This window comes from Lemur catta, chromosome 10, assembly GCF_020740605.2.
Source record: "Lemur catta isolate mLemCat1 chromosome 10, mLemCat1.pri, whole genome shotgun sequence".
Classification (NCBI taxonomy): domain Eukaryota; kingdom Metazoa; phylum Chordata; class Mammalia; order Primates; family Lemuridae; genus Lemur; species Lemur catta.
Genome location: NC_059137.1, coordinates 38,380,441 through 38,668,798, shown reverse-complemented (window position 1 = coordinate 38,668,798; position 288,358 = coordinate 38,380,441). Strand labels below are relative to the sequence as shown.

At 41.1% G+C, this 288,358-nt stretch overlaps 5 protein-coding genes and 2 pseudogenes across 5 annotated transcripts; 3 read left to right on the top strand and 4 right to left on the bottom strand.

Annotated features, from left to right (window-relative positions):
* The first annotated feature begins 36,845 nt into the window (after positions 1–36,845).
* LOC123645960 lies at positions 36,846–37,342 on the top strand (annotated as a pseudogene).
* Positions 37,343–64,167: 26,825 nt separating this feature from the next.
* Positions 64,168–122,381, top strand: ACO1 (aconitase 1). The gene is made up of 22 exons (XM_045562996.1): positions 64,168–64,268; positions 65,869–65,937; positions 86,333–86,450; positions 87,497–87,665; positions 88,718–88,855; positions 97,343–97,412; positions 97,543–97,726; positions 98,247–98,386; positions 100,879–101,050; positions 103,608–103,708; positions 104,670–104,786; positions 105,967–106,126; positions 107,396–107,531; positions 109,414–109,498; positions 110,674–110,830; positions 112,046–112,170; positions 113,713–113,817; positions 114,546–114,688; positions 116,514–116,661; positions 118,346–118,468; positions 120,873–121,058; positions 121,882–122,381. Exons 3-22 carry the CDS (start codon positions 86,354–86,356, stop codon positions 121,993–121,995), a joined length of 2,670 nt encoding a protein of 889 aa, XP_045418952.1. The 5' UTR covers positions 64,168–64,268; positions 65,869–65,937; positions 86,333–86,353; the 3' UTR covers positions 121,996–122,381.
* On the bottom strand, positions 76,646–84,209 carry LOC123645680 (annotated as a pseudogene).
* A 1,467-nt stretch (positions 122,382–123,848) lies between the features above and the next one.
* On the bottom strand, positions 123,849–166,870 carry DDX58 (DExD/H-box helicase 58). Its single transcript, XM_045562995.1, has 18 exons — positions 166,701–166,870; positions 162,214–162,348; positions 158,927–159,108; positions 157,832–157,979; positions 156,654–156,776; positions 155,088–155,195; positions 154,261–154,414; positions 153,503–153,761; positions 151,293–151,455; positions 149,762–149,866; positions 146,420–146,577; positions 144,969–145,104; positions 143,262–143,410; positions 141,008–141,098; positions 136,979–137,149; positions 135,777–135,928; positions 127,487–127,630; positions 123,849–125,796 (listed from the first exon to the last, which is right to left on the bottom strand). The coding sequence occupies exons 1-18, from the start codon at positions 166,804–166,806 to the stop codon at positions 125,455–125,457; spliced, it is 2,826 nt and encodes a 941-aa protein (XP_045418951.1). The 5' UTR covers positions 166,807–166,870; the 3' UTR covers positions 123,849–125,454.
* A 7,470-nt stretch (positions 166,871–174,340) lies between these two features.
* Positions 174,341–184,746, bottom strand: TOPORS (TOP1 binding arginine/serine rich protein, E3 ubiquitin ligase). The gene is made up of 3 exons (XM_045562993.1): positions 184,422–184,746; positions 182,734–182,928; positions 174,341–177,862 (listed from the first exon to the last, which is right to left on the bottom strand). The coding sequence occupies exons 1-3, from the start codon at positions 184,422–184,424 to the stop codon at positions 174,944–174,946; spliced, it is 3,117 nt and encodes a 1,038-aa protein (XP_045418949.1). The 5' UTR covers positions 184,425–184,746; the 3' UTR covers positions 174,341–174,943.
* SMIM27 (small integral membrane protein 27) lies at positions 184,282–185,040 on the top strand. Its single transcript, XM_045562994.1, has 2 exons — positions 184,282–184,467; positions 184,824–185,040. Exons 1-2 carry the CDS (start codon positions 184,423–184,425, stop codon positions 184,944–184,946), a joined length of 168 nt encoding a protein of 55 aa, XP_045418950.1. The 5' UTR covers positions 184,282–184,422; the 3' UTR covers positions 184,947–185,040.
* An 813-nt stretch (positions 185,041–185,853) lies between these two features.
* On the bottom strand, positions 185,854–203,273 carry NDUFB6 (NADH:ubiquinone oxidoreductase subunit B6). Its single transcript, XM_045562992.1, has 4 exons — positions 202,978–203,273; positions 200,752–200,844; positions 192,296–192,340; positions 185,854–186,033 (listed from the first exon to the last, which is right to left on the bottom strand). Exons 1-4 carry the CDS (start codon positions 203,155–203,157, stop codon positions 185,965–185,967), a joined length of 387 nt encoding a protein of 128 aa, XP_045418948.1. The 5' UTR covers positions 203,158–203,273; the 3' UTR covers positions 185,854–185,964.
* Positions 203,274–288,358: the final 85,085 nt, after the last annotated feature.

Here is a 288,358-nt window from a genome sequence, read left to right as displayed (position 1 = left end):
AAATGTCTTATCACTTCCAAGGGTGACTTGAGCCCTGTTGCCACTTTAGGTGGGGTAATGGCAACAGGTACCTGCAAGTCTGAGAGCATATACTTCTGTGGTTGCTTGATCTGCTGGGAGAGCTGCTAGTATGTTATTCAGGGCCCTTTCCCCACACCTGTGAGGCAGCTCCAGGTGGGGAGTGTCAATTGGAGCAATTGCTGAGGACTCTGGTGAAGGCTGCTCTGGCAGGGCGGGGGTGGGGGGCGTGGCTGCGACCCCCACGTGTCTCAGCCCAGGAAGCGGCTTCTCTGGTTACTCCCCACCTCCAAGGGCGGGGCTTGCCCAGCAGCGTGACAGACAAGCGTTGGGGCCGCAGTGGGAACGCCGCCTGGGGCCACCGCCAGTCCTGGTGCAGAGAGCGGCCTCTGTCTTCACTCTGCTCCTCCAGAGGCGGGGCCTGTCCTGCCACACAAAAAGGCAAGCGGCGGGGTTGGGGGGGAATGTTCAGAGAGCGGCTTCTCTCCTTACTCCCCTCCTCCAAGGGTGGGGCCTGCTCTGCCGGGCAGGGGCCTTGCCTGAGAGGTCGCCTGAGCCTGCCCTGCTGGGCTGGGGAAGGGGCGGTGCCCAGAACTGCAACGCGCCACAGCGTTTCTAGGCTGTGGACCCCAAATATGGTGGCTGCCCCCCCACAGAGAGCCAGCACTGGAGGCGACTGCTCAGGGGCAGCAGGTGCTGGGTTTGGTCCCCGCCGCTTTCCTGACCCTCAGTCTCACCGCAGTCCAGCAGAGGGTCCTGCACTCTCCGTCCCACCCTGCGCCAGCCGAATCTCCGGCGGTTTCCAGGGGCAGAGCCCCCCTTTCGGAGTTCACCTCCCTTGTTCTGGTCCCGGTGACCCCCAGAGGCGAGGCGCCTGTCTCCACACTCCCTCCTAGGGCCGGGGAAGCGTCCGCTCAGACCAGCCCCTCCCCCGCCCAGTGCGGACCTAGCACAGCGCCCTGGAGAGTTCAAAATGTTACCGCTATTGTCTCTCCACACAGCCTGTCGGCCCCGGCCGCAGCTCTGCACCGACTCAGGCGCTTCCCTGCCTGAGAGGAAGTGGAGGTCGGTGGAGGAAGAGTCGTCCTCCTGTGGGTCAGAGCACACTGCCCTGGCAGGGTGATGGGCGTGGCGGTCCCATGCTTTATTCCCTATGGTGTATCTCACAACCTCCAGACTTTGTGGTCGATTCTCCAATTCACCTTTTTATTTTTTTTCCAGCGCTGCTTGTCCTGCGCTTCTTCTCTGCAGATTCATGATGCTGTTCTTGTGGGAGAGGGATCCACTTGTGTGTAGCTGTCCGAGTTCTTCACCTTCTACTCTGGGATCAGAGAGCCAGGAGGTCACCACTGATCCGCCATTTTCCAGGTATCTCAATCTTTTAAATATTGAGCATTTATATACTCAGAATTATTCTGAGAAAATCAGGCTACATCTTATCCATTTTTCAATAGAAGAAACCAGTGCACAGAAAGTTAAGTTACTTAATGGAGACACCACAAATATTTAATAATGAAAGCATGATACAACACAGTCTCTTGACTCTGAATGCTCTCTTGACTCTCTTGCCTTTGCCCTAACACTACACCACCATTGATTTAATAAATGATGCAAAAGTTATGTAATAATGACAAAATTCCTCCTTGACTCTTGAGTGCAGAAAATGGCAATTTTATTTTTCTAAATCATACCAATATGGCTTGACTTATCATATAAGAGAGTAGTCAAAAATTGTATCTCAGTCATATTTTGGGAACCCTATTCTGGGGTCAAACATACATTTATTCTTATTGCTTTACTAAAACTTGTGCAGTTACTGATGGATTTCAAAATATATATATAAATACTTTAGGGGACGGTGGTAGGTAACTACTGGTGATGACTCTCAACAAACCACATACTTCCTGGTATCCGTGCTCTTGTGTAGTCCCCACTCACATTGCCTCTGGCTGGCCCCATGACTTGCTTTAACCACTGAAGGTGACAGAAGTAACACTGAGCCAGTTCCAGATTTAATCTTTAAGGAAGCCTGGCAATTTTCACATTTGCACATTTTGGGAGCCCCAGAGTACAATGTAAGAAGTCCAGCTATCCTGCTAGAGTGACTATGTGGAAAGACCTTGTGGAGAAAGAGAGGCCCAGACTCCCAGGGTCCCAGCTGAGCCCAGCCTTCCAACTGTTCCCCTCAAAGCATTAGCATACTAGTGACACCACCTTGAACATTTGCACCTCAGTCATCAATCAGCTGCAATTCCATGAAAGACCCCAAAAGCAAGATCAGCAGAAGAACCTTCCAGTTAAGCCCAGGCAACCCACACAATTATGATAAATCTGCTAACATTCTATTTTTATATCAACAGAAACCCAAAGAGTGGGTTAAAGCAATCTTGGCCACCATAGAAATTGCTCTCCCGAGAGTACCGAAGGGTCCGTGTTGCTGAAAGAGAACTACACAGTGAGACTCGGAGGAGGTCAAGCTGGCTCTGTGGTTCTGCTTCAGAACTCCCTTCCAATCCCATTTCTTATGATTGTCAAGGTTATTCTTTGTATGACTCTAGGAAGCACCACTTTTTTTTATTTCAAAATATTACAAGGGTACAAATGTTTTGTTATGCTTGAGTCAGGGTTATAAGTGCGTCCATCACCCAGATGGTGTTCACTGTACCCATTAGGTAGGTTTTTGCACATCACCTCCTTCTCCCTCCCCCCTGCTTGATTTTCACTGAGTTTTACTTCCGTCTGTGCACATGTGTGCTCATTGGTTAGTTCCAGTTTAATAGTGAGTACATGTGGTATTTGTTTTACCAGTTGGTCTGGGGTGAGGCCTGAGATTCCGCAATTCTAAAAGAACAACATAGCAAACACAATAACTGGGGATGGTACAAAAAAAGTGAAAAATACAGTGATTTTCTATCTTTGTTCTTTAGATAATCCACATTTAATCAAGCAGGAGGGTGTCTCCCTGATTCAGTATCTTACCTTAAGTCCCTAGCAGGGGCACATAAGAGGGGCATCTAATCCCAGCGTGAAAGTCAGAGTAGACTTCCTAGAAATACCACTCTAAATTAAGATGGGGAAATTAACAGAATTTGCTAAGTGAAGTATGGGAGAAAGCTTATTTTCAGAGTCTACAGTATGTGAAAATTCCTGGAGCTGAAAGACATCACACATTGCCAGAAAAAGAAAGAAATCTCAGTGGCTCCCCCTGTGTTCCCCACCAAGAATGAGAGCATGGGATTGAATTCACCAGCTGCTGTCACTCCCTCAACACCACAGGGACTCTTCTTACGATTATGATACATATTTAGCCACTACTCTATGATGTGCAAGGCCCATTCATTCATTCATTGGAGAAACCTACATTCACATCTGGTGTACACTAAGTAAAAATGGGCATAGAGCAGACATGATAGTCACTATTTTATAGATGTTAAAAGTGGAAGAGATTATAAATTTGACCAAACATGGCTAAGAAGTGGAGAGGGAAGATGCAGAACGCAGGCCTCTGGGTCCTAGTCCACCCCTCTTTCTACCTCATCCCAAATCTTCTAACCATTGGTAGCCAGAAATGTCATTCATGTCTGTTTTTGGTTTGTAGCACTTTAGCGAGATGTTCCAAGATAGAGCATAGAGCAGAGCAGTGAAGTGGGCAGACAGGAGTGGTAGAATGGCAGCAAGAGGAGTGAGTATAGGTCAATCTGAGAGTTTTGACCGTACTATTTTCCCCTATATGTATTCACTGGTTGATTCCTGTTTCTTATGTCTTCAACTACAATCTTCTCTAGAACAAACAACTATTAAGTAGTTATTTTTTTATATCTCTTATAGCCAAGATGATTCATTCAAAATTTTTAAACTATTCCTAGATTTTCTACAAGAGTCTAGACTTGAAGGACTCTTTCCCTTGTCCTTATAAATATTAAAATGTTTCAGAAATTCTAGTACATCATAATTCAAACTATGTCTCCTAGACTGCCTCTCATTCCCAAAGTCATCTCCAAAAATCCTTTGTAAGATTTTGTTAAACTACTTTAATTGGACATAACCATCTAAACAAGTTTTTTGTATACAATAGGCACTTAACAAATGCCTGTTGGTTAGATTTTTATATTAGTCAACTTGGGCTGCCATAACAAAATTTTATAGAATTTGTATCCTAAACAATAGAAATGTATTTTCTCATAGTTCTATGGAACTATGTCTGAGATCAGAGTGCCAACATGGTTGGTGTCTGGTAAGGTCTCTCTTCTTGGTTTTCAGAGGGCCACCTTCTCACTGTGTTCTTACAAAGCAGAAAGCAAGCCAGCAAGCTCTCTGGTGCCTCTTCTTATATGGGTAGTAACCCCATCATAAGGGCCCCACCCTCATGACCTCATCTCACCCTAATTACCTCTCAAAGGCCTCATCTCCAAATACATAATTCTGAAGTCCAAAGTCTCATTTAAATATTAATATCATCTAAATCAGATATGGATGAGATTTGAGGTATGATTCATTCTCAGGCAAAATTCCTTTCCAGCTGTGAACCTGTGAAACCAGACAAGTTATGTGCTTCCAAATACAATGGTGGGGCAGACATAGGATAAACATGTCCATTCCAAAAGGAAAAATAGAAAAGAAGAAAGGAGTGATGGGTTCCAAGCAAGTCCATAACCTAGCGAGCTAAATTCCATTAGATCTTAAGTCTCAAGAATAACCCTCTTTGGTTTGATGCTCTGCCCAAAACAGGCCCACTGGTGCAGCAGCATCACCCCTTAAGTTCTCTACGTCAGCCCTACCCATGTGGCTCTCAGTAGTGGCCCTGCCCTCTAAAACTGAGAAGGAACCAGCCTTACCCCTGGGCCTGTGATGGGAGTGGAAGCACAGGATGATCTATAATCCCCTTTGGTGTCATTCCTCCCTTTCCTTGAAAAATAGTTCACTTTTACAACTGAATATCTCCTTGATCCAATCCTAGAGAATCCAAGATGTCCAACAGCCTTCCTCCATTCTGTCCTGCCTGCTCTGTCTCCTTTAGTTCAAAGTGGCAGTGTCTTTGCAAGTATAATCCCATCTCTATTCCTGGCTTCTGCTGAGATGATGGCTGGTTATATCCATGAATGTTACCATGATCTCTTTATCAAATGGTTGTTCAGCCACAACCTCAGTGTTCTCTTCAGAAAAGTTTCTTATTTTTTACAACATAAATATGCTCAGAATTTTCCATCTACAAGTTCTGGTTCCTTTTTTCACAACAATTCATCAAGTCATCTCTTTCTTTCTTCATATTTTACTATAAGCAGTTAAGAAGAACTAAGCTGCTCCTTCAACATTTTGCTTAGAAATCTGCTCAGCTAAGTATCCAATTTCATCACTCGCAAGCTCTAACCTCCACAAAACACTAGAATAATAATTCAACCAAGTTTTCCTGCACTTTATAGCAAGAATTATCTTTCCTCCAGTTTCCAATAACACATAAGTTAATAAGTTCCCTCTTACTCAGCCTTTTATTCTATTTGGGTTTTCAAATAGAATTTTGCCCACATTGGGAAGGGCAATCTGCTTTGCCCAGTGTACCGACTCAAACATTAATCTCATCCAGAAACACCCTCATAGACACATCGGGAATAAAATTTACCCAAATGTCTGGGCACCTTGTGTCTCAGTCAAGTTGACACATAAAATTAACCATTGCGATTTCAAAAACAATTAAATATTGAATTTTAAATCCCATGTTTCTTAAGTTCACAATTTCTCCCTCCTCTTTATTCTGCTATTCAATTTTCTAACAAGCTAACACTCTGTTTCTTTTCTTCCCTGGCTGCCACTCTGTCTGCCTTTCTCCCAGCCTCAGCTTCCTCCTAACTTTAGTTGATTTTTTATTAGTGCCTCTCTCTCTCTCCCTCGCCATTGGAAAATACAACCTCAGTACTCCATTTCTTCCAAGAATTAGTTTCCAAGAATCCTTCCATCAACTATGATATTATCTCCATAGGGAGATGTTAAGCTGTGCCCAAGGCTATTGAATTCCATTTCTGTAAACAATGGTCCCAGAACAGTCACTAAACCCAGCAGTGCCAAGTGACCAATAATGATGAGCTGGAGATTTTAGCCTGTGTAAAACTGTAGGGTCTTCTCACAGCACTCATCTGCTTACCTCCCTTTTGAGAATAAGTAATGCATGCCTCCCAGCCTCTTCCTTCTGATAATGGGATTTCTAGCCTATTTCGTCAAACTCAGTGCTTCCTGCAAAGCTGTAAGGTGCCAGAAGCCTATATTCACAGGTGCCAGTACCCAGGAGAAATTATCAGTGCTGTTGGTAGTCAGGAGAGTTTGTTTTCACTTGTGTTATGAAGGAAAACATTCTGTAACTGCCACACCTCTGATAATGGCCGCCTCACTGCTGGGGACTTACACAGAACAGGGCTGGGATAAGAAACATGCAAGAGAAATTATTAGGCTGTGATTCTGGAAAGGTGTTCTAGGAAAGTCTAAATAGGTAATTCTTACCCCAGTGTGGGCAAGAATGAAAACATGCATTTTCATGAACAAAGGTCCAATATTCCTTTCTTGGTAAGTACAGCTACCAATACATAAGCTTAAATTCCTTTCAATTCAAATTCTCTATTTTATTTCCCTTTTTATTGGAAAACTAGAGCCTGACTCAACTCTAGGGTTTATCATAAAACTGTCAATTGTTCATCCCACCGGCAGAAAATGAGAAAACAGGCAAAAGTGGGTGGGATGTGGAAGGGGGGACTGAAGGTCTAGATATTAAGACTAAGATGATAAACTGGCCACGAAGTCAGTTTATGTAAATGTAATGCAAGCTGTCAGCAGAAAGATGCTGGGTCGTTTAGTTAAATCATGGCAGTCACTTTTATTGAATTCAACTTTTAACTTTCCCCTCAATGAGAAAGGTATAATAGGAATTGTTTACTAGTCTATAGCCCCCGTCTCTGGGAAGCTCCAATTCACCTACAGCTTCAGAAAGGTAAAAATGAGCTCTGAAGCAGTGACTGGCCAGCTGGATTTGACTTATCTTTTCCTTGGGAGTGCCACTTCGCCAGCTGGCTCTCCCAGGGGCAATGATGAACTATCACTAAGGAAGACATCAGGTAGAATCAAAAACACATTCAAACTAAAAGTTGTTAAAATGAAACTAAGTAGAAAAAGCAAAAAAAAGGGGGTAGGTAATAATTTTTTAATTTTATCATGTAAAGGGTAGGAGGATTAACTAGCTTGTTTTTGTAAAGTGCCTTAAAGATAAATTGTGCTGCTAACTTGCCAAAATTCATTCTTATTATGCTTATTTTCTGTGTCCTGCCTAAATATTTCATGGTTACCTTGGGAAAGTAACTCTTGTTTAATCTATCATCCTTTTCGTATTAGTAGATAATGTACAACAGCCTAATTTTTCCCCCCGAACACATTATTTTAAAAAACACTTCCAAGATAATTTTCTATGAACCAAGCAATAATCCACAAATAGATCATTATGTTTTTCTTTCTTATTAATGAGAATCACATAATATGGTAGGACCTAAATGTTGGAGCTCCTTCAAGGTAAAATAGGAGTTAATTTTTCTCCGCACCGTTGTAGTCATAATCCAATTGGTCATTGCCAAGGTCAGTTTTCTAATAAAGAAAAAAACCGCACAGGTTCCTACTCATTCAGCTGTTTTTAAACATTATTGACCACAAAACATGCCTTACTTCTGGAGACAGTTTTCACAAATTAAAAGAAAACACTCCTGGTATCACGCAAAGGTAATTTCCTATCAGCATGCTTCATGTCCCACTAATTAACCTATTTGTAAGAAGGAAGAGGAGGGAGCACCAACACCTCTTTTCATTAGATTTTTAACCCTTAAGTGAGATGAACACAGGCCCCCGGCTCTGATCAGGGCACCCAGCCCTGTTGCACGGAGGACCCCTGGCTGGCTTTCTTCTTGATCTGTGCCTTCCTGGACATCTTCCTGTAGCCTTGGCAGACGAGCACATTGGCCTCACACTACAGTAAGCACAGACCCACATGTATACACAACACCTGGCACTGGCAGGCAGAAGGGCAGAAAGCCAGCAGATAATCCCTGGCATGTGAGGTTGGCAGAAAAATAGCAAGAAATGAGCAAGGGAATAATGATTAGGAGGAAAAGCATGTACACGGTTATCCTTCACCAGCCATAATACTACAGTGTGTCCGTCACACTTGCCAGTGAACATGGGAACAGAGAAGTGGAAAAGTCTTAATATGTTTTCAGTTGTTGCCAGGAGAACTCTGTCTCCAATACGCTAATTCTGGGTCCAGCTAGTTCTGTACCACCGACCCCAGGAGCATGCAGTTAATTCCAACACACTAGATAATTTCCTTCCCAGCTGAAGCCTTAATGATTTGGCCAGCTCTCCCTTCATCGGTGGAAAGGCCCTATCTGAGAGGCCAGCTCCGAACAGAAATAAAGGGAGCTACATTTTCCTATACCACAGTTGTCTCTACTGCCTCACCCAAACCAGAAAATCTGATCCTACTTTTTCTTAGAAAATTTCTCACAGCCACAGTTGGCAGAGTCAAGGCTGTTGTTATTGCTTTGCCTCCCTAGAGCCTAGTCCTTTGCCTGCCTGCGTGACCTGAGACTTGAGCTCATCCACAGAGAAGCAGGCCTCTTTGAGCAGATGGAAGAGCCAATTCTGTGCCTTTGAGTTAAGTTCCCTCAAAAGGGTGAAATGGTGTGCGGGTTAAGCCCTATAGCTTGCCCACCAAGCTGAAATTGAATCTTGGCTCTGTCACATAAGAGGTGTGTGACCTTCAGCAAGTTAATCAACATTTCTGAGGTTTGGCTTGCTCACTTACAAAGTGAAAAAATAGTATTATAAGGATTAAATGTCAGCTCTTATGATATTCTTCATCTAAATATGAAGTCAATCATATTTTAATGTAAATACAATGAATTTAATATGAATGCAAAAGTTGCTAACCTTTAAGAGTAACATTTATTCATACAATTATATATCACTGTATCCTTCAGTATCATAACCAAAATTTTAGTAACACCATCTTTGAGAATCAAAACATGTGTCTGACTCACCTGTAGCCATTTTAGGGTATACATTTTTCTTTTTCAAAACCTGTGTTCATGATCTTAACTTTGTTGGCAATTTCAGATTTGACAACAAAATCCCTTGGTACTCAGGACCGCTGTGTATAGTTGTACAGGTTATGCACTGACAGCTTTAGAAAAAATATCATTCACGTAGACCATAAGGGCATATCTAAAAATACCACATGTCTAAAAATACTAAATGAATGTGTATTGCTGGAAAATAAACCTGCTCTTCATGAGAGCTACCACAAACTAGTAGAGATGGATATTCAGTACTCGCAGAATCAACATCTGTATGGTACGTGACTTGGTTAGACCAGCCTCTCTTCACTTTGAAGATTTTGATTTATTCAACAATATAGGGCTGATTGATTTTTAATGAAACAAATGTTTGTAACCATAAATATAATTATTTTACACTGCTAAAAAAAGACAAGAAGAAAGATGCCTGGATTTTATTATGATTTTTGAGAAACATTTGTTCTGTTGGATATTCTATTGTTTAATGACCAACAAATAGTCCAAAGTAATTTTTAAGTTCCATCCTTGCTTTCTAAATTATACATATCATTATTCAAAGCTCAGCTAGCCTGGAAGATATATTTTCTGCAAGGTAATTTTAGATGACTGTTCTTACAAAGCTATTTTCAAATACAACACATTTAACTATTAATAATCATAAAATATTACATGCTCATTGCAAACAATTTTGGAGGGAAAAGTGAGCATAGAAAAATAAGACCATTAAAATCTCACATACTGTTATCACCCAGAGATAACATCTTTAAATATTTTGCTGTATTTATTCCCAGCTTTCTGCAAAGGATTTATGTACATATGTAATTTTTTTCTACAAATTCAAAATTATCCAAGTGTATACATATTTTTTAATTTTAACAATATCATTAACATTCTGTGAAATACCTCTAAAACATCTTTTATAATGACTGTGTGTTAGTGATTTATTAGATATTTGGGTTGCTTTTAATTTGTAACTATTATACATGATGTGATAGATATGTTTTACATAAATCTTTGATAATGTTTTTGATGATTTTTGTAGGACAGATCTCTAGAATTTTCAAGGAGTCTGTTAAGGACTTTGTCATACATTGCCAGTTTCCCTCCATAAAGTTCATACTAATATACATTCCCACCAGAACAGTATAAAAGCATTCATTTTTCTCACATCCTTGCCAATACTACATTTTTTAAATATTTCTATCATTCAGTTAATATTTACTATATACCTACAATTGCCAGACACTGGCCTGTGGCCTCAATAAATGCAGCACAGTAGAAGAAACAAAATCATAAATGAGTGAAAGAATTGATAAACAAGTGAATAAATACAAAATATGATGTCAAAATAAGTACATAAAATAAGTCTAAGAATAGAGGAGACAACTGCCTGACAAGGAAAAAAACCTGAGTTATAACAAGCACAGCCTAGCCAGAAAGGCCTTCTTCCTTAAAAAATGCTTTCTAGATAAGATGTATTTCTGGTATCTAATATTTTAAATGTCATCCCACAGGTGAAAAGCAGGCATACCACTTGCAAAACTGGCCAACAATTGGAAGCCAAACAGAACTTTAATCAACACTTTGTGACAGCCTAGGGAAAAGAATCTTAACAATCGGGTCTAGAGCCAAATTTTCAGTGAGTATGTGGATGATAAATTCAAATACGACCCAGTAGAGCACCTTCGGCTTTTCAGAATTAGCCATTTTTTTAATTTCAAAATATTAAGGGGGTACAGATGTTTTTGTTATATGGATCCCATTTATAAGCTTAAGTTGGAGCTTTTAGTGTGCACATGACCTGAATACTGTTCATTGTACCCAATACGTAAGTTTTTACCCCTCCTCCCTTCTTGATTCCAACGTCCTTTACATCTCTTTGTGCCTGTGTGTGCCCATCAGTTAGTTCCCAATTATTATAGAGTACATGCAGTGTTTGTTTTTCCATTCCTCAGATACTTTGTTTAGGATAATGGTTTTGGTTCCAACCAAGTTGCTGCAAAAGACATTATTCCTTTCTGTTTTATGGCTGAGTAGTATTCCATGGGGGGTGTGTTTGTGTGTGTGTGTGTGTGTGTGTGTGTGTGTGTGTGTATATGTATATACACATTTTCTTAATCCACTCAATAACTGATGGGCACATAGGTTGATTCTACATTTTTGCAATTGTGAATTGTGCTGCGATAAGCATTCAAGTTCAGGTGTGTTTTTAATAAAATGACTTATTTTCCTTTGTGTAGATACCCAGTAGTGGCATTGCTGAGTTAGGTGGTACATGTACATTTGTGTCTTTGAGGAATCTCCATACTGTTTTCCATAGAGGTTGTACTAGTTTACAGTCCCACCGACAGTATATAAATGTTCCTTTCTCTCTACATCCATGCCAGTATCTATTGTTTTTTGACTGTTTAGTAATGGCCATTCTGACAGGGGTAAAGTGGTATCTCATTGTGGTTTTAATTTGCGTTTCCCTGATGATTAGTGATGTTAAACATTTTTCCATATGTTATTGGCCATTTGTCTACCTTCTTTTGAAAAACTTCTGTTCATGTCTTTTGCCCACTTTTTAATGGGGTTGTTTGATTTTTTTTTCTTGCTGATTTGTCTGAGTTCTTTGTAGATTCTTGATATTAGCCCTTTATTAGATATATAGTTAATGAATATTTTCTCCCATTCTGTAGGTTGTCTATTTATTCTGATTATTCCCTTTGCTGTACAGAAGCTTTTTAATTTAATTAAGTCTCATTATTTTTGTTGTTGCTATATTTGTTATTGGTGTCTTAGTCATAAATTCTTTGCCTAGGTCGATGTCTGGAAAAGTTTTCCTATGTTTTCTTCTAGAATTTTTATGGTTTCATGCCTTACATTTAAGTCTTTTATCCATTTCGAATTAATTTTTGTATATGGTGAGAGACAGGGGTCCTGTTTCATTCTTCTGTGCAGTGTTCCCAGCACCATTTATTGAAAAGGGCTTCCTTTCCCCACTGTATGTTGTTTGCTTTGTCAAAGATCAGTTGGTTGTAAGTAGATGGTTTTATTTCCGGGTTCTCTATTTTTGTTGTTGTTGTTCCATTGGTCTATGTCTCTACTTTTATACTAGTACCATGCTGTTTTAGTTACTATGGCCTTTTAGTATAATTGGAAGTCTGGTAACGTGCTACAGAGGCAGCCTTTAAACAAGTTTAGGAAGACTTGCTGAGCGTTTTTTGGTACAAGGCACTACCATTTTTTTTAAACCTTCTAAACTCGGGAAGAACTTATTTAACTGGGAAAAATGCAGATATATTAATACCTAAAATTTCAGTGCATGGAAATGTAACTACAAAATTTTGGTGTAAGTCAAGAAAAGGCATGAAACTAAAATCAGCAAGCCTCTCAAGTATAGAGCAGTGAATGTGGCCAAAAATATTCAAATAAAACATAGAGAAAAACTAAATTGAATAAAAAGGAATTTAAAGCACTGCCAAATGCACAATTAAGCTCTCCTATCCTCTCATTTTGCAGTTAATTTACCCCATTACAGCCCTTTGGTCAATTATTTGCCATGAATTTTACTGCCAGGATTATAGTTGTTCTTTTAATATGCCCTCAGTTTTATATATATATTCATATGTGTGTGTATATACATATATACACACACATATACATATACCTCAGGGCATCAATTACCCCTGAGGAAAAAAAAATTGAACCCAAGGCAATACATGCCTGGCACTTTCTGCAATTCCTCCTGATATCCAGACATATCTGTGTGTGAATAATCGTGCCTTGAGGTATTGTTCAAGTAACAAATAGCAAACTCTAGATGCTAAAAGATATTTAATGAGACTGTAAGATGATACATCTTTAAGTTTCAACACAAAATTAGCAGCACTGAGGAGACAATATAATGTAGTTATGTAGTTTATGTTCTATAAAGGTCTGGATTTGAAGTCCTACTCAATGATTAAAATCTGTGTGACCCGGCAAATCACTTAAAGTCTTTTAAGCCTATAAAATGTGTATTATGAAAATAATACTTAACCTCTAGAGGTATTATGAAAATTAAATGAATTACTGCATGTATTAATAAAAACTCTTAGCATATATTACAATGTTATTAGTAGTAGTACAAATTAATTGTTGTTATCATTATGATTACTTAAGTATTATGCTTACAGAACAATTTCCACTCCTCTTATATTTCACAGCAACTTTCTGTTGAAACATCCAGAGTTACAATCATTCAGAGCTTGCTTTGCCCAAATCCAAAACTTGAAGAATATATTTCTCTCCTCATGTGCAGTTAGTTTCTAATATTACATGATATTCCAGGCCTACCTAATATTTCTTATCCCTGTTCTTCTTAAGTCTATTACCCCAATAGGATTCATGAAATGCAAGTGAGAACATACAGATTTATAGCCTGTAGAAATAAGTGCTCTTCAAATTTATTACTTGGGGAGAATTGTTAATTCTAATAAATTTTTTCAATAAAAAAGAAAAAGAAAAAAAGATGTGTCAAAAAACACAGAAACCAGGCCATCTCTGACGGGCAAGGTTACCATCTGTTCAGACCCATATTGGCACTGCCTTTCCTCCTAGCCAGTGCATAGGACAGCTTGTTCTGAAAGGATGAGGACCTGTGGCTACAGATCCTGTCTCACATGATAGCTTTCTCAAGTAGACTACATTGATAGCTGTTTTTATTGTAGAGATGATGTCACCCTGCCCAGTTCTTCCCTGAAGTGTTCTACAGTGTGGAATGCAGCAAAATTTCTGAAGTCCTGGATCACTGAAATGAATGAGGGACTGAGGGACCCTTGGAATTAGCACCAAATTACTTGATAAATCAGGGTTTACAAAAAGCCTTGGCAGAAGCTTATGTCTAAGAAGGCATAACCTTCTCAGCCACCTGAGAAGATGCAACATTACAAAGGACATCAAATAGTGAAATCTGTCTCAATAGTGTTTTGATGAATGATCAAAATGCAGTATATCTTGGGAGAATAACTGAAACTCTAGGACCAAGGCTCTACTTACTTTATTCTTCATTCTAACTGTTTTCCCATCTAGATTCTCAACCCAGAGAAACAGGAGACCAGAAAGATAGAAAGAGTGAAACTGTTTCATTGCAGGATCCTATGCCCTGAGGAAGTTTGAAAACCTGAGTCCTTGATAAAAGTATAAACTGCACCTCCTTTACAGTAACACAGTTCCACTTGGGACAGTTTTATGTATAAGTCTGTCTTGGCAAATGAATTTAATTTAGAGAAATTCCTTTGCTTACTACTCTCCTGGCCAAACAGATTGTTGGTGTGCCTTGGCATCCTGAAATAGTAACCCTCATTATTTTCTCTGTTCTTAACCACAGATTTTGACATCTTCCTGTCAGTAGCATTATCCATGTAATTCATCAAAGCTTCAGTTCTAACATAAACTCCTCAAACACACCTCACCTGTGAAGTGTCCTCACTGGCTTTCTTCTGTTATATCCCTTCGAGTTAACTTCCATCTGGTAAACCAAGTTTTTTTTTTTTTTTATTCTTTATAACCATTAATCTTCACTGAAAAGCTGTTCAAATGCCTTCCAACAGCTTCAGGGGCAGAGCCTCCTGCTGGCACTCATAACTCTCATAAATATTATTGAGATTGTGCATGTACAGCAGAGAGAGATTTTTAACTCCAGAGAACATGAAAGAAACAACAGACAACAGCAGTCGTATTCTGAGGGAATATATAAGTTGTGCTACTGAACACAGGAGAGAATGCGTGCAGGAAATTAGTTAGCTATGGAATGGGCAAGTAGGTGTTCCACACAGGCTCTGCTTCTAGGGAGCAATAAGAACGTCACACTTTATTGTGCGTTATTGCTACTTACTATTATCTCTTATCTCCTCTAGTAAATGCTAAACTTCTTGTAAGCAGCATCTTTGTATTATTCATAAAGTATTTGTCAGATAGGCATTTAGAAGATATTTGTTGAATAAATGAATGCATAAGTGAGTACTTTGTGAAATAAAGCCTATGTTATTAACACGTCAAAAAAGGGGATCTCTGATAAAAACATACTTCCTAATATCAAGATGAGCAAAGTATTCCAAGTCTTTTTTGTAAAGAATTGTCATATTATTTGTATGTGTGCATATGTGTAGTTATCCCTCAAAGCCACCCACATAATGTTTCAGGCTATTTTAGAAATTAAAACATGTCACTGTATTTTTTAAAATCTTGATGTTAGTTGTCTGGGCATGTCCTGGAGCCTTAGGAGCATTTCCTAAAGAAATATTGCCTATAGAAATTAGTGAGGGGCTAGGCACAGTGGCTCACGCCTGTAATCCTAGCACTCTGGGAGGCTGAGGTGGGCGGATCGTTTGAGCTCAGAAGTTCGAAACCAGCCTGAGCAAGAGCGAGACCCCGTCTCTACTAAAAAATAGAAAGAAATTATAGAAAAAATTAGCCGGGCATGGTGGCACATGCCTGTAGTCCCAGCTACTTGGGAGGCTGAGGCAGAAGGATTGCTTGAGCCCAGGAGTTTGAGGTTGCTGTGAGCTAGGCTGACACCATGGCACTCTGGCCAGGGTGACAGAGCAGGACTCTGCCTCAAAAAAATAAAAATTAAAAAAAGAAAGAAATTAGTGAGGGAAGATGATGACAGGGAAAAAGAAACATTTCTAACAAATTGAGTCAAAAAGAAGCTATAATATACTCTTTAAAAATTATACTTACATTATGCTCAGAACATTTGCATAAGAGCTAGAAAAGAGATAAAGCTCTTGTAATGGAGAGACTGTAAATGTAGAATTGTGGGATTAGATTTACCACATCTGAGTATTCCAGTGAGAATTGTATTCTAACAGAGAGAGTGTCAGAGCATTTCTTCTGTTTTATTATTTCAATTTTACTCCTGGCAAGCTTGCCAAGTTTTGATGGTTCTCTATAAACTTACATAGTGATAAACAGCTCAGACCACTTCTTAAAACCCTATGCAAATCCCAGCTTTTTTCCCAGACACTGGAACTATTTGACAGGGAATTTAAAACAACTTTGATTACTATGTTTTTAAAGGTTCTAACTGAAAGGTAGAAGACATCTAGGATCAGAAGGGTAACTTCATCAGAGAGATGATAGACATAAATAAATAAAACAGTAACAGAGATAGAGAATGCCTTCAACAGCTTCTTAGTAGACTCAACACAACTGAGGAAAGAATAAGTAGAATTGAAGAAAGGTCAGTAGCAATTACGCAAAGTGAAATCCAGCAAGGAAAAAAAGAATGAAAAATTTAAAAAGAATCAAACATCCATTCTGGAGGACAAGAAGGAGAGAAAGAGGCAGAAGAATATATTTGAAGAAATAGTGGTCACGAGTTTTCCAAAATTAATGACAACCATGAAACACAGAGCTAAGAAACTCAGAGAACACCAACCATGGTAAATTTTTTTAAAACTAGACATATTATATTCAGACTACTAAAACCAAAGACAATGAGAAATTCTTTTAAAAAGTCATATATAAAAGAAACATTATTATATGCAGGAATAAAGAACTATAGCAAAATTCTTATTAGAAGCATTGAAAACAGAAGACAATGCCATTAAGGTGGTGAAAGAAAAAACTGTCAACCCAGAAATCTATATCCAGCAAAAATATTTCCCAAAAATGGAAAAATAAGACTTTTAAAATAAAAACTGACAGAATTTATTTCCAACAGACCTACTGTACTAGAGATGTTAAAGTTCTCTTGGTGCACTGCTGGTGGGAATGTAAATTTGCATAGCCATTATGGAAAACTGTATGAGGTTCCTCAAAAAACTAAAAATAGAATTACCATATGATCAAGCAATCTCACTTCTGGATATTTACACAAAAATTTTAAATCAGTTTGTCAAAGAGATGTCTGCACTCCCATGTTTATTGCAGCACTAGTCACAATAGCAAAGATATGGAATCAATTTAAATGCCTATCAACAGATGAATGAGTAAAGAAAATGTGGTATGTATACACCATGAGGTACTATTCCATTTTTAGAAAGAAGGGAATTCTGTCATTTGTGACAATGTGGATAGAGTTGGAGAACATTATGCTAAGTAAAATAAGCCAGGCACAGAAGACAAATACTGCATGTTCTCATTTATATGTGGAATCTAAAACAATCAAACTCACAGAAATCGAGAGTAGAATGGTGGTTACCAGAGGCTGGGGGGTTGGAGGGATGGCAAGATGATAGTCAAAGGGTACAGAGTCTAAGTTAGACAGGAGGAATAAGTGTTATTTTTAGATTTATATCTGTGTAGTTAGTATAGTTAATAATGTATTATATATTTTTAAATTGCTGAGAGGGTAAATTTTAACAGTTCTCACCACAAAAAAGTGATGGATATGTTAATTAGCTTAATTTAATTATTCCACATTGTGTTTATAAATTATAACATCACTTTGTACCTCATAAATATATACAATTATAGTTTGTCAATTTATAATAAAATTTTTTAAAAGATATTAAAGTTCTTTAGACAGAAATATTGTATCAGACTCAAAATCTGGTCTACAAAAAGAAACAAATATAGAAAATGAATAAAGGTAAAATTAAATTAATCTCTTTTTTATTTTTAATTGCTTTAAAAAAAGTAATAGCAATACTTTGTATGTTTGTAGCATATGAAAAAATAAAAGGTATGACAATAGTACAAAGGATGGGAAGGAGGAATTGAGAATATATAGTTGTAATGTCCTTATGCTACACATGAAGCAGTATAATATCATTTGAAGACATGTTAAATATGTATATCAAAAGCACTGGGTTAACCACTAAAATAAATTTTTTAAAAGGTATAAATAATAAGTTAGTAGAGGAGATAAAATAGAATCATAAAAAGTACTCTAGGAGGAAAAGAGGGCAAAGAAGCAAAAAACAGATGGGAGAAATGGAAAATAGCTACTAAATGGTAGATTTTAATCCAACCATATCAATAATCACATCACATGTGAATGGTTTAAAGAGAGCAGTTAAAAGGCAACAGTTGTCAGATTGGGTAGAAAAGCAAGAACAAAATATATGCTATCTATGAGAAATTGATGTTAAATTTAAAGATATATATAGGTAAAAATGAAAAAGTTGGAGAAAGATATACCATGTAAAAGCTACAACTGAGAGCTGAATAATTATATTAATATCAGACAAAGTAAGCCTCAGGAAATAAAAGAATAACATTAGGGATAAAGGACATGATATAATGATAGGAGTGTCAATCCTCCAAGAATACGTGACAATTTATGTATGCACTTATCAATAGAGGAGGCAAAAACTGATGGAACTGAAAGAGAAAATTAACAACTTCGCAATTGTAGCTGAAAATTCCAACACTTCCTTCAGTAATTGATAGAACAAGCACACAGAAAATTATTAAAGATATAGAAGAACTAAACAACACTATCAACAAACTAGTCCTAAATAACATATAGAACCCTCCCCAACAACAGCAAAATACACATTATTTTTAAATGTTCATAAAACATATACCAAGATACATCATATTCTGATCCATAAAACAAACTCCAACCCATTTATAAGAATATAAATCATACAAAGCCTTATTATCACCAAGTGAGAGTAGAAATTTAGGCTCCCCACTCAGTCTTTGTTGCCTAGGATAAAAAGAGACCTGTGTTTTTATGGTAGTTGATTGGAGTAAGGAAGTTATTGTCAAAAAGTTTTCTCTTGCTATGTTGCTCTTTTCCCGGTGTTTTGGCTAGAAAGAGCAAACTTTTGGGAGGGGGATTTTTATCTGTGCCCGTTGGTGTTTCCAGTGTGCAGGCTGCTAAAATGATATTTAAATAAGATCTAGAGTCTCATAAACAACACCCAAAATGACTTGAAAGTCTCCTGTCATACCAAGAACAAGGAAAATCTCAACTTGAATGAGAAAAGACAATGAGCAGATGCTCATGCTTGTAATCCCAGCACTTTGGGAGGCTGAGGCAGGAGGATCACTTGAGGCCAGGAGTTTAAGACCAGCCTGGGCAATGTAGTAAGATACCTGAGACCCCCATCTCTATAAAAATCAACAACAAAAAAATAGCTGGGAATGGTGGTGTGCTCCTATAGTCCAAGCTACTCCAGAGGCCGAGACATAAGGATCCCTTGAGCACAGGAGTACAAGGTTGCAGTAAGCTGTGATTGCACTGCTGCACTCCAACCTGGGCAAAAGAGCAAGGCCCTGTCTCTAAAAAAAATAAAATACATATGTGTGTGTGTGTGTGTGTGTGTGTGTGTGTAAAATAAAAATATGACCTCAAAACAAAGAAAATTACCAGAGACAAAGAGGGACACCACATAATGATAAAAGAGTCAATCCTCCAAAGAGACATAGCAATCCTAAATTTGTACGGAACAAAAAATAGACCTGCAAAATAAGTGAATCAAGAACTGATAGAACTGAAAGAAGAAATAAACATATCTACAATTATAGTTGGAGATTCAATACCCTTCTCTCAACAATTGACAGAACTATTAAACAATCAGGAAGGACATAGAAGAACTTAACTGCACCGTCAACTAACAGGATCTAATTGACATTTATAGAACATTCCACATACCAACAATAGAACGTATATTTTTTCAAGTAAACAAAGATATAGACATGTACCAAAGAATCTGCAACATCCACTACACTTTCTTTATTTGACATTTTTCAGATAGACAAAGTAATAAACACTTGCTGATTGTAACCAGAGGGAAACAATACAACGCAATGATATACAAAGATAAATTCAATGTCAGACCCACTCCTCTCCAGTGAAACCTGCATTGTTATTGTGGGCATGAAAGATACACTGAAAAAAATAAATGGTCTTAGCAACTTCAGCAGCAGCAAAGAGAAGAGGCAGTCAGTATAATGATACTGATCAGGATTTGATCAGTAGTACAGACTTCAACATCCTACACACCTGCGCTGGAGTCCCACTGTGACATTTACTGGCTACCTCTGAGACTGGAAATCCTAAGCTTCCTTTCTCTCATCTGTATAATGGGTTTAGCAGCTACTTTGCAGATATTCTTTTTATCTCTTTCAGAGCTTGCACAGTCTCTCACATTGGCTTCTCTCTAGATTTCTGTTATGTTCTTCCCCTGCAGACTAGAAAAAACAAAATGGGCAGAACCTTTGCCACACATATGACAAAGTCTTAATGTTCTTACTACATAAATTCCAATAGGAAAAAAAGAATATGGTAATAAAAAGATTGACAAAGAACATTAACAGGCAATTCACAAAAAAAGACCATTTAATGGACCAAAAAAAGTATGAAGACCTCAATTTTATTCAAATAATGAAAACACAAATGTACTAAAACTATTCACTCTAATTAGTGACCAAAGAAATGAAAATTCAAACTATATCATTTTTAGCTAAAAAATTGGCAAAAATAAAATTAAACTAGTATTATTGAGAATGTAGCATAATTTGCCTTTACTGATACTACTGATAGCACCAATTGACACAAACTTTCTAGAAGAAATTTGGCAACGTCTAATACAAACCTTTAAAGTAGTAATCCATATAAAGATGTATATAGAAGATATTTATCAAGTTTTAGCTATAATAGTGGAAATTAGAAACCTAAATTTATAATAAAGGGACTAATGGTGAAATTAATTACGATATATGCATATGATATAATACCAGCCATTAAAATCATGTTTTCTAAAATTATTTGATATTAAATGAATACAATATAATGGTAAGAAAAAAACAGTAAAAATACCATGCATATGGTACATGTTAATATGTTTAAAAATATATATATAATAGAAAGCTCAACCAGCAAAGAAAAATGTACATACATAAAGAGAAAAGACTGGAAGAAAAAATCAAAATTTGAACAGTGGGTTACTTTGGGGAGGTGAGGTTATGTGTGATTTTTCTTTTTTTCTTTATGTGTTTATGTCTCTTCCAGTTTTCTTATTTTAAGAGGTACTAGTCTGTTTATCTCTTGGTATTTTCTACTGGATTATGGGCTCCTTGTGAAGGGGCTACACTTTCGTCACAGTGGTGCCCTCAGAAACAGCACAGTGCTGGTACAAAATAGGAGCTCCCAGATGCTAAATCTAAAATGAAGTACTATTGACCCTTGAACAACATGGGTTTGAACTTACAAAAGAACCAAACAGAAATCCTGGAAATGAAGGAAGCATTCAAGGAACTATGAAACACAGTGGAAAGCCTTAAGAATAGGATGGATCACACAGAGGAAAGAATCTCAGAGCTTGAAGATAATGCCTACGTGCTAAACAACTCAGATGAAGAAAAAGAACACAGAAGCAAGAGCCAAGAACAAAACATATAAGAAATGTGAGATTATGTAAAGAAACCAAATATGAGAATTATAGGCATCCCAGAGAAAGAAGAAGAAAATACACAAGGGCTAGAAAATCTATTTCTTGGAACACTGGAGGAAAACCTGCCTGGCCTGGCCAGAAATCTGGATATCCAGGTACAAGAAGCACACAGAACTCCTGGGAGACTCAACATGAAACGGCAATCACCACATCATGTAGTTATTAGGCTGGCCTAAGTAAACATGAAAGGACAATCCTTCGAGCAGTAAGATAAAAATAGCAGACAACCTACAATGGAAAACGTATCAAACTAACTGCAGACTCCTCAACTAAAACCTTTCCAAGGTCCACTTTTACACGGATTTTTTTCAACCAAATGGTGGCTCGAAAACACAGTATTTGTGGGATGTGAAACTTGCATATATGGAGGGCCAACTTTTCCAGTACGTAGGTTCCTCAGGGTGGACTGCAGGACTTGAGAATGGGCAGAATTGCGTATACACAGGAGTCCTGGAGTCCTGAAACCAATCCACCATGTATATGAAGGATAAGTGCATTGCTTTTGTAACCAAAGAAATTTCAGTGAATTTTATTTTTAAACTGGTTATAATATATTCAGTGAATAATTATTTTTATGAAGATGGCACTACAATCTATTGAGCCTAACTGAGCATTTCTCAGTTATTCCTGGCATCTTATGTAAGTCAAAAAGCATAAAAATAGAAGACACTATTAACATTACACTATAATAAAGTAGGTTATGTTTTTAAAATATTCTTATTTTGTATATTACCTCCCATTCCAAAAAGAACATTAGGTGGCCTACATAAAAACATACAATAATAGTAGTTTATATTTATCACATACTTACTAAATGTCAGGTTTTCTTCTAAGATCTTTAAACATATTGTTATTTAGTCTTCGTAATAACCCTATTATTATCCCAATTTCATAAATGAAACTGTAGGAGCTTTATGTCTTCTGCTAACATCCAGAAAGCAGTAACAGGCTAGGTTGTTAGCTCACAAGTGAAATCTCAGAGCCTTCACAGTTCATGATAGACTCTTAATTTTATCATTTACCATAGAAAAATAGGACCTATTCTATCTCTCTCATGGAACTATTAGAATAACTAAACAAAAAATATTTATACAGATACATTATCAATTTTTATATAAAATGAGATACTATCATCACACAAATGACTGTAAACCATAAAGATCCCTATGTCATCGCAATGTGACTCTCAAAATATAACAGCACTTAATTGTTAATTACAAGTCAGCAAGTATCTAAATTTTTTAGGCTCTATCTTAAAAGCATTCCATGTGGTTTTGGCATCAAGAGATACCAAACACAGAAAATAATGGCACGTGAGTGATACACTACTATGCATGCATGCAAATGAACCTTCTGGTAATTCATAAAGTGAAACAAAAATAAAAATCTCCAAAACATAAACATTTCTCTGCTGAGATTACATCATACCTTTTCATTGTAGTTTTGATATAATCACTTACAAATTCATTTTCCACCTACTCAAATGAGCTTTGTACTATAGAGAGTCTACACTGTTTTTCATAAGTACTTGATCTTTTTCTTCTGGACTAAAGACTGTGAAGATTCACAAGGAAAGCCAGATTCGTCCTGCCTCTCCTACCTCACATGCTTCAAGGCCAAAGAGGAAAACATCTGCTCTGAGGCTTACTGCCAACTACAAAGAAGCGATGGAAAACCAGGGCCTTTGAGTGATGTGAATGCTAGTTACAGTTCAAATCCATCAAATGATTACTGAATATACAATGGCACATATGCTGAAATCTTCAAACAGCCAGATGGGTTCTGCCCAAATTCAGAAAACCAGTGCGGGTCATTCAACATCCCTATAACTAGTACCCTTGACATTTGCTAAATCTGGCCCGTGTGAAAAGTGATTAAGTGAAAAGTCATTAAAACAGCTTTAATATTTCATAAGAAACTTCTAATTTAAGGGCAGCCTTTTTTTTTCAACAGTAAACCGAAATCATCAGACATCAATATGCATGTGAGCATGAAGAATGTTTTAGTAACAACAAATGGACCCAAATTGAGATCCAAACACATTTATCTGCAAATGCCTGGTGAAATAGTGGGAGGCCAAAAGGAAGGAATTTGCATGAATCAATTTGCAAGTGAGATTTTTGGTTTTGACTGTGGGGGGAGAGGGGAGGAGTTTTGTGTGACACCTAAAAAACATCTCTGAAATGAACAAGAGAAAGGGGCATGGCCCTCGTCTTCGCCACTGGACTCAGATGCACGGGCAGAAGCTGCCTGTGAGGCTGTGGGAAATATCAGAGCACAAAGGCTGTAGCTTTGATCCCAAGCAACAAAGTGAAAGTGCAAAACATACAGTCTCCCTGGCAATCAGAAGTTGTGTTCAATAGCTTTTGTTGCCGTTACACTGACACTTTAACCACGTGTCTCAGTGTAAGTTGGTCTATTCACTCTGGTTCAGCGATCCTAGACAATAGACTTTAATATGAAAAACAGGTCAACTGGTCAGCATTACTAACTGCACACTACGATAATTTCTTCATGGATTCTTTGCAGCCTGCATTTTCTCATAATAAATACCAATCAAGAAAATAGATTTACAAAAGAGAAAAAGAAAATATAATTAGAAACAAAAAAAATCTTAAATTTGGGAGTTGGCAGGTATACATCTAAATAAAAGAGGGTCAAACAGGAGTTAGTGGGCAGCTAGCCATAAACTTAGACAAAAGAAGGAAAGAAAAGGTGATTTGTTCATGAAGACCGCTATGAAATTACGATCTGCTGAACCCATGCCCTTGGCCAATATCTCAATGACGTGATGTTAACAGAAAGATAACGTCAGAGTGAAAAGGTGGTTATTCACTTCTGTGATCTTTATCCTCAGAGCCAAAAACAGTGCCTGGCCCATGTATATTTAATAAAGAAATGTGTAAATGAAATGAAAGGAAAAGAAAATACATTTAGGAAATGTGGGTTTAATAAAGCTTCATAAAACACATGTCACATTTTAATTTAAGGCGAAAGTAGGAAAAGAGAGTAGAGAAAAATGAAGGAAGAACAGGGAGAGGCAGCCATTAAGAAAATTAAATTCTTAAAGTATTATTTTGTAGTGAGTCTTTATAAAAATATAACCTTATTTTTTATTTCTTATATTTAACTTTAATTTTTAAGATATTGACTCCATCCTACATCATTTTCTCTTTATATAGTTAATATCTTCATAACTGTAACTGCAAGTGTAACTTTTCATGTAGATCACTACTCCTCAGATAAAACACAGTCACTTCCTTGTCTTGGACTTTTCAAGCTTCTGGCACTTACCTGGGACCACTCTCCTGCCCAGGAGAGGTCCAGCTACTCAACAGAAAAACTGTTCAGAAGTGAAGAGGGCAAGGTCACCCGACTGGGGTCCTCAGAGGATGTAGACGTTCTACTGCAACCCGCGGGCTGATCGGATGGCTTAGAACTTCTAACGCAGGAACCAAGAACTCCTGGAGGTGACTGCTCAGTTCTGTAGGTGGTAAGTTTGGAATAAAGAGGTCAAAGTCTTTTAACTACAAATTCTGCAGAGAGAGAGAAGAGAATTGCACATTATTAAGGCAGATATGACTTTGTTTTCCATTGGAGCTTTCTGTATAATGCATATATATTATATTTATGTCTGTTCATAAAATTCATAGGATGGCTGCCTTCTTGAGTGCTCAGAAGCTTGTGCTCAGGGACTTGTTTTAATTATGTTTTGTCATTGATATCACTGGCATATGACATGCAAATATATCCCTACATGCTGTAAACCACCACTCCCAGGTCACATCAACCTGGACATTCAATTAGATCATTCAATGAGATCTGGTGATAAATTCTCGGGTTCATCTTCCACCAGCCAAATCCCTTCCAGGCCAATGTCACTCATCTTTTGTTATTGACGAAGTCTGTAGTTGTCTCCCCTATGTTCCTTCAGGCCACCTCCCCAAATTCTCTACTCAACTGCATCAGGGAGTATGATGCTAAATGCCAATCATGGAATGTCTTCCCCACAGTTGAGTAAAACTTACCGATGTTCTCCATACCCCATCCCTGCCACTACTCATTGTGTTCTACGTGATCTACTTTAGTACCACCCTCTAATAAATCTTCTAAATATGATATTCTTCATTCCAGGTTTGTATTTTTATAATTAAGTGTCTCACCTGCATCCCATATTTGAGTACTCTAATTTCCTGGAGTAGCAGGGGTTGGTCAAAAAGTGTAGCCAGTGAAATCAGAGGAGTTGAGTTCAAGTCCAGACCCTGCGACTGTAAGCAGGAAGGGAGGGTTTCCAGGGACTATAGGAATTCAACCAGCTTGAGAAATCAGCCTGTTTTGCAGCTGCTTGTTTTACAGCCTTGTTTTTCAGAATCCTGTGAGGCCTGTGGCCACCCAGCCAGATAAAACTAGCCCCCGACAGACCCTGGCAGCTCATAGATGAACTTGAGTGAAATTTCTTCACTACCATGCAAAGACTCCACCTGGGAAGGTGCTATAGCTGCATTATTGTAACAGTCAACCTATGCTAGTATGATGACCCACTACACCTGTGCAACTGGGACCCCCCCCACCGCCACATGTGATGACAAATCTTCTCCTTTCTCTATTGCCCCATGAAAACTCCATGCCACTTTCCCTCTGGAGACACTGCTTTGGAGAACACTATGGTACTCTCTTGTTACAAGTCATGAAACTCCTACTGATAAAGACCCACGTTCTCTTGAAGAGTCATTTGTTACTCGCCAAGTGAATGAACCCCAATTTTGGGGGTAACACCACTTTCTAGGTGAATGATATTGGGCAACAATCTCTCTGCATCCCAGTGAGCTCACCTACATAATGGGGTAATCAGCCTACCTCAATGGTAGTTGCCAGATTCATCTCTGTTATATTGTCACATTCCTCAGATGCTGTGGAAGTCTAACCTGATATAATTAGGACCAGAGCTCATGCGTTAATCAAAGAAGCCAGATATATGGAGAAATCTTAGGAATTAATAATACATACTGTGGCAGGCAGTTCAAATGGTAAGTACAGAATGGCAGCACTCTGAAGGTAAACTGGGGAGAGAAAAGGCCTCATTCTCTGCGTCTGAGAACTACCCTCTTCTCTTCATTGCCCGCTGAGACCTTGCAGCTACTGTTTTCAGTGGGAACAGAACCTTTGTTTCTGTGGTTTCTGCGTCATGTGGCTTAGCCCTGGTTGGAGCTGAAATTTGAAGCCATAGTGAGCTGAGTTGCTCGTGCTATTTCTCAGGCTTCCCCTGACAGTACCTTGTTTGGAGAGAATTATAAATGAAAGGGAAACAAATCCCCTCTGGCAAGAAACTTGGCTTAGAAATGCTCATTTGGGGAAGCTCTTTTTTTTTTTTTTTTTTTTTTTGGTTTGCTGTTTAAATAAACCCACTGCTATAAATCAACGTTTGTGAGTATTAGAGAAGACCAAGTAAATAAACAAAGCACTACATATTTATTGCAAACAGAACCACCCTAGAGGTTCTCTAGGGAAGAGAGGAGCGAGAGAAGGGTCATCATTTCCTGCATAGAGAAAATTGTTTCATTAGTTTGGATACAAACACGTTTTTCTTTGAAAATAGTTATTAGTAAAATCTTGCCAAGTTTGTGCCTCTTATTAGGTGTATGAAGCATCAAAAATATTAAGTGCAAATAACAGCATTAGGATTAGTTCTCACCTCAACCCCACCATCTGGATAACACTGCTGAAAAAGAGAAAAGCATTCCTGACATGCGGGAACCAGCCTGACATTTACAGCTAGTTCATAGTGTTTGCCTGGTGGACACAACAGTCTCATGGAACATCAACAACAGACCAGGGCCCTCTGTGACTATGGTGAAGTGAGAGAAAAAACAAGTGTGACAACTTTGTAATTTTGTCTAAGCACAGACAAAAGTAAACCACAAAGATACCAAACATCCTCCTTTCTTGGCTAATAAGAGTGACTGTCAGCAGGTCGTGGTGGCTCACGCCTGTAATCCTAGCACTCCGGGAGGCCGAGGCAGGAGGATCACTTGAGAACCTGAGTTCAAGACCAGCCTGAGCAAAAGCGAGACCCTGTCTCTACTAAAAGTAGAAAAAATTAGCCAGGCGTCGTGGCGTGCACCTGTAGTCCCAGCTATTCGGGAGGCTGAGGCAGGAGGATCACTTGAGCCCAGGAGTTTGAGGTTGCTGTGAGCTATGATCATACCACTGCACTCTAGCCCAGGTGACAAAATGAGACTCTTTAAAAAAAAAAAAAAAAGGAGTGTCACAGCTTTAGCCTCAATCCATCCTTCTGGACTTGTGGATAAGATTTACTAAGATACCCAGTCTAGAATTGTCCCTGTTTCCTGATAGTATACAATCCATTTAACCCCCTCAGTTTGAGGAATTCAAAACAAGAAGAATAAACTGGCAGTCATTTATTTAGTCACTTGGACAAATAAGTCAGAAAAGTCACCTGTTTGGAAACTATCTTCTACAATTGCATGACTGAGTTAGACACAGAAGACAGCAGGAGACACAAGTAAGGCTGCCATGCCTCTGGGGACAGGGGGTAAAGCTGGATCTCAGACACACTAGCCCACCCAAAAGTGGGGAGACAGCCAATGAGCAAAGCCTGCCTGTGTGCAGACGTGCCCCTGTAGAGTGAATGCTGAATTGGCTAGAGAATTCTTTCTGCAGTTTTCCATTCTTCTCCTGCCCCCTACAACCTGGACCATCACAGGCCTCTTCTCCGATCCATGGTCAGGTAGTCAGAGCAGCCCTTCCTTCGGGTTTCTAAAATATGATTCCATGACAGAGCCTTCCAGGAAGAACTTCCCAAAAGGTCAGCTCCTGCCTTGTTTCTCTGACTTTGCCTTCCCCAGACCCCCCCAGCTGGAATACCTGATGATGTGTTTACAGCCTGAGGCCCAATGTGGCAGGAGCAGGAAGTACAGCAGCAGCCTCAGATGGGGGTGCCAGGGCCTGATCCCATTGCCCACGAACTTGGGATCTGCCTGGGCCCAGGGGTAGACCCCCTAGTCACAGCTCTCCTTTTAGCTCCTTCCCCATCTCCTGCCCACAGTGGTGATCTAGGGTGTGACTTCTGCCTTGGTTTCCTGCCTTAAACTGTCCCCGAGGAACTCCCTGAGCCCAAGGATACCTGATTAGGGCACAAACACTATGCTAGCCTCTTCTTCCAGGAGACTGGGTCTTCTTTCCTCTCCCTGCCCCTAGCTGGAGGCTTAGTTTAAATTGAAGTCTCTTTATTTTTTCCTAGTCAAGCCTTTCACATTGATCCTGAGCTGAACTAGAGGTCTCCAACCCTCTGTTCTTCTACAGAATATTCTGCACTGATTGGGAAACAATAAAAATCAGATTCACAGCCTCCACCCTACAAGCCACAAACCAATGATGTAATGTAATCATGTTGCCATTACAGGAGGGTGCAGAGGACATGAAAAAAAGGGCAAAGCAGTTTGCTATAAGTGACAAGCCTGACCCCGACTCAATAGCAGTCCCGTAGCTGGTCCTCAATGAACCAGGAACACACATATATGAAATAAGATGCCTGCCTGGAAATATCCACATGCCAATCATGTGCTTAATCGGCTGCCCATAATAGTCACATTGTAAGTATCACTGTGTATGTTAAGGTTCAAAAACTGGTTCCTTCTACTCTGGGGCCTCTCACATCCTCTGCTGAGTGGTAAATCACCGTTGCAAGGAAATTGCAGCTCCTCTCCCTTTTCCTCTTTCCAGGATCATTTTGAGGGTTATGCATTTGCCCTTCAGCAGTGATGAATGGAGTGTTGTGCTAATGCTGGGCTATACCATTATTCATGTCCCCATCCTCTGTCCAGGCCTTTAATTGCAGCATCCTGGAAGTGGAAGCAAAAACTGTATTACAGAGGAAACTTTCATCTTCCTGATTATAATACCTGACAAAAGGCAGGCTTTTCTATTAATCTCAGGTAGCTTCCACTGGAGGGGCATCCGTTCTCTCCCCGTTCGTGCGCAGGGCCCCCGTCCAGGCATCAGCACACAGAAATCGAGTATGTGGCTCGTGGGATCTATAACTCCAGCCTGAAGAAGCTGAGCTGATAATCATATCACACCACTGCCACATCCTTAATCAGCCTATTACAGGCATAAATTAAGAGTTTTACTGAAGAAAATCTATGTCCCAGAATTCCTGGCTACCAGGACCCAGATGAGCTGTGCTGAATATAAAGTATCTCACACTATTCTAGCTCTCTCATTGCAGCCTATTATAATCTAATTCACACTTATTCAGAAATGCCCTGGATTTGTCAGAGTCATCTCTTCCCTTCCTTTTTAGTTCTTAAAGTGATACTCAGAAGAGGGTATTCAGTTACACAAATTATATCTAAAGGATATTGGCCAAAGATTTATTGTTCAATATGTGTAATTAGAGTGATTTTTGTCACAATTAGCGAAGAGGCAGAAAAAGTGACAAGCCCATCAGAGCACAATAAAAGCATCAATTTGGGTTACAAGACAGTCCATTACTGTAGTTGATCATGGCTTCTATTAAGTCTTAGAGCTACAAAGGTTGTAACTTGGCCATCTGCTACTCTATCATATGGTTTATAGGAAAGCATCCAGCCTAGAGGAAAAACTGCAATGCAGCTTCAGGCTGCTCGCTTCTATCTTTTTAAATTAAGACTTTTCAAAGAAAGGCTAGGGCCCAATTCAAGCTGCAGGGAAAAGGTAAATGATTTTGTGTGGGGTAGTGCCCACAAACCCTGGAACTTAACAATTGTAAAAGTCCAACCGCAATGTATTTAAAATTTACTGCATATTGGGCACTGTCCTAGCCATTGCAGGTACCTAGATAAAGGAAATACAATGAGGCATGGCCCATTAGCCAACTGGGAAGGCTTCACAGCTGCCCCCTTTCCAGATAAACAGCAAAGCTCCCTCCAGGCTGCCAACACCCGGTGGCACTCTCCAACCCCTCTGTAGCCATGGAGACATTATTAGAGGAAGGCAAAAGCACAGTCCTCTCTCCCGCCGCCTGCCCTGAGTCTCCTTGAACCTCCGGTTTCTGAGTCCACAGAAGAGTCCTCTCTAGCCCAAGATTGGCTTTTAAGAGCACATTAAGAAACAAGTCCCTAGAATATATATAGACTATTGTCCCTGAACAAGCAACTTCAAGCTTTCTTTATGTGGCTTATGTATGTAAGTAAAAAGTCTTTGTAGCTATAAGACTGAAGAGAAAGCACAATCAACTACACCTTCAACTGATCCATTTAAAAAAGAAAGTCAGGTCCTGGCATGGTGGCTCACACCGGTAGTCCTAGCTACTCAGGAGGCTGAAGCAAAAGGATCACTTGAAGTCTAGGCATTCGAGACCAGCCTGGGAAGCATAGAGAAAGCTCATCTCTACCAAAAAAAAAATTTGTAAAAATGAACCAGGCATGTTTGTGCGCACCTATAGGCCCAGACACTAGAAAGGCTGAGGTGGGAGGATCAATCGATTGTGCCCTGGAGTTCAAGACAGCAGTGGACTTTGATCATGCCACTGTAGTCCAGCCTGGGTGACACAGCAAGACCCTATCTCTAAAAAACAATAATAATAAAATTGTTTTTAAAAGAAAGTCAATATCATAGAGGAAACAGAATTGCTCATTGGTAGTGCCAGGAACTGACTGTTTTCTGACAACAGCCTCCCTTTTCATGAGAGCTAAGGATGGATCTGCTCCTTTGACATCTGGGGCAAAGTCAGCTACACCACCTTGTGGTAGAAGGACAAGAAGAGACAGCCAGAAAGAGATCCCAGTTGGTGGAAATGGCCAATGAACTGTGAGCAGTGGTTTCCTATTCTATTCTGCTGTCTCTATAGAAGCTGTGTGTATGTGTGCATGGGGAGAGAGACAGGGGAGAAAAAGTTAAAACAAGCTTTTAAAAAGTCTCTATTCCATCAACCATCTCATAGTCCAGTCAGGGAGATAGATACGTAGATTGCAATAACTGGTCCTATAGACACCAAGCAGGGAATGGTGAACACTGTCGGATGAAGGCAGAGAAGGCTTCATGGTAGAGGTGATGATCAAATTGACCCTTGAAGGATAAAGAGGAAATTCTAGATGCGTTTGGGGGTTAAGGGCATTCCAGACTGCATACGCTTCACCTGCTTTGCTTAGGTAGGTGGCTCTCAAATTTTAGCATGCATCAGAGTCACTTCGAGAGTTTGTTAAAGCACAGATTGCTGGGCTTCATCCCCAGAGTTTCTGATTGCACAGATCTGAAGTGAGCCCACAAATTTGCATTTCTAACAAGTTGGCAGGTGAAGCCGAAGCTGAGAATCACTGGCTTAGGTGCAGTGTGAGGAGCAGAAATGGAGAAAGATACTCTCTGGGAAATATGCAGGGTCTGGATCATAAAGGCCCCTGAGTCCATGTAGAGACTATTCGTTACCTGGACAGTAGGACCTATTGACAGGTTCTAAGCCATAGAGTGAAATAATCATATTTATGTTTTAGGGGAGCAACTCCGGTGGAAGTGTAGAGGGAAGGGGTAGTTATAACACAGCACCCCTCAGTCACTTAGGAATTGATGACGTTGGAACAAAGGCCCAGGGGAGCAGTAGGAATGTAAAGGGAGGACGGATCTGAGATTACTTATGTGAAAACAAGAACAAAAGCCCAGTCTCTTGAGCTGTCCTCTCAAAGAAAGACAGTAAATCAGCTGTTTCCTTTGCCTCTGCAAATTGTTATTTTTTTCTCTTCCCTTATTAAAATGTGCATGATATATCTTCTAGGAAAGGGCACAGATTTTAGTAACATTTACTTGAGAGCCATAATTTATTTATTCTTTTTTCCAAGAAAAAGGGAAACTTTCTTATTTGGGGAGGTCAGAGCGTCCCAGTGGGGTTTGCACATGCATCTCTGTTACCCACAAAGCCCTGGATTAAGGGTTCCTGGGTAAAGAAAGGTGTAGGTTGGGGGAAGCCTGTGTGTTATAGCTGGGGCAGACCAGAGAAGGCTGGAGCAGCTGGGTGAAGAGAAGGGCAAGGGTAGCAGAAACAGCAAACACTGTGCACCTGCAGGGAACAGAATGAGGATTGCTAGGAAGCCCCAGTAATATCTGGTAGGTGACTGAATTTCCTGCAGAAATATGCTCGGTAAGGAAAATTTAAAATATCAGCAGTAATGTTCATAAAAGCTAACACTTGTTGATGCTTCCTATCTTATCCTGGGTTCCCTCAGAAGCAGAGCCTGAGACAAAGGCTCATATGCTGGTGGCTTATTTGGGAACAGGACCTGAGGGAGCAGGAGTGCGGGACAGGGGAGTGGCTCAGCGAAGCAGGGAAAGACAGGACCTTCTGATATGCTTCTCAGAACCAGCCACCCGGGGAAGAGAGGGGCAGGGTTCATCCACTGGCTGCCTTCTCACACTGGGGACTGCCCAACAGGACGTCAAATCTCCTGCACTTCTGAGTTGCATGCACAGAGTGCCCGCTACAGGTGTCAGAAACACCTGCAAAGGAAGTGAGAGCATTAGGGAGCAGCCAGATTGCACCTGTACCAAGAGGGCCAGGCCTGTGGGAACTGGTCACATAATGTTGGCATCAGAGATGAGGCCACCACAAGTGTGTCTGATGACACCTGAGGTGTCCAGTACAGTTGCTATGGGCCAGCTCCCGGGCTAAAGGATTTACATACATTCTTCTATTTAACCGATACAACCACCCTGAAAGGCAGGCACTGCTATCCCCACCTTACAGATGAGAAAATGAGGGTTAGAGGCTCAAGATGAGACAGCAAGGAAGTGGCAGGGTTAAAATCAAATCCACTTCTTTCTGGATTCAAAGTTCATGCTTAACCACAGATTCAACTGTACCCAACACATTAGATGATAATTCAGAAATTCAATTTAGGAAGTCATATCAACAGTCTTTAAAATACTTACTAATTTTATTCCTATCCTAGAGATCCAACTTAAGGAAATAATCAGAAATGTACATAAAGATTGATGTTTACCATGGGATTAAAAGACAAATAGAAAATTAAATTTAAGAAAGAAAAAAAACAAAAAAAGTTGATATTTATCCCATCTGATTAGATTACATCTAGATTAGATAGATAAGTTAGATGTGTGTATATATATATATAATGAAGTATCATGCCATTATTTAAAATGATTATTAAAATATAATAATATAGAGAAATACTTATGATATGAGATTAAGAAAAGTATAGCCTACAGAATATACAGTATGATCTTAACAACATCTTTTTTTTTTTTTTTTTTTTTGAGACAGAGTCTCGCTTTGTTGCCCAGGCTAAAGTGAGTGCTGTGGCATCAGCCTAGCTCACAGCAACCTCAAACTCCTGGGCTCAAGCAATCCTTCTGCCTCAGACTCCTGAGTAGCTGGGACTACAGGTATGCGCCACCATGCCTGGCTAATTTTTTTTTCTATATATATTTTTAGTTGGCCAGATAATTTCTTTCTATTTTTAGTAGAGACGGGGTCTCGCTCTTGCTCAGGCTGGTCTCAAACTCCTGACCTCGAGAGATCCACCCGCCTTGGCCTCCCAGAGGGGTAGGATTACAGGCGTGAGCCACCGCGCCTGGCCTAACAAAACATCTAAAATGTAAATAGAAAAGAAAAACACTGAAAGGAAAAGTCAAAAATATTAAAGTGAATGGCAAGATGATGCAAATATTTAAAATTTTTTTCTTTATACATCTCAATATTTTTTAAACTTTCTACAAAAACATTTATTACTTTCATAATCAGTGACATTTTTATTTTATTTTAATGAGCAGTGAGTGGGGTGAAATGACTGTTACCCACCAGGGGCTCCTCACTGGTTCCCTGGAACACCTTCCAGCACAAACTGGGTTGGGAGGTCTGTCCTGCCCTGCACCTGTCACTGCTGTCACTGAGGAAGGGTCCTTTGTGGCTGAGAGGGGGCTTTGTTGTCCTTCACAAAGAGTCTCTTTTAAAAACTCTCTGCTTGGAACCTGGAGCAGTTCCTCTACTCCTCGGTTCCACAGACGTCTCTGCTACCCCAAGTTGGGCATGACCCCAGCCTGGCCACTACTCTCTGTGTCCACAGGAGGGTAACAGTCCTGGAATGCTTGTGTTTGAGAAGATCTTAACTGAGAAGCAGCCCTCCTCATGTCTGGCCTGTCAAGATGAGGTCTCTGTCCTGGGCAAGGCTGGAACGGTTTCTGCTGCCCTCCCTGACATTCCAGGAGTCCATCTCGTGCCTAAGGAAGACGAGAAGGTAGGAGATGAAGAAGGAAATGCTGCCCAATGAAGAGACTCTGACACCTATAAGATTGTTCACCCATTAAGTCCCTCGTTTTTTTGTTTGTTTGTTTGTTTGTTTGTTTGTTTGTTTTTGAGATAGAGTGTCCCTTGTTACATCTCTCTCACACTTGCTGTGTGGCCACCTTGACCACTCATTCCATCATTTTACCTTTTCAGTCTATTCTCTCTACTTCCTTTCTGGGAATAATTCCTGGAGACCCAATGCTAGAAGACTTATATACTTGGTCAGAATTTTCATGGCCCAGTGCTTCACAGTGACTTTTCAAAAAGCCACATGGTTCACATTTGTTCTTTAATAAACAGTCTGAATTATTTCAGGGAAAACAGAGTTGCTTGGAAGGATGCCCAATGGAGGGGAGACAAGGCTGTAAATTCTGGAAATAACCTGAAGCACATTTGCAGTTCTGTCTCACTCTGCATTATCAGGCATCAAAAGATACTTTGACAAAGGAGTCAGGGGGAGGAAACCTTGCAACCAGTGGCTGCTCTATCTTGGTGGCTGCATAGCATATTTTAAACAGAATTCCTGTGTGTAGAAAATTTCACACACTATTAGTCCCCGCTTCCCAAAGGAGATATGAGACTGAACTACCCAGGATCTTTTGTAGTGACATGCTGGTAAATGTTTCACAATCACCTTTCCAGAGGGGCAAAAGCCCTGATTTGGAAATTGCATTTGCCAATTTCCATGGTTTAAATACAAGGATACCTCAGAGATATTGCAGGTTTGGTTTCAGACCACAAGAAATAAAACAAATATCAAAAGAAATATCAAAAGCAAATATAAATATTTAAGGTGACAGATATTCCAATTACCCTGATTTGGTTACATGAATGTACCAAATTATCACATGTACCCCTAAAATACATATGTCTGTTATGTATCAATAAAAATAAATAAATAAAATTCCTGAAACTTAACAATCAACTCTTGTGAGCTGGGTTGAGCCAGCTTCAACATACCACTGGACAGGCATATGACTTAGATTCCACAATCAGATGCACTGACATGGAACTTAGGCTTTGAGAAGAGAAGAGAGAATTATTAGGAAGCAGGCTGTGCATGGAATCTATCTTCTGCAATGTGGCAGAGGAAGTGTCCTGTTTGGGACTGCAGAAGACACAGAGCTTCTAGCATCCAGTCTAGCACCAGCAAGCGAGTTTGCTGCTCCTATTCCCAGAGCAATGCAGAAGGTCGTCTCTGGAACAGACCTGAGATGTGTTTGACCATCGTTCCTGACCTCAGAGCCTCCTGGCCTACCTGGGGGTTCTGCAAACTTCTTTATTTTTTTTTTTAAGAATCCCTTTTTTGCTTTGAATGAATGCTCTTATTTGCAAAGAAGAACCCTAGCCAATTAAAATGAGGATCCTTCTGTTTCAGACAGAGATAGATACTTGTAAGAAGAATTAAATATTGCTTTCATTGAATGTCTTTCAAGTTTAGGATTTTCCCCAGGAGGGTGAATTCAGGTTTCATTCAATCCCAGTGTTTCCCATTGCTCGCAGTAGTGGGCAAAAACCAACTCATACTCAGAGTACTCTGCAGCTCAAGAAGTGCAAAGGGTACAGCTTTACTGTGCAACAAAGCATCTAATGAGTCCCAAAAAGACCTGGAGAGAATGAGGAGTAATTCCCTCCACCTCAGTGGTGGCAGCTCTCACATTCATGGAAGAGGCTGAATGACTCCCCTGAAGAGCAGCACAGGGACCAGGCAGGACATTCATCATGGACGTTTTGATAACATCTCCCAAAAAATTAGTCCCGTGAATTTTACCTTAGGTATTGTTCCAGCATTTTCTGGACCACCTGCTTCCAAGGTACCTGAAATACTTGTTTAATATTATTTCTGCCTTGCCAGACCTCCTGAATCAGCATCTCTGGGGTCATGACTAGGAATATACGTTTAAATTTGTGCTTAAAATTTTTAAGAATCAAGCTTTTCTGTGATCAAGCAAAGGGTTCTCTACCCCCAACCACCACCACACACACACACTGTGTGTGTGTGTGTGTGTGTGTGTGTGTGTGTGTGTGTGTGTGTGTGTGTGTATTTTCAAAATGCATCATGATTCCTGTCCATTGGACTATAAGGTTTATGTAGGTAATCTTGGAAACAATGGCAACAAGACTGCATTGGAATAGGCTTTTGGCTATTTATTATGGGCCACTCTGAAGTGTGTGGGTTGCTAGAAGCCCTTTGGTTTTGCTTTTGTTGAATTTGAAGATCCCCAAGATGCAGCTGATGCTGTGAGAGAGCTAAATGGAAGAATACTATGTGGCTGCCGTGTAAGAATGGAATTACCAAATGGTGAAAAAAGAAGTCGAAATCGTGGCCTGCCTCCCTCTTGGGTGGTTGCTCTGGAGATGATTACCATAGAAGGAGTCTTCCATCCTGCCACAGATCTTCAAGAAAGAGAAGCTTCTCTCACAGCCAAAGTAGGTCCCTTTCTAGAGACAGGAGAAGAGAGAGATCACTGTCTCGGGAGAGAAGTCACAAGCCGTCCCCATCCTTCTCTAGGTCTCACAGCCCGTCCAGGCCAAATGAAAGAAAATAGACCAGTTTCCAAGAGAAGTGGTGTACAGGAAATACCTTGTTTATGGGTCAGAAATTCAAAATTGTTACCATGTCAGTTCTCCCCAAATTGATCTACAGATTCAATATAATTGAAATCAAAATTCCCACATACATCTTTGTAGAAACTGACAAGGTGATTCTAAAATTCATATTGAAATACAAAGAATCTAGACTAGCCAAAACAACACAAAAAATATGAGCAAAATTGGAGGGCCAACCTAACCTGATTTCAAGAAATATTGTAAAGTTACAATACTCAAAACCACATGATGTTTGTATCAAGGTAGGCAAATAGATCTATGGAACAGAATGGAGAGTCCCGAAATGAACCCACACATATATGGCCATTTGATTTTTTTGAAAATAATTATGCTAAGTGAAAGGAGCCAGACAAAAAATAGTACTTACTGTATGATTCCACTTACATTAAATTCCAGAAAATAGAAGCTAGTCTATAGTGACAGCAGATCAGTATTTGCATGAGCTTCAATAGCACCTCATGCCCTGCCTGACCTGTAGGTCCATGAGCTAAATAAATGTTGTCATTTAGTAACTGGAACAGCTCCTTTCCTTCCTCTGCCCCTCAATGGTGGCTAGAAATGAAGCGCTGTAGTAAGGCCAATCCTCAAAAAAACTGGGAAAACTAGTACCTTCATCCCCCCAGTCCCCATCACAGGGCTTCCAGGTTGTTTTGAATCAGAAAGTTTGTGCCATCAGTTGTTGAACGAATAGATGAAGTTTGCTCTGGTTGATTAAGCATCAATTGGTTTATAATATAACTAAAATCAATACATCAACAGCAAAGCAGCAATTTCACCATCCACAAACTCAGCTTTAGTAGCTAAGTTTTTTGCCAATAAATGAATTGATGGAGTAATTTTTGTTGTGGCCTAATGGAGTTCATGTAGATCCTGAGATGTCTTTAATAAGGAAAGAGTATGGCTGAAGATGCACGGTTCACATTGAGTTCTGTGTAGGTTCTAGATACACTATCATTATCACTATCTCTTCACTGTAAAACATTCCACTGGCTTTTTGACTGGGCCTCTGCCACTGAGCTTAGAACTCTAAAATAAGGGTTGTACTGGAAGCAACAAATACTCCTCCACCAGAATCAAAAAGGAAAAGTTAAATTGCCTAAAACTTTTAGCAAGTATTTCAGGACTTTTCATACCTTTTTGTTTTTCGGTTCATTTTTGCCAAGAGTATAATTCCCTTTCACATATCTCTGACTACATCGGTTCCCATAGATTTCTAGCTTTTGCTACTTCTGGAAATAAACAACCCATTAGATTTATGTCATTGTTAATTTGTCTCTTTGCAAAACATAGGAAGGTGATTTGTAGCCTGAAAATTAGCACTAGTTTTCCTAAGTCTCTTGTGAAAAGTTGGCACCAGAATGTTTCAATTATATATATATATAAAATAACACGAGTTCTATTTAAGGAGCCTGACCTCATGAAAAGATAAGTATTATTTCTAATTAGTATGTCAATTTCATGTGCTTCTGGAGTTGCTAAAAACATCCTATTTTTATTAATTCTTTGTACATTTTCAATATTATCTTATTATGAGCCCCTTTGTTCACAATAATGTAAAAACAAAAATTAGCCTTAATTGATCCCAAAAACCTGAAATTCCAAAGTTATAGACTTCAAATTACTGATATTTTTAAAAACCTACTTGAAAGTGGCATTACAAAATTATCTGGGTGTTCTCTTTGGAGGCATACCAACTCTTTCAAGCCACTGAGAGAACCAGTCTAAAATCTGGTATGAATCTCCCAAATGACCTCATCCCCGCCCCAGTTTAACCTATCAGCCTCATCCATGACGCAAAGAGGACCCAGTCTGAAAGAATATAAATAGATTCATAACCACTAGCAAAAAAGGAATAAGGGAAACAATTTATAATCTCCCAGGGGACTAGGTCCTATTCCTGTCTAAATTATCTTAGAAGCTCCTGAATCAAGACCACATTCCCTTTCAATGTCATGGAGAACTGCTGCCCCAAACCTTCACGCTAGGACCTTCCCATCCACACACACAGCCCTCTCGACCACCACCACGACCATTGCTAACTCAGTTGGAGCCCCGGCATGTGCTTGCTAGTAACCCGAGGGCATGGGCCTGCCATCAGAACACTGGAATGTAACTAAGGAGAGAGATTTGAGGGACTAGGTCAGTGTGCCCAGCCCAGGCTAAGCCAGTCAGTCTGACAGGAAGAGGGAGAGCAGATCTGAGGAGTGTAGCCCAAAAGCAGAACCCTCAGGAAGGTGACATGCACCTAGGCCACTGGCCGATCCAAGTAGCCCATATGAGTTAAGCCCACACATTAAGATTAGCTGCCTTCCCTACTGGCTTCAGGATGTACACTTGATTTCCAACGTGCTCCAGATCAGTTTATTCTTTGATTCAACATTCAACAAGCCCATGTAAAAAACCACTATTTGAGAGATACAAGGAAAACTAAGGCCTTCCAGAGCCAGCAGATCCTTTGAAATGGCACACAAGTGGCTACAACACAGAGTCAAATGGACAAGTGTCCTAAGAGAGTTACTAATACAGAAGGAAGGAAGACCAGGCTCTGACTTTGCTCTCCTCCTTCTTCTGCCTTCTGCCTTCTAGGAGCCTCCAGAGGAGGTGGCAATAGTCAGAAGAAGAATAAGGAATAAAGAGTAAGAATGAGTAATCCCTGTATTTAAGCTTTCAGTTGTCAGTTTCTGACAAAGGACCAGAGTCATGCCCAAGGCTTGAGCAAGCTGGGGAGCCAGGCTTCAGGCTCTGCATTCAGGGAGTGTTCAGGGTTCTGTGTCCCCAGTCCTGGACCTGTTGCTCAGGAAGCTTCCTCATACAGGCTGCCTGTCCACTTAAGAACCGGGCTTACCTGGGATGTTAAGTCCAACACCCGCCAGTATCACCAGTGTCGTACACACCTGGACAGCCACTGAACGCGACTCTGAGCAGCCATGTTACCACTGGGATGCAAAAACACAACCAGTGCTATATTTTTCTGTTTGATCTGTATCAGGGAAGATTGCTTTTATACAAGCCTGTCACTGCGTGTGATGCCTCTATTACATACACAGCCTCTGGCAGCATGGGTAAGGCTGAATCCCTGCCCAAAATCAAAATGTGCCAGAGCAGATCAAAATATGAAGCAGTGCTTAAGTTGATGCAGAGAGCCATTCACAGGCACAGACATCTGACTCTAAACTCCTTCTTTACTTCTGTCATTAATTTCCAACTGGACTGTGGCAACGTAACTAGATAACACATCACCAGCCTCCTCCTTCTCAAACCCTGCCCTCACTCCTGCTCCTCAACACTGTTATCACCACCCAAAACCACCCAGATCCCACCGCATCATACGATGCTGATCATTGGATTCTAGCAGGGAGGCAATGGAAACACAACATGACATCTTCCATTTCCAAACAGAGCCCGGGGAAGCATTGCTCTACTGACAAATGCTTGTTTTCAGGCACCCCCAGCTCCCCTCAGTTGGTTCATATGTACACCCGGTTGGAGAGTGACACTTTCCAGTCTAGAGCAGCTGCTCCACGGAGCCACCCTCAGAAGGTTGCCTCAGCTAAAAGCCAGATTTTTATGACAATGCCCACAGATGAATAAAGCATGTGCAAAGAGACAGGCCTCCAAATAATTAGGCTTCCTATTGCAGATCTTCGGAAGTCATGCCTAATCCAAGCCTGCTTGCAATTCTGGCTCCTTGTACCAGCACAGTGGTGAGGAAATAAAGTCTCTTGTTAGACACTTCAGGTGCCTTTCCTACAGCACAAATGAGAAGCACAGGACAGAGTAACTTCTCCTGGCTCTCACCGGGAGTGCAAGCACGCTTCTCTCTCGTGGCTGGAAGGCATCAGTGGGGTGGCCATGAAAGCTCCCAACTAGAATGAATCCACATTTGGGGAGGGATGAGAACAAGGACTGGTGTTGGACCTTATTGAGATTGATTCTTTTAGCTTTTTGAATAATGTGTTTTTTCACAAATAAGAATGTTCACTGTAGAAATACCGACAAGCATAGGAAGAAAAATAAAATCATAATAACCCACACTCCAAAAGTAATCACTGTTCAGATTTGAATGTGAGTCCTCCTCTCCCAATGCATATGCGTGTATTTTAAGTTATGAGTACTAATTTGTAACTGGTGTTTTTACCTAAGAAAAACTGCTCTATTAATATTTTGTACATTTTTGATGACTATATATGTATGGGTAAAAAAAAAATAGCTAACATTTATTGAGCAAGAACCTTACTGTATTCTCTCTCTTAATCCTCCTAAGGAGTCTCTGGCTTAGATGCTATTAGATTTTACCGTTTTATAAGTGAGGAAACAGAGATGTAAAGATCAGCTAGACGAGGCCTCTCTCTGCATCTCCTGTCCTTCTCCTTCTCCCCTCCACTGTCCTCCGACTAAGCACACAGAACATGGCTTCAGTTGCCGTCTCAGATCTCCACAAACCAGGCCAGCCGAGACCCTGTGAAAACAGTCCCCAGCCAGGCCAGGGCATGTGCCATATCTCAGCCCTCTGGGTCCCAACGATGGCTCCTGACACTTTGCTGCCCTTCCTACACTCAGTGCTGGACCTGGCCTGGTTTTATACTCCTGTGGGAGACTTTCTATGCAGTGTTCCCTGCACATCACTGTAAAGTAACGGTCCGTGGCCACCACCTCAGCCTTGCTGGGACCAGAAGTCACATTCGCCATATTGTCTCCTTATTTGGAGAAATTTAATCTTGTTCTTTCCTGCTTTTTTTTTCTCGTTTCGAATTATTTTTCTCCCACTTCTCTCTCTCACTCTGTCTTCACCTCTGCTTGTCTTTGTCACCCCCCTGTTTGTTCTCCTTTGTTATTTGGTTCTCTTTGTTCACCAACCCTCTTTCCCATCTCACTCTGGCCTCCTCCACCGATGAATGATTTCTCAGGTTCATTTTCTGTGGACATCACTCTGATATAATAGGTCCTCTCCTTTTTTTTCCCTTGGTCTAACATGCTCATTCAAAGTTGCCCTTGGGGCACTCTGAGAGGCTGAGGCCGGAGGATCGCTCGAGGTCAGGAGTTCGAGACCAGCCTGAGCAAGAGCAAGACCCCGTCTCTACTAAAAAATAGAAAGAAATGATTTGGAAAGCTAAAAATATATATAGAAAAAATTAGCCGGGCATGGTGGTGCATGCCTGTAGTCCCAGCTCCTCGGGAGGCTGAGGCAGGAGGATCGCTTGAGCCCAGGAGTGTGAGGTTGCTGTGAGCTAGGCTGATGCCACGGCACTCACTCTAGCCCAGGCAACACAGTGAGACTCTGTCTCAAAAAAAAAAAAAAAAGTTGCCCTTGGTAGAGGGAGGAGCCAATGACACCAAAATTGACAAATCTCCACTCCGTATAATGAAGGGATGGCAGGAAACCATCCCATCTGGAAGAGCCTGCCAGCTGCTGTGCTACACAAACACACATCCCCCCAGCCAAGTCAAAGCCTCCTCCCTGACTTTCAATCTGCATTCCTCCCCAGCGAGTTCCAGCTCTCATTTGTTCCTAATGCGACCAAAACCAATGTGATGCTGTCATGCCGAAAGGTCTTTCCTAGAGCCTCTCAGTCAGCATGTTGCTTCACAACTTGGATTAGACTCCACAAATGCAGGTACAAGTAATGTGTGCGAAAAGATTACAATGCTTCCTACAGGTACCATCTGGAGTCAGCGCTGTTTAGCTTTCTGACAAAGGCTGAGGTATTCCTGAGACATTTCACTGCAGGCCAATCTGCTAGCTAGAAAGCAGGCTGCCACGTTTCACCTGTCACTAATAACTGAGGTTTAGGAGTCAGTACATCGCCAGCAGTTGAGAGAATGAGGTAGGGCAGTCTGAAATGCAATTCCTTTTTCTTTCTGGGCTAACTCTCCAGCAAGGGAGCAATTACTTTTCAGTTTGATTATATTCCCAGGGTCTTCAACACTGTCTCTCTCCTACACCCTGTCTGCCCCCCAATTTTTACATGCAAACACTCGCATGCACGCGCACACACACACACTCACGCATATATGCACACATGAAAATATAGACCCAAGAATCCAAGGATTTTCAAAACATATTCGCTGATAGGAACAAAACACTGTTTATAACAGGTCTTGCTTTTACTACAATAGAAATAAAGATGAGAGAGGACTGAACAGCCCCTGTGAGACGGGTCCCCACAGGCTTGCTGCATTAGGGTTGAGTTGTTGGCAGCATCACCTGAAAATGATGAATGCTCCAGGACTACATGCTGTGGCTACCCAGGAGGCTTGCTCTCCAGAAGTGTATCCAATCCTGGTCTATCCTCTGATGGTAACACTGGGAAGCTATTTCATAAACTTAGTGTTGCAGTGGGCAGTGCAGGTCGCACTTGAGTCATGTAAGACCAAAACTTTGTTCTTGCTTTGCCTCAACACACCGTCTCTAAAGTGAGGCTAAATGATAGTGGCACAACTCTGCTTTGCACTGAGCTATGGAAGAATTTTGCATGATTTTCTCAAGGATGTTAGAAACATGCAAAATATGTCAGGATACAAATATCCCACTGAAGACCGAATGCACAGGATGAAGACAAAGTCTATCGAAAAATCAGAAGAATCATTGATTTGGGAAAATCTCAAGCAGGTAGGAGTGAGAGGTAAGGTTTTAAATAACTACTGCCAGTTATAAAATTAGGTGAACTATAAATTCTTCTGAATGTAGGTTTCTTACAACAGCAGAGATAAAAATATTCCTAAAATCCTCATACAGGGAAAGTCACTCAAATGAATACTTCTTAAGGGAATCGATGCATTGAGAGGAAGCATTTGCAGACTAAAAGCCACATAATACACAGAGGTTGCATCCTGACAGGATACTTGTTAAAAGAATCCATTTGCAGCTCCAATACTCAGGGTCAGTAGTTTCTTAGAAAAAGGTTAATGGAAACAAAACAGAATTCAGGGCACATTCTCTCAACCAGTGTGAAGAAATATGGGCAAAATACACCCTTAGCATATCCTCAGGCTATAGAATGCAAAATTATTGCAAGATTCTTTTGGATAGAGTTTGCAATCAATGCAATGGAAAACAGATGGAGGGGATGGGGCATTTGTTTGTGTGCTTGGGCAGGTGGACTCAATGACCTCTGCCACATTCAGCCTGGGGTTGCAATGCTTCCACGCTTGCAGGCAGAGAATACGGATGTGAATAAACCAAGCATGGCTGGATAGAGCTGGAGAAACTTTCTCAAACCAACTTCCATCCCCAGAAGCTGCTCTGAAAAAATATGTACATGTGTCGGTATATACTCAGTATACTAATTTCAGTATTCTCACTGAAATTAGGAAAAACTGATGAAGAATGAAGCCACAAAACCTGATGGCTGTGGTCTGATCTTGCTTCCTGGACTTGATCTGGGTGACAGTATTCTAGAAAGGTTGGGACAGAGGGAGCCTGTCTTGGGTTTCAGGGTCTAGAGCAGCCATGTTCTCTGGAGCAGCAGAGACAGTGAAGGTCCCAACAAAGCAAGGGAAGGCGAAGGACTAAGAAAGAGAAGATGTCCAGAGAGAGTCTAAAACCAACATCAGGACATGGGAGGAATGGAGGTCTGGAACAGGGTGTAGGAGTGAACATGAGGCTGCGGGCAATCCTTCCAGTAGGGGATGGCAAGTGTACCCCACTTTTAATGACTTTTGAAAAATACACCAGTGCACTTAGGCCACACAGGTATCCACATAGGTCAGTAACAAGAAGTATCATGTGTCTTTCAACTGAGGGTGGTGAATGGTTCAGACTGGACAACATGGCTCTCATGGAGTCCTCACTACCCACCAAGCTCAGGTTAAGTGTTCAGTATGCAATATGTTATTTAATCTTCACAGCAACCCTCCATCTTTATTAAACCCTCAGAGAAATAATATTTTTAGAGATTTGATGGATTCTAAATTGTATCCTTCAATTAAACTAGACAGTCAGAAAGCTACACTCCAAGAAAGTGTTTTGGGGTGCATGGCCTTCACTCTGCCCCCTCTACTTTGAACTTCTCTAATGAAATAACATTGTGGTATTACCTACCAACTGACACTGTAAGAAACAGCCATGTGAAAAGTATCATTGTGCTTAATGTAAGGATATTATTGCCTTACACTGTATCCTTTTCATGAGTCCTCAAAGGGTATAATTCCTGGTCTTAGTACTAAGAATTATTGTATACCTTCCTACCACCTGGCTTATTTTTATGTTATGGACACTGGATCACGCAACTGATCCTGTTTCCCTACTTGCATTGACTGCTAGGAAGCTCCAGGTCAGATATGTAGCCCAACTTCATTCCATTCTTTTTGCTCTACTTTTTAAATTTGGTTATGCCTTATCTATTTTATCCTATAAAATTTTGTACATTATTTACAACCCTTTTTGTACAAGGCCATGTATAAATACATACATACATACATATATACATACATTCATATGCACAGATCTAAAAGTGCTATGGCCAAATTGCAAAAACAGTACAGGCAATAAGAGTTTCATGTACACTTAATTGAAATTAGTGAAATTCTTGTCCCCTGTTAACATTATGTCTTGTTAAAATTTATAAGTAACCCAGTTTTCCTGCTTCACATTTTTATTAAGGAAATTCATTTTCAACTTGCCAGAAACCTGAATTTCTTTATTCCTCATAAGAGGAGGCAAGCCTTCTGATTTATATGGAACAACTTCTCCATCTATTGGTACAATTTAATATTGCAAATAATATCTTATTACTCTATGGAGAGTTTTTCCCCCATTAAGCCTCTCAGAGAGTTTTCATTAATTAAATACATCTCCTGCCTTAAGCTCTTTGCCTTCAGGAGTTAATAAACTTATAGGTATTAAATTCATACACTATCACAAGGAAGCTTCCAGAAGCTTCCCGGATCACCCTCTCCAGCTCCTAAGGGAAGCCAAGCCAAATTTTCCAAAATAAGATATAATAGCAGGAAGCAAAGACAATCTAAAATAGCTTAGGATATGACAATCATTTTAAATTGCACTTAAGGGCTGAGTGAAATATTGGAAATGGCAACATTTCAATTCTCATTTTGGAATAGCTTATAAGTGACAAAACATATGAGTACACAAAAGGGCCAATCAATTTTATAAATATGTATCATAGACAAATACTGAATATTGAGACTGAACCAGTCTCACCACTCCTCATCCACCAACAAACTCTGTGTTCAAGGAACTCATTCCCTTCACCTGACAAGGTAATCCTACCTTCTCTTAAACAAAATACATCACCCTTGAAATTTTTCAAACCATAAAATGTTCTCAAAATCTCTGTGACATTCTGATCATTATATGACTCTGTATATCCATAGTGAATTCATTTATTTGGACATCTCTTGTGTTCTTACCTTACAAACCTGAGCTTAAAACCCAACTTTTCCACTTACGTAAAGTGTGAATCCTTGAGCAAGTTACTTTTACCTTCATGACTTTCTTCATGTATAAATGCAAATAATAGTAATTCCCTTGTAGGATTCTTGTGAGGATTAAACAAAATGTTTTTAAAAATATCTAGCACCTAGTAGACAATAAATGGTAGATTTTAGTAGTAATAATAGTTGTTGTAAGAAGAAAAGGCTTTGTCATAAGTCCCTGGATCTCTCAGTCCTTCTCATGTTAAACCTCTGGTGTGAGGAGGACCTGGAAGCAGGGAGGTTCGCAAACAGCAAGAGATAGTAAGGATCTTTGTGAAGACAAAGAAGCTTCTGGCAGGAGCAAGAAACAAATGAGAGTAGTAGATCCTTTCTTCCCCCTGCAGGCTTCCAGTCTCCCCCCAGCCTCACAGGGAGCAGCTGGCAAAGCAGAAATGGAGTGTTCTGGGTCCCAGCCACAGGGACACAAGGCACAAGGTAGAAGGTGGCCTTGGAGCTGAGAGAGAACAGCTTTTCACTGAATAGGACCAGTAAAAAGTTCCTGGAGTTCTGGTTTCTGGTTCCACATGTAAGGAGCTTAGAAGTCACCACTCTCTCCTAACAAAGCTAGACACACTGAAAAAAATCAATAATTCTTCTTAAATCCGTAAGAGAAGTGAGGTCACTGGTCAAACTATTGCCCCCAAAATTGAAGACACAGACAGGCAAATACAGAGAATTGCAACTTACCAGAGCAGAAATCTGCAATCTGAACCCCACCCCCGTGGGAAGCAGTGCCCAGGTAGAAAAATCTTAGCTGTAATTGAAGTGCTGCAGGCTCAGGGTGGACAAGTCTGAAAGTGGAAGCCAGTCACAGAGGGGCCCCACATTTTTGTGAGTTTTACCACCAGGAGCCCTACCAGGTCCCCACAGTAACTATCGGAGATAAAAAAAAAAAAATCCCCTCATGCTCCTGTAGGAAACATGCCAGAGCAGTCTGTTCTTCTTAAAAAAGCCTGCCCTCAGGAGAAACTGTTATACCAGAGCGTAACCTGCTGGGGTTTCATCTGGGGGAAAGGAAATGCTCAGCCTCCTCTAGCCGTAGAGAGATTTAAAACAAAAATGCTGAGAAACGCTGGTTAAGTTCACAGTTCACGGGTACAGGGGCACCAAAAGACTGAGGCCTAATCATGGGACCATAGATCCCTTCCCCTCCCCAACACGTTCAACGACATCACTAAAGGCCTATTCACTGCAGTTCCTTTTAGCCAGTACATCGTGTCCACCGTTCAACAAAAAGTTACAAGGCATACTGAAAGGCAAGAAACACAGTTTGGACATACTGAACAAGCATCAGAAATAGAATCAGCTATGGAAGGAATGTCAGAAATGTCAGAATTATCAGACCAGGAACTTTTTTAAACTATGATTAACATAGTCTAAGGGTTCTCATAGATAAAGTAGATAACATGCAGAACAGAAGGGCAATGTGAGCTGAGAAATAGAAGTTGTAAGAAAATATCAAGAAGAAATGCTAAAGATCAAAATTTCTGTAACAGAAATGAAGAATGCCTTGATGGGCTCAGTATACTGGATATGGTTAAGGAAAGAATCTCTGAGCTTGAGTATATGTCAACAGAAACTTCAAAAACTGAAAAGCAAAGAGGAAAAAAAAAGCAGAATATCTAAGAACTATGGGACTAATGGGAATACCTCAGAGAGAAGGAAGAGAGAAAGAAACAGAAGCAATATTTGAAGCAATAATGATGAGTATTTCTCCCAAATTAATGTCAGACACCAAAGCACAGATTTGGAAAGGTGAGATAACACCAAGCAAGATAAATGCCAAGAAAAAACCTACACATAGACATGTCGTATTCAAACTTCAGAAAATCAAAGATGAAAAAACTCTTTAAAGAAGTCAGAGGTCAAAAACACCTTACCAGGCCGGGTGCAGTGGCTCAGGCCTGTAATCCTAGCACTCTGGGAGGCCGTGACAGGAGGACTGCTTGAGCTCAGGAGTTTGAAACCAGCCTGAGCAAGAGTGAGACCCCATCTCTACTAGAAATAGAAAACATTAGCCAGGTGTGGTGGCGCATGCCTATAGTCCCAGCTACTTGGGAGGCTGAGGCAAGAAGATCACTTGAGCCCAGGAGTTTGAGGTTGCTGTGAGCTAGGCTGACTCCACGGTACTCTAGCCCAGGTGACAGACAGAACAAGATTCTGTCAAAAAAAAAAAAAAAAAAAGAAAAGAAAAAACCTTACCTATAGAGAAGGAAAGATAAGAGTCATATCTGAATTCTCCTCAAAAACCATGCAAGCAAGAAGAGAGTGGAGTGATATATTTAAAGTGTTCACAGAAAAAAAAAAAAACCCACCAACCTAGAATTCCGTACCCTGTGAAATTATCCTTCAAAGATGAAGGAGAAATAAAGACTTTCTCAGAAAAACAAAAAGGGCTGGGCACAGTGGCTCACACCAGTCATCCCAGCAGTTTGGGAGGCTGAGGCAGGAGGATCATTTGAGGCCAGGAATTGGAGACCAGCCTGGGCAACATAGCAAGACCTCGTCTTTATGAAAAAATAAAAATAAAATTAGCCAGACGTGGTGGTACATCCCTGTAATCCCTGTAGCCCCAGCTACTCAGGAGGCTGAGGTGGGAGAATTGCTTGAGTTTGAGGTTTCAGTGAGCTACCATCATGCCACTGTATTCCAGCTTAGGTGACAGAATGAGACCTTGTCTCTAAAACAAAAACAAAAAACAAAAATTGAAGATACATGTTGCCAGTAGACCTGCCTTGTGAGAAATGTTAAAAGAAATTCTTTTGAAAAAAGGAAATGATAGAAACTATAGTCATAAACTTGGATGATATCAGATATAAAGATAGGATGAGTATCAGAGAATGCATAAATGAAGGTAAAATAAAGTTTTATTTTTATTATCCTTAATTGCTCTAACAGATAGTCTCTTCAAAATAACAACAGCAACAATGTATTTGATTATGTATGCATATATATGATTATAAGTAAAATAACTATAACAATACGAGAGACAGGAAAGAAGAATTAAGATTATATCATTATTATAAGGCACTTTTACTACTCATGAAGCAGTATAGTGCTATTCAGAAGTGGGCTTGTATTAGTTGTAAATGTATATTGTAAACTCTAGGGAAACAACTAAAAAAGTGGAAAAAAAAAGCATAAGTAGTATGTTAAGAAAGACGAGGAAATAGAATCATACAAAGTGTTCAATTAAAACCACAAATGTAGAGAAAGAGTGGAAGAAAAAATAGGAAGAAAGAATAAGGGTAACAAATAGCAAACAGTAACAACTATGGTAGCTATTAACTCAACTATATCAGTAATCACTTTGAACATTGATGGTCTAAATGCTCCAATTAAAAGACACATGTTGGCAGAATAGATCAGAAAGCAAGACCAAGCAATATGTTGTCTATAAGAAACCCATTTTAAATATAAATGCACATATATATTCAAAGTAAAGGGATGGAGAAAGATATATCATACTGATGCTAATAAAAAGAAGGCAGGAGTAGCAGCTATCTTACTTTCAGAAAGAGCAGACTTCAGAACAAGGAAAGTTATCAGGGATAAAGAGGGATATTGCATAATGATAAAGGGGTCAGTGCTCCAAGGAAACATAACAGTCCTTAATGTGTGCATGCCTAACAACAAAGCATCAAAATACGTGTGGGAAAAAACTGATAGAACTGCAAGGAGAGACAGATGGACCCACTATTATAGTTGAAGACTTCAACATCCCTCTGTCAGAAAAAGACAGATCCAGCAGGCAGAAAATCAGTAAAAATGTAGTTGAACTCAACAGCACCATCAATCAACAGAATAGAATGGATATCTATAGACTACTTCATCCAGCAACAGCAAATTACAGATTCTTCTCAAGATCCCATGGAATAGTCACCAAGACAGACCACATTCTGGGCCACAAAGCACACCTTAACAAATTTTAAAATATAGGAATCATACAACATCTGCTCTCAGAGCACAATAGAATTAAAGTAGAAATCAATATCAAAAAGATAGCTGGAAAATCCCAAAACACTTGGAGATTAAACAACACATTTCTAAATAACACATGACGCAAAGAAGAGACTTCAAAGGAGATTAAGAAATATTTCAAACTAAATGAAAACACAACTCACTAAATTTGTGGGATGTACAAAAGTAGTGCTTGGAGGAAAATTTATAGCATTGTATGCAAATATTAGAAAAGAACGATCTAAAATCAATAATCTAAGCTTCCAATTTACAAAACTAGAAAAAGAAGAAAAAATTGAACCCACAGAGCAGAAGAAAAGAAATAATAAAAATTAGAGTAGAAATCAATGAAATTAAAAACAGGAAATTAATAGAGAAAATCAACCAAATCAAGCACTGGTTCTTTGAAAATATCAATAAAATTGATAAGCCTCTAGCCAGGCTCACTCAGAAAAAAGAGAGAATACACACATTGCTAATATCAGAAATGAAAGAGGGGACAATATTGAAGGACAAGAACAAAGCTGAAAGACTGATACCATCCAACTTAAAAGCATACTCCATTACTAGCAGCAGTAATCGAGGCAGTGTTGTGTTGGTGAAAGAATAGACAAATAGACCAATGGAATAGAACAGAGAGTCCAGAAATAGAACCACATTAATACAGCCAAGTGATCTTTGACAAAGGAGCAAGACAATACAATCAAGGAAAGACAGTCTTTTCAAAATGGTGTTAGAACAACCAGACATTCACATGCAAAAAGAGAAATCTAGATACAGACCCAATACCCTCCAAAAAACCTAACTCAAAATGGATCACATACCTAAATGTAAAATTCAAACCTATAAAACTCCTAAAAGATAACATAGGAAAAAAACCTTACTGACTTTGATTTGGAGATGACTTTTTAGAGACAAAACCAAAAGCATGATCTGTGAAAGAAATAATTGGTAAGCTGGACTTCATTTAAATTAAAAACTTCTGTGACAATGTCAAGAGAATTAGAAGAAAAGCCACAGATGGAGAGAAAATATTTGCAAAAGGTATATCTGATAAAGGACTATTAATATTACCCAAAATATACAAAGAACTCTTAAAACTCAACAATAAGAAAATGAACAACCAAATTAAAAAATGAGCAAAAGACCTGAATAGACATTTCCTCTAAGATATAAAGATGATAAGTATGTGCAAAGATGTTCAACATCACATGTCATTAAGGAATTATAAATTAAAACAAAAATGAAATACCACTGCACATCTATTAGAATGGCCAAAATCTAAAACACTGAAAACATCAAATGCTAGTGAAGATATAGAGTAACAGGAACTCTTATTCATTGCTGGTGGAGATGCAGAATGGTACGGCCATCCTGAAAGAGACCATTTGGCAGTTTCTTACAAAACTACACATGCTTTTGCCATACAGTCCAGCAATTGCACTCCTTGGTATTTACCCAGATAAATTAAAGACTTATGTTTGCACAAAAACATGGCTGTTTATAGCAGCTTTATCCATAACTACCAAAGTTTGGAAGCAACCAGGGTGTCCTTCAGCAGGTGAGTGGATAAATAAACTGTGGTGCATCCAGATAATGGAATATGATTCAGCACTGAAAAGAAATGAACTATCAAGCCATGAAACGACATGGAGGATACTTAGATACATATTACTAAGTGAAAGAAGCCAATCTGAAAAGGCTACATACTGTATGATTCCACTACATGACATTCTGAAAACAGCAAAACTATGGAGATGGTAAAAAGATTCGCTGTTGCCAGGGATTGGAGGGGAGGTAGGGATAAATAGGCAAACACGGAGAATTTTTAGGGCAGTGAAGCTATTCTGTATGATACGCAATGGTACATACATGTCATTGTACATTTGTCCAAACCCATAGAATGTGTAAACTAAGAGTGCCCCCTAATGTAAACTGTGGGCTTTGGGTGATAATGATGTGTTGATGTGGGTTCATCAGTTGTAACCAGTATATCACTGTGGTGCAGGATGTTGACAGCGGAGGAGGTTGGATGCGTGTGGGGAGGGGGAAGTTATATGGGAGCTTTCCGTATTTTCCATTCAATTTTTGCTGTGAACCTAAAACGGCTCTAAAAAGTAAAGTTTGTTAATTTGAAAAAAAGTTCCTGTTATTCTGAAAGGCAATAATCAATAAAATGCAAAAGATATGTTTATATGGTAAAACATGCTGTCAAGGAAATAACAAAGAAGTTATGTGACCAAACGTGACTGAGAGATCTCAACGGCAATCCTTTAGACGGGGTGACATTTGAGCTGAGGTCAGAAAGATAAGAAGAGCCCACCACATGAGGAAGACTAGAAGCCTCATGTTGGAGATAAGCCTGGTAAGTGTGAGGATTAGAGAGACCAGCAAAGTCAGAGCAGAGTGAGTAAGGTGGGATCGTGGTCCAAGAAGAATCAGAGGCAAAATCCAAACAACGTAAGGCCTTGTTGATGAAGGTGAGGTGTTTGGATTTCATTCAGAATGCTATGAGAAGCCTTTGGAGACATTTGATGATAGGGTTATGTAATGTGATTTATGTTTTAAAAAGAAACTGAGTTTTGTGGGTGATGATTGTAATGGAATGAGACTGGAAGCAGGCTGCCCAGGTGGGGTGCTATTCAGTGGACAAAAGGGAGATGCTCGCAGATCAGGTTAAGGAGGTGGCTGTGGAGTTGGAGAGAGGTAGACAGACAGAAGATATTTTGGAGGGAAAACTGAAAGTACCTTGATGGGACGTGGGATGTATGGAACAGAGATGAATCAAGAATGACCCCGAGGGTTTCGGCTTAAGCAAAGAGGTGGAGGATAGTGCTCTTTCCTGAGCTAAGGAAGGCTGAGGAGAAGGAATAGGAAATTCCTGAAGGGAATAGGGGTCAGGTTCTATTTGGGATCCATTAAGTTTGGATAGAGCTTGAGTATCCAGGTGAAGATCTGGTAGGGAATACATTACACAGAATTAGTATTCAAGAAATATAATATTAAACAAGTATCAACTATCAACATATCCCATCAATTAACAAAACAATTAAAGGTGCTATCTAGAGTTATGAAGAATCCTGAAAGACAGTAACTCTGTCCCAGCTGGTGAAAATTTAAATTGATACAAGTTTTCTGGAGGGTAATTTGAATAGCTAAAAATTGGGGATTGTCAATGATGAAATAAAATACAATGCAACAATACAAAAAATTATGTCTTCAATGAACTTTCAATGACCTGAGAAAAGTTTCTGATGTTATGTTTTAAAGAAAATGCTACATATAAAACTACCTACTGTGTTTTCTCCACCTACTAAGATAGGACAAAGAGTGATAGAACTAAACTTACACAGTGATAGGTCATCCAAGGATGGTAGAATTAGGGGTAGTTTTTAATGTTGTGTGCGTGCGCGTGTGTGTGTGTGTGTGTGTGTGTGTGTATTTTCAAAGTTTTTTGCAGTGAACATGTTTTAATTTTATAATGATAATGAAAGTGATGTATAGAACTATTCCTAATTTCACCTCTGTTTAAAAACCCCTTTCATATTTTAATACACAGCAATAAATGTCTCTTTCAAGAAAATCTCATTTTGCTTTCTCCAAAAGTTGCAAAAACAACTTAGATAATGAGTAGTTTATTTGCAGTAATAGCGTATTGGCTCTACTTGGGGAACTAGCTCACAGAACTTTTCCCTGTGGCAAAACAAAAATGTCACACGCAGAGGCATTACAGTGTTTATGCTAACTATGGCATTTTACACACTTGGGCTCATTATTATTCTCATTAATTTCGTGATTATTAATAGCACTGCTATTTATACGATGGCTTAACCTTTACAGATTTCAATCAAAGATTTCAAAACTCAATGGAGAATGTGTTTAGGATGTAAGGGGATGTGTCTTTGAGTGGTTTCCCCCACCAGGGAGCATATTCTGATGTTCAGTGTATTTAAACTACTGTGATGCCTAACTATATCTTTATTTATATTATGATTCTTAGGGCAAATTCTGGCACAATGTTTTAGTTTCCTCATCTGAAAATTAGAAAAGTAATCTTTTATTAAAAGGATATCTTGGCCGGGCGCGGTGGCTCACGCTTGTAATCCTAGCACTCTGGGAGGCCGAGGTAGGCAGATTGTTTGAGCTCAGGAGTTTGAGACCAGCCTGAGCAAGAGCCAGACACCATCTCTACTAAAAAAAAAAAATAGAAAGGAAATTAGCTGGACATCTAAATATATATATGGAAAAAATTAGCCAGGCATGGTGGCGCATGCCTGTAGTCCCAGCTACCGGGAAGAGTGAGGCAGGAGGATCACTTGAGCTCAGGAGTTTGAGGTTGCTGTGAGCTAGGCTGATGCCACGGCACTCTAGCCTGGGCGACAGAGTTGAGACTCTGTCTCAAAAAAAAAAAAAAAAAAAAAAAAAGGATATCAGATTCAGGAGAATAGAAGTAAGTCAAGAAACAACTATTTTATCAGTAAAAGTATAAAAATCTGAAATGTCAAAAATACATACAAAATGATAACAACCTATGGGAGTATTTTCTAGATGTTACCTTTTATGTGGATATTATTAAAATAAGCAAAAAATAAGAACTTTTTAACAAGGAGCCTTATTTTATAGCAAAAGCTGTTCTAGGCTTAAATATGAACAGAATAAACTGTAAAATTCAAAAAGATAACTAGCACTCTGGGAGGCTGAGGCAGGAAGATCGCTTGAGCTCAGAAGTTCGAGATCAGCCTGAGCAAGAGTGAGAGCCCATCTCTACTAAAATTAGAAAAATTAGCCAGGCATGGTGACATGCACCTGTAGTCCCAGCTTCTCAGGAGGCTGAGGCAAGAGGATCTAGATAGTTTGATCACCAGCCATGGTTTAATTTTCACAGTTCATTCCCCAAAGGGGGAGGGAGGTGCCTTTAATCTGTCAGTTTATAGTCTTGTAAGTGGCAGACCAGATAAAAGAGCAAATGGCTGGATCATTGGCAATACCTCAAGTCAGTAAAAATATAAGTTTTATCATGAAACAAATTGGACAGAATTATGAGAATGGCCTTGACTTCTTCCCACTCAGTGAATAAGCACAGCAATTTTCAGGCTGGCATATATAGAATGGCAGCTGAACAGCTATAGCAGCCCTGGTTTCAATTTAACCAAACCATCAGTAAACTAAGCTCAGGCATTAAGGGGAACCTCCATGAATCAAGGGCCCCATTGAACCAGTGGCCTTACTTCAAGCGGTATAATGGGAATAGTTTCCTCAAAATGATAGCTTCCATTTGTTCATGTAAACCGAGATGTCGCTGAAGCCAGGCCAACTGTATCCTTGAATATACAATTTCCATTTGACAAATGAGATATATTGGGCCTTTTCCTTACAAGTTGTCAATTCCAAGCTGATCCACCCCAAAATGGGGACATCAGGCTGCAGAGTCACAAAGCCTCCAGGAGTCAGTGTTCAGCTTTCTTGACCCAGAGCCTCTACAGGTCAATATCTCAGCAACGAGACAGTAGCTTCCCCCCTGTTTAAAAGAGGTGTACTTGGTGCCTGTGTCAGGGTGGCAATATGGTTTATTAGTAGGAAATTGCTTCTCTAAGTCCTTCAAGTCTTCGTGTGTGTGTGTGTGTGTGTGTGTGTGTGTGTGTGAGAGAGAGAGAGAGAGAGAGAGAGAGAGAGAGAGAGAGAGAGAGAGAGAGAAGAAGAGAGACGGAGTCTCACTCTGTTGCCCGGGCTAGAGTGCTGTGGTGTCAGCCTAGCTCACAGCAACATCAAACTCCCGGGCTCAAATAATCTTTCTGTCTCAGCCTCCTGAGTAGCTGGGACTACAAGTGCATGCCACCACGCCCAGCTAATTTTTTCTATTTTTAGTAGAGACAGGGATCTCGCTCTTGCTCAGGCTGGTCTCAAACTCTTGACTTTAAGCGATCCTCCTGCCTTGGCCTCCCAGAGTGCTAGGATTACAGGCACGAGCCACCACACCTGGCCCCCTTTAAGTCTTTAAAGCTGTGATTTCCATTTCTTCTCAGATTTTATATTCTCTTTGCTAGACTACTAGGAAGGAAACAGAGATTGCCTCTCCACATGCCACAGTCCCTGAATGGAAGAATCCCTTCTGGGCTTCATGAGCATTCACAATACAAGCATGTGCAACATGAACCCAATTATACATTCAGCAGTGAAAGACACAACAGTACACTGGATTGGCCCAAAGGTCGTCCCTATAAGGTCACATTAATTCTCTTCCTCCATGAAAAATGTTGCCCAAACCCCATTAGTTGAACTTTGGGCATTATTTCCTCCTATGGCAAGTTCTCAACCTTGGCACTATTGACATTTGGGACTGGTTAATTATTTGTTTGGGAGGCTGTCCTGTGCACTGTAGGATGTTTAGCAGTATCTCTGCTTCTACCCACTAGATGCTAATAGAACACACCCCCCACTCCAATTGTGACCATCAAAAAAAATGTCTCCAGACATTGTCACATGTCCCCTAGGTAGGGGGAGGGGACAAAATCATCCTTGTTGAAAAACACTGCCCTATGAGAATGTGAACCAAGAAGTCTAACAGGCATATCATGGTCTCTAGCAATAGTTGCTGGAAGTGCAGGAAGTGAGGGAGATGCAGGTGAGAGAGGAAGATAGGCTGCAGAAAATGGCTTTATTTATCCCTGTTTCTTTAAACCAGGCTCAGTGTGAATTCCCTTGCCCTCATCACTGCAGCACAGTGTTCAGTGTCTTTAGACACCCTTGCACCCAGCACCCTTCCCATCCATGCAACTGGGTAGGATGTGACCCGGGCACCTACATTCAACAGGCTAAAAATATTTGAGTTCCCGTTCTCCTTGAAGTTCCCCAGCATACTCAGCGTTTTCCTTAAAGCAGCTGAGGCTGGGGTACAGAGGAAGGCTCTAGGATTTTACCCCACGTACAAACTAATAATTTAGTCTGTTATTGTTTCATGGACGTTGGCTGAAGACATGAGGCTCTTGGGACAGCGATAAAATTATCCATGTTTAGCAAGCTGCATGAAAATAGTGTCGAATCAGTTCCCCTTGCCCCCAAATCCCACAGAGACAGCAGGTAGGGGCCCAGGTGGAATGTTATTGCATATTGTGGGTCTGCTTTGTAGCCAAGGAAAAATGAGGTTGGAGAATCCACTGCTTTTATCATAACTGGAGGACATGTCATAAAGAAATACACAGAATGAATAACTAAGAGACTAAAGGACGGAAAACTTAAGAAAATAGAGGTCATAGTAAGACAGTCTAGCATATGTAAAATTGTAGTCCCAGAAAGAAAGGAGACAGAGAATGGGACAGAAGCAATATTTAAAGAGACAATAGTTAAATTTTTTTTAACAATGCTGAAATACATTAGTCCACAGATTCACAAAGTCCTATGAACCTCAGAAAAAAATAAAAGAAATTTATAGAAATGCAAACTAGTGAAAACCAAAGACAACAGAAGATTTAAAAAGTAGTCAGAGAAAGAGACAGATTACCTTCAAAGCAGGAAGATTTGGGCTGACAGTGGACTTCGTACTATGGAACCCAGAAGACACAGATTGATATTTTTAAATGCTGAAAGAAAATAACTACCAACCTAGAATGTAATATTCAGAAAAAAATATCCATCAAGAATGACAATAAAAGAAAGACATTTCTCAACAAATGAAACCTGAGAAAATTTGCCACCAGCAGACCCACACGAGAGGAAATACTAAGGAGTATTATTCAAACAAGAGAAAATAATCCCAGAAGGAAAACTGAACATACAGGAAGGAATGAAGAACAACAAAAATGGTAAATTATGCTTAAATCTAAATAAAAATTAACTTTATAAAACAATAATAATAATGCCTTGAAGAGTTAGAATCTATAATTATAAAATACAAGATAACAGCATAGAAATCAAAAGGAAGGTAAATGTAGTTAAAATGTTATAAGATAATCTGGCATTATCCAGAAGAGTCAAGATAAAAATTAATACTAGATTTTGCTATGTCAAAGATGAATGCTTTAATATCTTGTGTAAATATTAAAATAATATCAAAAGAGGTCTAGGAAAATAATAATCACAATAAATCCTCGGGGTCCTCAGAGTAGGAATTAATCATAGTCATTTTTGGACCCATCATACCAAGCTCCTAGCAGAGTCAATTTGTCAACCAAATAAATTTCTGCTTTCTACTCTAACTTCTAGAGCATTCAGTAAATGTGAAATTAAGGGACAAATGGTAAATTTCTTAATTCATTACTGTTTTCTTTTTGATATTTATTCTCTTAGTGCTAACCACCCTCAGCTTTTCACGGTTGACAAGGTGTTTGGTGCATATTCACATCTTACCAAAAGAGGGCAGTAGCTGACCATCATCTTGTTTAGTCTTCATGGGCCTTTCAAGGATGAACTTGGAATAGACAAAATGTACCTTTCTGTGTTGTCTGTGGTTGTTTCCTCCCACTAGGCATGGGGGGAGGGATGAGAGAAAGCTAGGATTTTCCATTTTTAAATGCACTTAAACTGACATGTTAAAGCAATCTTTTCATAAACTGGAGATAGGAATGAGCCAAATTAGTGACAATTTGCTTTTTTTAAAATTTTACTCTCATTTGTCAATGTTACCAAATGATTTTCTTGAAAAAAATTCATCAGTAGCAGCAGCCTTAGAATACAATGTTTTATTTTGTGTATATCTAAATAGATTTAAGGAACCAATCCTACAGAATACTTCCCTCTCCACCCTGGGGAAAAACACACACACACACACACACACACACACACATTCTGCCAGACACGGGCACGGTGGCTCATGCCTATAATCCCAGCACTTTGGGAGGCTGAGGCAGGAGGATCACTTGAGGCCAGGAGTTCAAGACCAGCCTGGGCAAAAAGCAAGACCCTCTCCCTGGCCCCAAAAAATAAATAAATAAAAAACACATTCATAAAGTATTCAGAAAATTAACATATGTGAAAGATGCTACTACATATCTAGGAATTATAGGCCAATCCTGAAATTCATACTCAAGCCACCCCTGATTTCCAACACCTCCATCCCCCAGAAGGAGGACTATCTTTACCTGGATGTGCCTAAATTACGGGGCAGCAGCAGGGACTTCTGAACAGTAATCTGGGAGAACAAGCCCTGAAAATAAGTGAATAAGGAATTCTAGACTCGATGGTGATAGAACAAAGTTCTCTTCTAGAACATTTAAGTCTCTCTCCTTTGCTGCAAAGAACAAATAATTTACAACTTCACAGTATCTAATGATCTTGTTACATAAAGGTTAAAAGCACAAGCTCTAGAGTGAGATCAGCCTTCATTCAGACCCCAAGATCACCATGTATAGTTTTGTGACTGGAAGCAAGTTGTGTGACTACTCTGAATCTCAGTTTCCTCATATGTGAAATGGCAAAAGTAATGTTACCAGCCTTAAAATGTGGTTGTGAAGATTAAATGGGATACGTAATGATATTTGGCTTTTATTATTAGCTATATTGAGGTGTGAACTAAAATAAAATCTTAAGGCTATCCCCCCACCAGCTGACTGAAGGATCCCCTGTTGGCCAAAGGGATACCCTAAAATGGAATTGCAGGCCATGAGGAGGGAGGTCAGACATGCCTGGTCATGGCCCCCTCCCTTCTTGTAGGTATCCTTTGTAATTCATTGACGGGCCTCAGGCTATTCAAGGCAAAGCTGTAGGTCATCAATTTACACAATAAATATATGGCAGGTAGCTTGTCTCTCATTAGCAGACTTCTTTAACTTAAAACATTCCAAACCTTTACACAAAGCTTCATTTTTTTTTTTAACCAATTGCAAGTCAGAGAGTCTTTAAACCCACCTATGATTTGTAAGAACTCCCCTCTCTCTCCCCCTCACTCTCCTCCCCATCTTTTCAAGCCAAACCAATGTATGCCTTCCTTGTATTGATTTATGACTTTACGTGTAATCTCTGTCTCCCTGAAATGTATAAAACCAAACGGTAACCCAACCACAGCAAGTCCACTTGCTCAAGTCTTCTTGGGCATGGCTCCAGGCCATGGTCCTCAAATTTGGCTCAGAATAAATCTCTTTAAATTATTTTACAGAGTTTGGCTTCCTTTCTGTTGACAGAGGGAAATGGCACTTAATTGTAAGCAGCTTGCCAGAGAATCCTGGTTCCCTGGGAAGGCAGCTCAGAGATTCAGGCACTTAGGCACTAAGAGAGCACGAAAATTAAGTATATGGTAGGTGTGATAGGGGGTGGGGGGCAGTGGAGGGTAGCAGTTGGAAATTTGTGGGGAGCGAAGATGAGACTAAGAACTGCTGTTCCTTATTATAAATATAGCTTTTTCTTTAGAAGAATAGAAAACATTTATTTCAAACTTTCTCTGGTATGAGGAAGACATACATTTAGTGAAGAATTTAGGGATTCTAGAGTCCCCTCAAATAAAACATTCAGAAGGGTCATTTTATACTTCATTCGTTGCCAGATAGATATCTTGCCTCCGTGCCATACTAGAGAACCCCAAATAGCACAAAAGTAGGCAACAGAAGGAAACTGACAGTAAGTCAGAGTCAATAAACCTGTATTGAGCACCTACTATGTGCCAGGCTCTGTGTTAGGGGTGATGAACAAACTGACATGGTCCCCTGTCCTCATGGAGTACATATTTCTAGACAGCAGGTCCCTGGTGCCATCTGTGGACATGATAGAACAGAAGCACCTGTAGTAAAAATTTAGATTCCTCAGAATCTGAACATAGATCCTGCCCTTGACCTAATGAATCAGACATTCTAGCAGGTAGGGGATACAGGAGGCTATATTTTTAATAGGTTCCCCCTGGGGATTCTGAGAAACACCCAGATTCTGAGAACCACCACTAGTGTTTCTCAAAGGGTGGTCTTCTGACCACCCACATCAAACTCAGCCTCCCTAAGAGTGCAATGCAGACACATGTGTTTTCAATGCACCCTGAGGTTTGAAAAGCATTATGCTAGACTGTCCTTCTCTTATACCACTTCCTTTCTACTAAAGGTGTGTGAAAGTTCAGTATAAATTGTGAAGCGTGATACAAAGTTAGTTGAGTATAGTTCTCAGGATCTTAAAATAAATGAGGAAGTCCAGTTTATACAAGTAACTGACGTAGTGTGAAATACAGGAGGCATTCCTGAGGACTTAACAGGTCTCTGACAGAATCTGCATGATTCTTCTTATAGTAGCAGAACCTTCTGGCATGTAAGGCTGCTAGAACAGTGCTATTACCCCAACTGGAAGCCCTTCTGCCTCTGGCCCTAGAGCAGAGCTGGAGTACCCGAGCATCACACACTTGGGTAACTCCCTCTCAGAAGGTCCACAGAGTATATATACTCCACTAGGCCAGTAGCAGAACATTTTGTACCATGACAGAAACATTTATTGGCAGACCCTGTGTGAGCATAGTAATATGCCATAGTAATATACCCCTTAAATGTTTAGCTTTCTCAACACACCATGAGATCCAAATTCAAGATGTGGGATTCAGGATGAGGAAGAAACTGATGGATAGGAGGGGACAGAGAGATGGCTAAAGAATACACTAAATTCCCATTTCTGATGTGATGAACAACAGGTGCCTTTGGACTATCCAGGTGGGGATGCCACAAAGGGCTGCAAGTAAACAGTGTGGAGATCAGAAGAAGGTTAAGAGCAATGACAGAGACATAGTGGGCTTCAGCTGTAAGTGGTAGGAAGTTCACATAGTGAGAAAGAAAAACTCATCAGTGTATGGAGTAACATCTAAAGCGAGAGGAGAAAGAGTGCAGTGAAAGGGCCTGAAAAAGAGAGATCAAAGAGGGAAGAGGCAAATTACAAGAGCAGAGGGCTGAGCCAAAGGGAGGTTAAAATTTCAAGAAAGATTAATCACCACAGTTAGCAAGGACAAGAATAGAAGAGAGGCCACTGGCTTTGAGATCTGCATGTCACCGGTGACATGCTCCAAGAGCAACAGAGGGACAGGAACTATTTTCTTCATGGTTTTGGCCAGCGTGCTTACTAATAAATCTCAATTCCTCTCATGTAATTATTTTCTGTCAAGGATTATCAGTTATATTACATGTATGTTGTCACTGAACATTAAGATATTTTGCTTTCTGAAGGGCTGCCTTGGTAAGAATGGAAATTTAGCTGGATGTGTCCTCACCCTGCTCTCCAGCCTTCTACTCACTCTCACCTCCCTCCTACTCCAACTCCCAAGCGGACTCTAGTATTATCTTTCCCGGTTTGTGGTAAACCTTTGGCAAATGGTGGACACTCAAAGACAATTTGTTCGATTACTAATGTGAATGGAAGGAATCTAGGAAGTAGGTGGGACGATTACTAATATGAATGGAAGGAATCTAGGAAGTGGGTGGGAAGAAAGTCTTTCTATTGTAAATTACTCTCCCTTTCTAAATTAAGTATAACTAGGGGACAGCTGTATTCTATAGAACAGCATAACTGGGAAAGTGTGGGCTTGGGAGTCAGACATGCCTCAGGATTGAATCCCAGCTGTGGCACATCGCACTCCCGCAAAGCCAGGTGCTATATTCTTCACTTGTAGGGTAGTTAGGAGAGCGGAAGGGAATAACATAACATATGCAAAGATTCAATCACTGGGCTCTGCATAGAGTAGGGGCGCAGTAAATGGCAGCTGCGCATATTAGTATTGGCTATTATTTATTCATCCTATAAGCAATTTATTCAGAAAACTAATTTTCCAAATAATTTGGTCTGGAAAACCTCACCACCTTTCATCTAGAAAAATCCGATCACTTCTTTGAACTCACATTCACCTGAGAGGGCAAAACTCCAACCAACATGAAAAGCAGTGCCATTTCTCTGACTTCAGACCGTTGAACAGTGTGCATTATAAAGCGTTGTTACACTTTTTAAAAAATTTACTCATGTTAACTTTTGCCACGGAAATGTTCAAGTCCCATCCCGACAGCGTGATCCCGATGCCCACTTGGCACGCTTTGCGCATAGGATTAAGGCCAGTTGACCACACGTACCGGGCAGCCAGATAATGAAGGCTCTGTATTTACGGCCAAATCTTGTTTTTTTTAAAGCTCCGCTTCTTCCCCACCCGCTTCGGCTCACTCTCTAACGCGAGCTGGGCAGTCGCACCCTACGTCCCACAGTGAGCGACAGGCACCCTCGTCCCAGGCCCTGGACCTGCAGAGGCAACAGGCGGCTTCCCGCCGCCGACCCATCAGCAGCCCCCCGCCGCGGCCCCGGCCAGGTTCCTCCCGCCGCGCGGGGGCGCGGGCGCCCGGCAGGCACCGCCCCTCCGGGTTCCGGCCCGGCCTGCGCGCCCCCGCCCCGCCCCTGCTCCGCCCCCCGCCCGGCGGCCCCGGGGGCGGCTGGGGGCGGAGCGCGGAGGCGGCTGCTGGCACCGCGCCGCGCACGGGAGCGCGCCCCGCTACTCGGTCCCGGCCCGCAGCTCGCGGGAGCTCCACGGTGCGGTCCGCGGTGAGTACCGGCTCGGCCCGACCGACGTCCTCGGGCGGGACCGCCGGCCACCCTGTCCCCGGGGCTGTCCGCGCGAGCCTTCACCGCGGCGCCGGGCAGAGCGGCCCGAGGAGAGGGGGCGAGCCGGGGGGAGGCGGAGGGAAGAATCAGGGATTTGTTTCTAGGGACTGGCCTTTCAGCCCTGTCCCCAGCCCGTGTCATGCCAGGGACAGGGACCAGGTATTGGAAATGGCTTTCCTCGCTCCTCTTGGCCGTGGCTGTGCGGGCCGCCCGGGGAGTCCTCGCCGAGCGTGTGCGGCCGGCAGCAGGAGTCCTAACCCGGAGTGTGCGGCCCACGCTGGACAGTCCTCGCCCGGGCCGGGCTGGCTGGACAGGGAAACCCTTACTGAAGTTGTGCGGGCAGACTGGGGACTCCACCGCAAGGCACGAAATTTTGGAAAATGAGTGAGAGGGAGAAGACCCCTCGTTGGAAGGATCGGACATGGAGCCCACCCTGATAGATTCAGAGATGAAGGAGGGAGCTTGGGCTGCCTTTCCCAGTTCAGCCAGCACATCTTAATGGCATCTTCCTTCCCTAACACACGTAACCCTCCTCACAGGGGGGCAACCTTTAGGACAGAAGTTCCCAAATTGGGGGGACTCAGTACCCCTTTACACTCTTAAAAATTAGTATCCTAAAGGTGCTTCTGTTTATGTGGGTTGTATCTATTGATATTTACCATATATAAATAAGACTGAGAAATTTTTACTGTATTGAATAATTCATTTAAAAATAATAGTAGGCTAATTACATCTTAACATATTTTTATGGAAAAAAACTTTTCTAAAACAAAGTTATTGAGAAGAAAGAGTGCCATTGTTTTACATTTTTGCAAATCTCCTTAATGTCGGGTATAATATTAATAGCAGACAGCTGGATCTTATATCTGCTTCTGCATTCAGGCTGTTGCAGTATCACCTGTGATATAGCCTCTGAAGACCTCCGCTGTATGTTCCTGAAAGCATGAGATGAAAAAAGCACATAACACCTTAGTGTTATTATGAAAATGATTTGTACCTTGCAGATCCCTAGGAGTTCTCTGTACCACACTTTGAGGACCACTGGTGTAGCAAATGCTTCAGAGGCTTACTTCATTGGTCCTGCTGCTGCTGCTTTGTGATTCTTCCTTCCAATGAATGAGCGCACACACCACCCCATGCTGTGGACAGTGTTAAGCTCCCGCATCTGGGACCAAGCTTAACCTCACTTGGAAACCAAATCCTAGGTCCCCACGTGAAGGAATGATGAATCTTGCTGGCCTCTTAAAAACCCACACATGCCTTTGGTTGTTCTGTGCCTGCAGAGCTGACTCATCTGTGCTCAGAATTACAGCAATGATGTGGCAAACAGGACCTGGGGGCTCAGAGAAGTGCCAGTAGGGAGGCTGTGCCAAGTGTGTAGGGGTTAGGGTGAGAGTTACTAAATAGTCAAGAAGTTATTTCCAAAAGAACAGAGAGGCATGCCTTGCCTTTTCCACACGTTCATTTGTTTGTGGTTGTGTGGTTGTTAGCCTTGAATTTCTTAGAATATGATTGCTAATCTTTCACTTTCTACTTTCAGAGGTGTGTCACTGTAAGCGGTGGTTCCTCAGCCCCTGCCAGAAAGCAGCATCCAGCATCCTGGTGTCTGGTAGGTGGGATCCTTCATTGGATTCTTTGCTTGGCTTCATGCTCTGTCCGAACAGATTCAAGATAGATATTATGTGTGGATATACATCAAAGGAAGACATTCTCTAACTCTATCCTCCCTTTTGTTCCTCCATCCATAGAACCCCTTGTGCTCTGATGGAGCAGCTTCGATGCTGTAGCCAATACTGCCAAAATGTTGCACTGACATAGGCATTTTGTGTGGTCTTGTGCAGTCCACAGATGGGAGAAAGGAATGGGATTTAGATTCTGTGCACCTGCCTTATTCTTTGTGTAAAAATTCCACTTTGATGGTGGGGTCTCATTCCTTCACCCCTTCAGTAGCTGTTTATTGACCACCTATTTATCATGTGTCCAGTTCTGTGCCAGATGCCAGGAAAGTAGCACAAAAGATGCAGTCCCTGCCGGGCGCGGTGGCTCATGCCTGTAATCCTAGCACTCTGGGAGGCCGAGGCGGATGGATCATTTGAGTTTAGGAGTTCGACACCAGCCTGAGCAAGAGCGAGACCCCGTCTCTACTAAAAATAGAAAGAAATGATTTGGACAGCTAAAAATATATATAGAAAAAAATTAGCCAGGCATGGTGGCACATGCCTGTAGTCCCAGCTACTTGGGAGGCTGAGGCAGTAGGATCGCTTAAGCCCAGGAGTTTGAGGTTGCTGTGAGCTAAGCTAACGCCACGGCACTCTAGCCAGGGCAAAAGAGCGAGACTCTGTCTCAAAAAAAAAAAAAAAAGATGCAGTCCCTGTCTTTCTGGAGCTTATGGTCTAATAGCCTAGGTAACTGCTAGTTAATTGAGATAGTTCCTTGTCAGAGTGTTTACATGAAACGTGGTCCAGTGTGAAGAACAATACCCCTCACTAGAAATGTGCTTCAAAAGCATGTGCTAAGAAACTAAAGTCCTTAAGTATGAAAATGATGATAAAAACCAACATCTATTACCATGTGCCTGGCAAAGGACTTCCTTTGCCTTCTTTCCCCCACTCTTATGGAGGACATAACTTCCTGTGAGGTGTTGGACTCTGCACAGGGAAGTTACCTGCAGCCTGGGGCCAGTCACTGGGCCAGCTTTGGGTGAGACACTTTCTGGACTTCAGTGTCTTTGACTTTAAAGTGACGGATGGTCCCTCACTTGAGACACCAAGTCCCAAGAAACCAGTGGCTTACTAGAGCTGATTTATACTAGCAGTCAGGCACATCTCTTCCCAACTCTGTGTTCAGTGATGACACATTTTCTAGATTGAAATAAGCCATTGTGGGAATATTTATACCATGGAAATCAGCAAATACTATTAATATAAATTAGGGCCTTTTTTCCTCCTGGCAAATACATTGTTAAACATTTACCAGCACATACTGCTATTGTCAGAGCCAAGGTGCTTTTGGTTGGTTGGCTTTTTTAATAGAAAACAGACTCTACAGCCTGGATAAAGACGTTGGGTATGAAGTGTGTGGTTCAAGCCCTCCAAAATTTTTGATAGAGGAAAAAAAACAGTATATTTTCACCATATCCTAAGATATAGATCAATAAACTCTTTGTTTAAAGGGGCAGATTGTAAATATTTTAGACTTTGTCATACAATCTCTGTTGCAACTACTCAGGTCTGCTGTTGTAGTGTGAAAGTATCCATAGACAACATGCAAACAAGTGAGCTTGGCTGTGTTCCAGTAAAAATAGAATTTTACTGGAACACATGCTGGGCCATAGTTTGTGGACTCCTGTCTTAGAATATTAGAACAGGAGCCATGTTTCATGGAGGTGGTTTCATGGAAAAGGAGATTCTTCCGGATTTTGTGCGTGAATACCAAGGACTTGAATTTCTGAGACGAATATAGTTGGAAGTAGGAGCTGCAAAGGATTTGGAGGCAATCATAGAAGAATCCATATAGTAGGTTGTTTAAAGGAAGGCCAGGTATGTTCAAGTTTTGAGGAGACAGCTGTGGATAGGTCTTTATTCCTAACTCCCCTCTCTGGAGCCATCTCAGACATCATGCGGGGATGGATGGACCTGCATTCTAACCCAGTGTGTGAATTTTGGGTGTTCTTATGCTAAAACCAGTAGTGTCTCTAACAGCTACCCTGATTCCAGGGACAGGGACAAAGGAGATGTTAAAAAAGAAGGAAAATTCTCATTATACATGTGTATTATACATTGTATATGCACATTGCCTGTATATATACATGTGTATATGCATATTTGTATATCTATGTGTGTACATAAGTTGTGTACATGTATGATTATACATTCCATGTATTTAAAGTAGGCTCATAAACGTGTGGATCGGACAGACACAAGCAATTAACAGTGGCCAGTTCTAGACAGCGGAATGGGCTGAAAGAAAGGCAGGGAACCTTTGCTTGTTACTTTTTGTAATGCTAGATGTCTGTCTAGCCTACAACATTCATATATTGCTTTTACAACTTAAAAACCTAAAATCCCAACAACCCATGCTTTTAAAAGGAAGATAGGATTACTTTTCTGATAAGAATGTTGCCACCACCCTCCTCCACCAGTAAAACAAATTATTTTAATTGTCATATCATAGTTCTGAACTAGTATATATAATACTAGTATATATTAACTCAAATTGATTATTGAGAGAGAGCCTATCAAGTCAAAACATTTTATTAAAAAGTATGAATGTGTGACTTACTATTCTAGGTTATAAATACTAGGTCAAAGTGTTTTTTAATAGGCTATTATGCAACCCTTAATCTGGTGTTGTAAATTGCTGTTGTACAGTTTTTAAACTAAAATTAAGCATGTTACACAGGACTATTTCCCTGTGATCCTGCGTTTCTGAGGAGAGAAAGCCCGTGCATCTGAGTGTGCACCTGCTGGGACAAAGGCAATGGGTATGCCAAAATGTTGAGTGGTTTTCGCTAGGTGGTGGAGGACTTTTTAGATTTTCTTCACTTTGCTTATCAGAGTTTTCTAGCATGAACAAATATTGAATTTGACACGACTGCAATCAATTGCTACAGTTATTTTTATACGTAGTACATCGAGGACAGCTGCCTCCATTTCTCTTAGGCTGATTAAGCACCAGCTTGCCTGGGAGGAGGCTCTACCACTCTTTCTCCCAGTGGGAAGTGAAAGACCACGTGAGGCGTGTGAGGCATGGGGAAGCGAAAACGGGAGTCACATTGTGCTGCGTCCGCTTTTCCTGTGGAGTCTGTCCGCTCTCGAGCCCCACTGTCTTGCTCCTGTTGACCCAAACATTAGAAAGTTCTTCATGGGATTAGCACCACCACCCGAGGAGCCATCAGCTGACCATCTCCCTAGCTTGTTGGCCTTCATTTCTTTTTTAAACTATTTTTAATGGAAAATCTCGGAAAAAGAAATGGTGAGTGTAAACCCTCAGCCCCAACTATGATGAACATTAATAATTGGCCAGTCTTGTTTCCCCTATACTTTCCTCAACCTCACTTCTTTTTCCCTTTGCCAGGAAGTGGCATATTCATTTTCAACTGTTTAACAAAAAACCCCTATTTTTTTATTGTGTCTTCTTAGTAGTAAGCATGTACTTACTGATGTAGCAAAAATCTTTAAACTGTTTTGCCCTGATGTCAGCCAAACTGAACCACTGAATGGTCTCTGAACACTTGGTGTGTTATCCTATTTCTCTACTTTTGTATTTGCTCTTCCCTCTGCCTGTGAGTTCAAATCCATCTTTCCATTTCCAAGTTCTCTGTAAATCGTTTCTTGAATCCCAGTTGGAGCTGTCTCTTTCCTTTGACCTTTCCTATGATCCTTATCGTATTGTAATTGTGTGCTTATCTCAGTCTCATTTTTAGATTGTAATCTTCTCCCTATGAAAGGAGGAGTGTTTTCCTTATCTTCCTTTCTCCTGTAATACTTAAGAATGCTTAATGCAAAGAAGATACTCAAGAAATACCTGCTAGATTAATTAGAATTGATCAAGTTCACTAGAGAAAAATTTTGAATATAAAGGCAATCCTTCACATTAAAAGACAAATGTTCAGGTATTACCTAGGACTAAGAACATTTTCTCTCACCGGTTTGGTTTTTAAAGAATTGTGATGAAAAGAGTCTTCATTTTGAGCCAGTACAAAAAGGTGGATTTTTTTTTCCTTTTTTAGGAAAAATTTTTTTTTTATGATCTTTTGTCATTTTTTCACACATGTATCTGGAGCCTTTAGCTCTTCTCTGATCTTAGAATGCTTTTTCTCCCCTAGGAAAAAAACCCTGAAAAAATAAAACTAAATAGTATTAGGCCACTTTTATTGAATATGAGTGATTTTTGAATATATTTTAAATATTTTTTGTTCTAAAATGTAGATTTAAATCTTCAGTAAAAGAAACAGGCTACGTTTAGAGCCCACCATGCCCCATGAAGTCACTCAATAGCAATCTCATGAATTATGGTAGCTCTCAGGGATAGAGTTCCCAGTGAACACTGTGCTTTCACGTGTCACCTCATTTAATTATCCCAGCAGCCCTTGTCATCTGGGCAGAGCAGTGCAGACAGGCATTGTTCCCTTAAATCTTCAAAGAACTAGATGGTTTTAGGAAGAAAGAGGAAATCTTGTCTACTGCAGCAAGTAGAGTCTGATTTTAGGTATAGATTGGAAACTAGAGGGCTTTGGAATTATTAATAGATGTTGCAAACATGCAAAGACACGAAATCATCTTTCTTAGCCTGTCTTTGGGAGACAGAACAGGTTTTTGTACCCCTTAATGCCATAGAACTACTAAAATGATATCACACTCTCTGAGACATTTGTTTCACAGATTCCTCTTTAGTCTTTGTTGTCAAAAGTTAATCCACCTTAGATAGATTAGCAAGGCTGTCTGTACATGAGTGCTGGTGTGGTTCTCTCGTTTTCTTGACCTAAAGAGAACTCTGGACAAATCCATCTTTGGATAGTGTGACTTGCCTGGGCCATTGCCCAAACAGACATATGTGGAGTACTTAATTATTTAATATCTTTGTCATCCTTTTTATGACAGTTATTATAGAATTATAAAGCAAGATTGTGACATAATTCATTAAGAAGGTGTGTCAGTCTAAGAAAGTATCCTCCTTCATGATTTCATGATCACCAGGTTTGAATTTTTATTTGAGAGGAAGAGAGGTGAATAAAGCATGGCCGAGAATCTGCGATGTGCAAGAGCCATGCCGGTGCAGGCACCCGAAGTGTACAATTCTGTGCTAATTTTACCTTTCATGGAATCAAAACTAGCCTCAAGATTGGTTTTAAGGATGTTATGTTTCATAATTTCCTTATTTGCTCAGATAAGGAATCAATCACATTCCAAGTGTTGGTAATGCCTGTATTATTTATGTCAACCAATCGTTTAAAAGTTACCTCTCATACAAATTTTGCTAAAATCAAGAATATTTGAGAGAACTTAAAGTTGACTTTCTGGTCCTCACATATGTACCTTAGAGCTTAAAGATTGTTTTTAAGTGTGATTTCAATTGTTTTTTAATCCATTTGGTTAATTTGGATCTTCCTATATGAAATGACTGCAAAATGGTATCACTTGTGCTCCCTGTTGGGAGGCAGCATGGTGAGAGAGAACCGCCTCTGGCGTCAGGAAGCCTGAGTTTGACTCCTCGCTTGGTCTCTTACCAGACATGAGACCTTGGCAAGTTACTTAAACCCTCAGATCCTGTCTTCTCACACGTAAAGTGGGATGGTGATGGCTTTGTCACGAGTTGCCAAGGGCCTGCCTTGGACAGGTGGGGAGGTGCCTGTCCCGCCATGTGCACTCAGCGTGTCTCAGCTGCAGTGCTTCTGCAGTGATGTAGGACTCCAGGGATAATGCCTGCATCTTGCCGCTGTTCTTCCCAACTTCTGTCCCTGTCCAGCCTCCTGAGCTCCAGGCCCACGTAGCAGCTGCCCACTGCACATCTTCATCCCAGAGTCACCACGTCTAAAACCAACATCCTAGTCCCCATCTTGTTTATGGGCTCTGCCAGTTTGCCCAGATGAGAAACAGAGCAGCTGTTTTAGACCTCTCTTTCTTCCTCGCCCACCCCCAGTCCATCCTGCTTTCATAGCTCTCCCTGGGATTTTTCCCCTCCTGTAGCTCCTCGTTGCCTCTGCCAGCATCTGCTGTCTTAACAACTGGGATAGCACCAGAACCTGCCTCTGTGACACCAGTCTAGCGTCCTTCCCCTGAGTCAGTCCACACCACTGCCAGAGTGATCTCTGAAAATCAAATCTGGTCGTGAAGATTGCAGCTCAGAATCTTTTAATGGTGCCCCTTATCTTTAGTAAAAATCCAAACCTTTGAGTGATCTGGACCTTGCCCCTTCCCCGTTGTGTACCCTGTGCTTCATCCACATGGACCTACTTTATGATTCCCACAGTGTCACGCTTTTATGCCTTTACATGTATCGTTTCCTCTGCCAGAACATGCTTTCAGTGACTCCCTACCTCTGTGTAATTCTGGAAGGCTCGTACATGGAGTCGCCTGTCCCCAGAGGCCTTTATGACTCTTTCCGATGCTGGATCAGGTGCTGTCCCTCGGTGCTGCTTTGTCAGCCTCCATGCACCACGGCCGTAGCGTGGACTGTGTGACATTCTGATTATCTCCTGACTGGTCTCCTTTCTCGGTCAATGAGAGACTGAAAGAGGATAGGGGCCTTTATCGCTTCTGTACCAGGTCTGTATATCTCAACTGTATGGATGAATCCACATCAGTCTAGAAAGGCCCAGGTACCAGGTATGTGAAGGTCTAATGCTGCTCTATTATTTGTCACATCTTCAACCTGATGAAATGGGAGTCTCCCGTAGAAGCCGTGCCGCTGTGTGAGCCAGGGAGGTGGAGGAGAGCATAGTTGCTTAAGAGCTGGGCTCTGGAGTCTGAAGGACTTGAGTTGGAGCTCCACTTGCCCCCTCAACACCCCTGTGTAATTGATAAATAAAAAGGTTTCCACATCGAGCTTCTGGGAGCTGTGTCAGCATGGGACATCCTCCCTGAGCCCAGTCAGTTCTGAGGCCCTGATGAGGCCGGCTTGGCCAGGCGGGTGGGGATGGTTGACCCCAGAAACTTGGTGAATGCACAGAGATACAGGTGGCCCCGCGAAACCTCTGGCAGCCAGACACCCAGCCTCTGGTGGTGACACCCTTTCTTTCTAATTCCTAAAGTTTGAGTTAGAAAAGTTCATTGCCACGATCTACAAAATGAGTTCAGGAGCTTGAAGATGTCATGCAGCCTTCTTAAAGAATGGATCTTGACTGGACGTGCTCTGTAATACTTAAAAAAACAAAAAATACAGCTGCCTGCCCCCCTCCACTCCTCCCCTGAAGACTTATATGCAGTAGGACTTGGTTGGGGTCTCTGCAGGTGTCATGTACTAAGTGACCGTGGGGAGCTGTGGGGTGGGGGACCCCTGTTCCCAGCAGGGGCTGAGGATGACCTCAGTGAGGAGAGGATGAGGGCAGGCGCAGGGGCTGGGGTGGGTGCCGGGTTCTGAGGAGCCCTGCCATGGCTGCTGCTTTACTTTTTGGCCAGAAGTTCATGACCCCATGATGACTTTCTTTTCTCAGCTCATCTCTGGAACTTATAAATGCCTTTTAAAAATCTTCACCAGGACTTTTGGTGAAACTCTACTTGTATTAGCCCACAGTGATACTAAAAAGTAAAAGTGAATATTTCTATTCTTTTGAGTTTGTGCTGCTGCGGCTTCAGGGATGTGTTAAGTCTTTCTTTGTGGGAGTTGCACATAATGCTGTGCCCCCTCTTGGCCAGTGAGTCCAGTGCTGAGGGAGTCTTCAGGAGGTAGGAGCTGCCCCGGTCCCCAAATCCTGACTGTTAATTTTGGTGGTGGCTGTGCACATCTGCCAAGTGAGTCATGGTCATTTTTGTAATCTGTCCTGAGAATTTTCCAGTGTTACTTAATAATGAGGTTCAGGGAAACAGAGGGTTAGATTTCAGGAAGTAGCCACTTTTTAAATGCAATCTAATATTTTCATGTATGTTAATTTCTTACCAAGCTTTAGCCAGTTTTGATGTTGTAACTGTATAACTTAAACCAACTATACAAAATAAAAAAATAAATAAACCAAGTATATAGCTAGGAGTTTATAGTTTGTCTTTATCAAAGTCCCTACAGTGGCAAACAGAGCCGCATGTGGTCTGGCCTCTGCTCCTCCCTGCCTTATCTCCCTTCTCCTTTTTTGCCCTCACTTACCTGGCCCCAGGCATGCCCCCACCTCAGGGCCTTTGCACGGGATCTTACCCCTCCCCCGAGATTGCACGTGGCTCCTTGTCTGTGAGGCCTTCCTTGGTCACCAACACTCCCCACAGTCCCTGCACTCCCTGCTGCTCTTGCCCAGCTTTATCCACAGAATGGGTCACTGTCAGACATTCTGTTTGTGTATTTATTTATTTGTTTAGTCTGTCTCCTTCCACTAAAGTGGAAGTACCATGAGGGTGAGGACTCTCTCTTTTGTTCCCAGGGGTATCCCCAGGACCTAGAACAGTTCCTGGCACATATTAGACAGCTAGCATAAATATACATGAGTGAATGAACCATAGAAGTTTTTCATTTAGAAAGGACTTTTTAAGATCATTAACCAACCTTATTTTTTTTAATCTTTTTTCTCCCCCCACCCTCCTAACCAACCTTATTTTATAGATTGGGAAACTGAGGCACAGAAAAGTTATATGGCTAACTCAAAGTAAAACAGAGATATTTAAAAACCATACTGCTTTTTTTAAAAAAGCATCTTGACATTTATATAGAACATTTAGGTCAGTTATTGAAGATGGGACAGAAGGCAGTAAAAATAGGCTAATAACTTAAAAAGTTAGCGAGAAGAAACAGTTACTCTGTAATGGGCAAGCTTTCGGATATAGAAGGCAGAGTGGTGGCCATCTCTGTAGCATACAGTGCACCTTGCACGTAATTATTGCTCAAGAAAAAACGTGTTGACACATAGGGATTTAGTAATTGTTAAATCCATTCCTTCTGCATCACTCTTTTTTTTCCTACTCTCTCCCAAAATGGACATTTGCTCTTTGCTTTTCCTTCAGAGTCGTTTTAGTTACAAGTATCACATTTAAGAGGTTTTGTTTTGTTTAAATCACTTTTATGAATAGCTAAAAGGACTGAAGAGGTGACCTGGTCTCTGGGAAAATTCAGATGGTTGGCTATTTTAGCTTCCTAGATGGCAGCTGCATCAAGTAAAACAAAGAATTAATATTTCTAGCTCTCTACTTACGAAAGAGCCAAGTTGACAAGCCGTGGTGACTTTGCTGGCCCAGATGGTTCTGACCTCAGTGTTGTTTATGTTTACATAGACATCCTTGGAATCTTACTTTTGACAAAAAAGTTGCTTATAAATAGCATGATGTTTAGATACACAAAAGTAAGTTTGGGAGTGGGACCAATTAATTTCTCTTTAAACAGAAATGAAGCATAGCTAATCTTTGCGGTGAACTGAAGTAAACCCTAGAGATTTAGTGATAGTACTTTGATTTTGGAGTCGGAAGCCATGAAAATTCAGGATTTATTTAGGAAGGTATGGGAAGAGAGGAAGAGGAGATGAGCAAACCACAGAAAATACAGAGGAAATCTTTTTCCTTGTTTGCATAGATTTTAAAAATCCATTCTTGTGTGTCTAAAAAAAGGATTTGGGAGATGTGCTATCTATACTTTAGAAAGGTGATTCTCTGTCTCTCTCTCTCTTTTTTTTTTTTTTTTGGTATAGAAACATCTTTTATTTAGGTAACATGTCCCAAAACAGGTCAGTTAGTAAAGTAGATCTAGGGAATATGGCCCTAGATATAGCCCTCCTTCCCCCAAAATAACCCCGAGGGTGGGCATTCCCCTTCCACCCTTGGGCTCCTCAGGTACAAAAAAAAAAAAAACCTTTTGGCAGTTCAGTGTTTACTATGAGATCAGGGGCACCATGTCCATGTCCTGTATTCCTAGGGTACAGCAGCAGTAGGTGGCTGCAGCTATCTAATTTTCCCCCTACCCCAGCCCAGAAAACATTTCTGCCCCCCCCGCCCCGCCCCCTAGGATCTGGGACCAAAATAAAGAATGAGCAGGCCGCCTTCACTGTGGTGCTGGGCAGGGCTCGGTGCCACATCACTGTGCTTTGAGAAAGGGAGGGGATTTATTTGGCACTTTAAAAATAGAGGAGTGAGCAGGACTGGAGAGGCCAGAGAAGGTATCAAAACTGGCAGGGAGAGATTCTTTGGCACTAGTCCCCTAGGAGAAGGGAAGAGGGAGATAGATATGAGAGTAGGAGCTAAAAAAGTTAAGAGGGGTCCACTCCAAGTGGCAGAGTCTGAAATGGACTAGAACCAACAGGACGCTGACTCTGGGCTTAGGCCGTCTCCATACCTCTATCCCATGGCAGCTGGGTGCCCACCTCCACCCCTGCCCCTCAGTATCTGGCTGCCCTTGTCTGTAGTGTCCATCCTGTGATTGTAGCAGTCAGGTGTCTTCCCCAGTCTAATGTCCCCTGATCATGTCTCTAGTGATTTGACCATTTCTTGATTCTTAGAAGTGGGCCTCTTGTCTGCCCACTTCCCTCTCATTGGTCAGATAGTCCCAAAAGCTCCATCTCTACCTCCCAGAGAATGTTTGGGTCCTCAGTACTTCCCTTCCGCATGCCTTCCTATTCCCACACATTGGGGGAGAGGAAGGAGAATAGGGTACCTGATAGTGAATCTCCCCTGCCTCTCTCTTAAAGCCTCCTAGATTTCGATGAAGAACAGGCCAGTGAGCAGGGCAAAGCCTGCTAGGAGCAGAATGACCTTCAGGATCCTCTGTTCAGAAGTGGCCAGCTCCTGGGACAGGATTTCGAGGAAGGTGCCAGCTGCCATGACATCTAGCACAGAGTGGGCCAGCTGATGCAGAGGCCCGGCTGACTCTGCCAGAGCTGCACCCAGCCCAGTGCCTAGAGGTGTCCTGCATGAGAAGAGAATCCCACAGCCAGCCGCCACCTGTGCTCGCAGGTGGCTCTGTAGCAGCAGCAGTGACAGGCTGAAGGCTGGGATGCCTTTGTGGAGCAGCAAAGCCAGGCATAGGTCCATGGCCCGAGCCCAGTCTTGCTGCAGCCCTACTACCAGCCCCTCGAACACCAAGTGCAGGGTTAGGGAGAAGACCAGTACACTGGCACACTGGGCTGAGGGGGATGCTGGGGCTCCTCCTGCCTGTGGGACCCCTGGCCCATCATGCCAATGCTGCGGCCCACCGTTCACTGTTCCCAGTAGGGCCCTCGTTTCCTCCAGAGGTGGTGGCCCCGACTGCTCCTTGTAAGCCAGTGTGATCTGCTCCATCACCAGGACCAGGAAAAGCCCGTGGCCAGGATGAACTCTTGCAGGGGGAACTGGAGCGTCACATGCAGGGCTGCCAGAGCCTCATCTATGGCAGCCGGGTAGTCAGGCAGCAGGTCCAGGAGACAGGTGGCCAAAAAGACATTCCTGCAAAGCAGCTTACTAGGCTCAGGGCTTTCTGGCGGGAAGCTGATGCTTCATGGGTGACTCTGGACCGGTGCAGCACACAGATAGGCACCAGACTGCAGAGGAGGGTGAGCACCAGCAGCAGCACCAGAGCTCAGTGTCACCTCCAGCCCCACAGGAGCCAGGGCTCTGAGGCTACCACCTCTGGGCGTCCCACCAGGAGCTCTGGTCCTCCCCAGGGCCCCACGGCGGTTATGGTAGCTCCAGTGATTCTCAGACCTTGAGAGGGTCTTGATACATCGGTGATTCTCAGTTAATCACCTGAAGGCTCTTTCAAACTTTATAAGTTCCCCTGGAAACTGATACGCACCCACAAAGCAAAAAATAAAAAAACAGCTCTAATCCTCCACCCCACCGCTGACAGGAGTTCTGCTGGCCAGAGTTACTCCTCTCCTCTGCTTCCTCCTACTGGTGTGTGGAAATCCTGTGATTGGTTGTAGGGCCCATTAATATCTGCACCTCTGTCTGTATCATAAGGCAACCTAAGAAGACTCAACTCTGATAACAGAAGCAGTGAATCATAGATTTATATACTCCAGAGGCTGGATAGAGACCCTGAGAGGAGATTCTTATCTTTTCTAATCATTGGCATTTAGCTGAAGTAAGTTGACTATTCCAAACATCTCTACAAATCTGGCTATGACGGATAACCATCATCTGTGGCACCCCTCCTGGGTGCTAATGCCGAGGCTGAATCATTGACTGTCAGCTGGGTGTATGGTCCAACATGGTTTTCTAGCCAGAGTGATGGTTTGGCATCCAGCCTATGCTGTGCTCAGTCTCCCTTAGAAAACCCATTTGCAAGATTTTTGCCTGGGTTTGGAAATTCAATCTAGAGTTATGCAGAAGCAAAACTTCTATTTTTCTTCTTTTTGCTCACCTGCATTTTCTGCCCGAATGGGATTTTGCCCAGGATTTAAGCTAATCGGCCTCTTACCTTGCTATAGCCAAGTAGGCTCACCATGCACCCAGGCACCGGGTCAAATCGTGTATAACAGATGTTAGGGCTGTATAATGTGAAGGGAAATCTTATAGACTATGTCTCAAGACCACGTAGAGACCCAGGGCTGTCCCAGGCTCTCCAGAGTTGGGTTGCGTCCACATTCTCAGTTCAGTCAAGTCCCTCAGTCAAGTTCCCTTGGAGATGAGAACATTTGGTCACCAAAGATCATCGTAGTGTCACTTAGTTTGACCTGTCTGGCAGACAGGCAATTTACAAAAGAAGAAATTTAGGTGTCTGACAGATAGAAAATTATTTATTTCTTTAACTAGCTATTAAAGAAATGCCAAGATTGGCTTTTTAATCTCCTAACTTGGCAAAAGGTAAGTATGAATTATATTGCCTGCTTTAGGTACCTCTCCACTCCCTGCTTCAGAGAAGGGCCATAAAATTGGTACTGCCTTTCCCAGGCATCCTGGTGGTGGGTAACAAAATGAAGATACACAGATCCTTTCACCCAGCTCTGGTACTTCTAGGAACTGAAAGCTGGAGACCTTATCTCTTAAAAAAACAAAAACAAAAACACATGATTGTCCTATTAAGATATTTGTGGTCTGTTGCTGAGTGGAAAAAAAAAACAATTTGCAAAACAATGTGAGGTCCAATCTATTTTTTTAAAAAACCCAAATACATTTAGAAGTCACAGTAAATGGAATTCTTAAACCATGGTATCATGAAGGACTTTTTTCTTCTTTTTGCCCACCTGTATTTTCTGTTATTGCTACAATGAGTAGCTATTTCTTAGTGTAATATCTTTAAAGTTATCACCACCCAAGAAGGTGTGGTTCAGCAATGTTTGGTATCCTGGTGGGATTGGAGGAGAAAGAAAGGGAGCTGGGAGTGGGCTGAGGAGGGAGGGGATTGGTGTGTTTGACCTGAATGAAGTACGGGCACTATCTATCCTTGTAAAGCTAAGTAGGAGCCATTTGGGGATTCTCTTCAGAACTCTTTCACTCCACTGGTGGAGAACAAAGGACATACTGAGGGCAGTAGTGACAAATTTACTTTTAAATAAATCTTTACCAGACATTATTAAAGAAAGACCTGCATATTTTAGTTCTAAAAGCTTTATAAACTATTCTATCGTCCCTTCCAAGGACATTGCCAAAGATGTCAAGTTTTACAGAGCTATTATAGATATTTATGTACAAAGTTAAAATGACTGCTCCAGTTTTTTAAAAAGTAAATGGTAAATGAATGCTTATCACAGTATATAAAATAAAAACATAAAAGCCCCCCCTTTTATACAATGTGTTATTCTATTTATAGATAATCAATGTTAACTTTATATCTTTATTTTTTGTATGCATCTGCACATACAGTGGGGGTATGTGTGTGAATGAATATACACAAAATAGTCTTGAAGTTTTTTTTTTTTTTTAACTTAAATTGGACCCTAGTATATATGTTATTCTGCAACTTAAAAATTTTCACTTGTATCCCTTAATGTGAGTCCTTGCTCACATTTCATATATTGAATCTGAGTAATGGATCATATATTTGATATTATATTGATAAAATGGATTTGCCCTTACTGCATCTCTTACAATAAACAGTCACTCAGGGCTGATTGTCACTGTTTTTCTAAAGTTTAGCTGTTAGTCAGTTCTCTGGAATTCTGAACCGCATGGAAGATTCAGTAAATAATTATAGAATTAACTTCACAAGAGCACTAGAAGACTGTGATAATAATCCTAAGTGTACTTTATTCAACCTATAAAGGAATTTATACCTATAAAGGATTTTGGACTTTTTTTTTTTTCCTGTGAGAAGTTTGCATGTCATTGGAGGGAAAATCAGCTATAATTTTTTCCTGGTTCTACCACTAACGAGTTCTTTGACTCTAGACCACCCCTGTCTTTTCAGGCCCTCTCATTTCCTCTTCAGAGGAATGCTGCATGATCCCTAAGTTCTTTACCAAAAGCTCAACATTATCTGATTCTGTGTCACTACCTTCTTAGCCTCTAAGGTCAAGGTGTCTCCAGGGCGTGGTGATGGGCCAGTGCCATGCCTCGCCCATGCATGCAAGCGAAGGTGCTTGCAGGTGTTCTGAATTAAACCAAAGGTCATTTGGCAGCAAGACGGTGGTTGGGAAGGAACCCCACCTCTGAACTCCTTCCACTTTTTTCCTGGAAGCATGGTTCATTTTGTTAAATATCTTACCCCAGGTCTGCCTGCCTGTGCCTAATGTTATTTTTTGGTGATTTACTTTAAAAATCTAGTGTTTAGACTCTCCTTTCCCCACCTTGACTCTTCCATGCACAAAATGTACCTGCAGTGATCATGACATGGAACAAGTCACCCAGCTGGTATTTCATGATATGTTAGCTTTGAAAGACACTGTTTCTCTACCATTAATTATCTTGACTTTCAGAATGTGAACTAGGGGTAGTGAAGGGTTTCAGATATAATGCAGGTGTGTCTTTTTTGACTCCTTTTGTATGTGTAAGAACCATTCACGTTTCTTCCTTGATTCAGTGGCCAGGGACAAGTGTTCAGCAGTCCTAGGCATTCTGACAAGCATCCGGGAAGGAAAAGTTCTGAATGATTGCTCCCACCTTGCTGCTTAAAAGATACCATTTCCTGCTCTTTCCTTTTTTCTTTTCTTTTTTACTTTTTCGTTTCTTCTTTTTCCCTCTAGCTTCCATGCAGTATCATCTTATTCTATAGAACAGAAAAGGCAACAACCCCAAATACTGTGATGTATGCTAACCCTTCCTTTTTCCAAAAAAGAAAAACTCTATGTGTTTAGGTAACACTCCACTGTTTCCCCCAAAATCCACCTTTCCTCTCCTTGTTTATTCATTCTTCTCTTTTATTACTGAATGAAGATAAAACAGAGAAAAGAGGCAAGAACAAAGCAGCAGGAGGAGAAGGTGGGAGATAAGAAAAGAAAGGAATTGAAACAGTGGGGTTGGTGCTTCATCTGTGTGGATGTGGGACCTAGGTAGGGTTCCCTGGCCAGTTGGTGGGGTTCCTAGGTGGAACCCCAGGTGCTGGGGTAGCTTTGGAGTCTGAAGGGCCACTGGTGATACTCGAGGATTAAGGATGGGGTGGAATCCTGGCCAGGGAAGAGTGGCCCTAGCGAGCAGTGACAATGCCTAGATTCTGCTCTAATCTGGACCTATTCCCCGGCCAAAGATCTTTCCTCTCACAACCCGCTTTGAAACGTGGTTGTTTTGGGCTTTCTCTCGGAGTGCCTAGACCACTGGGAACTCCTATAAGGAGATTTGAAGCAAGAGTGATAGTATGGGTGGAACCTTGGAGTGGCCGAATTCCAGAGTCCTCCAGGCTTACACGGAGGGGCTATTTCCCAACTTCTAAGCAAAACCAACCTTTGGTTGCCCAAACACAGCTGCTGTTGCTTTCTCCTGACCTGTGGCTCAGTAAAAAGTAGCAAGGGACAAGTGACAATGCCTGGCTCAGACCTGGGTGCCAGAGGACCTCTGGGAAATAAAGGCAACTCCAACAGTCAGAACTGAGTCTCTCAGGGGAGAATTTTTTGTGGCTCTCTTCGGCTCTAGGGGCTGGTGGCTGACCTCTAGCCAGCGTTGTCTTTAGAGCAGGGGTCATTGCACCTAGAGAGGTGGCATGGGGTGGCAGAAAGCCATGTTTCAAAACCTAGTTCTGCCTCTCAGATGAATGCCTTTGGGCAAAGTTTTCCATCCCTCTGAGCTGCAATATCCTCAATTATAAAATGGGAATAATGATATGCTTTCATGTGTGGAGATGGTGCAGGATTAGGGAAGATGGTGGAAAGTACTTGACATGTGGTGGTGCTTGGAAGGAGTACCTGGTTCCTCCCTCCCCTTACTTCTACAAGTAGAATTGGCTTCATTAATACAGTGAAACTAGACAGTTATCTAGTTTCTAAGGAAACAGGGAGGCAGATGGTAGTGTACTTTAAAACAAGCTATTTTCTTCTTTCTTTTTTTCTTTCTTTTATTTTTTTGAGACAGGGTCTTGCTCTGTCTCTCAGTGGTGTCACAGCTTACTGCAGCCTCAAGCTCCTGACTGAAGCAATCCTCCTGCCTCAGCCTTCCAAGTAGCTGGGACCACAGGCATACACCACCACGCCTGGCTAATTTCTCTTTTTGTGGAGCTGGGGTCTCGCCCTTGCTCAGGCTGATCTCGAATTCCTGGCCTCAAGTGATCCTCCTGCCTCAGCCTCCCGAAGTGCTAGGATTACAGGTGTGAGCCACCGAGCCCAGCTAACAAGCCATTTTCTACAAGAGCCACCATACCAGTCACTGTATCCATCCTGGAGGACCAGCTGGCTTGGTAGGGCAGTGGGAATAGCAGGAATCGGGTGAGGTTCCAGTACTATTCCCAGGGCATTTGTAGAATACAGAGCAGTGAATTGACAGATTTGGTTCCCTTTGCATAATGACAAATATGGGTACAACCTAGCAACTGGTTTAACCACAGGATTTTGGCAGATTCGGGGCACCTGACCCCTTTAGTACTTGTTATGGTGATAGGGGTGATTCAGAGACTTAAGGCCATTTAAGGGGGTGCCTGACCCATCTCGTCCCATCCCATGGGAGTTCCCCACCACTTCCCCCAGCTGCAGAGACTCTGAGAGAGCCCACAGCCTCTGTGCAGACACTTTTCTGTTGGCCAGTTTTCCAGGCAGGCAAAACAGCAGTTTTATCGTTACAGTTGCTACTATTTGGGGTGGCAAAGTTAAGTCTGGGGCCTGCAGCATGGGTGACGAGTCAAAGGCAGAGTAGCACTGCTACCTTTTTAAATATACGTCTTCTGAATTCCAGTCAGCAGGATTATCAGTCTCATTTTCTGAGCCCACAGATTTGTAAACTTCTGCATACAAGATAGCATGTTTCCTACTAAACAGTATTTATAGGCTTTTTCCTCCTGATTGGCTGCTCGTTTAGTGGAATGAAAAACAAATCTCTTGCACTTGTGTGGCACTTCATCTTATATGCACTTTCACTGCACAAACTCCAGTCGCGTCTCCCCTCTCAAGGCAGCGTTAACAGCCTCCAACCCTCCCCTGGATTACTCCCCATTCACTGAGCAGCCATTTTCGCTAAATGTTGCCTCTTCAGGCCGGGCGCGGTGGCTCATGCCTGTAATCCTAGCACTCTGGGAGGCCGAGGCAGGTGGATCGCTCGAGGTCAGGAGTTCGAGACCAGCCTGAGCAAGAGTGAGACCCCCGTCTCTACTAAAAATAGAAAGAAATTATCTGGCCAACTAAAATATATATAGAAAAAATTAGCCGGGCATGGTGGCACATGCCTGTAGTCCCAGCTACTCGGGAGGCTGAGGCAGTAGGATTGCTTGAACCCAGGAGTTTGAGGTTGCTGTGAGCTAGGCTGACGCCACGGCACTCACTCTAGCCCGGGCAACAAAGCAAGACTCTGTCTCAAAAAAAAAAAAAAAAATGTTGCCTCTTCGGCTTTTACTCCATCCTCCTCTTTTTCCCATTTCAGTTTCTGCCATCCTCTTCCCGCCCAGGTCACCTGTCACCTCTGGTCGCATAGGGCCCACGGGTGTGTTTGATTTGGCTGGCATGCTGCAGACCCACACAGTTAGTTTAGAAAAATGTAATTATCAGCTTTTATAAACCAAGAGAGTTTATGTAAAAAGTCATATTATGAGCCTCACTTGAAATTGGGTGATCTCTCAACATTGGGCCCACATTCCTGCATGGGCTCTCGGCTGGAGCTGAGTAGCTGCCGCCCGCCTAGGTGGGCACATACGGTCCAGGCTGCCCGCCTCCACGGACAGGATCCCTTCCTGAGCTCTGGGAGACTTTGGGTTGTGACTCTTCATTTTAGAACATTCTCCTCCCTTTTCCTATATTTCCATGCTGCCTCTGGGCTTCGTGAATTAAGTGTGAGTTCGTCACCTGGCATTCCACCATGTCCAGCAATGATTCTCAAACTGAGTGTGTGTTAGGATCACCTGGGAGGTTAAGGAGGTGATTCCTGCCACCTCCCCCGTCTATTCTGATTCAGTAGTTCAAGGGATGGGGAGGGAGTACTCAGGAATCTGTACTTTTAACTAGAAAGAGCCCTGGGCAGCTCTAATGCCAATGGCCTAGGGGACATGACTTTATAAACACAGTTACGGTGTGTTCCAGCAGCCCTTGCTGGTTTCAGTTCCAGAATTCCTAGAGAGGGAGGTTGTTGGCCCCGATTGCCATAGATGCCTTTCCTCTGTCCCACCAAGTGGCAGCTGCTCCAAACCCCACGTGAGACTAGTGACTAGCAGGGAGAGGCTATTCCTAGGAAAGAGGAGCTGGGCAGGCAGCCTCACCTTCTCCTCTTCTGTGTCTTGTGCCTGTTACGGGTACCTGTCGCTTGTCCTGTCACCTCCTCGACTGGTAATCCAGGAAGACAGAGGCTTCTAAATTGTTAATTTTTTTAAAAGTTATATGTGTACACGGTTAAAAATGCAACCAATACTAAAGGATGTACAGTGAAAACTAAGTCTTCCTCCCAGTCTTGATTTCTAGGCCCCCCCCTTAAAGGAGCCGCAGTCCCTTTTTTGTCTTTAGTGAAGAATGGGCCTGTCATAGAGACAAGGCACACTCGTAACTTCTCATCCCCACAAACAGTCCTTTACCATTGTTGACCATTCCATCAGTCATTCCATAAATATGTTGAGCATTTAAATAATATTTACTCATAAAAACTCTGGGATGAAATGGGGAACTGTTAATTATCCTAATGTATCTTAAAAATTAAGAATATTGGGGAATGGATTGATTAAAGGATTTTTCGCTTAAGAGGTGGGACCAGAAAGCAAGTCTTCTGACTCCCACCCCAGTGTGTTTTGCTCTAAGTTGTATAAATTATTTGAAACAGTCACTTATCTGTGTGGTGTAGGCCAAGAACAGTGTCTTCCCTTGTTACCACTTGTAATTTATAAAAAGATACACAAGAAGTGCTGCCCAGAGCCTGGAGTTGAGAGTCCCCTACAAACACATCTGGGGAGTTTGGGCCTTTATGCCACCATAGTATACTTAAAGATTCCCTGTTGTCAATACACTGTTGTCACCATCTGCAAAAGCAAATCAGGGCTGGGTGCTGTGGCTCACACCTGTAATCCCAGCACTTCGGGAGGCCAAGGCAGGAGGATCGCTTGAGGCCAGGGGTTTGAGACCAGCCTGAGCAACATAGTGGGACCCTGTCTCTATAAAAAATAAAACAATAAAAAAATTAGTAAAGCTTGTTGGTGCATGCCTGTAGTCCCAGATATTGGGAGGGTGAGGCAGCACGATCACTTGGGCCCAGGAGTTTGAGGCTGCAGTGAGCTATGATCAGGCTATTGCACTCCAGCCTGGTTGACAAAATGAGACCCTATCTTAAAAAAACAAAACAAAACAAAATCAGGAAGACTTCTAACTATAGTGTTCAAGTTTATTAAAAATGCTGCAGAGATTTACAACAGGAAATTCACAGAACAGTGCTAAAAACCAACCATTCTCAAGTCCCCACCTCCAAAATTCAAGTGTTGTACAGTTGAGTAATGTCACCTACTGTGGACTTGTAACCTCCTGCCATGCAGGACATGAGTCCAGCTTAGAGGTTTCTTTATGTAATATATTCAAGATTTACCATGAGCCACATCCTTCATTTTATCCCTTTTTCCTACACCTCATCAGTGGAAGAAGATTGGGAAGTTGTAAAAATAAGACAAAAGGAGTTTGGGTTTCTATGCTGTCTTGAGAGGTGAATGCCACCTTTCATAGCAGCTTCACAAAAGCCCATTTATTTGCTAAGAATATCATTCTTGTATTTATTTGTTTTACCATCCCCCTGCTTCAAAAAGATAACAAGTGATTTCTTTAAATGGATGTGTACTGAAATTGTTAAAAAGGGCAAACGCTCATCATGATAAATGAGGTCCAGCTTCAGTGGTAGAAATTAAATATTCTCTTTCCTTTTCAGAGACACGTGTCCCCGGTAATCATGAGCAACCCATTCACACACCTTGCTGAGCCACTGGATCCTGCACAGCCAGGAAAGAAATTCTTCAATTTGAATAAATTGGAGGATTCAAGATATGGTGGGTACATGGCTCTGTGATATGATTGCTCTAATAAGAATTGGAATAGCATTTGCATAATAATTATAATTAGTTATCTTTTAGGAGAGTTGGAAGAGGGAGTAGCAGGGAATGAGTGAATGTTCTTAGGTTACACACACACACACACACACACACACACACCCCTCTTCCATTAGTCATTCTTAAGTAGGCAATAATGATTATATACATGTAACATTTATACAACACTTCATTGTATATAGAGCATTTGTACGTTTATATTATATCACTTAATCTGAGTAACAACCCTATGGGGTCATGTTTATAAAATCAAAGAAGTCCTCAGGAAGCCAAGGCCCAGAGAGAGTCAGTGACATGTGCTCAGATTACAAGTAGGTGTGTTGCAAAAGAGGAGGACAAGAACACAAATCTTTAATTCAAATTCCATACTTTTTCAACCTTTGCACTGTCTTTCCAGATAATATGGGTAATTTTTATATATCAAGATGGAACTTTTATAAATAAAATAATTTTTCTTATGAATTACCATACTTTTATCCTAGAAACTCCATATACCACTGGTCGTATTTAGGGTTTTATTTCCTTTGAAAGACATACATGCCTATACTTTGGTCTTAATTATAATAATTGTAAAGGGGTAATTTTATCATTTCTTGAGCAATAGGTTTCATAAGAACTATTACTCGTGTGTGTGTATATGTATATTTCTTGCTAACACTTAATACAGTAAAAGTCTAGATGATGAGATGTGATGACTTAAGGAAAACTTTCTGTTATTGGGATCCATGCATGGCAGCCATTTAACATGAAAGAATAAACTGTAATATTTTTACCTAGTCTGTGGGTATTTCCTATTACTGAATGCCTCTTGAATGCATTCAGTATCCACAGATTTTTAACATATTGGTCACTTTACCTTCTTTCTTTTTTGGAAGAATAGTCTGCTGCCTTGTATCGTTTATATAGAGACTGGCTTTAAAGAGCGCTCTTGTAATAACCGTCCCGTGGTTTTGTTTGTTTCGTTGTGCTTTCTTCTTGCCTCCTAGGACGCTTACCATTTTCGATCAGAGTTCTCCTGGAGGCAACCGTTCGGAACTGTGATGAGTTTTTGGTGAAGAAAAATGATGTTGAAAATATCCTAAATTGGAATGTCATGCAGCATAAGAACATAGAAGTGCCATTCAAGCCTGCCCGCGTCATCCTACAGGACTTTACGTGAGCCTCATGCCACTTCACTCTCCTCTTCTCTGCCTCCCTTGTCAGCCTTTCAAGAAAGTTTTTCTTTTAAACAAACAAAACCACTCTACTGTGACTGTATTATTTATCACCCATATCCAGACACTTTTGAAAGCAAAAGGGGGCATTGCCCCTGGCAGCAAAGGTAACGTTGGATTGTCTCAGTCAAACTGGGGTGTGTAGTCACCGCATCTTTTCTGATGGCAAAGGTCATTGTTCTTGGTCTTGAAGGTCCTAGTCGTGAGTATCCTAAGGAAAGGTGAAAGAAAGAGCATGGAACAGAACTATCTTGGAATCTTTACTCCCCCGGGTCTTATTGCCCAGGGAACCAGGTTTCAAACAGCTGTAATTGAAACACTGACCGGCTGTCTGCAGGGGGGAGATAGTAGTTCACAGGGCCTGACCGTTACCCTTAAGTCTCAGCTCACATCCTGCTGTTCCTAGGAATTCTTGCTCCCCACCCTGGCCTCTTTTTTAAGATACACTATCTTTCCGTTTTTAAATGATGTTATTTTATTCCTTCTAGAGACCCCATTTTGTTTTTCTAGAGGAAGATAACACAAATTTTATACTTTTAAGATAATAAGCAGCACTTAAATTAGATTCATAGCCAACTTTTCTGAATTTCCATTCTTTGAAATTTGGTGTGAAGTTGAAGGTGTGATCTGAGTGTCTTGTCCAGGTCTTCATCAACTCACCATGTGAATGGGAAGTAGTCGCGGTACTAAGAGTTCCAGAGTTTGTTAAGTGCCAGCTTTGCCATCATTCCTCTGTTGAGACAATAGTTGTCATTAAATTTAATACAGTGAAAAAATTGTATATAGAGATACTATTCAGTCATGGTACTTACTACTTATGTGATTTCTGTTCAAGGAAATGTGCTTAGAAACTTTCACTTTTCTAAGTCACCCGTTGTTAGCTTCTCTGATGAGGTAGTCCCTTGGTGATGTTACCAGTGGAAGCAAAAGCTGAAAAATCGAATTATACTCGTTTAAGGCTTAATTTCTGCTTAATTCTCTTTCTTTTTTCAGGGGTGTGCCAGCTGTGGTGGACTTTGCTGCGATGCGTGATGCTGTGAAAAAGTTAGGAGGAGATCCAGAGAAAATAAACCCTGTCTGTCCTGCTGATCTTGTAATTGATCATTCCATCCAGGTTGATTTCAGTAGAAGGTGAGAGTTTAAAATGAATTCCTGGGTTTTCTGCTTTGTACAAAACCTTAGAATACAAGTCTTTTTTTTTTTAATATTTATATGTATTTAAATAAAAGAAGAAAATCTTTAAAAGATATCTTTGGGAAAACTCAAACTTAAGATTTTCCAGTGAATATTTTTTTTTTGGGGGGGGTGACTTTTTTAAAATCTTTTTTTCTTAATGTGTTTACTTCTTGGGTAGGAGCAGCAACACACACACACACTCCTTACCCCAAGAGGTTGTCAATTCAAACATGTGTTTGACTTTAAAAGAATTTGGGTTTTTTTCATTCACTAGAACCTTATTGCTTTTTTGATGCTAAGTGACTGTTTCATGTCTGGCAATCTCTGCCTCTCCACGTGGGTTTCTATAATGCCTCTCCCTTTCTTTTCCTTTTTTTCCTCCTTCTGTTGTTTGGAATATCCTCTCTTTTCCTACCGAAATCCTCCCTGTCCTTCCAGGCCAGCTTAAATCCTCTTCTCTTAGGAATTCCTCACTCTCCAGCCTTTCAGACGGCCTGTCCTTCAGTTTGCTAGAAGGCTAAGATTTACTGTCTGCAGTGGGCCTGTAGTCCTTGAAGGGAAGTTGTCACTTGAGCTGCCTTGTGAGTAGAATGTCAGTTCCCCGAATGCAAGAGCTGAGCATGTAAATAGGCACTTAATACGCCAAACCGAGTAACCTTGAAATTAGCCTTGAGTTAAGTGAGAATATTGGTAAATGAGAATCCAAGTTGGGGTGGCCTTAACACCTTTAGAACAGGGAAAAACTAAATCTCTGAGGATAGTTGGGTTTCTCTTTTTATCTATCCCTTCACCCTTGGCATCCAAAGGTGTGCATATTAAAATGTCTTATTAAAGAAAACCTTTTACAGAAAAGAAAATTAAACATGTGAGTATGTAGTTGCCAACTAGCAACTTAGGCCTGACCTCTTAACAAACTTTGAATGTAAGTACTTCTTAAGCAAAATAAATGTAACATTTGTAACCCTAGCCCATTGAACAGATGACTTTCTAAATTCTGTGAGACTAAGGGTCAAATAGGGCCGGGTGTGGTGGCTCACGCCTGTAATCCCAGCAGTTTGGCAGGAGGATCACTTGAGGCCAGGAGTTTGAGACCAGCCTGGGCAACACAGTGAGACCTTGACTCTACACCAAACACAAAAAGTAACTGGGTGTGATGATGCATACCTGTATTCCTAGCTGCTCAGGAGGCTGTGGCAGGAGGATTGCTAGAGCCCAGGAGTTCCAGGTTACAGTGAGGTATGATCATGCCACAGCACTTCATCCTGAGCAACAGAGCAAGAAAGACGCTATCTCTAAAAGAAAAAAGAAAAAATTGAGTAGCAACAGAATAATGGTCAATTTTCCTGACTCAGTTTATTTTAATGAGCTTTTATCCTTAAATCTCATTGTCCAAAAGCCTTTGCTTTAAATTAGAAGTGTTGGGAGTGGATCTTTGGGTTAAAATGGCATCAGCATATTAACATTGTTATGCATTCCCAGTCCCCTGTAAGATACACAAAAAGACATAAAATACTAAAATGTGCTACAGTAGAATCCAAGAGAAGCACTTAGTGAAGTGCTAGGGCACAGCAGAGTACCTGATGAAGTTAAACTTGAGAGAAAGAAAACCATCGCCTTTGCCCTTTGAGCCAAAATGGTATAAACAAATGGGAACGAAGTGAGAAGAAACTCTGCCATCTGTCCTTTTCTCCAAATGGTGGAGAGTTTGTACCAGCCAAAACCATAAAGATTTCAGTTTGAAGGCTGGTGTAAAAATCAGCTGTAGCCATGTAACAGAGAACCCGAGAATGTAAGTGGCAGTCAAGAATAAGAATTGATTTCTTCTACAGGTTGGCTGGGAGGTCTGCTGACCTAGGTGAGCACAGTTGGGCAGCTCTGCTTTATGCTGCAGTAGCTGGTTGGCTGCTTACACGGCACCGTGCATCTGCGGGACAGCCAGGGCACTGTGTTCCATTTGTGCTGCTTTTGGGGCCCAGGCTGAGGGAGAAAGCAGCTATCTGTTGATCACAGAGGCTCAAGAGGACAAGCGGAAATACACAGTATCTCTAAGGTCTAGCTGAGGGCCAGCACAGAGTCACTTCTGTTCACAGTGCCATTGATGAAAGCAAGTCACATGGTTGAGCCCAAAGTTGGTATGGGGAGTACAGTCCACCTTTTGCAGAAATAACTGCAAGATTACACAACAAGGGTTTGGATATAGGGAGGGCAGTCAGGTACTGTTAAAAGGCTAGGATCTTAACCTAGAAGTGTGATTACATAAAAATTGTTATCAGCTATCAGTGGAGAAGGAAATAACTTTTCCACATACAATGCTGGGAAAATTAATTATTTAATGCAAGGCGCAATTCATATAAATTAAAGCATAAATGTTCAAAACTTTTAGAAGAAAATTGAAGTATTTATGTATCAAATGTCTCAATGAGAAGACTTTCCTAAATTTAGAAGCAATGAATGAAACAAGAAAAAAAAAGAAAGGAAAAAAGTAGATTTAATGACTTCAACGTTAAGAGGAAATGACCTGAAAAATATTTAAACAAATATGACAAAGTGTCAGTTATCCTTAATATATTCATATAAGAATGTGTGTGATCCATTTAGAAAAATAGTAAGTCCCTTTAGATAAATGAACAAAGGAAAGTGGACATTTCACAATAAAAGGAAATGCAAATGGTAGTAAACAGTATATAAAGTCTTTTCATTCAGTCTTACAAACAATAAAAAAGTAAAATATTTTAGATACCACTTTCTCTTATCAACACACTTAAGATTAGAAAATAAACATTAACTATGAAAGTTATAAGGGAGATACTTACACAGTACTGATAGCACTGTAAATTAGAAGTGATGACAGCAATATTTTTTATATATATATGTATCTGGATACATCTATGGAGAGAGAGAGACCTTAGAAGTTTCTATACCCTTGGTCCTGGAATTTCTACTTCCAGGCATACCCTTAATAGACAGCTGAAGTTCAGAAAAAGCTTAATGGGGATTAAAGTTGATTAAAGCATTATTTATTGTCATAAATAATAAAAGTATCATAAATAAAAATAATACATAAATCATTAGAGTATTATTTATAAATGAAAACCTAGAAACATTTCAATGTCCCACAAAGGAAAATTATTCGTTAAATTATGGTATGTCCCTACAGTGAATTATTAGGTAACCTTTACAGTTTTATTTACAAAGTGCTTAATAACACTTGGAACATGCTTACATTATAGCTCAGTGAGCTAGGTACTACAGTGCATGTATAGAGTGATCTCAGCTAGATGGAAAATTATGCAGGGATTAAAAGATTGGAAAGAGGTGCCAAACTGCTAAGCAGTTATGTCTGGTTTTTATTTTTACAATAAGATGCTAATATTTTTATAAGTAAAAGTCATTGAAGAATATGGAACAAACTATTCAAAAGGACACAAAAACACCTTTATTTACCTCCTTGGGGATTTAAATGGGTTCCATGTAACCTCAAAAGAAATTTAGAAAATTTTTGATCTCAAGTTAATATTGCCAATATCCAAACCAGATAAATTCAGCATAAAGAGAAATCTACTTTGTCCCCTGAACTGACAGACTGGATAGTTGCCAACTCTTGCCTTTCCTTTGGACTCTGAATCATTCTTAGGCAACTTGTCCCTCCACCCCCCCCAACTGCCCTGCCCCCACTCCTGCATTTTTGTTCTAAATTGCGTGAACTCAATGTTTTGGTTTCAAAAGGAAGACTTAAAAATACGTGTGTAAAATGTTCAGAAGTTATAAAGGTAGCCTCAAAAATCATGTCCAACTTCATTTTTATTGGAGACTTTCATTGATGTTGATCAGTTTACCTTCATTTTGTTGACCTGAAAGGGGAAGGTACTGATGGAGACAGAATTGTAATTGTTTTCATGTCTAAAGTCTATTGACTGAAAATTCAAAGAGCTCATGGCTATTAATGCATCTGGATCATCACCAAGTTCACTGTAATTTTCTTTTTTTTTTCCCTTTAGATCTTGACTTTCATCAACTCTGGTTTCAACTTTTTTTAGACCTTTTTCATTTACACTGTAGTATTGAAAACATTATTATGAAAACAACAGAATCCTCGGTGAACTTTGACCCAGATTGATATCCAAATCTAGCATATATATAAATATATAAAATCAGAGGACATATCTGTTAGAAGTGTTTTCAATGGTGATGTTTTTGTTTCTTGAGTTGTCGTTTTGCAATTTGACCTGTGGGTCTCTTTCCTCATTTTTGTAAGTCACTAAATGTGGTGTGTCTCAACCCTTGTGGAACTGTATGCTGTGGGCTTCTTTCCAGCTCTATTTCCAGGAATGAGCTAGAAAAACTGGATAAGGGGCAGTGGTAGAGCAGTAAATTTCTCAGTGAAATATTTCTAAACTCTTTGCCTGGTTTAAATAATACTAATTGGTCTCTCATACCATCTTTAGGAATTAAGGATCCAATTAACACATTATTATTGTAATGTTTTACAAAGTTATCTCAGAAATAACTTTTTTCTCCCAACAAGAATTTCATAACAATTTCTGACCAGATGTAATGAGTGTAAAAACTAATTCCTCTGTAAGTTGTGAATTTCTGGAGCTTCATTAAATGTAACTCTCAAAACTTGAACTATATCCAAATCTGAATTCAAATTAAGTAACTAAGGAGAAATTGTCTCTTTAGCCTGTGAGGCATTTACATTCAGAGACCTTATCAAAAGCCTACTAGATCAGGCTAATTTAGGAAAGTTTTGAGTGGTAGAAAAATCTGGATTCTAAATCTATTTATTCATTCCAATAACTAGAACTAGGCTAACTGAACCAAGCTTAGTGTAATAGATGTTTTATTTTCCTGAGTAAATAAGTTTTTGCCTGGAATTACTATATCATGAAACAGCCCAAGCATTTCTAGCTTCTGCTTCTGTGAATATGTTGCTTCTGTCAAACTGATGTCCCCAGCATTTTCTGGGGTAAACATTCCCTGTCCAGTCCTGCTTCTGCTGTGAGAAGCTCTGATGTCCTCTGGTGCTGGAGGGAAGAGGACCAGGGACAATGACCAGAAGCCCACAAGTGCTCAAAGGATGGCAGAAGAGGTGGGGGGGCGCCAGAGCAGGGGCCACATGTGGTTAAGATTCTCACCTGTGTTTGGTAGGAATCATGGTCGGAGATAACTGCCTTTTTTTTTTTTTAATTAAATCCATATAACAGACCCATTACGTGACAGTATTTACTCAAGAAACAGGTTATTTGAGAAGAAGGGAAAGATTAGTGAACACACAACTTCCATGCAGCTGGTAAGTGTAGGCACCTAGAAAAGGGGGCGAATTGTCCTGACCTGAGGGGTTGGAGGCGCTCCGAGGAGCATCACGTGATCTGGATCCTGCCACATGTTTACCAAGGAGAGAAGAGCCGGAAAAGGTGCTCTAGTCATAGAGAACAGAGTGTGCAAAGGCACGAGGAAAGTGGGGTTCGGGGAAGACAGGGCCATGGTGTGGCTGAAGCTGAGGGTTTGGACAGGAGGGTAGGAGAAGGTTTAAAAAGGAAAGTTGAGGTCAGATTGAAGGACTTGGGTTTTTACTACAAGGAATTTGTACTTTATTAGAAAATGGGGAATGATTGGCAGATTCAAGCTGGTGCATGATGATCTGTATTTTATAAAACTGATTCAGGTGACAGCACAAAAGGTAGGTTGAACGACTGAAAGGGCTGTTACTAGGAGGCTGTTTCTGGAATAAAGACTTTGATAGCTGTAGGGCTGAGTGGTGGGAGAGGAGGTCATTAGATGAGATATGGACAGACAAGGAAGAGGAACAGATATGGGGAAGGCAGGCCACACCGTAGAGTTGGGCCTGTTCAGTTTGTGGTGCCTGAGGTATTTCTGACACAGATGCCCAGGATATATGCGAAACGTAGATCTGGACTCAAAGAGAAGGGGGCTGTCCGGAGGGATGGAGCCCCCAGCGTATATTGAGATGAAGGTGGAAAGGTGGAGACAGTGCCTTGAGGAAGAGCTGCAGCTCGTCCAGAGGGTCCCGAAGGTCTGCTGAGGCAGGTGTCTGCTCCGGTGACCTGCCTTGTTCTGCTGTGGCAGGGTCTCTCCTTTCCCTATATCTTTCTTTTGCTTTTCTCTACCATGTATGCACATTCACGGACATTTGTTCTCTCAGGCAGGGATCAGCAGACTTTTTCTGTAAAGGGCCAATAGTAAATATTTTAGGCTTTGCTGGGCACGTACTATCTCTGTCACATATTCTTTTTTTACCCCAGCCTTTAAAAATGTGAAAATCATTCTTCCCTTGAGGGCCAACCCTGTGTGGGCATTGGGCTGAATTTGGTCCATGGACTATAGTTTGTAACCAACCCCCTGCTGTAAGGTCTCAGGAATCAATCCCATTAAAAACACTGATGCTTGTCTTGGAGAACGTTCACATCAAGAGAAAAAGAGAAAAAAGATCACTGGTAACTGAATATGTCTGTTGTGAGGTAAATACTACGGGCTTCCAGTCCTTTTCTTCCCAGGGAATGCCTGCCCGTCACTCTCTGGCCAACTCCCTGTCGTCCTGCAGACTACACCGATGTCGTTTCCCTCTGGAAGGCATTCTGGACGCCCTGGTCTGAGTTGATGGCCCTTTCTCAGTGCTCCCATGGCAGGCATTGATGATCACACCCGTTTATGATTGCCTGGGTGCTTCTCCGTGTCTCTCGCCAGGCTCTGAGCTCCAGGTGGGCAGTGAACGCGCAGCGTCTGCCCCATGGTACTCCCAGCACGTCGCACAGGATAGGCTCTCGTAGATTAATAAGTGAAGGGAGGGCGGGAGTGGGTGAGGAGGATCGTGGTTAAGGTAGAGACCTCAGCGCCAGTCAGACCCAGGTTCAGGTAACAGCTCTAAGATTTACCAGTCATCTGACTTTGGACAAATTCTCTAACCTTTCTGTGCCTCAGCTGCTGCTGCTATGCATCGAGGATGACAGTCCTGTCTACAGGAGGAGGTGTTGTGACCGTTGACTGAGTCCACGTGTGTAAAGCACTAAGGGCCTATAGCCTAATCTTGCCCTTTAGCTCCTGCTGCTGCTGCTGTTGTGCTAGTGGTTGTTATCAGCAATGCCACTGTCACTGCCACCTGCCACCGTCTGTGACTACCAGACTACCGCTCCAGGGAGGGAGTGTGGCATAAGGATTAAGAGAACTCTGGAGTCAGACTACCTGGGTTCCATTTTCAGTTCTCCCATTCACTAGCTTGTGTGGTACTAAGCAAGTTTTTAAATCTTCTCTCTGTGTCTGTTTCCTCATTTGAAAAATGTGGCTATTAGTTGTACCTAACTCAAAGAGTTATTACAAAGACTAAATGAGAAAATTAATGTAAAGCATTAAGAGTAGTGGCTGGTACCTAGGAATATCAGTAAGTGTTAACTATCATTAATGAATGCAGTCGGAGTTTGATCTTAGCTGTTAATTTTGCTCTCCTTTCCTGTGTTCACTCAGTCCTATGATATGCAATTTATGAGCACCTTCTGTGTGCCGAACCTGCAAACTTGTCCCTATGGCTTATTCTTCCTTGACTCAAAACAATGCAATTTATATAAAAATCTTGTAAAATCTTCTTGGTTCCCCACATTGTCCTGATGGACTGACTGACCTGAGTAAATCTCAGCATATAATCTGTGGTTTACAGACATTCTTAGGTGGCACCATCCTCCTCATAAGCCCCTGTCTGACAGGAGGTTGTGATTCTATAAATGACTAAGCCTACCGGCATTGCTGGTTTCCCTTCTCTGGACATAAACAGGTGAAAATGCCAGCCCAAACACAGCTCAGCTCAGAGAGGTGTTATGATGAGGTCATGGATGAGAAAGGGGTACAGAAACAAGGGGTCCTTAAACATCTCAGCTGCTATTGTCATATAAATGTCTTGAGTCTGTTTCTGAGAGTCAGACTTTATGATTAGATTAGTTTTAACTTGAACTCCAAACTGTAATTCTTTTTACTTTCACTAGTGACCTCCCTTTTTCTACCTTGTAATAGTCATGAATGAAATTCATAATACCACTTTGTTTATTCATCACCAATAAGTTTGACCAGTAACTTTTTTTTTTTTTTTTTTTTGAGACAGAGTCTCGCTCTGTTGCTGGGCTAGAGTGCTGTGGCGTCAGCTTAGCTCACAGCAACCTCAAATGCCTGGGCTCAAGCGATCCTCCTGAGTAGCTGGGACTACAGGCCCAGCTATTTTTTTCTATTTTCAGTCACCCAGCTAATTATTTTTTCTGTTATTAGTAGAGACAGGGTCTCACTCTTGCCCAAGCTGGTCTCTAACTCCTGACCTCCATTGATCCTCCAGCCTCGGCCTCCCTGAATGCTAGGATTACAGGTGTGAGCCACTGCACCTGGCCAACCAATAACATTTTAAGCCTCAAAATTTGTACATTTAGTTTTTCTCTCTGACAGGGCAGACAGTTTACAGAAGAACCAAGACCTGGAATTTGAAAGAAATAGAGAAAGATTTGAATTTTTAAAGGTATGGGCAGAGTTTGATTCCATTGTTTGGTTTTCTGTGTATGTGGGGCTCAAGGGAGAGGTGCCAAGGAGATGGGCTGAGTAAAGGTACCTCACGTGTTAATAGTGTTCTTTCCATTTGTCAATCCTAGTGGGGTTCCCAGGCTTTTCACAACATGCGGATTATTCCCCCTGGCTCAGGAATCATCCACCAGGTGAATCTGGAATATTTAGCAAGAGTGGTATTTGATCAGGATGGATATTACTATCCAGACAGCCTCGTGGGCACGGATTCGCACACTACCATGATTGATGGTTTGGGCGTTCTTGGTTGGGGTGAGTGTTCTTCTAGGTTTCTATTTCATATATGCTGTTCTTGGGCATATTTGATGCCATTACATCACAGTAGCATGACTTTGCATGACCCCAAGTATTGGAGAGGTACTTTTGTCTGTTTTATTCACTGCTGCTTTTCCAGTGCCCAGAAAAGCACTTTATACTTAGGCACTCAATAGTTACATTTGGAAGAATGAACTGGAACAAGGGATTAGGGACATTTAGCATAAATGAAAATCACCTGGGGTGTTTGTTACAAATGGAGATGCCCGAAGCCTGCACTCCTTTGGGTGTGGCACCGAGGGGATTTTGACACAAGTATTTGGGGGGCCACACTTTGAGAAACACTTGTTAAATATTTTGTAGAGGGAAATAGAGAAAAAAATAACTGCTCTTTCTAGATACATAGCTCAACTCTGTACCAGTTAAACATTATAGCTATTAAATGACACTGAATTTGTATCTGAGAGACACAGGGAGGAATAACGAAAGCATTACTCTGGTCATGCATTCATTGCAGGTGTGGGTGGTATCGAAGCAGAAGCTGTCATGCTGGGTCAGCCAATCAGCATGGTGCTTCCCCAGGTGGTTGGCTACATGCTGATGGGGAAGCCCCACCCTCTGGTAACGTCCACTGACATCGTGCTCACCATAACCAAGGTAACGACGTGCTGCCTCTTCTGTGGTCTCGGAAAGCCACTCTGACAAATGGGGAGGAAATATGTAATGGAGTCTCTCTTGGTTTCCGTGTGCTCTAGAAATGCGGGGAAACTAACTACATTGATGATTTTGAAAGGAGATGAGATAAGGGGAGTATTCTGTGGTTATGTTTGGATAATTGTGTCCATTTTACTCTTCTGTTGCTGCAGAGATCTTTTGCTTAAAATTTTTTTAAAATTACGAAATAGTGTAGGCCGGGCGCGGTGGCTCACGCCTGTAATCCTAGCACTCTGGGAGGCCGAGGCGGGTGGATTGTTTGAGCTCAGGAGTTCGAGACCAGCCTGAGCAAGAGCGAGACCCCATCTCTACTAAAAATAGAAAGAAATTATATGGACAGCTAAAAATATATATAGAAAAAATTAGCCGGGCATGATGGCGCATGCCTGTAGTCCCAGCTACTCAGGAGGCTGAGGCAGTAGGATCGCTTCAGCCCAGGAGTTTGAGGTTGCTGTGAGCTAGGCTGATGCCACGGCACTCACTCTAGCCCGGGCAACAGAGCGAGACTCTGTCTCAAAAAAAAAAAAAAAATTATGAAATAGTGCAAATACACAGAAATTAAAATGGCTTTCATACACCCACCACCTGGATTTAACAGATGACATTTTGCCATATTTGCTTCAGAGTGCTCTCTATATATTTTTAAAGAAATATGATGTAATGTTTTTGACTAAAGCTACACTTACCATTCCTAAAACTATCATTATTCTGAGGTTGAGAGAAGCATTCCCATGCATATGTTTATACTTTTTTTTCTACATAGTTCCTCTTTATATGTAAGTAGCAAATTAGTTCCATGAATAGTGCTTGACCTTTTTTATTCTCTGTATTATAAGTTACATTATTGTAACAGATGTTTCTCCATAGTTCCTCTTTATATGTAAGTAGCAAATTAGTTCCATGAATAGTGCTTGACTTTTTTTATTCTCTACTCTGTATTATAAGTTACATTATTGTAACAGATGTTTCTCCAGGCTGTAAAATAATAGGTTTTTTCTTTAGCTAGAAAATTATCTTTTTTTTGTGATTTACTTGTTTTGCAAAAACGCCTTTTCATTTTGAGAGACTGTTAGAAAAGCGATGGTTTTTTTATTACCACAAACAATTTTTTTTTTTTGGTTTTATAATTTGGAAGCTTAGGGTCTTTTGAGTGGACACTATATTGTTAAAGGCCAAAATAAGTTTCTCTTTGATTTAATCTTTGTAGAATTTGTTTTTTTTTTTTTTTTTTTTTGAGACAGAGTGTCACTTTGTTGCCCAGGCTAGAGTGAGTGCCGTGGCGTCAGCCTAGCTCACAGCAACCTCAAACTCCTGGGCTTAAGCGATCCTACTGCCTCAGCCTCCCAAGTAGCTGGGACTACAGGCATGCGCCACCATGCCTGGCTAATTTTTTCTATATATATTTTAGTTGTCCAGATAATTTCTTTCTATTTTTAGTAGAGACGGGGTCTCGCTCAGGCTGGTCTCGAACTCCTGACCTTGAGCGATCCACCTGCCTCGGCCTCCCAGAGGGCTAGGATTACAGGCGTGAGCCACCGCGCCCGGCCTCTTTGTAGAATTTGGAAGTGAATTTATTTAAACACAGCTTATCACAGATGTCCGCGCACTCTTTTTTTAGATGTGGAATGATACTGGACTTGCTCACAAAATTTGGCAGAATTCCCTATGACCCAAAGAGCCTGCCCATGTGGTTGTCCACAGCCCATGAGACTGGCTTCATGCAGGGCTGAGTTAGTCACTGGGGCCTCACTCCTGGCTGGTGGCTTGTGTGGAAAAGATCTGGCAAGTCAGACATGGGGACCTTTTGGTTGCATTTGGCTTGTGGCTGTAGCATGAATTTTATTCATTTCGCCTATGAAAACAAGTCATTTTCTTACTCAGTGCAAGTTATTTATTTAGATTGAAAGAGTTTAATATTTAGCACTTACAGGCACTTCCAGTGATCCCATTAGAAAGAGACAGAGTATTACTCATTTTGAAAACTTTTCTTAATGTTATTTGTATTTCTCATGTGCTTTTTCTTTCTTTTTAAAATAATAACCTTGAAATAATCTTAAATTTATAGGAGAGTTGGTATAAAGGTAGTATAGACAATTTTGGTTATCTTTCTCCCAGCTTCCCATAATGTTAGCATCTTACATACCGTGGCACATTTATCAAAACTAAGAAGTTAACATTGGTATGGCACTCTTAACTAAACTACAGACTTCACCAGTTTCTTTCAGTAATGTCTCTTTTCTGTTCCAGGATACCATGTTGCATTTAGTTGGCATTGGTTTTTAAATTTTATTTTTTAAAGCAATCAAAAATATGTTGGGCTAATTTATTGTTTGTGTTTATTCACAAGACTGTCTTATAAGAATTGCAAGATAGTATTCTGCATTTTAAACATGGGCTGTCAAATCTCAAGCTTTTCTGTTGTTTCTGCTACTCAGCACCTCCGCCAGGTTGGAGTAGTGGGCAAATTTGTTGAGTTCTTTGGGCCAGGAGTTGCCCAGTTATCTATTGCTGACCGAGCTACAATTGCTAACATGTGTCCAGAGTACGGAGCAACTGCTGCCTTTTTCCCAGTTGATGAAGTTAGTATCAAGTATCTGGAGCAGACAGGTAAGTAAAGGACCATTAAAGCAGAGGGCTGTTGGTGAAAGTTTCATAAACACTGAGAATCGGAGCACTGCCTTCTGCCTCTGCCCAACAGAATGCAGTGGGTTAGAGTTACACAATGTTTTTCTCCCTATGGAGCCAAAATGGATTGTTGGGATTTAAGGAGGTATGAGACAGAGATGGTGTGGCCAGTAGAAAGAGTTCAGGCACTCCAGAAGCCTGGATATTTATAGTGCCCTTCTACTGCTAGTTTTTTGATATTAAACAAGTGATCTTAGTAATGGTACCTACTACCTATGGGGTACCCTGCTGTGTACCGGGCACATGTATATGCATTTGTTGTCATCCTCTTCACAGATCTATAGGATAGATTGATTGATTAGCTAATTAACTAATAAGAGAAAACTGAGGATAAGAGAAATGTTATATCACCCAAGACTGAGACACAGCAGAGCCAGAATCCACACCTGCAGCTGCCTGGCTCCAAGCAGGATGGCACTCTGCAGCGCCCTCTCGGGCCTGTCCAAAAGGTGAAATGAGAGACAGTATATCAAGGCATTTAGATCTCTTTAACTCTGTATGTATTTGTTTAGAAATTTGACTTTTAACTTTGAGAAAGCTTTTTTTTATTGTCTCAAGTTTATTATAAAAATAGTAAGTTTTCATTCAGTCATCCATTTAACAAATTATCAATATCTGGTCTAGTTCCCAAAGACACAGCAGTGAATGAGATAAAGTCCCTGCCCTCATAGAGCTTACGTTCCAGTGAGGGAGAAAGACAGTGAACAAGTAAACAGCCGTGTAAGTGTGGTAGTGAAAAAGTAAGCAGGGAGGGGGTTGAAGTACCCTGGGAGTGCTTTTTATATAAGAGGAAGGTCAGCAAAGGACCCTTGGAGGTGAAATTTGAACAGGTGTCTAAGAGAAGGGACAAGCCATGGGAAGGGTTTTGTGAGAATCTTACAGACTCTAAATAAATCCAGGTCTTCTCCCATAGCCTGAGGAAATTCCTCTAGAAATAGTAAAGACTGTGACAGAAAAGTTTATTTTTAAAAATGTTTTTATTAGAAAAAGTTTTTATTAAATACAAGTATATTGGAATTGATTAATACGTCCTTGTTCCCCAAAGGATTTGAAATGAAAAAGATGTAGAACTAAAAGAATAGAATAAACAGTTGAGGAACTCAGCTCCAGAGGGACGGGGTGTGTGCTGGTAAGGGGAGAAAAGCTGCAGGGTGTATCCAGAGGGAAGATGAGTTTCTGTGGTGCAGGAGGTGATCACTAGGCTTCCTGCTGATCCAGTGCCAGATTTGTAAACTCTATTAAATTGAAACAAATATATTGCTTCAGAAGCGTCCGATCCTTTCTCATACAAACCCTAAGAGAAATTTCTCCCATTCGTCCTTGTGAGGAGCATGGCATGGAATGTGTATGGTAAACAATTGGCTCAACAATAGGTCATGATAAGTACGTTAATGAAGCTTGGACAGCTGTTGTTTTATGAAGTCCGTGCTGAAAGCTGACGATTTTTACAATTCAGTTAGAAAAGACAAAAATTCTGATGTATGGTGGGTCCAAGAATCAAGCTTTCAGTCTCTTGTGACTGTCAGAGAAATGGGTGGATTGCATGTCCATTGGATGTACTTTGTGAGTATTATCTCCTACACCAGGGTCTTGATAAGAATTAAATGGCAGAGGGCTCAGAGTCATATTCCTGGTGATACAACATTGCGAGTTAAGACTTTGAGCTTTGGAGTCAAACTCAAGTTCAGATCCTGGTTCTGCCATTTATACTGGCTATGTTCCATGGAAAACTTACTTAATCTTCTTGAGCCACCATTTCCTCATCTATAAATGAGCATAATAATTGTACTTGTCTCATAGGGTCATGATAAAGGATTAGAGATTGAGATAACGCATTTAGAATGTTTAGCACACAGTGCAAGAGGCACACAGAAAGTGCTTATAGCTTGGGGTGGAGGTGAGGTGGGTTATTATTTTAAAAATAATGTGGAATGCTGAAAGTCTTTATGGCCAGTTGAAGGTAGATGCATAGGTGTGCTTTGACAATTAGCTCAGGCTTAGGATTCTCCTAATTAAGGGCTGTAACCAAAAAGAGGGGGAGGCTGGGCACAGTGGCTCACACCTGGCAGTTTGGGAGGCTGAAGCAAGGGGATCACTTGGGCCCAGGAGTTTGAGGTTGCAGTAAAGACACCACTGCACTCTAGCCCAGACAACAGAGCGAGACCCTGTCTCAAATAAAAAACAAAACAAACCTAAAAAGCAAGAAGAGGAGGAGTACCTGTAGGTAGAACCAGAATCTTTTTCAGAAAATAGTCACTTTGTTAGGAATAACACATCAGTTAATGGCCCCTAATAAAAAGCAGCATCAGCTAGAGAGTTGAACTGTTAGCCTGGAAGCTGAAATATCAACAGCTGTTGGTGTGTGTGAGTGAAACATATATTACATACTTGTGTAATTGCTGATGGAAGTATGAGTTTATAGTCTTCAACCAGGAAATATTAACATATGTTACATGTTACTCCATAACCTGCCATTTAGGTCGTGATGAAAAAACAGTAAAGCACATTAAAAAATATCTTCAGGCTGTGGGAATGTTTCGAGATTTCAATGACTCTTCTCAAGACCCAGACTTCGCCCAGGTATGAGAGCGCCTTCCACGGAGCACCTATTTCCTCCTCCTCAAGTCTGTGGTTTTAGTTGCATGTGTTTTTTCGGGGGTGGAGGGGTGGTGTGTATACTTGAAGGAAATTAGTCACTGCCAAGTTTGCAGGAGAACAGAATGTTAAAAGTCTGAAAAATCAAAAGGATAAGGAAATTGTAAACATATCAGAATAATATAACTTCTTACATTCCTATTGGCCTAATCATTGTGAGTTGAGTGTGCTCTCCTCTTTTGACACCCCTCCTGTCAAAGACCGTGGAAAGACTTTACTGGAGGAGCAACAGCTATTAATATTTAAAGGCTAAGCCCATCATTATTATAGACCTAGAAAGAAGGGAAGGTGCAAATAAATCAGTTAGTTCTATTTATCCAATGATTTACCTTTATTTTCTAGAATGCAAACTGAATCCACATTTCTCTAGACAGCCAAGATTGGAGGGTAAACTGGACTTGGGACTCTTGTTTTGTTCCAGATTACATTGAGGGAAGGAAATCTTCAATTCAACTAAGGCCCATTTCCTGGCATTGATGACTGAATGGCTGCATCTCTCCCCAATCACCCTAGAAGTATAATGGTTTATGTATCATTTCAGTAGAAAACCCATCTCAACCCACCTTCAGTGATAAGAAGCATCCACGAGCTGCTTTCTAAGGGTGGGCTAGTGGAAGACGCTGGGCAGCACCTGCAGTGCCCACCCTGACCTTCTGAGGGGCAGCAAGGCTTCCTGCCTGTGTCATGCTACATAAGTGCTCATCTTGATCTTGGGAAATTAACCACTGAAGTGTTAAACAGTAGCTTTTTTGTTTTTGAATGTGGTTGTTTTGTTATTTTTGCTTATTTTTATTGTTGTGATGTTTTAAGTTCTCTGGCATGCCTTGTGATTCCTCTTTATGGGTATAATGTAAATTCTATAATTCCTTTTCTTTTGGATGAACAGACTGTGGAATTAGATTTAAAAACAGTTGTGCCTTGCTGCAGTGGACCCAAAAGGCCTCAGGACAAGGTTGCTGTGTCTGACATGAAAAAGGACTTTGAGAGCTGCCTTGGAGCCAAGGTAGGGGCCTGGTAGAGGAGGTTGAAATCCTCCCACCCCCACCCCGCCTGGTTTCACCCCACTTGATGATGACTCTTTTCTGCAGCCTGGTGCCAAGGGCGTTTCTTCTCCACTCAGAAGCCCTTAATGACACCCCTGTCAGCTACAGGCCACTCAGCTTCCTTAGAGCACATTCCCTGTAAACACAATTCAGCCCTCCTTTTTCAGCATATCTCCTGATTGTCACATGGCTCCCGCCACATTGTTTACTCTACTTACCTAGGCTTTCCTGGCCATCATGTCTTCGTTCAGGACACTCCCTGCCTGCCTGTCTCTTCCTTATCTCCTCGTGTCCTATTCTGTGAGCTCCATAAAGCCCGGTTCAGATACCAGCTCCTCTGCAGCGTGGCCCCAGACTCTCATAGCAGAAAGTCATCTTTCCCTCATTTGAAACTTCCTGGCACTGGGTCTGAAGCCCTTTGATGGCGTTCTGTATTCTTTAACTCACATAGTCAGTACTTTATCTGCATGTATGGTTTCTCTTACTGGGCTGTATGCTTGAGAATGGGATTTGTGTCTGAATCACCTTGGTATCCCACAAAGTACCTAGCATAATGTCTTGTACACAGTAGTTTTCACTGAACGTTTCTTGAATGAGGGATGAAGATGTGTGATAGGTTTTATCTGGGGAACACCAGCATTATACCAAGTGTTTAGCTGTACTTTATTTGCATTACTGATCATGATTCGTTGACTCTGGTCAAAATGGTGCCTTTTCCTAAACTTCCATAAGGCTAAAATCAGTAGCTTCAGTCAGTCTGTATCCATTAAACTCTATAATAATGTCATTGAGTTTTATTTAGACTAGCTTTGAAATAAATTTGTAGTTTTAGTATTTCCATCTTTGAGGTGGGAAGGAGGTAATTATTACTAATTTCAATAGTAAATTCAGAAATCATGACTGCCTTTTGTAAAGATTTAGAAAGAGTAAAGAGAAGTTTAATTTTTCTGTAGCGTTTCAGAGTTTGCTAGCAGAAATATTTGTTTTGTTAAGAATCGGCCTTTAAAATTATTGTTACCAAAGTATTCCTTCTTCCAACGTGAGAACTTTTGAGCATATATATTTTTTCTATATCAAGATGTATATATCTCATATGCATTTTTCTTCCTATATAATATATATATTTTTTTCTTCTTATAGCAAGGATTTAAAGGCTTCCAAGTTGCTCCAGACCACCATAATGATCATAGGACATTTATGTATGATAATAGTGAGTTCACACTTACTCATGGTTCTGTGGTCATCGCTGCCATTACTAGCTGCACAAATACCAGTAATCCGTCTGTGATGCTGGGAGCAGGTGAGTGCATTTGACTCCATCCCCGTAGTCATGTGGATGTGTAGGTGGAAATCTCCCAAGACATGGCCCAGGGTCTTAGCTGAGTTCTGCATGTAGTTCCCTGAATCTTGCCTTTTCCAGATACGGAGATTTATTGGCCCAGAAATACCTACACAATAAATAGCATCCAAAGCAAAGTATTTAAAGGAGAATACACAATGCATAATAGTTTTTCTCTTGCGAATTAACACAGAAAACATGTAGAAGGTGGCAAAGGAAGCTGAATTTCTGGTAAAGCCTAGAATCTTGTGTCAGACTTTGGAAGGAAAAAAAACCCTGTTGTCATGTCACAGACTTTGTTTTCTGTCAAACACCTGACCAGTTCTGCGTTAGATATGTTGGCAAGTGCGTCTGAATTAGGGCATAGGGCACTGGTGCACCTGACCTGTTAAGCAATTCCAGATAAGCAGTTAATATTTACATGCGTGCTTTCACTAACATAAGGCCTTTGCAGTCCAAGCTTTTAGCCATCCCCGAGAGTATCTCTCGTGTCCATAGACAGTGTCAGCAGTTCCTTTTTTATGAAGCAGACACTAGCCTGAGGAAAACCTTTGTCTGAGTCCATCATTGCCACCTAAGCTTTCCTTGTCCAGAGCAAGCCAGTCTTCTTAAGACAAGTCACTAGCTTGTCTGTAGTTTTTTGTCCCTTTATGCTCCCACCCCCACTCCTTATTTTTTTTCATACTTCTGTGATACTTCCTGAGACAGAGCACCTAGTGTTCCAGTAACAGCCTCTGTCTCTGCCAAAATCCAGTAGCCCAGGAGCTCTTGATCCTCCACTTCAAGAAATATTTGAAGACTACATTTTCACTTCTCAGCTGACCATTCCTTACCAACCAGGACTCAATGGATATACTTTCAGAAAGGGACCCTCCAATTACGATTTTCATCCAGACAAACATAATTACAAAGATCACTTCTAAAAATTGAAAACTCATTTTGTGGCTCCTAAGTGGCTTTAGGTTTATCTCTTTAAAAAAAAAAAAAGTAAACACATCTCTTTCTTCATTTCCGTGACTAATTTTGAGTTTACTGCATACATGTGATTTACTCTGGGCCCGTGAGCTTCCATTAGGCAGCAGAAATGGCAATGAGTGCCAGCACGAAGGGGGCTTTGTCAGGCTGTGGCAGGAATTACAGACTGAAAAATCAGGTTCTTCCCTGAAGCGTCCCTGGCACCTAGAGCAGGAGGCAGCCACCCACACTGTCTCCGTGTTTGCCATTTCACAGGACTGTTAGCAAAGAAAGCTGTGGATGCTGGCCTGAATGTGAAGCCTTATATCAAAACTAGCCTGTCTCCTGGGAGCGGTGTGGTCACCTACTACCTGCGAGAAAGTGGAGTCATGCCTTATCTGTCTCAACTTGGGTGAGGGAGAGTTTTCTTTTACACCATTGCTCTTGTTGCATTTTATTCCTCATGTGTCTCGCTTGTCACCTTGTAACAGATGTGAGCTTATCTGATGGTATCTAATTGCATAATCTTTTATCAGATGGTAGATAGACTTAAACCCTTACATTTCCTCTAAATAGGGCCCTCTTGTCCTGTACAGTTGTGCTGGTTGTTCATCATACAAGGGTGCCCTCTAAGGGCAGAGCAGGGGCTAAAGTTGGGCCTGTGCTCTGCTTCACCAAGCCTTGTGCTCTGATGTGGTGCTGCACCCTCCTAGAGGAGGGGGGTGTCTTTTCTCAGTTGCACCCAGGTGTGCTATGGGCTAACAGTGACCCTGCAACTGCGAGTCTGCCTTTTGGTCTGAAAATAATTAATTACGATGGCTGAAAGCATTCTAATTCCTTGAGGCAAATACCTTCTGAGAAATTCATCCTTAGGTGATTTTATCCTTGTTGGAACATCACAGAATGTACTTATGCAAGCTTAGATGGTACAGCCTACTGCACTCCTGGGCTATACACTATAGCCTCTTGCTCCTAGGCTACAGAGCTGTACAGCATGTTACTGAACTGAATACTGTAGACAGTTGTAACACAATGGTGTTTGTGTATCTAAACACAGAAAGATACAGTAAAAATATGGTATAAAAGATTTTTAAAAAACAGTACACCTGTGTAGGCACTTACCATGAATGGAGCTTGCAGGACTTAAAGTTGCTCAGGTGAGTCAGTGAGTGAGCGGTGAGTGAATGTGAAGGCCATTACTGTACACTGCCGTTGACCTTATAAACGTTATACACTTAGGCTACACTAAATTTATAAAAAATATTTTTTCTTTAATAAATTAACAGCTTACTTCACTTTCCTACTTATAAACTTGTTAATTTTTTAAAACTTTTTGACTCATTTATAATAACACTTAGCTTAAAACATGAACTCATTGTACAGATGTACCAAAATATTTTCTTTCTTTATATCCTTATTCTATAAGCTTTTTTCCATTTTTAAAATTTTTTATTCTTTTTCTACTTTTTAAACTTTTTGGTTAAAAACTAAGACACAAACACCTGACACAGCCGCCTCGGCCTGCACAGGGTCAGGATCATCAATATCAGTGTCTTCTACCTTCTACCTCCACATCTTGTCCCACTGGGAGGCCTTCAGGGGCAGTACCACCCATGAGCTGTCATTTCTTGTGATAACAATGCCTCCTTCTGGAATACCCTCTGAAGGACCTGCCTGGACAGTTAACTTTTTTTTTAAGTGAAAGGAGTAAACTTTAAAAATCATGACGAAAAGTCAGCGTAGTAGGTCTGTCTACAACAGCATCACCGCAGACCCGTAAGTAATGCAATGCATTGTAATTATAATAGCTACAGTGTTAATAGCTGATGACAACTTTTCAGCACCATTACAACGGGACCACTGTCTATATATGGTCTGTTGTTGACCAAAACGTCTGTGGTGTGTGACTGTATTGCCAAATAGAATCTCTCCAATTTCCATATTATTCCTAATGTGGATGACCTATATTTTATTCATGTGCCTCATAAAATTCAAAGGTACTTGGGATTATATAATAATAGTAGTGAATAGAGACATTAAGTGGCATATCCTAGTTCAACTTTTAAAAATTCTAGATCATGCAGTTTGACTCCTTTCTGTAAGTAAAACACATGAATAGTATTCTTAGCTATGCTGTGTCAGAATGCTCTCGAGAGTGAGATGTCATAGAAAGAGACTGTACTAAACACCATGTGCTGCGGTTCCTTTTTGATCGGTGACCCCTAGGAACTGTCGCCAGCAGAAGGCCTCACTGCAAGTTGTTCTCGTTCTTGTGCTTCCCTTGTGGCCTCCAGGTTTGACGTGGTGGGCTACGGCTGCATGACCTGCATCGGCAACAGCGGGCCCTTACCTGAACCTGTAGTAGACGCCATCACGCAGGTAATTACAGAGGAGCCCGCAGGTCTTCAGGGCTGTTATTTCTTCTCACATAATGTGTCACCAAAATGCTGGTCATTTCAAGAAGGTCTGTGGAAGCAGGGGATGTGGTTAAGAGGATGGTCTTTGGAATTGAGCTAAAATTACTAGCCACGTAACCTTGAGCAAGTTAATCAATCTGTTTGTGCCTGTTTCCACAACTGTAAATTGGAGATAGTCTCTGTTGTACAGAGTTGTGAGAGTTAAGATGAGGAGGAACGTAGAATACTTGGTGCAGTGCCTGACACACAGGTAAGTGCCCACTTCATGCTAGTGTTGACTACAAAGGGCCTTAGAACTGTTTGATGCTGGTAATTTGAAAATTAGTTCAAAGTCAGACAAGTCTCGGCCGGGCGTGGTGGCTCACGCCTGTAACCCTAGCACTCTGGGAGGCCGAGGCGGGTGGATCGCTTGAGGTCAGGAGTTCAAGACCAGCTTCAGCAAGAGTGAGACCCCGTCTCTACTAAAAATAAAAAGAAATTATCTGGTCAACTAAAATGTATATATAGAAAAAATTAGCCGGGCATGGTGGCACATGCCTGTAGTCCCAGCTACTGGGGAGGCTGAGGCAGTAGGATCGCTTGAGCCCAGGAGTTTGAGGTTGCTGTGAGCTAGGCTGATGCCACAGCACTCACTCTAGCCTGGGCAACACAGCGAGACTCTGTCCCCAAAAAAAAAAAAAAAAGTCAGACAAGTCTCCACACAAATGAGTCTAAACTAAATTGCTTTGGCTTGATTTTGTCCCCAAAATTCTGTAGCCTTGAAAAAACTATTAGGTTTGCTTTGCCTTAATTATAGAATCCATAGAAGTCATTTTGGTTTCCATTAGCTGTCAACTTTTGGTCTTTCCTTGTCTGTCCTTGGGCCCCAGGCAGAAATAATTAGGATGTTGCCTTCTAACCTAGCTGGTATTTTCTCATGAGCAATAAACACCAAACATGTCTCTACTTCTTTTGACCCGGAGTATCTCTCACAGGGATACCACTGTGTCCCTGCCCCCCTGTTGTAGGAGAAGTTCAGATGAAAGGGCAGCTTAAAGTTACATCCCTGTGACGTGAAAGCTATTGTAAATGGTCCAAGATGATAAGCCTAGTTAATCTCTTCTTTTTGTGACCTGATTTTTCTCTTGCCTTACCTAGGGAGACCTTGTAGCTGTTGGAGTACTATCTGGGAACAGGAATTTTGAAGGTCGAGTCCACCCCAACACCCGGGCCAACTATTTAGCCTCTCCCCCTTTAGTAATAGCATATGCGATCGCTGGGACCATCAAAATCGACTTTGAGAAAGAGCCATTGGGTAAGATTTTGTTTGTGTGGCCATAATTTTCTTCCAGCGAATTTGAAAATATTACTGGAAGAAAGCTGCTGCTTTCCTTAATAAAAAATGAAGTATAGGCTCTCCAGAGATGAAACTAAGAGAAGAATCTTTTCAGTTTACAGCTTAGACATAACTGAAGTAGTTAAGTAAGAATCTGCTGAGGGTAAGGGATGACAAAAGGGAAGTAAATGCCAAAAGTAATAGAGATCTTGCTGTTCTGGTTTCTCCCGCAGGTCCTCCTTGTCCAGCTCCTGCCGTAAGCTAATGACAGGCATTGTTTTAATATGTACTCTGTGGGAACACACTCTAGATAGTTCAGCCTCTCAAATTCAGAGAAATGATACATTATCTCCTTTCCTCTGGTCTTGCTGCTTGCTGTCCACTCTAAGCATATTAGATATGCTTAAATGTCCCTTAAATTTACTTTTAGGAAATTATAACTTTAGAGATACAGTGGATCCTTGTTATTTATAGATTTTATATTTGCAAATTTTCCTGCTCACTAAAATATATTTTAACCTCCAAATCAATACCTGTGGTGCATTCATGGTCATTCACAGACAAGCACGGAGGAATGAAAACTTGAAGGCACGCAACGTGTGCCTTCCACACGGAGGTCCAGCAGGCCGTGCTCTGCCTTCTTGTTTCTGTTCTCATACTGTAAACAAGTGTCTTTTTCACAGCGTACTAAGTGCCATGTTTTTCACATTTTTGTGCTTTTTGTGATGATTTCACCATGCAAAATGGCCCCTGGGCATAGTCCTGAAGTGCAGTCTGGTGTTGCTAAGCACAAGACTGTGATGTGCCCTGCGTTTATAATAGATAAGCTTCATTCAGGCATGAGCAGTTATAGTGCTGTGGGCTGTAAGTCCAGTGTTAAATGAGTCAACAGTATATGAGTGTCAATATATTATTATATATTAAATGAGGTATCTTTAAACAGAAGCACACATAAAACAAAGCTGTGTATTAATCTGTGTATTAATGATTTGATACAGGGTTAAGTTCCTACAAGCCTCTGGTCACACTTTTGTGACCAGGACAGTGATTCAGTATCCACTAATTCAGTGTTCCCACGGGCTTTCTAGAATGCGTGACTACCTATATCTACCAGGAAGGAAGAGACCTGACTGTGCATGATAATGAAAATGAGGTATTAGCAAGTTTTTCTCATTAATAAATGTTTTTCCCCAGGAGTAAACGCAAAGGGACAACAGGTGTTTCTGAAAGATATCTGGCCAAGTAGAGAGGAGATCCAGGCGGTGGAGCGTCAGTACGTCATCCCTGGGATGTTTAAGGAGGTCTATCAGAAAATAGAGGTGAGGTCCACACTGCCCTCCCCACCCCTGCAAGGATCGGGGGAAAGCCACTGCTTTGTGTCCTGTCTGCAGACCTTGAGGCTCTTGGGAGTATAAACTGTAAAAAGTAACATTTATTTCTGCAGATAACTGGGGAAGTGGTTCTCAGTCATTTTTCTCCCCTTACTCACATTTTCCCAAACCTGACATCCCCCACAATGGTCCCAGATTTGTACAAGTGGGTGACAGCCCTAAGGGCCCCCACCCCTTTTTCAGACACCCTGGGGTGTGTATCTGCTGTGGTGAGGACCCCTGGTGGTATCTTTATGGTGTCGCTGAGGTGGAGTTAAACTGGTTGAATGCACCTTTCAGAATGCATTATTTGCATGCTTTAAAAAAAAAAAAACTAAAAACTAAGGCCACACAGTAGGAAGCACCTAACTCTGTTCATTTTACAAATAGGAGAAAATGTATGGGGCTCAGTATCATTTTCTGAGACTCTTGGATGTTACACCTTTCCCTGTCTTATGTGTCCAGCGGACCCAAGGGCTTCTGACTGGGGCTGGTGGTCTTGAGATAAAAGCAGAACTGTTTGGGGCGAGGGTGACATGGGCGTGATAGTCACACACTGCACCCTCTACAAACTGCTCCTTGGGACATGGTGTTAGGGAGCTTGGTAGGCACTAGGTTAAATGTGTTTCTCCAATGGCTGAGTTAATGGACTGTGGACAAAATTCGAGCTGTCTTAATGCATAGCAGCTGTCATTTGCTATCCAGTGTTTACATGACCTGGAAGTCTACTTCCCAAAACATTCACACGGTAATTTCCCCTTTGGTACAATCTGGATTATTATTTCACAAATTATTTATAAGTATGTGTGTTAGTTCTCTATAGCTGTGCAACAGATCATCCCAAAACTTAATGAGTTGAGACAACAAACATTTATTCCCGTCACAGTTGCTGTGGGTTGGGAATCCGGGTGCAGCTTCACTGGGTGCCCCCGCCTTCACACAGCTCCAGTCCGGATGTCATCTGGCGCTGCAGTCTCTGGAGGAGGATCCACTTAGGCTCACTCACGTGGTTGTTGGCAGGACTGGGTTCCTAACGGGCTGTCGGACTGAGGTCTGCAGGTCCTCGCTGGCTGTTAGCTAGTGCCTTGCTGCCTGGGTCTGTGCACAGCTCACAGCGTGGCCGCTGGCTTACATCAGCAAGCAGGCAAGAGGGCAAGGGAGATAGAAGGCAGATTTCTTCGTAACCTAATCTTGGAGATAGTTGTCAAGTCCAGCCCACACTCCACAGTAGCGGGTCACCTAAGGGCGTGAGTCCCAGGAGGTGGGATCATTCTCACCATTTTAGAGGCTGCCCGTTACAGTGCATGTGTGTTTTTAAGTTACTTAGCATGATGTAATCTTAGTATAAGGAACTCTTTTGTATGACTATTTAGAATAAAAATGGTTTTTATCGTTTTAGCTTAAATGTATGTTTTGTGTTTGCATATTAAATTTTCCCTAGAATGGAATGTGATTAGATCTGCTTTTCTTTTCCTTTTTTTTAAATTTAAGACTGTGAATGAAAGTTGGAATGCCTTAGCAGTCCCGTCAGATAAGCTGTATTTCTGGAATCCCAAATCTACATACATTAAATCACCACCATTCTTCGAAAACCTGGTATGACTTTTTATTTTTTAACAAAAGTTCTTCAAAAGGTTTCTTTCCTTATAAAACCTACTTTATTACCTCATACCCTTGCTTTGACTACCCCTTTCATAAAAACCTTTGCAAAACCGAAGCACGTAACATTGGGGGAGTTTGGGGAGGCTGGGACATTTGGCTGTGGTGGTCCTACAGTTTCTCTGTCCAGGGCTTCTGTGTGGCTGTGCACAGGCACCTGGTGATCAGTTCCACCCGGACATAGACCCAGTAGCATCTGAGGGGCTATTCCAGGGAACATCCCCAAAGCCTGCCATATTGAATGTTACACCCATAAAAATAGGAAACATTTTCCCTGAAACTGATGATCAAGAAGTCCATGCTCCCCCCGGGTGGGTCACTGTGGGACAGGTTTGGCAGTAGAAGTCGAGGTCCTGGTTGTCCTCAGCATCTGAGGCGTTCCGTGGGCGTGAGGAAAGAGAATGTCATTGGCAGCTGCTTTCCTACTGCTTTTGAGGGGATAGTGTCAATACTTTGCTTTTTCTTCAAGGTTGAGAAATGAACGTTTGAGTAAATACATCTTATTTTTCTCAACATTCCTGATACAAACCAGAAAACTAGAGATTTCTGTGCATTGATGTAGAGCTGTCATCTGGTTCAGGTCTGTGGACCACTACTGTTGAGACTCACCTGCTACTTGTCTGAGAAAACCTGGGCCAATGCTGACTTGTTGTATTCTTTGCTAGACTTTGGATCTTCAGCCCCCCAAATCTATAGTGGATGCCTACGTGCTGTTAAATTTGGGAGATTCAGTGACAACTGACCACATCTCTCCAGCTGGAAATATTGCAAGAAACAGCCCTGCTGCTCGCTACTTAACCAACAGAGGGTAAGTGTGAACCAGGTGGGAAGACTAAAGGCCGAACTGGAGTAAGCAGAGTGAATGTGGTTAGTATTTCTCTTTTTACCTGGTTCGTTTGGAATCAGACTCTGGTTTTTTACCGAACACTGGGGCTCAAAAACCAATTGCTTTTTCTGTTTGCTGCTTAAGAGCTTCCATGGGAGGATCCACCAGTGTGTGAGCCAGCAAGGGGAAGGGGAGGGGAGAGGGACCTTCATTTTTGAGCAAGTGTATACATTAGGCCCAACTGTCATTCTCCCAGTTTGGCTGATCCTTAAAGTCCAAGGCTGTCCTTACCCTCTAGCAGAGCCTGGTTATGCCTGAGAGACCAGGCAGAGATAGAGCCTGAAAGGCATTGCCATGTCCTGGTGGAGAGGCTTAATGTTTACAGAGAACTGCTTCAAGGATTTGCAGTTTACTCATCTATTCTTCGATACTTCATATGCTGATACTAATAGGTATTATACAAGTCTTATCTACTGTGATCTAATATACCAATAATAATCGAGGTCAGTGGTTCCCCAATCTAATTTTCAACAAGAATCACGTGGGGGGGGGATAAAAATTCCTGGTTCTGGCCAGGCACAGTGGATCATGCCTATAATCTAGCAGTTTGGGAGGCTGAGGCAGGAGGATTGCTTGAGGCCAGGAGTTTGAGACCAGCCTAAGCAAGAGTGAAATCCCATCTCTACTAAAAATAAAATAAAAAAATTAGGCATGGGGCTACACACCTGTAGTCCCAGCTACTCAGGAAGCTGAGACAGGAGGATATGCCACTATAGTCTAGCCTAAGTGACAGAGTGAGACCCTGTCTCAAAAAAAAAAAAAAAATTCCTGGTTCCCATTTCCATCTCCTGAATCACCCTCCTTTAGGTTAGGGATGGGGCCCAGCGCAAATTTGAGGAACAAAATCCAAACACCTTTTTTCTAAGGGTGATTCTTGACTCCTTGTAAGACATGAACTTTTTAGAGAATTGAATGAAAGCAAATATAATGCTTTTCCAAAAAAATGCCCATACTTAAAACATTTTGGACACAGTTTCAGGGTTCCTAGACATGCTCACCTGCTCCTGAAGTCCATTCACAACTCTCTCAATCCTCACATTGGATGTAACTGTAAAATCATACTAACACTCACACGCACCCCTAGGATTTGAATGAACAACCGAGTGAACTGGCCACTGTGTTTTATAAGGTGATGTTCCTGACATCACAAAGTTTCCTTTCATTGGGGCCCACAGACAGGATTTTCCTCTGGTTTCAGAACCAAAAGTAGCTGCTCTCTTTGGTGCGCTGCTTTGATTTTTATTATATCTTACAAAAGCTGGAAATCGACACTGCTAGTTGTGTGTCTTCCTTTGCACTGAGTTCCTGGTAACTCAGGGACAAATTTGAACCCACTTCTGGTTAGTTTATGGAACGTATTTTACGTTTCCCACTATTCTTGGCTCTATCTGATTTGTCTATTCCCTTTGTTTCCACCCTCTTACTTATTTGTAATTTAGCTTTTTCTCTTATATGAAGCTTTATAGGCTACCCTACAGAATGAAATAAAACAAATACTCTTTTGGAGTTCCTGCTGAGTTTTCCACCCAGATTTGAAAGACTCTACATTGACGCCAGGAGAAGAAAACTGATTTCACCTCTCACTGTGTCCTCCGTTGAAGCTATGAGAACAGCTTTTCTGCCTTGGAGAACAGTGCTTAGTAGATTTAGAGAAATAGTTTGGTTTTCTTCTTCTTTTCTTGGGATAAGCTGAGTTTAATCTTTCCTTGCTTCACTAAACTAGCTCCTTTCCTGCTTGTGTCATTAGGCTGACTCCACGGGAATTCAACTCCTACGGCTCCCGCAGAGGTAATGACGCCATCATGGCCCGGGGAACATTTGCCAACATTCGCTTGTTAAACAAATTTTTGAATAAGCAGGCGCCACAGACTATACATCTGCCTTCTGGAGAAATTGTGAGTATTGTCTCTTCTGCTTCCTTCAGAAACTAGCGTTTGTCGGTCTCTGGGAAGTTGGATATTTACAGTTTCCTTCCTTCTGATTTTAGTGTTTCTCCACAGCTCCGTCCTACCCCTTTCTGTAGTCTTCCCTTCTTGCTTAGAGATTCTGCACCATGGTTTAAGTCTCATTTCCTGGGAATTAAGCTTAAAAAGTCTTTGAGTGAGATTTCATCAGTATTTGAATGAGAAATTCTGAGTTAAATTAGAGGATATTTATCAAGAAGTACTATTGTGTGACTTTTTATTAGCATGTCATTAATTCATTGTATCCACTATGAAAAAGAAGGAATATAGAGGCCCTAGGAGGCCTGCCCGGGTTCTACCAGGAGCTGTTGGAGTTGGCGTACTGCAGCTGGGATTGTTCACGGTGGGAAGTGTGCGAGAGGGGGAAAGCCTGCAGTCTGCGTCAGAGAGGTCTGGGTTTAAGTCCCAACTCACTTCATGTAGCTATGGCACCTTCAGGAAGTTATTGCCCTCTCTGAGCCTCATTTTTCTTACCTGTGAAGTAGAAATAACACCTACCTTATAAAGCTCTGAAGCTTAAAATGAAATGGAATGACTCATAAAACCTAGAGCAGTGTCGGACACATGTTGCAGGTCTTCAGAGTCACTTCCCTTCCCAGTAAATGCTGTGAAGCTGCCTGAAAACCGTTTAGCCTGCTTGAGAAAGAACTCTGCCAAGTTACCTTAAAATAATAATAGCTAATATATCTATGGAACTGGCCGGGCGGGGTGGCTCACGCCTGTAATCCTAGCCCTCTGGGAGGCCGAGGCGGGTGGATTGCTTGAGGTCAGGAGTTCGAGATCAGCCTGAGCGAGACCCCGTCTCTACTAAAAAAATAGAAATAAATTATCTGGACAACTAAAATATATATATATAGAAAAAATTAGCTGGGCATGGTGGCGCATGCCTGTAGTCCTAGCTACTCGGGAGGCTGAGGCAGTAGGATCGCTTAAGCCCAGGAGTTTGAGGTTGCTGTGAGCTAGGCTGACGCCACGGCACTCACTCTAGCCTGGGCAACAAAGTGACACTCTGTCTCAAAAAAAAAAAAAAAAATATTTCTATGGAACTTACCACATTGCTTGTATCGACCTACTTAAGGCTCATAACAACTCTGAGGTAGGGACCATAATTATCTGTGTTTTAAATTGAGAACCAGAAGCACAGAGATCATGTACCTCCCTGAGGCGGCACAGTGGAAAAGCTGAGATTAAAACCCAGAAAGTCCGGCTCTGAAGTCAGTGCTCTTTGCCACTACACATGTTGCCTCACTCATACCTGATTTTATCTTTGAAAAGCTAACCCTTCCTAGATAATGATCGCCAGGACCTAGCCCAGTAGATGCTTGTTCAGTGAATACTAGGGTAATGGACTATTGAATGAAAAATATACATATTGAACAGTGGAATAGCCAAGAGGCCAAGGGAGAAGACTTGAAGTTACAGACATCGGGAGACCCCAATAAACCATCACAGTGGACCTTATTTGTAGACCAGATGGCTGACTGGTTGGGTCACCGTTGGCTTCGCAGTGACCTGGTAGTCCGCAGCCCCCTCCCCTCTCCCCAGGGCTCACCGAGTGTGGGTCCCGCTCTTTGCCTCTGCTGCATCTGTAAGACCTGCCTTGTCTCTTCCTCAGCTTGATGTGTTCGATGCTGCTGAGCGGTACCAGCAGGAAGGCCTGCCCCTGATTGTTCTGGCCGGCAAGGAGTACGGCTCGGGCAGCTCCCGAGACTGGGCGGCCAAGGGCCCTTTCCTGCTGGTGAGTATGAGGAAGGGCCATCGCACCTCTGAATGAGAAGGGAAGCGGGGAGGGTGCTAGGAATGAATTGTTGCTTTACTTCCAAGATGTCATGAGAGAGGAAGCTCCAAAAGGCATGTAGTGTTTAGTCATCTGCTTCCTGGTGGATCTGGATTTATTTCACTCATTGAAGGGTAATCTGAAGTGAACTGGCTCCCTTAGCTCAGACATTCATATCTAGACCTTTGCGGGTGTCTATAGAACAGTTTTGGGGGAGGGTCTGTGAAATCTCTGAAAATATATCCAGAAATGTACATCTTTTTCCATAGGGAAAGGTTTTATGGTTTTCATAACATTCTAAGGTTGAAGACCCCAAATTTATTTAAGGCCATTGTCCCAAGTGAATGTAAGGAATAAGCCGGGGCTGCTATATTGTCTGTCAGGTTCACAGAAGGGAAAAAGTAAGGGGCTTTTTCAGGAGTTCCGGTTCTCTTGAGTAAACTAGGAGAATGCACTTTTCACAGTTGCTTTTCACTGCCTGGGAAAGTCTGTGTCTAGACCCTCAGTGAGAAAGGGAGGCTCTCTCTGTCCATAGCTGGGCAGCTCTTGGGAACCTTCAGCCATCTCAGGGCTCCACCTTGAGGTGTCCCTACAGGAGGGGCTGTGTAGGGAGCAAAGCTTTTACCTCTTGAGCATGGCCCTCAGGGCAGAGAAGAATCACACTGCCCAGCTTTCAGCCTCAGAGTAAGATAAAAACGGTTGGCTGATGACAATGTCAGTCATTTATGGCTTGAGTAAGTTAATGCACTTGGGAAACATAAGTTGGTATCTATTAGTACAGTAAAAAATGTGGCTGTCTGGCAGGTGGCCCTCCAGCCTGCTGGGCTTCTGAAAATGTCTTTGAAACTCACACGTATTGTTTTTTTAATCTCATTTTGTTCTGAGTGGGGAAAACATGTTCACTGATTACTTGATGAGTAGTTCAAAGGCCTACTTTTTCTGGAAGCTGCCAAAAAGAACCAGAGAAATTACAGAAGAAAAGGCTTTTAGGAAGGGGGTTGAGGGCTGGGCAGCATACATGAGGCCGGTGCAGTGAGCACTCTGGTGGGGAACCCTAAGATCTGATAGAGGATGAGAAAAGAACTGGCCCCGAGGGGCTCCCCAGAGTCTAGACTTCTCTACAGAACTGCTGAGTTCTGGCTGCCCAGGAAGCCATGCACACTTCGTTAGGTAGCTGCCCGGGCTGGGCCACGCAGCAGTACTGGACTGTGCTCAGGGAAGAGAAGAATGTACCGCTGTGGTTTGCAGCCTCTGCAGCACAGCCCAGCCGTTACACGGAGCTATGGGCATGAACAGTGTGTGTTTAGAAAGCTTTCCACTTGCCCAAAACACATACATATATACATAAAGCCCTATAAAACATCTATCCCAGAGAATCTGCCTATTCTCTATAGCAGTGGTTCTCAAATTTGGAAATGTTTTTTTTTTTTTTTTTAAATACCCTATGCTTGGATCTCATCCCCAGAGATTCTGGTCCAATTGGTAAGGAGGAAGTCCTGGACACTGGGATTTCAGAAGCCTCCCCTGGTGATTCTAATATGCAGCAGAATTGGAGAACCACTGTGCTATAGCCATAGTTCTCAAAACTTAGGAGAATCACGAGCCCCTCCTGCCCCACAATCTAGTGTAGTACTCAAGAATCGACAGTTTTAACAAGCTCCCAAGTGCCCCCGATGCAGGCCGTCTTAAAAGTGTACCTAGAGATCAAGAGACCTTTCAGGGTATGTTGATATTGATTTATTAATAACATTAACTGTAATGTAATGAGTTCTAGTTAATAACCTGGCACATATTCCCAATAAAATGTACTTCCTAGGAAGCATAATATCAAGATGATATTCAATACAATTTGATAGGAAATGTAAAAGCAGTATGCATTTAGTTTATCTGTAGTCTGTTCTGAAAATTGCTTTTTTGACTAAACTTTCTCTATCTGCTGATATATTCACAATAGAAAAATTCAAAGGAAAGAAAGTTATATTGTGTTGTGATATAGATTCCAGAAACAATGGAAGCTTGCTAAGAGATGTTATATCCCATGGTCAGACTACATGGGTTCAAATACCACCACTAACTACTTGGGTAAAGGAAGACAATAATGACATCTGTGTCCCAGGGATTGGTGGAGGGTGGATGAGAGAAATCATTAAGTGCTTGCATAGTGCCTGTGCATCATAGGCAATCAGTTAAGGCTAGCTATCATGTTACTTATAATTAGAGGATAATGTTTTATGTAAAAGATTAATGGGTACTTACAAAGAATTTAGGTGTGAGAACAGTTCTGACTTACGAAGCCTTTTGTAAAGTTTCAATGTATCCCAAGAAAACTTGGAACTATGTCCAGACTACTGTCTTTGTTCACCAGGGAATCAAAGCCGTCCTGGCGGAGAGTTACGAACGCATTCATCGCAGTAACCTGGTCGGGATGGGGGTGATCCCCCTCGAATATCTCCCTGGTGAGACTGCAGACACCCTGGGACTCACGGGTCAAGAACGATACACTGTCATCATTCCAGAAAACCTCAGACCACGGATCAAAGTCGAGGTCAAGGTGAGCAGAGCATCTCCATGCTGCGGCCCTTCGTAATCAATCCTGTTAGAAGGAAATTAGTGGGACTTGGAAGAATAGGAGGGCTGTCCAGAAAGTATCCAGCCCTGGACACCTGGCTGGATAGTTTCCGGACACCCCTCCTGTATCACTCAGTAGGACTGCATTAGACTTAGGAGTCCTGCCTGCCCAACATAGTGAGGATAATGCCTGTTGATTTATTATTTATTTCTCTATAAAGTTATCCTCTGTGGGGGTAGCTAGGGTTGGGAGGTAAGAATGGAACTGTCTCCTATTTCTTCTAGTCTTACTCAGCCCAGATAATCATGATAAAAGCTCAGGGTGTGACATGTTCACATTACCTAAAAAACTTTTTATTATAAAAATGTGAGCGAGACTCACCTCCTCCCCCCCACCCCCAGCCCGAGGCTTTGCGTATCCTAAGGGTGAAAATGACAGATCCCTCGGCAAGGCAAAGATGTAATACCCAGCGCCAAGGGCCCGGGACAGCCACCCAGGCAGGGGTCTGTGTCTCAGGGTGAGCAGCTCAGCCAGCTGCCTAAGGGACAAGCTTAATGAAACCTGCTTACCCGAGACATCTCTGTCCACAGGGAGACCCCAGAGAAGGTTTGGAAAATACCATCCCAGTGTTATGAGTAGCTGTACTGAGAAATAGTTCTTAGGTACCGCTCACCTCCGTCATTGATAGCCTGTCGTGTTCCCTGGTGCAGGAGTGTGGACCACACCCTGAGGGCAGGCTGGGTAGAATCTCCTCTTGGTGGAGCTGTCTTCTCCCACAGTGACTCTTTGCTTTTTTGTGCCACAGCTGGATACTGGGAAGTCCTTCCAGGCCGTGATGAGGCTCGACACCGACGTGGAGCTCACTTATTTCCACAACGGAGGCATCCTCAACTACATGATCCGCAAGATGGCCCAGTAGGCCCTCGCTCCTTAGGAGACCTGCACTTGGCGCTGCACGGAGGGAGGAAGCCGAGGCCCCGGCTGCTCCACAGAGGGGCGCTACCGTGCGGACAGAGCGAGTGAACGTGGGGGTTGGGGTGCCATTCCTGCAGGCACAAAGCCAGGAGTTTCTATGTTATTTTTGTTAATCTTCTTATCTTTTTCTAGAATTTGGAAGCTAGAAATGGTGGAAATGTCAGTAGTACCAGAAAAAGATCAAGCTGATCTTTAAGTTACTGATCACAGGACATTGATTTTTCACTCTTACCTATTAATCTTCATCTGAACATGAGCAAGTCTCCTCAGAAGGTGTCTTCTGCCCTTTTTATTGTTCCTCTCTTATCCTCTGCTCCATGAAGTCTTTCCCGCGACTATACCAATGGTAACTGACGTGGATAGATGAAAACCTGGCACACTTCAAATTATAGTAGTGATTTTGATTCTCGCCCCTCCCTGCTTTTCCTTCAGAGTAAGTGATGAAACAACCTTGTGGATGGGTCAGATGTTAAAGTTTTTTGATTATGTACCTTTTGCTAGCTCAACCTAAAAAGAAACATGAAGTTCTTTTATTTCCCCAGAATATTTGTCAAGAAGAGACCTTTGTTTGGAGGTGGTTTGGGAGAGAGAGACAGAACATTTCTAATTTGAATAAGATTAAATCTATTTTCAATGAAAACCTGTTTACTTGAGTTTTGCTGTGTGGGGGGCTATAGTTTTGGTGTATTTAGAGCAGAGCAAGTCTTAGGCTATATCATCTCAAACCTTGAATGACCTTCATGTTCTCCTGCTGTTACAACTATGTAAGAACTGTGCAGCTACAAAAGAAGTGTTGAGGAACCAGTATATTCTCTGCCCTGTTTGGGAACAGACAAGAAGGAAGAGTAGCGGGTACAATAGCAGTGATGTAAGCATGGTGAGCAAATCACAGCTTTTTTAGTGTCCTGAAGTTAATCTGTTCATTTTTATCATTGAAATCATTTCAGTGCACGTCTTAGTCTGCTCAGGCTGCCATAACAAAATACCATGGCTTAAAGAACAAAATTTATTTCCTCACAGTTCTAGAGGCTGAAGGTCCAAGATCAAGGTTCCAGCCACTTCAGTTTCTGGTGAGAGTGCTCTTCCTGGCTTGCAGATAAACACATCGCCTGTCCTCACATGGCCTTCCCTTGATACATGCCTATGTGTGCTCATGAAAAAGACTCCCCGGTTGGTTCTAAAATGCAGCCTTTGATCTAGAAAGACAACGAGCTATTGGACATTAGTCAAGAGGTAGCACTTCCTAGAACCCTACCCTACTCATTTCTTTCATTCAACCCATATTAACCACGTGCCTACTCTGTTCCAGGGGCCATTCCTGGCAATGGCATTACTACCTTTAAAAAAATCAAACAAGGAAATTCTAAGTTTTTCTTGTATCAGCCTTAGTCTGCCTTCCTCTGTTAGCTGAAGACTATTCGCCTTAATTCAAATTGAACCATTTAGATCAGCAGTCCCCAACCTTTTTGGCACCAGGGACCATTTTCGTGGAAGACGATTTTTCCACAGGATAGGGCAGGTGGTTTCAGGATGATTCAAGCACATTTATTGTGCACTTTATTTCTATTATTATTCCCTTGCAATATATAATGAAATAATTATACAACTCACTCACCATAGGTTGGGGACCCCTGATTTAGACACTTAAAAGAACTTTTCTGAAATAGATTTCTCATAGATGTTTTATACCTAATCTCAGAGTTCTTAAACAACAGCAATCATCAAAAAAGCAATCACATAAAAAGACATATTCTAATAAAATATTAATGGGAAATGAAAGAAATAGCTATCAGCAAATTGGTTTAAATAATCCATTTTTATTGTCTCACTAATACTACTAGTAATAACTTATCAAGCAACTACTATATGTCATATAATTTTCATACATTCTTTTAATTAAAAACCTTCCACTAACCTTTACAGTTCGGTATTATCCTCGTTTTACAGTTGTAGAAAAGCCAAAGGGAAGTTACGTAACTGGCAACTCTCTCTGGCTCCCTGCCCACACCACTGCTCATCAGATCCCATGGAGAGGGAGGCAGCCATAGCGAGTAACCCCACTATTGTCCAGGGTAGATCTGCATAGTCTGAGTGGCTGGCTGTGCATCGGGTAGTCTCCAGATAGCCTTTGGGTATAAGTAGCTGCTACTTAAAAAGGGTTATGTGTTGAACATGGTATGATTTCTGGAGTTCTGTGTAAGCCATTAATGAGTCATGGTGAATTACAAATAATCTGAAGCTATTTTAGGAAGATGCTTAAATTACGGTAGAGCCTTCCCTGAACACAAAATACATTGGCCTGGCTAGAAATAGCACTTGTCTCTGTATCTGGAAAACCCCTAAGTTCTCTGAAGCAGCAGCAAACCTTGCTAGGTGACACAGGAATGCCATGTGGAAACATATTCTGATTTTTTAAATAGAAAGGACGGCCAAATTAAACTGCCTCATTAGTATCATCCAAGAGACCTAACTCAGGACAGTGCAAGTGTTGAACATCACCTGTTATTGGAAAATGGCTCGAGATGACCATTCAAAGAGAACAATGGCACAGATTAAGAAAACAGATTAATAGGGCAAGACATTCAGTACACTAAAAGAACAGGAATAATTTCCCAGGAAGTATTTTATTTCTACGCCCCTCATTACTAAAAGTTGTCCACTACAGAGTTTTAAGATTACCATGCCACACACTGCTACAGAGAGAACATGAGTGTACATGTAACTGTTATATACATACATGTATGTGTATAATGTGTTATAATAGTTACACATAGATATGTATATACACATATTTGTATACATTACTATATTGAGCCCTTGGAATTATCAACACTTAAGGGATCAGCAAAGAGAAACCAATAAAAAAGGCTAGACTAGAACTAAAAGAAATAGAAACCAAGGGAGAGTTTCAAGAAAGAAGTGCTAATAGGACCGAAAGTACAGAGGTCAAATAGAAGGACCAAGAAGTTCCCAATGCATTTGGCAACCAGAGTTACTGGTAACCTCTAAAAGAAAAATTATAGTAGATGGTTAAGGGCAAAAGCCAGTTTACAGTAGGTTAAGAAAGGGAGGTATAGAAAACCTTTCAACATTCTGTTCATTCATCCATCGATCCCAACGTGTACAGAGTGGTTACTGTGTGTTCGCTGGCATTTGGCTCTAAAGAGGACAGAAACAGGTGAAGACTTTTTAATCTTTTCCAAGTACTGTGAGCTCTGTTGGCCTACAAAATATTCAATGCTGTGATTCACTCGTGCTTTACATGTATGATTATAGAACAAACTGTTGAAAACAATAAACAGAAGGCAAAGGGATCAATATTCAATTCAGTACAAGCCTTAGGTAAAATAACTTCCCAGCGGTATAAGCGATCCATGGTTATACCCACTGCGTGGTTGCTTCTTCACTCAAATTCACCTATTACCTGTAGCTGAAGATTGAGGCCAAGGCCTTTGGACATTTCTGCAGCATCAAATGGTATCTTCTCAAAATGAAAGTCCTTCCACTTTGGGTACAGTCTCTGAGCTCCAGTTGCCACATCCTCCACCACAAAACTTTCAATTTTTATAACCGGAATCTCAAATGTCCTATACTTCACATGGATTCCCCAGTCATGGCTGCAGTCCTCTCTGGCACAGAATATCTTGGCTCTCTTCTCAAAACTACCAAATTTCTTTGGTTTGGGGTGTGGTTTACTCACAAAGCATTTCTTGAAAGCATCTCCAACCACGGTGTAATGGGAGTCCTACAGATGAAAGGATCGAATAACATACAAAAGAACATTAGAACCAGTATATCATTGTGATTTTCAAAACTCCACAATAATTGAAGGTAAAGAGCAGGTGGGTCTCACTTATTTTACACTTTCAGAGAGAAGGAAGTGTGGATGGCTTCCCGAGAAGGGCAGACTAGGATCCATGCACCTGACTCCCTTGTACAGGCAGGGTGCAGGTGCAAGTAAGAACCCTGGTATTAATACCTCATGAAGAGGAGGATTAAGAATTTTCCAGGTAACCTAGCTTCTGAAGGTAGATACTCCATTAATCCAAAAACAAAAGGAATATCTGTTGAAGATCTGTGAAGCCCAAGTTCACCACTGGCCCTGACAGGCACAATCCAAAGGATATGGGGCAGAACAAAGGGTGATGTACATCTGAATAAGGTCAGGGGCTGAAGTGTCCACAGGCCCCACCTACAGTCAATTTTACAGTAAACTGCACAGAAACAAATGCACATCCAACATACTAGTCCCTGGGGAAAACATATGGCCTAAGCAGCCATTTTCATTAGAATAATCACCCAAATTGAAGCTGATAGGAACTTTTTACAGCTAAAGACTTAGAAAGGTAAGGGAACTTAGCAGTATGACTCCTCATAAGTTTCTTGCCTAAACAGAGGGACTGATCACAGACCTCAGCTTTCTGAAGATGGGACGGGACCATAAAGTAATAACCTAACATGTGAGCCAGCCCAGCCCCTGCACCAGCAGCAGGAGCGTTACACCCAACACTTGCCTCTGGAGACTTTTCTAACCCTTTCTCTAAGTGTTTTAAGAAGAAAATATACAGAAGGATAACTTGCAGATGTCATGTTTCCCAAATAACGAGATATTTTGTTTTCATTATAATAGTGATCTATATCCTGAAAGAAAAGTTTAGAAACCATAAAATAGTTGGAAGAGAGGGAAAAAAATGGAATCGTACCACTAAAACATCAATACATTTTGGGATATTTCCTGTAGTCTTTTTTTTCCTGTGCAAAGGTAGGTTTTTTGTTTGTTTTTTTTTTTTATTCTTAACTTTTTTCCTTGGTGGCCGTGACAGTGATATTGCTGTTGTTTCACACACAGCTATAAAATAGCATATTTACAATTTTGTATCCTGGTTATTTTTTCTACTTTACCATTAGTTTGAAGCAGTTTTTCATTATACTGTATAAGCTTCACAATCATTTTTTTAAGTAAACTTTACTTTGGAACAATTTTAGACTTACAGAAAAGTTGCAAAGACACCCAAGAAAATTCCTGTATACCCTTCACCCAGTTTCTCTGACTGCTAACATCTTATATACCACAGTACATTTGTCAAAACTAAGAAATTAACATCAGTACATTATTCTTAATTAAACTGCAAATTTCACCACTCTTTCTACTAATATCCTTTATCTGTTCCAGGATCTAATCCAGGGAACTACATTGCATTTAGCATAACCATTGTTTTTAATGGCTATATAATAATTAAGCTGTGCAGCAATTTTAAAAACCTGTTTTATTGTTAAACATTTAGGGTTTTTTACTTTTTAGCTTTTTTTTAAATACACAGATCATGGCCACAATAACATCATAAATAATAGTTTTACTATAAATATTTAACCCACAGAAAGTGTTAACTAGTGCTAAAAAATGACCCGGTGCTCTTTATCAAAAGGCTACTTACCTCTATCACTCTTACATCAGCTGTGTAACATGCCAAGGCTTTGCATTTCCCACATAGCAGTTTTTTATTTTCTTTATCAAGCACAGGTTTTGCTTTTTCTTGACTGTCTCTGATGAATTTTTCACGAACCTGTATATGGAGAATCTACATGCAAAAAGAAAAACCTCAAATGTAATTTGAGTGTAACTAACATATATAGACAGACATAGGCATACATATATACATACACAGGCATGTACACACATATATATGCATATGATCATTCCTATACAACTTCCTTAAACATGATACCTGGCTTTGTTTGTAAAATCCCAGATTTTATTAGTTCTCCTGACTCCATATTAGTGTTTTATTATGGCCTCCAATTAGTCTTTCATTTTCTTCATTAAAAATATCTATAAAAGCACTAAAGATGTCCATAAAATGGTCATGTGAACTTTTATACTTCACTGGTTGGCAAAACTTTAAAAATCCTTCACAAATAGATATATAATACATGCCAACTGTTTCAGGCATAATTACACCTACTCCAGGCATAAACCCACTGAGCAGAATAGCAGGCAAAAGTGTCCCCACCATGTAAAATCTTTCCTCTCTCCCTTTCAACCATAGAGAATAATGTTGAGTTCCAGTAAAATAAAGTGTATATATAGTGTGACTGTATTATAATTCAAAATTTAGGCTTTGGGTAAGTACAACTCGAATCCTGGACATTATATATAAAGCGTAAGATGCTGAAGAGAGGAAGGCAGCCCAGCTAGGAACCTCCGGACCCTAGGAACAACATGTAGTGGGTTCCCTGGGTTTCCTTTTCACCTGCTAAATCCAGACTTGGAGCTAAAGAAGCCAGCAACCTGAAATGCCTATGGTTGTAGTCAAAAAGTCTCAACCGAAGCCTGCACTCTGTAGCCAAACGACCAGAAAAGGGGTAGTCTAGGAAGACAGAAAACTTTTAGACAAAAACTTCTTTAATCCAGCCAAATACCACAGAAAAAATAAAACTGTGGCCCAACCCCTACCTATGCCAACACAGGCTGCATGGGGGACGTGGATTTCTACCTTGCAGAACTGGAACAATATACCCCAACACTACCACCTGGGTGGTGTCAGAGAAGGCTAAGCAGGGAGCCAGGTCTTTCAGCCCTGCTACCTGGTACTGTAGCCCCCCTTGTCTGTGGTGTCAGTGGAGGTCACATGAGGAGCCCAAACTCTCACCCCCACCTAGCAGTAAGGAACCGTCCCCGCCCTCCCTCCCTCCCCTCTGCCATGCTGGTATCAACATAGGCTGATTGAGGAACCCGGGTGCGTGACTCTACCTGGCAACGATGAGACAGCATCCTCACCTCCCCTGACAGAGCAATGTCAGAAAAAGCCAGCTAACACAGAAGGTTCAATAAGATCCAGAGTCTCAAAATATGAAAATGTCTGGGTTTTGATTTAAAATGTTAAATTTTTAAATGTTAAAGTATCTATACTACCCAAAGTGATCTACAGATTCAGTGCAATCCCTATTAAATTACCAACATCATTTTTCACAGATATAGAAAAAATAATTATACACTTTGTATGGAATCAGAGAAGACCCAGGTAGCAAAAGCAATTTTAAGCAATAAAAACAAATGGGAGGTATTAATTTGCCAGACTTCAAACCATACTACAAGGCTGTGGTTCTTAAAACTGCTTGGTATTGGCACAAGTGCAGGGACACAGACCAGTGGAACAGAACAGAAAATCCAAATATAAAACCATCCTCAAATAGCCATCTAATCTTCGACAAAGCAGACAAAAACATACTCTGGGGACAAGAATCCTTATTCAATAAATGGTGCTGGGAAAACTGGATAGCCACATGTAGAAGACTGAAACAGGACCCACAGCTTTCACCTCTCACAAAAATCAAATCACGGTGGATAACAGACTTAAACCTTAGATGTGAAACGATTAGAATTCTAGAAGAAAATGTAGGAAAGACTCTTACAGACATTGGCCTAAGCCAAGAATTTATGCAGAAGACCCTGAAGGCAATCACAGCAACAACAAAAATAAATGAATGGGACCTGATTAAATTAAAAAGCTTCCGCACAGCCAAAGAAACAGTCACGAGAATAAACAGACAACATACAGAATGGGAAAAAATTTTCACATACTACACGTCAGATAAAGGGCTAATAACAAGAATCTATATAGAACTCAGGAAAATCAGTAAGAAAAAAAATCAAACAACCCTATTAAAAAGTGGGCAAATGACATGAATAGAAATTTTTCAAAAGAAGATATAAGAATGGGTAACAAACATGAAAAAATGCTCAACATCCCTAATCATCAGGGAAATGCAAATCAAAACCACAATGAGATATCACTTAACTCCAGTGAGAATGGCCTTTATCAAAAAGTCCCAAAACAACACATGTTGGCGTGGATGTGGAGAGACAGGAAGACTCATACACTGCTGGTGGGACTGCAAACTAGTGCAACCCCCTGTGGAAAGCATTATGGAAATACCTTAAACAGATTCAAGTAGACCTGCCATTCAATCCAGCAATCCCATTATTGGGCATCTATCTACCCAAAGGAACAAAAGTCATTCTATAAAAAAGACACCTGTACCTGAATGTTTATAGCAGCACAATTCACAATTGCAAAGATGTGGAAACAACTCAAATGCCCATCAATTCATGAGTAGATTCGTAAATTGTGGTATATGTATACCACAGAGTATTACTCAGCTATAAGAAATAATGGTGATATAGAATCCCTTTTGTTCTCCTGGATAGAGTTGGAACCCATTCTATTAAGTGAAGTAACCCAAGAATGAGAAAAACAAGCACCACATGTACTCACCAGCAAATTGGTTTCCCTGATCATCACCTAAGTGCACATTTGGGAATAACACCAATTGGGTATCGGACTGAAGTGGGGGGTGGGGAGAGGGGATGGGTGTATACCTACATGATGAGTGCATTGCGCACCATCTGGGGAATGGACATGCTTGAAGTTCTGACTCAGGGGGGATGGGGGAGCTGGGAGGAGGGGATTGGGGTATAACTACATGATGAAAGCATTGCGCACTGTCTGGGGAATAGACATGCTTGAAGTTGACACAGGGGGATGGGCAGGACATGGGCAATATATATAACCTGAACTTTTGTACCACCATAATAAGCTGAAATAAATAAATAAATAAATAAATAAATAAATAAATAAATAAATAAATAAATCACTCTTCATACTAAGAAACAAGAAGATCTCAAACTGCATGAAAAAAAAGACAATCAATAGATGCCAACACAGTGAGATGACAGAGATATGTGAATAAAGATTCTAAAGCACAATAAAAATGCTTCAATGATCAAACACTCTTGAAACATGAGGAAATATAAAAGCTCAGCAAAAAAAGGGAAGACATAAACAACCAAATAAAAAATTTAGAACTGAAAGATACAATAACTGAAATAAAAAGCTCAGTGGATTGGCTCAACGGCAGAATGGAAGGGACAAAGGAAAGAATCAGTGAACTGGAAGATAGAACAATAGAAATTACCCAATTTGAACAATAGAAAGAAAGTACACTGAAAAAATGAACAGAGAGTCTCAGATCTGTAGGACTATTTCAAAACATGTCATGTCACTGGAGTCCTGTAAAGAGAAGAGAAGAGGGCTTAAAAAGTACTTGAAGAAATAATGGTGGAACATTTCCCTAATGCACATAACAAGCTACGTAAACCTAGATTCAGGAAGCTGAACAAACCCCAAACTGGATAAAAACCAAAGAAATTCACTCTAAGACATATTATAACTAAACTTCAGAAAATTGAAGATAAAAAAATCTTGAAAGCAGCCAGGAAAAAATAACACCTTACCTATAGGAGGAAAGCAATTTGAATACCAAATTGGTCATCAAAAACCATGGAGGCCACAAGGAAGTGGCACAATATTTTTCAAATGCTGAAGGAAAAGAACTGTCACCCCAGAACCCTAGACTCAACAAACGTATCCTTCAAAATGAAGGGGAAATCAAGACATTGTCACACAAAGGAAAACTTAAGAATTTGTCACTAGCAGACCTACCCTAAAAGAATGGTTAAAGGAAGTTTTCTAAACAAAAGGAAATGATAAAAGAAGGAAACTTTGAAACATTATGAAGGAAGAAAGAACATGCTGATTTCCTCAGTGTCACCTGTGGAAGACTCTGCCTGTCCCACTGGTTTGCGGGATTCCCTCTCTGTTATCAGACTACCTGTTGAAGTGCTCCAGGTGGAGTCAGACAGCCTAGGGGCAAATCCTGTCCCTGCCACTTACTTGCTACATGATTTAGGGTAAGTGCTTCAGTTTCCTCAAATACAGAATGGGAACAATGACAGCATCCACAGCGTCCATAGAGTTAACATGAGTTTATAACTGCTCAGTCCTGCCTGGCACAGGGTGAATGCCCATCTGTGTTAGCCCTGTCTTATGCCAAGAACCACAAGAATGCTAATTATGGTGGCTTGTTTAGTATTGGGTGGAGTGATCCCCATTCATTAGTTATTTTTGTAGAAATATTATCGCTATTTTCATCTACTTATTCTTCTATATAAACGGTGGAACCATTTTATCAAGTTAAAAATACCATGTATGCTTTGATTATGGGTTGCAGTAGACCTGCAAGTGAATTTGTGGTACATTCTTTAAAATTCTTTAAAATATTCAGTCATTCCATTCAAGAGCAGGGCATTTCTTTTATCTTGATTTACTTCCATATCACCCAGGAAAGTTTTTGTAGTTGTCCTTATTTCTACACTTGATCTTAGCCAAAAGGCCGAGAAGCGATATAGCTGTCCTTATTTCTGCTCCACACTTTTCTGATTAGGCCAGCAGATACAGTGGTTAAACAGATGGGCTCTACCAGCTCCAACACTAGCTGCGTGAGCCACTGGCACTAATGTGCCTCTTGACGCTGTTTCCCTCCTATAAAGTGATATAAGAGGGTCCACTATATGGATCGCCTACTAATATAAGTAAAGAATTTGTAGGGCTTGGTGGAAAGTCAGTGTTCTACATGCATAAGCTGCATTTATTGTCTCTGTGAATGGAAACCTCCCTCCCTCTTATATCTGCCAATTGGCTTATGATCATACATAGAGAATCTGCTGATCCTTATATCACTTCAAATACAATTTATGAGAAAAATTTAGACTAGAATGTTTTGATCAAGAAAACCAAGTATCATTTACTCTCCCCTAACTCCCCAGCCCACCTGAAATTATCTTGTTTCTGTAAAAATAGTGTTTATGCCGGTTTTCAATCCAATTTTTCACTGTAGTAAAATTGTTACATTATGTATCTTCATCCCATTATTTCCTTTGGATAAATTTCTAGAATTGAAATTCTTGGGTCACATGATACTCATTTCTGTAGGAACAATTTGCCTTGTATTGTTTTGAGACAGTCTCACTCTGTTGCCCAGGCTAGAGTGCCGGGGCGTCAGCCTAGCTCACAGCAACCTCAAACTCCTGGGCTCGAGCAATCCTGCCTCAGCCTCCTGAGTAGCCGGGACTACAGGCATGCGCCACTATGCCTGGCTGATTTTTTCTATATATATATATTTTCTATATATATATTTTTTTAGCTGTCCATATAATTTCTTTCTATTTTTAGTAGAGACGGGGTCTCGCTCTTGCTCAGGCTGGGCTCGAACTCCTGAGCTCAAACAATCCGCCTGCCTCGGCCTCCCAGATCTGTGGGAACAATTTGAATTTTCTGTTTTCAGATATGGTTCTAATCAGTGCTTGAGGCAGGATGGGGGTCAGAGGGATGTGATAGGAAAGAGGGTAAAAACATAAACTTGCCCCCTGGGCATCCAATTTTTTTACAAATTCACTTATGTCTAATGGTATTCAATTATATACTAAACTTCAATTAGATAATAATCTCAAGTATTTTAAATGTTATAGGCAACAGCTATTAATCCTAGTAAGTTAAAGCTATTAGTGCTATACATAAAACTAGGTAAAAATCAGTAACGGTAAAGGGGCTCAACCAAAGTCCTAAGTCCATGGCACTGCCTCTCCCCTCCTACCTGTGGTTGAAAAAGCAGCCCGACTCCACACCTGAGATGGAGAAAAGCAAACCGTGGAATGCTGTGTGCAGTCTTGGGTACACATCATGTTGGCAGTGCCTTGTTCAAAGTAAACTCTCTTTCACCCCCTATCTTGTTCTCTGCTCCAGGAAGAAGGGAAAGCAGGCTTCCTCATTTTGATTCCAGATAACCTTTCACAGCCACAGCTGTCAAAAACACTCTTCATACCTTATTCCTCCAGCATGAAATAGGACCAAATGCTGACGCTTCCATCATGGAACTCAGTTCTTGGACATCTCTAGCCTGTTTACATGTTAAGATGGCCACAGAGTAAGAAGAGTTCCCCCAGGTCCCAGTACTGGCAGTGCAGCTAGGGAAGAAGGCAGACAGTCTCCTGGCACTCATTGCTCGTCCCTCTACCTCTCCACCTACTCGCAGAAGCCCCGAACTTTTTCCTTCTCTTCTGTGCAGTTCTCTTCCTTCCACTGAAGCCCATATACAGGGATCAGAGTGCTCAAACCCAACCCTAGGCCCTTATCAAAACACCATAGAAAAGGGTCTCACCCCAAGAACCATAATTCCATTCAGTTGTAAGAATATAAGATTTTCCCCCAGCTTGTTATACTTCTACTAAGCCTTTGAAAGCAAAGCCTTCCTCTTTCAACAGAGCAGCTGGGGCGGGGCATCTGTGACAGGACAGGGAGGGCAACAGAACCCTGTGCTCCCAGCTGCCAGTGACTTCCCGCTACACTTGCTCTGGGCTCCCTCGTGTTATTTTCCTTCTCTGCCCATCTATCTGTGGGTATTAGGGGAACCCCAAATGCTATTAGATAGCCCAATTCCACAGATACTTAAGCCATTTTCTCCTCCCCTCACTCCTCATCCTGCTGTGCTGGACACAAGAGAATGTCTATGTCTGGACCAGCCTCCCTCCTCCTTGACAGACTTTACAGCTTCTGTCTGTCACACAAGAGTCTAAGTAGCTTGTCACCCAGTGGAGGAGATAAAAGTTATGCCATGGTTATTACAACCCATGGTTTTAAGGCCTTTACTGGCCATATCCCTGTGTTCTACAAAATGGGGAGGTGGCTCACTGAAGACAACCCTACCTGCAGTAAGACTAGAGGAGGAACTCAAGAATTTCCCTGTAATTCTTCTCACTGAAAATGTGGAAGTAGTGGTTTTAGATCATTTAGTTTCCCAGCTTTAGGAAGAAATACTTTAAATTAGTAAACACTGACATAAAGTTGTAATTATGTCCTAAATAAGTGTTAATTTGCTTTAGATCATTACTTCTCAATACTTTTTAGAGCCCAGAGATTATAACTTTTTAAAGTTATAGACACTATAGAGTTGGTCTACTGAACCGTAAGGTTCATCTTCATGAAGTTAAACTATGCCTCACGCCTCTGTCCGATAACAGCTCTCCTTTCTTTAGCACTTATACCAGGCACTGCGCTAAGCAATGCATACATAGCATTTTATCCTCACAACTGCCCTGCAAGTTAGATACCATTACTTTCCCAGCTTTACAAATGAGGAGATTGAAGATTTAAAAGACAGGGTAAATCTCTGAGATCACATATCTTGTAAGTGGCAGAACTGGGATTTGAACCTTGGATTCTAGTGTTCAGCCTCTCCCCTATCCCTGTAGTGTTCGATGCTTCCAGAGATTCTGAGATGAAAATCTCTACAAAAGGTCTGGAGAAAGCAAGGGAGTGTGGGTGGGTATACACACGTGCATTTCTTGACTTTTTCCAATCTGATTTCATGCTTCTGTGTTATAAAGGAAATTGTAATACAATGAAGGTCACTACCAAGAGGCCTATCTGAACAGGTATGCCACTCCAAGGTATAAATTATTGTCCACAGCTATTAATACAAATGGGCATTCTGAACACCTGCACAGTGACCTGGGAGCTTTTCTCTGAGGACTCTGGATGGTAGAGAGAGAGAGATTTGAGTCAGAGACTAAGAAGAGCTGTTTCTTGCAGTGTTAGGATGTAGTTCTTCTTCTTCTTCTTCTTTTTTTTTTTGTCTTCCTAGGTAGTCCCAAGTCAGTCATTGACATTTAAACAGAATGACTGTGATAGTCACTGCAGGACAAAACTAAGTATAAACTTATTGTTCTAACCACAAAATACTCTGAGCAATATGGTAAAATCCACCAACATGCACACATTTCCTGATTGTTATTCACAGTCAGATTCTGAAAGAGTAAGACAGACTTACCTTTTCTTTAAATACTGCTTCGTCCCATGTCTGAAGGCTTAAAATGGATTCAGTCATCATTTGTTCTTTGTATATGTTCATTTTTTCTTTTTCAATTACATCAGCATTACTAGTCAGAAGAAAGCACTTGCTACCTCTTGCTCTTCCTCTACCTATCAGAAAATAAATATTTGGTGTTTTTGATTTAAAACTCTGATACAATCTGAAAATAGGTAAACAAAGGGATAGAGGTATTCCTAAAATTCAACTGTGGTTCACTAAATCCCACTTTCTAGGGAAGCTGAGCTGTTAAAGAGTCGGCTCAAATGCAAGTGTGCACCTGCCCGTTCAATAGGTGCATAAACTAGGAGCCCACCTTAGAATGGCTTTCTCAGGTCTCCGGCAGTGCAGTGCCTGGACAGCCATATCGTCAGAAACACTACTTTAAGATAACCCACCGTGCGCCCTCAATAAGACACTGTGATGGCTCTAGATGAATAATAAATAGACCCTCCCTAAAGAGTCTTCTAGGCAATGGGAAAATAAGGTATGTTCACAACCAGCAGAACATAGGTAGAAAATTATCAGTGCTGTTACAAAGAAAGTGGATAACGACCAAAAAGGAAAAATGAGAAATAAAGTTGGAAAGACACATAGGTGCTGGATTTTGAAAACTCTTTAACATCAAGTAAACATCCAGTGCGGAGCCACTGGAGTTTCCATACAGGGAAGTGGCAGGCTCAAAGGTTTTTTTCAGGACGAGTAATGTGGCAACTGTTCTTATAGGAATTGGAAAAAGGAAAGGAAAAGGAGGGAAGACTAGTTAGGAGACTATCCAGTCCAGATGAGGCAGAAGAATTCTGGAGTATCTCTTCTGGAATACGGGGAGCCCACCAGCCCACAAACACCACCATCAAAGGTCCACACACGGGCAAAGCCTCAATTCAAGTATGAATTATCCTTCCATAAATATGTCAGTCAACATTGGGCAAATGAGCAGCATCACTGTGAATAAGAATCAAAATTGGGTATATGTGAGTGGACAAAACTAACCATGCAAGCCTAAGTAAGCCATCCTTAGGGACAACACACCAGAGTGCACTGTGCCAATGGTCACAAACTCAACCATGGCTCAGTCAAAGGACAACAGCCAGAGCGACAGACACATTCACAAGTCAGACAAAACAGAAGCCAGGCAGAAATGGCATCAAAGCTTCTCTCACCTCTGGTTTGGATCATTTTGATGACATTGCCCACATACTCATACAGGATGACAAGATTGCACTGCGCAATGTCGATGCCTTCATCAGCAACCGACGTGGCGATCAGAATGTTGTTATCTCCACTGGTTCTGAACGCATCCAGTATGCACTTCTGTGCTGGGAGGGTCATTCCTGGGTCAGAGTAAGAGGGCATTATACAACTCACCAAAGAGGGAACTTTCACATTGAAAAAATAGCTACTAACGATGGAATGCTTATTACATGCCAGGGAGTATCTCTGTGATATCTGTGATCTCACAACACCCCGAGGCAGTGGGGTCTATTCCTATGCCTGTTTTAGAGAGGACATTTAGGGTGGCATCTAACAGCTTGGACTCTGCCGTAAGACTGCCTGAGTTAAAATCCCAGCTCTGGTACTTACTAGTTGTGTGGCTTTAGCCATATTATCCCCCCAAAATATTGACTCTTTTGCAAAAATATCAACAGCTACTTGTAACACCTTTACACATGTATAAGAGTTTATAGCTGACAAAACATCTTCACATGTGCTCACTCACTGGAGCTTCCCAAAGCCCTTTTAGGTCAATGGGACAAGTGTTGTGATTCCCATTTATAAATGATGGCCTCGAGGTTCCAGAGTTGTGGCAAACTGACAGGCTAGCTATCAGCAGAGTTTGGCCTTGGACTTAAGTCTGGGACCCTAACAGTGTGTACTGTTGGGTTGTCTCCCACACACACCCCCACAAACCTCTGCTTCTCTAAGAATCATTCCCTGCCATACCCACAGGGTGAAACCCTGGGTAGCTGCAGTTGTATTATGTTCCTCTGTGGAGAAACAATGCCATCTGCTCACCAAGCCCTGTTTCTCCCGCTGGGTGCGCCCCTAAGGTGCACTTCCCAACCCCCCTGGCATTGCAGTGAGGTGGGGCCTTGGACTAAATTCTCACTGATGGCATGCAGGCATGCCACATTTCTCCTCCAAACCTGACCCCTAAGAATTGTCCATGCTCTTGTTACTCCTCATCAGTGGACTAGATAAGGTCACAGTGGAGGTTCTGGAGACCCGCCTGGGATGACAGAACCGTAACAAGGAAAAGCAGCCTGGGTCCCTAAGTGGAGCAGAGCCCTCTCCTCACCTATCTTTGCTTGGATTGTCAATGCAAGTGAGCAATAACTTTATTGTGTTACGCCCCTGAGACTGTGGGGTTGTCTGTCAAAGCCACTAGATTACCCTGATTTATACAGAGCCTGTGACCCTGGATGCAGTTATTGGACTGAATAAGCATTTGAACCATGTTGGGCCAATCAGATTCTCCCTCTTGGAATCTGAAGTTGGGACTGGGAGACAGGTAGTAAACTGGGAAGGTGTGGGGCAGTCCTGAATGGAGAAGCAGAGAGCGCAGTCTGTAAGGGAAAAGAATGAAGCAGATACGCGGGATTCAGAAGACTTTGTGGTCCCAGTTGCAATTGTTCACAAAGCCCAAGTGCATGCACTTCCTGATTGTGGGTTCTGTGGCAGATGTGATTATCCTTTCGGCCACCCAGCTTTGCTTAGACTAGCCTCAGCGGGTTTCTGTTAATTGGGGGAAAGAAAGGATCTTCACTAAGACAGCCACATATTGCCTTCTAATACCCAACAATCGTGGAGGCTAAATTTAAATTGTCTGAATACAGAGAGAAGGGGTGATAATCACCCAGTCTGTGTGACCATGGCAAATACCCAAAATGGTGACTCAGAGAACATGCACACTAAAGTTCAAACTTTATGGGTCCCAAAGGCCCATCTACACTTATGTTATCAGTTGAATCACCTTCTGATCTCCACGCACTGTTCACAGGACAGACCCGCCTCAGGCAGGTAGAGCAAGGTAATCTGCATTCCCTTCCTTCACCTGGCTGGCAGGGGGCTCTCAGAGTTTGTAGAAAGATCCTTTGTGGTTTTTGAGTTATTCATAATTCAAAGTCATAAAAATTCAAGTGCAAGCAGTTTTATTTTTAGAAAGTTGTTTAAAAAAATCAATCCCTAAATATTATTTTAATTTTCCTTTTAATTTTCTTTATCCAGAATACTCTTAAGATATGGACCTTCCATTCCTTTTGAATCCATGTATTCTCAGTAAAATCAAAACCAACAAACACTGGGGACTACTACATAAAAGGTCTGTAGGTGAATAATAGCTAATATTTAACACATACTGAGCACTCACCATGTGCCAGGCTTTGTTCTAAACCAGGAGTTGGCAAACTTTTTCTGTAAAGGGCCGGATGGATAGTAAATATTTTAGGCTCTGTGGGCCATACTGCAGTAACTAGGCAACACTGCCATCACGGTGTGAAAACAGCCACAGAAAATACATAAATGAATGAGCACGACTATGTTCCAAAAAATATATTTTATGGACACTGAAATTTTAATTTCATATACCTTTCACATGTCATGCAATATTCTTTTGATTTTTTTTTAACCATTTAAAAATCTAAAAATCATTCTTAGCTCAAGAATCATTGACAGCAGGCAGTGAGCCAGATTTTGCTATTTACGGTGTGATGAGCAAGAAAAGGCTGCTACAGGGATGTGGAGGAAGAACATCTCTATTGGCTTTTGCAGGCTGGGGAAGGCTGCTTGGCAGGAGCACAGTGCCTGGCACAAAGTAAGTTCTAAATAAATGCTGTGGAATGGATGGAGGAATAAATGAACAAACAAATAAGAAAATATTTTCTGAGTGCCTATTTGTTAGGGACCCAGGCTGCTTCCTTGTTATGGCTCTGTCATCCCAGGGGGGTCTCCAAATCCTCCACTGTGACCTTATCTAGTCCACTGATGAGGAATAATAAGAGCATGGACAATTCTTAGGGGTCAGATTTGGAGGAGACATGTATGCATTACTTCTGTCTGCAGATGGAGGAAAATAAATGAACAAACAAATAAGAAAATATTTTCTGAGTGTCTGTTTGTGGGGAAATAACCAAGTTTGAAAATCAAGTTGGACTCATGCCGGAGTCAAACCGCAGAGAACTTTGAATTCCAGCACAAGAATGTGGTGCTGGACTTCATTTGGTAAGCCACTTTTTAAGATCTGAATCTACTTTTCATATTTAGGAAGTTTAAAAAATTCCATGAAGGGGAAGTCCAAAAGTGATGACTGAGGACGGACAGAGTGAAGATGGGGGGAGGGTGGTGCTTATTATAAACAACACTAAGAAGACCGAGAACCTCAGGATGAGGGTTGGCCACCTAAGATCCTCCCAAATCGTAACAGAAGCGGCCTTTCATCTTTTGACCACCCTGGCAAGATTTCAGGATTGTCTATTTAGACTTTTTAATTGTAAAATACATAATACACACAAAAGCTGCATATCTACAGTTTAAAGAATAACAAAATAGAAACAGAACATTTCTATTTTCAGTTCATCTACTGGTTGAGAATTTGAGCAGAAGAGTGATGTTATCAAACTGGATTTAAAAAAACAACTTTGGCTTTATCTGCAGGACATATGAGAGGAGGCAATGTCTCCAAGGAATGAAACTAGAGTGGTTTTTGGTATTTGAGCATTGTATTGGCCTTTTGACGTGCTAACTTGGCTAGACTGAACTGTATAATAGTTCCTAGTTATTCATCTATAGTTGCTGCTGTGAAGGCATTTTACAGATGTGATTAAAGTCCCTAATCAGTTGACTTTACATTAAATCAAAAGTGAGTTCATTCTAGGTGGGCCTGACCTAATCAGGTGAACTTTTTGAAAGCAGGCTTAGGCCTTCCCTGAGCTCAGGGACTCCAAATAGCTCATGCCTGTGGGGTTCCCTGTTCCTGATCTTCCCTTCCTGACTACCTGCCCTACGGACTTGACTTATTTTGCCAGCCCAATTGTGTAAGCCAGAAATCTGTGTGTGTGTGTGTGTGTGTGTGTGTGTGTAATCTCCTACTTGTTTTGCTTCTCTGGTTGAACTGATACAAACATTAAAAATAATTTGAATATATATTCTTATATATACAATATTACTAAATTGAATTCACTATATATAAATACCTATATCCTGATTTGTTCTGCAACGTCCAGTCAATATGCCAGGTTTTAGAAAGCTGAGTTTAGAATTTCCTTCAATCCACTTCTTTAAAGCCTGAAAATGAAAAAAAATTATCAATTGGACACTACCCGTAAACCATTTGTATTCATTCAATGTTGAAATATATGCAAAAAGAAAAAAAACCAAAGTCAGTACATGTAACAGCTTTCAGACTGACAAACCTGAGAAAAAAAGCTGCTTGGAATTGAACTCTATGCAATAATTAACTATAATGGTATAGATCTTTGTCACTTGATAGAGTTTAACCTCTAAGATATTTTTCAGTGAAAAAAGCAAGGTTCAGAATAGTGGATATACAGAATTAATAAGTGAGTTCAGCAAGACTGCAGGACATAAGATCAATATACATAAATCAATTGTATTTCTACTTACTAGCAATGAATAATTGAAATTTAAAAAGTTTTTAAAGTGCCATTTACAATAGCATAAAAAAGTTAACACCTAACCAAATACATGCAGAATCTATATGCTGAAAACACTGTATGACAAAACACTAAGAGAAACCAAAGATGATGTGGTTGGTAGCCTCTAAGCCCTCCATGATCTCTGCCTCTGTACTCAGAGCCTGTGTAATCCCTCCCCTGATGTGAACTGGACTTATTAACTTGCTTCTAACGAAAAAAATACAACAGATGTGATGGGACATCACTTTCAAGATGAAGTTGTAAGATGACTGTTGGCTTCCACATTAGACATTCTCTCTGGATGTCTGGGATCACTCGCTCTCAGGGATCCCAGCCGCCAGGCTGTGAGGCAGCCCTGTGGAGAGGCCCACGTGAGTGAACTCAGATGCACTTCCACCAATAGCCATGTCAGGGGGGCTTGGAAGCCTTGCAATGACTGCAGCTGTGGCCAGGTACCCTCACTGCAGCCTCATGAGAGATCTTCAGCCAGAAACACTCAGTTGTTTCCAGATTCCTGGCCCACAGATACTATAAGATAATAAATGTTTGTTGTTTCCAGACACTAAGTTTTGGGGTAATTTGTTCCTTAGCAATAGATAACTAATGCACAAGCCCTATATGAATGAAGACAGATACTATGATCGTGGATTAGAAGACTTGGTATTGTTAAGATGTCATTTCTCCCCAATTTTATCTATACATTCAATCAAACAGCAGCATACTTTTTCACAGATGTGCACAAGCTGACTCTAAAATATATCTGGAAAGGCAAAGGAACATAGCTAAAAAACAACTTAAAAGACAGTTGGAGGACTCATACTGCCCCATTTCAAGGCTTACTATAAAGTAATCAAGACAGTGTGGGATGGGTGAAAAGATATGTATAAATCAATGGAACAGAATAAAGAATCCAGAAATAAATCCATGCAAATATAGTCAACTGATTTTTTTAAAAGTTACAAAGGCAATTCAATGGAGAAAGGATAGTTTTGTCAACATACAGTGCTGGAACAATTGGATGTCCATATACAAAAAGAAAAAAAAAAAAGCATCTCAACCCATACCTCACATCTTACACAAAAATTAATTCAAAATTGTTTATACACCTAAATGTAAAACTATAAAACTTCTAGGTAATAATAGAAAATTTTTGTGACCTTGGGTAAGCAAAGGGTTTTTAGATATAATACCATAGGCAAAAATTCATAAAAGAAAAAATGATAAAATGAACTTTGTCAAAATTCAAAACTTATAATCTACAAAAGATACTGTTAAGAGAATGAAAAGACAAGCCACAAACCAGAAGAAAATATTTCCAAAACACGTTTCTGACAGAGGACTTTGTCAGAATATAAAAAGGACTCTCTAAAACTCAACAATAATATGGTAAACCAATTTTAAAATAGGCAAAAGATCTGAACAGACGCCTCACCAGCGCAGATATCGACAGCTACTAAATGTATGAAAGATGCTCAGACACAGTAATCATTAGTGAAATGCAAACTAAAACCCTACTGAGAGAGACATCATTACCCACAGTATGGCTAAAGTTTAAAAATTTGAAAAAAAAAGTACATAAAAGGACAAAGTACATGCTCTACAGGTATTAAGACTTAGAATCTAGAGTGGTTGAGACAGTGAAGTATTAATGTGAGAATAAGCAGATAATTAGAACAGAATACGGAACCCACACATATATGGGTTCTCAATTGCAATGCAGTAAGGAAAGGGCAATCTTTTCAATGAATGGTCCTGGGACAATTTGTTATCCAGAAGGAGAAAGAAAGCTTACATCCACAAGTGCTCTGGTTTTCACGAAGAGAATGGTTCTTGTCTCTGGGTTTAAGTGATACTCTTCTTGTAAGATGAAGCAAAGGTCTTCAAGTTTAGGGTTCTCCTTGCTGGGATCCATGGAAACGCTTTCTAGTTCCTGCAGCTTTTCTGCAAATGAGGAACATTTTACAAATGGCTTATAAATTCTAAAATTTAGAACACACTGTGACTTATAACTGTAGTTCAAACAGTTAATCTCTCAATCTTTGACAAGATTTTATGAGTAATAACTACCGATTTAATTTGGTACAACCTTTTAGGAAGGTAATTGGGCAGTATCTACCAAAACATAAAACTCACACACCCTTTGATCCAATGATTCTACATCTAGGAATTTTAGACATAGTTACATTTAGAAAATTATGGGCAAGATCTCCAAGGATGTTCACTGTCCTATTGTTTAGAATATAAAAGAAAAATAGAAAACAACCTAAGTGCCCAATAATAGGGAAACAATTCAACAGATCATGGGCTATGCAACTGACATTACTACAACGTGGCTGTTAAAATTAATAAGGGAGCTATGTACATGTTAATATGGAAAGAGTGCAAAGATATTTTAAGTTAAATAAAAGCCAAGATACAGGACAGCGTATTTAGTGTGACCCCATCTTTAAAAATATATATAGTTATAAAACAGTGGTGTGCTACAACCAGATCATAACAGGGTATGAAAGTCAATTATTAAATGTAAGAATTGTGTGAGGTTTTAAATACAGTCATCATTAAAAATTCAATTATATAAACTTGCAATTCAAGAACATATTGAAAACTTATATAAATAGCCAAAACTAGTTTTCTAATTAGTTTATTAGTTTTTACAATTCTGTATGCTCTTGAGGTTGTTTATATCTAATGTATCTGTATGGCAGAAATACTTTAGAATGATGTGTTACTATTAAATTGTTTGAACATTAAATGACATATTGGTGGCTTAAAATTGACTGTAGTGGAAATACATACCATGGAAATCAAGAAAACACCAAAAAACTCAGTGTTTAATTTATTGTTTTGTTGACAATCTAGACTTATGAAAGTGATAGAAAAAAATAATGCAGATTACATTTAGCTATTACATTGTGAATAGCATGAAAAATATTCTCCCAATTTTTGAAAAACTAGTATATAATTCAGCAAAAAAATCTGCTTACATTGTTGACAAATAAGTTCCAATATATCTTTGTTGTTTCATTTTCATTTAATTATCACATTAATGAAAATATATACCAACATCCATATCAGAATTACACTTCTTTGTTTGGTGTAACTCTTGGTTGGCTACAGATACAAGAGTTCTGCAAAACCACCAAAAAGATTTCTATGAGAATCCACTGGCTATACAGAATTTACAATATTTTTAAAATTTAATATAAATTGTGTATTACATCCATCTTCTGTGTCAATAAAATTTATAATAAATGTATGTATATATATATGCATACATGTTTTCCCTAGAAAGCCGATTATTAAACATTTACCAAAATACCACTGATTATACATATTTATAGTAAGTACTTTAAAATAGTCCTACCATCTATAAGATCTTCTTAAACCCAGAACAACTCCCTGAGCATCACCAAATTTATGTATCCTAAATACAACATGTTTGTATTGCCACTCCAGTCACCAGACTCTAACGGCTTTCTCCTCTGAAAACATTACACACCTTCAAATCTCCAAGTAAGATGTTGCTCAATCTCATCGAATCCTGCTGCTCGGACATTGCTGAAGAAGTCTTTCAAGTAATCCAGAGCATCTTTCATTCGTGCATGTTCACTGATAATGAGGGCATCATTGTATTTCTATTTAAAATAAAAACTGAGTTTCAATATGCTTCCAATGTCTAATGCATTTGCTATACTTGAGTTTAATTAGCTGTACTTAAGGAATTCACTTGAAGAAAACTTTCCTCAAAACTATTCCAATTTAGTTTTTTTAAGATGAATGGCCCCGGCCGGGCATGGTGGCTCACGCCTGTAATCCTAGCACTCTAGGAAGCTGAGGCGGGAGGATCGCTCGAGGTCAGGAGTTCGAGACCAGCCTGAGCAAGAGCAAGACCCGTCTCTACTAAAAAGTAGAAACAAATTTACCGGACAACTAAAAATATATAGAAAAAATTAGCCGGGCATGGTGGCACATGCCTGTAGTCCCAGCTACTTGGGAGGCTGAGGCAGAAGGATCACTTGAGCCCAAGAGTTTGAGGTTGCTGTGAGCTAAGCTGATGCCATGGCACTCTAGCCTGGGCAACAGAGTGAGACTCTGTCTCAAAAAAAAAAAAATGAATGGCCCCTGATGATTCTGTGTTAAAATTTTTGAACTAAATACTCTTTTTAAAAAATATATCAATTAGATAGAAAAATTAATTAGAATCACTTTGGATTTTAGAATTCTACCTTGGAAAAGAAAAACTACATCAAAAACACATCAAATATTTAAAAACAATAACAAAAGCAAATCAACTTCCACATTAACCTGCCTTATAATTCACACATTCAACTTAATTTTTTTATACTTCTGAAACCATTACTTAGTCGTAAACGCACCTTTCAAAATGATGGTCCTGACCACCTACACCAAATAGTCAATTAAGATAATTAAAATTATATAAATGCATGCTAATTAAATGCATTTTTAAATATTTTCAATGGCATAATAAGCAGAGATTATGGTTGTTACTACTGTTCCTTAACTTTTTGGTTAACCAGGGACCTGGATTTCTGAGCATGTGGCTTTATCAAAGGTAAGAAGACGTATGCTTCAGGAAATGGCAATGGGACCCACTGACTAAACTTTAAAGACGGCTGTCACTGGTCATGTATCGAGAATAACGCTCTCTCATCATCACCCAATTTTTTCCAGCCACATCAATTACGGGAATGCTGGAGGCATGGCAGAGGAATCTGAGCCTTTGCTGCAGTCCCGTTGCCTCCAGAGTTAACTTTCAGAAAGCAAACTGAGATAACGCTGAATGGGACAACTTCTGGAGCTTGCTTCATAAGAACTTTCTGGAAACATTCCTAACCAAACTCTTGGGGACAGGATAAGTTGACGTTCTCTCAGCTGCCACTCCCAGTAGGTGCTATGACTCCAATACGCCTTTCAAAAGAAGAGACGTACCCGCAGATGCGAAGTATACAAAAACAGCGCTTTACAGATCCTGCTTTCTTCATCTTTGTCTGGCATCTGAAACACCATGCACGCTTTCTGAACGGTAACAATCCACTGTTCATATTTCTGTGTTCCAAACTCCCTATTTTGAATCTGAAATAATTTTCCTGGAAAACAAAAAAGTTTTTAACTATGCTATATGGTCAGTCATTTAAGGTTCTAAATATGCTTCACTCTCTAATTTTCTTTCTTACTCTCTATAAACAGGGTATTCCTCCTGAAATTGTCTGTTTTAAGCAGTGTATCCACGTATATATATATATGATCATTCCTGAGCACTTACTATGTACCAAGAATCAAAGTACCTTATATTCATAATCTCATTTAATTTTCACAACCTCACGAGGTAGACATTACATTTTATAGATGAGGAAACTGAAGTTCAGAAAAGCTAAGTAATTTACCCAAAGTCACACAGCAAGTACATGGAGAGTGGGCAGGAATTCAAACCCAGATGTGTTGGATGCCCAAGCTCTACTGGGGCTCCATGAGTTGACAACAAAAACAGCCCAGAGGTGAAACAATGGATATGAAAAAACATAACTTTGCCTTTAAAAATGAAGCAGCAGTAAGTAAAAATAATGGGTCTCAAGAGCTTTATCAGAGGAGAATATATAAAAGCAGGAGACTCAGGACTCAGAACAGCCTATTCTGCTTCGCGGCGAACCTGGCCATCTGCTCTCCGGAGCAGCATTCCCAGGGCCAAGCATAGAACGGGTGCTCAAAAGACACTTGTTATGGATGCATCTGTATGTGCTCATCTCCTAGGCCAAGCCTCAGTCATCTGCTTCAACACTGGAGCGTCTGCTGCAGTCCAGGCTCTGTGCAAGGTGCTGGGGATAAAAGGATAAGGAGGGTGCAGCCCTGCTCTCAAGCAGCTTAGTCTGTGAGTTCTCTGGGGCTCCCCAGGAAGAGCACAATACAATAAATTCACAGGCAAGAGCTACATTTCTGGGTTAAATTTCTCCCCTCACCTATTCATTTTTAATAGAGGAACAAAGGAGGCCACCCAAACTAGCAGTTTTGACATGCTTCTTTCCCAGGCCCAGCTATCACATGACCAGGTGGCCAGCAGTAAAGATGAACCAATAAGTATTTACTGAACTTGGGTAGGTGTGAAAATAACCCAAGCAATCTGGAAATGAGCGGTTGACAGGACATGCACTGGTAGAAAAGGTGGAGGCAGGGTACATAAGGGGGGAAGAAGTCAGAAAGTAGAAACCCACGTAACTCCATTGCCATCTCTCCATCCTGCCACCTCCCTAACTTGGACCACGTCACTGTGCTCCTAGATAACATGACAACCTCCTAACTAGTCTCCCTACCTCCTGCCTTGTTCCCTTCCAATCCATTCCCCACCCAGCAGCTAGAAGTTTTCCAAAATTTCAGATGAAACACTAAGCTACCCCACGGCTTAAAAGCCATTAGTGAATTCCTTCAGCCAAACCCCTGCCCCGGCTCCCAGGTTCCTCCTCTGTGATCTGGCCTCTGCTGGTTTCTGATCCTCGTCTCTAGCCAGTCCTTGTCCTGGATTTCACAGGACTAATGGAAGTCTCCATGTGCTTTGTCTTCTCCTGGCCTCTGCACATGTTGTTTTCTGCCTGAAATATACCTTATCACCACCACTACCCACCCCCGGCTGCCTTATTGTTATCTTTCTAAGTTTGGCTTTACCATGAGACTGGAAATGCCATGAGGACAGGAGCTGTGTCTCAGGGTTCATGCTGGATTCCCACCACCTAACACATTTCCTAGCACTCAATAAATGAATGAACATGTTCAAGGAACTGCTAAATCAAAGGACTGAAGTAGGGAAGTAGCAGAAGACAAAATGGGGAAGATAAGTAGAAACAGATTGCTCATGAAGAGTTCAGACTGTCAGGTTAGAGAGTTTAAAGATTATCCTGTAGGCAAAAAGTTTTAAGCAGGATATTGAAATGATAAAACTGACATTCAAGAAGACTAATCAGTTAATGGGGGGTTAATGGGAGAGAAAGTGGATGTGAACAAACCAGCCAGAAGGTGGCTAGAATAGGTCCTAAATTAAGCTGTGAAAGAAAAGGAAAGAGAAAAGCAAAGTAAGTGTGAGAGGAGAGATATCCTGAGGTGTCTTGCAGACATCACAAACCACATCTCCAAAATTCAAAACTCACCTTGTATCTGCCAAAGCTGTCCCGGGTCCTGGAACCAGCACCACCCACTGGCACAGATGCCCAAGCCAGAGGCCTGGTAGGAAGTCACCTCCTCCGTCCGGTTGGCACTCCCACCCAAATCCATTAGCGACTGGATCTTAACACCCCCCATTCAAAGCCTCTCGCATGTGCCTCCTCCCTTCTCCAACCCATCTCCACTGCCCGTCTGGCCCTCTTCGTTCACTGGAATCATCACATCACTAATTAGTTTAAAATCTTCAGGTTTTTTCTCATTGCTTTTAGGATAAAATTCAAACCCAGCTTGGCCTACCAGGCCCTTCACTGCCTGCCCTGGTGCCTCTCTCTGGTCTCAGTCCTTCCCACTGCTCACAGGTTAGGACAACCATGAAGTGCGTGCAGCTCCTGCAACTCCCTGTGCTCCCCTTCCCTCCACGCCTGCTGTCCTTTCGCCCTCATGTGCCTCTCTCCTCCTTAACAGGGCTGACTTCCTCGACAGGTGTGTGTCTCAGGACTCAGCGTGCCCGGAAGGCCTTCCCCCCAACCTGGTCCAGCCAAAGTTCCCGTGAGCTCCCCTAGTGCCCAGTGTATGACTGCCCTGCCGCATGGAGACTATTTGCATGGGATTCCCATTATTTGACTGAGTTTCCTGAGGAAAGGAACTGTGTCTTTAATCTAAGTATTTCCATTACCCAACACAGTGCCTGGCACAATAAACATATGGTAAGTAAATAAAAAGGAGAACAGAGCTTGGTGACTGCATGAGGGAGTTTCAAACAAACAACAACAACAAAAAAAATCAAAGATCACCCCTAGGTTTGAATCTGAGCCAGCAGGGGAATGCAAGTTTCATTCATATAAACAGGGAAGTCAGGACGGAGACCTGCCTTGGAAGTTCAAGAAAGTGAGGAACTGATTTAAACGTGGTAGTTTTCAGGTGTGAGGGTCCAGATGAATTTATTTTGGACTTAAAAATGAAGAACCAACCAAGAGAGAACACAGGAGGACTTATAAGTCTCCTAAATAACCTATAATCAAAGTCTTGACATCGTCTGAATTAAGGAGAATGCAAAAAAACACCAGTGAACGATATTTAGATATTCCCAAGTGGAAAGGATACAAATTATGAGATTTATCTCACCGAGGTCTCCATGGATACTCTTTGCCAGACTCTCTGTCTCCCTCATCAGCTGAGATATGATGAATTTAAATTGGTCTGAAGTCCGTGATTCCACTTTCCTGAAAACTAGACCCATCAAGGAAAAGTGAGCATTTTTCAGGAAGGACAGATCATAGTACAAAGTAGCTATCTCCAAACCTTTCCCTGCCTTTGTTACTTCCTCTGAAAAACCTGAGGTCCCAAGCTCACTGGCAGGTGGTCTAATGATACTTAAAAACATACTCCTCGCAACAGCTCCCTGTTGCTTCCTGCGTTGACTCTAACATCTGTCTTTCGTGGTCTAGTTCTAATCCAGCTTCTCATTCCGTCTCCCCTGTTACCTCTGCTCTGACGAGGCTGGAATCCTTCTTGCCTCTGGAAGTGCCAGACTCTAACCCATCTCTCTGTGCTTTGATACTCTCCCTCCCCTCCCAACCCCCCCCACCCCCCGCAAGAGTGTTCACACTGGTCCTACCATTTACTATTGTATTCTTTCAGCAGAAGCTTATTAAATGCCTACCACATGCCATGTTCTGATCATAGACAGTTGAAAAGAACACACTCCATGCTCTGTAGAGGGCTGCGTTCTTAGAGGAAAGACAGAGGCCAAACAGCCACAGCAGAGTTCTGTATCATAAGTATACAAAGGTGTCACAGAGCACAGGGAAAGGAATCTCTCACTCTTCCAGAGGAGTCAGTTGTAAATACAGAAGTGGAAGGAAGCAAGAACAGTCAGCACAGGCAAAAGCTTACGGAGGAAGCACATGACATGTTTGAGGAGCCCAGAGGAGTACATCATCACTGGGCTGATGGGACTTGGGAGAAGATAAAGCTCAGAGGGCCGGAGGAACTGTATAATAAAGGAATTCATATGTGATACTAGTAAGTTGAGATTGGGGACCTTCTCTAAACTCCTTTTGTGCCCCTCCCTATTTCATGTGTACTTCTTCTGCCTTAGGCTCACACAGTCACATGCTACTCAGAGAGCAAGGATGAAGTCGTATGGACCTTCTGTACCCTTCTGTCTTCCTTGCACGTTATTGTAATACCATTGATAAACATCTGCTAGTCAATCTTACAGAAAAATCATATTCTGATCTTTTGAGGAGAGATATGAATTCAGATCATTCCATTCCAACTAAAATGATGAGATATTCAGAGAGTGGTGACCACATAGGCATGGCGCACAGGGAAGGGCTAAGCCCAGCCATTGGCTATCTACACACTGAGATTTTCTCCTCACCTCTTTTGCATTGCTAGTACCCTTTATAAGAGTTTTTTGGAACCAAGAAGAATGTTTGCTCTCTACAGGCCATTTCTGAGGTTCAACCATCACTTGGGAAGAAAGCGCAGGGAGAGAGGCTGGAAATGTGACTATTTTCCAAGTTTGGGGTTATATGTGTTCTACTAAACAGAGAAGAGGTCAAACTTCAGGGTTCACCTAGATGGCTCTGAACCAGGGGTAGCAGAGAGTAACAAAATCCCAAAGCGTTTGTTACTGGATCCCACTTACACTTTGGGGGCTTATAAACAATTTGCTCCAGTTCCTCCAAGTTCTCTCTGACTGTCGCTATCACTGATACGTCAAGAGAAGCACACAGTTTGCAGATATGATCCACGGCTTCATCTGTGTTTTTGGCATCCCCAACGCCAACCGAGGCAGTCATCCCAATGACCTGCAAAGGAGCATTCCAAATCCTTAGATGTCTGGGAAACAGCATGATGTTTCCACAACCCCCCGTGTAACTCTTTCCTGCTGAAGTAGGGTTTTTGGTTTTGTGTTTAGTAACTTCAGATAAAGAGCAAGAACGTTATTTTTTTTTTTTTTCTGACAACCTCTATGACATTGCTAAAAGAAAGGTCCCCATTACGCAAAGCACAGAATAAATGCAGGAGTCAAAACTTACTAGCTGAACACTGATTAGCATAGAAACCAGGACAGGAAACCCTTTCAAGGCAGGGCTTGTCTTCTCTTTGCCCCTGTGTCCCTCACAGTGTGGAGAACATCATATTGAAAAAGAAAAGGACTTAAACCAGACACACTTCCATTCTAATTTCAGCCATGTCATGCTGGCTATGTGTCCTTGGACAAGTATTTTCAGCTCTCTGTCAAGTTGGGAAACAACAGCTATTTAAAATGGTAGATGTGTAGATTCAGTAAGATAACATTTGTAAAAAATTTAACTTAATGGTCACTTAATAAACATTCATTTCTTCTTCCAATAGCCACTCAATAATTACTGAATAATTGACTAACCAGCAAGTAATCTAGTTAACCACCAATTTTATTCTAAGAGAAAAAGCTGTAAGAAATATAATCAATCGCTATGGAATGGTACTTTGTCTGTGGACATCATACTGAAATTTTTTTTTTTTTTTTTTTTGAGACAGTCTCACTCTGTTGCCCGAGCTAGAGTGATTGCTGTGGCGTCAGCCTAGCTCACAGCAACCTCAAACTCCTGGGCTTAAACGATCCTACTGCCTCAGCCTCCCGAGTAGCTGGGACTACAGACATGCGCCACTATGCCCGGCTAATTTTTTCTATATATATATTTTTAGCTGTCCATATAACTTCTTTCTACTTTTAGTAGAGATGGGATCTCGCTCTTGCTCAGGCTGGTCTCGAACTCCTGACCAGGAGCTCAAACAATCTGCCCGCCTCGGCCTCCCAGAATGCTAGGATTACAGGCGTGAGCCACCACGCCCGGCCTATACTGAATTTCTTTTAACCTGCACTTCCTAAATGGGTATTAGGGCTTGAGAACTTTATACAAATGTGCAAAGCAATAGACCATAAATTCATGGTTTCCAACCCCATTTGGGCCCCCAATATGACCAAAGAATTCTTCAGTGTATTCTCAGTTCTCCCTTCCATTTCAAATCCTCTCCTCAAGATTCCTGCCCCATTTCTATATTGACTGGTTCTCAGCAAATGATCTACTTCTTCTACATTCAATAAAAAAGAGAGGTTATACACCAGGGATTCTTCCCTTCCCTTCCTCCTCCCATCTAAGAACTACTCTCTGAATTGACTCTTCTCACCTCCTCTTCTCGGAGGATGCCAAAAAATGATGTTAGATCTCCCCTTCCATACTAATTCATCTACACCTGCCTACTTATCCCACACCCTCTGGTCTCTCTGGGCATCTTGCTCCATCAGTCAGTCACTCCCTCTCCCCATCCTGCCTCACCTACTGCTAATCCCCTACCTCACACTCTACACTCAAGTCATACTGAAGAGCTTCAGGACTTTTGAGCACAACAGATTCTTTCATACCTCTGTGCCTCTGGACACACAGTATCTTCTTCCTGCTAGCTTTTGCCTAACCTAACTTCTATTAGGTTTCATCTTACTTTCATAGCACACTTAGGAGTGCTTCACTTATATTCCAACCGTGCCTTGTACCCATCTCCATAGCATGCTATCATGACAAATTGTGACATAATTCTTATATATCTGGTTTCCCATGAAACTTAAGCTGTTAGAGGACAAGGACTGTGTCTTTTTACATTTGTAACCCCAGTGTCTAACACAGTACACGGGACATGGTGGCACATAATACATACTTGTTAAATGAACAAATCATGAATGAATCAAAAACAATGAGCAGTATAATACAGACTCAGAACCTGAGAAGGACATTCTCAACGTGGCCACAAGAGTAAGTAAATAGGATTTAGGAAGATCGTAGTTCTGAGGAATCTATCTGATTTTGGAGATACCTGGGGTAGTGGGTCTAACGATCCTCCAAGTTTCTGATCTAGATAATTGAACATGATCATATTGTACGGGTGTTGTTTACTGGTATTATGGCATTCATCAAATATCATCAAAGTAAAGACAGACAGTGATGGAATAGTTCCATTTCTAAGGTTGTTCACAAGAATCTGCGGCGTTAAAAAGATGATGTCATTGTTCTCAATAATCTGTTCCACTAGGACATTTTCAGCTGTTGCTCCAGAAATGCCTGTAACTCTGTACCTGGAAAATGACAAAAATTCCCTTTTACCAACCATAGTGTGAATAAGGAACGACAAAGATAAAACACTGTATCAGAATTAAGTTCTCCTTAAGTCCAAAAGGAATAAAGCTGTATATAAGTCCTTAGCCCAGAGCTTGACAATAAGTGATCAATAAATGCAAGCTAGTTATAATCTATACTAGTATATGTTAATTCTTTCAGGTCACTAAGAGAGAAAAGAGTAATATCAAATAAGTTATGAAATCATTAAAGTTAAATGTGTCATTTAAACATCAATTTATCCCTTAAGTAATTTACTCACTGTACAAGAGCAAACCTGGGGAGTTTAGGATTTCTGGTATACAAAAAAAGACTTCAATCCATGAAAGAATAACATCTAGATTATATAAAAGCTGAATCTATTATAAAATTTAATCATGGCTTTCCAAAAGCAAAACAGAAAACATATCAATTACATGACACTAGAGAAAAAGAAGTTAGATCAACTGTTATACCTACCCAAGTCTTTCAAAATATTTTGAGAACACAGATTTCTGCTGTTCATACACTGGGATTTGATTAGCAAAAAAGACAACCTTCCCTTTTTGTCCATGTGAAAATTTTTCAAGATGATGTTCACATATGAGAATTGAAACAAATGTTTTTCCACAACCTTTTAACATGCAACGAAAAAAGAAAACATGTAACTAATATTGTATTAGATATTTCTTCAGAAACATTTTTGGCTCTTCTAATACCACTGGGCTGACTAATTGATAATTTAGTTGGGTTAACAATTACAAAATTTACACTACGACTTAAAAAAAAAAAAAAAAAAATCAAGCTACTCCCTAAGCAACATGCAAACAGCCAGGACCCCAAAGCAAGATAACAGAGGGCATTTTTCTTTCCCTTCTCATGTTCCTTGCAATACGCTGATATTATATTAATAGGATAGTTTTCACAAAAGACAACTGAAACAAGAGAAAAACTGACACTTTCTCATTCTGCCCCAGTATTTATTTTATTTTATTTTTTTGTAGAGACGGGGGTCTCGCTCTCGCTCAGGCTGGTCTCAAACTCCTGACCTCGAGCGATCCTCCCGTCTCAGCCTCCCAGAGTGCTAGGATTACAGGCGTGAGCCACCACACCCGGCCTGCCCCAGTATTTAATAAAAGGGAAAAAAAAAAAAAAAAAGGACACAAACAGAGACACAAACTATATAACTAATGGCAACTTGTCTATGGCCATATCGCCCTGAACGCAGCCGATCTCATCTGATCTCGGAAGCTAAGCAGGGTCGGGCCTAGTTAGTACTTGGATGGGAGTAATGGCAACTGGCTTACCAGTAGGAGCACATATTATAGTGTTTTTTCCTTTCTTAGCTGGCAAAGCAAGCTCTAGCTGGTAATTTCTTGGTTTAAATCGGCTGTTCAAGTCAGTTAGAGATACTTCTGTAATGCAAAAGGAACAAAATTACCAAATAGTTACTGCTCTCAGGAATCATGCCAATAGCTATAGTCTAACGGACACAAATTCCAACTCTAACAAGAAGGGCCTCACTGGAGAAAGTTTAGAATCCTGTCTCTTGTTAACCATTCCAGTCCTTCACCGATTTGAAGTACAGAATTCTCTCAATGACACAGTAACAATGACAAGAAAAAAAAAAAAGAATTCTTTCTTAAACAATCATGGATGCCTAATAAAGAGAAACTAAAGCAAGAAAGGCCCAACAGGGTAAGACAAGATGGCCACCAGTTAAAGGCAACACTATATAGAACAAAACAACAAATCCTTCCAAGATCTTTGAAGAAAACCAACTGTTAATATTAAATTCTCAAAGCAATTTCTTATTAAGGAGCAACCATACTTTGTAATTCTTCAGGCTCTCAAATGGTATTTTCCCTCAACACAACCAGAAGTTCTAAAAAGAACACTCAGAAGCTTCATCTCCATAACAGGTAAGCATATAAAAACAGTAAGAGCTAGAAAAAACTTTAGAAGTTATCTAGTGAATCTAAGGTACCCATTTTAAAGAAAGAGAATTTCTAAAAGGTTAAGTGAGTTAACCTCACTTAAAAGACAAGGATCTTATCAGAAAATTTAAAGCAACTTATATTCATTGATTTTATTCTGGAATGACAAAAAACATATCATTTGGGTACAGAAGTTAATCTGTAAATTTTCTTTTTATGATGCTATCCTAAAATCACATTTTTCTTCTAACACTACGCATTATTAATCCTAATTTTCTTCCTGATACCCTTTTATAAATAACTTTTTATTATGGCATATTATGCAACTTTCTGGTCTCCTCATAAAACAGTCAGGAAAATATGCTTCAAGAAGCATAAGGAGGCCTCATAGGGCCAGAGGGAACTTACAGTCTCTCTGTGTGAATATGAAAAAGGCGCTCCTCTTGGGAGACACAGCCACTCAGGGCCATTTGGCAAACACCACAGGCCGGATGTCAGCCCCTACTCACCCTCTCAGCCGGGCACATTCACACAGTGCACTAACTCCATCAACTTGCGTGGCAGCCCTGGGATCTTAGAAGGAAACTGAGCAAGTGGCTCTCAGAACTATTTCTTTACAAAACAAAGCTGATTTGGGATTTCACAGACATTGAGTTCCTGGAGGACTCTATTTGCATTTTCAATGTAGACAATGCATGTACTTTCTTAGTGATAAAAGAAGATTTAAAAAAAAAAAAAAGAGCAGAAACAGCAGCTACAGAAGGAGAGAATGGCATTTCTAATTATAGAAAAGTATCTATTTTAAAATAAATTCTTTCTTTCTTAATTTTCCTCAAAAACCTTTTCACAAGGTCATGACTTTTGGCCCTGCAAAATACGTCCCCACACAGTACCTGAAAAGTACCATTATGAAAAAGAATAAACAATGTCAAGTACCTGAAGGTGGACACGAATTCTGACTAAGATTCTGGTATTCTAGATCTTCCCGGTAGAAAATCTGTATGTTGGAAGTTTCCATGTTATCATCCTCAAGATCTTTAATTTCAGCATCTTCTGCACCTTCATGAGACCCAAAAACATCTTAGAATCTTAACATAATCTGATTATAGTTTCGATGGTGAAAGCCCCACAAAGAAGTCACACCACTAAAATTTTAAACTTCCATTAAGATTTCTCAATACTACTCCCATTTACCTTTCAAAATAATTAGAGAATTATTTTGAGTTTGCAATCTCAATCTGGAGTTTGAACTCTAGTGTCATTTAGCACTGTATTACTCAATGTGTGGGACATGGACCAGCGATTTCCAGGGTTTATTTGAATTTTGAGCCCCTGCTGAATGAGAAGCTGCATTATAACAAGATCTCCAAGGGATTCACATGCACAACTAAGCAGCAGCATGATTTAGCAGACGTTCATGTCTGCCATTTCTGACTGACTCTTGACCCAAGAAATCAGATGTGTATTTATACAGACATCCTTCTGTAACAACTTACAATCTAAAGAAACCTAGACAAAGCTAAGACCAGACATTCAGATGTCTACCAAACTTTAAAACAATGCTCTGAGAAGATGTCAGCTTCAAGAAGCCAAATGGTGGCGCAGACACCGAATCACAACAAATTCTTCTTCTTTCACTCCTATTCTGGTTCAGTTCCAGATGGCTTCCAGGTGAGAGAACTAGACAATGTTTCTCACGATTCTACTCTGAAAAGCAGGTAAGTCCTGGAGTTTGAACCTTTAACTCTAGAATTCTTAAGCTATTTCTCCGATAATCTAAACTCAGACCTAGGAGCTCAGATTCTGCCTCCCCAAATACTTTGGGCCAGATGGGCTAATTCTGGATGAGAACAGTTTGCTCCAGTCCATTTTTAGGGGTTATATACAATCAAACTAATTCCATGGGCAAGTAGCTGCCACCCTCCCAGAACCCCGCTTCATGCTGGTCTCTCCTTAGAGATGTAACCCTGGTAACCTGAAGGGGAAAATGCCTCTCATGGTAAGGAAAAGATGGGTAAGGAATGAGGGAAGCCCTAAGCAGGGTCATGAGGAGGGCACAGCATGCTCTCAGACCCTCCCTTCTCCCTTCAGGGCTCCTCCTGGGAATATGTTACCTTTCTCTACAATCCACAGTTCACTGAACCGGTTATCTTCTTTCTCCAAGGCAAGTTTCAAAGTTTTGGGCCAGTTCTCCTTGTCTGATCTGAGAAGGCATTCCACCATTTTCTCTGCACCTGCCATCATCCCTTTATTGAAGGAAACCTACATAAGGCAACTGCAGTTTATTCATCAGCTATTTCAAAAGTTCTCCCTTTATCAGGTTTTACTGAAGAAATGTCAGTTCATATACTATCTGATTTAAAATCATGGTATATTATGGTCCAATGGATCTTATTCATTGACCATCCAAGAGACTCTTAAGATAGTCTTTCCTTCATCCTTGTCCTTCACACGTGATATCACTGTCAAGCCAAGCCTTCTCACCTCTGAGTTCTAATACCTGTCATCATCAGCAACATGAGGAAAACAATTCATTTGACAACCATTCACGATATGGGCATATTGCTATGGAGCAATATTTGGAAGCATATAACAAAATGTTAACAAATGGTTTTTTCAGGGTAGAGGGATTTACATGACTTTTATTATTAATCATAATAACTAAAATGTATTATGTATCTATTATTATGTAGCAGGCATATATGAGCACTTTACATATATTATCTCATTTAACCCTTATAAGAACACCATATTAGTATGGTACTATTATTATTCCCACTTTATGCATGAAGAAACAGATGTTTAGAGAAGTTAAATAACTTGCCCAAGATCACACTGCTAGTAAGTGGTGGAGCTACGAGTCTAACAAGATTCATCTGTGTCCAGAGCCTAAACACTTAACTGCCAGAGTCCAGAGCCTTTTCCTTTTTATTTGCTGAACTGTTCAATATTATTTAAATTTGCATAAAGCATTATTCACAAAAGTAATACAGTAATTTTAACTGAGAATAGTGCAAACCTGAAAAAAAATTGTGACATAAAAATTACCCAGTTCACAAAGTACTATTCCAGGTAATTATGCCTTAGATATGAGGACTTCTGTGGGTTTCAGTTATCTTTCTCAGGTCTAAATCAGTATAGAAAACAGAAGACAGTTCCCATGTTCAAATTATTTCCCCCAAATTTAGTATTTTATATTTATAACTTACCTGTCTAATTTCTTCACATTCCTGATTAATTAAACATACAGAGATTTCAGGAAGGATCTCTGTTGGATTGATTCTGGTTTTAAATTCTGGTTGTAAACGTTTTAAAAGTGATCTATAGTCCTCTAGCTTTTCAATTTTTTGGAAATCCCAATTTTCAATGGCTTCATAAAGTCCAGAATAACCTGAAAAAAAAAGAAAATGGGGACTCTTATGAGACTAACTGAAAAATACTTTGAGAGTAATACCATAGGAATCATGTTTGACTATGTAGCGACAGAACTCAAAAAAAAAAAAAAAAATCTAAATTACCCCAACTGTTGATTTTTTAAAAAAATTATTCATTTTAGTTACCCAACACTTTAGTTCTTCCAACAATATTTATTATCTCTTAGGATAAAGTAGTAAGGACAAATTTGAAACCTTACATTTGGTCTTAGCATAAAATCTTTCTTCCCCATGGCCTTCATCTACCACCAGTCTCTAAATAAGTCAAATTCATCATGTTTATTTAATCTTCTCAATGGAAAGCAGTGAAGGTGGCAAAAAGAAATGTAAATCTTAATTCCTGCCCCCTCAGAGACTTTCCTTTTACATTTTTCCTAGTAAAAGAATATTAAGTAAATGGAAAAATCTGAGGAGGAAAAAATTTCTAACTGTAATAATTCAAAAATGTCTAAGGTTCTCTAACAGAATCTCTGGACCTGTCTGACTTAAAGGCCCACATTGTTCTCATTAGGCTAAGAGAATGGGTTTTACTCCTGTATATTCAAGTAACTAAAGCAAACTTAAAGAAGTTTCTGCATGCAAAAATGGCCCAGAGAACATGTGTTTATATACCACATAATATATAAACACATACATGAATATATCCTATTGGCTGTTTCTCTGGAGAACCCTAATACATGGTATAAGTGTTCACCGTCATTCTTTTGTATGTGGATATCCGGTTTTCCCAACAGCATGTGTTGAGACTATTATTTCCCCATTGAGTGGTCTTAGTATTCTTGTTGAAGATCATTGGACCATATACTTGAGGGTTTATTTCTGGGCTCTCTGTTGTTCTATTTGCCTGTCCTTATGCCAGTGCCGCACTGTTTTGATTACTATACGTTTCTAATATGTTTTGAAATCAGGAAGGGTGAGGCCTCCAAATGCGTTCGTTTTCAAAATTTTGGCTATTCAGGATGCCTTGAGATTCTCTATGAATTCTGGGTGAATTTTTCTATTTCTGCAAAAAATGCCATTGGCATTTTGATAGGGACTGTGTTCAATCTGTAGATTGCTTTAGGTAGTATGGATAATTTAATATTAGGTCTTCCAATTCAAGAATTGACTGGGGCCGGGTGTGGTGGCTCACGCCTATAATCCTAGCACTCTGGGAGGCCGAGGCAGGTGGATTGTTTGAGCTCAGGAGTTTGAGACCAGCCTGAGCAAGAGCGAGACCCCGTCTCTATTAAAAATAGAAAGAAATTACCTGGCCAACTAAAATATATATATAGAAAAAATTAGCCGGGCATGGTGGCACATGCCTGTAGTCCCAGCTACTTGGGAGGCTGAGGCAATAGGATCGCTTGAGCCCAGGAGTTTGAGGTTGCTGTGAGCTAGGCTGACGCCACGGCACTCACTCTAGCCTGGGCAACAGAGCGAGATTCTGTCTCAAAAAAAAAAAAAAAAAAAAATGCTGTGTTTCTAATTTCCAAATTGCTAATTGACTGAGAATGTTTTCATATATATATTTTTTTTTTCCACCTTTCATGCTTCCTATTTTTTGAAATGTCTGTTCACATCTTTTGCTCTATGGGTGTTTTCTTTTTCCAATTGGTGTTAATAACCTTTTTTAATATATTCTGGATATTAACCCTTTGGGGATTATGTTTTGTAAATATGATCTCCTAGTTTGTGACTTGCTTTCTTTCTTTAGTTTTTTGGTAAACATATGTTCTTAATTTTAATGTCATCTATGAAACAAAAAAACCTTTTTATCTGAAGAATGCAAGCCCCTTTAAATTATCAGGCCCAGAGAGGCATTTAAAGTGTAACAGCATTGAGAACAGCCTGAGTGAGACCTCGTCTCTACTAAAAATAGAAATAACAATTATCTGGACAATTAAAAATATACATAGAAAAAAAAAATTAGCCGGGCATGGTGGTGCATGCCTGTAGTCCCAGCTACTCGGGAGGCTGAGGCAGTAGGTTCGCTTAAGCCCAGGAGTTTGAGGTTGCTGTGAGCTAGGCTGACGCCAGGGCACTCACTCTAACCCGGGCAACAAAGTGAGACTCTGTCTCCAAAAAAAAAAAAAAAAAGTATAAAATGTAACAGCAGCACCATGCCTCCTGGAGCTAAATGATTACCACTTGAAACCACTTGTTATGAAGACTGACTGCTGCCAAGCAGCCATAAAATGTCATACACCCTATAGTTGAACAATGTGTAGCTAATTACTTACAATGTTATTTCTGTACATCAGTGAGAATTCTGGATGAATAACTTTTGTAATACGTCCCCTCTCCTGATTCATCCGTTTTTGTTTAGAAACTTGACCCTTGAGCTTCTCCTTTGTATTCCAGAGCATTCCCCAAGGCAACCTGGGAGCACATGCCGGGCTGTAGTCCTCAACCTTGGCCAAATAAAGGGTCTATTTTAATTTTGCCTCAGCTTCTCCCTTTTAGGTCCACACATAAAATGAATCAATCTTTCTTTCATGGTTAATGCTTTAATGTCTTGCTCATAAATTCTGCCCTACCCCAAGGTACTAGATTTTCTAAAATTGTTAAAAAATTTTGTCTTTTAGAATTAAGTCTAATCCTTTTGAATGCATTATGTCTGTGTGTGGTGGAGAGAGGAAAGGGAGAGGAAGAGAATGGAATGAGGTAAGGGATACAAATTTGTATCCACAAGGATATGGAAGTTGAAGTTTATTTAGTTTTTAACACTACTCTGTTAATAATGAATAACGACCCATCGCTATTTACTGAATAGCTCATTTCTGAACAGTGATCCTCCTTTCCCAGTGATTTTTTTTTTTTTTTTTTTTTTTTGGCTTAGACCTGGATCAGTATCCAATAATCTTGCTAAACTCTTCCATTAGTTACAATAATCTCTTTGTAGATTCCTTTGGCCATTTCAGGTAGATAACTACATCACCTGCCTGAAATTAGTCTTTACACTGCCTCAGACTACGAGAAATAAACTGTAAGTGGACATTTCAAAAGTAATATCGCTTTTACAGCATTCTGAAACAGCAAAGTAATATACTCCGATTTGTGAGTAAGAAAAATGAACTAACCTGCGTGGCTTAGGGCATCCAGGAAGCCCTGGAACCAGCCTTCCTCCTGGAGCTCCAACAAGAACTTGAGAAAAAGTGTGGCAGCCTCCATCGGGCCCTTGTTGTTTTTCTCAGCTTGAATACACTGCACCTCATCTACAAACAGAAGCAAGAATGACTCGTTAAACTGCAGAACCACTAATCATTGGAAGAAAATCCAGAAAAGGATTGTCACACCTTCCTAAACGTGGATAGGGATTATAACAAGTCATAGCACAGGAAGGAACTTCAGGAAAGCAACAAATTCTCTGCCCAGACCCACTAAGCCCATTCTTCACCAACCCACCCTTCCCATCCTCTCTGGAAGCTTCTCCTAGTTTGATGTGGAAGTCTGAGAACACACTCTAGAAAAGGAGTTTCTTCAAGATGTGTGGGAAAAAGTCTCCTCACAACAAGGAGGAAGTCATGGAAGCACTGGCTTAGGTGTAAGAACAAAAGCTTCCTCTGTCATCTTGATTGTTTTTTGTTCAAAAGTCTGAAATAACAGCTGGATTAAAAAAGTGTGAGGGCAGGACCACTCCATGGCATCCGTAGCAATTATGGTGGACTCAGCAATCAGTTAGAAATAGATAGGGATATTTTCATGGCTCTTTTGGCAGAAAACTATCTACCAACCTGCTGGTGATCATTCTGACTTTGTACACTAACTTCATGCCTAGGGAGTAATGACCAAACCAGTACTTTAGCACGGCCTGATAGTTGGTAATTTTCCATCTTTTTTCCCATTGTTAATGGAATGCAAATTCCAAGGGGGTAAGCAAGTTATCTGGCTAGTGAACCACTACATTGGCAGAGATTAGAAGAGGACCTGGCACATAATAGACACTGAACAAAGGTATGTTGAATGAAGGAAGGAAAAGAGGAAAGAATGCCTTACAACCTAGGTCTAGTTAAAGGGATCTCTGCCCAGGTCTCTGTCCTGGCAACAATAAAATTAACCCATTTAAAGTATAAAATTCAATGGTTTTTACAATTGTGACTCCATTACTATCTAAGTTTAGTACACTTCCATTATTGCAAAAAGAAATTCTGTACCCATTAGCAGTCACTCCTCATTCTGCCTCCCCCCAGCTCCAGGCAGGCAATCACTAATCAAATTGGGTCTCTATGGATCTGCCTCTTCTGGACATTCCATAATAATGGAATCATACACTATGTGGTCTTTGTGACTGGCTTCTTTATCACTTTGCATAACGTTTTCAAAGTGCATCCATGTTGTAGCATGATTTATTCATTTTTATTGCCGAATAGTATTCTCCGGTGTGGATACATTACATTTTTATTTATCTGCTCATGAGTTAATGGGCATTTGGGTTGTGCCCACATTTTGGCTATTATAAATATAAATGCTATGAACATCCATGTACAATGTTTTGTGTAGATCTATATATTCATTTCTCAAGTGTACACCTAGGTATAAGATCACTAGATCATATGGTAACTCCATTTTTTTTTTAACATTGTAAGGAATTGTCAAGCCGTTTTCCAAAAGAGCTGCATTTTACATTCCCCCCAGCAATCTAGGAGAATTCTAATTTCTACATCCGTGCCAGTAATTCTTACTGTCTTTTTCATTTTAGCCACCTATATTAGTCTTCTGTAGTTGTAGTGACAAATTGCCACAGACCAGGTGGTTAAAACAATAGAAATTTATTCTCCCACAGTTCTGGAGGCCACATCTGAAATCAAGGTGTCAGTAGGGTCACGCTTCTTCTGAAAGCTCAAGGGGAGAATACATTCCTTGCCCCTTCCCGGTTCTGGTAGGTGCCGGCATTCCCTAGCTTGTGACTGTACTCCCTCCAATCTGCCTGTCTCCATATTCCCTTCTCCTGTTTCTTTGGCTTGTGACCACATCACTCCAATCTGCCTGTCTTCACATGGCTATCTTTTTATAGGGACACCTTACATTGACTTAAGGGCCCACCCAACTCCAGTATGACCTCATAACTAATTATTTTAATACTTCTGTAAAGACACTTTCTCTGAATAAATCATCCTTTTTTTTTTTGAGACAGAGTCTTGCTCTGTCACCTGGGCTAGAGTGTGGTGATGTCAGCCTAGCTCACAGCAACCTCAAACTCCTGGGCTCAAGCGATTCTCCTGCCTCAGCCACCCGAATAGCCGGGACTATAGGCGTGCACCGCCACACCCGGCTAATTTTTCCATTTTTAGTAGAGACAGGGTTGTCACTCTTGCCCAGGCTGGTCTCAAACTCCTGAGCTCAAGCGATCCTCCCCCTCGGCCTTCCAGAGTGCTAGGATTACAAGCATGAACCACCACACCCAGCCAATAAATCACATTCTAAGGTACTGGGGATTAGGACTTCAACATAGCCTTTTGGAGGGACAAAATTCAACCCATAATAGTAACCCATCTTGTCACCTATCCTAGTTTCCCTGGGCCCAGAACCCTACCCAATTCCTTTGAGTCAGTTCATTCTGTTCTAAACCCAGTCCTACAGCTATACCTTTGCTCCCAGGCCTGCTGCTTGGTCTTCCCCTTGATGTGCTGCCAGCCATTACTGATACTACACGTGGAGGTCAAGCTTTACCTGATTACCCGAGCCACAGCTGAGGACTTCCCAGATAAACTGCCTTGCTGGGCAGTTTACTTTTTTTTTTTTGAGACAGGGTCTCACTCTGGTACCCAGGCTAGAGTACAGTGGCACCACGATAACTCACTGCAACCTCAAACTCCTGGACTCAAGCCCCCTGAGTACTTGAGATTTTGAGATTACAGGCACATACCACCACACCCAGATAATTTCTTTATTTTTTGTAGAGACAGGGTCTTACTATGTTGCTCAGGCTGGTCTTGAACTCTTGGCCTCAAGCAATCCTCCCGCCTCAGCCTCCCAAAGTGATAGGGTTACAGGCATGAATCACCCATAGAAAATGCTCCCATGGGTGGCCCCAAAGGTCTGTGATGCCAAAGTCAAGCGAAAGTTTTTATGATTCCTCTTGACTTCTGCCTCTCCACACTGCCACCACTCTAACAGTCTCTGGATTCTTGTAACACTGGTTTATCTTGGACCACAGACCTTTGTACATAAGGAGCCCTCTACCTGCAATTTCTTGTCTTCTTCCAGCTAATTCTCTCTCGTACTTTAGACCTCAGTTCAAATGCCAAATGCCTGGGAAGCTTTGCTTGTGCTCTTTGACCAGGTACCCTTCTCCCAAGTATGTGCTCCCACAGCACCCTATAGCCTTCCATCAGAGCACTACTGCGCTGCTTATTTACTGTCTATTTAGCTACCTGCCCTTCACAGAGGAGCTCTAATTGCTAATTAGGGCAGGACCATTTCTATTGTGCTCACCGGTGATTCTTCAGCTCCCAACATAATGCTCCCTATTAGATAACAGGTGCTTAGTAAATTATCTCCAACACTAATGCCTGACACATGAGTTGCTTCTTTTATTCAATCAAGGTTTATTAAATCAATATGTAAGTACACGGGAAAATGAGATTCACACCAGTTTGCTAGTGTTACATCCAAGTATTAATATTTCTAAAAGACATGTCCTGTGTCTACTCTGGTCATTAGGATGCTATTATAGCACTTTCCTCTGGACACACCTAGAAAGTGAAGGTCCACTTTTGTTGGTGGTATTCTTTCACTCTTCACTCCACAACTTTTGGTTTGGTTTGGTTTTGCAGAGCAATTAGCACCAATTACCTGACTGTTTTAATGCAATTTCCAAAAGCTGCGGGTAACATCGGCAAAGACATTTAGGCTCTTGGAGACTGAAAAGGAACTGCTGGACCCCCTCTCTCATCCTGCCCCCTTGTAAGTGCCACCTCCCTTCCTCCTCTTTTCCAGAAGCTTCTGCTCCTCTCCAGCACAAGCAAGTCAGTACAATTCACAAATGCTCCTTATCTACGATCACCTGTCTCAAAAGCCTGGTGGAAACACCTGTACTAAAGCCTAAAGCTATTTGGTCTTGGGAATGTCTTGCTTCTCTCAAGCTTCTGGTTATTTTGAAGTGCAAGTAAGACCTGGCAGAGAAAGCATTAACTTCCTTTGAGCTCCGACAGCATTTTGTACGAGGTATTGTAATCATTTGCAAACATCTGTCCTTGCCTGCCCCCTCCCCAAAACCTTGGGCTGTAAAGTATATTAAGGAAAGACCTGCATGGTATTCTCAATCTCTGATGCCAGTACTAAGCCGAGCACAAAGCAGACTTAGTATTAGTGGAAATAAAACAGTTTCTCCCCCCGGCTTTGAACCTAAATAGAAGTGCACCCCTAAGCAAGTCACTTCACTTCGCCGGAACTCAGTTTCCCCACCTAGGCCTCTGTGGGCTCCTTAAAAGTCTGGCAATCTCTAGTCTAAAATGCTGTGGGGATCTTGCCCAAACTGGGGGTTCCTAGCAGGTAACCTTTATTGAGTCAAAGGGAAAAACAAGTCCTCTATTGTTTTCTTGCCCCAACGGGGAAAAACACTCACCGTCCCTGAACCAGGGGGCCATGTAGCCCAGGATGTGGGTAGGGTCCAGCGTCTTCCTGACATAGTCCCTGAAGGCGTACAGGTTCCGCCGCTGCTCGGTGGTCATGCTGGCCTCGGCTGCCCGCGGGACCTGCGCGCGGCTCCTCTAGAAGCCCGGGCCGGGCGGGGCGTGGCGAGCTGGGAAACCGCTCGGGGAGGGAAAATCGAAACCGCAACTAGCTGCTGCCGGCCGTGGGGTTACCGGCTCCCTCAGTTTCGTTTCCGCCACGTGGAGCCCGGTGACCCAGAAGGACCGAAGAGGACTCCTGGGAATTGCTTTTATTTTTTCATCTATTTTTTGCTTTGCCTTTTTAGCGGTAAAGTGTAGATACAGTAAAATGCAGACAGTTATGTGCAATTGGATGCGTTTTGAAAAATGTGTACTGGTGTACTTTCCCCACCGCAAAGAGAGCTCGGGTAGATACACACATTGGTCAGCCTTTTTTTTTTTTTTTTTCCTGTAATTTTCATCTTGGTCGCTGTGAAATGGTATATTATTGTGGTTTTAATTTGCCATATAATCAACTGATGTTGGGCACATTTGCATGTGCTTATTGGCCATTCCTATATCTTCTTTCGTGAAGCAGCTACTCTGATCTTTTGCCTGATTTTGGAGTTTATTTTTATTTATTTATTTATGTATGTATGTATGTACAGAGCTTCACTCTGTGTATGTATGTATGTATGTATGTACAGAGCTTCACTCTGTTGCCTGGGCTAGAGGGCCATGGGGTCAGCCTAGCTCATAGCAACCTCAAACTCCTGGGCTCAAGAGATCCTCCTGCCTCAGCCTCCCTAGTATTTGGGACTACAGGCCTGCGCCATCACTCCTGGCTAATTTTTTTCTATTTTTAGTTGTCTTGCTAATTTATTTTTATCTTTAGTAGAGAGGGGTCCTTGCTTTTGCTGAGGCTGGTCTCGAACTCCTGAGCTCAAGCGATGCTTGATCCTCCCACCTTGGCCTCCCAGAGTGCTAGGATTACAGGCATGAGCCACCACACCCAGCCTTGATTTTGGAGGTTTTTGTTGTTATTTTTTAACAGACTTACAGGAATTATTTATTCTACACACAGAATTGTTAAATATATGTATTTGAAATATCTTCCCCAATCTGTGGCTTACCATTTCATTTTCTTAACAGTGTCTTTTGATGAGCAGAAGTTTATATTAGGGAAATCTAATTTATCAGTTTTTTCTTCTATTTATTGCTTTTCGTGCCCTCTTTAATAAATCTTTGCCTACCTAAAGGTAATGAAAATATTCTGTGTTTTCCTTAGAGTGTTTATATTTTTAGTATTTACTTTTAGGTCTATGACTGTCTCTAATTTTGTTGTGCTGTGAAATAGGGGCCCAGGTTCACTTTTTCCCATACTTCTAATTGTTCCAGAACCACTTGAAAACTTTTCCTTTCCCCATTGACTAGCCTTGGGACCTATGGGGGGAAAAAAAATCAATTGTCTGTGTGTAGTATTTTTGACTCTTATTGTTTCTATTTTCTGTTACTTGTGACAATACCACTCTCGGTTCCTTTAGGTTGCAACTAATTCTTGGAAATAAGGTAATATTTAGTCCTCCACATTTGTTCTTTACTATAATGAATGTATTGGCTATTCCAGCTTCTTTGCATTTCCATATGAAATAATCAACTTGTCAATTCCCCTCCCCCAAAAAACCTATTGGAATTGCATTGAACCTACAGAAGAACTTGGGGAGAAATGACATCTTAATATTGAGTGTTCCAATCCATAAAAGTGGTATGTCTTTCCATTTACTTAGGTCTTTAATTTCTCTCAGAAATATAAGTTTTTGTTTTTTTAATTTTAGAGACAAGCTCTATGTTGCCAAGGCTGGAATGCAGTGGCTATTCACAGGTGCAGTTATAATGCACTATAGTTTTGAACCCTTGGGCTCAAGCTACCCTCCCATCTCAGCCTCCCAAATGGCTGGAACTGCAGGCATGTGCCATGCACCTGGCTATTCTTTAACTATTTTATGTTCTTTGATGCTACTGTAAAGGAATTTTTTAAAATTCCATTTTCAAATTGTTTGTTGCTACCATATAGAAATGCAAGTGATTTTTGTCAACCTTGTATCATGCAACATTGCTAAATTCATTGATTCTAGTAATTGTTCTGTAAATTCCTTAAAATTTCCTAGGTAAATAATCATGTCAATTGGGAATACATAGTTTTACTTTTACTTCCTCTCCAATCTTTATGCTTTTTATTATATTTTGTTTTCTTATTGCACCTCCTAGAGTCTCCAATAGAAAGATGAATAAAACTGGTGAGAGTTGACACCCTTATTACCAATCTCAGTGGGAAAATGATCAATGCGTCACTTTAATTATGATGTTAGCTGTAAGGCTTTTTTTTAGATGCCCTTTATCAGATTGATGGAAGTTCTCTTTTATTCCTGGTTTGTTGAGAGTTTTTATCACACATGGGTGTTGAATTGTTCAATTTCCTGCATCTATTGAAGTGATAGTATCTTCTTTTTATTTTCTTTTTCCTGGCCAATAAAGATTTTGGTAAAAGGTGATTGTATATTCTGTACCAAATTTCACTGATTAAATTTTGAATGTTAACCCAATTCTAACATTCCTGGGAATGTGATTCCAGTAAGTAGTAAATGCAGTGAAGAGAAATAAAGCAGGTTAAGGGAATAAGGAGTAAAGGGGACTGCTAGGTGAGTTCAGCAGGGAAGACCTAAATGAATCAGGAAGCAGGTCTTTTGAGTGAAGGGCATTGTACTCACATGGAACAGAAGGTACAGGGGCCCAAATGCAGAAATAAATTGGTCCTGCAAAAGGAAAGCAGGCAGGGTTGCTAGAGTGGAGTGGGTTGGGGAAAGAGAGAGAGGTGGCCAAGGCAGTTCACATAAGACCCCATAGACCACAATGACTTTGGTTTTAATCTTCAATATGATGGGAAACTGCCACAGGATTTTGAGAGGGCATAACATGATATGACTCCTGTTTTTAAAGGATCACTGTGGTAATTGGAGGAAAACAAGCTGCAGGTAGGGGACAAGGGTGGAAAGAGTGACTAGATAAGAGGCACAGCACTAGTCCAACTGGAAGTGGTGAATTGGCAGGATATATGATCCTAAAACCCCACTCAGTTTGCTGAAGAGTTAGATGTATGATATGTGAGAGAGGAACCAAGAAGAGCTCCAATTTGTTTAGCCTGAGCGGCTCTGGGAGGGGTGGTGCCATCTCTTAACATGGGAACATTGGAGGAGAGGCAGACTTGGAGGAGGAAATCAAGAACATGCATGCTTGCTGATGAGAATGATCCACAGGCAGTGCTTCTCAAACATTAACATGCATGTGAATCACCCACAGGTCTTGTGTTAGTGCAGATCCTGATCCAGGAAGGTCTCAGACCCTATGTTTCTAACAAGCTCCCAGGTGAGGCTGATGCTGCTGGTCAACAGACCTCACTAAGTAGGAGGTCACTAAAAATCAAGAGATTAGGGAAAAAGAGGATAACTGAAAAATAAAAATTCCTATTAAAGAGAGAGGAAGTGAAATCCAGAGCACATATGGAGGGATTAGCCTAGAACAGTTCTCAAATTGGTCTGCAGCATCAGAACTACCTGGAAACTTGTTAGAAAAGCAAATTCTTGGCATCCCAGATCTTCTGAATCAGAAACCCTCAGGGTGGAACCCAACAATCTATATTTCAACAAACCCCTCGGATGATTTTGGTGCATGCTAGAGCTTGAGAACCAGAGACCAGAGAGTAATGGGACTTCATTCACCATGTGGAGAAGAGATGGATGCTGTAGTAAATTATGAACATTATAATTCTTTTCCCAATGCTTACACCTTTTACAATGTAACTTTGCAACTCCTCCCACAACAGTGGAGTCTGATTTCCCTGCCCTTGAATCTGGGCTGGACTAAGGACTTTGCTATAGGCAATAGAATATAGCAGTGAGGGTGTCTCAATTCTGAGCCTAGGTTTCAAGAGACCTTGTATACTTCTCCTTATCTCTCGGATCTCTGAAAATACCAAGAAAAGCAGCTCAGGCTAATGCACTGGGAGATGAGAAACAACATAAAGAGTGCAGCAATCCCAGCTGAGGCCATCTTAGAGCAGCAGACCCACTAGTTGACTGAAGACACATGACAGTGACAGTCAGGACCAATGAAGCAGACAGTGTCTCTAATAACTAATATGACAGAGGTATTCTGTTTGGTAAGCAGGCAGGATTTGTTTGTCTGAGCCTGGTGCTGCAGAACTGCCCAATCAGTCTCTATACTTGTAAATGGGTGGTACAAAGAAGAGGGGGAGGGTTGAGGAGGTAAAGGTATAAAAGACCCATTATACCAAATACAGTGAGCAATACTAGAGAAACTTGCCCACTACTGTTGTATATCATATGAAAGTGAGGCTGGTTGACTGTGTTTTTACAGTGACAATTTCCTTCAGGAACACTTAGCAAGATGCATGTAGGCATAACTTTAATGTTGGGTTCATCCAGATTGAGGTCGTGCCAGGTAAAGTGTTAGCAAACTACAGCTTGCACACCACATCTGGTGCATGACTTTCCTGCAGGCCACAAGCTAAAAATTAACATTTAAAAAGTGCTGTAGAAAAAAACCAAAGAATATACAACACAGACTGCACACAGCCCACAAAGTCTAAAATATTTACTTTCTGGTCCTTTAGAGGGAAAGTTTGCCAACACCTAAACTAGGTAAATAGGAAAGAAGGGGAAGAGAGTTGGAAGGTCTTGCAAAAAGAGTCATTTAAACATTGTCCAGGAAATCATAGCTGGACATGAAGGGAAGTGAAGAAGGGTGATTGCCAGAGTGAGGTCAAAAGATTTTACTTCCTAGTTCTATGTTCTAAAAATTTTATTAGATATCCCTGCAGGTAGCCTAACCTGCTCAACCCAGAGCAACAGTTCCTAATATAATGATTACATGAAGGAATAGTGAGCAAGCATGAAAGGCTGTTACATTTCCTGAGGCTAAAAAAAAAAAATGCCATGGACAATGAATTCAGATGAACAAGTTAAAATATACATTAGGCTAAAAGCTTATATAGATAGTGGAGCTTCTTGAAAGCAGAAAGCTAGTCTAAGCCAATTTCTAAAATATCCAGGACCTATTTATTGATTCATCCAGTGTTTTAAGCACCTCTATGTGAAACAGTGAAAGGATATAGCAGTTCACCTACATACATATAGTTGTCACAGAACTTTCAGACTGTTGGGAGGTAAGGCATTTAGTAATCAATTACCAATTGTCACAAACGCTCTGGAGTCTAGGGTTGTTCAAAGAGCAAGTAATTAAGGAGAAATAATAGGGTGGCAGGTGACAGCACACTTTTAACAGAAACCTAGTTTACCCAAGATGGAGCTCAGTTTCCAGCAGAAGAAAAATGTCATGTACGATGGTTTTGATGTAGTAGGGAGTAGGACCTCAATATCCCTTCCAGGAATGAGGTGAGAGAAATGCTGAAGATGGACTAGAGCCTCATTAGGCAGACTTGTAAACCAATTCACATTATTGAATTTTTTGTTTGTCTGCTTTTAATACCCTCAGAAAAATGGGAAGCTACTGAAGGATTTTAAGTAGGGGAATGAAATGAAAACATTTTTAAAAGATCTTTTGAATGCTACATCAAGAATGGATGAGAGAAAAGGAGTGGAATGCAGGCAGACCCATTATGGTAGTATAGGTGAGAGGTCCTGGCTGCCTAGACTGGATGGTATAAACACAATAGAAATACTAGAAAAATATTTAATGACCAGTATTTGGTTGCATAAGGGGATTGAAAAACAAGAATTGGAAATTTGGGGCCTGAACATCCAAGAGGGTGATGGTACCATGTATTGTGTTTTCATTAAATGTTTAACAGAAAACATGATGTGAGGCTAGGCATGGTGGCTCACGCCTGTAATCCTAGCACTCTGAGAGGCCAAGGAGGGAGGATCACTCAAGGTCAGGAGTTCGAGACCAGCCTGAGCAAGAGCGAGACCCCATCTCTACTAAAAACAGAAAGAAATTAGCTGGACAACTAAAAATATATATAGAAAAAATTAGCCAGGCATGGTGGCACATGCCTGTAGTCCCAGCTACTCGGGGGGCTGAGGCAGGATTGCTTCAGCCCAGGAGTTTGAGGTTGCTTGTGAGCTAGGCTGACATCATTGCAGGCAGGGCAACAGAGCGACTCTTGTCTCAAAAAAAAAAAAAAAACATGATGTGAAATACACAATGTGGAATGAAACAGCATACTTTAGTTTTTAATACTTAAGAAAAATATTGTAACCACAAAGTAATTTCGTATGTTCAATGTGTATTTCTTGGTCAATCTATATAGCCTTCCCACAATTTCTCAATGTCTGAGCTTAATAAAAATTGCCAACATCAATTTTAGATTCTTATAATTTTAAACCAATTTTCTACTGTCCTTAGGATAAACAAATTCTAAACATGGCCTACAAAGTTTGTTCCCACACCCTGTCCTTTGGCTAACCCTGCCTTCTTTTTGTTCTTGAAATATACTAGGCTCCCCTTCTGCCTTTGGATTTCTGCATATATTTTCCTTTGCTAACAGCAACTCTACCCCTAGTTAATGTCCACTTGTTTTCCAGATTTCAATTCAACTGTTACTTCCACCTGAGATTAGGCCCCCATTATCTATTTTTTTTTTTCTTCTTGAGACAGAGTCTCACTCTGTTGCCTGGGCTAGAGTGAGTGCTGTGGCATCATCCTAGCTCACAGCAACCTCAAACTCCTGGACTCAAGCAATCCTCCTGCCTCAGCCTCCCAAGTAGCTGGGACTGCAGGCATGCGCCACTATGCCCGGCTAATTTTTTCTATATATATTTTTAGTTGGCCAGATAATTTCTTTCTATTTTTAGTAGAGACGGGGTCTCGCTCTTGCTCAGGCTGGTCTCGAACTCCTGAGCTCAAACAATCCGCCCGCCTTGGCCTCCCAGAGTGCTAGGATTATAGGCGTGAGCCACCGCGCCCGGCCCCATTATCTACTCTAAGGGAATTATAGTTTCTCTTCAGAGAATTTATTATTTGTAATATTATTATTTATATAGATATTATCTGTCTTAAGTAGTCTGTAAGCCCCATGACAGCAGAGAGCATATCTGCTTTGCTCTATCACTAAAACCTAGTGCAGAACCTGCCACTGAATGAATGAATGTGGTAGGCAAGGCAAACTGAAGGCTGAATTTAGATTTAACTCAAGCTCTGCTGTTCACTAGCAATTCTACATCAGCCTAGATGTAATTTTATCATCTCTAAAACAAAATGAAACAAACACAGCCCCACTTAGTACAAAAGAACTACCAATGTAGAAGAAGTATGGCAACAGTATTATTTTGTGTTTTTAGTAAACTAAATGCTACTTGAGAGCATTTTGCTTAAGACAGAAGCAAATAAGATACTCCTCAAAATCAGATTAAATAACTAAAATAATCATGAAAACTGTGAAGTATCTGTAAATGCAGATGACCTGAAATTTAGTATTTATAACAAAATTATACCCTTAGCTACTTTCAAGATTTTGGCTCTACTAAAATCTTTTTTTTTTTAAAGCAATGTTGCATAGGAAAATTTCTGATTCTTAAAGTGTTACTGTTTTATTTTGTCTTTTGTTGAATATACATTTGTTTTACTGGCAGTCCAGATAAACAAGTATATAAAGGAAATAGTAAATTTTTCTTTGGGCGGAAGATAAACTGTGCAGATTAAAATGCCTCAATTTAACCTGAAGAAATGGTTTTGAATCATACAAATTTCTAAGAAGAAAAATAAAGACTGTCCAAAGGGATTCTCCTAGCTTGTAACACATTTCCAGAATAACTCTCAAAAAAAAAAATTCAAAAATACTCATTACCTTAAAAATATGTCAATACCATATGGCTTTATGAAATAACTTCTAAAATTTATATTTTTTTATTTAAAAAGGATCCCAAGTTTTAAATAAACTGCTAGAATATCATTTTCTTCACTTAAAAGTGCGTATCTCTGCGGGTGGGACATACATACTTTTTGAACAAATAATGATTTTTACAAAGTAACACACACACACAAAAAATCACTTAAAGGGGAAAAGAGTTTTCACCAAAAGTCATCTTTAAATACACTGAAATAGATGACACTGTTCCTTTTTTTCCTTTGTATACCAACAGAATTCTCAACGAGTTGCTTTGGCAGTTTTAAGACATCAGTCTCTACCAAGAGACACTGACATTAATGATGTCCGTGGAGATGGCAATTGCCTTGATGGCTCAGTTTGAATAGAGACAACATTACTGGCCTGGTTCTCCAAATCAGAGGCAAAGGTGCTCTCTTTTCTTACATCAAGAGTTTGTTCAACTGAAGCTGCTGGGGGTGGAATATTATCTACAGTTTTGTTGGCATTATTCAAGTTGTTAGTAAGTGTGGTAACATCACACTCCTTGTCCAGGACACCAAATTCATCTTCTATTGTAACTACATCTTTAGTTTCAAATGGTTCTAAGGAAGGAGCCAAAAACTCATTTTGTAGAGGGTCTTGAGGCCCGTTATTGTCACATTCTGCATCTTTTACTTCAGAATCCTTATCACTATCACTGTCGATGGTAATTACAACTGGAGAACGCGAAGTATTCTCTCCATGGTGTTTCTTATGCTTCTTCTTGTGTTTCTTCTTTTTCTTTTTATGATGTTTGGTTGTATCAGTAGCTTTTCCTTCATAAACTATCTCTACACTCAGGCTCCGGGCCCTTTTTCTCCTCTTGTGTTTTGTCTCTCTATCTGAGGATCGGCTGTCTGAAAAGCTGTCACTCTCATTTTTGTAGTTTCCATCGAATTTTGAGGAAGATTTTTGGTAATGACCATCCTTTAGTTTAGAAGCAAATTCATGAGATGGTTGAGCCACTTCATCAGTACCCTCCAAATGCCGTGTTTTGTATTTTCGTTTCCCTCCAGGTTTTTCATTTCTTACCCGCTCAGGCCCTGCAGATGCAGTCCTTGATCTGTTACTAGACAGGCTCCTTGATCTATGCCTTTCATAGTAGTAATATTTCCTTTCGCTATGATTGGTTTTTTTTCTAGCATTTGTTCTTTCAGAAAAGGACTGAATTCTAAATTCTGGACTTGAAGATTGTCTGGAATAATGAGCTCTGGACAGAGTCCTCCTCCTGTAGGATGATTCGTACCCATCCCTGTCCTTGTTTCTACTATAGTAAGTATACTCCCACTTGTATCTGCTTCCATAATTATTTCTTAAATAATAACGCTCTCTATTTCTGCTCCGTGATCTTCTTTTACCATGATCACTACTACGAGACCTTGATCTGCTTGTGCTCTCACTACTTAGAGATAGAGTTTGGCTTCTTCTTGACCAGCTGCTATCTCTGGTTCTTGATCTCTTTTTGCCTCTTCTCCCTCTAGGTCTACTTTCCCTGCTTCTGGATCTTTTGCTTTTCATTCTTTTCTTACCATGATGCTTTCTATGATTCTTATCATACCTACTTCTACTCTGGGAACATGAATCTGAACTTCTTGATCTTCCCCTCTTCCTGTGTCTATAGTTGTATGGAGAATATACCCTGTCTCCTCTCAAAGATGAACTCAGGTCTCTGGGAGATGACAACAATGTAGATCGTTTCTCTTCCTTCTTGGATTTGATTCTTGTACCAGAATCACAATGACCTTTATTTATTTGCTCATCTTTTCCAAGGACAGAGTGTGGAGATGAACATCTACTAACATCACTATCACCAGAACTGTAAGACTGGTCTTGTTCTTGTGTCTTCACTGTCTCCATTTTCTCATAAGTACCTAACTCCTCAGAATCAGAGGACAGTTCAACAAGTTCTGGGGTCCTCTCAGCTAGTGGTTTAACAAACCCAACAATTACACAATTATCTGAAGAAGAATCACTGTCATTATTTAAGTCCTCGTTGGTTTGTACTCCTTGTATCTGAGACGTGGTTCCCCCTGTGACCAGTTCTTCATCTGAACTGTCAGAAGTATTTAAAAGGGAAGACATAGCAACGTGTACCTGCTCTGAGCTTGAGTAAGATGGTCCCGGTGTTTCATCATCCCATGGTGCCTGACTAACAGTGGCTACATTAATATCCAGCTCTTGGGTCTCAGCCTCATCTGGAGATATTGTTATGACTGAAGAATCAGAATGGCTGCCTTCTTCATATGAAGGAGCAGGGCAATCATAATTGGCGTGTTGGTCAAAGGCTGCCATGTTAAAAGGAGATCGAGCAAAACTGATAAACTCATGTATAAAATGTTCAGTTCGATTAAGTAAAAATGGTCTTAAATCAGACACAAATGCCTGGCTCTCCAAATCATAGCGAGTAACATTACTCATGATGATGTGCTGGACGATATTCACTAAAGATCCATGAGCTCCAAAAAGAACTGTAAGTTCACGTTTTAACCAGGGGACTAATCTGTGAAGACAAGCTGGATTTCTACGGAAGAATTCAGCTGAAATATCCCTATAGCGGCCACCATCTTCAATATTTCTAACTCGAGCACCAGCACGATAGAGAGTTCGTCTAAAATTAATAATATCTTGTTCTTGAATTTTCCGCAAAGATCTTTCATCTGCAGTAGTTGGCCTCCTTACTGCAATCTGTCTCATAAACTGAGGAATTTCAACATCTCTAGATCTTGTTGAAATGCCTAACCCTTCAAATAGAACTCCACTATCTGGTGGAGTTGTGGTTCTTCTATTCATGGTACTACTAGGTGAATAAACAGAAGCATTTCGTTCCCTTGTCATAGTTGTACGGTAGCGAAATCGTGGAAGATCAGGGGTGGCAAAAGAACCGTTATAGGAAGGCCTTAAGACATACTCCTTGAAGTCATCTTCTGCCCTCACAGAATGGAAAATAGAATCAAACGGCTGTTTACATAGTGGACATTCAGCTTTGTTTTTTGACCACTCCTGTACACAGCGAAAACAGAACTTATGTAAGCAGCGATCTAAGTAAGACACATTATCAAATCTATCCAAGCATATAGGACACTTAGAATCAGGAGATGCATCAGCTGGTACCGTCTGTTGTAATTTGCTAGTACCAGCTTTAGGTGAAAAGTTGTCCATTTTAAATTCCTTAGCGGCCGATGCCATTATCTGTAAAAGGGAAAGAAATATATTAGTAACCTGATAAAAGAGAAATGACTAAATCATCTGAACAAAAATGCAAATAAAGACCTGGAAACACACTTTGGTGAAAATACTTGAGCAGTTCGTTACTTTTGTAATATAAAGGGGCAGTGTAGCATACTAATGTAGTGCTTAAAGCACAAGCTCTAAAGTCAGACTTCCTGTGATTGAACTGTAGTTCCAACTACTGTTGCTGTGGACCAGTACTATCTCTGTGCTATAATTTGATCTGTAGGTCAATGATAATAGAACCTGCCTTACAGGGTTTATGAAGACGTAAAAAGCCCTTAGAAAAAGTGCCTGGTATATAGTAAGTGCTCAAGTATTACATAACATTCTACCAGTCTTTTTAACTTAAATTTAACTTAATTGAGAAATGTGTGACATATACAAAAAAGTATAAAGAAAACAAAGTACCCATGTATCTACCATTCAAATTTAACAACTAAAATTTTCTCATAGTTATTCCAGACTTTTAAAAACGTCCCGTAACTTCCCCTACTATAGAAGGGGAAGATAACTCTCTAAAAATCAAAAACACCATAGTCCTCAGTTGTTGTTTCTATGTATAGTTTTATACTTTTCAAACACATATGCCCCTAACAATATAAACTACTGATTTATGTGATAATATTGTATATATACTTTTCTAAAAAAGCTTCAGTGAGATACAATTTACATCTCAGAAAGTTCACCTGTTTAAACCAATTATACAGTGAAAGATTTTCTCTAAAAAAAGGACCTTTTAGTGAAAATTAAATAATAAATGTAAAAGCACTCAAGAGCAGTACCTGGCTCATAGTAACTGTTAAGTAAATTTTAGCTGCTATACTGCATTATCATTACTATTATTATTACTACACTAGTATATCCAGTTAATCACCGATTCCTTTCAGCATTCCTAAGAAGCCTTCCTTAACTTTTTTATTTAATCCAACATTCAAGCTACAAAGTATCTTGAAATCCTGTTTTTGGTCCCCTTTCCTATTATCTTTTCCCTCAAGAATCAACTAGGATATTAAAGATTAGTTTTGTTTTATCAGTTTACATTGGCTCACAACTTACAAAATGAATTTGCCACAGCTGAAATACGGTATGCATTGTATTTTGGCCTAGTCTCATAAAACCCCTCTTCAGCTGCATTTTATATTAATCGCTTTGTATACATTAAATATTAGTTTCTTCCTCATGTTCCCCTGGACCTATTAGTTATCTTTCTCCATCTCTATCATAGAAGTTCCACCACTAGTCAACTGATGTCAAGTTAGTCAAATAATAGAATTGTAATTTTCTAAATAGACTCATTGGCCTTAACAAACTGTAAGTAAAACCAATAAACAAAATCCACCAAAAAACCTCTATGATTGTGAAATACAAGTATACCATAATAGGTTTCAAATTAAACTTGTTCATTAGGGCATGCTGGCTTTCTCAGAACCATAACTTAATATAGAATCAATTAATGCTGAACAAATTGTTTCTTCAGGGGTCCAAATATTTCTAGTCTTCTATTTTCTGGACTTGAATTGCAAAAATCACCACTGTCCTGAAATACTTAACAGGTTTAGAAAAATAGAATTATAAATACATAATACTGCTTTTTTGTTAAGATACTTAAACTCTGAAACTTATTACTGTATAAATCTCTCAGCATTTCCCCTTCTAAGGTTTTTTTTTTTTTTTAATCCACCCACTGGGGGAAAAAATAAAAACACAAAAATAAAAACCTTTAGGATCAGAGACACACTAGTGTGCATGTACTAAAATGCAGATGTAGGGAAGAGTGGGGAGAGAACTGAAAGGGTTAGCAGAAGATCTGTACTAAAGAACAGGTTTCACCTAAAACCAGCTCTGGAAACCACAGAAATCCATATTAACTCTAGACTTTAGTTTTCCTCTATATATAATGAAGAAATTATTAGACTTGGAAAAAAGACTGAATTCCAAGTTAAAATTTCTTATCTTCATTTGTTTCTTTGGAATGTAAAATTTGTGTTTATATGAGCATTTCCAGTTCATACAAAAATTATAACCCAGAATAAATTATTAAAGGAAATTATTAGGCAGTATGAAGTTCAAAAAAATAAAATTTCAATGAAGTATTATTTTTTAAAATATGAAACCTTAGTTCTTCCTTGTCTAGTTTTATAAGCCTGTTAACCACTTTGACAGCATCAGGCTAAAGAATCCTCCATAAGCGGAAAAAAAGAACAAATAAATTAGAGTTCTCATATTTCTATACAGGAATCTTTAGCTACAAAGAATAGTATTCATCAAACAATGGCAACACATGGATATCATCAAATAAAGGAATACCTCTTCAAAATCATCACTAACATTGTGTGTCAAAATACAAATGAAGTAAAATAACATATGACCTAGCAATTCCACACCTAGGTATCCACCCAAAAGAAATGTAAATATATCCACACAAAAACTTGTATATAAATATTCACATGCAGCATTAGTCAAAATAGCTCAAAAGCAGATATTCAAACATCCATCAACTGATGAATGAATGGGTTAATAAAATGTGGTTTATCCATACAATGGAATATTTTGGGTAATAAAAAGGAATGAAGTACTGATCCATGCTACAACATGGATGAACCTTTTTATTATGCTAAATGGAAAAAAATCAGACACAAAAGACCACATATCGTATGATACCATTTACATGAAATATCCAGAATAGGCAAATCTATGGGGATTGAAAGTAGAGTGGTGGTTGCTAGGGGCAGTAATGAGGTTTCTTTCTGGGATGATGAAAATGTTCTACAATTACATTATGGTGATGATTGCACAACTCTGTAAATATGCCAAAAACCATTGAATTATATATTTTAAACAGATGAACTTTATGAAAGAATGTAAATTGTATCTTAACAAAGCTATTTAAAAATACAAATCAAGACATAAAAACTGGGATGGATAAAAGACAGATTGGCAGATTTGCAAGAGAGGTTCTGGATTTAGGTAGCAAAAGTGGACCTGATGGTAAACACAGTGCTTCAGGTTCCAGAAGTCTATGTAAAGGTTTCTCTACCCTAGCACTCTAGGAATTAGGACTATAAATTAATTCTCCCATAAAGGAGATGATTAATCTGTTCTTCTGATCCTACTTCTTAAACTGCCTCCCAAATCTTAAAGTTTATCATATCTTTTGAATAAACTGATTAAGTCCAACCTTCCCTTTCCCAAATCTTCAAATCTGCTGGTTTTAAAGATAAGAATCCTTCATGTCACAATTTGGGGGAATTTCAGAAAATCAAGAAGCACGCATATCTAGGAAAAACTGATGGGGGAGATAAAGATGAGGAGGCTGGAATCAAAGGTCACAGACTGGACATTTGAAAAACCGCACAATGATATAAACAAAGTAGGACTGCTCTATAAAATTATATTTTTTATAAAGTCAGACTTCCTATGAAAGTCCTCTTCTATGGCATTCACTGCACATAAAATTCAATCGTCTGATTACATTTAGGGAGTGTTGCTAATCCTAATGCACAGCCAAGATCTAATGCATATCACTTAACTAGCTGTGCGACCTGGAGGAAGTTATTTCTCAGAATCTCAAATTTTTCTCAATTCTAAAATGGGGTAAGTAAAGGTGGTTGGGTAAAGGGATATATTCCATGTAAATCCTCAGCACTGTCCTTGATGCACTGTAAGAACAACACTGTTCTCTTACGTTACAGTGAAAATAAAGTTAATTTTGGTAGTTCATCACCTCTAACTGATTTATAAAGGCCCAACGAATAGTGTATAACTACTAAATTATCATCATACCTAATCATTATACTTAATATATCTAAACAAAGTGGCTAAAAAGAGGTCACAAGTGTATGAACTAGAAAGACACCGCAAGTATTAATCTAGGCCCTACCTCTTATTATCTTGAAGAAATCACTGTACCTTTCTGAAGTTTAATCAACAATTCCAAGAGAGGATACAAAAGTTATAGGATAACTTTGATATCCTATCAAATTTAATTCCAATTCCAGCAATAAAAGAACTGCTTGAGAACCATTCGCCTTTGAAACCACTCGTTCCAGAAAAAGATGATTATTTTCGGCTGGCTCTATAACCGTGAATTTCATGGACTAAAAAAAATAAAACCACCTCACCATTATTAGCATAAATCTGGGTTAGCTGTTTCTTAATTCATCTTAAATCTTGAAAATTCAATATCAAAAAATCTATTTCGTTTTAATTTTAAATTACTATACGCCTCAGCTCAGCACTGCCCCCTTCCGGCCTTCAAATCAGTAGCCCATGTGGAAAGCTGCGTTAACTGGATGGAAGAAAAAGTCACAGGCAGGCAAGCCAGAGTGTGTGACCCAGCCCAGACAACTCCGGCAGTCCGGCTGATAGTCGCCGCTTCCTTTGGTTGAGAACTGCCACCGGCCAGAATCAAAGATAAGCACCATGTGCATTACATAACCACAACAAACTAAAATATTGTTACTCCCATTTTACAGAAAGGTTCAGGGACTTAGGAGACCTAACCAAGGTCACATACCCTGTACTGGCGACGCCACGATTCAGACCCAGAGATTTTTTGTTTTTCCCAGAGACCAAGCTCTGTCCAGTACACAGCTACTCGCGCCCCTCCAATGCGCTTCTTGGAAATAAAACCCTCACCCGCCCACCGGCACAAATCCACAGGTGCGCCTCAGGAGACACCGCCGGGACAGGGCCCGGCCCGCCGAGGCCGGGACCACCGCTCAGGCCGAGACCGCAGCCCCACCGCCCCCGGGCCTCGACCCAGGCGGGAGGGCCGGCCCGCTCAGCCCTTGCGACCCCAGTGCCCCACTGTTCCGGATCTCACTCACCTCGGAAGACGTTGGCGCAGGCCCTGCGGGAGTGCTCGCAGCAAGCTCCCGCCGGCCCAAGAAGGTGGGACGGTGGCGGCAGGATCCGCGAAGGCGTACCCGGCGACTTCTCCGCCTCCCCTCAGAAGCGGGAGTAGACGGGGGCGCTTCACCCTCCTCGCGAGACAGCGAAGACCCCAGCGGCTGCTTCGACCCCTGTGACGTAAAGCGCGCGTCACCAATGGCAGCTTGGGGGCGTGGCAGAGCGAAATCCACCCCACCCCCCCTCCTCCCGGTGCGTCAAAACACAACACCCACCTTCGTAACGCATGCGCCATAAACCGGCGCCACCACTGGGCGCGGGGCCCAGCGCGCTGCGGCTGAGACCGGTCCCCTCCCCCACCGCTCTTTACCCGGAATGGGGGTAACGTGACCCTCAGGGCAGAAATCACTACCATCACCGTTTTATTAATCGCTGGGGGTTACATAGACACTAGCTTAATGCTCGCTCCTAAGTTACCCGGAAAACACAGTAATTAGCTCATTTAAACCTCACCAAACTCTAAAAGTTACTACAATTATCTCTAGTGTATAGACAACGTATCTGTTACAGGGAGCCTCACCTTCGGTTGCATTGCTGGAAGCAACAGAGGGATTCGAAAGGGATCCAAAACCAGAGCCCAAACAGTATCCTACAAAGTCTTCAGAGAGAGAGATCCACTCCATTCTGGGGAGAAGGAGGATGATCTAATAAAACATATTTGGGTCTAGACTTACCCAAACATATGTGGTTTTTCTGTTTTTCCCCTTCCTTCTCCCCGAAATGCAGATTAAAACCCTCAAATAATACATGAAATGCATAGAGAAAGAACGTGAGCCTAAAACCGCCCCTTGCCAGACTCTACCCCTCAGGCCTCAGGTGAGCGCACCAGACATTCTAGAACGGAACGTGGTGCGCCCCTACCAACTGCCACACTCTGGCTCACGGTTTCACACTTGCTGCCGCTCTAAGCACAGAATCCATTGGTACATTATGGCGGGTAACCTGTGCCACGTATTTCTTCTTAGAAGCATCATTTACACCAACAAGCTATTGGGTTCTCAAAAACTATACATTTCTAGAAGAATGACTTAATTAACAAGGATTTCCACAATCATCTGTCACTGTTATAAAAAATGGTGGTATTCCTGTTTATGCCAAAGATGAACATACAAACGTCTAGCTATATGTTACCTAGCTAGACGTTTGCGGGGGGCAAACGATAATTCCTCAACCGTTAGACGCCGGTATAAGGTTTCAAACGTGGATTATTTTTCAAGCTTTTATATATTTCAAATTTTTAAATGCACACGACAGCACGTAATCCTGCATTAATATTGCACTGCAACTAGAAAGAAAGTCAGTGGAGCAGGCACGCCTTTCTCTCTAGGCGGCAAAAGGAAAAAAAAAAACAATTTTTAACGTATTTTCTCCTTCACTTCATCCGCTCCCTAAAAGGCGGGCTAGGCCCCCAAACACGTGACCCTGCCCCCAACTCCGGGCGGAAGAGGACGGCCAGGCCGCCGGGACAGGCTCCCAGAAGCGAGTGGGCGGGCGTGCGCGCCCGGCTGGAAAATGGCTACGGCCGCCCGGTAGCCGCCGCCCAGGAGGGTGCTCTAGGGCCCGCAGCTCCCTCCCGTTTCCCGGACCGCCGCCGCCTCCTCCTTACCATGGAGCCAGTGAGTCGCCGCACCCTGGACTGGATTTATTCAGTGGTAGGTCCCAGGTTTAGCGGGGCTCCGGTGTCGACTGCTTGCTCCCGCAGCCGGAAAGGCCCTGTTTCCTCAGCGCCCAGAAACTCCAAAATCCATTCCTGAATTAAGCATTTCACCCTTTCACCGCGACTCCGCCTCTTCCTGGAGGATACGATCTTCCGCTTCTTACGTAAGGGTTGCTGGGCGTATCCGCCCCTGGAACCTCATGTATTCGAATTGTCACTGCAAATCCCAGTTTAACAATGGTACACGGTAAACCTGACAGGGACGAGGGGAAGTACCAGGCACACTACAGTAATTTTTTTGCTTTTACTTCCCTTTTAGCGTTTTGTGGTTTTTTTGGTTTTTTTTTTCAGTTGCTGCTCGCGATCGTCTTACTCTCTTGGGGATACGTCATCTATGCATCAACAGTCGCTGCAAGACGACTGCTAAGGAAAGAATACCCAGACAAAATCTTTGGAATGAATGAAAATTTGTAACGACTATGGATTTAATTTTCTTTAAATACAGTTCATTTCCTCTTGCTTATCCAACAAATACGTAATTTATAAATAAAATTCAAAGTCAGATTTATTTCTGCGTAATCTTTTATAATAAGCACTAAAATGAAAAGTTTTAAAATACTTAGAGATTTTAGTCTTTTACATTCACATACGACAAAATTAAAAGCAACCCAAATCTAACTGCTTTTGAGTATCAGATCATGGATGGAATGACAAGCTTTTCAATCAAGTTTCCAAGTTACTTCTTTAAAAATGTCTCAGAAAGCCTTTAAAACAAAAGTGTGTGGAACTTCTGTTCTTGTATTTGTTTATTGCAACATTTCACACTGTTGCATACTGTGAGAAAAAAAAAATCTATCATGTGACTAAATACTTTTCTACTGGCTGGGTGGGGTGGCTCACGCCTGTAATCCTAGCGCTCTGGGAGGTGGAGGCCTGTGGATTGTTTGAGCTCAGGAGCTGGAGACCAGGCTGAGAAAGAGCAAGACTCCGTCTCTACTAAAAAAATAGAAAGAAATTAGCTGGACAACTAAAAATATATGCAGAAAAAATTGTCAGGCATGGTGGCGCATGCCTGTAGTCCTAGTTACTTGGGAGGCTGAGGCAGAAGGATGGCTTGAGCCCAGGAGTTTGAGGTTGCTGTGAGCTAGGCTGATGCCACGGCACTCTACCCTAGGCAACAGAGTGAGACTCTGTCCCAAAAATAAAAAATAAAATAAATAAATAAATACTTTTCCACATCCTGTTTTCAAAGTCAAGAATGGCCAGAAAAAGTAGGTGGTCTCTCATATCACATGTTTGGCATGTCCAGTTTTTATTTATTGTTAAATTATTATTCAGAGTTTCAAATTGTACAATGTTTGGGAAGAAATCTGACAACACATTTCTCAGAGTAAACTTTATTAAAGCTACTTTTCCAGAAAATATGTTCAGTAAATATGGTAATATAGGAATAAACTTGAGCTCATAAGCCTTTGATATTTTTAAGTAATCTTCAATGATGCTGATCAGGGAATTCTTTCATTGGTGGAATTACTTCTCCAGTTTCCAGAATTGTATCACCCTAGGAAAACAAAGATAAATTTAGTAGAAAAATCTTAAGTCTGCAGAGGTGATGGTTCCTTCTGTTGCATGTTGGTCAGACCTCACATGGAAAAATCTAGTTGAGCTCTGGCATTCACTTCAAAAGGGACCTAACCAAAGTAGAAGCTGTCTAAAAGTGAACAACAGTATTCAAAATCTTAAGGTACAAGTGAAAGAATAGGGGAAATTTCACTCATAAACAAAATAACCAGAAAGGACATGAAAGTTGTGTTCCCAAGTGATAAAAGGTTCTCCAAGTCTGTGGTCCCCAACCCCGGGGCCTTGAACCAGTACTGGTCTGTAGCCTGTTAGCAACCTGGCTGCACAGCAGGAAGTGATGGGGTGGGGCGGGGGGGGGGGGGGTGTCTCAAAAACAAAGGAAGCTTCTTCTCTATTGACAACTGCTCCCCATCACTCACATCACCACCTGAGCTCTACCTCCTGTCAGATCAGCAGTGGCATGAGATTCTCTTAGGATTGGGAACCCTACTGTAAACTGTGCATGCAAGGGATCTAGGTTGTGTGCTCCTTATGACAATCTAATGCCTGATGATCTGAGGTGGAGCTGAGGTGGTGATGCTAGCGCTGGGGAGTGGCTGCAAATACAGATTATCATTATCAGAGAGGTCGCACAGAGACCATAATAAATCAATCGTTTGCAGACTCATATCAAAACCCTATCAGTAAGTTGCAAGTGACAATTAAGCTGCATCTGGTGGCAGGCTTTATAGTGGCAAGTGAGTTGATTACTTCAATTGTACAGCTGTATCTGGTGGCAGGCTTTAACTCAGAATCCAACACTTATTTTAATCTGCACATGGCTGGCCCCTATTTTATTTACCACTTCCATCCATCCATTCCTCTTTCTCACACTGCACACTTGTCTCAGTCACAGTTTTGGTAAGCCCACAAGATAACCCTATCAAAAGGGAGTAAAAAACAAACATCACTGGAGAGCTTCTTTGGAAAGGGGGAAAGACCCAATGATGAGACAGCAGAAGACTCTAAGACTACCAAAAATAAAAGCTGCATTTAAAAGAAAATACCAAGAGTCCTACTTAAATTACAGGTTCAATGCAACAGGTGATTCACATTCTCCAAGCCCACTTTGTATAATATGTGGTGACTGGCTGTACAATGAAGCCATGAAACTTTCAAAACTGCTTCACCACATGGAGACCAAGCACTCTGCATTAAAAGACAAGCCTTTGGAGTTTTTCAAAAGAAAAACAATGTGAACACAAATAGAAGCAATTATTGAAGGACACCACTTCATCAAATGTGTCTGCATTGAGAGCCTCATTCTTAGTGGCTAACCACATTGCTAAAGCTAAGAAGCCCTTTACTATATTGGTGAAGAGTTGATCCTGCCTGCTGCTAAGGACATTTGCCATAAACTTTTAGGAGAGGCTGCAGTTCAAAAGGTGGCACATGTTCCTTTTTCTGCTAGCACCATAAGTAGATGAATTGATGAAATATTAATAGCAGAGGATACTGAGGCATAATTGTTAGGGAGAATTAATGAGTCACTGGGGCACACAATCCAGGTTGGCAAGTCTACTGATGTTGACAACAAGGCAACAATACTTCTTTTTTTGTGATACATTTTTCAGGAGGATGTGCAGAATGATATGTGTGTTTCTGTTGCCAACCAACACCACAACTACAGAACTATTCAAGTCTTTGAATAATTACATATCAGGAAAACTAAATTGGTCATTTGGTGCCGGTATATGCACAGATGGAACGGCTGCCATGACTGGACGGCTTTCTGATTTCACTACTTGGGTCAAGGTGGCCACTTCTGAATGTGAATCTACCCACTGTGTCATCCAAAGAGAAATGCTAGCTAACTGAAGAAGGTCACCTGAACTAAACGTTTTGCAGGATGTGATTAAAATTTTCAACCACATTAAAGTACATGCCCTTATCTCACATCTGTTCATGCAGCTCTGTGAGGAGGACACAGCACACATGTCTTCTCTTATACACAGAAGTGAGATGGCTTTCTAAAGGCATATCACTGGCCAGAGTTTTTGAGGTATGAGAGCTGCTCCAGAGATTTCTTTCAGAAAAACAGTCCCCACTGGCAGCACATTTCAGTGACACAGAATGGGTCACAAAACTTGCTTACTTGTGTGACCTATTCAACCTGCTCAATGAACTCAATCTGTCACTTCAGGGGAGAACGACAACTGTGTTCAAGTCGGCAGATAAAGTACCTGCATTCAAAGCTAAACTAGAATTATAGGGATGATGAGTGAACATTGGGATTTTTGACATCTGTCAAACATTAGCAGAGATTTTGAAAGAGACTAAGCCACGGCCTTCTTTCTCCCAGCTGGTGCACGATCACCTGTCTTAGCTTTCAGAAGAGTTTGAACATTATTACTTCCCAACCACAAAAGACCTTTGAACTGGGAAGGAATGGATCCATGACCCATTTGTGAATAAGCCAAGTGAATCAATGTTGTCCGTGCTAGAAAAGGATCAACTGCTTCAGATCGCAAATGACAGTGGCCTTAAAAGTACGTTTGAGACAACTTCAAATCTCCATACATTCTGGATTAAAGTCAAGGTGGAATATCCTGAGACTGCCACACAAGCACTGAAAAGCCTGCCTCTATTTCCAACACCTCATCTTTGTGAAGCAGGGTTTGCTGCAGTGACAGCAACCAAAATGAGACTACGGAGTAGACTGGACATAAGCAACACACTTCGGGTGTCACTGTCTCCCATCACCCCAAATGGGACTGTCTTGTAGGACAACAAGCTCAGGGCTCCCATTGATTCTGCATTATGGTGAGTTATATAACTATTTCATTATATATTACAATGTAATAATAATAGAAATAAAGTGCACAATAAATGTAATGTGCTTGAATCATCCTGAAACCATTCCCACTTACCACGGCTCCATGGAAAAATTGTATTCCATGAAACCGGTCCCTGGTACCAAAAAGGTTGGGGACCACTGCTCGAAGTGTGATAAAGGGATAATCTTTATTTATAAATGCCTTAGAAAGAAGTTGCAGGGAAAGATCTATAGGTCAATACAAGGAGGGGATATATTCCCAGCAACTGAATGTGTTAAGCAATCACCAGTTTTCTGTTTCGCTTATATAAAAACTTTGGCTGTGCAGCTGGTCCAGGTTATCCTTTCAAACCTAGAAATAGTGTGTGGCGGTCCAAAGGTAATGGGCTTTGAAGCCAGAACCAAGTGGCGAGAATTTTGGAACCTCCACTGACAAGCTGTATAATTTTAGGCAGATTAGTTAGCTTCAGTTTCAGCCATGTGTTTAAGATAATATTAATAGATTCTGTCAGCATGGCAGTCCCTGAATGACTGGATAGAATTATCCCCACCCCACATCTGCCATTCCCTAAGCTGGTACTGCCATTATCTGATAAAGAAATAAATTTATATTATGTTTAAGCCACTATACATTTGAGGGACAATTTGTTACCACAGCTAGCGTTATCTTAACACAGAAATTACAGCCTTGAAGTGGTACTAATGCTGCTGTAATAAACACTATGGTGAACTAGTTTAGCAGTCTGGTGGCAAAGATACAGGCACTGGAGGCTAAAAGATGGAAATAAAAGGCAGTGGCAAGCTATTTAGCAAAAATGTTTCCTAAATACTTGGAAGCAGACTGCCTAATGAGCTTAAGGTTCAGGGAAAAGTAACTGAAAAACAGTTAAAGTATGTGTTTGGATACTACTGGCTGCCTTGGGAATGTACTTCAAGAAGCATAAGCTCGGGCAAGAAATAGCTGATTTGAGAAAAGAATAAAAAATGGAGAGAATCTAAAAATAGGGGACCTTGTAATACTGGAAAATCAGATTGCTTCTGAATCCCTGAACAGTAAGAGTTAACATGAGACTGAGCAACAGAAGCCCAATAAAACTCAATAAATAGACGAACTCAGCCTTATGGCAAAAATAAGATTAAAATGAAGGTGAACTAGTCTGCTTTAGCTGGCCTCCACATAGCTGCCACTGAGTTGACTGAGGCAGATGCATGAGGACAAAGAAATGAAGAGTTGATAACTACATATAGAAAGAATAAATACTGGCATGAGCAACTGACTAGAAGCAAATAGATTAGACAACTACCAAGTATTTTTCTTTCCATGCCTACCAAATGTTGAGGGAAATGGATGTGCAAAGAAACCAAACCCACACACTGCAAAATCCTGTGAATGTTTCAAATTAAAACCACCTTTGGCACTCAACCTTCTGTGGGTAGGAGGCAGATTTTGAAGGCTGTACAACCCCTAAGGAGCACATGCCCACTTAGATGTGGTCTAGGTCGATAATGAAAAAGAAAGAACTCCATTGTGGACAGAACCAGGGACCAGGAAGAACAATGGACAAAAGTGTTTCTTCCAGAAAACAATATCAGTGTCCACTCAAGTAATTTCCCATACACAGGGGTTAGGAGTAACTACTGGGATTTCAGAATTGCCAAGAACCAGTGACTGCTGTGCTAGCCATATTCTACCACTGAGCAATGGGTGTGGGTGGGGAACAGGAAAACAGTTAACTTGACTCCTTAGTTCACTGATCCTCAAATCAAGAGAAGTCACATCTAAACCTGACATACTATTCATATTGTGCATCATCTGGAGATCTTGGATTTGGTGCTGGTTGCAGTGATGGAATAAGACTTTGGGATTTCTCCCTAAGAAAGGGACTAAGCATGTTGTATGTGTGGGAAGGAAGCAAAGAGCTATTTGGTGACTAGAAGGATGGACTGTGGCAGAGAATCCATGCATGGAAGTATGGGAAATAATAAAAAGCATATAAATATTTGGGACAATGAGAATGAGTTCTGGCCAATAGAATTTGAGCAGAAGTGATGTATGCTACTTCCAAGCTTGGACCTTATAATCATCTCCTGTGATGTCCAGCCCTTTGTTTCCCTACCACGATCTTAGAAGCCTCATACTCCAGAGGCACAGCTATAAGACTGAGGAAGATCACTTGATCTACACTAGTCTGTGATGTCAGTAAAAAATAAACCTTTGTTTTGTTAAGCCACTGAAATCTTGTAGTTTGTTAACTACCTATCCTATTCTAAAACATATGTATAAATGAACATACTTCAGCTCCTCAAAAGGGAAGATTCTCAAAGGAGTCAATGGCAAAGGGCTCAGTGGCAAAGAAACAGGAAAGAACCATAGTGGCAAAAAAACAGAAATATGAGAAATGCTACAGAATCACTGATATGGACTTCTGAATAGAGCCCTCCTTTTCCTTTGAACAATAATGGCAAGATAAATAAATAAATAATAAGCATATAAATGAGATACTAAATAAATATAAGTTACACAACTGGTGAAACCAGCAAAATAATTTCCTATTTTGAGACTATGTAGGCCCAGACACACATCAATTACATACAATGAGATAAAGAAATTCCCTACTATTTCCTAAAGCAGAGTTACAACTGGGATGATCAATTTTGGTGGTCCTCCTTAAAAATTCCCTTGTTGCAATAGATAATGATTACTGTAACTATGTCATTTGATTGAAGCAAGAATCAACACTAAGTTTTGTTTTTAAAATTACAGAATTTAGAGGTATGGTAGTTCATTATCTGTAATTAGAAATAGATAAGACCATAACATGTATTTTACTATGCGAAACAATAACCACACTAACAGCCAGTAAAAATACCAATTGACTACTGACTAATCTTTTATGCTGAAAGAATTCATTTTAAATTAGCATTATGGCTTATATATTCATAACATAAATTTTAAAACAAATATCAATGGATTTTAAATTTACAGATGGAATGCATAAGGTGAAACCTTGAAAATGAGGTACAAAGCCATAGGAAATAAGAGTTTGGAAATAATAATAGAAATTCAGTTGTTGTCACCCTGCTTGGGTATATTTGGCTGCTCAGGCTCATGCCTTAAGTCCTTTACCCAACATGAAACAGGACACCAGTGAAAACTGTTAGGATTTTCAACTCACTTTAGGACAATCAAGTCACAAAACAAGTGTTACAGACAGGTTGAAAATGAATGGGCCCACTTCCCATTTTCAACTGTAATTGCTACCTCATACTATTTCCTTTTTAAAAAAAAAAAAAATGAGAATACACAAAACAGGAACATAAACTGACAGCAAGAAGAAAGGAACATTTCAATCTAATGATCACTAGAAGGGAGGGAAAGGAGAAAAATAATGTACAAAAGAAAAATCAGAGAATTTTTAAGACTTACTGGGAATATTCTGGGCTTGCTTTCAACGATGGCATATGGTTTTGTCTGAAATAAAAATAATTTCTGTGTTAATTATGATGTTAGAGTTTCTTCTGAAAATAAAATAGGTCATATCCCAAATTTTAATATAAGCCCCAAACTTTCATGTAACTTTAGATTCACACATCCAACTGTTAACTCAACATCTCTACTTGGCTATCAAATAGGCATCTCAAACTTAACCAGGTCCAATACTTAACTTCCCCCAGCTCCAAACTGCTCCTCCCCAAGTTCCCTACCTCAGTAAATGGCACTTTCATTCTCCCAGTTACAAAAGCCAAAAACCTTAACTACTCAGCAAAGCCTGTCAGTTCTACCTTGAGAACATACCCTGAATCCACCTGCTTCTTATCACCTATAGTACCACCACCCTTGCCCAAGCCTCTATCATATTCTCACCTGGACTACCACAAATGCACCTAGTACCTTCCTGCTTCCACCTGTGCCCTCCTACAGTCTATGCAACACACTACAGGCAGAGTAGAGTGATCCTTTTAAGGTGTATCACTCCTCTGCTCAAAGCTTCATAAATCTTACAGAAAAAGTCAAAGTCCTTGCTACCTCACACTATTTCCTCCCATTTCAAACTTTGAAAATGAGGCACGAAGTTATAGGAAGTGAGAGTTTGTAAATAATAACAAATTCAGTTGCTGTCCTCATGCTTGGGTATGTCTGCTATGATGCTATGATTTCTAAAACCCCATGATTTAGCCCTTGGTTCCCTCTCTGATCTGTCATTCTTTTCCTCACTCACTGTACTGCAGCCACAGCAAGTCCCATGTTACTAATCCAATCGGTCAAGTCTACTTGTCTCTCAGAGCTTGTGTACTTCATGATTACTGTACCCAAAATGCTCTTCTTCTAAATATCCTCATTTCATTTGTTTCTCTTTAAATATCACTTCCTCAGAGAGGCCTAATTAAAATAGCAGCTCCTATCATTCCCCAGTCTATTACCCTACTTACTTTTTCTTCTATAGACTTGATCTATAACATTATATACTTCTTTATTTATTACCAGTGTCTAAAACTAGAATAAACATTTCATAAGGGCAGGGACTCAATCTACTTTGTTCACTGATGTATCCCTGTGTTTAGAATAGTGCCCTGCACACAGAAAATGCTAAATAAATGTTTGTTGAATAAATGTACTTTTTAAGCATATACATCTGGCCGGGCACAGGGGCTCACGCCTGTAATCCAAGCACTTTGAAAAGTCAAGCAAGGAGAATCGCTTGAGCCCAGGAGTTCCAGACCAGCCTGGGCAGCATAGCAAGACCCGGTCTCTATTAAAAAAAAAAACAAACACACAAACAAAAAGCATATATACATCTGCGCAAGATATACCACAACAAAAAATTCAAATGATTATTGGCATGATATAAGACACAGAGAACTAAAATATGAGAGAAATTCAGAATATAATGTGAGGACATTAAAATGTCTTTATTAAGAACTGTGGCCAAAGGCAAGAAGACATTGAAATGTCTTCAGAGAGATGTAGAATTCAACTTGGCAGCAAAGGAGTTAGCTGAAGCAAACTGGCTGCAATCTTATTGAAGATGCAAGCCTTCATCTACCCAAATCAAGACAAAGAATAAGGTAAGCGAACGGCTTTGAGACCTCCATGGATACAAAATGTTTAACTAAATATGTCCATCTGTGGCGCAGGAAAGATCACCTGGAAGTGTGAATCCCTCAGATAAGCAACTATATTAATATCGTCAATTGTCAACCCAGTAACTGCAGCTTGTTGCTTCTCCCAGAATTGTCTTTTCAACCCTAGAAAAATTTAGTTAAATACAGATATGATAAAGTAAATTAAACCCAGACTATAAATAGGAGAATGACAACTTTTAAAAGTTCTAAAAACACTGGGACAATCCATATATTCTATTGGTTAGCATGTTTGTGACATATAAAATAATCTGGTTATTAGATGTTCTAATAGATTAGGTTTAGGATTCAAATTAAATGCATAACTGACTTAGACTTGTGATTTTAAGTTTTGGTTCTTAGGGTCATAAATTTACCCTATAAAGACTCAGAAATAAAATTGAATATATAAAATTTATAAATGCAGTTTAAAATATTTAAGAAAATTGGATTATGTGTATGAGTAGAATTGTTTTAGAAGAGTTCAACATTCATTAGTCCAAAGATAATAAGAACAAAGAAAGGAGATTGTTCTTATTTTACTAGATGTTTAATAGAATTTCAAAATTAAATTTAAAGAATTAAGAAAAAAAGTAGCTTTTTAAATTTGGAACTAACAATTGAGTATTTGTATTCCAGGTCACCATAACCAGTTCTTTCTGAACATAAATACCACTCCTGGATGTGAAAAAACTTTCACTGACAGAAAGTAGTATCTTTTTCTTCTCTAGAAAGAAAAAAATATGGCAGATAACCATAAAAAGTTTTTTTAAGCCCATCAACAATAGAACAATAAATTATTCTCTGACCCTTGCATAAAGTGCTAGCCCCCTTTAAAGATTGCAGAAAGATTTTGTGTTGGTTTATAGAAAGCACTTTAACCCAACTCTAATTCCCACTAGCCCCCACTAATCTCATGTTTTTAACACATACGACAGGCCGTGTCCACTTGAACATCTCCAAAAACTATGGCTGTACCTGCTTCTGAACAAATTCATCACCAGAAAGCCTTACTCTCCAAATACCCTACTTATAACTTCCAAGGCTAAAAATTTTACAGTCATAAATTACTCTGAAATTTGGTTTTATCCCCAACTTAATGACCAACTTTAGGTGTTTCTTCCTTTAAAAGTGTCTCTGGCTTCACTTTTCTTCTTCATCCCTGCTATCTTCACTCTAGATTCTCAACTAACATCTTCTAAACTGCAACAGCCTCCAGCTCATCTGCCTACGGTCAGAACTTTCCTCCCTTCAATTCATCCAACATTTCAATGTTTTTCTACATTTCCGTCAATATATCACATTCATCAAGACACTCTCCCATTTAAAAATGGAAAGCTTCCCATTGCCTACTGCATACAGTTCAACCTCTTCTGCCTAGCTTTCAAGACCTTCCACTGATTGGTCCCAGACCACCTATTCAACAGAGACCTTCCATTCTAGTCATCTCCTCGGTGCTAGTTACAGATGGCCATGTTCATTACTGACTCCATATCTTTGCTTCTAACTGCAATAACTTTTCTCCTCCATACTCTTACCCAAATCATACCTATTTTCCAACTTTACTATTAATATAAACTCCTTAAGGTCAGGAATTTGGTCTTCTACAGCAATAAAGGAAAAGGGCATACTAAGCACTCTATGCCTGCTGATCAACGGACATAATCTTAAAGAACAAAAATGTCAGCAATCAGAATTCTAAAGAACCTACACAACCAATAGAGAACAAGTTATGCTGAAGGGAGTATTCTGGAAACCCCTAACAATTTTGGCTGTTTATTTCACTCTTCTTTAGTATGCTAACAGAAAGCAAACCTAAACTGGATTATATATAACCTGTCAGGCAGTCGTTAACTCTTTTTTTTAAATAATTTTAAACTTGCATGAAGTTGCAAGAATGACAAAAATAATTTTTTTTCTTGAATCACTTTATGGAAAATTGCTGACTGGTTTATTACTCTAGTGTGTATTTCCTATAAACAATGTTCTTGATCACAATACAACCATCAAGGCAGGAAATTAACATTAATACATTACTACTTCTACATGGTTTTAAGAATCCATTCAGTTTTACCAATTGTCTTGATAAATTGTTTGGACTTCTCAGAAAATCCCCTTATGTAACTTGTTCTACATTGATTGTGTAGGCTCTTTAAAATTCTGACTGCTAATGCCATCTTTATTCTTTTGACTAAGCAGATTACGCCCACTAACCAAGAATTGTATTTAGTTGACATGTCTCTTTAGTCTTCTTCAATCTGGAACAATTCTTCAGTCACTCTTTAACTTTCATGATCTTGATGGATTTGAAGCTAATAAGCCAATAATGATGCACAATAATCCCTTGATTTGGGTTTCTCTTGTTTCCTCATAATTCAGGTTATGCACTTTTGGCAGATATATCACAAAATTAACACTGTTTTCCTCTTATTGCATCATATCAGGTAGTACATAATTTCAGTTTGATGTTAATTTGGATTTCTTGACTAAGGTGGTGTCTGCCCAAATTCTCCACTGCAAAGAGATTCTTTTTCCCTTTGTAACAAATAAGTACTTTGAGAATAAGCATTTTAAGATTAATATTAGTATCCTTTGATGTTTCTTGGCTGAATTAAATATTACTATGATTCTCAAATGGTGATTTTTCCAATTCTATCATTTTGTCCATTTATTATTTAGCAAATTGTACAAAAAGTGCTTGCTTTTCTATACTTTTAAGTCGTTTATTTATATCAGTTTGCACTCATGGATTCTCATTTTATTTATTCAACTGACTCTCATCTATTACTATCATTATTTATTTTGATGTTCAAATTGTCCCAGTGGGAGTCCCTTCAAGCTGACTCCATGTCCTTTTGATGTCTTGATCATTCTTTTAGCACTTCTTTACTTTCTGGCACAAAAATATATTGCAACTTCATCTTATACTTTCCTGCCCCAGCCCTGGAATCAGCCACTTTCCAAGGAGCTGTAGATCCTTTCAGCGGATAATTATATTTAGAAACTAAGAACCGGTGTGCTAATTACCAAGGGGTGGTAATGTTCCCAGGCCCTCTCAGTAGACAGAGCTAGAGAATATGTATATATGGACACTCATCCACATTTGCATCTGTATTTATTTCTGTATCTCTCAATACATACTAAAAACCATGAGTTCACACCAATACCTCCAATTCTATTCTGCCACCACAAGGTTTACTTCCTTTTCACATACATAACTCTCTTTCCAACAGTGAGAATCCTGGGTCCCATTATCATCAACATATGTACTTAGCAGGCATACCTCATTTTATTGGGCTTCACACATATTGTGATTTTGACAAATTAAAGGTGTGTGGTAACCTTGAGATAGCAAGTCTATCAGTGCCATTTTCCAAGAGTATGTGCTCACTTTGTCTCTGTGTGATGTTTCAGTAATTCTCGTGATATTTCAAACTTTTTCATTATTTATTATCTGTTATGATCATCTGTGACCAGTGATCTTTGATGTTACTATTCTAAATTTTTTGAAGTGCCATGAACTGTGCCCAAAGATGGCATACTTAATCAATAAATGTTCTGACTGCTCTACCAACTGGCCTTTCCCTGTCTCTCTCCCTGTCTTTGGGCCTTCCCATTCCCTGAGACACAACAATATTCAAATAAGGACAATTAATGATCCTACAATAGCCTCTAAGTGTTCAAGTAAAAGGAAGAGTCACACATTTCTCACTTTAAATCAAAAGATAGAAATGTCCCTTAATATTTTGAAATTAAAAAAAAACCAAAAACCTAGAAGTGATTAAGCTTAGTGAGAAAGGCACAATGAAACCAAGATAAGCAGAAAGCTAGGCCTCTTAAACCAAACGGCCAATTGTGAATGCAAAGGAAATGTTCTTGAAGGAAATCAGAAGTGCTACACCATTGAATGTAAGAATGATAAGATAGCAAAACAGTCTTATTGCTAATATAAAGAAAGTCTGCACAGCAAGATCAAACAAGCCTCAACATTCCCTTAAGCCAAAGCCTAATCCATAGCAAGGCCCTAACTCTCTTCACTTCTTTGAAGGTTGAGACAGTTTAGGTTAGGAAGCTGCAGAAGAAAAGCTGGAAGTGATAAGGGTGCAGTGGCCTGTGCCTGTAGTCCCAGCTACTTGGAAGGCTGAGGCAGGAGGATGTCTTGCATCCAGGAGTTCGAGGCTGTAGTACCCTATGATGGCACCTGTGAAATACCCACTGTACTCCAGCCTGGGCAACACAGTGAAACCTCGTCTCTAAAAATAGATAAATTCTTATTTAGATTTTAAAATAAAGTTGGAAGCTAGAAGAAGATGGTTCATGAGGAAAAGAGGAAAAAAGCCATCTTCCTAACATAAAAGCGCAAGGTGAACCAGCAAGTTATCCAAAAGCTACAGCTAAGATCACTAATCAAGGTGGCTACACTAAACAAGAGATTTTCAATGTAGGCAAACAACCTTCTCATGGAAACAGATGCTATCTAGGACTTTCATGGCCAGAGAGACGTCAATGTTTGGCTTCAAAGCTTTGAATATCAGGCTGACTCTCTTATTAGGGGCTAATGTAGCTGGTGACTTAAGTTGAAGCCAATGTTCATTTGCCATTCTAAAAATCCTAGGATGCTTAAGAATTATGCTAAATCTACCTTGCCTGTGCTCTATAAATGGAACCAAAAAAACCTGGATCACAGTACATCTGTTTACAGCATGGTTTGCTGAATATTTTAAGCCCTCCGTTGAGATATATTGCTCAGAAAAAAAGATTTCTTTCAAAATATTACTGCTTATTGACAATGAACCTGGTCCCCCAACAGCTCTGATGGAGATGTACAAAGAGATTAATGTTGTTTACATGCCTCCTAACACAACATCCATTCTGCAGCCCATAGATCAAGGAGTAATTTCAACTTTTACACCTTATTCATTAACAAATACATTTATTTCATAAGACTATAGCTGCCATAGGTAGTGATTCCTCTGATGGATCTGGGCAAAGTAAATTGAAAACCTGGAAATTATTTACCATTGTAGGTACCACTGAGAACATTTGTGATACACAGGATGAGGTCAAAATATCAACACAAACAGGAGTCTGGAAGAAGCTGATTTTAACACCCTTGGATAAATTAGAGGGGTTCAAGACTTCAGTGGAGTAAGGAACTGCAGATAGGGTAGAAACAGCAAGAGAACTAGAATTAGAAATGGAGCCTGAAGATGTGACTGAATTGCTACCATCTCATGATAAAGCATGAAAAGATGAGTTGCTTTTTATGGAAGAGCAGAGAAAGTGGTTTCTTGAGACGGAATCTACTCCTGGTAAAGATCCTGTGAAGACTGTTGAAATGACAACAAAAGATTTAGACTATCACATAAAGCACAGTTGATAAAGCAGTGGCATGGTTTGAGAGGACTGACTTCAATTTGGAAAGAAGTTCTACTGTGGGTAAAATGCTATCAAATAGCATTGCATGTTACAGAGAAATGTTTCATGAAAGGACGAGTCCATCAATGTGGCAAACTTCACTGTTGCCTTACTTTAAGAAATTGCCACAATCACACTAACCTCTTCAGCAACCACTACCCTGGTCAGTCAACATTAACACTGAGGCAAGACCTTCCACAAGCAAAAAGATTACAACTTGCTGAAGGCTCAGATAATCATTAGCATTTTTAAGAAATAAAGTATTTTTTAATTAAGGTATGTACATTATATTTTTATACATGCTATTGCACACTTAATAGACTATAGCATAGTGTAAACATAACTTATATGCACTGGGAAACCAAAAAATTCATGTGACCCATTTTATTGCAGTGGTCTGGAACTGAACCTGCCATATCTCTGAGGTATGCCTGTATTTGGTCAATCTCTCTATATGTAACCAATCTCTTGTCACCACAACCATACCCCAGTAAGAACAATCTCCTCATCTCATGCAGGTTCTAAGTTACTACCTGCATCATTGCCCCATATCACCCTTCCCCCAAATATCCTCCTCCCTCTGCTGAGGTTCCAATATCCTGTACCAAGTTGCTGCCACTGCTACTCCCCAAACAAGTGTGCTCACCTTCCTTCCCTGCAACTCACTCAGGATCTAACACCCCTTACTTGGCATAAGAATGCCTTCCTCACTCTTTCGAGTCCCAATATTCCATGCTGGGCAACCACCATTGCTCCCCCTGCCACACCACTGCCCAAAATGCACGCCCGCCTCACCCTGCCTGGAATTCAATGCCCTGCACCAAACTGTGCTAACCCCTAGCCTTTAAAAATTATAACTGGCTGAGTTCAATTCGCCCATGCAAGAGCTTTCAGAGTAAAAAGTTCCAGCTTTTAGACATCTTGGACACTAAAGACAGTTGTGAAAAATCAGATAAAATGAAGTAAATGGGATGATGATAACAATCTTTGTCTATTTCAAACTTTATCTTATACCAAATTTATGCTTAATAAAAGGGACAGAAATTCTTTTTTCCCTTCCTACTCAGGACCCCAAGTTTATACTAGTATTATTAGGTCAGCTCCATTCTATCATTTTTATGAGGAAATGCATTTCAAGTTGTAAACTAATATAAAGGCAATTTTTTTGAAAAACCATACATACTTAACTTTTATTAAACCTTTTACCTAAAGGGATTCAAAGTACTGCAAAATCAGTTTATGAGTGGCAGATTATTTCCATAAGTAGGAAGAAAATAAAGAAAACCCACACAAAAAATAATTTTGGACAATATTAAAAAGAAATTCTGAAAAGCACATACTTACAGTCACATGATACTTGAGATAATAATGAATAATCCAGACCGGTATAAGTACATGAGTAAAAGCAAAGAGACTGTGTCGGTATACCTTATAGACCTGGGGAAATAAACACATACACAAAATAAATATGTCCCTTTTTTTATGTTTGTGGCAGAAAAAAAAGTATCAATGATATAACAATGTCATGATTATTTTACATATAAATGGTACATATTTCCTTATAATCTGTAGCAAACCTCATCCACTCAAATAATTTTACTAAATGTACGACCTGCTAGAAGATAGCTACAGAGTCCTACCACCCTTAAGATGAGTAGTATTTTGTAAGAGCATAGTATGGCACTTATAGATGTAATATTTTTTTAAAAGACTAAAATATCTTTATTATAATTTTGTTAAAGATAAAACATAGCAAAAATAATGAAAGAATAATTTTAATGGATTTAACCACAGTAATCAAACCTACAGAATTTTTCCGGTAAAGTCATCTCCCTAATTTATCAATTTCAGACACCCACAATCAACACCACTTGCATCATTCTAGGTGTAAGGCAGACAAGCTTGGGCACACCAGTGGTGGAAAAAGAATGTTTTACATACTGAGATGGGGTGTTCTAAGCTCACTCTGAGATACCTTCTGACACACTATTTTAAAAGAGAAATGAACTAATGGAAATTTCCTGTGGCAGCCAATTTAATTGAAATATCCCTATCCTTTCGAGAAAAGACAATATAGAGTTTCAATATTGTAACAGACATGATTATACAACAAAACATTAACTCAAAGCAAGGTAAGATTAATTTCAACAAATGATTATTTATTTCCTAGATCACTGGATAATGAGTGGGATGTCAACTTTCAACCAGTGACTGCCAAAACCAACAGATAACATCAAGGATACAAAAGGTGAGAGGATTAAACTAAAGAGTTGAATTTTAGGCTGGGAGTGGTGGTGCATGCCCGGAATCCTAGCACTCTGGGAGGTCGAGGTGGGAGGATAGCTTGAGCTCAGGAGTTCAAGACCAGCCTGAGCAAGAGCAAGACCCATTTCTACTGAAAATAAAAAAAATTAGGCAGGCGTGGTGGCATAGGCCTGTAGTCCCAGCTAAAGGGGAGACTGAGGCAAGAAGATCGCTTGAGCCCAGGAGTTTGAGGTTGCTGTGAGCTAGGCTGATGCCCCAGCACTCTAGCCCAGGCAACAGAGTGAGACTCTATCTCAAAAAACAAAAAAAAAAGTTGAAGTTTACCACCATAAATAAGTATCTTACACCACTTTCTCAGAAAAATGAGCATCAGTTCTGTTGCAGTAGACTTTGTTGGACAATAAGTATATACATGTGGATTTTAACATGAACTCCTTCAATTCCTAGCCCTGTGAACACGATGAATTGCTGAATTTTGGTAGACCACACATTTAAAATGAGGATTAGGAATAGTTTCTAGCTTACAGGAGTAAAGAAATGAATTAACACATGTAAAACCCTTAGCAGAGCACCAGGCACATAGCAAGGACCCAAGTGTTACCTATCAGTATTATTACTATTAGTCAGTGTTGTAGGTAACTTAAAGCAATTCTGAGATGTACCGCTCACCCATAATTGGTGTGATTTAATTAGCATAACGCAAGAAAATACCCACAGATCCTGCAAATAAAGACAGTCCTTGAATGAGTGATTTTTTTCACAAACCGGGAATGTCACTTTTCAATGAAACATTGTGTTAAAAGTACATAGTGGTGTTTTAGAAAGGTACCTCTTGAATATGTCTCGCTATGCATACCAGCAGGACCCTGTCTCTAATGGTGATCACATGGAGCTATACCACCAGTTAAGGGCAGTGTTACTTGGTCTCTAGAACCTCAATCTTAAAAGTTAGATAAGTACCCTCAAATATTAAAATCACATAATTTTAGCTCTGGTGAGTCCTTGGCTATTATTCTGAGGAAAGATTTCTACAGTCTAAAAAGAACCAAACGTGCATCGGTCTGTAAAACCAAAGATTCGCCTCCTCCCCACTACACTTGACAGCAAAAAGGCGTGATTCTCCCAAAGCCATACATGCTTCTGAACTCCTGACTCCAAGCCCCAGGACTCTTCCGACAGGACCGTGTCCCCGAGGCACAGAGTGGTGTCAGTCCCTGGTGTGGCTGCAATGAGCGGACGTCCAGTGGCCGGGCTGGCGGCCGCTGTGGGGTCTGTGTGTGGGGACGCGGGAGGTCCGTCACTCACCATGTTCCTCCAGGGGCTTCCATTCTGCAAAAACTTATTCCAGAATGCCTCCACGGGCCACAGCTTCCGTGGGGGCAGCACTGGCTCCCGAGGGCTCAGCTCCTGGTCCTTCAGCCATCGTCTTCTCAGCTCTCGCAGCTGCTGCAGCCGCAGTTTCTCATCCGGAGTGTACCCCGACATGTCGCGGCTGGTACCAAGGCAAAAGGACAGGGCGCGCCCACGAACTAGGATCTTACCACTTAATGCGCGCTCCCGCCCCGAAAAGCGACCTTGCGAGGACGCCTGGGAGCGGCGCGCGGTTCTGGCGTCACACGCCGGCCCCGCCTCTGCGGCGGCGCGAGGTCCTCCCGAGGAAAGCAGAGTCTGGGCATGCGCAAAAGCCTTCTCCCGGCCCCTCCGCTCACCCTGCTCTGTGGACCCAGATTAGGAGTCGGTGGGAGTGCGAGGGCTCTTAGTTAAGGAGTAAGGGGAGAAAGTGACATATAAGAAGAAAGTGTGCGAGTTCAGAGAGCTGCAGGTTTTGAAAAGGAAGAAGAACTTGTATACTGGGAGCAGGAAGGATGAGTATATGTATTTCAGCGACTATGATGTCCAGATGCAAAATTCTTTGCTTGCCTCTCCCACCTAGGAATTCCTCTTCCCATGCATGACCTAGAGACAGCCTGTGAAGATAGTTAAATCCGATTTCAAATCCCAGCTGTGTTCGTAACTGGTAAAGTGACCTTGAGCAGCTGTCTCAGTCTGTCCCTCTGTACAGAGGAAGTAAAAAGCGTAGCTTAATATTTGGCATAATTACATAGATGCATTCACTCTTTCACCCAGCAATGTATCCCAAAGATACGTGGTAAAAATATGAAAGGGCATACATGGCTATTCACTGCAGTATTATTCATAATAGCAAAATACTGGGAATAACCCCCAAATTCCTCAATAAAGGACTGGTTGAATAAGTTATACTACAGCTGTAAAAAAGACAAAATTACAACAAATTTAAAGATCTTAATTGGCTTTTATTTGTGATTCCAGAATTGAGCAACCACCTCATTCCATAAAGTAGAATGAGGGTTCTGATGAGCTGAGCAGAGGAGATTGGCTTTATAGACAGAAAAGGGCTGAAGAAAGCAGAAACAGAACAAAAAGCAGATGATCGTTTTAAAGTTACTTTCCTTACTGGGTTAAAGCAGAAGGGACTTCCTCACTTCGCTGGATCAAGTTGACTAGAATCTCCTATTTTTTGGAAATTGGCCCATTGCAAAGTTCAATTTGATTATTTATGTGGCACTTAGAACAAGTGACTCCGTTGTGCTTTGGTCTGCTCTTCTGTGGCCTAGTGCATGAGGCTAGTCCAAAACAGTGGCCTCCCATAAATTTTATTTCACATAACAAAGCAATGGAATGCTAATGCAGTGGTGAAAATAATAAGGAAGAACTCTATATACAACTGTGGAGTGATCTCCAGAATATATTAAGTGAAAAAAATTAATGGAGAGAAGCTTATATAGTATGTTACCCTTTATCCAAAATGGTGAGGGTAGTGGTATTATTAAATATATATACATATTTGCTTAAATTTAAAAATGATGAAAATGAGGCTGGGTACAGTGCTCACGCCTGTAATCCTAGCACTCTGGGAGGCTGAAGCCAGAGGATCACTTGAGGTTCAAGAGTTCGAGACCAGCCTGAGCAAGAGTTGAGACCCTGTCTCTACTAAAAATAGAAATATTAGCCAGGTGTGGTGGCACATGCTTTTAGTCCCAGCTATTTGGGAGGCTGAGTCAGGAGAATCACTTGAGCCCAGGAGTTTGAGGTTGCTGTGAGCTAGGCTGACACCATGGCACTCTAGCCCAGGTAACAGAGCAAGACTCCATCTCGAAAGAAAGGAAGGAAGGAAGGGAGGGAGGGAAAGAAAGAAAGAAAGAAAGAAAGAAAGGAAAGAAAGAAAGAAAGGAAGGAAGGAAGGAAGGAAGGAAGGAAGGAAGGAAGGAAGAAAGAAAGAAAGAAAGAAAGAAAGAAAGAAAGAAAGAAAGAAAGAAAGAGGAGAGAGAGAGAGAGGGGAGAGAGAGAGAGGAGAGAGAGAGAAAGAAAGAAAGAAGAAAGAAAGAAAGAAAGAAAGAAAGAAAGAAAGAAAGAAAGAAAGAAAGGAGAGAGAGAGGAGAGAGAGAGAAGAAAGAAAGAAAGAAAGAAAGAAAGAAAGAAAGAAAGAAAGAAAGAAAGAAAGAGGAGAGAGAGAGAGAGAGGGGAGAGAGAGAGAGGAGAGAGAGAAAGAAAGAAAGAAGAAAGAAAGAAAGGAGAGAGAGAGGAGAGAGAGAGAGAAAGAGAGAAAGAAAGAAAGAAAGAAAGAAAGAAAGAAAGAAAGAAAGAAAGGAAGAAAGAAAGAAAGAAAAGGAAAGAAAACAATTTAAAAAAAAATGTTTACCTATAGGGGAGGAAAGGAATAGGATAGAGGAGACAGGGATACAAGTTAGACATCTCTGAAAATATGTTATTTCATAAATTTGACTTTAGAACCAAGTTCTATTTCATATTATTAAATTAAACTAAATTTGGCTTGAGGACGCCTCTGTACTTTTTAGTCTTTATATAATGAACTACAACCCAATTTAGTATGCAAACTAACTGAAAGCCTAATGTAGGAGTATACCTTTGTAACAAATAGCTGAATCTCAGCCAATCATAGTAGCCAACCTTCAGTTAATCACAGGCAGCCAAGTAATCAGACCATGTTTAAATAAGGAAAATGCCAAGCTGCAGCCAATCAGCTGTTTCTGTACCTCTGTTTTCTGTCCATAAATGCTGCCTGCCACTTTGTGGAGCAAAGCTTTCTGAACCCCCACTGGATCTGAGAGATACCTGATTCTCAAATTGTTCTTTGCTCAATTAAACTCTGCAAAATTTGTCTAAAGTTTTTATTTTAACAATATCATAACACAAAATTAAATTTACAAAAAAGCAGTCTCTAAAAGTCAGGTGAAAATATGCAAATCTAACTGATCTCCTTGGTGGCGTAATCTTAAAGGTACACACCATTCCAAATACAATGGCCCTGGAAACAACCTTGGGGTTAGGGGTGCCAACCCCCCACCTCAACCCTGTGCAGTCAGAAGTCTGCATGTAATTTTTGACTCTCCAAAAACTTAACTAGTAATAGACTACTACTGGCCAGAAGCCTTACCAATAACAAACAGCTGATTAACACATATTTTCTGTATGTATATAGAAGAAATCTTATATATATACAAGATTTTTACAATAAAATAAGCTAGAAGGGGCTGGGTGAAGTGGCTCACATCTGTAATCCCAGCACTTTGGGAGGCTGAGGTGGGACAATCACTTGAGGCCAGGAGTTCAAGACCAGCCTGAGCAACATAGCAAGACCCCATCTCTTAAAAAAAAAAAATTTAAAGATTATGCAAGCATAGTGGGGCACACCTATAGTCACAGCTACTCAGGAGGCTGAAGTGGGAGAATTGCTTGAGTTCAGGAGTTTGAGGTGATAGTGAACAATGATTGCACAACTGCTCTCTAACCTGGGTCACAAAGCAAGACCCAGTCTCTTTGAAAAAAGTTCAAACCTGTGTTGATCAAAGGTCAACTGTAACTTTAAACCATCAAATTGTAAGTCTGTCTGGTTTCAGTCTGAAATGTCAGCTCTTGGTGCACTCATGGTCCAAGAACCGAAGTAAGGCACCAAAGTAAGGCAAGCACAAAAACGAGGTTTATTGAGGAAAGAAAGATAGGATTTGGTCAATTTAGCCAAAAAAGGACCCCCACACTGACCTTACTCTGACTTTTCCCTCATTCTAATCTCATTTTAATACTAAAAATCACAGCCAGGGGTGAAGTTTTAACATACTAATGAGACATACCACGTATGAAGAAGCATGTAATGGAACTACACAGACACAAGAAAATCTCCACCTCTATAAGCCAACACATCATCCTTTTCCCACCTAAGCCTCTTTAAAACTCTCCCTGAACCTCCCTGGGGAGTCAGCCTGAAGACTTTTCCTTAGTGCTGCCTCCCTTATGTTTGAACATAGGCCCCAATAAAGCCGTGCCTATGACTCTTGTTTGGCCAGTGGCTAATTTCTATTGCATAGAAAGCTAACACTGGAACTAATCCCCGCCTATACTGAGGGATGACTACTTTGAGAACCTCTGCCTTGGAAAAATGGCTAATCCCAGGTCCTGGTTAGGAAATGTAAAAAAAGCCTGGAACATCTTGTCATACCAGAAAGCACGGAAATTTTAAAGGCTAGTAGGGTCCTGTCAAAGGGACTCAAGAGCCAACTTGAATAGGCTCCCAGTGGTCAAAGATGGTAAAAATTTAAGTATCAACAAGTATAATAACTTCAGTGGATTGAAAAATATCAAATATGTTCACATACATGAATTCATAATAATTTTTTTAAAACTTATTTGTCATTTTTGGATGATGTAGGGAAATGTAATATTGTAAAATATATTATTTGGTCCTCTTCCCAGTTTCCTGGCATACAACTCCTTATGCTAATGATTGACTGGTGGCTGGCAGCCCCTAGGCAGCTTCAGGATGGGGACTGGTCACTGCAAAGACAAAGGCAGGATTAGAAGGTTGGGATTTTCAGCGCCCACCCCACCCCCCAGGCATTCAGGGAGGGGAAAGGGCTGAAGCTGGAGTTGATCACCAATGACCTAGGATTAAATCAATCATGCTTGTGTAATGAAGCCTCCATAAAAATCCAAAAAGACTGGATTCAAAGAGCTTCCTGATAGCTGAACACATGGAGGCTCCTGGAGGGTGGCAGAGAGGGCATGGAAGCTCGGCACTGCTTCCCACGTATCTTGCTCTGTGTATCTCTTCCTTCTGGCTGTTCTCTGTATTCTTTGTAATATCCCTTATAATAATAATAATAATAATAATAATCCATCAAATGTGTTTCCTTGAGTTCTGCGAGCCGTTCAAGCAAATAATGGAACCTGAGGAGAGGGTTGTGGAAATGCCAATTTATAGCCAACTGGACAGAATTATAGGTGACAACCTATTACTTGCAATTGGCATCTGCAGTAGGAGGCAGTCTTGTGGGCTGAGCGCTCAACCTGTGGGATCTGACGCTTTCTTCAGGTAGATGGTGTCAGAATTAAACTGAATTAGAGGACACGCATCTGGTGTCCCCTGAAGAACTGCTTGCTTGCTTGCTTGATGTGTGTGGGGAAAACCCCACACACATCTGGTGTCAGAAGGGTGTTGTAAGAGTATAGTGGGAGAAACCGAATTTGTTTTTCCTCTCTATCCTTCAGAGAAACCAACACATTTTGAAAACCTGTTTAAAAAAAATCAATTTTTGTAGCCTCTCTATACACACTGCATCTTAAAGTAACAAAATGAGAGGAAATTGATGAGAGGAAATTTCTTCAAAGAACCATAAAAAGCTATCAAAAGAAAAAAGGATAGCAGAGTTAGAATATTACCATTTTGCAACTGTTCGTTTACTAATGAATCAGTGCCGTGATCATCCAGCAATAGCTGCAGCCATCTCAAAAAGGGAGCAACTGCGCCTCCTGGTGGAAGGCTGCGTCATTGCCTATGAAGTCGTCTTGCCAAACAAAAATCGAACCTGAATCTCATCAAGTTTCTACATCTAACTACTCATTTAAAGGAATCACAGGGTCAGAGAAACTCCTTATATAACACCAAAATGATATATTCAGATAAATCCAGATTGTAGGGACTACAGACAAGTGACTCTATTTCTTAAAAATATATTGAGGGGGAAAAAGAAAGAAGGGGGACCTATAAACTAAAAGAGACAGGGAAATTTGAATACTAGCTCCATGTAATATTAAGGAATCATTGTTAATTTTTTGTATATGATGATATTGTGGTTATATTTTTAAAGGGAAGTTCTGATCTTTTAGAGATGCCAGCTGGAATATTTATGGAAGAAAGGGTATGAGGCCTGGAATTTACCTCTAAATAATCGGGAAAGGAGGAAGAAGGTATGGCGGAAACAAGACTAGTCATGAGCGGGTAACTGTTGAAGCAATCTGATCGGTAAATAGGGGCTCATTATATTCCTCTCTCATTTACTATTTTGTATATATTTAAAATTCTTCCAAATAAAATTTTTTTTTTCATTCTTCACCAAACTACTTTGATTTACAACTTTAAGGTACAACAGGAAGTCCCTTAATTTCTTGAAATTCTCGCCTGGCTCTTGCAAAGAGTCTACACTTTCAGTCTTCATCACCAGGAGGGATACCTAATTCTTCATCTGTCCCCTGGGCATGGAAAGTGACCCCCACAGCATCTGAGTCCTGCCAAAAGCGCCAGAGAATCCAGCACCACATGGTTGCACTGAAGAACTCAGCCTTGATCACCTGGGATCTGGTCAGCGGGGGGAGGTGTCTATACCGGGGCTCAGCACGCACACCGCCGCCAGCGAGACGCCCCCGCCGGCCCCGCCGCCCCGGAAGAGGCGACCTCCTGCGCCCACGGGCGGCGTCAGCCGGGTCGGACCCGACAGGCGCGCCCGCGTCCCGGCCGCGGTTGTCTTCCAAACAAAAAATTTTTAAAAATCATGCCTTGAAGTAATAAGTAAACTGTGTATTTAAGCTATCATTGATCCTCATTCTATCTTATAACAGCTACATTTTGGAGTAAAATTTTGAAGCCTATTTAGGTTAGAACTCTCAACTCTGTTATGGTGAGATCTGAACCATTGACACTCAAGCGAGAGTAAGTCCCTGAGTGCTTACCCATCCCCGGAAGGACTGTATTGATGTCCCCAAGGAGGCATTTGATAACCCACATAAACGGTTCATTTGTGAGTGCAGTTAAATACATCTAGTATTGCTGGAATTTGGGACCATCGTTCTGGCTTACTCTGGGAAATTAATACACTCGCCCTACTTTCCACCACTGCCACGTGTGAAAAGAAAGAGAAGTGAAATCAATATTGTTTATATTCGCATACCGCTGGCTACCACCTGCCGTATTTCCACACGTTCCCATTTACCTATGGCTGCAAAACCCACAAGGCTGAGTTGAATAAAAGTAAAGCAGTGAGACAGTGTGTTCAGCTGAGCATGATTGGGAAATGCAGACTCACAAATTCACAAATCCAGGTGGTTTGCAGTACCTGGGTAACTACTGGACATTCCCACAAGAGGGCACTCTAGCTTGCTCAAAAATTATAGATACACGAAAACTGGGTTTTATGTAAGGCCTCAGTGACCAGCCCACAAAACTTAGAAGGAGCTGCTAAGGCATAGTGGGCAGGGAAGAGAAGAGGCCAGGAAATCAGGTGAGAAGGCGTCCTCTGTCAGTAAACTCACCTCTTCAACTTCGGATCGAATAAGGGTCTACGCTTGGAGCTATGTTTTTAAAAGCCAGCAGGGGGCTTCGTTTGCCCCCTGGCAGAGTGTATTAATTGGGGAAGGCAAGAGATAGAGCCCATGGATTTCAGGCGTGGAGAGAAAGCTGATCTGGGTGCAGGACCTCACCACCAGACTGAGTCAGCAACCAGGAATTGAGATGGGGCACTCACCTACAAATCCTCACTTTGAAACTTTTTGTCACTGTTCTGGAGATACACGGAAACTACTATAATCAGCAACTTACCCAGTGAAATTTGTTGCTTACAGAGGCAGAAGGTCACACACTCTGTGCCAGAGATGGAGTTCTGAGCTGAACCCTTAGTTGAATATTAGTTTCCCTCTAGGAAGCACAGTTGGCATGGCACTGTCTTCATATCCTTCTGAGATTAGTAGAGCAGAGTAACTTGTCTGACATCTTAAGCATTTAGTAGTCCAAGACAATGTTCATTAGTTCCGTTTTTGCTACGAGTTGCATCTCTGTACTTTCTAGTGGCAAGTGATGTGGCTTAGTTTATTACATAAACTAAGTTTATGTAATATTTTACATCCTTTGTTGTCACTTCAACAATGTTCATAGCATCTTACCAGGAATAGATTCCATCTCAAGAAACTACCTTCTCTGCTCTTCCATAAGAAGCAGTATCTCATTCATTCAACCTTTATCATGATTGCAGCAATTCAGTCACATCTTCAGGCTCTACTTCTAATTCTAGTTCTCTTGCTATTTCTACCCCATCTGCAGTCCCTTCCTCCACTGAAGTCTTGAACCCCTCAAAGTCATCCATGAAGGTTAGAATCAACTTCTTCCAAACTCCTGTCATGCTGATATTTTGACCTCCTCCCATAAATCATGAATATACTTAATGGCATCTAGAAAGGTGAATCCTTTTAAGAAAGTTTTCAGTTTGCTTTGCCAAGACCCATTAGAGGAATCACTATCTATGGGAGCTACAGCCTTAGGAAATGTATTTCTTAAACAATAAGACCTGAAAGGTGAAATTATTTCTTGATCCATGGACTATAGAATGGATGTTGTGTTAGCAGGCATGAAAACAACATCAATCTCCTTGAACATCTCCATCAGAGCTCTTGGGGACCAGGTGCACTGTCAATGAGTAGTAATATTTTGAATAAATTTTTTTTTTCTGAGCAGTAGGTCTCAACAAAGGGCTTAAAATATTCAGTAAACCATGCTGTCAACAGATGCACTGTCATCCGGGCTATGTTGTTCCATTTATAGGGCACAGGCAGAATAGATTTTGCATAATTCTTAAGGGCCCTAGGATTTTCAAAATGGCAATTGAACATTGGCTTCAACTTAAAGGCACCAGCTGCATTAGGCCCTAATGAGAGAGTCAGCCTGACATTTAAAGCTTTGACACCAGGCATTGACTTCTTCTCTATAGCTATGAAAGTCCTCAATGGCATCTTTTTCCAATAAAAGGCTGTTTGATCTACACTGAAAATCTGTTGTTTAGTGTAGCCACCTTTATGATATTAACTAGAGCTTCTGGATAACTTGCTGCAGCTTCCACATTGGCACTTGCTGCTTCACCTTGCACTTTTATGTCAGGGACATGGCTTCTGTCCTTAAACCTCATAAACCAATGGAGGAACTGGTGGTCACTGGAGCAATCAGAACACACGCAACGTTTATCAATTACATTCACTATCATCTCTGGGTGTGGGTCGTGTACCCCAAAACAGTTAGAATAGTAACGTCAAAAATCATTGATCACACATCACCATAGAACATATAATAAAAATGAAAAAGCTTGAAATATTGCAAGAATTCCAAAATGTGAAACAGAGACAGGAAGTGAGCACATGCTGTTGGAAAAATGGTGCCAATAGACTTGCTCATCACAAGGTTGCCACAAACCATTAATTTGTAAATAATGTAAGTTCTGTAAAGCATGATAGGATGAGGCACAATAAAACGAGGTATGCCTATATTTGGTTGATCTGGGAGCTCTGGCCTGTAGCTTTATATCAAAAGCCCAGTGATGATTTTCAAGGCTTTTGGTAACCTGCCCTCATTTTGCCTACACTGCTTAATTTCACTCTCTTCCGCTACCTTAATCCTACATTATAAGACCAATTGTGTTTCTATCTCTCAACAGCATCACTGTATTTACTCCTATCTCTTTGTCTTCTTCCTCTCTGCCCCTAGACAGTTTTACCAAAGTCCCACCTCCTCTGCAAACTTTGACCTTCGTGGCCCAGGGATTTTTATTTCTTTTGCCCATCTAAAGGCTTCCTTGTGTGTTAAGCCTGTGCCAAGTGTTGCTTTCACAAATGGCTCAGATGAAAAATTTTTACTAATATCCCACTTCACATAGCTTGGTTATACCTGGAACACCTGTTTTATGGAAACAGACACAGGCCATATCTTGCAGGAATCTCGGAATAGAGATAATTAATTTTAATTAGCATGAAACAATGCATGATAACATTAGTAAATGACTGGTCGCTGAAGCTGACAAGCCCTGTTCCCAAGTTTCTTGTGGCAAACACTTCACACTGCGCTCACCATGGCTGGAGCTGTGCAAGCATCTCTATTCAAGCTTCATCGTCTCCACCCACAGCCTGACTCCCTGATCCACAGGTGCAAACTCTGTCAGAAAGCATTTTGTAGTTTTACTTCCAGCTGTTCTTCTGGATGTTTTCAGTATTTGTTAACCATGTGCTTAGTCTTAAATCTGCACAAAAGAGTCAGAATGCTCACAAATGTCTCTGAAGAAAACCATTGCCTTTCTCTCACACTATCGTCTTTCCTTTCTTCCAGTTTCTTCTCTCCTTAATTAATCAGGGTAATTAACAGGTAACCCCAAAATATCATTGGCTTAAAATGGTAAAAGTGTATTTCATGTCCATATTACTGTCCACTACAGGTTGTAGGGATTAGCATGGAGGGCCAGGCTCCAATCAGACATTAAAGGACCCAGGATGACAGAGGCTCCCATGTTCTGCCTGGGCAGTCACACCCACCAGGTGGGGAGGAGGGGAGACAAAAGAAACATGGGAGATGATGCAGGACTGCAGTGTATAACTCTTCCATCCACATTCCTGCCAGAACTCAACCACAGGGCCCCACCTAACTTCAGGGGGTGCTGGAAAATGTAATTTAGCTATGTTTCCAGGAACAGAACGAAATGAATTTGGTGAACAAACCCTCATTCCATTTGGCTAGGGAGAGGTCTACATATGCCCTGTTCTCTCCAACCAGTCCATGGAAACATCCTTTGACGCCTCACACAATGCCAGCCATGTGTTGGATGGTTCCTATACAATCAGTCCAGTGACATCTGTTAACAAACATATGCATCCTGTATCGTATACTATCTTGTATAAAAACGTACATGTCTTAATTCTTCGATGAGATTTCAAGGTTGAGGGGGTGAGAGGAGGTAGGCTAGCAAGGGCTGTTTTTCACAGGAAGGGAAAAAAGTAAATAATTTAGAACTTTTAGAAACTCAATTGGATGTGTATCCACAGATCATGATGTTACTAAATTAATACATGCAGGAATCTGAGTGGAAAGATATTTATTTCTGAGCAGACTATTTAATCAGGGACAGTTAGCTTGGGTCAAGAGGCATTGGAAAGGATGTTTTAAAGACTGCAATGTAAGGTCTCAGAGGGTGCTCTCATGGTGTCACGGTCAGGGGATTCCACTAGATGGCCCTGTTTCGAAACCTTACAAAGCGGGAGAAGAGCCGTTTCCTGATGAACTGCAACTCTCAGACCTTTTCAAGTATTTAGGGCACTTCCTTATGAATTGTAGCTGGTTTTTCTGAAATACTATTGATGTGGCAAATTTCATCTTTTAGTATGACATGGAAATGTTTTGGTAAAAAAATGTAGCCGAAAGTTTTCTTAACAGAGAATATTTCATTCTGAACGAATCATTTAAAATGAACAACCTGCACTGAAATGACAGCCTGTCCCCCAAAGTGCAGAATCAGCAGCAATGCTGCTGGAGTTCAGCGAGCAGCCCAAGCGGTACACTTCCCTTGCTCCAAGTGCATTAAAGCCAACACAGATTCCACCCCCTCCCCTTTTTCCAGCTCTATTTTGGGACACATATTTCAAAATCCCTAAGGTTATTTCTGCTGTTATGTGGATTTCTGACAACTCTAAATAAGTCCAAACCACCCAATTAAAATAGTCTCTGAAACTAAAATGGGAAGATTATAATAAAAAAAGCTGCAAATCCAGTATTTATTGGCCAGAGCCCAGCAGTTGTCATTATAAGGCATCTCCAGAACTGCTGACAAGACAGAACAAAGGACACCAATGTCTTTCTCCTAACTGTGCGTCCATTAATACTGGCCTCTTTTGTACCAGGTGTTGGCTCTCAAACCAAAAAGGAAGTTCATCTGATTAAAGATAAAGAAAGTCAAGGAAATGGATAGTGGGTCCTGATGCTGTCCTTTCTTCCCTTCCCCAACCTCAGTCCTGCTCAAAGGAGACCAATGGTGGGATCTCCCACCACTTCTGTTCTCATCATCCCTGCAGCAAATTTGATAGTAGCAACATTGCTTTATTCCCAGAAGCAAATGAAGTCACCACTGAAGCCTCCACTCCTACCATCCTCAGGACTTTTCCTGTATCTAAATGGAGCCCCGACACTACATACAACATTACTAAACACTCCTAATACACACCCACAATTGTCGATGAGAAATCGGAGTACTATGGTCAGGCTAAAATAGTCTCCCACCAATACTGCAGCCATCTGAGTTACCTTGGATTTTATGTTGAAAACACCTTCCATCCCAGTTCTTCCAAACATACAGCAGTCACATATTTCCTTATCTACTAAAAAAAAAAAATTGCACATTTGTGTGCGCTTTTGTTTGTGTGGTAGAGGTAGAGTGAGGAATCCAGATTAAGTTTGGCTGAGCTAATGTGTATGTACTTCTACCTCTGGCCATGATGGAGTTCCAGGGACTGGATTTACATTTCTGTCTTAACTAGAAAATCGACAAAATGTATAAAGCAATTGTTTTAAGACATTGGACAATGCAGGACTGTGATTCCTGACAGAAGGGAAATAAATGAGATGAGCCCTACAATTGCCCCAGTTTTCTGCTGGAGGAAGTTTCTAGATTGCAGTACAGAAAGAGAAAACCCAAAGAGAGCACAGCAGTCTTGCTGAGTTGAGGAGTCGGAGATTGAAGTTTTAGGAGACCAAGAAAGCTAGAATTTCCCTTAGAGAGGAGAGAGCTAACTAGAGAGACAACTCTGACATCTTTCACTCAGTAATAATCTGTGCATGTGTGAGACAAAACTTCCTGAGACCAGGGTTAAGAAGTCCAAGAAATCAGTATACCAAGCAATGCCATGCATGCAAAAAGAAAAAAAAAAAAAAAGCAGGAAAATAAGATCCATAAAAAGGAAAAAAATTAATCAGTGGAAATACAGACAAAAATAAAAGAGATAATGGAATTTGCAGACAAGTATGTTTCAAAAGCTATTACAAATAAGCTCTATATATTCAAGAAGTTAGAGGAAAACATAAGAATGATCAGGAGAGTAATGAGAGGTATAAAAAAGACCCATGGAATTTCTAGAAAAATAAGAATACAACCTTTGAAATGAGAAATACCAATGAATGAGATTAGCAACAGCTTAAACACTATAGAATAAAAGATAAATGAACTTGACATATAGTAATACAACTCTCCTAAATGAATAGCACAGAGTGAAAAAAAACTGAAAGAAAGAAATAAACAGAGCGTCCGTTACCTGGGAGACAATATCAATATGTGAAATTTAAGTTCCAGAGATACTAAAATATACTGTAAATATAAAGACACAGATAAGGTAAAAGGAAAATAATAGAAAAGATATGCCATGCAAACACCAATACTGTGAAAGTACGTTTCAGAACAAGGAATAGTACCTGGGACAAAGAAGGACATTTGGTAATGACAAATGTGTATGTACCTTATAACAGAGCTTTACAGAAAAATTTTTCTTTTTTTTTTTTTTTTGAGACAGAGTCTCACTTTGTCACCCTGGGTAGAGGGCAATGGCATCATCATAGCTTACTTCAGCCTTAAACTCCTGGGCTCAAGCAATCCTCCTGCATCAGCCTCCTGATTAGCTGGGTCTACAGGTGCACACCATCATGCCTGGCTAATTTTTCTATATTCAGTAGAGATGGGGTCTCACTCTTACTCAGGCTGGAGTTGAACTCCTGAGCTCAAGCGATCCTTCCACCTTGGTCTCCCAGAGTGCTATGATTACAGGTGTGAGCCACTGCAACCGGCCTAAAGAAAACTAAAGAAAAGAAAGGAAAATAGATAAATCTGCAATTATTCTGTAGTCAGAGACTTCAACACTCCTTTTCAGTAATTAATAGAACAAGAAGCAGAAAAAAAAATCAGTAAGAACACAGATTGACTAACACTACCAACCAACATGATCTAACTGATATTTATAGAACACACCACACAACAGCAGCCCAAATCATATTCTTTTCAAATGCTGTGGGACATACACCAAGATATACCATATTCCAGGTGATAAAATATCTCAAATTTTAGAGAACTGAAATCATACAAACTATGTTCTCTAACCACAACTAAGTTAAACTAGATATCAATAACAGAAAAGAAAAAAAAAAAAACACCATAGCTGGGTGCAGTGGTGCACACCTATAGTCCTAGGTACTCAGAAGGATTGCTTGAGCCCATGCAGCACCATGAAGGCCATGTTAAGGGGTCTGAACTTTATTCCAAGTGCAATAGGAAGCCACTGTGGGATGTTAAGCAGGGAGTGTGACATAACTGAATCTGTGTGTCAAAAAGATGGCTCTGCACTCCAGAGAACAAACCAAAAGAAGCAAAAGATGAAAACAGAGAGATCAGTTACTTGGCTGCTCCACTGGTCCAGGCCAGAGGTTAAACAGTCACTTTGACTAAAGTGATGGCGGTGGAAGTAGAGAGACAAGGGTAGTCAAGATCTGTTTGGAAGGATGAGAGCCGGATGTGGGAGGTGAGAAGGAGGTGACTCTGGGATGACTCCTAAGGTTCTACCTTGTACCACTGGATGAATGGTGGCGCCGATCGCTGAGATGGAGGATGCTGGAAGACAGTCAGCATCGGGAGAAGAGCATGGGTTTCAGCGATCGAGCTGTGTAATCTGAGATGGCTCGAGACATCCAAAAGACAACGGAAAGTAAGTGAGAGAACCTCAACTCAAATAAGTTTACCAGAAGGGAGGGGGATTTAATGGCCCACAAAGCACAAGTCAAAAAAAAAAAAAAAAAAAAAGTCATGGAGGTAGGTGTGGTTGTCAGATACAGTTAGAGCCAGAAGTTGAAATAATATTAATGAGACTCATTTTCTTTCCTCATTGCTCAGAAAGCAATATTAGTCCATTCAAATGAAAAATAAAAATATTTTCTTTAAGGAAAACAAAGAACAAAAATCCATGACTTCAAATATGCCTCAAAATCAAGTAGAAAAGAAAGATGGATGGGCTGAATGACCTTCAAAATCTCTTCCAGCCCTAAGATTTTGTTGTTATTCTGGAAGGTTTGGAATTATCCAGAATGGTGGCTTATTCCTATTCAATTAAATTGTTTCCATTTCTTAACAATAATACATTTTTAAAATTTATTTTTATTTCAGGATATTATGAGGGTACTTTTATTATTATATGTCAAGCAAGGGATCTCAGCTTCCCTGATGTACATATTCCAGAGGTAGTAATGATATGACAGATAAAAGCGTGAGATATGAGGTCAGAGAGTCCTGTGTTCAGATTCCATCAAGCATTAGTCAGTTGTGTGAACTTACACAATATATTCCACTTTTCTGAGCATCGGTTTTCTAGTTGTCAAAATGAGAATAATAACAGCACTTATATCATAATTTCTGTGAAGATTAAAGGAGCTCTTAAACATTTTTAAAAACGAACGTCCAGTAGGTAGTTGGATACCTGAGACTAGAACTTGGAGGAAGAGTCCGTGTGGGGGATGTAAATGTGTGGTTCATATGCATGTCGGTAATAATTGAAGCCACGGTCTGGATGATGCCATCCAGGGAAAAGTCATATAGAGAGGAAAGGGCAAGGCCTAGGACTGAGCATTGATTCCTTCATTGGGCTTCCTGGGCACATCAGAGTGAGGACACTGAGTCATCATCTAGGTGGAGAAAAAAGGAAAGGGCATTTGACAGTGACCAGCAGGAGAGGCGTAAGGCAGCATGGAATATTCTGGGAAAGGTGAGATGCTCAGTGAGGCTGGAGGGTGCAGGAGAGACTGATGGGTGCTCAGGCCAGCACAGAGATGCTGGAAAGTCTTGTTTACCAAGGAATTTAGACTTTCCTGTGGGCAGTCCTTGAGTCTTATAGTCAGAGTAATAGGGTTTGTTTGTAGAAACTTGCCCCAAAATGCAGAGGTTAGCCTAGAAAGGGAAGAGCTTGGCAGCAAAAAGGACCAGCCCTACAACAATCTGGCCACTGGGAGGTAAGAACTCCTCTAAGGCAGTGGCAGGGACCTACATGTGAGATGTTTCAGAAATAGCATCAGCAAGACTCGGTAATGGTCTGAGTGTGAAGGAGAGAGAGACTTTAAGAGAGGAATCCAGGCCCCTAGAGTCAGGTTAAAAAGAGATACAGACATCAGTACATAAGTGTCATTTGTGAACATGTTGCCAAGAAAACCATAGCAGAACCATCAACTCTAATTAGATGATGTCACTCCTATGAAGTTAGGCTGTAAGAAAGTCACAATCTGTGGTCCTACAGTCCATTTTGCCTCTGACATTCTGGGATGCTAAATCACAGGGGGTGGAAACAACAATGTTGGATTGTAGCACATATGACCACATAGATAGTAGATCCATTCATGGAAACAGAGAGTAGCAAGCAGCGCTGTGTGCACCTGTAAAACATAATGCACCTCCTAGCACCCAAAGAGCTGGTGGCCACAGTATAAGAACATTGCCTCTAAGGGAGATGGAGTAACTAAGATTCCACAAGCAACTGGAAGAGGAAGCTCCCCTGGGGGACTGAGAGTTATACAGTTGGATGTCTAGGGATACAGAACAGCACCTCTCTTGGGAGGATTGAGCTGGAGTAATGGTAGGAAGGGGACTCAGAGAGTGGACTCTAATACTTTTGGTTGGAAACCTTGAACCAATGAGCAAAACAGACCTAGCTCATGTCTGACGTTGATGGGGGGACGGCAGCAGGTGGTACAGCAGGATTACATTAAGACACTAGAAGATACGTGGTCCTAGTACTGTCTTCTGAATCCTCACTTCTACTTTTCTGCTACTATGGAAGAACAGCTGAAATTCTACAAGCTGAGAGATTTCATATCTACTCAGACCTTAAGACTTCCTGGATAAAGTTTGGCAGATGGCAAATACATAGCAGGATCAGATCTGTGGAAATTTACACAAAAGCCAGATGTCATCTCCCCTGTGTCCTCTGATCTCTGTGTCTGCTCACACTGCTCAGCATTACTGCATCTCACAGGATACAGAGCTCACACCCCGTCTAGTCCCACTGCCTGATCCAGCCACAAACACAGCTTTAGTAAGCAACGTTGATTTCCCTGAAGACTCTGTGTGTCCTGGAGGAGGGGCAGCGGGCAGGAAGAATATTTATATCACATAACCTGAAGAAAACAAGGTAAAAATTCACATTCTCTATCTGTACCTTCAGAATCCCTTCCTGGCTGTATCATCTCCAGGGATTTCCCTCCCTGAATCCTCCCAGACTCCATCCCCCGCTTTCTTCTCTCTCTCTTGACCCCCTCACCCCTGCCTCCATTTTCATCTTTTTTATTCCTTTCTTACGCAAGCAATTTAGTTCCTTCTCCCAAATCTAACTCACAAATTTACAGACCCAGAGACATCATGGTGCTCCCCCAAACCCACCCTCCTGAGGAAGGTGCCCTACAGTTAAGAAGACCCACCCTCCTAAGGAACCAGTTGGGGTTACAAATAATAAAGGCTTGGTTGCTGTTTCATATAGATATAACAATCTCTAAAAGTAAAATGAAGAGTAGTCATGTCACCTTTAAGGAGCATGCCAGGCACTTCATACATACAGGTACAGCAAATTTAGGATTATCGATACCATTCAGTAAAGAAGGAAACTCAGCCCAGAGAGATTAAATATTTAACCTACCTAAAATCACAAAGTGAGAGAGGCAGCTCAGAATTGAAGCCTAGTTCTAACGCCAAAGCCCCATGACCTTTCCTATGCTGCTCTATATTTCCAAGAATAGTTTGCTGGCAAATATTTAGCTTTAAGCCATAAATTACTCAACCTGGAAAACTACAGTGGTGTAAGAATATAAAGTGAGCCTGAGTTGAACAAAACAAAACAAAAAACAGCATGTAGGGCTATGAAGGAGGGATAGGGATGGAGGAGAGGAACAATTTTGGGGCACTTAGGATGTCTCTGGTTCTGTGGTCCAGAATTTACATACTTTTTCTCTTTTACTCCTCCCCCAAACCCCATGAAACAGAGATTACTATTTTCACATTACCTGTCTCTCCTTCTCACCTCTGTGGCACATTTACAAGGCTGACATGACACCTATTTTCATTTTGCTCAAGCTAAACTTGGACAGTTCTGTAGAACTCTTCAGTTTCTTGGATCTACTGTTGTTCTTGACCCTCCTCCCTGGGAGCTATTTATCAGCCCTATGGACAACCATCGGAGGGCTGGATGTTGTTTTCTATTTACTTTTCTGCAGCCTGATGACTTGAGAGTGGGAAGGAGAAGAGTTCCTTCCGAGCGGCCTGCAGTCCTTGCTGACGTCCTGGCTGTATTCTCTCTTCCGAGTCCCAGCAGATGTCCTTTACCAGGGTCAGTCTTGCCAGCCTGGGGCAAGTGTTTCCTAATCCATGGGCATTGGTTAGTTCCCCAAGCTCAGTAAGCACCTTGCAGAATGTCCGGCCCTGTTCACTCCTCTTACTTCAGTAAGTCTCTGCAGTGGTACAGAGCGTGGCTGCTACGCGTGGTAGTTTCCACACCTACCCTTCCCTCCATCCACTTCTCTTCACATCAAGGTGAATTCAGGAAAAGTTTTAGAATTTTGTTGACTCACTCTTCCTTAGTTCTCTTAAGCAAGGTTAAGAGCCACTTTTCAAACTTTATCCATGAAGTTTTACCCTTTTTCAATCTTGATCACTGACGAATTTTAAAACGCAATAGTGTTGTCCATTTCATTAGCTACTGGGAGAGAAATGCTCTCTGATCTGACTTCCTTTACCCCACACTTGTAGAACAACTTTTAACAAGCACTGCTGGTGATTCCAAGCAGGTAGGCCACACTCAGAAAAAAACAAAGGCTGAAATTCAGTGTCAGGGTAAAAATAAAATTAAGGATGGGGTGAAAAATAGAGAGCTTTATTTCGCATTGCCTTCAAAGACTGAGATGGTTTCTAATTTTATACTTAACTTAAATCGTATACTTATGATTTCCAAGAGCTAAAAACAAAAACAACAAAGGCCAAGACACGAGGTGAATAGTTGAAGATTAAAATCTCATATATTAAATAGACTTTGGCCGGGCGCGGTGGCTCACACCTGTAATCCTAGCACTCTGGGAGGCCAAGACGGGTGGATCGCTCTAGGTCAGGAGTTCGAGACCAGCAAGAGCGAGACCCCGTCTCTACTAAAAATAGAAAGAAATTATCTGGCCAACTAAAACATATATAGAAAAAAAAATTAGCCGGGCATGGTGGCGCATGCCTGTAGTCCCAGCTACTCGGGAGGCTGAGGCAGTAGGATCGCTTAAGCCCAGGAGTTTGAGGTTGCTGTGAGCTAGGCTGATGCCACGGCACTCACTCTAGCCTGGGCAACAAAGCGAGACTCTGTCTCAAAAAAAAAAAAAAAAAACCAAAGCATCCTCATAATCACACAGATATCAGAATGGCATTAAAATGTGTCCCAAGTACACAATATCCTTTTCCCAAGATGTCTCCTTCTAAAAGCAGCTGAGCTGAACATCTCTGACTTTACCATACTTTGCATTTATTTATCTTACAAAGTGAGACTAATTCTTTCATTACTTTTAGAGATTAATTCTGTGTGCTGACTTCAACAAGACTCGATGTTTTCCATTTGTGCTCAGCCACATTTTAAGCAACACCCTAGGAGATGGAGTCAGTGCTGTGTACAGGGATTTAGCTGCACAGTTCACGTCAAGATCAGCAAAAGGGTGGATAAATCCCTAGGTGCCATTTTAATTTTGTTGCCAGAAAAAAAAAAAAAAAACAACCTAACCAGTGTTCAGAGTCCATCAGGCTTAGCTTCTCCGATGTGCCTCTGCGAAGCACAGTGGGCAGGAAACAACACTCCCTGGAGCCTGACCTCCCCCAAATCACGGCTGCCTGCCAGCCTCCAGAGGCTTTGTGCCTAGAGTCTGGCGATCACGCTGTGCCGTGTGACTGGGTCACAGGTTCTTGAGGGCTGCCTGTCTTCCTTTCAGCACTTGGCAGGTGTGCTTCATCATTAGCTTAATTCTCTCTGTGTTCCTGGGATGATACACGATTGTTCCACATGTCGCCTTAACCTAGCACATAAATTAGGAAGAGTTGCTTATTCATTTTAAAGTATAATAATCCCTCCTACTTGCAACGGCTGAAGAAGCCATATGGTCAATGGCCATTGCTGTTGATTTTCTGGTGTGTTTCACAATGACTAGTTAGGTAATAATTATGGAGGCAGGGGTAGCAGTGGTTAAACACCTGCGCTCAGGCATTTAAATCCTGGCTCTACCACTAACTACCTGCATGGCAGGGCAAGGTGCTTAACCTCACTAAACCTCAGGTTCCTTATCTGTAAAATGGAGATGATAATGGCACCCACTGGGAGGATTAAAAAAGCTAATACTGTATATGGGAACTCTTAGTCCTGTGCCGATGTTCTCAATGAAGCAGCTTCTGAAGATGGTTTTCATCTTATTATTTTATTTAAGAAAGCTGGTACCAAAGGTTCATATTTATATATTTTTTAACTTTTAATTTTTTTAAATTAAAAATTTTAATTGACACAATAATTGTATACATTTATGGGGTACACAGGGATGTTCTGATACATGTAATGTATAATGATCAGATCTGGGTAATTAACATTTCAAATATTTATCATTTCTTTGTATTGGGAACATTCAATGTCCTCCTTCTAGCTATTTGAAACTATATATTAGTGTTAAATATAGTCATCTTACAGTGCTACAGAACACTGGACCATATTTCTCCTATCCTGCTGTAATCTTGTATCCATTAACAAATCTCTCCCTCTCTCCCCTGCCCTTCCCAGCCCCTAGTATTGTTGCTTTACAAGGAATATGAATATAATGAAGTACTTCTGACACCAGATGCTTTTCAAGTTCCAAAAATTTATTTTTTAACTGTACCAAACTGTCTTGCTTTATGGATGAGGACACAGAGAAATATAAAGAGGCTTGCCGGAGGTCACAAAGTGACTAGAGGTAGTCGGTACTGAAACTCCAGTACCCTTATTTTAAGTCCAGTGATTTTTTTGGCTGCATTGCCCTGCCTTTCCTTGTGTGATCATATTCATCAGTGGAGACTCTTATATTCTAGCCATGTTCCTACAGAGCCATTCTAAATGTTAGTAATTTCACATTTGGCTGTTATAAACAGAGACCCTCAAAATAACCCTGGATTAAACAAGATACTTCTCTCTCCTATTAAAATCCAGGTAAGCAGTGCAGGGTTAGAATGGAGGCCCTGCATTCCTCAGAGGCCCAGGCTTCCTCTCTCTTGGTGCCCTGCCCACCTCAGCACATTTGGTCTGAGATGACTACTCTAGCTTTTATCATCATTTCCACTTTCTAGTGGTTCAGCCTAACTGGAGTTCTGCTCTAGGATCCACCTTCGGAGTGATAAAAACTCCCCATTTGCCTGGCTTGTCCTCTGTGTATATAAGCTATTTCCTCTTGGGACCATGTAGGAGCAGGTATTTGGTAGCAGCTAAAATTCATGTTTAGGATCCAATGTCCTAGCCTTCTGCCTCTCAAGTTATAAATATCTATTGACACCTGGAGATATAACTATGTATGTATACATACAATATACAGTTAGAATTTGTAAACAAAATAATTTTATACCTCTTAAGAAGCCCTGGAATTAACAACATAATGCAAACACATTTCTCTTTACCTAAATTTGGAATATGAATCATATCATTAACCAATGTGTTCACCATCCTACTTCCAGCTCCCTGACTTGGTTTCTCTTAGGGTGCCAGTTCTCCTCTCCCTTACCTCTAAGTCTCATGTGCTTGTTTCTTTGTGTTACCCATGAAACTGAACATAGGAAAGACCCAGCACAGCCAAGGCATTGTAATACTCAGATGAGAAGTCCAAGCCAGAGCCTCCAAGCATTTCAAGTTCCTTTCCAAATCTTGCTTTAACCAACCCTAGTTATCTGGAGAATTCGATCATCTCTTCTTACTGTGATTGGCCTTCAAATTAACATGTAGCCATGGTAACAATTGAGTGTTGGTGATAACAAGAAACCTTATTTGGAGGAAAACTCTTTTATTGTCAAAGCAGCTGTGCCTTCTTACCTATTTTAATCAATTATTCATTCCGTTATTAAATGGAGCTTTCTCTTAAACTGTATTAGAAGCAGGATGTTGCCTGTTTAAAAGAGAAATGGAATATTCAGAATGGGAGGGGAAAGAAAGCCTAGATGAAGCTGGAAGCATTTAAAAATATAGGTGGAAGGCTGACACCATCATGAGGGTATTTCTTCTGAGGGAAATAGAGACAAGGAAGGGACTTACCCAGTGTTTTGATTTTAAGGAATTATCAGTCAAGCTGTTTTCTTCATAAAAAATAGAAATATTTTAATTTTTCCTGAAAACACATTTTTAGCTTACTGCTAAAATAAAATAAAAAATAAAAAAATTAATAGCCTCCTCCCCCTGTTTCTAATCCCATACCCCCAAACTCCTACCAGTTTGTCATATACACTTACAGATATTTTATGCATATGTGGCTTAAACATATACATCTTGTGGTGTATGTATATGTGTGTGTGTGCATATATGTGTACATATTTAATTTTAAAACACAAATGGGATCTATTTATTAGGATTACATTTGGCTACATGTAACAGAGACTCTTAATACATGACTTGAACAAGACAAATGTTTATTTTTCTTTCACAAGAGAAAAACAACAGCAGGACTTCTGCCATGATATCCATATTCTAAGGAGCAGACTGGAGAAAGAGAGGGAAAAGGGCATAATTCTCTCCTTTTTAAGGAAACTTCTGCTTATGCCTCATTGCCAGAATTTAGTTATATGGCCACGTCTTTGCAAGGGAGGAGGGAAATGTAATCTTTCAGCTGAGTGACATTGTGCCCAGCTAATAACAAGTTCCCCTTAATTAAGAGAGAAGACTAGAATAGCCATTCTAGTCTATTTGGCAGGGAACTAACACTCTTTCCCAGGGCCACACTATTGATCATGTTCTATGACCTGCCTTTTCCACTCAATATCTTGTGAATAGTTTTCATTTTTAACAGTGAAATCATACTTTACTGCACAACTCTGTCATAGCTGGTTTAACCAAATCCCTGTTGATGAGTATCTCAGTAATTTTCTTTCTTTTCTTTCCCCCCAGAAAGATATTTTCTATCCTTTGTATGTGAAAAACACAAAGACAATCTCCACAATATCATTAACATCTGGTCTTCTTCTCACTTCTCTCAACATTTCTAAGTTTGTGTTCAGTTCAGGTCAAAGCACACTTCTTATTAATATGACAAGCGGCGATGACCAGCTCAGTGGTTGGACCAAAAGAAGCTCCAAAGCACTTCCCAAAGCCAAACTTGCACCCAAAACAAGGTAATGGTCGCTGTTTGGTGGTGTGCTGCCAGTCTGATCCACTACAGCTTTCTGAATCCCAGCAAAGCCATTCCATGTGAGAAGTATGCTCAGCAAATCGATGAGATGCACCAAAAACTGCAACACCTGCAGCTGACACTGGTCAACAGAAAGGGCCCAATTCTTCTCCACAACAATGCCTGACTGGATGTCACACAACCAATGCTTCAAAAGTTGAACAAATTGGGCTATGAAGTTTTGCCTCATTCACCACATTCACCTGACCTTTCACCAGCCACCACTTCTTCAAGCATCTGTCAACTTGTTGCAGGGAAAAAGCTTCCACAACCAGCAGGGTGCAGAAAAGGCTTTCCAAGAGTTCTTTGAATCCCAAAGCATGGATATTTATGCTGCAGGAATAAGCAAACTTATTTATCATTGGCAAAAATGTGTTGATTGTAATGGTTCCCATTTTGATTCATAAAGATGTGTTTGAGCCTTGTTATAATGATTTCAAATTCACATTCCAAAACCGCAATTACTTTTGCACCAACCTAATAAAAGCCACCTTCCTTTCCTGTGCTTTATGTACAATGCTCCTGAAGGCTCTGGTTGGAGCTTCTTGTCGACTCCTATGGCTTCTTTCACTGGGAAGTTAATGAAATGACCCAGGCCAGGAGTTGGAAGGGGTCTAGTTCTGGGATCCAAATCTGATTTGGCCCTAACTGCAATTTGGACCACGTAGTGGCAATAATCCACTCCTCTCTAGATATTAGTAGGCTGCAGCTTCTAGAACAGTAGCACTAGTGTTTCAGAAATTCTCCGATTAATTGGCTCCCATTTTATCTGCTCCCAATCTAGGGAGATTGGGCCCTGAGAATAATGAGGGTGTGGGAACCCACCTTTTGCTTCCCCATTTCCTGCGATAAAATGGCAAGTCGTGGTCACACACATACCCTTCCCCACCACCGCCGCCGCCGCTGCGCACCTCTCTGCCCGAGGGCCCGGGCTGGGCTGCGGGAGGACAGGACCGGTCTGCCGCAGGGTTTCATGGCAGGTGCTTGCATCTACTCCACACTATGCTGTTTCCTTAACATTAGTATGCTGGGTTTTTAAAAAATAAAATTAGTCTAAAATTAGGAAATTAAGCTGGAAGGTGCATTGGACATGAACACACAAACCATGATTGAAACCACTTGATTAAGTGTAATAAAAAAGAAACAAAAACATAGGGTTCCTCTCAAAGGGCTGCCAGCGAGGAGGCAGGTTGCCCCAAGGGGGCGATAAAGAGATTGACACGAAGACTTTGTCTTAATTGGAGGATCTCAGGCTCCTTGGATGGCAATTGATACAGAAATGACATCAATAGACCTTGCCAAACAAGCTAAAGGGAGTATTTATTGATTCAAAGACCCTCATCCAAAGATGAGCTATGTTCTAAACTTGCCAGTTACCATGTCTACTTCCCTCCGGACATAAAAAACCGGGGAGATACAGGGGAAACTAGAAGTTTTAATGTGACTCCTGGCATGTCTACAAGACACCAAGAGCTGGAAATGGACCTTCTGAAAGGTGTCTCAGTGGCCCATGTTTGAGTCTACTACTTACTTGATGTCTTTACTAGGGTGTTCCAAAGGCACCTCAAATTTAACATGTTGAAAACTAAACATTTGCTCTTAACTGCCCCCACCCCATGTGTTCCTTTAGCAGTGCTCATTCCAGGAAAGCACAAAAAGCATCTGTCCATATGCTTATACTAGAAACGTCCTTAACATCTCATCTCCACATTCATTTTTTCCAGTCTTACAGGCACAGCCTCAAAATAAAATGTTGGATCCGTCCAACTCGCTCCCTCTTCACACATCATTTCTTGCGCAGCCTCCTATTGGTCTCCCCTTTACTACAGTTACCTACTTCCAATCTATTCCCGACAAAGAAGTCACAGTCATCTTGCAAAATGTAATTATTGTATATCACTTGCCTGTTTTAAACCTTTTGCTGTCTTCCCATCATACTTAAGATAAAATCCATACTCTGTAATGTGGATGACAAGGCCTGTCATGATTTGGATCGTGCCCGTCTCTTCAGCCTCTTACACCACCCCACTTCAAGAACTGTCCTGCCACAGGGCCTTGGCACATGCTCCTTAGAACACCTCCTCCCCCACTCGATACTTCACTAAGTCCTATTCATCTTTCAAATCCCAGCTTAAATGTAATGTCCTCAAGCAGACTTTTCTTGTCTCCATCAATCTAAAGTGATTACCATCGATCTAAGTAGATGATTATCATGAATATATCATATATATTTCTTTTTAGTAAGTTAATATCCATATTCCCCATCAGACTATAAGCTCCTTTAAGGTAGGGATCATGTCTGTCTTGTTTGTGCTTCTGGTGCCTAGCTTTGTGTCTGGCAAATAGGGGTCACATAAGTGTATTAGTTTTCTATTGCTGCTGTAACAAATTACCACAACTTAATGGCTTAAAACAACACAAATTTATCCTCTTCAGTTCTGGATGTTTGTCTCCCAACACAGCTTAAACACCTCTTCCTCAGTGAAGCATCCTTGGCCCTCTTCACTCATTAATTCACTCAATGGCTGTTCACTGTGGCAGGCTGAATAATTGTCCCCAAGAATCTCCACTTCCTAATACCCAGAAGTTGTGAATATGTTACTTTCTATGGCCAAAAGGACTTTCCAAATCTGATTAAGGTAAGGATATTGAGATGAGGAAGAAGAGAAAAAGAGATACTAAGACAGAAAGTGATTAGAAGATGAAAGTAGATTTGAAGATGCTACACTGCTGGATTTGAAGATAAAGAGGCCATGAGCCAAGGAACACAGGGATGTGGTTCTGGTAGCTGGAGAAGGCAAGCACATGGATTCCCCCCTGGGGCCTCCAGAGGAACTAACTCTGCTGACACATTGATTTTTGCTCTATAAGACTCATTTAGGACTTCTGACATCCAGAACTGTAACACGTCTATCCTGGTGCTGGAAATCCTATCCAGAACCATCAGTCAAGAGAAGCAAAGAAAAGGTATCAAAACAGGGAAAGAGGAGATCATATTTATTATTAAAAGATATGTTCTTTGGGTAAAGAATTGTAAATTGGCAGTTTTTATAATATTTCTTTCAATGCCCTTGAGGTATCTTTCCGCTGACCTCTGACTTCCACGTTTGCTGTTGAGATCTCAACTATTGGTCAAATCATTGCTCTTTGTTGGTTATCTGCCCTTTTCCTTTTGTTATGTTTAAGATCTGCTCTTTGCATCTGATTTTCTGCAGTTTTACTGTGATGCATCTAGGTGTAGATTTCTTTTTACTCTGTTGAGTTTCATTTGGGCTTATTGAATAACAAAATTGATGTCTTTAATCGGTTCTCTGAAATTCTTTGACATCATCCTTTCAAATATTTCCTCTGCTCCATTTTATCTCTTTTCTCCATTTTAAACTTCATTTGTGTGAATGTTAGACCTTCTCACTTGATCCTCTATGTGTCTTATTCAATATTATTTTCCTTTTAAAAAATTTTATTAGGCTTCATTCTAAATATTTTTCTCTGACTCAGCTTTCAGTTCACAAATTCTCTCTTCAATTGTATGTAATGTGCTGTTAAACCCATCCATTCAGTTCTTAATTTTACTTTTTGTGTTTTTCAATTCTATAATTTCTAGTTGGCTTTTGCCCAGTTTTATAATGTCACCTCTTATAGTTTCTATTACTTTGATGAAATTTTTAAGAACACATTTATATCCATGAGCATATTATATTAGTATTGCTATTTTACAACATCTGCCTAATAATTCCAATGTTTAGATTCCTGTTGCTCTGTTTTTGTTGTTTATTGTTTTACTTGGTTCTGGCTTGAGATGTCTTGAGTCTTATAATCTTTCATAGTTTGTTGAACAAATTAAAATTATATTCAGTGATAGTTTGAGACCCAAGATGCTGTCATTTTCCTCCACAGAGGATTTTCCTCTTTTTCTCCATAGTTATCTGAGTACATTAGCAGTCTGAAACCAATATTTGAGAGTTTTGCAGGTTGGAATAAAATCTATGCCTCATGCTTCCAGATTGCAGGTTTTGTCACAAGTGAGAGGAATATTATATTAGGGATTCTCAGTCTTTGAGGGAAATGAATACCAGTCCCTAAACCTTCATGTATCTGAGTTTTCAAAAGCTTAGCTCTGTGTCTCAGCTGTTTCTAATCCTTGCCAAAGAGCCTCAGAGCCAAAATGGCAGTCCTTGTGGTTCCAGGATACAGAGCGGGTGATTTTCCAAGATCTCCGTGAAGCTCTGCCTCTCAGCTTCGTTTTAACTATCAGCAAATCCTCCTTTCCAAAAAGCCTCTGGCTCACTGATTTGAACTCTAATTGTTTTCTTGTTCTAATTCCTTACTATCTTGCCAGATCTCTGATGCTTGTGTGTGCATGTGTGCGCGTGTGTGTATTTTGTTCAGCTTTTTAAATTGTCTTCAAGAGGGAGATTTGATTGAAATAATCTCATCTGCTGGCCCTAGAATCTGGAATATGGGTTAATGTTTTAATGTGGGAGACCAAAAATAAACAAACAAGTAAATAAATATTGTGGCAGGTGGTGATAAGTGCTATAGAGAAAACTAAGGCAGAATAAGGGAGATAGGAATGCCAGGGGTGAAGGAGAGAGTTGCCAGGGAATGACCTTCCAAAATTATGACACTTGAGCAAATAACCATGAACAGTGACAGAGGTAACTGGTCTAGGCAATTGTGGGTGTAGCTGGGGCAGAGTGTGTGCAAGGGGTGCAAGTAGTAAGAGAGAAAATTATGAGGTAAGAGAGGAAGCTGAGAGCAAGATTATGTGGGGCCTCACAGGTCGTTATTGTCTTTCGATGTTACTCTGAATGAGATGAGAAGCCATTAAAAGTTGTGAGCCAAAGAGGGATTTGATCTTACCTGCATTTTAAATTGATCACTCTGGCTCTGTGTCAAGAACTGACTATAGTGGGATAGAGGAAGAAAGTGGTCCAGGTGGGAAGTTATTGAAATAATTCAGGTGAGGGAATGCAATATGATGGAAGCATGGACCAGGATCGTAGCAGCAGAGGTGGTGAAGAAAAGTGTTCAGATTTTTAGTATGTAGTATTAAATATTTTGAAGGTAAAGCAAACAGGATTTACTGATGTATTGGTTATGGGATGACAGAGAAAGGCAGGGGATAAGGTTTTGGCCTGGGCAACTAGAGGACAGAGAAACCATTTCCTGAGATGTGGAAGACTGTAATGAGGAGAAGATGGCAGTGGAGTGTTGGAGGATGTTGGTGGAGAACTAAGAGTTTGATTGTAGGCAGGTTAATTTTAAGATCCCTATTAGATGTTCAAGTAAAGATTTGAATAGAGGTTGACTACAAGTCTGTAATTTAGGAAGAGGTCAGGGCTAGAATTGTAAATTTGAGAGTCATTGGTGTGTAAATGCTTTCCAAGCTTAGAGACTGGGGATGGTGTTACCTAGGGAGTAAGTCAAGACAAAGAAATAACAAGGTTTTAGGGCTAAACTCTGGAGTGTTCTAGTACTTAGTAATCAGTAGGTGAGGAGGACCTAACCAGCTAGTGGAATAGAAGGAGAAGCAAGAGAAAGTGATGTCTCAAGCCAAATGAAGAAAGTGATTCAAAAAGAGGCATGATCAACAGTTGCTGACAGGTGCAGATAAAGCCATGGCCATGGATTAAGCAATGCTGAGGCCACATTTTAGAAAAGTAAATATAAGGAGTAAATAACACTTGACAATATTGGCATTAGAATGACTTTCATCCTTTGTAGCAAAATCCAAGAGAAAGAATTCTCATGGGAACCTCTGAGCACCAGCAAATAACAGCCTTATATGGTACCAACATGACAGAAGTGCCTCTCCATCTCAGCCATGAAAAATGCTCAATGGTTTGTCCCTTTATTTATTTGTAGTATTATTTCTTCAGTCTCAGAAATATCTTTACACACTTTAATTTCTGGATTTTTTTTTTATTTTTCATATTTTCAAATTTCATCACATATTCCCATAGTTGGTGATATAGGACCAGGTGGGTATTATATAACTTTTGAGCTCATACAAAAGGAACATTTGGAAGCTTCAAAGAATATAAAGAATCTTGCATGTCTACAAGTTCTCAAATGTTTTCCCAAATAACAAAACATTAATAAAATGTTAAGTACCATAATTATTTCTAAATTATATATGTATCTCTATAATTAGTTTTTTAAGTCTTTCTTTTAAACATAATTTATTTTCTTTTCTCCATAGAATACATTTAATCCCTAATTTCCATACAGAATGAGAAATCCAACTTTCTTTCATCACAATTGTTTCCTGATTGTCTTTCAATTTAAAAATTTTAATGAGATATTAAATATGCTTAAATTACTTAAATTAAGATATTTAAAATGGGAAATGGTTCCTTTTTAAAGCACATTTGGCTATATTTTATGGACACAGAAAATCTTTTGGTTTTAGGAAAAATAAAGTGAACTAATAGCATTGATACAACATAACATAGTGGTTAAGAATGATGGTGTTGAAGTCAGTCAGGCCTGTATTTAAATCTCAGATCTGCTAATATCTAGTTTAACAACCTTGGGCAAATCAATCTTTTTTTTTTATTTCAGTGTATTACAGGGGTACAAATGTTTAGGTTACATATATTGCTTTCGCCCCACTCAAGTCAGAGCTTCAAGTGTGTCCATCCCCCAGACAGTGCACACCACACCCCTCAGGTGTGAATATACCCATCTCCTCTTCCCCCCTCCCACCCACTTAATCTTTCTTAACCTCATTCCTTATCTGTAAGATGGGGATAATAATACTTGCCTCATGGGATCATCAGGATTTTACAGGGCCAAACATTGGGTAGGTGCTGATAAAAATATTCATCATCATCATCATCATCATCATCATTGTCATTCAACAATCTCCAAAGTAAAGTAGTTAAAAAAATAAGCTAGAGTAACCACTATCATTACCAAAGGTTGGAATTGGGTTTTCAGGAAAGATGTTTATTTATATTAAGGCTTTAACAATAAAATACACTAAGGAGGAAAGGGAGGGAAGACTCATTGCATTCCTTGTACTGGAAATTGAAGGTCAGAAAGGCTCAGTGATTTGGCCAAGATCACATATCTGTTAACTGGCTGAATCACTACTCAACTCTACTTCTTTTGACTCCAAAGCCAGTGCTGTTTATACCAAACTTCCAAATTAGAGTCACTTTGGGAACTATTCAAATGGGGTCACCCACCCTCATCGAGTCCAGATCTGAATCAAAAGCTTGTGGGTAGTCAAGGCTTTGATAGCCCTCAGCTTTTATTCTCTCATCCACAGTCTAACCACATCAAAGGAACCCCAGAATTCAGAGGGCTGGTAACCACACCTGCTGCCTGCACATAGCCTGACTCTGCTGGCTCTTCTCTGCATGGAGTTGGAACATTTGCTACCCTGGACAGTGCCCTGCCTTGGCTGGCAAATCTGATGCAGCTGGGTCTGAGCTGACTACCTCCTGTGCTCCCATGGATGCAGTAACGCTAATTACCAGTCACCCTTGGGTTGAAGAAGTTGCCTGCCTCAGCAAGGCTGGCATTTCCTCCTACACAGTTCTTTCCAGCTCGTTGGCAATGGTATCCAGGAGTGGCTGGAGAATTCTGATAACAGCTTGCTGGTTCGATTCCAGGGGGTTAGCTCAGATTCTGCTGAAGACTCATTGGAAGCTGGAGAAATACTGACAAAGGAAGTTAATGATGACAATTCTGGAAACTTTGGCTACCTCCATGGATGTCTTCACAACTATTTAAAGCATCACCTTGGAGCTAACTGAGACACAAGAAAATGAAACAAATGTCATGAATGAAAATTAACAATCAGTCTGTGACCCACTTAAGTAGATGTTATGCTTCTTGCCAGAGGCCTGGCAGAAAGTACACCCTGATTTAATGGCTTGGTGCCTTCATTTTCATCATTCTCAGGTGGAAATTACACAATTGTTTCCTAATTCCCTTGCAGGACTGTGCCCTCTTATCACATCTGTTCTTAGTAGCTTTTTCTAACTATGTACTACTTCAAAAAACACAGCAAGCAAAGAGCTGGAAAAGATGACTGGCTCAAACAATTGTGGATAGTGACATGGAAAGTTATACTTACTATGCAATATCAAAGTCATAAAACTTGAGTGAAAATATTATGTATTTTTGTAAGCTGTTGGCAACATTTCTTCTTCCAAGACTTTGCAAGCTTGAGATTTAATTAATTTTTGGTTACATCTCCTTTATTATGTAATCTATGTTCTTGTCTAGCACTGTGCAATAGAAATAGTGTGAGCTACATGTCATTTTAAAGTTTCTAGTAGCTACCTTAAAAATATTATAGAGGTAAAATTAATTTTAATAATATACATTAACCCAATCTATCCAAAATATTATTTCAACATGTAATCAATATAAAAATTTATTAGTGAGATATGTTACATTCTTTTTTTTTGTACTACATCTTCAGCTGGTGTGTATTTTACACTTATAGCACCTCTCAATTGGGACTAACCAGGTTTCAACTGCTCCACAGCCCATTTAGCCAGGGCTTACCTTATTGGACAGCACAGCTCTATTCAAATAAGTTGGAAGAAAAAAACAAATAGGCAAATAGTATTATTAAATGTACAAGTTCTCCAGAGGAAAGTAAACAGAGATTTAAGGCATTATTTCTATTGCATAAATTTTGCTCCTTAACAGGCCATGTGGAGATTCAACAGTAATTAATCCACACCATTTTGGTCTAATCTTGAGGAAGTGGAAACTGAATAAGACACCCAAGCTGTAGAATGTCTTTAAGGCACATAGAGCTTTATAAACTAAGTGTTCTGGCAAGAGAAGGACTGTTTAACTGAATTGGTGAGAATGGTGAGTGGCATGGGAGAGGGTTGGGGGGTGTGAAGGATGTATTACTTCTGAGATCCTTTCTAATCCTGATGTTTTATATCAATTTTGGAAGTGAGTACTTTTGAAGTGCTTTACAAATGTTTATTCTTTTAAAATAATTTAACTACTCGAACTTAAATTTTGTCTGTGTTACAGATTTAGGATATACACATTTTAAATGTCAATTCTGCCCTAAACAGATGAGCACAGTTGCAAGTTTCTGGAGTTCAAATAAAAGAGGATCCTTACCTATTTGCAGGTAGTTTTCATAGTGACCTAAAACACTGGGTTTGGATTCTGAAAGACTCAATTTCTTGTTCAGCTCTCCTAGTTACAGAAATTGTGACTTTGGATAAGTCTCTTAAACTCTGTACATATCATCTGTATGATAGAGATAATAATAGTACCCATCACCCAAGATTGGTGAAAGAATTTACTTGGATAATGTGCAAAGCTCCTGCAAAATTCTCCATAAATATTTGAAATGGCTTCTTCATGTTGGTGGAAATTTTCTTAATAGCAATAGCCAAATAAATCGCTATATAAAATAACATTTGTTCCAACTCGAAAGGGTTCCCTCCCAAAACAGCGACTTTGGAACAAGAGCCATTGAAAAGTGATTGATGTCTTCCTTTTTCAGCCCATAGCAGAAACTGGCTTATGTAGCAGCAACACTGTGAACTAAGAAGCAGGGACCAGACACCTCCCTTGCCAGGGGCCTCCCAGTGGAGTCTTGTAGACTATTCTTCAGTGTGCTTTGGCTGAAATTCAATTCTAAGCTCTAGTTGTGTGACCAAAAGCCTAAAGGAGGGGGGAAAAATCAGCGTCAAAGTCCTGCCTGCTTTGAGAGACCTTCTGGCAACAAGAATCTTACGGCTATACCTCCAGGAGGGCCAGAGGGGCTGAGCGGCATTACCATTTCGTAGCTCTCTTACTCCAAAAACACAGGCAAGGTTTTCAAATAAATGTATACTCAGAGGAATAATAATAATAATAAAACAGTGGAAGGGGGAAAAAAGCAGCAGCAGCACAAGGTTTATTGGCCATCTCTGCTCAGCAATACACATTTAGGGGTCTTGTCAGAAAACAGGATGTGCTCATAGGACCCACCTCCCATTAAGCCACGCCTTTATATCGTCAACTTATTCTGGAAACAATGTTGCTCCTTCCCATGGGTTGCTTAGCATTTCTAAGATATCACCTGGCCAGAGTATTTTGGTTAAGTTCCATTGCTCAGGATCCTGGATCCTTGACTGATCAACCCCTACCTGAAGAACTGATGCCTAAAATAGACGACTTAGAGGTCAAGAGCCTGGCTTTGAGCCAGTCAGAACAACCACTAGAATTTTGGCCCTTCTCATTACTAGTTTGTAATGACAAACTACTTTTCTAAGTCTCAGTTTCTTCTATAAATAATGGATAGAAAGGTACCTGTTTCATGAGATTGTTATTAGGATCAAATAAGAATGCCTATAAAGTGCTTAGCAAAGTGCCTAGCACATGGTAATATTTCAATAAATGTTAACTGTTTTCCCACACAAGACTGGTGGGAATGTGTCTTATCCATTTTCAGGACCTCTGTCCCTCTGGAAAACTGTCAAGTGATCTGACAGCTCAAGTTTGCCTGGCTTCAGAATGCCCAAGGCCCAGGTTTACAGAGTCTTTATGTAGCAGCAGCAGCAGCACAGCCCATGGGAAGAAAGGTGTAGATGAGACTGATTCCTACTGCTTTCTGCCCCTGACTGGCAAGATTCTGTCCAAAATTGACTGTTCCACAACGTCAGTTGGCAAGTTCCGCCTTTGCTGTCGATGCTCTCTGAATAACCGTAGTCATTCTTCTTTGGGGCCAGTGTGGTATAATCATAGGTAGATGGCCCTGGGCTCTCACCTTAGCCCTGCCAGTTTTTGGCTGTGTGATTTGGGGCAACTTTCTTAACCTCTCTGAGCCTCATTTTTTATTATTAATAGTAATAACACAAAGTAATAATAAATAAGTGTAATAACCTCAGGGCTTACCATGTGAAAAGCACTTTACAAAGCATGTAATGTGCATTATTTCATTTAGTTGTCACATTCACCACATGAAGTAGGGACTACTATTATCTGCATTTTACGGATGAGGAAACATGCCCCAAATCACACACCTAATAAGTAGCAGAAGCAAGAATTGAATCAAGGTCTGGCTGACTGCAAAGACCACTGAGCTTGATCACTATGCAGGGGACCTCGTGAGATGGCAGATGTGCCACGCAGCCCGGAAGTACCCTTATATGGAACTTCCCTGCTAGTCTGTGTCAATACTTAGTCCAGAATAGTAACAGCATTGTTCCCTGTGTGGCCAAGGTAACTTTCTTTTGTGTGTGTGACTACAACTTTTAAAATTCCCACATTTATGCTAAAAAAAAAATCTTTGGATCTGTACCTATGACTTTTCACTTTCCATCAGGTTCACATTGAGGCTGGGGATCATGCCTCTGCAAGCTTCCCCTAGATCTGGGGACAGATGCCTACTGGTGACTGCCTGCGGCACCATGCCTAAAAGCCAATGACAGTCTGGGCAGGTTCCCAGCTACTGAAATTAGCCTGCAGGATCCTTGTAGCAAAGGTATATTTTAGGACAGCAGTTAGCAAACAGCATCACAGAATGGCAAGTGATCAGAACACAGCCCCTTCCACGTTTCCTCTAATGTCCAAATAGCTCATGCTCATGTCTGACCCCACTGAATGGTTTGCTTATATAGAGAGCAAGAAATTTATTTATCTGCATATCAGCAAATATCCATGTACATACAATTCAGAGGCTGAATAATAATGACTTTTTTTAAATAAATTTTAATTATAATGAAACAAATTATTTTTTTCAGAGGACTGTACCACATTTTAATTAGCAAATTCATTTATTGGGAATGATTTCATTAGCAGCTGAATTCTTCCAGGGGAATCATTTAGAGTTATCGGTGATCATAAGGACTGGATAATAATGCTTCTTAATAAATTACCATGAGCAATAAGTATAACTCAATAGCTCAGTCTGGAAAGAAATTTCTGATCTAGATAAAGAATATTCAAGACAGAAGAAAGAATGTACTCACCAAGTGCCCCCCTCCAACCAGGCATAATTTAGAAGTTGGGAAGTAGGCTCAGAGTCAATGTCATTTTCAAGGTCACTCAGTGAGTTAGCGGCACAGCCAGGGGTACTGACTTTCAGGGCATCAAAGTCACATCACTTCACATTCATGTTCTGCCACACAATTGTGGCAGTAACTGTGGAGAGATTAACTTACTACCCCCTCACCTTTGGGATGGAACTTAGAGGTTATCACAGAGTTTATATTTACAGGAAAGATTCAAAATATTTATTGAACAGAAAGTAGAGATGTGTTAGGAATTCAAATTCAGGAGGAATTTATTGAAACCTCGACATTCCAGACCCCCAGACTCTCAATTCATCTGTGCTACAGTCTATGAGGTTGAAATAATTGCTCCACTTCACAGATGAGGAAATGGGGCTTAGAGAAGGCATGAGGTGACCCAGTCACATAGTAAGTGATAGTGCTAGGATTTGGTAGTAAACTTGGTGACTCCAGTCCCTGCTCTTTCTGCTTCCCCACAGCAACAACTTATTACAGCTTCTGTAAGAAACCCCAAAGGGGAGACCTAAGAATCCCTTTGTCTCTGTGCATTTCCAGATCCTCTGTTATGCAATATGCCCAGTGCCCCTTTTAGGTAAAGTCATAGCATTTGGCTCAGTTGGAGGGAAGTATGAACCGTAGTCCTTACCCTTGAGGAATTATTCTTCTTTCTGGCTGATGAACTGAAAGTATCCAGAAAGATCTTGGGTACAGTGTGACTGCTGGCACAAAATTCAGTGCTCAGTGGAATAATAATAACGTACAAACTCAAGTATCTTGCTGTCATCCTGACTTGGAAAGCTTATTGCTACACAGATAAATCCTTCAACCAGCACAGGAAAAATATCAACACCAGCTCCTGCATTTCACCCATTTTGATAGTTGGTCACATGCCAAATGGGTTTGCAGTTTAGTATATGGTATTAACACCTCGTAATGCACCATCTTTGGCTTGCATTTGAGTCCCCCAAACGATTAAGGCTCCACCACGTGTTCCCATGCCAGCTGTAAATTTGCAACTCTTTACTAATCTCCTCTGTTTCTTGTGTTTCTTGTAGAACAGATTCTTTTTATTGTTGTTATTGTTTTGTATTTATTGCATCTGCTTGCTATATATTCCGGAAACCTTTAAATATGAAAAGTTATAATTTAGCAAACTACTGAGAAGACAGAATTAGAAGTTTGGGTTTAAAAAATTTTTCTTAAAAGAAAGATTTGGAAGTGCACCAACCCAAAGAAGGAAGGAGACTGAGACTCCTGCACAGATTTGGGGAGCTGCTGATATTCTGTCCTTGTAAGTTGACACCGTGGTACTCGTTGCATGTAGAGGCAAAGGGCATATAGTAGATACAGTATTTCCTAATTGTCCCTCCTTCAAAGTCTCTCCTGCTAGAACCGACACCCCTCCCTTCTGCTTTCTCTTTCTAACTTTCATTTCCTCTGCTCCCCACTGCAGCATGGCTTTGGCCTCACCATCATCCACTGGTACCACCAACAACCTTCTAGGTGCTGTATCTATTGAGTATCTTTCAGTCCTTATCATATTTGACCTTTATGCCACACAGTTTATTGTTCTTTCCTCAAAACTCTCTTTTTAGGCCAGTACTGACAATTATTATTGTCATTATTATTATAAATTTGCATTATAGAGTGCTTACAATTTATAAAGCAGTGTGTTAAGTACTTTACATGCATTTTTTGGTCGAACATGCATAAACCCCATGAGGTAAATATTATTTCTATATTACAGATGAAGAAATTGAGCCACAAAAGGTTAAGCAACTTTTCCAAAGTGACACAGCTAGCAAATGTCAGAGCCAGATTTTGAAGCCAGATTTGCCGGCCTTCAGAACCCACATCGGTAAGTATTATGCTACATTGCCTCATAAAGTTTTCAAGAGAGTGGCTGTCTTAGCTGGACTGCTGTAGCAGATTGGGTGGTTTAAACAGCAGACATTTATTTCTCACAGTTATGGAAGCTGGGAAGTCCAAAATCAAGGTGTAAATTGACCTGGAATGTATGGATCTAAGGAGTGCAGCTGGCTGGAGAATAGCAGTAGCCATGTAAGCATCTTTCTATCAGTGTGTAATTAAGGAAGGATAAATGCAGGTGTTTCAAAACCAAAATAGCTCTCTTTGTGAATAAGATTTCCACACTTTGTTCAAAATTCATGGGTTAATTCAAAACGAAAACCAAAATCCAATGGGTCAAAAAGGGACACTTTTGCAAACTTTTGCAAGTTTCTGATCATTTCAGGCTCCTCCAGAAAAACAATGTTTTGTCTATGCCTCAGGTTTGTCTGTATCCTTTAAATCATTAGGAACATTTGGAGTGGGGTAAGATCTATGATTCATGTTAGCCTGTTTTAACATTTGTGTTAGTACAAAGACTGAAAATCTGAACCATATTCGCAGCAAAACTAATAACAACAACAGTATCACTTACTATGAACCAGGTGCTGTGTTAAGCCTGGCAAGTCTAATGGAGGATGAAGGTCCTTGTGGGTTTGTAGGGAGAGGCACCTGCTAACAGCAGAGGCAGAACCATGGAGCTAACCTGCAGTTGACCACATACACATGAAGGAGCCCAGCTGACCCCAAAAGACCCACCTAAGTGAACCTGGTCTAAATTACCACCCCACAGAATCATAAGCTCCATAAAGTATTGTTACGTTCAGCCATTAAGTTTTGGGGTAGTTTATTCTGCAGCAGTAATGAACTCCTCCAACCTTGAACTAAATCATCTTTCAAAAATAACTATGAAATCATGAGTCTGATATACTAGTAATATATCTTCCTAGCACACAATAAAAGGAATATACAGTATAACTATTAAATTCTCTCACCAATATTAAAGAAGTTAAGAAAAAGAAGATATTATTCCAGGCAAGGTAGGTGGTTAAGATAACATTTAGAGAGGAGAGGATATTTAACTAGGTTTGGAAAAACATGTATGCACAGAGGTTAGCCAGGACAGAGATATTAGATGAGGAAGGAGAGGATATTCTACAAATATAAAGTGTATTTGGGGGATAGTGAGTACATCATCTTGGTTAAGACATAAGTGTTTTGGTTTTGTTTCTTTGTGAAGCTCTAAATCTGGAAAAAGAATCTAGTTTGAGAAAAACTTTAATGTAGGCAAATGTCTTCAGTGAAATAGCCAAATAAATAAATAAATAAATACCATCTGTTCTTTTGAGCTGAGACCAGTATATTTCTAATATTATGTTTAACCGGAAAGGATTGATTTTTAAGGGACCATAACTCTTTTTTTTTGTCATAAGGAACAGAGAATGACCTGCCATTCCTACAGTGAATAATCTAGACCCAGCATAAGACAGATTCTAGAGCTGGTGATAAGGTAAACAGAAAATGCAGGTGACCAGAAGCTAGGACACCAGCTGACGTCCTTACGCAGCAACTGATGAGCTGTGTTACTTTGGGCAAGTGACATGTCCCTGGATCTCAGCCTCCTCATCCATCAAATGCGTGGGGCTAAACCAGATGATCTCTAAGATCCCTTCCAGCTCTACAATTCTGTCATTCTCTGTCAGTGATTCAGTAAGACAAGCAGACATCAAGAGATCGTCAGATTCAGTGCTGATTCAGCCCATGGGGCAGAGGTTCTTCTGAGTTCTTAAGGACAGAGCTTACTGTGGAGTTCCAGCCCACCAAGCCTGAGCGATGCTCCATGTCTAATGACTTGGTGTAACTCAGGCTCTTTTCTCAGCATGTGCATGTGTGTGTTGGGTAAGAGTGAATAGTGAAACAAAGGTTAAAGTCTTCTGACTCTATTACATGCAGTCAGTCTAAAAGATTATCACATCTCTAAGAAGCACTGAGGATATTACTGGAGATCAATTCACACTTTGCCTCCAAATACTGTGGTCAGGCTCAGCAAATTTCCCAAGCCAGAACATTCTTAAAGGGAGCTCCTGGCAATCCCCTCTTGGGATAAGGCACAACATTCAAAACAGAGACCAGCACCACTGGAGTGGATGATAAATAAGAAAGGAGGAGGAGAAAAGAAAACTGTCTCATAATCACCTATTTATTCAACCTCTATTCAGTCAACTTAGCACCTTCTACAGGCCAGGTACTGTTGCAGGTGCTGAAAACACAGCAAGGAACAAAAATTCCTGCCCTTATGGATCTTACCGTCTCTCCCTAATGATCCCTTCTGCAATAGCCAGGACATGCACTTTTATGCACACATCTGTTTCTGGGGTGACTGCTGTTATTTGCTTTCTTTTGTTTCCTTTGGGCAGACAGTAAAGAGTTGGTGGGCTTGGGGGTGATTTTCTGGTGGGGATGTTTGAAGGACTGGGGATACCTGAAGGATACTTACTTGGCTGGGTCAAAGCTTGACTTAACTTGTTCATTCATTCAACCGTCAATTATTTATAGAGAACCAACTATATAAAAGCCAGGCTCTGTAGTTAACAAACAAACAAAAAGTAAATAAGCCAGTAAATAAGCCCTGTCCCAAAGATATTCCTAACCTACTTTTCCCTAGTGAGGGAAAAAGGCATTTGAAATACATAATTACAATTCAATATAAGCTATGCTACAACAGAGTGCACACAAACAGTGGACTCCAAAAAGGGGAACAGTTAACTTTGCTGGGGAAAACTCCAGGGACATCTTCCTAGAGGAGGTTTGGTAACCTGGGTTTAGAAGAACGAGTAGAAGTTTTGTTGCAGGCTGAGGGGACAGCACATGTGGAATAACAGCAGGGAGAGCGGTTGCATTGTCTGGAGAGTGGTGGTGGTTCTGTGTGGCTAGAGCAGTCATTCTCCACCTTGCTGCATATTAAGATTATCAGGAGAGCTTTTAAAACTACAGAGACCTCCCCTACCACCAGCTCAATTAAGTCACAATGTTTAGGGGTAGAGCCTGGGCCTGTATGAAATTTTAAGATGCTCCAGGTGACTCTCAGGTACAGCCAGGGTGGAGAACAATGGAGCTAGAATAGTATTATACTTCCCAAATTTTAATGTCATATGAATCACCTGAGGATCTTTTTAATGCAAATTATGATTCAATAGGTCTGGGATGGGCCTGAGAACCTGCATTTCTAACAACCTCCCAAGGTGATGGTGATACTGCTGGTCCCCAGAACACTCTAGCAAGTGGCCAGAACAGGGGTTCTCAAAGTATGGTGCCTTGCCCCTCAGCAACACCTGGGAACATAGATTTTCAGGCCATGCTCCAGATCTACTGAATTAGAAACTCTGGGCATGGGCATCCAGCAGTCTGTGTTTTCAAGGCCTCTAGGTGGTTCTGATGTACCTTAAAGAGTCACTATAGTGTTTACAAACCACTGCACTAGAGCATCAAAAGGTTGGGTAGTGGTATTGAAAGATACTAGAAATGTACATGGGTTGTGATTATAGAGAATCTGGTATATAAAGAGTTAGAACTTTATCCTGTAAGCAACAGGGAATCCTTGGATAGTCTTAAGAAAGGCAGGGTAACCTAATTCGAAGTTAAGTTTTGAGAGAACTCTCTCCAGTAGAAGTGTCCCTTTGAGGCACTTCCCAACTATGTACAGAGCATCCCAGTTGTTTTGGTTCCACTGATGGTCCTTTCCAGCCACATACCCCAGGCCTCAGGCCCCCTACAGAAATCCCAGGATCATATGAAGGCTCTGGGTCTTGCCTAATGCTTGCAAATTTCTGGCTGGCCTGACTTCCCTGGTGTCTGACCTGTTGCTTATCCATGAATTCTCCCTTTTTCCTGGGTCCCTTTTGGGGATTTACTGTCTTTGGGTTGTTGGTCCCCTTTGACTTGACTTCTTTTGGGGCCATGGCCTCTTGGGTCTTCCCAACTTGGCTTTAAGCATGGCATTCCACCATCACCCCCATTCACACGCCACACCCGACTCCCATCATAAGCAGAGCAGTGTCCTGGACCTTGGCTTCTCTGGGAGGAGGTATTAGACAGAAAGAGCTGAAAGAGACTCTAGGTCTGGCTGGCAGTGACTTGCTAAGTGGCCAAGGCCAAGTCACTTACTTCTCTGGGCCTCAGTTGTCTCATTTATTTATCCAGTCTCAGTAACTGGATTAAACAATCATTAAAGAGACACAACATAAAGCTCTATAATTTCATAGAAAGCGTTTGCTTTACAGGATTACTTTATTAAAAATATGTTGTGCAATCACAAGCCTTTTCCCCAGATATGGAAGAAGCTTATTTTTCAAAATATAGAACCTACCCTTACAAGCTCAATATCAAGGTATAGAATATTTTAGAAATATTAACTAATTTTTTTGTCCCGGATGTCTCCCCTATGCTCTTTTTTCCTGTTCAAGTAGGTAGACAATTCTGTGCCTATTGCCTCAGGGAGAGAGAGGACACATCTAAAAGCAGATGTTTTGTTTCCATAAGTCTAAGCTTTTAGGGCAAAGGCTGCAAAATGGTGGCCCTTGGGGCAAAACTGAGCCACAGACATGTTTTGTTGGACCTGAAGTGAATTTTTTCAGAATGAATGAATTTCCAACATTTCAAATCAGAAAGATTTGCATAAACTGAAAATTTCAAGCTTCTGCTTGAAAAATAAATTGGATGATTCGGCAACTTTGGACTTCAGAGAGAAAAGCCCTGCCACTCCCTTTCCTGGATCAAAGGGTCTTGGGAAGGCAGCAAGACTGCAAAGTCTTAGCCTAGGCAGGCAGAGCCCTGTATGGCTCCAGACTCATCATGAAGATAGCGGGGTCTACTGAGCCCAAGACCAGAAGATGGACAGTCCAGGGTGACACATGTAGTCCATGGCCAAGGACCCAATGGCATGAAGGGTGGATCTCAGCAGATCCCTTTGTGGACAAATGGCATAGAGGACAGGATGGCTTCTATCACCTCCATATTTTTGGTCCCAGGCAGGTAGGTGCCCTAGTCTTAGGTGAGCACATCAGAATTGAGACATAATCCCCTGGGGTGGAGAAAGGAATAGAAAATCCTTAACATTAAGTCTCTGCCATATAATGGAATGGGGGTTCAAAATAGAAATTAATGTGAATTTGAGAAAAGTAAAAGAAATATGTTTTCTGCATGCCTCTGTTTGGAACTTAGATATGTAGCCATTATAAAAGAAAATAGAATTGATTTGCTTATATACCTGTTTTCCATGTACACACATCTTTTAAAAAAATGACATGCAGTGTGGGAAAGAGAAACTGACAATGGTGGCTGAATCTTCTCTTCCAGAATGAGATGCAAAATTGGTTCATTCCAAAGAATTTGGAGATGGATATAATCTTTGCACCGGTGGTTCCTGACATGTTTGGGTCATGGATTCCTTTGAGGAGCTGATAAAAGAGACCTTGTGTTCCAAAACACATACACAGACACAAAATTTGTACCATTTTGCACAAATTCAGGGGGATTCAGAACCCAACTCCTTTGGAAGCCCATCCACAGACCCTAGGATTAGAAACCTGCCTCTGCCTACCACTCTTCCTGTCCCCATTTTCTTTCAGGGGATTTCAGCAAAAAAAAAAGAAAAGAAAGAAAGAAAGAAAGAAACTCCTCAGCCTATTTGGAATACAAAGAAAACTGCCACCCACAGTCTGTCACCCCTGGCACCCTCGCCATCTGCAGCCTTTCAAATTCCTGCCCGCTCCCACCTCCCCAGAGCCACCCTGCTGCCGGCTCTTCCTTCAGGCGTGGCGCTTGCTGAGCTCTGCCCGAAGCGTCCTCGTCAGGGCTGCCTGACACCAAGGCTGGTTATAAATAGAAGGGGAGAGGGCCCTGTGTGCTCACCCCACGTCTGGCAGGGGAAGCTTAGCTTTGCTGACTGTCAGGAAATTCACACCAAACACAAAAGTATCCTGGGCAAGAGATGCTCAACCGAAAGGGTGGAGAAACGTGTGGCTGAAGGCGAGGCAGAAGCATCCCCCGCCAGCAGGAAGCCGCAGCACACCGTTCAGCATACTCCACTGGGGCAGCCATCCGACCAGCCACCAACACACATGGGTGGAGCCTCCTTTGTGTGAAGAAGCTCTTTAGCCTGGTAATGTGGTGGAGAGAAACAGCAGAGGCTGGCAACATGAGGCTGGTCGAGAAGACCTGCTCACTGACCATGTGTGCTTTGGGTACTGCTGTGTGTCCAGCACTAGGCCAGGCCCTCCGGAGTCCTGACACCTCCCTGCCTCCCAGGAGCACACATCCTACTGCAAGATGAGACCAGGCGATGCTCACCTGTGCACTCGGTGTGGTTGAGGGCTCCTCCTGGCTCCACTGGCCCACTGTGAGGCACTCAGCAAGCTGCTTCACTCTCTGGAGCCTCATTTTCCCCACTGGGAACATGAAGCTGTCAGACATGACCCAGGAGGTTCTCTTCCAGGTGGTGAAACTTCTCTGATTCTCTATGGCCCTTATACACAGATTTTGCAGGAAATGTTATTGCTGCCATTGAGGCACTAGATGGCGTCTATACTTAGTTTAGGAGGAATGCTACCTTAGATCACTGGTAAGAACCACCACACACACAAAAATGGGTTGCTTAAAGGCAGTGAGGAATTATGTAGTGTTAAATGGAAAATCGAAATGCAACACAGCTCATAGTGTCTGTTACCTGCATGATAAAATGTGCTTAAACTACCATATGTAACTGATCTTGTGCTGATTCAGAAGGCACTTGGGGATCTAGGAGGATCTTGCACTTGTGCTTGTGGAGCAGGCACAGGGAGTGCTACACTGAAGTTAGGAGAATTACTTCTAGTCTCAGCTCTTGCTCTAGGAGTTTAACTTCGTTGAAGCATGCATCCTTCTTCTGCCTTGGTTTCTGCGTCTTTAAAACAAGGAGAGGCTCTTGAAGTGAGGTATCACAAGATCAGAAGAATAGGCTCCACATATATACTCGCCATCAAATTGGCACTGACTGATCAATGCTATGGTGCTCACATGGTAGTTATATTCTCCAGGGATTAGGGGATTGGGGGGCGGTAAACTCACAACCAATGGACGCGGTGAGCATTGTAGAGGGGAAGGGCATGCCTCTAATCCTGGCTTGGGTGAGGCAAAGACATAAAATGTAACCAAAATGTTTGTACCCACATAATATCCTGAAATTAAAACAAACAAATAAATAAATAAATAATAATAATAATAAAAAACAAGGAGGGGCTCAACCAGACTCTGTGAATTAAGCCTTCTATGATTCTCTGGATCAGACAGCCTAGTGCCAGCCAATAATGATTTCCAGCACTATACACAGATAAGAAATTCCAGTATTGTTGGCCTCTAGGACAAGAGAAAGAAGCCCTATTGCTGCGTACACATTTACAACACAACATGCTGCTGCCATGATTGAGGCAGCTTGACGGAGTCTCTGACCTTTGCCAAAGTAAACATCCCTTTAAACCTGAAATCTGCTTCTGTGCAAGGGAGTGTGGCAGCAGGTCAAACTTGTCAGGCAGACCAAATTGTCTCACTCATGGCTAGAACTGGTTTCCTTAGGCAAATAGCTTGAGTTCCTGCAGAAAGTCTTCCAGCTCCTTCCAGGACCACCATCATTTCTTTCTCTCCTCTGTTACTCCACACTGGCTTCATTTCCACCCACTTCCCTTCCTCTGGGTGCATCAAACTTCATTCTGGTCAGGGGAGGAATCCATGGCTCTGAAGAGTGGAAGATACACTTTCTGGAGTCCATAGACACAGATGAGCTAGCATACTGATCTAAAACAGTTTCTCAAAGTGTGGTCTGTCGGCTACGTGCATCAGAAGCGATTATGCTAGAACTGCAGATTCCAGGTCCCACCTGGATCTCCTAAGGCAGGATCTCTATGGGGAGCCTGGGATATGCACTTTCACAGGTATTCTGAATGAGAAGTTTGAGACCCACCGCCTCACAAGGCCCCTCATCCAGGCTGACAATATTTGAGTTATAGACAATTTAGTGGAATTCTTGGCACTGAAACTGGAATAAGGGGTAACAATGTATGATTTGAGTAACCATACCTGGCATATATTGCAACAGAAAAAATGTCTAAGGGCAACGTGGGCAGTACCTCCCACGGGGCTGCTCTGAGTGGCAGTGCTTTTGTAGAGTCCAGGCGGCTCATCTTCTTTAAAGGTGGAGAGATGTACATTTTCCTTCCCATATTCATCAGACTCAAGGGCAGCAACTCACCTTAATTAGCCATCTCACCAGAGACTGGTAAATTAACTACAGTGTTCTTTAATTATTAAAAAAAGCAAAATTGCTAAGCAAGCTGGAATATTCATGTCAGCATGCCAGGAAGTTGTTCTTTTTTTAAAGAAAAGTCTACATAGGAAGGAAAATTACCAGTAGCAGGTGGTTTGATGAGGATGGACTAAGAGTGTGGGAATTAGATGATGCTAAAGCCATGAGACGTGGCAAGCAGCGACACAGTCTCCACCAAAGGGAAGCCAACGAGACCAGACCTGCCATTTATCTAAGTGCTTCCTATGGACCAACCACTGGCCCCACTTTTAATCTTGTAGGAATACGCTTGGCAAAGGGACAAGAATCTTTTTGCTAGCTGGTTTGAGCTAGCAAATGACAGCTAACCCAATGATAAATCTTTGCTCTTGTTTTTTCTTCTTTTCTATTTTATTTTTCCTAGACCCTGATAGCCATTATACAAGTGTCAACTTCATCTTTATTCTGTCCAGTTATAATGCAATTGAACAGAATTATTGAGATGAGAATCAGCCTAGTCCTACTGACTAATAAAATCTCACAGGGTAATTTTCTCTGCAAATGGTACACTGTTCATTACCTGTAATTCCATGTGTATCATCACCTAATCTGCACACTTGCTAAACACATATTTTAGCAAAAGGAGGCATAGCAAATAAAATATTTATTTTTCTAGTGTACTATGTTCAAATTATACATACACTTAATTCTTCATGTCACTTCAAAAAGTACAGCTGAAGCAGCCTTAGATGAAATGCCGGTGACCTGTACTTCGTTTACATGTGATGCACATCTAACCTGTATGTATCTAACCGGGTTTCAGGCTCAGCTTCCAATCTAGGTCACAATGGTACACACAGCCTCCCCGATGTTCCCCATCATCCCATGGGTCCACTTTGTTACCATTAGTCACTTGTCAGGTAGACTCTATGGATGTAATCTGTCCTCTTGAGCTTTATAGGTTACAGTTTTCCTATAATCAACTTAAATTTATGGGAAAGGACAAAGCCAGAGAAGGCAGATGTATTGAAGCCTTGCTTGTGCTTATAGCAGCTGCTGAAACTGCTGAAATGGAAAACACTGGCTTCTTTCCCAAGAGCTTATATTTAAAATAATAATAAGACTAATATTGTGTACATATAAAATGGTGGAAGCATTAGAGATATAATACTCTTAAGACATGATCCGCATTTACCTGTTTCAATGAAAAGAGAATTGGATTATCACACAGAAGAGAGCTAAAGCTACAGATAGTATAGAATAAATAATTTACCAAACATGTATTTTTCACTTGTAACACATTTTTAAAATTTACGGTACCACAGAGAAATAGAGGCAAAATGTTTTGGAAAATACATTTTAGTCTAGACATTCTCTGACGACACTATTCTGCCTTTCCAGAAATTTCCATCGCTGCTCTGATCCTACTTGTTCTTTGATTTTCATAAGATTGTCTGCAATTTGTGTACTCTATTTTACCTCAGTCTTTCATTCTGTATCAGTCCTTTCCTGCCAGGTCCCATCGTCCATCACTTCACTACTCTCTACCTAGAGAACCCTCTATCCTTCTATTACCCCTGTCTTATAAATCACCAGTGTTGGATTAACTCAGACATACCCATCTTCTCCTCCTCCCCACACTGGTAGCCAAGCATTGGAGAATGCACACGGCTAGGTAGATTGGGGCTCCTGTACATTTAGGATTTCCAGTCTCATCTGGGTCCCCATGATTCTGGCCATTCTCATCTGTGTCCCTAGTCATTTCCTTTTATCTCTTTTCTCCACGGTAGGTCCAAATTTTGCTACTCTATTCATGCTCCCTAGCCCATTCCAAATACTCCAACTTTATGTTTTAATTTCAAAATATTACAGGGGTACACATGTTTTTGGTTACATGGATTGCTTTTGTAACACTTGAGTCAGAGTTATAATTGTGCCCATAACCCAGATAGTGTTCATTGTACCCGTTAGGTGGGTTTTTGCCCAACCCCTCTTCTCCCCTCGCCTCTGCTTGATTTCCACTGAGTTTTATTTCCCTCTGTGTACATGTGTGCTCATCAGTTAGTTCCAATTTAATAGTGAGTACATGTGGTTCTTGTTTTTCCATTCCTGAGATACTTCCCTTAAGATAATTGTCTCTAGTTCCATCCAAATTAGTGCAAAAGACATTACTTCATCCTTCTCCATGGCTATGTGGTATTCCATAGTAGACATGTACCACATTTTGTTAACCCACTCATGAACTGATGGACACTTGGCTTTATTCCACATCTTTGCAACTGTGAATTGTGTTGCAATAAACATTCACATGCAAGTGTCTTTTTGATAAAATGACTTATTTTCCTTTGGGTAAATACCCAGTAGTGGGATTGCTGGATTGAATTGTAGGTCTACTTTTAGTTCTTTGAAGAATCTCCATACTGTTTTCCATAGAGGTTATAGTAATTTGCAGTCACATCAACAGTGTATAAGTGTTCCTTTCTCTCTGCTCCATGCCAGCATCTTTTGTTTTTGGGCTTTTTAATAAAAGCCATTCTAACTGGGGTAAGGGGATATCTCATTGTGCTTTTAATTTGCATTTCCCTGGTGATTAGTGATGCTGAGCATTTTTTCATATGTTTATTGGTCATTTGTCTATCTTCTTTTGGAAAGCTTCTGTTCATATCTTTTGCCCACCTTTTAATGGGGTTGGTTTTTTCTTGCTGATTTGCTTGAGCTCTTTGTAGATTCTGGTTATTAGCCCTTTATCAGATGTATAGCTTGCAAATATTTTCTTCCATTCTGTAGGTTGTCTATTTGCTCTGTTTATTATTTCCTCAGCTGCGCCGAAGCTTTGTAACTGGGCTTTCAATCAAGTCCCATTTATTTATTTTTGTTGTTGCTGTGATTGCCATTGGGGTCTTCTTCATAAATTCTTTGCCTAGACTGGTATCTAGAAGAGTTTTTCCTATATTTTCTTCTAGAATTCTTATGGTTTCATGCATTACATTTAAGTCTTTAATCCATCTTGAATTAATTTTTGTGAATGGTGAGAGATACGGATCCTGTTTCATTCTTCTGCATGTGGCTATCCAATTTTCCCAGCACCATTTGTTGAATATGGCTTCTTTTTCCCAGTACATATTGTTGTTTGCTCTGTCAAAGATCAGTTGGCTGTATGTGGATGGTTTTGTATCTGGGTTCTCTGTTCTGCTCCTTTGGTCTATGTGTCTATATTTATACCAAAACCACACTGTTTTGGTTACTATAGCCTTGTAGTATAGTTTGAAATCTGGTAATGTGATGCCTCCAGATTTGTTCTTTTTTCTTAAGTTTGCTTTGTCTATTCAGGCTCTTTTCTGATTCCAAATGAAGCACAAAATTATTTTTTCTAGATATGTGAAATATGACAGTTGGTATTTTGATGGGTATTGCATTGAATCTATAAATAACTTTGGGTAATATGGACATTTTATAATATTAATAACAATGTTGATTCTACTGATCTATGACCATAATATGTTTTTCCATTTGTTTGTGTCATCTGCAATTTCTTTCCTCAGTGTTTTGTAGTTCTCTTTGTAGAAATCTTTCTCCTTGGTTAAATATATTCCTAGGTATTTTATTTTCTTTGTAGCTATTGTCAATGATATTGACTCTTTGATTTGACTCTCAGCTTGACTGTTATTGGTGTATACAAATGCTACTGATTTGTGTACACTGATTATGTAACCTGAGACTTTGCTGAATTTATTTATCAATTCCAGGAGTCTCTTGGTGGAATCTTTGGAGTTTTCCAGATACAAGATCATATAGTCAGCAAAAAGTGATAGTTTGACCTCCTATTTCCCAATTTGGATACCTTTAATTTCTTTCTCTTGCCTGATTGTTCTGGCTAGGACTTCCAGGACTATGTTGACTAGAAGCAGTAACAGTAGGCACCCTTGTCTTGTTCCAGTTATTAGTGGGAATGCTTTCAACTTTTCCCCATTTAGTATGATGCTGGCCATGGGTTTGTAATATATGGCTTTTATAATCTTGAGATATGTTCCTTCTATGCCCCTAATTTGTTGAGGGTTTTTATCATGAAAGGGTGCTGAATTTTGTCAAATGCTTTTTCTGCATCTATTGAGATGATCATATGGTCTTTATTTTTGCTTTTGTTTATGTAGTGAATCACATTTATCAATTTATGTGTGTTGAACCATACTTGCATCCCTGGGATGAAGTCTACTTGGTCATGGTGCATTTTTTTTATGTGCTATTGAATTCAATTTGGTAATATTTTATTGAAGATTTTTGCATCTCTATTCATAGGGGATATTGGTCTATAGTTTTCTTTTTTTGTTGTGTCCTTTCCTAGCTTTGATATCAAGGTGATAGTGGCTTCATAGAATGAATTGGGGAGGATTTCTTCCTTCTCAGTGTTATGGAATAATTTCTGCACTATGGGTACCAGCTCTTCTTTATAAGTCTGGTAAAATTTGGCTGTGAATCTATCTGGTCTGGGGCTTTTTTTGTTGGAAGCTTTTTCATTACTGCTTCAATCTCATTGCTTGTTATAAGTCTGTTCAGGAATTCTATATCTTCCTGATTGAGTCTTGGAAGATTGTGTGTTTCCAGGAACTTGTCCTTTCCCTCTACATTTTTGAGTTTATGTGCATAGAGATATTCATAGTATTCACAGATGATATTTCGTGTGTGCCCCAATCACCAAATCAGAAGCCTTGGAGTCACCTTTAACTTCTTCCCCCACCTCCACCTTTCCAGCCAATGACTGCTAAGTACTTTCTACTCTACTTCTTAACAAGACCTCATTTCTGACTTACCTACTAAAAGGATCAACTGACTATTCTCCTGCTTCCCATCTCACTCCGGAGAAATCTTATGTGAAAATTGGAATTCTGCTTTTCATATGTAACTTCCATTTGCTGAATGAAAACATCAGACTTGGGAGGAATGAACCCAGCTGCAGTGAAGAGTGCCAACTGCCAAGCTGATTTCTTTTTTCAATATTTGTGTTGAACAAATGGGGTTTTGCAAACCATAATCATCTTAAATTACACTGCTGAACTGCTTTAAGCAGAACAGTAAAATAAATAAACATGTAAATATTCAGGGGAAGGTTGGGCCATGAAAATCATCACAGTGAAGTCATTTGTGTTACTTACCAGATTCTTCTAATAAGAATGAATCTCCCCAATTCCCTCCGAAATGGAGGGACATGGGGTTCTTAACCATAAAGTCCTATCTTTGTGCTCCAAGTGAGATGTGAAGAAAAACCAGAGGACAGGGGTGTGTCTGCCGCCCCCTCAACAGTCCTGGCACATACAGGTGGGCGATCATCCTGTCACACACAGCCCTGCTCGATGTCAGCATGATGCATTTTCCAGATCCATCTAGAAGGTGTTTCAGAAGAGAAAATGCCTAAAAGACTTCCATAGTTATGAAACACTTCATGTTAATCAGACACAATTTTATATCAGAAAAATTTAAAAGGGAGCAAAATTAAACTAAATACCATTCAAGATTCCTTTCAGCCCCAAAGTCTATGATCCCTTTAAGTCACTAGTTTTTAAGTTTGGTGGCAGTGAGGGTACAGGAAGTGTTACAGACTTCTTTGAGAATCCAGTGGAAGATAGGGGTTCTTTTTTCTGGTAAATACTTAAACATACTTTGTATAGTACAATTTCAAGGTTTCATGCATCCCAGCTGAAGACCTATTGTGTACATCTGGGCACTGATTAGACATGAATCTGCATGTGACTAAAATTTTTTTGTGTAGTCAGATAAATATAAAATTCCCACTTGATATCCCCCCAAATCACCCAGCCTCTCAAACCTGTTCCTCTTCTATTTCCTGAGGATTCTTGCTGTGGACTTCCCTGAGGAGGGCCTATCTCTCAGGTCAGCAGAGAATTCTATTCCTTGGTTAAGCTAGTGTTTCTAAGACAAAAGTCTTTGGGGGAACTTGGACTCTCTCCTATCTCCATGCCCATGGCTACAGGACCTGGCTGTGCCAAGAAGGACAGGCCAACTTTTAGCTGTCCCCGGTGGGCTTTCCTCTCCAAATGGGCCTTGGGGGTATTATCAAAGAGACCCCAGATTTAGAAGCCAGATTGGAAGTGGGATGGAGTGGAGTAAAATTGTTCAAGCTTCTCCTTTCCCAAAGAGACAAGAAAAAACTGATCTGGCTTGGCCAGAGGTTTGAGTCAGCGGTGGGTTCCCTAGAGGAGGGGAGAATTGGTGCCATTAACACAAAGACGCTTTTAAGGGCTCTGGAAGTGCTGGCAGTTGGCCTGAGCTGGATACTTGGAACTGGAGCTTGTATTAAGATGTTAAAGCTGGAGTTAAATGTTTCTCACACTTGAATGTTCTCAGTGCTTATACCGATCCGTATTTCTGAAGATGTGGGAGAGTGTGCGGGGGCAGAGTTATACGTGCTGCTTCATTGCCACCATTGCACGTGGCTGCCAATCTCTCTGTTATTAAGAACTACTTCAGTTTCCCCAGGTCTTTCATTTTCTGGAAACTCTCTCTACATGGTTCCCTAATGGCCATTTACTTACCACTTGCATTTTCCTACAATCTGGGGGCTTTTTCAAGAATTCCAAGGAAGAGTCAAAATTTCTTCTGACTCCCTTCTGATTCCAAACCATGAGAAAATATTCTGCACGTCATAACAACTAGATAAACTTAAGTTTCAATTTCTCCAATAGATGGTAAAGTCCAATTTTGTTTCATGTTATTTCTACAAAATCACAGAAAACAAAATGTTGGCAGAATTCCACGGGGAAAAATAAGAATTTCAGCAGTTTTACCTAATTCCATTACATCATCACTTCTCAAACTCACCAGTTGTCATACCATATTGCAAAATGTCACCAGCACTTTCCCTATTTCATATATTATGGAAAAAAGAGAATTTTGCTGCATGTCTAGAGAGAAAGTGGAAGAGGAACTTGTACAAGAGAAGTGTCACATAACAGTCACCGTGTGCACTTGCCTCCTACAAATTCTGATAGATGTAAAGATTTTGACAAAATGTTTTAGTCCATAATGTTTATTTTTTTAAAAGAAGAAAACTGCCAACTTTAATTTGCATTATTGAGTTACCAAAATGTGTTCAGTGTATTGCGTAGAATATAATACTCATGAAATAGACACTTCCTGTGGACCTCAAGAATAGAGCCTTTGCATTCACAGTTCTGTCTGCCTGGAACTCTTCACCACCCCCAACACATATCTCTTCACAGGTTCATTCCAGTTCATTTTTCATTTTTTATGAGACTGGACAAGTGATTATAAGTCTAACGTGGGTGGAGAAGGACATGGTGCCAACCTGTTCATGAAGAAGGAAGGAAGAGTGGGAAGTTAGCAAGCACAAGTTTTCAGTGCAAACTATGTCATTCTCTTCCTGCCCCAATTCCCAGGTCACTGAAAAAGTGGAAGCAGCCCTAGCCTAAAGGAAGAATACTGCATTATTTTTGTTTGTAAGCAGTGAAGCCATAGAGTGGTTAAGAGCACAGACACTGGAGGTAGAATGCCTGGATTTGACTCCTGGCTCCAAAGGTTACTACCTGTGCCACTGCAGATAAATTGTTTAACTTCTTTTTGCCTCAGTTTCCTAATTGATAAAAGGGGATAATAATAATAATGTCTGAGGAAAAAATAGAATGTGTAAGAAATAAATGAGTTATTATACAGGGAGCACCTTGTGCTTAGCACACAGTATGCCCTATAAAAGCACTTGCTATTATTACCTCGTAGGTTTAAATTACTTTACTGGGACAGGATGATTTTTTGAACTAGAATCATTGTACTTTGGCAGCCCTACAAACACATTTTATTCTCATCTGTCATCCTTTCCCCTCTCACTCACTGGGCCACCGTTGTCAAGAGGGAAGATTGACATTGATCACGATCCCTTGGGAAGAACCAGTGGAACCAGCCTTCTCCCCCTGATGCCTGAGAAATGATTTTAAAAAGTTTCTCTGTGCTGAGATTGGAGAGAAGATTGGAAGGGAAGTAAAAAGAGAAGAGGCTGGTGATGGTATCTGGGGGGTTCCTTGGGACCTGACATGATCCCATGCCCTGAAGATTTGCTTTAAATGAAGAAACAGTAAAGCCCCCAAACAAGAGCGTGGACCTGAGGTGAGAAGTGACCTCTGCCCTATGTCCCAGCTGGATGTGAGCAGCTCCAACCTCACAGGACATCCTGCCCCACCACGCAGGGCAGCAGTTGGGCGGAGATGGTTGTGATGGTGTTGAAGCTGAGAAGACCTGAAACGCCCTCATTAGGTTTCCCACTGGTCAGAAAGGTGTGGGGAGCAGTAAACCTCCCCTGTGCCCCAGAGGAGTGTGGGGAAAAGAGAAAGCCAACCTAAAGGGATATTAAAGTCCTGATGCAGGGACAACACAGCCGAAGTGGGGAGGGTTGTGTGGCTAGAGGCCAGCGAGGAACGTGGTGCTTCAGCAGATGCCAGCGTGGCAGCATAGCAGTGCCCGGGCACAAGGGAGCTTTGTGCATCTCAGCAAGCACCAGGATGGAAAAGTGCCAACAGCAAGGGGCCTGGCCGTCTTGCCGCTGAGGCTATGATGCCACACAAGACCTTTGGATCTTAGATGCCAACTCCGGGGTCTGGGGTGGGGTCAGGGAGGACAAAATCTTGAATTAACTCAAGGAGACGCCTGAAATAAATAACTTTACCTGAAATTAACCAAGATTAAATTTTGTGCCAGGAAACAAAATGGAGCTTAAAATGGAGAATAACTTGAATCATAGAAAACCAAAGAGCATAGGGTCTAAAACGTCATACTTACTAACTTCTCAGACAGTGGAAATGCCTAGGATTCATGCTCAGGAGTGAGTGCCCTGTAAACCGAATAACCCACACCCCACAGTCCGAGATGACATTGGGGAATTCTGCTTGGGCAGTCTTGGGTAACGCCACTTTCTTACTGAAGGAATAAATCCCCTAGGTGGACAGTTTGCTAGACATAGTAGAAAAAGAAGACACAAGCAAGAGGGGTAGGTAACCGAGGAAGTAGGTGTGTGCTATTTATGGCGACTATGTGGGACCCACTGCAGCTGGGAAAAAGGCAGTACAGGCTGCTAGCTAGAGCCCTGTATTTGGGTCAGATGTCCTAGGTTCAAATCCCAATCCTACCTCTTACTTTGCTTTGTAGTTCTGGGAAGCAATTCAGTCTCTCAGAATCTCAGCCTCCTTACCTATACATAGTCTCTCCAGGTTAGGGTTAACTGAGAGAAGGTATAGAAAATACTCTCATAGAGCCAGACACATGATACATGCTCAGTGAGTATCTGATGAAGAACAAAGCCCTGCCTCTAAGGCCTTTACTTCCAAACCTGGACCAGCTGCTTCTTGCATGTGGGTGGTCCTGCTTACCATGCACACTTCTGTCTCTGCCTAGGGTCTTGCCCTGAATGAGTGGATGATCTGGAACTATGATGGTGTCCCATACTATTAATAATGCCAGTGTTACTTGCTCTTTGAATTCTCCAAGTCCTGCTTGCTGGCTAAATACCCACAACCCCCACCCACAACACAGCACACCCCCTGCCCCCGCCATTCGCTCACATACCTCCCTCACTAGCTGTGCTGATGAGGTGCCAGCATGTCTTAGGGCTAAACTGGACTCACCTAGCCAGAGCATCTGTAGATATCTTGTCATCGTGAAGTTTTACCTTATACCCGAGGAGGCAGAGACTATTTCAAAGAAACAGTTTGGGCTTTATGATTAAGCCAGAGGAAAATTGTGTAGCAATATCTTATTTTTCAGTTTAAATGGTGTCAGGCCATGGTGCTGAAGGGGACCATTTGTGGAGGAAGCAGAGATCCTGAACCCTCAGTAATAAAAGGAGCAGAACCTTGGAAAGGGAGTAGCACTTTAAAAAGGCTGGCCCTTTAAAAACATCCCGGGGCTGGTGGAAAGGAACAGGGGTACACTGGGAGAGAGCCAGTGATTGAGGGGGGGCCCAGAGGCTTTACCAGGGGGCAGGGGTGCCTGCATTCCTCCCTGGCAGCTTGATATACAGTTCAGTGATGGAAACTGCTGACCGCACTCCTTCTGTTTAAGTTAGCACATTTTGCTGGCTTTCTTGTTGTAGGCGTTGAGTTATTCTTTCCCAGCTACCCGTCTGTGTTCACTTTTCTCTCTTTAACACACTTATGTCTTGGTCCACATTCTTAATAATGAAGTCAAAGTTCCCTGTTGTCAAAGCTTCCAGAAGGAAAAAAAAAATGGGAACACAAAGAAGCTGTTAAGGCAGCTGGGATTACCAGGAGGGAGGAATAAATTCAAAGTGCACTCCATGAAACCTGGAAAACTCTATCAGCTTTTCCAGTTTCTCTCTAGCCTTCACATCCCCAAGGACCTCGCTGTCCCTAAAGAAACCCATTAGTGTGCACAGGCTAATGAGACCCTCCAGTCACTGGAACAGGAGAGACTCAACAGGGAGTCCATTTCTGCACACTTGGCAATAGGCTGCTGGAAACACCTGGTCCTCTAATCCGCAGCCTCAGGCTCCAGGCAAGGCGCTGCTCACTCCTTCAACCTTGGCTACCCAAGGACTTCTGCTTGAAGAGACACCCTGGGGAGTTAGAAGACTTCTCTTTGGTGGATCTGAGCCATCTGCAGGACACTGTGGCTCTTTGGGGAGGCTATTCTGCAGGGAAAAGGAGTTTTTCATAAAAGCCAAGGTTGAAATAAATATTAATAGGGACCAGCTGTTTATTTCTGAAATAAGGACTTATTCCCAGGCTCGAGGGGTGGTACACGATGAGTGGCAGGCAACCCCCATTTAAACATGGATTAACCTTCACAGACTATACACACTCATTCCATTGCTAACCACATTTCCTCTGACAGAAGTGGTGCCTGGGGTAGCCCGATGGTATATGGAGAGAAGCAGCAATACAGCAGCCCCTTCATCTTCCTGCAGAGAGCGCCACTCCTCAGAAAGGACCACAGGCCCTGCCTTGGTGGTTTCTTCTCGTGATGGCACCAGACCCGCTCTGCTTCCACAGAACACACACCATGTTATCTTCCTACCTTGAGGTCTAGTCAATACTTTGTAAGTCTCAGGAGTCAACACATCTACCCTCATAGCTTAACCATTGGCTGTTTAACCTTGGCCAAATCACTAATCTCTTTGATTCACAGTGAAATCAGAATATTATTAGCTATCTTGCTGAGTTGCTGTGAATGTCAGAGTCAATGTCAGGAAAGCAAGCTGCCAATATAAGAGATGTTGAATCACTGGTGTCTGGTTGTCATGACATTAGTAGTTCCATTAGACTAGTTGTATATTCAGAATTATGAGTATTCATTCCAGTCATGCATTTGACTGATCTGGTTCAGTGGCTTTAAGATGTTTTATTTTTTGTAATATTTTTTTAATTTCAAAATATTATGGGGCTACAAATGTTTTTGGTTACATGGATCACTTTTGTAACACTTGACTCAGGGCTATAAGTGTGCCCATCACCCAGATAGTGTTCACTGTACCCATTAGGTAGGCTTTTGACCATGCCCTCCACCGCCCCTGCTTGCTTGATTTCCACGGAGTTTTACTTCCTTCTGTGTACATGTGTGCTCATCAGTTAGTTCCAATTATTAGTGAATACATGTGGTGCTTGTTTTCCATTCTTGAGATACTTCACTTAGGATAATGGTCTCCAGTTCCATCCAAATTGTTGCAAAAGGCATTAAGTCATCCTTCCTCATGGCTGAGTAGTATTCCATGGTATACGTATACCACATTTTGTTAATCCATTCATGAACTGATGAACACTTGGGTTGATTCCACATCTTTGCAATTGTGAATTGTGCTGCAATAAACATTCACATGTAGGTGTCTTTTTGATAAAATGACTTCTTTTCCTTTGGGTAAATACCCAGTGGTGGGATTGCTGGATCAAATGGTTAGGTCTACTTTTAGTTCTTTGAGGAATTTCCATACTGTTTTTCATAGAGGTTGAACTAATTTGCAGTCCCACCAACAGTGTATAAGCATTCCTTTCTCTCTGTATCCACTCAATCATCTATTGCTTTTGGACTTTTTAATAAAAACCATTCTAACTGGAATAAGGGGATATCTATTATGGTTTTAATTTGCATTTCCCTGATGATTAGTGATGTTGAGCATTTTTTCATACATTTTTTTGGCCACTTGTCTATCTTCTTTTGAAAAGCTTCTGTTCATATCTTTTTCACACTTTTTAACGGGTTTTTTTTTCCTTGCTGATTTGCTTGAGTTCTTTGTAGATTCTGGTTATTAGCCCTTTATCAGATACATAGCTTGTAAATATTTTCTTCCATTCTGTAGGTTGTCTGTTTGCTCTGTTGATTATTTACTTAGCTATATAGAAGCTTTTTAATTTAATCAAGTCCCATTTATTTATTTTTATTGTTGTTGTGATTGCTATTGGGGGACTTAGTCATAAATTCTTTGCCTAGACTGATATCTTGAAGAGTTTTTGCTACATTTCGTTCTAGAATTCTGTGGTTCCATACTTTACATTTAAGTCTGTTGTCCATCTTGAATTAATTTTCTGAATGATAAGAGATATGGATCCTGTTTCATTCTTCTGCATGTGGCTATCCAATTTTTCCAGCACGATTTTTTGAATAGGGTTTTTTTCCCTAGTGTAAATTGTTGTCTTCTTTGTTGAAGATCAGTTGGCTGTATGCAGATGGTTTTATATCTGGATTCTCTGTTGTGTTCTATGGGTCTATGTCTCTATTTTTGTGCCAATACTGTGCTGTTTTGGTTACTATAGCCTTATAGTATAGTTTGAAGTCTGGTAATGTGATGCCTCAAGATTTGTTCTTTTTTCTTAAGATTGCTTTGGCTACTCAGGTTTTTTTTTTCATTCCAAACAAAGTATAGAATTATTTCTTCTAGGTCTGTGATGATGTTGGTATTTCGATAAGGATTACATTGAATCTGTAAATTGCTTTGGGTACCATGGATATTTTAACAATGTTGATGTTTTATAGCAGCAGAATCCCCTTTCTTTCCCAATGAAATCAGACATGAAATCCCAATTTGGTAAAGAAAATAGCACGGTGCTGCTCTGAGGGAAGCAGAGAAGACAGCCAGGACTCTTGCCCACCTGGCTCCTCTGTAGTTTTCTATGAGATTCCCTAAAGTTCCTGCATGAAATTCCAAGATGACTCGGAACAGTTTAAAAAACATAGGTTTATTTTAAAATTGCCGTCTCGTCTACCAATCTCAGGGACCTGAAAGCTAGAGTCTGGACTCAGGGGTTGGCATAACATGACACCCTGACTCTGGTCACTCTGGGGATGAAACAGTCCTTGCCACGCAGAGCTGTCCCTGCTCATGTCAAGGCCTTCCCTTTGTCCCTCTACACAAGCATAGTGCCCCTGTCTCAAGCCTTTCCTGTCCCCATCCTGTCTTACTCAGGCTGCCTGAAACCTCTGTCTCAACCCAGCCCATATCTTATTTACCTCTCAACCTGACAATCACAACTCATAAACTGGGCTTTAACTTTATTTTTTAAATGTCATCTCCCATTATATTGGCTTCTTTTCCCATTTCTAGGGTACTTTATATATTTATCTAATTGAACCCTTGTTTTGACCACCCACAGCAGGTTTATGGAACAGGATGTTAAATGAAAGCTTCAGCAGAGGTCCAAAGACAGTGCGAGCTACATTCCAAATGAGGTGCCACAGCAGATGCAGAATTTTCAAAATAGATACCTGCAAAGTGATTGCACAGTTCTCAGACCCCTCTTCCACAATGAAGGTAAAGAGGATGGTAACTGAAGAGTTCAAGGGGATTTCTTTGGCAAGAACTATGGTGTGAGCCCCACTCCCCTAACAGAGGGGTAGGGGTCCCACCTTCTAACTTCCGGTAATAGGGGTTTCATGGAAAGTAGGAGAGGACTTTTAGAGAGCTGTTGGTGTGTTGTTAGATTCTTCCCATCCCACACACAATAAGGGGATGAGGTCATGGGTGGTCCCTTTCCCCTCAGTATAAGAAAGCCTGGCTTTTAGGAGACAAATAATATGCCCCAGCTGTCTGACCAACTCAGAGGCCCAGTGTGTGCCTCCCACCTGAAGGCAGGTGGCTTGCCCCTTCAACTGCAGAGTAGAGGAAAGACAAAAGGCTCCCCCGGCTGGGGGTCAAACAGGAGACAGCCAACATTGGGTTGTCTTGGGCTGTTCCCAGGAAGACCACCTAAGGGACAGATGGGAAGAAGCTGCTGAAAGTATGGATGGATTCCCAGGGCCTGAGGAAGAAGAGCCATCTGAAACAGAGGAGGTTTGTCAAGGGCATGCAGGCAAGTAATCACCAGCCAGAGGGACAGGGCACCTCCAAGGGAAAAGCAGCCACCCACTGTGGTCAGCCTGAAACACCTGCCAGGCCAAGAGGGCGCCAGCAGAGCTGCACAGCAGCCCCTCCCAGAGGGAGCTCCTGCCTCCTCGACCTGGATCCTAACTGCAAAAAAAACAGTTGTCACGATGGGGGAAGAGGAGAAGGATTCAATGGGAAAAGAAGGAAGAAAATGACCACAGCCTCTCCTGCCTGCAGCATCCCCAAGCCGGAGGAGGGGAGAAACCTCCTAAAGTCAAGTTCCTGGTACTGGACATTGTAATTACCAGATTGAGGTTATTTTTATTACCCAATTGTAACCAAAAAACTCATGAAACTACCTGAGTTTGTAGTTAGTGGCAGGGGGAAAATTAGTCCTATGGTCTGGATTAAAGGGAAAATGGGGGACAAAAACAAAGCTACTTTATAATTGTATGAACATGTGTGCTTGTTCAACATTAAGAGTTAACATGTATTAGTCAAACCATTAGGAGCTATGGGTATCAGTCAGAACTGTTTATGTGGCTTAAGTAAATAAAGGAAAATTACTGGCTCTTGTAATTGGGAAGTCCAGAGATAAAGCTGCTTCCAGGAACACAAATAAAACCATCAGCTTTCTCTCTCTCTCTCTGGCTCACCTAGTTCTGTTAATGTATTGCACTCATTTTCTTCCACTGCAAATTGGCTTTATTCATGCAGAGGGTACAGCCACAGGCAGGCAGCTCTGGGCTTACAGAATTCTAGCTTAGCTCCAGAAGGAAGAGAGGGCTTCCTGCTTTCAGAATCTGTAAGTAAAATCCCAGAGGATAGCTGACTGGCATGGCTTGAGTCATGTGCCCATCCCATAGATGTACAGGGGGGCAGGGTACTTGATTGGCAGGCTCACCAGAGCACCAGCTGTGTGGAAGAGATGTCTTATTCCAAAGGAAACGGGCTGGCACTAGCTGAAGAAGGGGGCAGGTATGATGGTAAGACCAGAACAACAAAGCCATAGTTATCTGCATTTTGTAGCACAAGAAAATGAAGCTCAAAGATGTCGACTGAATATTCTCCCTATGCAGTAGACAATAATGATTACAACAATTAATATCTTACTACCAGGAACCTCTGCTCATGCTCTTCCCTCACTCAGAGATGTGTTCCCCTTCACTGAAGATCTGCCTATCAAAATTCTACTCATTTTCAAGCTCAGCTCAAATATTATCTCTTCCATGAGGCTGTTCATGATTCCCAAGGATGAAAACAAATTGATTCTTTTACTATTATACAATATTATTGCATATTGTACAGTTTTCAGCCTTGGTTCTGTAGCAGAATCATCTGGGCAGCTGGTTCAAATGCCATCCTTCCATCAAATCTTCCCTGACCTCAAAAACACAAATATACTTCTCTCTACTCTGCTATTATAATAATTAGAACCTTTTACAGCCATAACTTTCATATCAACTGCTTCTGCAACAAGCACCCAGACTATTGCTTTTATGAAAGCACTTGGCTTTGCATTTGCTACACCAGGAAATTCTTCATTGAATAAAGCAGCAACTCCCTCTATACTTTGTGGTAGTTTTAAAATATGTTCACACGGCCGGGCGCGGTGGCTCACGCCTATAATCCTAGCACTCTGGGAGGCCGAGGCAGGTGGCTCGTTTGAGCTCAGGAGTTCGAGACCAGCCTGAGCAAGAGCAAGACCCCATCTCTACTAAAAATAGAAAGAAATTATATGGACAACTAAAAATATATATAGAAAAAATTAGCCGGGCATGGTGGCACATGCCTGTAGTCCCAGCTACTCGGGAGGCTGAGGCAGGAGGATTGCTTGAGCCCAGGAGTTTGAGGTTGCTGTGAGCCAGGCTGATGCCATGGCACTCTAGCCTGGGCAACAGAGTGTGACTCTCTCTCAAAATAAAATAAAATATGTTCACAAACTTTTGAAACTTCTCTCTTCAAGAGGTGGAGTCTAATTCCCCCTCCCTTTGAGTGTGGGTGAGAACCAGTGACTTGTTTCTAATGAATTAGAAAAAAAGGTTCTGTGATGGTGTGCAACTTTGAGGTAAGTTAATAAATGGTGCTGCAACTTCCTCTCACTCTCTCCCAAATTGCTTGCTCTTTATGAACTGACTCATAACCACCAGGTTGTGAGAATACTCAATGGCCTATGGAGAGCCCACCTGGTGAAGAACTGAGGCCCCCAGCCAACAGCCATGTGGGTGAGCATCTCTGAAGCAGATCACCCAGCCCCAGCCAAGCCTTCAGATGATGGCAGCCCTGCTGTAGCCTCACTGCAACCACAGGAGACTCTGTGAAGCCAGGACCTTCCAGCTAAGCTGCTTCTTAATTATGGACCCACAGAAAGTGAAATAACAAATGTTTATTGTTTTAAGCCACTAAATCTTGGGATAATTTGTTGTTACACAACAATAGGTAACTAATACACACCTTTACATACAGACGTGGCAAGTATTCTTAACACGGGTGTCTTAGCCTGGGTTCTTCAGGAAACAGAGCCTGAGCAAAAAGTTAATGTGCTAGTACTAAAGTATGGCATTTATTCCAGGGAAGCAGGAGTGAGGGAAAGCGGGAGGGATGGAGAGCACATCCCAGAGTGTCTTACTGAGCTGGCACCTGCTTGGTATGATTTGCAACTGAAAGGTTATAAGTTGAATTGCATCTCAGGTCAGTTATCCAGTGAAAAGAAGTGAAAAGAATTTATCAGATGCAAAAATGTTCAACACCACTAATCATCAGAGAAATACAAATTAAAACCACAATGAGATATGTTACCTCCGTCAGAATGGCTATTATAAAAAAGACAGAAAATAACACATGTTGGCAAGGATGCAGAGAAAAGGGAACACTTATACACTGTTGGTGGGAATGTAAATTAATACAACATCCATAGAAAACACTATAGAGATTTCTCAAAGAACTAAAAATAGAACTACCATTCTATATGGCAATCCCACTACTGGGTATCTACCCAAAGGAAAAGAAATCAATATATCAAAAAAGATACCTGCACTCATATGTTTATTGCAACAACATTCACAATAGCAAAGATATAGAATCAACCTAAGTGTCCATCCATGGACAACTGGATCAAGAAAATGTGGTATATATACACCATGGAATACTAATGAGCCATAAAAAAGAATGAAATCATGTCCTTTACAGCAACACAGATGGAACTGGAGGTCATTATCTTAAGTGAAACAAGTCAGAAAGACAAATAGTGCATGTCTCACTCATAAGTGGGAGCTAAATAATGTGAACACGTGGATATAGAGAGGGAAACAATAGATAGTGGAGACTTGGAAGAGAGAGGAGGTGGAAGAGGGATGGATAATAAGAATTTACTTAATGGACACAATGCAAGTTATTTGGGTGACTAATATACTAAAAAGCCCTGACGTGACCACTGTGCAATCCATGTGTGTAATGAAATTGCACTTGAACCCCATAAATGTATACAAGTTAAAAAAAGAAAAGAATTTATGAATCAGCTCCAATCTCCCTTTAGTCAAGTTTCCTCCACAGGATATTAACACTCCACATGTCCCAGATGTATTTGCATACTTACCAAGCAGGTCCCTGGTGTCACATGCCTCAGAATGAACAAGGAAATCCCAGTGTGTCACACCACTTTGCAAGGCATGAGGTTTTGCCAGGTGAACACACAAAACTGGTCACCCATTAGCAGCTGGAGCAGAGCAAGTGGGTGAAGTTCCTAGACAGCTGGGGCTGAGAGGCTCTGGTGGCACAGAAGAGGTGCCTGATAGACATGGTGGGGTGGCACAGCATGTTGCCTGCAAGTATCCTCAAAACTCAGATTTAGAAAGGAGTAAGGTCATCGGCGAAAATGGCTCCAAACAGTCTATGATCAGCCAAACTCCAAGGGACCAATGTAACATCAGAGATTGCAACCAGGAAACTCATCCACCTTAGTAATTGAATTAAATCCTGTCTGAAGAAGCAAGTGTTAATAGAAATGGAGGGTCCGAGTGGCATTGTGAGAGGGAAGAAAGGAATGAGCAGTGGCTCCCCACCTTGTCCAGGGGAGAGGGGACCCTGACTCGTGTGTCTGCATATGTGGCTGGTAAGGCAGGCAAACCCTCAGACGAAGACGAGCAGAACTTGGTGGCACCAGCCATCAGGGACTCATACAGCCAAGTCCCCTGTTCCCCTGTTGGGCTCACCAAACAACTGCCTATCATCCATCTTCCCATGTAAACTTCCCAAAAGGGAGGGAATGTTCTGATAAACAAGCAAGAGGGTCAGATTCACTTGTTAGCTCTGGTTGGTATGAACTCTTCAGCTCACCCAGGGTGTAAACATAATCACTACTCTTATTTATCCAATTAATTGCTCACGCTCCCCATGGGCATGTACTGGGGTGACCAGCCAGCCTTCTGCAGTGAGACCCAGCTCCTCTGTTCTCCTTTTTCCCAAACCACTGCCCCCCACACACACACACGTATAAACGAGAGGTTTAGTCTTCACAGCATATGTGGCCATGCACACACTGCCATATAGAAACGAGGCTCCTGCTGGGCTGGTCCAGTGACACTCAGGGCCCTTGAAGAAGAAAGGCCCCTTCCTGGGCTGCCATGAGGGACTCTGGCACCCAGCTCTCCAGCCTGCCAGGAGCTCAGCCAAACTCATGGTGAGTCCTTTCTAGAACAATGCTTGGCGCCTCCTCCTTTGGGTACTGTGCCCACTTGTTTCCCTGAGGTCAGTGGCACAGAGCATTCCCTGCATCTCCGAGGTGGCAAACCTTGTACGTGTGCTCCTTGGAATGCTCAGTGTCTTTCTCTCTTCTCCACCTAGAGCACCTTTCCTCTAAGGGCTGAGGAAAAAGCCTATTCTGCCATTAACTGATGTTGACACCAGCTTCCAGCAGGTTCTCATTTGCAGAGATGGGGTTAGTACCTTCCCTGGCACAGACTGAAGAATGCAGTCATTCAGGGTTACACCGCATTTTATTCATCTCCTCATTCACTCATTCTCCAAATACTTTGGGCTTCCTACCTAGAAGTAGAGCAATTGTGGTTGAAATAAGACCACAGACTCAGAACTTTCTGAAACACAGCTTTTTCACTGACTTAAACTGCATGCCGGCAGAAATGAGAATGGACCAGCCTGAAGTTGGGTGGTTGCTTCACCTCAGTCCAGTTCTGAACACACCAGTTCTTTGGATTCTCTTTTTATATTGAGTGCTACCCAAATTTCACCCCTTTTCTCCCTTACAGAAATTGTTTTGGGATCCACAGGGGAAAGAGGCCCTTGTATTCACAAGTAAACAAACTTAGACATTGCATTTGAAAAGTGATTCAAGGGTGTATTTTGAAATTAGGGAAATAACAGTAAACAAAGACAAAATATTGTCTTAGTCCATTTTTCGTTGCTATACAGTAATACTTGAGGCTGGATAATTTATAAAGAAAAGGGGTTTGGCCGGGCGCGGTGGCTCACGCCTGTAATCCTAGCACTCTGGGAGGCCGAGGCAGGCAGATTGTTTGAGCTCAGGAGTTAGAGACCAGCCTGAGCAAGAGCGAGACCCCGTCTCTACTAAAAATAGAAAAGAAATTATATGGACAGCTAAAAACATATATATAGAGAAAAAATTAGCTGGGCATGGTGGTACATGCCTGTAGTCCCAGCTACTCGGGAGGCTGAGGCAGGAGGATTGCTCGAGCCCAGGAGTTTGAGGTTGCTGTGAGCTAGGCTGACGCCATGGCACTCACTCTAGCCAGGGCAACAAAGTGACACTGTGTCTCAAAAAATAAAAATAAAAAAAAAAAAAGAAAAGGTTTATTTGGCTCACGGTTCTGCAGGTTGTACAAGCATGGCACCGGCAGCATCTGCTTCCGGTGAGAGCTTCAGGAAGCTTCCACTCATGGCAAAAGGTGAAGGGGGAGCGGACATGTCACATGGTGAAAGAGTGAGCAAGAGAGAAGGGGGAGGTGACACACTCCTTAAGCTGTCAGTTCTTCTGCAAACTAATACAGTCAGAACTCACCGATTACCATGGGGAGGGCACCAAGCCATTCAGGAGGGATCCGCCCCCATGACCCGAACACCTCCAACGTTGGGGATCAGATTCCAACATGAGATTTGGAGGGGCCAAACAGCCAAACTATATCAAATATACATCTGAAAAGAGATTCAGATATAGATTTGGAAAGAAAACGAGTCATAGCATTCCTTCAGAAAGGAAGGGTCGGGGTATGGCACTGAGGGACTAAAACACTGCAGTTATTTGTATTAGCTGAGTTTTTAACTTTCAGAACACAGGACATGGAGTTCTTCCGAATTCTGCAGTGTCGGGTTCCTTGTCACAGTGTGGCAGGCACCCTGGGAGAAGGAGGAGCCCTGGACATGGGGTCAGGCTCTAGGCGACTGCACAGATGGTGCTGGGCAGAGATGGGGGAAGACCTGCCATCCAGGGGCTCAGGACCCAGAGGGAAATGCTCCCAGACAGACGTACAAACGTCTGTGGAAAGATTCAACCCTGGCTGTGCATCAGAATCTCCAGAGACATTTTTCTTTTAAACTTTCATGCCTGAGCCTCACCCCAGGCTTCTGAATCTGAATCTCAAGCTCAGATGTCGCCTCCACTATCCCGCTTTCCTGAAGCCTCCTCGCCTGTGTCCCCGTACACACTCCCCGCACTGGGTTTTCATCGCCCTGCCCTTACTCATGAGTTCACCTGCCCTCCAGCTCCCACTGGACTCTGCGCCCAGTGAGTCAGAGAAGTAGCTATCATATGATTAGAAGGCTTTTTTTTCCCCCCAGAAAGTGATTGCATATTCAAAATTAAAGTTAATAGTTAAGTCTTTATATTAATGCTTAGAACCATATATAATATTCCCTATTTAATTGTGATCTGGGCATTCCATTTATCATTTTGGATTATTTAGAAGCAAATTTCCCTAGACTGCTATTATTTACCCTGAGATAGACTCATTAGTCTAAGCAGTGACCATGGCCTAAATCTTTTTCAGCTGCAAGACTGCAAGCTGACCCCAGAGCAGGGGATGACTGTCAGGCAACTCAACACAGAAAGCTGTTCTTTCTCTCTCAGCCAGTGACTCACCTGCAGCTGCTGCATGACAAGGGGGACGCACTGGGGGGAAGTGGGGGGGCAGGCAGGAGATGGGAGACTGTGAATGTCACCCAATTGCCAATTTTCACATTTTTGGAAAGACCTAGAAATGGCAAAACAGACTATGATAAGCCCTAAAACCATATCACATCTCTCCACTCCATACAGTTTATTTTCAATTGCTAATGTCATCAGCTGTGTCACCTGGTAGTGACATATACCATTTCTCCTCAAAACCCCTCTGGTAGCAAATGTCCCATGGGGTCACCTCCCTCAGTCAGCTGAGTCAGAATCACAGAATTCTGGAATTGCAAAGCTGACAGAGCTCTTCTTAATAACAGGAGAAATGTTAACATTTCTTGAGTGCCTACCATGGGGCCAGCCACTTCATATATTTTATTTCACTTAATCCTCACACTAACTCTGACATGCAGGATTCATGGTGCTCATATTTTAGATTTAAAAAGAAAATTGAAGCTGAGCACGGTGGCTCACGCCTATAATCCTAGCACTCTGGGAGGCCGAGGCAGGCGGATTGTTTGAGCTCAGGAGTTTGAGACCAGCCTGAGCAAGAGCGAGACCCCGTCTCTACTAAAAATAGAAAGAAATGATCTGGACAGCTAAAAATATATAGAGAAAAATTAGCCAGGCATGGTGGCACATATCTGTAGTCCCAGCTACTTGGGAGGCAGGAGGATTGCTTGAGCCCAGGACTTCGAGGTTGCTGTGAGCTAGGCTGATGCCACAGCACTCTAGCCTGGGCAACAGAGAGAGACTCTGTCTCAAAAAAAAAAAAAAAAAAGAAAGAAAGAAAGAAAAGAAAAGAAAAGAAAATTGAGGCTTGGAAAAGAGACGTGATCTGCTCAGGGTCACATGTCTAGCAACCCAGACCCATAGGTCTGAAAGCCTCTGTTTCTCAACGTGGGAACTGTGCACAAGGCAGCATGCCCAGAGTCACAACGAGTCTCATGGTTAAACACAGCATATCCTTTCAAGTGATGATTTTATTCAATTGTAAATAATTTAAAACACTTTTTATTAAAGAAAACATGAATGTATAATAAGAGAATACAAATTTGTGTAAAACATAAAGGTAAAACATAAAGCTTTAAAGAATTTCATACTGATGGCAAGCTACTTCTGGCTTTGTCTCCAGACCCCCAGGGTTCTCACCAGAGTCCTCTGGCCATGAGGAGGATTCTGGCAGAAAGATTTAACTTGGTTTCAGCCCGAACAGAACTCAGGAATGGCGCCCCCAAGTGGAGGAGGGGGGAATGGCTTGTCATCAAAGAGCCATCATCAGTGATTACACTTTGCTGCAGGGCTCAAGTTTCAGTGTCCATGGCAGGAGGAATATAAATTATGTAATTCCATGGGCTGTCGAGCCCCTTCCCACCTAACTGACGCTCTCACAAAGTTCCCAAAGCTTTCCAATGTGAAGGTAAGAATCTATCACTGAACAAATGAGCCAGCAGTAAGCTCACCCAGGTCCTCAACCACACTTCTTGTCACTAGCCTTCCCACCACCAGACCTCACTTACCCTAAGCCCTAGGTATCTGTTTCATAAAAACACCCAGAATCATCTCTGGGGTGGTTGGAATTGTCAGGGACCTGATTCTAAGACAGGTTGGCCCATCTATACTCTGCCCAAGGCTTGGAGTGCCTCCAGCGAAGTTAATCACTGAATTCCAAAGAGGATGAGAGGAAAGACTCCAGCCAGGTCCTTAGCCAGGACGAGGTGGGCACACCATGGCCTGGCATCCTGACATATTTGAAGTTAATAGGTGTAGCCAAGAAAACCACTGAATAAGGCAAAAAAGGGCACAGCCTGGCTGGGTTGTGAAAAGGAGATCCTGACCCAGGGGAAAAAGAGGCAAAGCTCTTGAAGTGTCACCACATCTACAAGAACTGCAGCCAGTCTGTGCCGTGCCCAGTTCCCCAAACATGCCTGCTCCCTGGCCCCACTGACCCTCTGGCACTTGCCTTCCCTTTGATTGGGAGGCTCTTTTCCCTGCTCGTTGCATGGCTAATTCCTGTTCATCCTTTAGGTCTGAAGAGTTCCCTGATTCCCTCCAGACTGGGAACTTCCTGTTTACTTCCTGGGAACATCCCATATCTGCCTCATCCTAGTGCTTACCAGATGCATTACAACTGCCTATTCACTTGTCTGTGAATGCCACAAGAGCATGAATTCCTGGGGGCAATACCCAGCACATTGTAAGAGCTCTAGGATTGTCATCTGAATAAATGATAATTAAGGGCATGCCATAAGTCCCATTGAGTACCACAGGGATACACTTTCCTGGCAATTCCGCCAGTCTTGAAACCCCACAGCAATAAAGGGCTATTTTTGAGAGGCTGAGAGTGGGGAGGAACTCATGCAAACAACCAAGCACCTAGCACTGAGCACACAGATGAAACTGAAAGGTCTCTTCACTGCAGAAACTCAGTCCAATGAAGGAGACTATTAGGGAGACAATAGCAAGGACACATTGCTTCAGTACAAAGCAGAAATGGAGACAAATATGAAATCCCAACTGGGTGAGCGATGCCTTGCCTTGCTTACATACTAATCTTACTGCTTAGAACATCTCACTAGACAAAAGTTTTGGGAGGAAATATCCACGAAAACTTTTATATATTTGCAAGGTAATGGAGAGTCAACACAACTCTTTTATACATACCATTTTATTAATATTTCATTTTATTCATGCATCCAATATTCTGGGGGTGCTTATTTATACCACACTAACACCCAGTGTAAGGAAGGCTGGAAGAATTCAAAAATTACTGCCTTCAAGGAGCTTGGAGTCGAGTGGAGGAGATACAAGTAACCATAATTCAAGGCAAACAGGGAGAAACACCAAGTAAGTCAGGGTTTTTTCTGCGGTAAGATACTCAACCTGGCTTAACTAACAAAGGAAATGTATTTCTCACATAACTAAAATGCCCAGGGGTATCTTTAAAGCCCAGGTTTAGCTTTATCCAGGGGTTTGAATAATGTACATCAGTTACTTCTCCAATCTCTTGGCTTTGCCTGGTGCTGGGCTGGCATCACTCTCAAGCTCTGTCACGGTGGCCACTCACAACTTCAGGCTCATAGCTTCCAAGGTCCGATTGGACCTAAGAATTGAGCTTCTCTTCTCCCACAAGTTTTAATGAAAATCCAGGGCCTGACTGTCCTTGGCCTGAGTGATAATCACGTACCCTTCCGTTAGCCACCCACTGAGCCAGGGAATGGAATTAGCTGATGGTAACCGGTAACCCTAGGCCATGTTCCCCCCCACCCACCTCCAGATGGTGGGATCAGGCCCACCCACCCTATATAGGCTGAATAGTCAAATGTCATAAAAACAATCTGATCACATGCTTGAGACCTCATCCTCACAATAGCTTTGTGTTTCCGTCCATTTGATAAATGAGAAAAGTGAGGCCAGCAAGAGCCAGCACAGGTCTAGAATCTGCTCTTATGATTCAGTCCTATGTTCCCTCCACCAGTGTTTGTCAGGGCACTGTCGGAATTTTGAATGGGACAATTCTTCCTTGTGCAGGACCATCCCAAGCCTCACAAACACTTCCCAAATGGCTCTAAAACCAGTAACACCTACCCCAGCATGGTGACAACTATTGTAAAAATGCTGGCACATGCTTTCAAAGGTCCACTTAGGGGCCAGGTGCGGTGGCTCACGCCTGTAATCCTAGCACTCTGGGAGGCCGAGGCAGGTGGATGGCTCGGGGTCAGGAGTTCGAGACCAGCCTGAGCAAGAGCGAGACCCCGTCTCTACTAAAAATGGAAAGAAATTATATGGACAGCTAAAAATATATATAGAAAAATTAGCCGGGCATGGTGGCGCATGCCTGTAGTCCCAGCTACTTGAAAGGCTGAGGCAGAAGGATCACTTGAGCCCAGGAGTTTGAAGTTGCTGTGAGCTAGGCTGATTCCACGGCACTCTAGCCCGGGCAACAGAGCAAGACTCTGTCTCAAACAAACAAACAAACAAAAAAAAAAAAAACAAAGGTCCACTTAGGGGGAAGCACCTCCCCTTTTTGAGAAATGTTACCACAAGTGGATCCTTTTATCAGGAGTTTCATACTTCTCAGCGTTTAAATGTGTGCTGTAAACTTTGGCTTACAGATAGACTGAACTTTTGATGGGACATCCCTTAGAGATCATCTGGTCCACCACCTTGGCCAGGAGTTGTGGCCTGAAGGAAAAGGGATGAGCGAGGGTGGGAGGGAGAAAGATGGGCTGGGAAGATGCCCCGGGAGGGTGTGAAAAGGGTTGGAGGTCGTAGGTCTCAGCTTCCCATTGATGCTCCTCTTCTTCAGAAGTATAACTCCAGAATTAACACATTTTTTATAGTCAGGATTCAAGCTGTTTCTTAGGGAAGATGGGATTTGTCCTCCTTTACTTAAATAAGATAAGAAATTCCAAAATTGCAGGAGGCAGAGGGTTCAATTCTGGACAACACTCGCTAAGAGAGATGGCGCCAAACTGATCTGCACTTTGGTGAAGCAAACAGTGTAGGTGGGACTTAAAACCAGCTCAGCACATGAAGAGCATTTCATGGAGCAGGCAAAGTTGTGCCTGGAAAAATACTCAAATGAGACAAGGAACTGGTCTTCTAATACACTGAAGACCATCACCCAGGAGTAGAGCTAGAATTACTCTGCATAGCCCAAATGAGCAGAGCCAGTTCCAGCAGGATCTGGAAACACCTGGACAATGAGAGAGATCTAATGACGATGAGTTGTCTGGGAAAATAGTGAGTTTCCCACTGCTGGAGGCATCCAAGCACACACTAAGATGTTAAAGTGGGTTTGAAGCATAGACTCACAAACATTCTAAAGTAACACAAAATGGATAAAGTTTAAGTGTTCCACACATTGCTAATAAACAGGTTGTAAATTATGATCTCAATTATTGTTAGAATAACTGTAGGATAAGACTCCTTCCTCCCCCACTCAAAAAAGCCTGTCAAAGCGTGAGTATGAGGGACATTATTGTAGGATAATTTTGAATCTTCTCTAATCAACAACAAACAAAAGAAAATCTTTAACATACTTTCATAGTTTATTGATAATGCAATACCTTTGCTAAAACAATAAGTCATTTGGTTAAGAACTGCTGGCCTAAGGGGTTGTGCTACGTGAGCTCTAAGGTTTGCCCAACCAGAAGTCAAGTCTACACCTAAAACTCCATGGGCTCAAGTGCCTGCAGCTGCTCAGTACCCAGTTCTGGGAATTCCAGCAGCATGGTGGCTACTGCTGTGCTTCTGACTATCCCATGGGCAATTAGGGGCCTGCAGACATCCGAAGGCTAAAGTGAGATGGACACCACACGTCATGCTAGCACTGCCTGGGGGAGTGGTGGCAAGCTTTACAAAGCAATTGGGACCTCACTGTGTCACTCCTTTGTCTGAAGTACCAACTGAGACAGCTGTCTTTGTAATGGGTCATCTCTGTCCGGTAGCTGAGCCCTGGGACAGAAAGGACATTTGGCATGACCAGCCTCTAGTAACAAAGCCATTTTGAATCAGAAATGCTAGAAGAGCATGGGATGCCAGATCAGGAAGTACAGAGGCTGAAAAGCTCCGATCTCCCACCTGGCAATGCTGTCAGAGGACCTCTCTGACTCTTTGATCGTCACAGCCGCTGCAGTGGAGCTAGCTGCTCAATGCATATTTTCATGACCATCAAGTCCCAATGATTGGAAATGTTGTTCGACTTCATACTACAGAGTTTGGTATGAATTCTAGATCACAGCTTAGGTTAAATTATAAAAATGGGTGTTTCTGTGGAACACCAGAGACATTGTTTGAATCAATGTATAGAAAGATGTGGAAAAGTAGGATTTGGTCTTTGTTAGAAGATCCTGAGTGGCTGGGTCTTATTCTTTTTCTTTTAAAGAAATAAATGCATATATATAGTAATAACATTCATCGGGTGTCAGGCAGATGGGAGAGGGGAGGAGGGGATGAGTATATACACACACGTAATGGGTGCGGTGCGCACCGTCTGGGGGATGGACACGCATGAAGCTCTGACGCAGGTGGGGCAAAGGCAATATATGTAACCTAAACATGTGTACCCCCATAATATGCTGAAATTTAAAAAAAGAAATAAATGCATACTTTACTGCCACCAACACCCTTCCTTCATATCACCAAAGTCATTTTTTCTGCTATTCAGAATAAAGCGATATTGTTGCTGCTTAGTTGCAAGGGTTCATGGGAGCAAACATTCTTCTCCAGAGATCTATAGCTCTCTGGATGGTGCTACTCCACAACCCTGTTGCCATGGTTAGAGTACACACTGCTTTTCTCTTTTTAACCTTGTGACGCAGCACCACGGTCACCAGCACTTACTGTGCTAGTTGCGCTCATGCAAATTACCGCAGAGGTGCTGCCGTCCTCTTAGTGCTCACTGTAAAACCCAGCGAAAGAATGCTCACCCTCACGCATTCAAAAGCATCTATTGAGCACTAATATGTGCTTGCTTGGGATCTCAAGGTGTTTTTACTAGTTTGGAAAACACTTAGTTTGCAGATGAATTTGCTTCCTATTATTTGCCATATACTCCAGATAGACGCAGAAGCAGAGGCTCCATGAAACATACAAAAATGAAGGTGCCATATCCCAAGATTCTATAGTGAACGCTTTGTCTTTTCTTCTCTCACCCTACACTTCTCCCTGGAATATATAAAATGCCCTTTATGATTTTAATTAGCACCTACAGCCCACATTATCAGTTCACGCATCAGTGCTGAATTTCAGACCTATATGTCTAACTACTAAGCAGTCGTCTGGCGAGAAATCAGATTCATGACATTCCCAAAGCAGAATTCATCGTCTGCTAACCCCTACCCCCCACTGCCTCCCCTCCCCACCCTTTCCCCTTCCCCCACCAACAAGCCTGCTTCCCTCCACACACACCAGCCTTCGCTGGTGACACCACCATCTGCCCATGCGAAACACTGTTGTCCCATTGGACTCCTTTTCTTCACCCTCCACATTAAATCAGACACCAAATCCTACTGACTGAATCCCTCAAAGAGTCCTCACAACTCTCTTTTCCCTTCCACTCCCACAGCCACCACTGAGGGCTCAGCCTCTCTCACCTGGACTATTTCTCTGGGTGGTGTCTTTGCCTCTAGTTTAAAAACCTCCATGTGATCCTTCTAGAACACAAGCCTGATCGTGTTACCGCCCACCCTCCACCCCCCTTGCTTCAAGCTGTCCTCATCGTTTATGGAATAAAATTCCAGGTCCTTAGAGGGCTTAGACCCTCCCCCTGTGTAGAACCTGTGCTTTAGGTTTACCTGTCTTTAGTAATCATGTTAGTAGCGTACTGTTTCTTGCTGCCATTTTTGCTTTTATTTCCACATCCTGAAATCTTTCCCCACTTTGTCCACTTGATAAATTCTTATAATTCAAATAATTCTTATTTGTGCTTCAAAACCCATGGGCAGCCTCTTCCTGGACACCTTTCCTGACCCTCCTGCTCCTTGTCATCTCTGCGTCTTATTCCTGAACCTCCCCTTGCTCTTGTCCCACTGTCAGCACTGGGAGCTTCTCGAGGGCAGGGATCACGTCTCATGTCCCTCTGCCTCCTCCACTCTGGGTACCATGCCTGTCACATGGAACGAGCAAGTGAGTCTTTGTAGGCATAAATAGATGCTCTCAACTGGACTCCAAAGGGGAGGGCGAGGGGAGAGGAGGGAGGGGGGGAGAGAAAGAGGTTTTAAAGAAAATCAATAATTTTTCTAGTTCTTTAAAGATGGAGGTTTGGATTCACCTCTGAGGGCACATAATTTCTTGTGTCTGGAAAACTTTAATGATCTTTTATGAAAAGGCGAGGCTATAACCTCCAATTGCAATAGGGAACTTCTAGAGATAATGTGGAGCTAAAGAAATATGAAAGGCAATCTTTACTGGTGACACAGAGGCACCCCAGGGTTACCTTACTGGGGTGCTGGCTATAGACTGAGGAGAGGAAATGGGGGTTCCCCTGCGTATCAGTGGGGTCTGGATCTGCAACAGGCAGGAACTTGGCAAGGGCTCTCCTGTCGTAAGGAGGCAACACCACAGGCTGGTGGTGAGGGGAGCCAGGGCCAGGAGGGTGTCCCTGTGAAAGAACAAGGTTAAGGACCCGAGAAGAGGCACACACGGCGTCCAGTTATAAGGCACCCCCACCTCTGTGTCATTCCCTCTGTTACCCCAGTAAAGCTTTATTAAATGTCACAGCTCTGTCTTAGTTGAGATTTGGGGAATGAACACAGCGGCCAGTGTCCACTGTCACTGAATCAACACAAAGACCACAAAATAATCTAACACGGAGGAAGAGTTCATTACGTACCAGGCAAAGGAGAATTCAGTTCCTTAAGATAAGTCAGCAAGTCTTCCCCAAACTGAAAGAGAAAGGGCTAGATATAATATGCAGAAGGGGAAGTTTTGTCCAGATTTCTGGTTTGTTCAAAAGTGGAGTGAAAATCTCTCTTGAGTTTGGTAACTTTTTTGGTTTTGACTCATTGAGGCACAGGTGTGGTTTTCAAACAGGTTCAAATGGGCTGCACGAGCCTCTAGAGGTCTCGGTGCCCCTCAGTGGGCAAATTTAAACGGGCATGCTGGAGGCTTGGGGAAATTTTTTTCTTTAATATCCCCATTGGGGTGAAACAGTGCACAGGTCACTTATGACAGCCTGAGTTTCAACACAGAAAGTTGCTACACAGTTCAAGGCCAGATGTCAGGTCTAAGTGACGAGCAACAACCAGAGTGAATTTCGAAATGTGTGAGGATTCCTGAGGGATTCCCAGGGCATGCTGGAGAGGCTATCGTGGTGAAAGGCCAGTGTCTCGGGCGATGGCTCTGTGGCTATTAAAGGAGAAAGACTCCTGAACCCAGAACGTCTAGGGCTATCAGGAATATGAGTGTCATCACCCGCAAAATGAAATCACCTCTCAACTCAGTTCTTCTCTACAACGAGGATTATTAACTCTTACCTTCCTATCAGTTAAGCTCAAGGGAAAGCATCACATCAGAGTCGGGTGGGAAATTAGATCTATTCTACTTAAAGACAATAGCACTCTGAGTTACACACCAAAACTCACAAGTGCTGACTTTGCAATGTAAGGCTTCCATGATTTTTTTTTTTTTTAGAAATCATTATCATTTCCTTTCTATGAAAAATTACCACTGAGTTACTGTTCTTTTTTTTTTTTTTCCAGCACAATTGAAATTGTACATGGTAGGGAAGTTTTTAATTAGTTTATTCCAAGCAGGAACTGTGTGTGCTCACTGCAGTAGGAGCCTAATAAATTACTTCATAATCTCAACTGGAGGCTTTGTGTCAGAAAATGCTCATTAGTTTGCACCAGCAGCCAGCGGCTTCTGTGAAAGGTCTTAGAAACATGCTGCAGTAGGTGTAGATCGAGTTGCTTGGAGCAGAACTTCTGGGGCAGTGAAAACAAGCAGGCCTGGGTGGTGGGGGAAGCCCTGGGGATCTGAGCTGCAGAGTCTGGGGACAAAGGAACTTTTGGAAATTCCATGCCAGCCCCTTCTGCCCACCCCACACTTTCCTGCTTATAATGCTCTTCTCCCACCCCCAAAAAGGGTTTTCAATTTTCAAACCATTCTAGTGTCCTTTTTTTTAAGTGTGGAGAAATCAAATGCTTGGGAAGTACTTGCCACAGACTAGTAAGGAAATGTTTATCCTGTCCTATTTAGACGCACAGACGAATAGAGACAGAGATGGATGAATGATGAAGGATGGATACAGACATACAGATATATAAAATGGGAGGACAAAATGTTACTAGCCCACCTGGTAAGAGAATTCCTCTCAGAAGGAACATGATATGTTAGTAAGGACTAAGACCCCCCAAGGGCATGGTCTAATGATAAAAGATGGTCTCTGAACTGTTTTCTAAGGAGAGACAGTCCTGCTGATGGCAGAGTTCTGTGACTGTTTTCCCTCAGTGGTTTGATTGAGTTTGGATGACTGTTGAGGTAGAATTATTCTGCAAAATAAAGGGTGAGAATTTGAAACTGGGAATGGAGGATTCAGGGAGAGATGTATAAAGCAATCAAGTGAGGCATTGCCTGCAAGAAAAGAAAGATGGAAACACGTATACCTTAGCAGAAAAGGAGAGCTGAGATGTCTAACGGGGGTTTTGAAGTTATTTGCTGTAGGATGTACATGGTAAACTCCTCCTTCTATCTACCCTAGAAAACTATTTCCCAGAAGCAGACCCTGAGACTAGGATTCACGAGCAAGGGGTTTATTAAGGAGTTGCTCCCAAGGGAGACCAGTAAGGAAGTAGGGGAAACAAGACAGAGAAGAAGAAAAAGTTAAGCAAAAGTTTGATCACAAGCAGAGTCCTTCAGCCAAATCCTGCAGGGGAACTCTGGAGTGTAAGTTACACCTGAAAGTTGTCCCAGCCAGAGGTAAGAGAGCTGGGCTTCCAACTCCTGCACCGCCAGTCATTGGTCAAGGATGGTGGGGTAGGGGAGTGAATTCCCAAGCACTTCTGGCTCTCTGCTGTGGAGGACAGTGGTTCCAATAGCCGGGGGGCAGCCCTCCTAAGAGGAATAGCTGCAGGTGTCCTGTGTGAGAAACAGCCAAAGGGGCAAGGGTGGAGGATAAGATGGTAAAAGGGGAGCTGAGATCTCATAGAGCATTAATACTGTCCACTCCAGAAACCTTTAATAAACTCTGCATTTGCTCCCCAATGCTTGTGTATGAGTCAGTTGTCCATGGTAACAAAAGAGACACTGACATATGCACCCAGGTCAAAGCTGCAGGGAGTAAAGGCAGAGCCTCTGCTTGCAGGTGCAGAGAACAGAGAGCCCCTGGGTCCATGTGCTTCTGGATCCAGCCTCACAATCGCATCCAAATACACTATGTACAACAGTAAAGCTAGACTGCTGATGCCACACTGAAATGCAATCCCTGTTATCGAAATTTGATTTATATATGGGAGGCACATGTATTCCCATCTCTGATCATTTCTGCTAATGAAACACCCACACTCCTCACTGCACCGAACACAGACAGGCATCCTAAGCCCTCCAAAACCCATCTCTGCTGCTTGTTCCAGCTTTTTCTCAGCCACACTCCTGCGATGTGTGACTCCTCCGCCACACCCCACGCTACCTTGCCCAGTAGCCATCAACTGTCCTAAACTTTGACATGCACCAGACACCAGGCTAACATGGGTTCTGGGTGTCACTTAACCCTAAGCAATAACTCCATGCCTTATTAGGGGCTAGTTTCTTTACTTCACAGGTGAGAAAACTACAGTTTGATGAAGAAAACTCTAAGTTCTCTAAATAAGTAAGGGGTGGAGCTGGCATGTGGACCCAGGACTGAGTGACTAAGGAGTTGGTGCTTTTACTGCTGTGCTGCTCTGCCTCCAAGGACACTATCCCCTCCTAAAGCCCCTTTTCCATTTCAGAATGTCAATACCTTGCCATCTTCCAAGGCCCATTCGAATGCCATAGCCTCCACAAAGCCTTTTAAATTAGGTAGAGCTCTTAAAGGAAAGGGATAAAAATTCAATAAGCAAAAAATAAAAATTATTACTTCCAGTGGTTAGGAAGAATGCTAGGGTGGCCTACATATTCAAAGGGATTGCTGCAGGAACCAGGGACCAATACAGCTAGAATTCTCTCTCTACCTCTATCTTTTCTTTTATACCTCCTCTCCCACCCAATAATCTCAGAAGTATGAGATCTCTCTCTCTCTCTCTCTTATTGTTCAATTATCAACCCAGGAAAGACTCTGATCAGTCCTATTTGGGTCATGGGCTTACTTTACCCCTGCCCTAACCACAGGTCCAAGGAATGGAGTATCATAATTGGCCAGACCAAGGAGACTGGATTGTTGCAGGAGGAAGGGGGCAGAAGAAAAACATTCTGGGCTGTTCACAGCACTAGCTGCCACGGTGCATTACACCGCCTATGAAGATCCAGACAGAATCACTCTGTTCCAGTTTCTTTGTCATAAAACACTCATTTATTATGTTCACAGATTCTGTGGGTCAAGAATATGGATGGGACACAGCAGGGATGGCTTATCTCTGCTCCACAGTGTCTGGGGCCCGAGATGAAAGACTCTAAAGCCAGGCTGGATTCATCTGAAGGCTCACGGCCTCACTTCTGGCAGCTGATACTGGCTATTGGCTTGGGAGCTCAGTTCCTCTCCACATGGGCCTCTCCACGTGGTCTCTCTGTGTGAGATGGTTTGGGCTTTCTCATCGCAAAGTTGCTAGCTTCCAAAGCTGAAGAGAGAGAGGAGAGAGAGAGAGTGAGCAAGAACATGCCAGATGGGAACTGTATTTTCTAAATAGCTTTAAAAGTTCTGCTGCATTCAATTTGTTGAAGCCTCATGAGCCTGCCCAGGTTCAAGGGGAGAGGAAATAGACTCCACTCCTTGATGATCAGTGACAAAGCTCTGGAAGAGAAGGTGGAATCAAAATTATTGCTGTAGACATTTTTAGAAAATACAGACTGCCACTCATTTTTTTTCCTGTGAATTCTCTTTATGTTTTTCATATCTTTCCTAAGTTATTGTGAGTGCTATGAGATACTCCACCTTTGTATTTCTATGCACTCCCTTAAACAGGACTTTATATACCATAGATCTTCCAAATATGTTGGTTGGCTAAATGTCTCTGACACAGCAGTATCACAATTTTTCTACCAACTGGCTGTGTGACTGTGAGAAAAATTACGTAACATCTCTGAGACTCAGTTTACAAACTGAGGGAGTTTAACTAAATTTATGGTTTACTAAATATTCTAGTTTAGCAGAAAGTGACAAATCACTTTCTTCAAATTACACCTAACACAGAATCCCAGTAGGTAAAAGAGATTTAAAAAATAAAACAAATTCCCTGGTTGAAACAGGTGGAAGAGCTACCCGCTTCCTGCTCCCTCCCTCTTGCTGCCGTGGCTGACCATGAGACAGCGGCATGGAGGTGGTGGCCATCTGCTATTTTTAATCCATCCAGAATCTCTTTTGGTAACAGAATCTACCTCTTTTCTGGGGAACCACTACACACACACACACACACACACACACACACACACACACTCCCAGTCCGTTTGGTTTTACACGGGGCTGACCCCAGCTCCCAGCTCTAGAGATGGGGATATGGATCCGGACTGGCCAAGTGAAGTTGCCTGATTGGTTTAAAATAAGCACATGACCCATTTGGGGCCAATGAGACTCAGTTCTAAGACTTACTGCAAAGAGCAGGAAAAAGGATGCTCTTTGTTCTGGGGTTGCTCAACAGGTAGAATGCAAGCCTGGAGCTGCTATTGGCCATCTGTGCTGCTTTACAGGAGAGAGTCTGACAGAATGAAGTTCCAAAACAGAAGAAAAGTGAACCAAGAGACAAAGGTGAGTGGAGTAGGGAGGGGATGACTTGATAACATTAGGTGAGCAACTGGATCCAGGCATGACAGATGCTAACATTAACCCTGGACTTTTCCAGATAGTTTGTATTTTATTTACATCACTTTCAAATGAAAGAATTATGGCAAATACACAGAACTTGCAAGGGTCTGTGGAATAGTTTGAAAGCTGCTGCAGGAGATTATCTCTAAGGCTCCTTGCCCTTTTATGAACCTCTGGAGCTATAGATCTTTCAGTTTCTTATCTTTTATCACTGTAGCACAGTAGCAGGAAAAATGCATTGGTTTCTCTGAAACTACAGAATATCTGGTGGTCACAGGATACCAGGAAAATGCCTCTGGATGCACACAAGGCTCGCCTATGATTCACATTGGACATTTGCTCTAAAACATCCTGGACTCTCCATTTCTAGTCCAGAACATGAGTTGAGCTTAGAAGATATGGAAGCTTTTAATCATACATAAATTCTGTAGTAAAAAGCCATATGTTTTCTATAGGAAGAACCACATCAATGAACCTGCAAAATGTTGTTAACTGAGGAGTGGGGGGAGCAGGGCATATCATTGAAAGCCCATTTGGGCAGAAGAAAAGGAAGAGATTGGCCAACTAAATCTGGCCAGCTAGCTAGGGGTGCTGGCTTCTGCCAAGTTCTTAGCAAAGCCCAGTTCACACGTCCATGGAAGAATTGTGACTCACGTGCACTGCTAGTCATGCTTCAGGAGTTGAAAACAAACTTGATACTTTTTAGCACTTCCATTAAGAATCCTAGGTCAACTTCTAGAACATCTCTGTTAATTTTTCATACTCTACAGGGGGACATTTGTAAATCCATATCAAGAACATGGAAGCACATCAAAACCAGGGATGAATCTTGCATCCCAATCTGTGTTGACCACTGTGAGAGCTGGTGTCTTCGGTACAGCTTGTTACGCCGGCATCTCAGGGCCCAGAGGAGTCTCGGTGCTGAGTCACCCAGCTAGTAAAGGCAGCTCAGCCTCTGCGTGATGTTGCCTCTGCTCATTTTCCTCGCACTTATTTCAGAGAGTTCCTACTAGAGGAACTAAAAGAAGATGATTTTTTAAATGGTACTTACATAGAAAGCCCTGCTCTTTTTCTGTGCTTTTCTTCAGTTATCCTTGTGCCTTTTCCATTTGCAAATGATATTGATGAAATGCCTGCGGTTGGAATTGAGGCCCCACCACTTGCCGGAATGCCTCTCTCGGTTTTCCTGCTGCCTCACCCGGCCTGCAGTCAGACTCCTGTTACATCACCGTCACTTTCAGGAACACAGACAGTGCTGCCAGAGGCCCACGATTATAATTTCCCCACACAGAACAGGGTGGTTTTCAGGGTACTTGCCCTTAGCAACATACTCCTCAAAGTGAGCATGAGGAGGCAGTGAGAGGCAGCGAGGGGCCCAGAGGCTCAGCTTCCCAGGTCCCTCACCCTGCTGCCCAGGCCCTCCTCACTCACTAAAGAGGACTTGGCAGGGCCCTGCACACAGTGAGTACTTAATAAGTGCCCAATCAATGAATGAATGCCTAGAAGGGTGGCAAGACACATGCAATTTTATTCCTTTATAGTCAATTCACACAGCAGTCCACTGGTGGAAAAGGAAAATGGTACTTAATCACCTGTTATCCCAGTAGGAATGCACTTGAGGATTCAATAATGATCCCCTAAGTATTGTTTCCCAGATCCTCAGCTCATTGATCCTTAGAATCAACCATCCTTAGAATCAGTCGGCATCGGAAACGACCTTACATGCAGAAATTCTCTTTTAAATGTCTACAGTTGGCCCTGAAGTCCTCCAAACTGAGTTCTCCCAAGTATATTACAGAATACTAAAAGGTGTTATTTGGAGAGAGGATTCCATGGTGAAAGAAGTTTGGGAAGCAACAGGGTAAACAGGTAATCAGGTATCTTTACTGTAGGACGCTTCATAATCCTTATTGGCCATTGTTCATTATAAATTTCCAAGGAGCAACATAGTGGACAATGTTTATCAAACATTTTTGATACAGAATTCCTTTTTTAGTTTCTTCTATAATATTCCAAGGGTCTTTGATATCCTTGGAAAGGCTGTTCTAGAGCAAAGTTCTAATTACATTACTATTTTGCTTCTCCTGTGGATACATCCAGCACATGGAAGAAGAATCTATTCTGTTCCCCATGTTTATCAAGCCTTTTCTTTTCTATTAATATAGTCCTCAGACTGGATTACAATATGCCAGTTCTAAGTTATTTAATGAAATACAAATTTAAAATACCCACAGGATTTTTTCAAACTAGTCAAGAGGATTCTAGCGTTTAGATGCAAAGAATGAACACACAAAAATAGCGATGAAATAAAAAGTGGGGGAGCTGTCACCACCAGATGTCAAAACATATTATAAAGACAGAATAATTAAAACTGCATAGTACTGTCACATGACCAAATCAACAGCTCAACGGAACAGACTAGAAAGTCTAGAAATGCCCCCAATATACACAGGCACCTGAAATCACTGAGGGAAATGTGAGTCATGCAATATATAGCATCGGGACAATGGCTAAGTCACTGAGACAAAAATAAAGGTGGATCCATACTTAACAGCATCCATTTTTAGGCCTGACAATTTATTTCAGACTCAGCCATATCCCGTTACCTCTGGCCTAGTTAAAACTTCCCCTCTCTGTGTGGTTGTTTATGATGTAGCCGGCTTGTTCCTCACCCCACTGACCCAAGACCCAACACATTCCACAGCTGCTCATCAGGATAAATTCCAATGGTCAACACCAGAGTCATGAAAATAACTCCCCTCCTGTGTTTGCATGTTTTCCTTAAACTAGCCAATCCGCAAACCCTGTGGGAAAGCCTGAAGAATGATGCCCATGGACCACGGACATTAATAAAGGCATAGTTCCATGGGTCCTCCTTCTCTCTCTCTCACTTCCTACCACCTCCAGACTTCCCTTCAGCCTCCTGTCAGCACCCCTGACCTCCCTGGGACCTGGGAGTAATGAATTTCTTCCGTTTTATGCCTTTTGGTTTCACTTCTTCATTGTGTCTCACCTGACCAACACACCCACACCTAACTCTTCCCCTGGTCAGGGCTCTCCTAGAGAGTGGCTATCTTGGCTTATAACCACTCACAAGACCAAATTAAGAAGAAACCATAACAATAGAAATCACAACAACCAGAATAAATTCAAATGGACAAAAAATTAAGTTTAAAACTAAAATCATGAAAGTGCTAGAAGAAATTACAGAAGAATTGTTTTATAATCTTAGAGTGGGAAAGGTCTAACCATCAGAAAAACCCAGATATGATAAAAGAAAAGAATGATAAATTTGATTTGAAAAAATCAGGTTCTACATGGCAAAACCCAACATGAATAAAAGCCAACAAACTGGGGAAAAAATGTTTACAACTCATATCACGGAGCAAAGGCAAATTCTCTAGAATAAAAGAGCTTCTACTGATCAAGAAGAAACATGACTGAAAATGCAACAGAAAAAGATGAACAAAGGATGTGATCACTCCACAGGAAAGGAAATATAAATGCCACTTAAACCATGAGAATGCATAATCAACCTCCTTAATAACAAGAGAGATGCAATTTAAACCACACTGAGCTATCACTTACAGTAAGTAGAGTGATATAGGTGGAGAGAAAGATAAGGGGAGAACATGGGATATGCATAAAGTCCATCTTCAGGTTTGCCCAAGGAAATGCTAACACTGGTGCTTGTGGGGAAACCGATTGAGAGACAGAGAAGGAAAGATGTCAGTGTCTTGTCTTTTGTACTTTCAGGATTTTGAATCATGTGAGTGACTTTGAAACATGCGGAAGAAATAAATAAAATTGAATATAAACAATCAATTTTCATTCTCTTTTCGCCACTCCACTTTGCTCAGCTGTGGGGAGGGGGGCCTCTGTTACTGCCCCCCCCTGCTCTCCTGCCCACCCCTTCGAGAACTGCGAAGTCCACATGATGCCCAGAGCTGGTTTTGCACCTCATGAAGTGAAAGTCGTCCTCAGAACATTGCCAAATGGTTTCAGAACACATTTTAATGTGATGTTTCTGACAGAGCAGCTGTGGCTTCATTTAGCAGAATAGCTGAGCATTTTAGTCTAAATACAGCAGTTGGGTTCTTAGAACAAAAGGTGGTAGGAATGGAAGTGTGAAAAATGTAGAAAGAGATCGATTTTCTATGTGGCATATATTAAATTTCAGAGCTGGAATTTTATTTGTATTTTATTCTTCTGATTGGATTTAACATTGTAAGTAATATTTATCCCAACTTCAATACATAGGTGTATGTTTTGCTTTTTGTCTCTTAACTTTTATCTTAGAAAATTTGATTATTCTCCTTAACAGCATTGAGTGGAATGCTGTAGAAAGTTAGCATTACAAGAGACCTGAACACTTATTTAATCGTGTTATTTCTCATTTAAAAGAACCTATATGCTGGATATTAAGAGAATACTAGATGACACCCTTCCCTCTGTATTTGAACCTATTGCCTGTTTCTGGTAGGATGCAAAAAACAATCCATTTTAGATCTTGAGAAGATGTGTGGGGCCAAGATGGTTTCTGAGATATTAACATATGTTAAGCTCCAGGAGGGTGGTGAGGAGGCCTGTGGTAACTCAGCACTGCAGAGACCAGCCTGGCTTGCAGAATCTTAGGAAATAACATGAGAGCTTGTCAACATCACAGGAGCAAGCAATTCAAACTCAGTTCAAACAAACAAAAGTTACGAAGATTTATACAAGCTAAGCCACCTTCCCTATTGCACAGTCATGTTACAGTTCAACCTTTTCCCATTTTAAAAACAAAACAAAACACATCCCTTAACAAACATTCTTACCTCCCAGTCCAAACCCCTTAATAACCATAATAATCCTCAACCTTTGATAAGCAGCAAAGAACCTGCAGAGAAAGGAGAGTTAAAGCTACAAGTACAAGCTTTGCCACCAATGTGAAGGAGACACATCTGATGGCTCTTCCTGCGGCACCGCACATCCTGTGCCACTCAACACCTGGCTTTGACGGTGGAAGTATTCCCAGATGGCCCC

Excerpts from the sequence above, each read along its gene's own strand:
- DDX58 (XM_045562995.1), bottom strand. The coding sequence starts at position 166,806 with ATGACCACCGAGCAGCGGCGGAACCTGTACGCCTTCAGGGACTATGTC. Across the intron at positions 155,196-156,653 it reads GAATTCGTGTCCACCTTCAG|AAGTATCTCTAACTGACTTG; the intron begins GTACTTGACATT and ends TTTGCATTACAG. Across the intron at positions 149,867-151,292 it reads TGTTTATAAGCCCCCAAAGT|TTTTCAGGAAAGTGGAATCA; the intron begins GTAAGTGGGATC and ends TGATGGGTCTAG.
- TOPORS (XM_045562993.1), bottom strand. Across the intron at positions 177,863-182,733 it reads CTGCGCCAACGTCTTCCGAG|ATAATGGCATCGGCCGCTAA; the intron begins GTGAGTGAGATC and ends TCCCTTTTACAG.
- NDUFB6 (XM_045562992.1), bottom strand. The coding sequence starts at position 203,157 with ATGTCGGGGTACACTCCGGATGAGAAACTGCGGCTGCAGCAGCTGCGA. Across the intron at positions 200,845-202,977 it reads GAAGCCCCTGGAGGAACATG|GTCTATAAGGTATACCGACA; the intron begins GTGAGTGACGGA and ends TTATTTCCCCAG. Across the intron at positions 192,341-200,751 it reads ATCTCAAGTATCATGTGACT|ACAAAACCATATGCCATCGT; the intron begins GTAAGTATGTGC and ends TTTTTATTTCAG.
- ACO1 (XM_045562996.1), top strand. The coding sequence starts at position 86,354 with ATGAGCAACCCATTCACACACCTTGCTGAGCCACTGGATCCTGCACAG. Across the intron at positions 109,499-110,673 it reads TAGTAGACGCCATCACGCAG|GGAGACCTTGTAGCTGTTGG; the intron begins GTAATTACAGAG and ends TGCCTTACCTAG. Across the intron at positions 110,831-112,045 it reads CTTTGAGAAAGAGCCATTGG|GAGTAAACGCAAAGGGACAA; the intron begins GTAAGATTTTGT and ends GTTTTTCCCCAG.
- SMIM27 (XM_045562994.1), top strand. The coding sequence starts at position 184,423 with ATGGAGCCAGTGAGTCGCCGCACCCTGGACTGGATTTATTCAGTG. Across the intron at positions 184,468-184,823 it reads TGGACTGGATTTATTCAGTG|TTGCTGCTCGCGATCGTCTT; the intron begins GTAGGTCCCAGG and ends TTTTTTTTTCAG.